The sequence below is a fragment of the Cupressus sempervirens genome, chromosome 1, assembly GCF_028749045.1.
Source record: "Cupressus sempervirens isolate cs-2001-9-10 chromosome 1, ASM2874904v1, whole genome shotgun sequence".
Taxonomy (NCBI): Eukaryota; Viridiplantae; Streptophyta; class Pinopsida; order Cupressales; family Cupressaceae; genus Cupressus; species Cupressus sempervirens.
In genome coordinates this window covers 303,790,242-304,078,599 of record NC_143118.1, presented here as the reverse complement: position 1 = coordinate 304,078,599, position 288,358 = coordinate 303,790,242, and the positions used below count along the sequence as shown (strand labels likewise).

General features: G+C 35.1%; 1 protein-coding gene and 1 long non-coding RNA gene across 3 annotated transcripts; one reads left to right on the top strand and one right to left on the bottom strand.

Annotated features, from left to right (window-relative positions):
• Nucleotides 1–56,783: 56,783 nt before the first annotated feature.
• Nucleotides 56,784–183,319, bottom strand: CPI1 (cyclopropyl isomerase). 2 transcript variants are annotated; one of them, XM_089823432.1, is made up of 9 exons: nt 183,114–183,319; nt 182,444–182,571; nt 181,848–181,981; nt 177,558–177,641; nt 175,385–175,426; nt 125,460–125,570; nt 124,977–125,168; nt 106,177–106,274; nt 56,784–57,232 (listed from the first exon to the last, which is right to left on the bottom strand). In XM_089823432.1, exons 1-9 carry the CDS (start codon nt 183,197–183,199, stop codon nt 57,058–57,060), a joined length of 1,050 nt encoding a protein of 349 aa, XP_089679558.1. In that variant the 5' UTR covers nt 183,200–183,319; the 3' UTR covers nt 56,784–57,057. The 2 variants fall into 2 exon arrangements, with proteins under 2 accessions (XP_089679558.1, XP_089679561.1); XM_089823435.1 differs by lacking the exon at nt 177,558–177,641 and having other exon boundaries at nt 183,114–183,318.
• A 34,712-nt stretch (nt 183,320–218,031) lies between these two features.
• Nucleotides 218,032–225,867, top strand: LOC149577318 (uncharacterized). The gene is made up of 2 exons (XR_016364716.1): nt 218,032–218,773; nt 225,484–225,867. It is a non-coding gene; the product is annotated as an uncharacterized LOC149577318 (long non-coding RNA).
• The last annotated feature ends 62,491 nt before the right edge of the window (nt 225,868–288,358 follow it).

Below are 288,358 nucleotides of genomic sequence, written 5' to 3'. Positions count from 1 at the left end.
AAGATGTTTTCCTTGTTTATAATATGATTGTAAGATTGAAGTATATGTGAAGTGCAAAAAGGAGTAGAGTTTTTACTAAATGCAAAGGGATTATTGGATATGAGATTTGTGATATGGTTATAAGATTAGAAGGAGAAGAAGTTCAGTTAATAAGATAGAAAGAGGAAGGAGCAGTACTATTCATTTCTATTATTCTACAAGGAATAATATAGAGATCATTTTGATAGTGGGTTCATTGATCTTTCCCTTGAAGTTGTTTGAGCAGTGGGTCTAACTATCTTCCACAACTCTTAATAGGGTTGGCACAACTCTTAATAGGATTAGAATCTCCTAATGGGGATTCAAAATCTCGTAATAGGGACTAATATGTACTAAATGTTGTTATTGACTCCTAACACATTCCATCCTCTAACAAGGAATATTTATATTAATACATCATCTTGTGGGTACCATCGCCACTAGGGTTTTCTCTCTTATCAAGGGTTTCCCTAGTTAACATATCCAATGTTATTGTGCATGAGTATCTTGTTGTGATTTTTTATTATATTGCTCATATGGTTAAAGTTTAATAAGGTTGATAATTATGATATTCATTAGATAATTGATTCAACCCCCCCCCCCCCCCCCCCTCACTCTTAGTTATATTGGTGGACTATATATTATAACAATTGGTATCAGAACATCAGGTCCTTGAAGGATAAGTTTAACAGCTTTGACAGATCAATAGTGAATCTTTTCAGAAAGGTGTTGATCTCAAATTGGTTTTGACAAGTGAATTTCAACATAGTTAAGCCATTTACTCAATTCATGTCGAACTAGTACAAAACATGAGGAGCACAACATGTAAATATTAGACCATGCCGAGTTACAATGAGTGTTGAGTCACTCAGATGCCAAGCAGATAGACCATGTTGAGTAATTCAGGAGCCAAGTAAATAGTGGATGCCAAGTAATGCAGATGCCAAGTCATAGTATACAAAATAGTGCATGCCAAGCATTAGAGACTTCATATTCCAATTGACACAATTTTGACATAGTTGTTTGTAATGGCAAAAACAACTATGTAAACTATTTTCAAGCTGACTCAAGAATAGATTACGATCTTTTGGAGATAAGGACAAATCTATATTTGGATTCCCTATACAATTTCATGTATCCAATTAGAAAATGGGAAGTTTTAAGTGGCAATATGGATGAATCTCAGTCATATATTCATACCTAACCCTAAGCCACCTAAGTCTTCTTAAGGATGATAAAGCCCTAAACTCTTTACAATGATAGAGATGGGTGAGTGATCACATTGGAGGAGTGAACAAAATAGTTTGCATGCAGAGCATTCAAGGTGACTTAGAAGTAAGAGTGAATTGCATAATAAATTAGAGAAGAACAAAGGATAGAGCAAAGGATACAACATTGAGACATCTGATCATGAAGGGTCAATTAGACATTGTGTAGAGGTGATCTGTCATCAGAAAAACAAGTGTTAATTGTCGGATCTATGCTGAGACATTTTAATAGGTGATTTCAGTTAAATCTCTTAACAAAGTAGTCCTAACAGGTTGTATGAAATATTTTAACAGGATGTTTACTTAGTTGTAAGTTGAAGTCCTCTAACAAGGCACACTTCTAACAGGGTGTTGAAATCCTATAACAAGGTGACACCTAACAGTCTTTGTAAGCCTTTAATAGGGTAGACCTTTCAAAGGGTAGACCATGATTCATGGTTAAATCATTGTAACCTTCATTGGATACACTTTATTACTACAATAGTGAAGATTTGTGTGTGTCATCCCCACCCCAATTTTATCTTCTTACTTGGAGGGTTTCTGGGTAATCATATATGGTGTTATGTGTGTGATTGCTTACATGTTTACATGATATTTTAGTTTACATATTGAATGCATATGATGAATGAATGGTGAAAGTTTTATGGGTCCAAGTTTAAACTCCTAATTCACCCCCCCCCCCCCCCCCCCCCCCCCCCCCACCAAATGTTTACTCTATTTTCCCTTTTAATTCCAAAAATTGGTATCAGAGCCTTGTTCTATGAAAGAGAAGCTTTGCAACTTTGAGGAAAGATCTTGAAGTGGAAGTCTACAAGTTGGGGAAGACTATTGAGAGCCAGGAGATTGAAATACATCTCATATTACATCAACTGAATAAGGCAAGAGAGGAACTAAAGAAATCCTTGAAGAGAAGGAAAGAGATTGCTATTACAAAGAATGACACACAATACAAAGAGATAGACACTACTAAGCTATTTGCAGATGGTGACTCTAACGAATTTGATGTAGTAGTTGCAGATCAAATGGAAAAGAATAGAGTCCAAGTTGAGGAAATTAGAAATCTCAAGCTAGAGCAAGAATCACAAACTATACTACTATGTGAGGTGACTGAACAAAAGAAGAAGGCTATAGAAGACAAAGAGATAGTTGAAGAAGATAAAAGAATTCTGGAAAATAGACTAGAAGAGAAGTCAACAGAGCTAACCAAGATTTCCAACATGCAATTGGATAACCTAAGTCAAACGATGAATGCCAACTATGAACTTAATGTCAAGGACATTGAGATAACTACATTGAAGTTGCAAAGTGACCTAAAAAGAGAAAAGGAATTTTTTGAAAGTTTCAATAAGCCAAATGAAGCCATCAAATACTTTGAGCAATTATTGATATCCCCTAGACCTAATAATGATACATTAAGACTGGGCTACACAAGCACTGAAGAAGGAGAATCATCCAAAGTTGCTAAAAAGGGAACATTAAAGGTAAGAACTCCAAACCTACTTGTTATAATTATGGTAAGAAAGGACATATTACTAATATATGTAGGAGAAAGAATACAAATCAAAATATCAAGCCTAAGAACATGACTCATTGTCATAAGTGCAACAAGCAAGGTCATCGGGCACATGAATGCAAAACCAGGAACATACATAAAAAAATTATTTGAAGGATATTGCTACAACTATCAGAAGTATGACAATAGAGCTTTTGAATGCATATCCAAATCCATGTGCTCATCAAACAAGCCAACAAAGGCAAGAAACAATGGGAACTACTATAATTGGGATTACAATATAAGATATAGCTATTAGTATTGTCAAGAATATGGAGATGTTCCTGAAAATTGTATTAGGACACACTTCTATGGTAGCTACAAAAGGTGGTTGAGTCAAACTACATGTTTTAGTTGTTTGGTCACATCAGTAAGCATTGTCCAACTATGTCAAAGGCACCAAGTTGTGAATTTGATGAACGCAAAGGCAAGGCAGATGTTGAACACATTAGAGATGAGATGAACAATACATGAAAAAAGAAGGATGAGTGTAGCACATCAAATGGAGAAGGGATCACTTCACCCAATTGGTCAGGTGATCACACCTCATCAAACTAGGCAATCAAGAGGTATGTAGGACTGATATTCAAGTGTTATATCATACATTAGTTCCAAAAGAGATAGTACTGAAAAGACTAAATTACCATGAATGAAAATACAAGATGTTGTTGAAAATTCAAGTTAAATATTTAAATTTTTCATTTTGTTGTCGAGTATGAATAGTATCCTATATGTGCTAAGTGGAATGTTAGTTGATGTCCAACTACCATCGTATCTAGTGAATGTTGAACTTGTAGTAGTTGTCGAGTGATGGAAATATCAATGGATGTCGAATGAAACTAAAAATGGTTATTGCCGAGCTTACAACTATGTAAGCACTCATCATTAAATGCAAGGTTTTCAAAGGGTATATGATCAAATTGAGCTCATTTCTTCATCATTTTGAAATTGAGAAAGAGCGAGAAGAGCTAGTAGTGACCTCAAATTTTTTAGAAGAAATTATAGAAGACTTGTGCAAAGATTCATCACTCGATCGACAAATTTCACAAGGTATTTATCACAAGCTAAGCTATGTAGTTTACTTTTGTATAAACCCTAGTTTGAAAAAATGGCATCTATTTTGAAAAATGTTTAAGGGAAGGAGCTTTTGAATGTTCAGCTTGTCAGTAATGAATTTAAGCAACCTATATTAAGGTCATTCCTAACATCGCCTATAAACAAGATCCTTCGGGCACATTGTCAATGATCCTACCAAACGTGATAATGGTGCAAGATGTGAGGAAGTGCTACAATTGCAAGATGGGAAGTATAGGACACATGGAGATAAGAGATCTATTTAACAGATTGTGTGAAAATGGTGTTTTGAAGGAAGAATACAAAATTGTTGAGAAAAAGGGTTTGACATGAGCCCTAGATTTTCCTAATGTGTTTAAAATTGAGTGGATACAAATTATTCTATGTAGAATTCATGATGGGTCTTTATGGCTAAAGGGAGGACCTATCAAGATTACCAAGAGAATAATTGATAAGGTTACTATTTACCCAACCCTAGACCAGACAAACACACTCAAAAGTGATTCCAAGGAAGTAATTGAGAAGATTACTAGGGAAAAATGGAATAAGAGAGGCATGAAAATAAATACTATTGATGATCCATTGTAAAAAAATTTGTAAGTGTAATCTCACACAAATTCTATCAATCTAGTAGATTGAATAGTGTACCCTACATAGCTATGGATGTTGCCTACAAAATTGTCAAGAAAGATCATACCTATGATATGGAAAAGCTACAATTACAACAACTAATGGAGAATCTTGGAGCTATCAGGAAAACCAAGATTGCACAATGTAAATTTGGTTCAATGCTAGTTTGTATATTCTTTTATGTACAGAATACATTTCCCTCTTTTGGTACTATAGGGTGGAAAACAAATAGATCAATTATAGTGCAAATCAATGAATTTTTTGAGTAGATGGGAGAAAACTTTGAAACCTTTATGCCAAGTTACTTTGAAGATTTCAAGAAATCAATGAAGGAAAGAATGAGGAAACCAATTTCTTTGGTTGAATAACACTATAACGACATATTTTTCTTTGTTGATGTTGATTACACTTTTGTGCAAGCTGCCATACCAAGGGTAAGATGGCTAAGACCACTTGGGTATGAAATTAATGACGATGAAGCCTCAACATCCATCATTGCACTACTAGAAGAGGAAATAGGTAAAAGCACAAGGATATTTGGCAACTATGAGATGGTAAAATCAAAGATTACCATGGAGTTGAAAATTGCATTAACCATTAAGAAGAAAGATAAGATAGTAAAGAAACTAAAAGCCAAATTTGGAGAAGGTGTCGAGGAGGATTAAGAAGAAGAAGAAGAAGAGGAAGAAGAACAAGAAGAAATAAAAACTCAAGCACCTCTTGCATTAACCCAAGGCATGGGAGAAGACAACGAAGAGGAGGAAACTAAAGGTGCTGAGGGAGAAGAAGTTGAGGAAGCACCTACTCCTTCTGAGCCAAAGAAGAGGAAGGCCAAGGCACAACCAACGGCAAGGGAAAAGAAGATTGTAAAACCTAGCCAACCCAAGCCTACTGCACGTACCATTAGAGCCAACACATGTGCAACTACCCAAAAGGCCAAAGAAAAGACCAAGCAAATAGAGCAAGGTGGCCAAGAGTAGAAGAGAGAGAGAAGAAAATGTGTGGCACAACTAGATTCTAACAAAGAAAGGATAGAATTAGATGAGAGCAAAAAATTTATAGTGGTAAGTCACAAACCTCTATTTGATCTTTAAAATTTGTGTGAAAATGTGAAGAACAATGTAGATTTGTCTGGTTTGAAACATATTGATTTTGATAAACTTAGAAAAGAAGAGAAAAATCAAGTGGAAGAGGCATTATATGCCATGATGTCAAAGTTTACGAACACCCCACTAGAATTTTCCAACTTAATACCAAAAGGTTTATATGATATTATTGAGTAAAAATGGCATCATTGTCTAAATGTGGAAAGATAAATCAGGGAAACAACACTAGCCCAAGTAATGCCAAAGTTGACAAAGAGATAGATTTCTAAGGCTATCAAGAGATATGTAGTTAGGTTTACACCTAAATATAGAGCCTTCAGCATTCTTCAAAATAACATTGAAGATGTGGTCAAGAAATCAACTCAAATATGACAACTTATCTATGGGTTGACCACTATGAAACAAGGAGAAGCTAACCCTTGAGAGGGTAAACTTCACGATAAAGATGATGATAAGGATGATGAAAAAAATGATTACAAGGAAGATGATAAGGAAGATAATATAGTTTGGGAAGAAACATAAAAGTGAAATGATGACAAGGCAACAACTGAGCAATAGCAAGATGAACAATGTGTGCAAGACACACAAGTGTCGAGTATCAGTCCTCCTCATGACACAAGTGTAACAACTAAGACCATAATTGTTAAGGATTTTTTTGATGCTTTAGATTAGAACACCAATCCACTTACTATAGAATACTTGAAGAAGATTCTAGATAAATCTACACTCCAAGCTAAATTTTGTGAAAATCTAGTTTTGGCTACTGAAGAAGAATTGCAAAAGGCGGTAACTGAGGTCACAAGGGAAAAGGAAAATCCATAAGAATCACCTTCTATCATCTGTCTAGTTACTAATGTACAACCTATAGTTCAAGCAATAGTAGATACATCTACTAACATTGATACAAGTGTTAAAGTTGATACTATTGTGAAGAGGCAAGCAGAAGAGAAAGATCTGACAGGACAATAGAAAATAGGATAGATGGATTCATCTGTACCTAAAACATAGGAACAAGGTACTATTTAAGTCATAGTGATGGACTAGGAAAATCCTAAAGAGAATAATCTCACACCAAAGGTGAAGGAATAAGTGACCATCCAAGCACTGGTAGCCTTACCAGCATCTGCCACTCCTTTTACACAAACTCTTCAGAAGCCGAGCACTGAAGCCATTCCATTGAAAATCTCAGTACCAAGCCCTAGCTCATCAAAGGTTAATAAGGTAATTAAATATGGAAACATAAGCCTTGATGAAGAAATTGTGATTACAAAGTATGACTATGAAACTATGACATTCGAGCAAATAGGAATTTTACAACAAGCCTTAGAGAGGAAAAAGCATCAAGAAATTCTTAGGAGAAAACACAAGTAGAAGCAAGCACTCCAAGATATAAAGGACATCTTTTTGGATGCATTTATCTTGCCAACTCCTAAATAGACCAAGCCACTTATACCACAACTGACTGATATAGTGGAAAAAGTCACAAATGAAGATCTTGATACAAATGAAAAACTCTTAGAATGGTCTGAGAAGAAGTTTCAAGGAAAGGTAAATAAGAAAATATCCAGTGAGATAGCACTACAACAAGTTGCATTGGCAACAAAGGTTGAGGATGTGAAGAAAGTACTTGAGAATATATTATCATTGTACACAAAACTATGCAATTCTACATTCTTCACCCAAGAGACCAAAAGTCACATTCTAATTTTGGAAAGTCAAATATTTGCATCAGATGCAAGACTACCATCAAATCGAGCTCAAAGTGAGAAGCATTTCAAAAAATTGCTTCAGACATAGAGTCAGTTAGTTGTCTTAATAGTAGATGAGGCTAATATTAGAGCCAAATTGATAAGTATTTAGACTACCCTTAACCCTAATATGGAGATAATGCACAAGAAGCTATACTGTGTCAAGATTTTACTGAAGAAAGACCCCGATCTTTCTACTCTAGATGGTCTAGTGCACTTTGCTACCGAGCTCGTAATCCAAATTAAGTCATTGGATTTTGAATGTGATAACTAGGATGCAACTCTAAGAATAATAATGGATGTCCACAAATCATTTTTGGACAAATACACCATAGGTGTACAACCCATTTGACATAAGTGTCAAAAAGGGGGAGATATAATAAAGGGGGAGATTCTAGAGATATAAGGGGGAGATATAATATGAGAAACATATTCAAGAGATATATTTTATGAATAAAAGGAGCGAAATAAAAAATGAGGGCCATAGTGGCAGAATTATATCATTAAGGTGATATGCATTTTTGGAGAGAAAGTAGTAAATAGGTACAGATATCAGCTAAGACAGAGCATATTAGATGAAAGAGTATCAGATAAAACACATTGAAGTCAAAGAGGATTAAAAAAATTTGATACAAAATAAACATATTAACTCAAGTGGAGTTATCAATTTTGAGGCATATACATTATTGCAAAATTTTGGAATTTTGAAGTTTTATATATATGCCAAGTCATGGATATGTTATGCTCGAGAAGATTGAAGTTGATTCAAGTGTTTTTGACACTCATCTCAAAGAGGGAGATTGTTGATCTCAGATTGGTTTTGACAAGTGAGTGTCAACACACTTAAGCCATTTACTTAGTTTATGTCAAACTAGTAATACATGTCAAGTACAACATGTAAATATTAGACTATGTTGAGTTACAATGTGTGTTGAATCACTCAAGTGCCGAGTAGATAGACCGTGTTGATTCAGGAGTCGAGTAAATAGTAGATGTCAAGTAATGTAGGTGTTGAGTTACAGTATACAAAACAGTGCATGATGAGCATCAGAGACTTCATATGCCAAGTGACATAGTTTTGAAATATTTTTTTGTAATGGCACAAACAACTATGTAAACTATTTTTTATCCAACTTAAGGATAGATTATGATCTTTTGGAGATAAGGACGAATCTATATTTGGATTCCCTATGCAATTGCATGCCACCAATCTGAAAATGGGAAGGTTTAAGTGACAATATGGATGAATCTCATCCATAGATTCATACCTAACCCTAAGCCACCTCAGTCTTCTTAAGGAGGATGAAGCCCTAAACTCTTTACAATGATAGAGATGGGTGAGTGATCAAATTGGAGGATTGAACAAGACAGTTTGCATGCAGAGCATTCAAGGTGACTTAAAAGTAAGAGTGAATTGTAGAATCAGTTAGAGAAGAACAAAGGATACAACATTGAGACATCTGATCATGAAGGATTAATTAGACATTGTGTAGAGGTGATATGTCATTAGAAAAACAAGTGAAAATCATAGGTTCTATGTTGAGACATTTTAAAAGGTGATTTTAGATAAATCTCTTAACAGAGTAGTCCTAATAGGCTATATGAAATCCTTTAATAGGGTGCTTACTTAGTTGTAAGTTGAAGTCCTCTAACAAGGTGTTGAAATCCTCTAACATAGGGAGACCTAACAGTCTTTGTATGCCTTTAATAGGGTAGACCTTTCATAGGGTAGACCATGATTCATGGTCAAATAATTGTAACCTTCATTCGATACACTTTATTACTGCGGTAGAGATGATTTGTGGGTGTCATCCCCACCCCAGTTTTACCTTATCACTTGGAGGGTTTCTCAATAATCATATTTGGTGTTACGTGTGTGATTGCTTACATGTTTACATGATTTAGATGCATATTCTTTACATGATATTTCAGTTTACATATTGAATGCATATATGATGAATGAATGGTGAAAGTTTTATGGGTCCAATTTTAAACTCCTAATTCAACCCCCACCCCGCCCTCCCCCCCAAAGAAGTTTAATCTCTTTCCCCTTGTAATTCCAAAAAAAGGATAGTCCTAGATTTGATGGGGCCAACTATGATAGTTGAAATGAGAATATGAAGACTCATCTGCTATGTATGGGTCTGGGTTATTGGCTTTTGACTGAAAGCAAAAAGATAATTGTCAAATATGGGAAACTTGAAGAATGCAATGAAGCAGACAAAGATATGTACATATACAACATGAGAGCTAGAGAAGCTTTATTATTAGCTCTTCTAGAGAATGAATATAGTCTGGTAAAGTCAATTCAAACATCTCATAAGATTTGGATAACTTTAGAATCTATTTTTTAAGGTGATACACATACAAAAAGAGTAAGATTGCCAAATTGGATATGTGCATTTCAAGATGCTAAAATGTTGAAAGATGAATCTATAAGAAGCTATATTAGAAGGATATCAAAAATTGTTGCAGGAATCAAGTGATATGGTGGAACCAAGGAAGAAGATGAAGTGGTGTGAAAGATTCTAAAAACTTTAACACTGTCATTCAAGCAAGTAGCTCAGATGATTGAAGTACTAATCCCCTATACTAAATAATTTTTCAAGGAGACATTTCTTGGAAGTTTTGAAGTAGTAGAAATAGGTCTAAGACAATCTGGAGATCTAACTAGAGTTGAGACAGCCTTCAGTGCCCTAAATGTTTGGCCAAGCTTGTCTAGAAGTGCAAGTACACATGAAGATTTTGCTAGTAGTAGTAGAACCAGATCTGATGAAGACAAGAAGATTCAAGAAGGTATAGCACTTCTTGTAAGAAGAGAAAAGGATGGTAAAAATATCTTTAAATGTTGGGCATGTAATGAGTTTGGTCATTATGCATCTAAATGTCCTAAAAGAGAGAAAAAGTATAAAGGAAAGTTCAATCCTATGAGACCTAGGAATTGCTTGTATACTAATGAAGAAGAAGAGTCTTATGAAAATGTTTAGAGTGAAAGTGATGATGAGATAGGATTTTTAGATATTAAGGAAGATGATCTTGATAGAGAAATTAGAGAAGAACAGGCTCTAGTTTCCCAAGTGGAAAAGAAATCTAATTGGATAATAGACAATGGTTGTTCACATCACATACTAGTGATATGAATAAGTTTGTTAAATTCATGAACTATGATTTAGGTATTGTTAGAGTTGGTAACAATGTAGCCTATCATATTATAGGGATTGGATCCATTACTTTAGATGGAAGAACTAACACTGATGATGTTTATTTTGTTGATAGATTATAGCATAATTTTTTGAGTGTTGGACAGTTGGTGGGCAAAGGGTATCAATTGCAATTCACATAAAAGAATTTCACTATCAAGGATAAAGATGGTAAGATGATTGGAACTAGAATTAGATCCAAAAGAAATGTATTTTCATTAAGTCCCACTGAAATGACATGTTTGGTTGCTAAATTGGAAAATAGTTGGTTATGGCATAGAAGATTTTTTCATATAAACTTTTATAATATTATTAAAGTTAGTAGCACATTTGTAGTTAGAGATTTGCCTAAGATAATAAAACCCACTAATATTATTTACAAAGAATGTATTTTGGCTAAGAAAAAGAAAGTATCATTTCCCAGCAAGAAGTTCACAACCACAAAGAAGCTAGAGATTGTTCACACATATCTAAGTAGTCCCTCTAGAATAAGAGAATTCTATGGTGAAGGGTATTTCATGATGTTTATTGATGATTTCACTAGAATGATGTGGGCAGAATTTCTTAAAGAGAAGTCTAAAGCTTTTGAGAAGTTTAAGGTATTTAAGAATAGAGTTGAGATTGAATTTGGTGTTAAGATCAAATGTTTGAGATCAGATAAAGGAGGAGAATTCACCTCTAGAGAGTTTAATATGTTTTGTGAAGAGAATAGAATCAAGAGATAGTTATCTTCACAAGAAGAAATAGATCAGTAGCAGAGGCAAAAAGAGTGATGTTAATTGAGAATGATGTATCCAAGACATCTTTGAGAGAAGTAGTCAATACAACAGTGTACACTATGAATAGAGTACAAATCAGAAAAGCTATGAGCAAGACCCCTTATGAATTATGGTTTGGTCAGTCACCATCAGTTAAGTATTTTAGAATATTTGGAAGCAAGTTTTGTATTAAGAGAGATGATGATATTGGTAATTTTGATCCAAGAAGTGATGAAGGTATGTTTCTTGCCTATTTATTGAAAATTAAGTCATGTAGATGTTTTAATCATAGAACCAAGACAATAGTTAAGTGCGCAACTATAAAAATTGATTAAAAGTTTGGAACTAAGGAAAAGATGTTAGATTACAATTTAGATGAATAAGAAGATAATACTAGAATTGTTAGAAAAAATGTGGAAGTTCTCTTTGAGACTAACAACGATCTATAGAATGATTTGCAAATTGTAGAGCAAAGAGGAGAATAGAGGTCTGAACCTAGAGATGAGATAAGAGTTGAGATGTCAACTCCTGCCTCTAACAAGAACATGAAAAAGAATTAGAAGTAAAGACAAAGGTGTGATGACAAGAAATAGAGTTAATGAGGAATTATGTCTGATTTCTCAAGTTGAACATAAAAGTGCAGATAAATAATATAAAGATGTTCATTGGATTCAAGCAATGAAAGAAGAACTGGATCAAATCATAAAGAATGAAACATGGGAGTTATTTCCTAGACCTAAAGACAATAATGTGATAGGAAGAAAATCAATATTTAGAAATAAGATGAATGAACAAGGTGAAGATGTGAGAAATAAGGCCATAATTGTATACAAAGGTTACTCATAGCAAAAAGGCATAGACTATGAGGAGACATATGCCCATGTAGCCAGAATGGAAGAGTAAGAATGTTCTTGTCTTATACACCAAATTATAAGTTCAAAGTATATTGGAGGGATGTTAAATCAACTTTCCTGAATGGAGAACTTGAAGAAGAGGTATACATTGAGCAGCTTGAAGGTTTTCCTCTAATAGAAGAAAAAGATATGGTATGTAGACTAGAGAAATCTTTATATGGTCTAAAGCAAGCACCTAGAACCTGGTATACAAGGTTGGATAAGTATTTGACAAAGCTTGGATTTGTTAAAGGTACAATAGATAGTAACTTGTATTTGAGAGGAATTGAAAATGGTTTGTTGATAATAGTATATTTGTTGATGACATAATATTTGGAGGTAATGATGAAGAAAGTGATAAGTTTTCAGAAGAGATAAAGAATGATTTTGAAATGAGTATGATAGGAGAAATGAAGTTTTTCCTAGGATTGCATATTGTGGAGAATAGTGATGGTATTTTTATTTTACAAGCTAAGTACTTGAAAGAAATGTTGAAGATATTTGGATTGGAAATTTGTAAGCTTATTGGTACACCTATGATAACTAGTCACAAGTTATCTAGCAAGGATGAGGCACCTACATTTGAGCAGAAAAAATACAAAGCCATGATTGGAGGTTTACAATATCTAACTCACACCAGACCATGTATAGAAAATAAAGTTGGGATTGTAGCTATATTTCAAGCTGATATTAAAGAGTATCATTATGCAACAGTAAAGATGATATTCAAATATTTTAAAGGAGTGTATGACTATGGAATTTATTATGATAGATTGGGTGATTTCACTCTATTTGCATATACTGATGCAGATTGGGCAGGCACTATGGATGATAGAAAGAGCACCAATGATGGAGCATTTTTTCTTGCAGGTAGATTAGTTTCTTGGTTGAGCAAGAAAAAAGATTGTATCTCATAGAGTACAGTAGAAGCATAGTGTGTAGTAGCAGAAAATAACTATAATCAAGTTATGTGGATGAAGCAAATGTTGAAAGATATTGTAATTGAATTTATAGAACGTGTTATCATATATTGTGATAACACAAGTACTTTAAGTATGTCTAAGAATCATGTATTACATTCTAAGACTAAGCATATATTTATTAAGTATGACATCTTGAGAGATAAGGTAACACAAAAAGAGATTAGATTGGAGTATGTGAGTACTAAAGATCAGATTATAGATATCTTTACGAAGCCCTTACCTAAACTTTTGAGTACTTGAGAGGTATGCTTGGGGTTATGCCCTTGCCTACTTCTAAGTAGATGATGTAGAGAGTGCATCAGTCCAATGGCATAGAGCACCATTGTTAGACTAGACTAAATGTTGATGCTTTTTGTATGGGAGAGTATCTGTAATGGGTTGAGTCATTAAGGACTCTTGGTATTTGGTATTTGCTATTTGCTATTGAATAGTATCTTTTGACACTCAAGTTGGTTATACATTGGAGCAATAAATTGGCATAATGAGCCCTTTGTCATTGATGTCAATGGGGGATATATGTACATGAAAACTACCCTCTAGTTGAATGGGGGAGAGAATGTATAAGACAAGTATGAATGGGAGAGAAATATCTACTTTATTACGAATTTTTAAAAAGATCCATGTATGAAAGAAGGAGAAATATCTCTATGGGGGAGATATGTATGGTAAGTTTTTTATTGTGAATAACTTTTTCTGACCCTAAGAAGATGAAGAACAAAGCAGTATTCTAGAGGCTTTCAGATTTGATTGATGAAGAGGATTTCAGAAGATGAGAACAACAGTAAAATCAGCAAAGTACTATTTGGTATTCTTGAAACTTAGATTTTTTTCATCTACGTTGCCATCAATTCCAAATGGGGAGATTGTTGGCATGAATGTTGATGATACTACATTGGGAGAGTATCCTAAGAATTGGAGAGTATTGGCATGTTGCATTCATGTATGTGTTTGTCATTTATGTCAATATAGCAGTAAGTCTATAAAGAATGACAGAGTAGCAGACATATATCTTAGTTGTATAGACAATGTCTTGATTTTCTAATGTTGTACATACATGATCTTCATTATGTTCTAATGTTAAGGTTCAATGCACAACATGTAAGTTGAAGGCATACAGAAGTTGTACCTAGTTTACAACGAGCAATACAAAGATAGAGTACCTGAGAAATAGTTTATGATATTTGCATTATATCTTCTAATAGATATATAATATGGCAATGCACGGTCAACTAGTGATTAATGATAGTCTAATGATGATGTTAGTAGATGTACAAGCCCTAGTGTTACACATGTACAAAGTTGTATAGACTATGAACCGGTAGTGCTATTGTAATTATAAATTAATTAATTATCTTATTATAATTAATTGCAAAATCCTGAAGGCTGACTCAAGGAATTATTTTGAAGATGTGGAATAAAGGAAAGATGTTTTCCTTGTTTATAATATGATTGTAAGATTGAAGTATATGTGAAGTGTGAAAAGGAGTATAGTGTTTATTGAATGCAAGTAAGTGATCCAAGGGATTATTGGATGCGAGATTTGTGATATGGTTACAAGATCAAAACGAGCAGAAGTCTTGTTGACTAGACAAAAAGAGGAAGGAGTAGTACTATTTATTTTTATTATTCTACAAGGAATAATACAAAGATCATTTTGACAATGGGTTCATTGATTGTTCCCTTGAAGCTATTTGGGTAGTGGGTCTAGGTATCCTCCACAACTTCTAACAAGGTTGGCACAACTCCTAATAGGGTTGGAATCTCCTAACAAGGATTCAAAGTCTCCTAACAAGGATTGATATGTATTGAATGTTTTTATTGACTCCTAATAGGGTCTATCCTCTAATAAAGAATATTTATATTAGTATATTATCTTGTGAGTACCATCCCCACTAGGATTTTCCCTCTTATCAAGGGTTTCCCTAGTTAACATATATGGTGTTATTGTGCATGAGTATCTTGTTGTGGTTTCTTATTATATTGTTCATCTGGTTAAAGTTTAATAAGGTTGATAATTATGATATCAATTGGATAACTAATTCACCCTTCCCCCCTCTTAGTTATATTGGTGAAATATATATTCTAACAATTAGAGCTCTTGGTGCTTGTTGGAATTTTGAAGGACTTAAAGCTAAAGATCAAGATGTCTAAGAGAGAGATACCCAAGATAAGAAATGAAAATGTTTCCGCATGGAAAAGGCTGATGAAGTTACATATATTAGGTATTGGAGATTTTGCACTTTACTATCTTGAAAATGAGCACATTGAATTTTCCAAACCTATGACTATTGAGTAGATGAGAGAGAAGCAAGAGCATAACCAAATGATGATTGAGCTTTCATCCTCTCTAAGCTATTTTTAATTTGATGAAATTGAAGACTAAATGAATGCAAAGAAAATATGGGACAAGATGGCACTAATTCATGGAGGAGACTCAAATGTGATGAGAGCTAAGGCAAAAATTCTAAGAGGAAAGTTTGATGACATGACAATGAACGAAGGTGAGAATATAACAAAATTTGTTGCAAGAATTAAAGAAGTTGTGAATCCTATCAAGATTTTTGGAGGTGACATATTTGAGGAGATAGTGATTAGAAAGGTACTAAGAAATTTACTTCCTATTTATGATGTTAGAGTGTCTACAATACAAGAGTTGATATGCACACCTAGTAATGATCTCACATTGGATAATCTAGTTGGTAGATTTACAACTTTTGAGTTGGTTAATTTTGATAATTACTCCCTTAACTTAATAATGTTGAAAGTGCTTTCAAAGAAAAATTGACTCTTGATGGTTCTCGAAAGGAGAAGAAAAGAAAACACCTGAATATTGACAGTAACTTAGATGAGAAGCTTGATGAACTTGAGGTGTTACTAGCTAAGAGGCTACCTAGAGGAAAAGGTAAATACAAAGGTAAATTTCCTCTCTTTTTTTCACGTGTAATAAAGTTGGTCATATTGCTGCAAGTTGTCTTGACAGAGAAGATAAGGATGAGAGGAAAGACAACAAGTACTGAGATAGGAGAGATAAGAGAGATGGAAGAGGTAACAAAGACTACAAAGAAAAGGTAAGAAATCTTGTTGCATTGCTGAAGAAAGTCTTGGTAGTGGTACTGATGAAAATGATGAAGATGTTATGTATGTTGCAATGAAAGCTAATTATGATGAAGATGAGAAATGTGGAAAGATTTCTCTATTTTCACATATAAGAAATAATGAAAAATGGATAATTGATAGTGGATGTTAACATCATATAACTTGTGATACAAGTAAGTTGAAAGGTTGATTCAATACAATGGTAATATTGTTAAATTTGGAAATGATACACCATGTTATGTGAAAGGAAATGATCAATTAATCTAAATGACAAGATCAAATGTGATAATGCATATTGGGTTGATGGATCTAAAATATAACTTTTTGAGTGTGGCACAATTGATCAATTATGGTTACAGGGTTGAATTAATAAACAATAAGGCAAAGATATATGATGCTGCTAGTGAACTAATTGGAAGTGGAGAGAAAACAAGGGGTAATTTTTTCTATCTAGACCTATCTAAAGATGCATGCTTCTTTTCACAATATGAAGAATTTTGGTCATGGCATAACAGGTTGTGTCATGTGAATTTTGAATTTTGATTGAGATTAGAAAGAAAGGAAAAGTAAGAGAATTGCCAAGATTGAGTAAACCAAATAAGGTGATGTGCAAACAATGTCAATTGGAAAAGATGACTAAGTCTAGTTTCAAGAGAAAAAAAATTTCTTGTCATGATATTTTAGAATTAGTTCATATTGATTTATGTGATCCTATTGGAGTAAAAAGTCACTATGGAGATAATTAATTTATCCTATTTGTTGATGACTTCTCTAGAATGATGACTATAATGTTTCTTAAAGAAAAATATGGTGCTTTTCAAATGTTTAAGTGGCATTTGGCTAGAGTGGAGAAGGAAATAGGTAAGAGTCTAAAATTATTGAGATCAGCTAGAGGTGGAGAATTCATGTTTTGAGAATTTAATATATTTTACAATGATAGAGGAATCAAAAGACAGGTGTCTCTACCTAGGACTCCACCATATAATGATATAGATGAAAGAAGGAACAATTCCATAATGGATCGTGCATAGACATTGATGATGGAGAAGAATATTTCATCAAAGTATTGGAGAGAATTTTTCATCACTATAGTCTACACACTAAATTGAGTAAAAGTCAAGAAAGGTACAAGCAAAATACTTTTTGAGTTATGGTATGGACATGCACCTAATGTAAATTATTTCAAATTTTTTGGAAGCAATTTTTATATTCTAAAAGATGTATAGAATGGAAAGCTTGATGCTAAGAGTGATGAAGGTATATTCTCAGGTTATTCTACAAAGATTAAAGCATACAAATATTTGAATTCTAACACTAACAAGTGTGTGGAAAGTGAAAATGTTAGTGTTTATGAATTTATAGAAAAGAATGAGGTGAAATGCAAGAAAGAACCTGGAGAATATAGAAATTTTGTATATAGCTATGAAGTGGAACACAACACCATTCCTGAATCTGGGATGTAGGTTAAAGAAATATAGAATGTGAACATTGTTGAGTCACAATAGAAGGGCTCTACCAAGAAACAACAACCTACCAAGCGTCAAATTGTAGAAGTTGAGCAATGGGAAATGAATGTCGACCATTAGAGTAATGAACCTATGATGCAAATAGGAATACAACAAGATGAACCTAAAGTGATTGAACATGTTGAACTAGGTAAACCTAGTGAACATTAACAAGAAAAAAGAAGAAACGAACCTATCCTAGAAAATTATTTGAGAAGAAATCATGCACTAGACCAAATCACTAGAGACAAAGATTCAAGAGTTATGAAAAGGAAAAGATTGAGAAGTGATACGTGCTTATTGCGTGAATATGATTCTAGATCAATCAAAGATGCACTTGACAATGAAGATTGGATTGTATACATGAATGAACAAATTGAACAAATTGAAAAGAACAAGACATGGACACTAGTACCCAAACCAAAGGACAAGAATGTGATTGAAACAAAGTGGGTATTCAGGAACAAGCTAAATGAAAAATGTGAAGTTGTTTCTCCATTTGCAAGGTTGGAATGAGTAAGAACTTTGCTTGCATATGTTGTTTACAAGGATTCAAAGTTAATCAAATGGGTTTGAATTCTGCATTTCTAAATAGTATACTTGAAGAGGAAGTCTACATTGAGCAACTTGAAGGTTTTGTTGAACCTAGAAAGAAAAACATGGTATGTAAATTGCATAAAGCTTTGTATAGTTTGAAATAAGATCCTAGAACATGATATGAGACATTGCATGCATACTTTGTGAAAATTAGTTTTGCAAAAACAAATGATAACAACAATCTATATTTGAAGAATGAATCTGAGAGAAAGATATTGTTAGCTAAGATATTTGTGGATGATATCATATTTGGAGGAAAAGATGAATTATGGAAATCATCTACTAATGACATGAGATAATTTCGCATGTCTATGTTTGGAGAGATTAAATTATTTGTTGGCATGTAATTATATTAGATGAAGAAAGGTATCTAGATTACAAAATCAAAATATATCAAGGAGATATTGAAATTTTTTGGTATGGAAGACTCAAGACCAATTGGAAAACCTATGGCTACTAGATATAAACTTTCAAAGAATGATGATTCTAAAGAGGTGAACCAGACATTGTATAGGTCAATGATTGGAAAAGTATAGTATGTAGTTCATAGAAGACTCATTGCATTAGCAGTTGGAATGGTTGTAATATTTTCTACTAAGCCTAAGGAGAATCACATGATGGTTATGAAAATGATACTAAGACATCTGAAAGGAACAAAGGAATATGGCCTATGGCATAAGAAGAATGATAAATTTGAGTTAAAGGTCTATATTGATGTAGATTAGGCTGAAAATGTTGATGACAGAAAAAAAAAAAAAAAAAAAAACACTAGTGGAGGCACTGCCTTTATTGAAAAGAGACTGATTTCATGGACAAGCAAGAAGTAGAACTGCATTTCTTAATCCACAGTAGAAGATGAGTATATTGTTGCAGTATAAAATTATTTTAACATTGTTTGGATCAAACAATTATTGAAAGGTAAGAAGGAAGAGATTACTAATCATGTAGTAATCTATTATGAAAATACAATTGCTATAAATATTTCAAAGAATGATGTGATGCACACTAAGAAAAAAACATATTGAGATCAAGTATCATTACTTGAGAGAATTGGTTCAAGACAAAGAAGGATTGAATATGTGAACACAAAGGAACAAATAGTTGACATATTTACTTAGGCATTACCTAAGGAAGCACTTGAGTACTTGAGAGACAACTTAGGGGGCATTCCCCTCTCTGCTACTAACTAAGAAGAAGACATGGCATTGCATAAAATTCTATTATCAAAATATCATACACATTAATGCAGAAGATAACACTTTAGGATCTACCTAAAGGTGTGAAATGATGTGAAGAGATGAACCTAATGATCGAGGTAGAAAATTTACAAGTGAGCCTGATGGTACCTACATGAAGAATGTGTATAAAAGTGTACCTGATATTGTTATGGTGATTGTACATTAGTAACCTTGATAATAAGTATGAATGAAATTCAATGAGCTTCAATGAGACTAAAAAATAGTATTAGAACAAGGTTTATCATTTGAAACCCAATAACTTGAGGTGGTCGGGATGACAAATTTCAAGAAGGAAAGTCCAAGACATGATGACAAAAATATTCTTTGTGGAAAGATTAGATGGTGACTCATTTGAGATGTCTTCAAAATGAGAATCGAAAGATAATTATTGATTAATATACTCATAGATCTTACAAATGATACTACAAATAAGAAGAAAAATGTGATGTCAACATCAGAGCAAAAGAAGTCCTATTAAGTGCACTTATAAATTCAGTATATTCTTAAGTCACAAAATTAGATACAAAAAATAAAATGTGATTTGAGTTAGGAACTTTGTATGAAGGAGAAAATATATATCAAAATGGGAGATTTACAAATATTAAGAGGAAAATTTGAAGCCCCCAAAGTTTAGAAATGATGAAAATGTTACTTCCTAGATGTAGAGAGTAACTACAATTGTTTGCAATCTAAGATGTATCAGTGCAAACATTATTGAATATGTGATTGTTGGTAAGGTTTTAAGATCCTTCCACTGACTTTCTAACTCAAAGTTGCAACTATCAAGTAAATCAAAATAATATAAAAATTTATAAAGATGTGTTTCTTTGTAAATTAAGTACTTTTGAGATGAGTGAATTTGAATATGCATTACCGAAGGTTGAAGCTTCATTTAAGGATACTATTTACAAGAAAAAAATAGATGCAAGACCTTGGAGAAAGTTCAAAACCAATGGTAAATGGAACATCTATTAGGAAGAGATCATGGAAATATAAAAGATAACTTTAAAGACTTGAAGCCATGTCTACTAGAATAATATCAAATGGATTTGATAGGTAAGAAGGAAATTTTTAATTAGATAAAGTGGGATTATATGACCTAAACCCAACAAAAAAATAACATTGATTAAAAATAATAGAAGGAAAGGAATCCATGAGAGGTGGATTAAAGAAAAAATTGAAATAGTGAAACAATTGTATGGGACTAGGTCCCAAAAAACACAAAACTAAAATTTGAAAACAAAGGGGTGTAGGCGGGAACCCCAAACCAACAACATGAGAGGCCCACTATCTCTAGAGAAAGGATAAATAAGGAAGAAGAAAAAGATAAAAGGAAACCTCTAGAAGAAATGTGTACTCCAACTTCTCAAAGCAGGCAAAGACAACATAGTATCTCTATCAACCTCTATCTACAAGTCAACCACCTCAACAAAATAAACCACCAACAAATAGAAAACCAACAACCAAATACCACTTACAACCTAGGTAAAAACCAATAGAAGAGAACACACCTCAATAAGGTTTGGCTCCACCTCTATAGGAGTCATATAGGGAAGGAGATAGAAGAGAAGGAAATTATCCTTCAAAAGATGGTCACGAGAACACCCAACACCATTGCAAGATTGGATATCACCCATAGAGGACAACAAGGAAACCCCAAATTTGCAAGAAAAAGATGAGTCTTGACAATGGTTATAGAAAAAACCCTCTAAATTGTGTTAATTCCATGTTCGTAGCTAGGGAAAAAAATTGGAACACAAAGAGTGAAAATGAGAAAATTCTATTTGAAATTGGGACTTGTTTTCTTTATAGCTGTGATATTTTGGTCTTTATATGATGTATTACTTTTATATTAATATTTGTTTAAGTAAGATGTATATTACAAACCAATAGTAATATAAATTATAATTTTATTCTTCGTTCTCTGCATTTGAATGAAATGTCTTTTTTAATGTTTATTGCTTACTACTCTATAAACCTTGTGATAAATATTAAAAATTTCAATGCAAGAATGGAGAATAAATTTATCTAGAAATGAAAATGATGGATTTTGTAAGGCTTCTATTAGTCTAAGTAGTCAAAGACTCTAGTTGGGTCTATCATTAGTTGTAAAAGGCATTTACTTAGAATTTAATAGGCTTACTTACTTCTAGAGTCTAATTTTGGGAAACCTTTTTTTTCCAACCCCAAGTAGCACTCAAGCCCTTTCAAAGCATATTTTGGTAGGTTTCCATTTATTCTCCATATTTTTAGGAGATTCTTTCAATTCATTATCGATTGTGGAGAAATCTTTCAATAAGGAAAAATTTGTAATTCATTTTTCTGGTACTTCTTTCTTTCTACATTTTTTCTCTATGAAAATTTCACAAATTGCATTGTAGCTCCTGATATACATTTTCTAAACTTTGTAATAGTATATCTCCTTTTATTTGAATGAAAAAAAAATTCCTTCTCAATTTTATTGTTATCATAATTTTTAATCTATGCAGATCATGTGTTATGTTAAAGGATTTAAGTGAACTAGAATTGTCAAAATCTAAAAAAATTCTCTATGCATGTGCTAAAAACTGGACTTTTCTATGAATACTGATGTATGGCTATTTTGAGTGAGATTTATAACAAAATATTTATTTTAATGAATATTGTGAGTCCAATTAACTATTAAAATTCCTTAAAGTCTAATATTTGGTGAATCACACTTTAGCATTTAGATTTCAATTTTACATTTTATCTATCCCTTTCCCTACTCAAAATCAATAGTTTAGGTGATTAAAGGGAAGTTGACCCCTAATCTAGATTGATCCTCAATTTAGGCATTGCCTACAAGCCACAAATCGTTCGATGTTAAACAATATTGCTAAACATTTATGTTTGGTGTAAGGATGTAATCATTGTGCCAAAAATCACAACACATGCCACCAGATTGTTTTGTGTAGAAACTTTGTTAGGAGAAAAACCAAAATGGGGATCAAATCCACTAGATAAGGTACTAGCACATAAACCCTATTAAAGGTATAATGTGAACACATTCATATTGAGACTTATTACCTAGAGATCACTGCTCAAAGGAACAAAATAGAAATGACCCCAAGGGAAATAACCTTGAGAATACAAAAAGGGGAAACAACCCTAGAATGTACAACAATCCATCATGGACAATAATCTATTGAATTATGAATTAAATTGATAGATTCTCTAATTTGTAAATATAGATCCAATGGAGTAGATCAAGTTTATATATCAATATATTCCACTCAAATTTAATTTATTCTTCTAATCTCTGATATAACATGTTCACACATCTTTGCATCTCATTGCTAGAAATATGAGGTAGGCAAGGTTACTAAGAAGGGGGGGTGAATCAAGAACCAATAAAACTTAATCTTATTTCACCAATTAATCCTTCATATAATATTTTTATCTAACTGCATGCATGAAAGAATGAGAGAAAATAAACATTCATAGCAATTTAACACAAGATATTGTGACCCAGAAACCTTTCAAATAGAAAGTAAAATTGGGGTGGGGTTGATACCCACAAGCTTTATGTTGTGATGTGGAGCCTAATCAGACTCAGAGGTTTATTTGGCATGGATTTATCTCCATATTATTTCTATAGGGTCAAGGGGCAACGCCCCTGTGGGGGTTTTGGTGGGCAGCGCCCCTAGAACCAAAATTGCCATTATATTGTAAAAGGCATTAGCTATTATTTTTCCTATTGGATGACTTATTCTAGCCCTAATTTTGTAAGTAAAAAAATATTGTATAAAAAGCCTTAGGGTTAGGGATTTCATAATGTAATGGTGATATTGTACCTTCTTGCATTGGTATTGAGTTGTAAGGGATTGCCGATTGTAATCACTAGATAATAATAATATTGGCTTGTTGTTGGTGGATGTAGCCCAGGGATTGGGTGAACCACATTAAATCTTGGTGTCTTTTTTTCTCTTTTGTAGGATCTATTATTTTATGATATTGGCTATATTTACATGTAACTATTATTTCTGTATGAGGTTAATCCTAAAAAGTGGTATCAAAGCTAGACAGTTGTCATTTTTTTAGCTCTGATTGTCATCATTTTTTTTTCTATTTTTAGCCAGATCATCACCATTTTTTTAATGATCATCTACAAGAAAGTCTCACAGTTGAGTGAGAGTCTCATGGTTGATTAAGAGTGATGGAATATGAGGGTAAACTAAAGGTGGAAAAGTTTATTGGGCAGAACTTTTAGTTATGGAAGATGCAAATGGAGGACTATCTTTATCAGAAGGATTTTAGAAAATCGTTGGAAGGAAAATCCAAGAAACAAGCAACTATGTTAGATAAGGCTAGAAGATTTTAGACAAGAAGGCACCTGGAAGCATTCAACTATGCTTGGCACCATCAGTGACATTTAACATTACAAAAGTGAAGACAACGAAAGAGTTGATGCAAAACCTAGCAAAACTATATGAAAATCCCTCTGCTTCAAACAAGGTATTTCCCATGAAGCATTTATTTAATGAAAATGACAAAAGATGGATCTATTGTGGATCATTTAAATGAGTTTAATACTATTACTAGTCATTTATCTTCTATGGGTATTAATTTTGATGAAAAAATTAGGGCTCACTTGATTTTGTGTTCTTTGCCTAAAAGATGGAATGGCTTGGTAATGGTTGTGAGTAATTCTATTTCTAGATCTAATACCCTAAAATTTGATGATATGATTGGTGTTATTCTGAGTGAGGAAACTCGTAGGAAAACCTCAGGTGGATCTACATCAAAAAGTGCTTTGAACACACAAAGTAGAGACAAAACGACTGAGAGAGGAAATAATTCAAAAAATCATGGGAAATTAAGAGAAAAGTCAAAGGGAAAGAGGTGTTAACTGAGAGGACCAAATGATTGTTGGTACTGTGGGAAACTAGGGCATAAGAAGAAAGATTGCTAGACTCAAAAGAAAAATGAAGGAGATAAACCAGAAGGGAACAAGGAGGCAAATGTGGTAAGTAACAAATCTGAAGAGGATGCTTTGCTTATGTCTTTAGAAAGTGTTGATAATTCATGGGTTTTAGATGTTGGTGCTTCATTTCATGCTACACCTCATAGATGCTATTTTATTAATTATGTCCAAGGGGATTTTGGGCTTTTTTATTTGGGGGATAATGAACCATGTTATATTGTTGGAAAGCGAAAAGTTAAGATTAAGTTGTAGAATGGAAATCATTGGCTACTACATGAGGTAAGATATATTCCAAGGCTAAGTAGAAATTTAATTTCAGCAGGGAAACTCAGTGATGAGGGTTGTGTAGTATTTTTTAATGACAAAAATTGGAAGGTTTCAAAAAGTTCCCTTGTAGTAGCAAAAGTTGTGAAAGTGGGCACCTTATATCTTTTTATAGGTCATATTGTTCCTTCTACTTTGATTGTTTGAGAGAAAAGTGAATGTTCAAGAACATTTGTTGCAGTTGAGCAAGGAGAACAAATAGTTGTTGTAAATTCTGATACAGCACTCTGGCACAACAAACTTAGGTACATGAGTGAGAAAGGTATGAAAGTACTTCATTTAAAATTAGTTTTATTAGGTCTGAAATATGTTAATATGGATTTTTGTGAAAATTGTGTGTATGAAAAATAAAAGAGCATGAGTTTTGTGAAGACTGGGAAGGAAAAGAAAAGTGATAGATTAGAGCTTTACATAAAAATGTATGGGGACAAGCTTAGGTATCTTCCCCTGGTGCTCTCATTATTATGTTACATTTATTCATGATGCAACTAGAAAAGTATGGATTTATTTTCTTAGATATAAATCTAATGTATTTCAAATTTTTAAGAAATGGAAAGGCTTAGTTGAAAATGAGACTAGTAAGAAATTATAATGTCTTGGATCTAATAATGGTGGTGAGTATTGCAGTCATGAATTTGAATATTATTGCTTCACTAATGGTTTTCGTAGATAGAAAACTATTCCAAGGACTCCACAAGAAAATGGAGTGATTGAATGCATGAACATGACTGTAATGGAGTGTGTAAGGAGCATGAGGTTACATGTTGGGTTTCCCTTAAACATGTGGGTGGAGGTTGTCAATGGGTGAACCCAAAATAGTGGGTTACACTTTTTTGAAGGAAGCAAATCCTCCAAAATTGCACGACCAAAAAAATTTACTTCAAAGTTTTGATAGAAACTTTACAAATAAGTTTTGATAGGAATTTTACAAATAAGTTTCGATAGAAACTATCACCTCTTTTTAGTTTTGATCAAAACTATGTTATATGTTTCGATTGAAATGTATAACATAGTTTTGATCGAAACTAAAAACCCAACACGGGTTTAATAAAACTGCGATCATGCAGTATAATTTTGATCAAAACTATACTAAGTAGTTTCGATCAAAACTATTTAGTATAGTTTTGATCAAAACTATTAAAAGCGAAAAGCCCCCTCAGGACCCCACTCTATCATTTTTGTCCATTATAGCGAGTTTCAATTAGAAGCGAGTTTAGAGAAAGGGCATCTAAAATTTGACCTTTGAAAAAGGTATGGTTTTGGTACTCCTTTTTCAACCAAAAGGGGCATCCAAAATTTGACCTTCAAAAATTCATATACTCCTTTTTCAAATCATAACAAGTCCTAATTTAATCCTCTTAAGATACAAGTCCTAATTTGATCCCCTTAAGACAATTGTTCAAATTTCTTCCCCTCAAGGCACATGTCCTAATTAGTTGCATACGTGTACCTAATTGAAGTATAATTTGTTACAAATCACAATTTAAACTGAACACAAGTTAAATGAAAGAGAAAAAGTAATATATAATTAGTTACAAGTCCTAATTTCATCCCCATAAGACACAAGTCCTAATTTGATCCCCTTAAGAAAATTATTCAAATTTATTCCCCTCAAGGCACATGTCCTAATTAGTTGCATGAAAGTACCTAATTGAACTATAATTAGTTACAAATCACAATTTAAATTGAACACAAGTTAAATGAAAGAGTAAAAGTAATATATAATTAGTTACAAGTCCTAATTTGATCCCCTTAAGACAATTGTTCAAATTTCTTCCCCTCGGGGCATATGTCCTAGTTAGTTGCATACAAGTACCTAATTGAACTATAATTAGTTACAAATCACAATTTAAATTAAACACAAGTTAAATGAAAGAGTAAAAGTAATATATAATTAGTTACAAATCCTAATTTGATCCCCTTAAGACAATTGTTCAAATTTCTTCCCCTCAAGGAACATGTCCTAATTAATTGCATACAAGTACCTAATTGAACTATAATTAGTTACGAATCACAATTTAAATTGAACACAAGTTAAAAGAAAGAGTAAAAGTAATATATAATTAGTTACAAGTCCTAATTTCATCCCCTTAAGACACAAGTCCTAATTTCAACCAAATTTCAAATTTACTTCAGTCAAATTTCAGATTTCAAATTGTTCAACCAAATTTCAGATTTTAAATAGTTCAACAAGTTATTTCTAGCTCATATCAAATGGGTCAGCTCATTTTTGGATAACATTTAATATTTTCCCATGATCATCAAACTTACATATTCCAGGTCGTTTGACTAGATGAAGAGTTAGACTAGTGGCAATAGCATGGTTACTATACTTATATACCTTATTGTTAGGTTGATAATCAATTAAATGAATCCCATTCTTAAGTACTTTATTTTGCTTCAAATATGTTCCTTGTACAACAACAGAACCTGCATACAAATCAATCAAATAAGTCAATAAATTTGAATTCATTAAAAAAGATAGATATACATACACGTACATGATTCAACTATATACTAACCTATGAGAAACATAATTCCATCACTTATTTCAGTCTTTGTTAGCTTCTCATTTTATGTGGTGCAACGCAATAAATAATAGATTACACCTATATTTTCAGATTCTGCTATGACTGCAAAAACATTACCTACACAAAGTATATGTATATAAATTTCATGTGTCATGTACATGAGCATTTATATATATAAAATAAATTGACAAAAATTATGAAATATATACCAACTCTGATCAATCCTAAAATATTCATAATCAGTGGAAATCAATGGAATATAATCATAGTTTTCATCCTCAAACTCATTCGTATTGATAACATCTAGTGGCACCAAAGTCCATTCACCCACATATCCACGTTCTTGATTAATGCAACCATCATAGTTTTCATCAATGCAATCAAGACAAAAACATGAGTACTCTCTTGTGTACAATGAACACGCATTACTATATCTACTCATAATTGAATGCAACAATCGCATCTTCTCTACCCTCTTGCATGCATGCATTGATCTTCTATCGACACCTGAATGTAAGGTAAATGCATACATATAAAAAATGAGTTTTAAATAGGTGTGTATGTACCATAGTTTAGTTATGACATAACATATTAAATATAAAATTGATCCAATTATATAATATTTTAAAATTAATATATACCTAATGCCTCCCTTGCACCATCATGCTCACCCTTTCCATGTCCACCCTCAAAAAAACTCCAAATGTGTGGTATATTAAGGTATCGATGATATCTACATAATGCATAAAATGGTCTAGATGATTTAGATTTTCATGCACATCCATCTGACCATACAAAATGTTTTTCCATTTTTATGCCTTTGTTTTTCAAATAATCAAAAAATATCTTAAAACAATGTTCTAGAAAATGTGTGCCATGTTCTTTGTTATCACTAATGTAAAAGTGATACTCTTTTTTTAGGACTCGTTCTTGATCTATACTTTCCACACCATCCAAATCAATTTGTGAATGTCGATAAGATTCTTGAATCATAATAGTAACCTACTCTATATAGTAGTATTTCGCTTGAAGTTATTTTTGAGAAATGAATCAGTAATTCTCTGCAAAGTCAACAATAGATAAAATTGTCCCGAGTGAAAAAGTTTCTTTTAGTCTTTGAAACTATTTTTCTTGCCACTTAGCAAAAAAATCATGATGTATATATGGTTGAATCAATTTACGAGAATTTGACATAAATTTTGTAGCAAGCAAGTCATCCTCTACATATTCTAACCTTGTTGATTCTTTTCCAACTTTTGTTTCTGACTTTATGTACTTGTATCGCTTACATTTTACTATCCTCATCATATTGTTATCTTCATCTCTCAAAGGAAATTTGGTCAGGTTACCACATGTTTCACAAGTTCCTCTTATGCAATCTATTTCACATATTGCACGATCATTTGGTTTGTCACATAAGATTGATGTTATGAATTGGCTCTGTTGTTTATGAAAACCATTTTGAGAACTACCACTTTCTTCTATCATCTTTCTAAACCCTTGATAATACAAATCAAATTCAACATGATATCGACAACATGTTTCAAAAGATCTATTTATCTACACAAAATAGGGTTTCAATCTTTCAAACATTGTTTGTCCAATCTTCACATCGGGATTTAAATTACAAAATGAGAAATACAATTCATGTTGTGTGACATCCAACCAATATTTTGTGTGTTGAAGATACTTCTTAGGCTCAATCCTCTACTTTATGATATCTCTTTTATTTGGTGGACAAGTATTATCAATCCAAATTTGAATGACTAAGTTCTTAATTGTTTCCACAATCTTATAAGATCGAGGAACTCTACACATTAGCGCCCAATTTCCTTCTAATGTACTATCATCCAAATTGTTTCTCCTTTTTAGATAATGTAATATCATCTTTTGACTATACCTAATATGAGATGATACTAAAGAGATTTGTCTTTTTTGCCATAATTTCTTATTTAAAACAGATGTTAGTATCACTCTTCATGCAATGGATTTATCTGCAAATCTAGATTTTTTCCCAATGGAATGTAACCCTTCCTTAACACTTTCAACAATATCTTTTTGTAGTTTAGAAGTCTTCCTCTTTTTTACACTTGTATCTATACCCAATAGTTCCAATGGCTCTTTTAATTCATCTTTAAGAAGTGAAATTGATAATAGTTTAGTTTTCTCCACTGTATCAAGATTCTCAAATTGTGCAATTATTTCTTTAGAATTTTTATTCAATTTCCTATTTGTAATATGTGTAGGCTGACTAGCATATTCTCTCAATTTTTCCACATCCATTTCAATTAAATTATCTATGTTTCTATGAACTTTGAGCTAGATTAACATTCTTATTTTTTGTTTGATCTCAAGCTACAAGAAAAATTAAAATAAAGACTTAGGATACAACTTTTTTTTAGTGTCCACATATGCATATATATAAAATAAAAAATGAAATATTAAATACAATTTTATGTAAACTTTAGATGGTCCTTCTTCCATATCCATTGCTTCATCTTCAATTTCCTCATGTCAAACATTTTCATAATCTACTACTACACGTGCATGATATAACAAATAAAATCAAGCAAGTTTGTACTTGGGGATTTGTCTCTAAAATTAAAAATCAAAGATATAAAGTTTGCCTCTACACTTGGGTAGAAATCTAGAATTTCTAGAGATTATACTTGCAAGAGATGTGTGCAACATACATGTTTGAAGTTGGGATGAACCTTCTCCAATCTCAGTAGGTTGTCTTGGTTCACTATGTTCTAAATAAATTCATAATTTATAACACCATAATTAAAATGTACCCAAATTCTAAATATATATTCATAATTTAAAAACCATTATGTAATAAACCCTAATTGTAAATATTCATAACTTAAAAATCATAATCTAATAAACCCTAATTGAAAATATTCATAATTTAAAAACCATTATCTAATAAACCCTAATTGTAAATATCCATAATTTAAAAACCATAATGTAATAAACCCTATATATAAATATTCATAATTTAAAAACCATAATCTAATAAACCCCAAAATTGTAAATATTCATAATTTAAAAACCATAATCTAATAAACCTAATAGGACTAAATATTCATAATTTAATAAAACCTAATGCTAAATATTCATAATTTAATAAACCCTTAATATTAAGTTAATAGTAACCCTAAGTTTATATTTATCATATTCCTAATTGGATAAGCCCTAATTCTAATTGCATAAACCCTAATCCTAACTATATACATAAAAATATTCTATAATACGATTGCACACTACATGAACTAAATATGTATTGGAAAAATATATTGCACATGCACATACCTTGCCTCCTATAATATCCTGCTAAAATTTTTGGATGATTTTCTTCTTCTTGTTTGTCATTTCTTCTTTGTGATTATTTACTCGCCCTTTTACCTTTATTGCCCATGTCACAAATTATTTTTCCAAAAGTCCAAAATAAAAGTTACAAAATGTTTCCTTCCTCCTCATTGAAGTGTGAATTATTTGAGTGGATTTGAATGTTAGAATTGAAAAAATATATATTATTTATAAGACAATTTCCTTTTTTTTTAAAGCCCTTAAGGGCCGACTCTTGTTTCGATCGAAACTAGAGTTAGTAGTTTCGATTGAAACTATTTGCTCTAGTTTCGATCAAAACTAGAGCCGACCACCTTAAACCCACATGGGCAAGGTTACTAGTTTCTATTGAAACTAGAAACTTTAGTTTCTCTCGAAACCAATAATTTTTATTTCGATCAAAACTAAGAAGATTATGGTTTTTGTTGAAGTGGGAGAAGGTTTACTATTATTTCATGGCTTCCGGGCTCCATTACTAGGTTTAGATGGAGCACTAAAGTCATGTCCTTTTGCATGATAGAAGTACTTTGAATGAACTTTCTAATGTCTATGAATTTGCTACATTTTTAATTTTTTAGATATACATTTTTGCACGTGAATTGAACAGAGGTTTGTTATAAAAAATCAACCTATATATTGGACACTCATGGAAAAATAGTAACTAAGAGATTTAAAAAATTGAAAAATAACTACGGTATTTGTATTCAAGTCCTCTTTCAATAAAAAAAAATGAAATCTGGTAAATATATAATAAGTTACATGTGTCAAAAGCCATGTATGTCCAAATTCATGTTAGGTCAACTTTAAACTCTGATAAAATATGAAATACTAAGGATAAAGACATCAGATCACCTCCATGGTTTTGATATAGATTTTAACAAACTAAATTTGAAAGAATCCAATTGATATCTATTGTAGAAAAAAAAAATTGTGTGTCAAAAACAATGTCACTTTTTAAAAATCAAGTTTTTGATAACATACCAATTTTCGTGGGAGAAAAAATAATTTAATCAAATAAATTGAAAAAAAAAATTAAAAATTATTTGGATTCAAAATTATTTGGACTCTACACAGAAAATCCTAAAAGACTCTAATTTATTTCATCTTCAAATTCCTAACCGTTAAATGGCAATTTGCATCCGAAAGTGGAAGTTTTCTTGACAATTCACAGTTCAATCTCAGTTTAGGCAAAAAAATGTAACCCATTATTGTGGGTTCACCTTTTATACTATTGTATATTTGATTAATAAAGGTCCCTCTACTCCTTTGGGTTGTGGTATTCTAGACGAAGCATGGATTGGTAAGAAGGTGAGTTATTTTTTTCTCAAAACCTTTGGTTGTGAAGCATTTGCTCATATAGATTCTGAGAATAGAACCAAGTTGGAAGCTAAGTTAAAGAAATGTGTATTTGTTGAATATGGCATTGATGAATTTGGTTATAGGCTATGGAATTTTGAAAATTGTAAAATTGTAAGAAGCAAGGATGTCATATTCAATGAGAAAGTGTTGTACAAAGATTTGTTGCACCAACATGAGAAGAAACAAGATGGTTATGTAGTGTTGGATGATACTCCAAAAGATGATGTTTCAGCAATTCCTCCTAATCTACAACAACTGCAACAACAAATACCAAACATACCACTGATTGTTAGACAGTCAATAGGGCTAAGTAGACCTCCAAAAATATTCTCTCCCTCTTTGTATTCTATTTTATTTACTGATGTTGGTGAACCTAAATGTTAATATGATGAAGTTGTGCAGGTAGATACAAAGATTCAGTTGGAGTCTAAAATGAAAGAAGAAATAGACTCTTTGATAAAAAATAAGACATGGGATTTATGCAAGTTGTCTGTAGGTAAAAGACCTTTACAAAATAAATGGGTTTATAGGTTAAAAGAAGAGGATAGAGGTAAGAAACAATTTAAAGTTAGGTTAGTTGTTAAAGGATTTACACAGAAAGGGGCATTGATTTTGATGAGATATTCTCTCATGTTATTAAAATGAATTCTATCTGTACTATTTTAAGTATTGTGGCTACTGAAGATATGCATTTCATGTAGCTTGACGTTAAAACATTCTTCCTTCATGGTGATTTAGATGAAGAGATATATATGGCACAACCACATGGATTTGAGGTCAAAAGTAAGGAGAACTTAGTGTGTAGATTGAAGAAAGTTTATATGGCTTGGAGCAAGCACCTAGGCAATGGTATCTAAAATTTTGCAGTTTAATGCATGAGCATGGATATAGTAGGTGTCATTCAGATCATTGTTTTTATTTTAAGAGGTTGGATGATGACAGCTACATTATTTTATGTTTATATGTTGATGATATGCTTGTAGTTGGGTCTAACATGGATCACATTAAGAGGTTGAAATGCTAGTTAGCACATTCATTTTCTATGAAGGATTTGGGGCCAGGAAAACAAATCCTTAGTATGAAGATTTGTAGAGATAGGAAGAATAGGAAATTTACATTATCTCAGTTTGATTATATATTGCCAAGATGTTGCAACATTTCTCTATGGAGAATGCTAAAGTTGTCAGCACACCTTTACCTAGTCATTTGAAGTTGACTAAGGAGATGTGTCCAAAGACACAAGAAGAGGAGGATAAGATATCCAAGGTACTTTATGCTTCAACTATTGCAAGCTTCATGTATGTTATGGTATGTACAAGGATAGATATTGCACATGCAGTGGGAGTTGTTAGCAGGTATATGAGTCATCCAGAAATTGAGCATTGGAATGCAGTTAAATGGATTCTTAGATATTTAAGAGGAATATCTAGTAAGTGTCTACATTTTGGGGGTTCTACTACTAATTTACAAGGCTATGTTGAGTTGGATTTGGCAGAGGATATTGATACTAGGCAGAGTACTACAGGTTATGTATTTACTATTGGTGGGGCAGCAGTAAGCTTGGTTTCTCGATTGCAAAAGGTTAATGCTTTATCCACTACAAAGGCAGAGTATGTTGTTGCTATAGAGGCAACCAAGGAGATGATATGCCTTTAGTTCTTCTTGGAAGAATTGGGATACCCTTAAAAGGATAATTATTTGGTTACAGATAGTCAGAGTGCCATTCATCTTGTGAAGAATTCATCTCTGCATTCAAAGACAAAACAAGTATAGTTGCAATACCATTTCATTTGGTAAATTTTGGATGATGGATAGTTAAAGCTAGACAAGATACATACAGATGATAATCCAGTAGATATGTTTACCAAGGTAGTAACAAGGGAGAAGATGAACTCTTCTTTAGCTTCGGTTGATCTTCTAGACTGAATATAATAAAATAATAGCAAAGTCCAGGGTGGTTTGATATTACAGTTGGAGCTACAAGTTTAGTAGTGCTATGATCAATCTCCAAGTGGGAGGTTATTGTTGTGGAGTTTGACTAGTCCCCAAGTGCGATATTATTGTGATGTGGAGCCTAATCAGACTTGAAGGTTTATTCAGCATGGATTTCTCTGCATATTATTTCTATGGGGGTTTGGAGCAGCACCTCCAAGATGAGGTCAAGGAGTAGTGCCCCAAGTGCACTCCCTATCGCAGTATAGGGTGGGGTCAAGGGGTAATGCTCCCCACCCTTGAAGCCAAAAATGCCCTTATATTGTACAAGGCGTCAATTGCTATTTTTCCTATTAGATGACTTATTCTAGCCCTAATTTTGTACATAGAAAAAGCTTGTATAAAAAGGCCTAGGGTTAGGGATTTCATAATTTAATGGTGATATTGTAGCTTCTTGTGGCAGTACAAAGTTATAAGGGATTACAGATTATAATCACTGGATAATAATAATATTGGACTTCTTGTTGGTGGATGTAGCCCAGGGATTGGGTGAACCACATTAAATCTTGGTGTCTTGTGTTCTCTTCTATGCAATCTATTATTTTTCTATATTGGTTTTATTTGAATGTAACTATTATTTCTATCTATGGTTAATCCTAATAATTTAGTACTACAGTATAAAGTTGGCCTGTTAAGGTTTACAATTGGTCACTTCTGATGATCTGCCCTATCAGTAGCAATAAGGACTATGATGTCCATCTTGTGAAAGGATTTACAAAACATACAATGAAGTATGCACTCAGTAAAGAGATTTATAGAAGACTGTTAAGTCTACCCTGTCAAAGGATTTGATCGATGCGCCTATTAGGATGAACCAGTGGTTGATCTCTGATCTGAAACTTTAATTTGTTGGTTAAGATTCCTTCAATTGTAATGGTCACCTTGATGTGATAGATAATACTTTGATGCCCCTTATACTGCTTGTAGCCTTCTTTAATTTGTACTTCTTCTCATCATATATTTTCTCTTCTTATTTGGATATGATATAATGCATTACATATATACCAATCCAAATCACAACTTATTGGATTCAACTACAATACATGTCTTACCAAAATACACAAAGTCAGCCCAATTGTTGTAACTCAGGTTCTGAAGACAAACTCAATGATGCTCTGATACTTCGAAATCACTGTCAACACTTGGTATCATCTGACACTTGACTGACAAAGAGGCTTGATTCATACTGATCACTTCCAATTAGCCTAAACTTAGTTAGCAATGTGTGACTTGGTGAACACTATGAAACTCAACATATACTTAATCACTTTGTTGACACTCTATGGCTCAATCAACACTACATTCACATTGCTAACACCATTGGCTTAGTAGGCACTGGAGAATATGGTTAACACTGTGGAACTTGGTTAACACTATGGAACTCAGTTAACACTAGAGTTTTCATCACTTGTACTAAACAACTCGATAAACATTGCTTCACTCGATATAAATTGTACACAAGTTTTGAAGCTCAATAGCAACTAAGAAAGTCAATAAAAACTATATAGTTCAGTAGCAACATAACTAATTGACTAAGTGTGAGTCACTAATAGACAAATTGACCTTAATGTCAACAATCTCCCCCTTTGGCATTAGTGACAAAAACACTTATCAACCAAAAACTGAATATACAAAATTACAAGTCAAAATCATTCTTTTATCTCCATTATATGTCTACAACTAGGTAACATACTTTGTTTTTCAGATTTTTCAAAATTGATTTTGTAAAGATATTTTATGTTTATCTGTTCAATACAATAGCGTTCTCCCATACTTATATCTGGAGTACTGCTCTCCCATACACATATACTTTACATATCTTTACATATACTTCTCCCTCTTTATACATATATACATTCATCTATAGTTCTCCCCCTTTTTGAAATAAATGCCAAAGGTGTATCTACATGTTAATACCAAAATGTGACAAGAATTCAAAGTGTACCTTTAGGATTAATGCCATTATCTTGTCCCAATTCTCTTGTAGCACCTTGCTTGCATGTAATGCAATTTGAACTTCTTGTGATAATTCCATCATATGGTCAACTATGGAGAAGTTATTGTCATGGATGAGTGTCTTACCATGTGCAATGTGTGTTTGTAGTGCATCCATGTTTGGAAGAATCATGTCTTGGATTTATTCAAGTGTGGCCCTGATCCTAGCTTCTTCCTTTAGTAATTCTGCTTTCAAATTTGTCAGAAATATGATTTTTGAATCATGAGCAAAACTATAGCTCGAGTCAAGTGACAGTTGTTGTGCACTTGCCTTCATATCTTCATCTATCTTTGATAGTTTATTTTCAATTTTTTGCGTGAAGATAGATGTGTCGACACACAACTTAACATATAATAAAGTGACAGTATTTACAGATGTCTCCATTGAAACAAGAGTAGTAGACAATTCTACTTGGTGTATTACAATTTTCTACGCCACTTGTTCCAATACCTTACTCTCAAATTTTCTTTTTGCTCTTTATAGAAACTTATCCTGTCCATTCAAGTCTTCATTGAATTTCTGGAAAAATTTTGTCAACTAATCCAAAATAGGTTGTTTGCTATCAACCTCAATACTTAGTGCATTGACAAATATGTCCTTTACATCTTCAAGCACTTGGGTTTTCTTTTTCTTCTCTTCTCTAAGCTTTTGTTTCTTAGCTCTCTTTTGCAATAATTCACCCATGATGTTCATTTGATCAGGGTTGAGAGTGGAGATATCCCAATTTGGAATAACTATATCCTCATCTAGATCAATATCTTCTTCTTTACCCTTATCCTTATCCTTATTTGAAACTTCAGTACTCGGTTGAGACTAATTCTCAACTATCATTGTACTAGCCATATGTGGAATTGAAACAATAGTAGAAACATAGTGGCAAGCAACAAATGTAGAAATGGAAAAGGAACAAATGTAGATATGGCACTGATAGTAGAAATACCTTGTTGCTACATGATAAAACTTGATGATGGAGACATTTGGTGTTCGGTAAATGAATTGTTAACCACTTTAATTGATGGAATACCCAGTTGAACAAGTCCAGAGCTTGGTTGGGTGCATGGTGTTGCAGTGGTAGTCATAACCAACTCGGTAGAAGCTTTCTTGGAGCCAAATTGCACTGAGGCTTTTCTTAGAGAATGAGGAAATGAAGCCATTACTACTATTGCAATCTTTTTAGCATCAGTTTCCTCAATGCTTTGAATCTTTGGAAGACTTCCTCTAGTAGCTTCCTTTTCTTCCTCCTCATCGTCCAAATTTACATCATCTTTTATTTACATATTCTCTAACTCATCATCATCATCTTTGTCATTAACATGAACAACAAAATCACTGGGTTGATGTAGCTTGTAAATATTCTTCCATGTTGATGAAAAAACCTTCACAACATATTCAATGTTATTGAGAAGTATCATGTAAGTGTTCATGTTTAGAGTGAACTTTTATTCATTCTTCTTCAAAAATTCTTTCGCCTCTTTCTCACTGAAGCTCAACATGGGTTGCCTCAAAGTCTATTCAAAGCTGTGTTTTGCAGTCTTCTTTGCATGCTCCCATCTAGGTGTGATTGATTCCATAAGCTCGTTAGCAATTTTTTGAGTAAGCTCATCAGGAGAATACTTCTATTTTTCCAATTTGTTCATGATGGTGTCTTTAATTTGTCTTTTCTCATCTGCATTCCTTGATTCATATTTGAGATATTTGAAACACGCCATGCTAGTTCCATCATCCAATTCCTTTGATTTTTGTTAAAGAGTAGCTTTAAGCCTTTTGAGAATGATTTTCTTAGCATCCTCTTCACCTAACTTCAATTTCTTGCTGGATTTTGGTGCCCTTCTTGTGAATACAATAGTAGATGATTTAGTAGGTTTGGTTATGATAATCTTACCTTTCTTTCTTATAGGCTCTTCTTCCTCATATTTGGATTCCTCATCTTCATCCTCTGCATCATTTTCTTCCACATCATCAACTCTTCTTCTGTTAGTAGGAGAGTAGAACTTGCTTGCTTCAATTATTCTGTCCTCTTTCTTTCTTTGGCAACTGCTTGAGGAAGCTTAATTTCGAGTTCTATTCTTGCCTTGTCTTCTTCATAAGTCCCAAAATATGGTGTCTTAGGATGCCTAGGCTCATTCAAAAGAGCCTCAATGATATCTCTGGTCTCATCTATGTTAACCTCATACTCTAGAGGTTTAACCCATGTTATTCTAGGTCTAACTACCTGAATATATACCCTGTCACAATCTACAATAAAATAGATATCATCCTTATAGTCTTCTACAAGCTTCACAGGTATCCTATATCTATCCTGCATCTTCTTTTTGAATGTTTCAAAGTAGTTGTCCATGATGTTGTCAAATTTTTCACCCATCTCTATTATATACTCATTAATTTAATATAATACAGGAAAATCTTTCTCCATACTACTGATTCTTTAGAAGGGAAGGATTTTTGCACAAAGAAAAAAAAACAAGTCCAAAGTGAACCAAACTTACACAGATTATTCTTGGAACCTCTAGTGCTCTCCATATTTTTATTGAAGTGATTCAATAACAACTCGGCAAGGTCACATGACATGTTATTCTTCGCTACCTTGAGAGCTAGATCAACTGCTTTACAAGATACATTGTTGAGATGACTGGAGCTGTAGATTTTATGAGCAATGATATGGAAAAAAAAATTCAATTCCATGTCAGTTACATTGTTGATCTTCATTCCTTTGCCATCCCACTCAGAAAGGGTTTTCTTCTCCAGTTGCACCTAACCTAAGGTTTTGGTCACTTTCTTTGTCCAACATTGGAAGACCAATAATTTTGTGAATTATTTTCCTAGTGATCAAAATGGGTTGGTCTAACCATAACTTTCCATTGTGAACTTGGCTCAGGATAAATCTTATCCACTTTGACTGAAAGTTCCTTGGCATATGTGAAATATGTGTTAAGCCCTTAGCTTCCAGATGTCGATGCTCAGGTTTTAGAACACCATCCACACATAACTTTTTCAAAGCTTCATTCATCTCATGAGTGCCTAGTTCTTGGATAGAATATTTGTAATATGAACGGATATCATGTACAAGCAATACCTTGGGCAAAATTTTCAATTGTGCACCAACAGGGTCTAGTGTTTCTACAATTGCTGGACTCAATTTGAAGTTTGGTGCTTTGTAATTGACTCCTCAAACCAACATTTCAGATGCCCTTTTGGTTTTTTTTCTAGAAGATTCCATGCTTGGTAGGGTTTTGGAAAACTTGAAATTTATTCAATAACAAACACTCAAATCTCTCTGAAGCTCTAAAATTGCTCTACTCAACTAGCTTAGGAAATTTGCAGTGAAACAATGTATTCACTTTCTTCCTTTTAACAAATTTCCTATTTACAATCACCATTAATGCTTGGTATGTTTTTTTTTCGATGACGGGTTATCTTTCACTCAGTTTGGTTTTAATGCTCAGTAGACACTCATAGCTCGATAGAGTAATTATCGCTCGATAGAGTCCTTACAAACTCGATGTCCACATATAGTACTTTAGTTTCTCCTGACCTTGCAACTCGACCTAGCTTGGTAAGGTTTATGAATTTCGTGACCGCTCAGTGATCCTTGTGCATCTTTAAATGTTGGTATGGATATCTTCTTTTGGTAGACTAGAACTAATGTGAGATGTCTGCTTCAGAGTCTTAGTTCCAGTTATTCCCATAGGGAATCAAGTCATTTTACTTGACTCACCCAACTCTTGAGTGACATCTGTTTCATGACTCAGACTTAATTCTCAAGAAATTTTGGTATCCATTGTTGCTTCATCTTCTTTCTGATATTGTCTACTTTGGCTTTCTTTTCATCTTCAATTCTTCTTGTGTTCATACAGTTCTTGGCAAGATGCCCAAGTTTTGTACAAATAAAGAATCTTTTAGTGGCATCTCTTTTCCTCATATGATGTTTTACATATTTTTCTCCAATGTGCCCAAATTCACCACAATAGTGACATCTACACCATGCATTGTAATCCCATCCAGATATTTCTTTTACAATCTTTTCTACTGGATTCAATATCTTGGTTTTGCATTCAGAAGATTTGTGTCCTTGTTTCTTGCAATTGTGACATTTAACTTCAAACTTAGGTTTCTCCTTGCATTCACTTGCTCTATGACCATGCTTATTGTAGCTGTAACACTTTTCATTGAATTTTGTTTTACCATTACTCAACATTTGTTTGATGTATGACCTATCTTAGCACAATGATTGCAAGTAGGCCTTTGATTCTTTAGAGCTCCTTGTTTGGATGATTCACCTTCTTCTATGTAACCTAATCCTTCTTTGTCTTTGTGTCTATACTAATTTTTCTTATTCAACTGATTCATGCTTTCTTGAGATTTCAACATCCTTTCATTGGTTTTCCTTTCAGTGTTTAGCTCATTCTACAATCTTTCATTTTCTGACCTAAGATTCATAAGTTCTTCATTTGCATTGGTGAGTTGATCAATGAAGTTTGTTTGCTAAAGGGGTAGATGTCGAATTTCATTATTCTTTTACTTTTTAATTTATTTCCAAGAAAAGAAACTATGATAGTGAGTAAAGAGATAAACTCAAGTAATAACATGCATGGGATGTTCAAGGGACAAGTATTTGTGATTGAAAACCTTACATTTTATTTGAGTCTTTAGGATGAGATGAAGAATGAAAGACAACTAACATAAATTGCCTATAGGAGGTAACAATTAGCTAAGGTGCATAAGTACAACAAAGAGAATCAATCAATAAAGAAGATAAATCATAAGAGGTGATCATTTTTTTGTAAGAGGAAGTTAAGTATGTAGTCAAGGATTTAGAAACACCAGTTATAAAAATGAGAACAAGGGATAGAAGTGCAAAGTGTCAATCAAAGGAAATACTGAAAATGATTTGTCTAGCATCCTTTGAAAATCAAAACTCTGTCTACATCATGAGGAATGAGGTACAGTCTCAAGAAGGTAAAACAATTTCTAGTAAGTACCTTAAATCTGTTAATGCTAATACTATTCCAAACAATACTTGTGAAATGTGGTTTAGGGAAGAAACAATGCATAATAATCATACCATAATGACATACAAGGCCACAAGACAAGAGATATAGACTAGGATGAAAATGCCTTGGAAGGAATGATAGATGGCTTAGTTCATATGCAATGATATAAATTATTGAGGGATTGCATGGAACAGAGGAAGAAAGCTCAACACAATGGTATTAAAATGATAACCACAAATAGTGAACCAAATAGAGAAATCAAGGTGATAATTCATGGATATATGTTTGGAATAATGCTTGTTTAGATTTCATGTGAAAAGATATAAAAAATATGAAAAACATCAATAAAAGTTACAAAAAATCAGCAAGAAATAATTGAAAAAGAAATACACTTAATAGTTAATTATGCAAGCTATCTTAAAGATATAGTAGCCCAAGTGGAAAAATAAGTTTCCAATGTTCTATAGATGGTTTGAGCTCTAAAAGAAGACAAATCCAAGCACGTGATTTAGATTAAAACACTAAATGACCACCTAACTAACATAGAGAAGAATTTGAAGTGGAATATAGATTTATCAAGGGTAGAAATTGCCAATAAAGAAAAAAGTCCTTAGTGATTTTCAAGATCAAGCAATTCACATCTAGAATCAGAATAATAGATTAAAAAGTAAGCTAAATATGCTGAAAGAGAGGATTTATGATCTAGAAAGTGAAGTTAAAACAACTAAGCTAGAAAAGCCAAAAAAGAAAAAAGAGGTGAGAGTTTCCTATGAATATAAACTTAAAAGAATGGATGTAAGAGTGATCAGTGTAGAAACTTATCTAATTGAAATCCTTGAAAAGATAAAATATTTTGAAAGTCACTTTTCCAAGGGTACAATGACTACAGATCAGTTTAAAATATAAATCATCTAATTACATAAAGAACTAAGATCATCTGAAGATTTATACACCACACAACTTGTAGGCTTGGAAAGAGCCCTAAGTGGATTCCATATTCAAGTAATGAGCTTTAAAGTGAGAATGAAATTTTGGAAAACAATGTACACATATTTAAGGAGAAAATTAGTGAATTGGAAAATGTAGCATGGAAAGTTCAATGGGAAAGTATAATAAGGTAAAAGATATATTTGCTACACATGAACTTAAACTTCAAGCTAACGAATCAAGAGAAAGAAAATAAAAAAGAAGAGCTTTCTAAAGTTCTCAAATCAAGTGTTGAATCTAATAATGCAAGGCATAAAATGGGTGAGATCATGTCTAAACAAGAAAACCAAGTAAAGGCCATTAAAGGTCAATTTGCAAAAATACTAGATGAAATTACAATTTATCCTAACACTATAAGACATCTTGAAGCAGACAAGGTCATAATCTCCTTTGAAATCTCAAAAGAATGCTTCATAGAAACCCTTTTTGGTTTAGATTTTCTTAATTGCTAAATTATTAAAGGTAATGGAAACATGTTACATCCCAAAATTTTCCCTAATTTTTAATTTGGTCATAACTAATGGTTTAACGAATTATTTATTTTCTTGATCATGTGAAATGAGTTAGTTATTTATATATGTTGTATCAACTATTAACGGATTACTTCTTTTCCTAATCATGTGAAACGAGTTAGTTATTTATATATGTTGTACCAACTGTTAACGAATTATTTCTTTTCATAATCATGTGAAATGAGATAGTTATTTATAGACTTTGATGAAATGGTCAGTAACCTATAACTGATATTAGATGACTAGCAGTTGTTTGATTTGCATTAACGATCAATATATTTTTGAATTAATGTTTTGGCGAGAATGTTTTGCTTGAGTGATTTTAGGAGAAGACTGAAGAGAGGGGAAGCATTGCTAAACAAGATCATCGAAATGGGATGGTTGTTTGGTTCAACCATCAAGATTGACAGGTATGACTTAAGACTCCCTTGGAAAGGATACGGAGACTTCTCCACAGGTTACATTATGAGACTGCATGAGCTATTAGGGAAATAATATAATTAAAACATAAAATAATCTAAATTAAAATATAATTCAAGTTCAGCAAAGACCCACATCTAATATAATAGAAAGAAGAAAAGAAAAATACAATTATTCATGGGTTAGAACACATGCAATTATTAAAGAATTTCTACAAATACAGAATTCCCCATGTGAGTTTTGGTGGAGAGATCTAAGAAACCCAATGTTAGAATCTTTCTGTGTATTTCAAAAGTAGCAAGGGTTCAAGTGGTGGATAGAGAGAAGGAAGGAAAAATCCAATTATGTATGGTTTAGAAGACATGCAATTATTAAAGAATCTCTACAAATATGGAATTCCCCATGTGAGTTTTGGTGGAGATATCTAAAAAACCCAACATTTAGAATCTTTCTATGTTTTTCAAAAGTAGCAAGGGTTCAAGTAGTGGTCACCCTAAAAATAGAAGAACACACACTTTTATAAGATTAAATACCATTGAACCTTGGGAAGGGTCTCTACATGTGCATGGTAATATCTTCAGAAATACTCTAGAGGTCTCTTTAGGTAATAACAAATGTGTCAAATAAGAAGCCTCAATCTTCAACATGGGTGTAGGTTGTTCTAGGTTTCATTCTTTAACAAAGCCATCCAAAATATTTTGAAACCCTTACAATAAGTTTTAAAGATCGATAATGTCATCATTCAAAAAAATGATTTAGCCATAAAAGATATATAGAAGGAAAACTCATCGAGGTTTTTGTTTTTGTTAAGAAGAAAGCTCGTAATATGCAAATGAACAATAATGTCAATGAATTTCAAGCCTTTACGCAACAATTAGAAATGGGATTTTTTATCAACTTTATGAGTTCAAACATCAAAACTATCCAAAATTTCAAAGCACTAAAAGTTTTCTTCTAGAGTTTCTTGTTGGGGAAGACAAGTTTTATTTGTAAAATGACAAAAATAAATCCATGTTTGAGCTCTATAATTTTCCAAAAATCTTCATTATAAATTAGAGAAACACCATTGTTAGCTATAGGAGCCACAAACTTGATGCAGGAGCATCCAGAGGTATAAGGGCAATCCTGTGTCACCCAAAAAAATGTACTTAGACTTAGTTTCTATTTTATGTCTTTGCATTTTTGGATACCCATTTGGCTCAAATAAAGGTTCCAACTCTCATAGTTCAACTATCAGTGCATTTAAAAATCCCGAAAAAATAGGAGCATGCAATTTGACCATCATTTTGGTGACCTAGAAGGTGTGACTTGGCCAGATGAATGTAATTGAGATTTAGAGCATTCCAGAAAAAGAATCAGGTCAAAAGGCCCCACGGTTTGAAAGTTATTGCAGTTTTTCGGGTTTTGGAGACCCCCTGAGAATGCTTCAAAGTCAGGTTTGGGGCATTAAATGACCTCGAAAAGGGTCAAAAAATTGGGGACGAGCAAAGCTTGTCCATAGGGCTATAGAGCGCTTTGAGAGCTTTCCGAAAATGTAAACGGTTCGTCAATCGGAGTTACGGTTCAAAAGTTATGCCTCCCGGAAGTTCGGCTATCGTTTCTGGATTCTTCTAGAATTGCACCGACTTCTAACGCAGCTTCCGGAACCTTCTATTTTGTCGGTGGATGCCTACTAGCACTTTCTAGAATGTACTCCTAGTCCTTAACCCTCCGGGGTCTATTTAAGGAGATTTCTGGCATTGTAAAAGGCAGTTTGGATTGGAGCTTGAGAGGAGGTGCTAAAAGGAGAAATATTCTCCAGATTTATGCTATTGTAAGCCCGCAGGGCATGTTTTGAGATTATTTTCTCTACACTGTTTGTACCAGCTTATTTTCTCAGTGAATATAATTTCCCCTTTCTATTGTGTCTATTCTGGTTGTTGGTTTGTGTCCCCATCAAGTGGTATCAGAGCAGGTTTTCCTGAGTGTGTAGACAGAGCGCCGACTGTGAGGCAGTTTGCACCAGGACTGTGTGGTTGTGGGTTCGAGTTAGAAGATGCCTCCACGAAGAGAGCGTGGTGGAAGGGCCAGAGCTGTTGATCCTGAGGAGGTTAGAGCCCTCCAGAGACAGGTACAAGCATTGCAAGAGGAGCTTCGTAGAGGAGCAAATATTGCCGCAGATGATAATAGTGAGGATGACGATGAAGAGGAAGTAATGGAAGTTGACGGGGAAGTTCCGAATCCTGTAGAGGAAAGGCTTTTTAGGGCCATCTCTAGGTTTGGGAAAAGACCTACAATTGAAGTGGGTATATTTTCAGGAAATTTGAAACCAGATGAGTTGATTGATTGGATCAATGAACTGGACGAATACTTTGAGTATGAGGATATAAGGGACCCAGATAGGGTTAAGTTTGCAAAGGCCAAACTAAAAGGCCATGCCAAAATCTGGTGGCAAGAGGTTCAACTGGAAAGACTTAGAAGAGGAAAGGAGAAGATCACAAGATGGGATCGCATGGTGGACAAATTGAAGAAGCAGTTCATTCCTGTGGACTACGAGCTTGATCTATTTAAGAAGATGCATGGGTTAAAGCAAGCAGGAAGATCAGTCCAAGAATATACAGAGGAGTTTTACCGACTCCTGATTAGAGCGGGGCATGCAGAAGCAAATAAGGAGAAGGTTGCTCGTTATATCAGTGGGTTACAACCTAGCATCCAGGAGGAACTAAGTCTGGTAAGAATGACCAGCGTTGAAGAAGCATACCAGTTTGCCCTACGAGTTGAAGAGAAGCTGAGTAAAAGGTTTGAAGGAAGACAAAGAGGGCACGGTCAAGGAGGAAGGGGAAGCGGTAGATCATCTGGAGGCCGCAATGAAACTCAAAAGAAAAATGAAGATGAGGGTACTAGCAGGAACCAGAGGAATGAGGGTTTCAACCGCTCCCGTGATCAAGACTTTGGAAATCAAAGAGGAAGAGGTAGAGGACGTGGGCAAGGAAGAGGAGGCTTCCGTGGTACCTGTTTCCATTGCAATGAAGAAGGTCATCGTGCCTTTGAATGCCCTCAACGACAAGGAAGGACAGATAGGAGAGTTGAGGGCCAAGCTAGGGTTGCTCATGTGGATGAGGATGCACAATCATCACATTCAGAGGATGCAGAAAGAGGAGAGACCTTGGTAAATGAAAGAGTCCTACTAAGTGGTGAAAATGAACCAGGACAACGAAGGAGCTTGTTCCGTACTAGATGCAAATGTGAGGATAAATGTTGTGATGTGATCATTGATGGTGGTAACACTGATAACTTGGTATCCGAAGAGATGGTCTCTAAGCTGAAGCTCAAGAGAGAGAAACATCCCCAGCCCTATCGGATTTCTTGGGTAAAAGATGATCATAAGGTCTTGGTAAGTGAACAATGTTTAGTAAAATTCAAAATTGGGAGTTACCATGATGAAGTTCTTTGTGATGTTATTTCGATGGATGTTTGCCATCTATTGTTGGGTAGACCATGGCAGTTTGATAGACATGCAATACACGATGGACATGCAAACACATACTCCCTGACAAAGGATGGAGTTCGCCACAAATTGAAGCCCATGAAAAAGGAAGGTGAAAAGGTATGTAGCAGTGCTAGGATTTGTCTTGTTGATGGAAGGAAGTTTTTAGATGGCATGAAACATCAGCGCATGTGCTATGCTTTGATTCCTAGAAAAGATAAAGAAGGTAGTAGTGAAATACCATTTGAGGTTTCAAATTTACTAGGAGAATTTGGAGATATTATCTCTGATAATGTTCCAGATGGATTGCCACCAGTAAGGCAAATCAGTCATCAGATAGATCTGATTCCAGGAGCTAGTTTGCCTAACAAGGCTGCTCACAGGATGACTCCTACTGAAACAGAGGAGCTAAATAGACAGGTTCAGGAGCTGTTGAGGAAGAGCTTGATTCGAGAGAGCCTGAGTCCATGTGCAGTACCTGCAGTACTTGCACCAAAGAAGGATGGAGAGTGGAGGATGTGTACAGATTCTCGAGCTATAAATAGGATAACCATCAAGTACCGATTTCCTTTACCAAGGATGGATGATCTTATGGACTGCTTGAGTGGAGCTCAGTACTTCACAAAGATAGATCTGAAAAGTGGCTATCATCAGATACGGATTCGAGAAGGAGATGAGTGGAAAACAGCCTTCAAGACCAAGGAGGGTCTTTATGAGTGGTTAGTCATGCCCTTTGGATTAACGAATGCCCCAAGCACCTTCATGCGGCTCATGAATGAGGTACTTAAGAAGTTCTTGGGAAAATTTGTTATTGTCTATTTGGATGATATTTTAATTTTCAGCAAGACTTTGGAAGAACATTTACTGCATATTCGTAGTGTCTTTGAAAGGCTAAGGGAAGAGAAATTGTTAATTAATCTAAAGAAGTGTGTCTTTGCAAAAAGGGAGTTAGTCTATTTGGGATTTGTTATATCACCTGAAGGTCTCAAAATGGATCCAGAGAAGGTAAAAGCCATCTTGGAATGGCCTACTCCAAGGTCTGCTACTGAGGTAAGATCATTTCATGGTCTGGTTAGTTTTTACAGGAAGTTTATTAAGAATTTCAGTGGCATATGTGCACCTCTAACTGATACAATAAGAGGGGATAGAAAAGAGTTCAAATCGACTGCAGCAGCTGCGAGAAGTTTTGAATTGCTGAAGAAGAAGGTGACTGAACAGCCTGTGTTGGCACTTCCAGATTTCAGAAAAGTATTCCAGGTGGACTGTGATGCTAGTGGTAGCGCTATTGGGGCTGTATTAAGCCAAGAAGGTAAGCCTATTGCATATTTTAGTGAAAAATTGAATGATGCAAAGAAGAAGTATTCTGTTTATGATCAAGAGTTCTATGCGATAGTTCAGGCCTTAAAGAAATGGAGGCATTATTTATTGCCAAAGGAATTTGTTTTGTATACTGATCATCAGGCATTACAGTACCTAAATAGCCAAGGTAAATTGAATCAGAGGCATATGAAGTGGGTAGAATTCTTGCAGAGTTATACATTTGTGTTGAAGCATAGAAGTGGAAAATCTAACAGGGTTGCAGATGCATTAAGTAGGAGACAGTTGTTGCTTACAACAATGCAGGTTGAAGTAGTTGGGTTTGATGAACTCAAGAATTTGTACCCTGAGGATCCTGATTTTGCTGAAGCATGGAAAGCTTGTAAAGAACCTGTTGCTGTAGATAGAACCAAGTGGTTAGACTATTTGATTCAGGATGGCATGTTGTTCAAAGGTAGTCAATTGTGCATTCCAAGGAGTTCCATGAGAGAAAATCTGATTAAGGAGAAACACAGTGGAGGGATGGCAGGACATTTTGGTCGGGATAAGACCATTGCCATTCTTAGAGAACATTATTTTTGGCCTCAAATTACACAGGATGTGAAGAAGTTTGTACAGAGTTGCCAGGTTTGTCAAGTGGCCAAGGGGTTTAGTCAAAATACTGGCCTATATCAGCCATTGCCTGTTCCATCAAGGCCATGGGAGGACATAAGTATGGATTTTGTTCTTGGATTGCCAAGGACCCAAAGGGGTAATGACTCAGTATTCGTGGTGGTTGATAGGTTCTCCAAAATGGCACATTTCATTCCATGCCACAAAACTCATGATGCTGTCCATATTGCAGACTTGTTTTTCAAAGAGGTGGTAAGACTACATGGTCTTCCAAGAAGTATAGTTTCTGACCGAGATACTAAATTTGTGGGGTATTTCTGGAGGACATTATGGAAGAAGTTGAGAACAGACTTGAAATTCAGTTCCACGCATCACCCACAGACTGATGGCCAAACAGAAGTGGTAAATAGAAGTTTGGGCAATTTGCTGAGATGTTTAGTTGGGGATAAGCCCAAGGGATGGGATTTGATTCTACCACAGGCAGAGTTTGCTTATAATAACTCTATAAATAGGAGTACTGGAAAATCACCATTTCAAATTGTATATGGGAATAGCCCAAGGATTGCACCAGAATTGAGGAAGATAGAACAAGGGGAGAGAACAAGTGCTGAAGCTGAGGAATTTGCTGAACACATCAAGCGTCTACATGAGGAGGTCCAAGCACACATTATCAAGATGAATCAAGAGTATAAAGCTAGGGCTGATCAAAGGAGAAGACATAAGGAATTCCAAGTAGGGGATCTTGTCATGGTGCACTTATGAAAAGAAAGATTTCCAGTTGGTACTTACAACAAGCTGAAAATGAAGAAATTTGGCCCCTGCAAGGTTTTGAAGAAACATAACTCAGGAAATGCATATGAGGTGGAGCTGCCAGATGGTATTCACATTTCTCCCATTTTCAACATTGCAGATTTAAAAGAGTATCATGATGATGGTGCAGATGAGGAGCTGGCTTTAGAGCCATGCCCAATTCCTACTTCTAAGAAGGAGGAGATAGAAGACATTCTAGATCATCGTGTGGGTAGGAGTACCAGAAACAGGCAGTATGAAGAGTATTTGGTCAAATAGAAAGGACGACCGATCGAAGACTCAACTTGGATTTCAGCAGCTGAGGTTTCCCATTTGGAATTTCCTCTACCATCCATAAAGTGACAGGGTCACTTTTCAATCTACCCTGGGTGTCTGATGCAGGAGCATCCAGAGGTATAAGGGCAATCCTGTGTCACCCAAAAAAATGTACTTAGACTTAGTTTCTATTTTATGTCTTTGCATTTTTGGATACCCATTTGGCTCAAATAAAGGTTCCAACTCTCATAGTTCAACTATCAGTGCATTTAAAAATCCTGAAAAAATAGGAGCATGCAATTTGACCATCATTTTGGTGACCTAGAAGGTGTGACTTGGCCAGATGAATGTAATCGAGATTTAGAGCATTCCAGAAAAAGAATCAGGTCAAAAGGCCCCACGGTTTGAAAGTTATTGCAGTTTTTCGGGTTTTGGAGACCCCCTGAGAATGCTTCAAAGTCAGGTTTGGGGCATTAAATGACCTCAAAAAGGGTCGAAAAATTGGGGACGAGCGAAGCTTGTCCATAGGGCTATAGAGCGCTTCGAGAGCTTTCCGAAAATGTAAACGGTTCGTCAATCGGAGTTACGGTTCAAAAGTTATGCCTCCCGGAAGTTCGGCTACCGTTTCTGGATTCTTCTAGAATTGCACCGACTTCTAACGCAGCTTCCGGAACCTTCTATTTTGTCGGTGGATGCCTACTAGCACTTTCTAGAATGTACTCCTAGTCCTTAACCCTCCGGGGTCTATTTAAGGAGATTTCTGGCATTGTAAAAGGCAGTTTGGATTGGAGCTTGAGAGGAGGTGCTAAAAGGAGAAATATTCTCCAGATTTATGCTATTGTAAGCCCGCAGGGCATGTTTTGAGATTATTTTCTCTACACTGTTTGTACCAGCTTATTTTCTCAGTGAATATAATTTCCCCTTTCTATTGTGTCTATTCTGGTTGTTGGTTTGTGTCCCCATCAAAACTTCAATTCAATTTCCATCAAAATGACAAAGACCAATTTCAAGGATGTTTTCTAGGATGCTTTCTAGCATTCATAGTTTGTGAAAAACATAATGAATGGCAGGAAAATGCAAGCTCAAACCACAATTTCCTCATAAAACATCTCATTTTCTCAGTCGTGGTTGTCAAATAGGGTTTCAAAAATCCTTGGCATCTTCTTTGCTCTCAAATTTTCAAGTGAAAATGGTAATGTTCTAGGGTTGTTAGGCTATCTCAAAATCCCTTGATAGTTTTTTAAACAAATTTCAAGTCTGATACCCATACCATTTTAGTGGATTTTTTATACTTTCACATGTCTTTGTTTAATAGTATAGTGATATATGTTAGTAATTTATTACTATATTATTAAATAAAGATAATAAATTATTATTTTTGTTTCCTTTTGAAAGAATATATTGTAATTGAGCATTTATGGATTTATAAATATTATAAATCAATTAATACTTTTTAAACTCTATTATAGGAAACATAACAATTATGTATCTTTGAAGCGGATAAGGATGTATTCATGAGTTCAAATACTTCTTTCTAGAAGTCTAATCAATTTGCAAACACTAGGAGAGAATATAGGGAGGTCAAGTTTGACTTTTCCCTAGATTTTGGATTTCATTTATAAGTAGTTGGATGCATTTTTTGGGTGGTTTTAGTGAGTCATAGGTGTGTTAATGACTCAGAAAGATTTTTTCATGTTTCTAACATTATTTCAGAGAGGAGTGACCTATTTTGGGGGTTATTTTCTAGCATCTTACCCCAAGAGGTTGAGTGCAATTTTTACATAATGAGTTTTCCACTTCATTTTGTGGGGAATTCTTCTTCATGTATGTAGAGTTGTTGAAAGTTGTGATGCAATTTTTATTGAGTTTTTTATTTTCATGCAATTATTAGTCACTATTGGATATGTTGACAATGATACCTTGTGATTAGGAATAAAAGTGTAAAGTTTACATAGACCTAGCTAATACATGCTCACTATATTGTATGATTTCATTATGATTTTATGTGTTACTTGTTGTGGATCATATTTGTCTGAATCCTGCAAGTTTATACCTCTGTTTATCTCTATAAGTGAATAGCACTATATCTTACATAGTTCATAGTTTATGAGATTAAGTCCATTAAATCTAGTTGATTGCAAAAGCTTCTTTTTCCTATCAGCATGTATAAGGAGTCTCCCTTCCATTGAATTATTTATATATAAGTTGTGCATGCACTAAATTTGAGTTAGTTAATCACTGTATTTTTTATCAGAAATACATTGTGCACAAGGTTCTAGTATATCCATATCTATTTGGTGTATCCCCTATTAAGTTAGTTTGATTTCAAGTATCCAGTTTTATTTATGCATTTCTACCCATTTTTGTAAAAGTTAAGTTTATTTTAAGATTAGAAGGTGGTCATTTAATAGGAACCAACCTAGAAACCAAAGGTTCACTTCAATTTTGAATATCACACATTTGATGAAGTGATTCCCATGTTATGCTAGAAATCCAAAAAATTTATATAGTTCAGCCAAGGGTGCAATTTTGGTTCATCACAAGTACATCATAAACTAGCCCAACCTTAACCATGATCTTAATTACAACAATACAATACAATAATAAATGTTATCCAAGATATGTCAATTAAGACATAGCTAGGACCCAAGAAAATAATGTCTAGCACATGATGATCCATAAAATCACACTTGCAATCTAATGCAACACACTAATTTACCAAGCTGCCTAGGAATACATCAACATGCGTCATAAAATATTTTGAATCTAATCACATAAATCAAAATGATCCTAAATCAAGAAGAGGTCACCATTAAGAAACAATAACAAGCACCATGAAATATTACGATAGCAACAATAGCATCTATATCTCATAAACCATGAACAACTCTGCATTGTTCATCATGAACATCACATAGCAATCATTGTCATCAATGAAAAATAGTTGGTGCATCTCTAAATCATTAACTATTCCATCTAAGTATACATAAGCATACATCCAAGTGCTAAACACTCCACAATGTTACCAACAAAAAACATTGTATACTAATCTGCACCAATCCAAATATTTCAACATGGCCAGGTCACCATAATAACTAGAAAAGGCTAACAACCACCTTTTTATCAACTCACATTAGCTCACTCAAATTATGAAATCAACCTTTATGATCCAAAAAAGAACATATATAGGGATCTATGCAATGATATGTAATTGTGCACCATCTGATTATCAATAGAGAAAATATATCGATCCAATCTCTCCACAAAATAAATTATGAACATTATAAAAGAAATATGTTGACATCAATGACAAAACATTAATGCCATAACATACAATTCAATTTTTTGCATTAATCCCAACAATCTCACATTTTAGCGTTGATGGGAACATTAGATGTGAAAATCAAAATCAATGTACAATCAATGTCAACAAAAAATTATCTACCTACAATGAACCATAGTTATCTCCCCCTTAACTTCATGTTTTTCACATATATTTCTCTCCCCTTTGACATCAATGAAAAAGGTGCACATATGCACTAAGACAATGAAATTGAAGTAATTGAAAAACCATCTTTTTCGTGACCAACTACCCCTTAAAGGAGAACCCCCCCCCCCCCCCCCCCAGTGCATGCTAGTTCTATTAGGATCAATGGAATGATGAAATCCATGCATCAACTAGCTCTGATTAGGATGGTTGTCATTCCAAGCATAAATATGAGATATTCAAAGACACATTTAGGTAAAGGCTTCATGAAAATATATGTAATCTTCTCTTTAGTAGCCACATATTCTAGTCTTGCTTCCTTCTCATTCACCTCATCTCTCAAGAAACAATGCTTGATAGATATATTCTAAGTCATTGAATGCAACGCATGATTCTTTAAAACATTAATAGCATTTAAATCATCACAATGAATAGTAGTAGGCTTGTCAATATATATTTTGATATCTTTCATAATTTAACTCATCCAAACAACTTGTTTACAATTAACAACATCAACATATTCAACTTCTGTTGTAGATTGAGATATACAAGATTGCTTCTTACTAAACCATGAAACTAACCCTTTTCCCAAAAAATGCACCACCACTAGTACTTTTTCTATCATCTACATTTCATACCAATCAACATTAGTACAAGCTTTTGGAGTAAAATCCTTATCTTTACCATACCAAAAGTTAGATGTACCCTTCAAATATTTGAATATCCTCTAGACAACAACATGTGATTCCTCATGTTTGGCTTGAAATATGTCAAGAATTCCAACAACATTAGATATGTTATGTTTAGTGTGTATTGGATATTGTAATCCACTAGTCATTAATTTGTATATTATCTTATTCTAGAATTATCTAAATCGTCATCTTTTGTCATTTCACAAATAGTTACCATAGGAGTTCCGACTAGCTTTGAATAATCCAGACCAAATTTCTTCAGCATCTCTTTCACATACTTACACTATGATATGAAAATTTTAGTTTTCTACTGTAAGATTTGTAAACTAGGGAAAACTTTCACCTCACCTATAATAGACATCTCATATTCTTTCTTCATGTCATCCGAAAATTATTTTCTCATCTTGTCATTTCCACAAATAATTATATCATTTTCAAATATTTCAACAATCAAGATGTTGTCAATGTCCACCTTGAAGTATAAGTTATTATATGTAGTTCCTTTGTTGAAACCAAGATTCAATAAATACTTATCTAACCTTTCCTACTATGCTCTTGAGGCTTGTATTAATTGATACAAAGATTTCTTCAACTGGGAAACCATTTTAATCTTATCAATCAAACGACAACCATCAAGATATTTAATGTAAACTTCTCTTCTAAATCACCACTCATGAATGTTGATATCTATTTGATATACCTTGAAATATTTAAAAGTAACATATGCAAGAAACATTCTAATTTCTTTAATTCTATCAAATGGGGTAACCGCCTCTATAAAAACTATACCTTACATCTGTGAACATCCTTTGCAAAGTAGTCTACTTTTATTCCTTCTAACCATAACATCTTCATTAAATTTGTTTCAAAAAAACTTTCTAATTCCAATCAAATTTGTATCATGGGGTTTGATAACTAAAGTTCATATCTTGTTCTTCCTTCATAACTTTAATCTTTACATTCTTGACTAACTTTACCATATTCAACTTGAGAAATTAAATAGATTTCATTCCTAACAATCCTTCCTCTAGTCATCACTCCATGATTCTTATATGATTTAACTTTCCATACCTTGGAGTCTTATGAATTGTATTATATTCTTGTGTAGTAATCTCACTCTCACCACTTTCCTCAACCCTTTCAACAAATCCATATTGATTATAATTCTGCATAACCACAACTTGACTATCTTCTTTCTCATATGATTCATAACTAGAGGATCTTCCTCATACTACTTTAACATTAGCACACTCAAAAAAATCCCTCAACCGACTGTTATAATAGTTAGTCTTTTCTCTTAATTGATTATCTTAAAAAAATTCCTTTACTTATAGGATCAAACTTCCCCAAATCATCTCTCTTAATATAGCATATATGTCCAAAGATTTTGAAAGACATCACAATAGGGATATAACCATATCATATCTCATAAGGAGTCTTATTGTTTCCATGCATAATCTGAACTTCAATCAATGTGTTGATTGGAGTGTTGATTGTCTTTCTCTAGCACATTTGAGGTACTTTTCCTTCCAACATCAATGTCCTTTTTGTGTCAAGGATACTTGTATTCCTTTGCTCTACAATTCTATTTTGTTAAGGAGTTCAGGGGGCTAATATTTATCTTCTTATTCCACGCTCTTCAAAGTAAGCAATAAACTCACTGGAAGTGTATTCAATCTTAGACATTTTAGCTTCAATGTTGTCTTAGTCTCTACCATAGCCAGATCTTTTGATTTCTCTTTGAAAAGTGCAACCTACATCATTCTAGAATAATCATCAACGGAAATAATAAAACACTTATCTCCATGGGTAGTGGTTATCCAGCCACAAAAACTATTTTTCTCATTGAATGTTTTACAACTTTTCAAAAATAAACTAAACTTAGGCCCTTAACATAGGTAGTGATTATCCCACCAAGAAAATTGTTTTTCTCATTGAATGTTTTACAACTTTTCAAAAATAAACTAAGCCATTAACATGGGTAGTGGTTATCCAGCCACAAAAACTATCTTTCTCATTGAATGTTTTACAACTTTTCAAAAATAAACTAAACTTAGGCCATTAACATGGGTAGTGATTATCCAGCCAAGAAAATTGTTTTTCTCATTGAATGGTTTACAACTTTTTAAAAATAAACTAAGTATTTCCCCTAGATACAATAAACAAATTTTGTGGTTGCATTGTCATTACCTTTAACATGCCCGCAAACACTAATCATCAATACCAAAAAGAAAAATCATTTTACTATTTTTACAACATTCACCTAAACAACCCTGAAATTTCAATAGATTGATCAATTGGTTCTTTTAACATTCGTACCATCATATTCATTCCACCAAAACATAACTAAACGTTTTGTTTTATTTACTTAATATATACATTTAATTTTCCTATCAATCCTAACTCTTACATTTAAACTAATTATGCATTTAAATATTTTAATTCATTAATTGACGTACATTTTTTATATAAAAAAATTTATAGATCTCTATAAAATATTTCAACCTCTCTTATTAAATAAGAAAGCAAGTGTCAAAATTCACACGATTAAGACAAGTGTAAAGCTATGAACATAAGTGTAAAGCAATGAAGACTGACAATAAACATGGAAATGACATGTACCCCACAACGCTTGGAATACAACGACTAGACGAGAACTGTAAAGAGGAGAATCAGGTGACTAGAAATGAATCAGATATTTGTAAGGAAATATTGTGTGTCAGTATCTTTGGAAACCTCTACTCTCATGGAACATAAGTGAAGATTGCAAGGATTAAAATCGACAGCTTTATAACCGGAAGGGCAAGAGTTCAGATCCATTATAACCGTCTGCAAACTTCCAAACATAATTACTGAAATCATCTCTGAATATGAGTTCCAGCAAAAGAAAACCCAATGGCTAAATGAGATCTCTAAGTTTGAAATAACTAACACTGCAAAACTGAGAGTAATACATGGAATGCTTTGAAACGAAAATGGGACGAGTTTGAAAATCTGAGTTTCTCGTGATTTAAATTATGCCATTATGAATGAATCAATTAACAGAAAAAGCATAACCACGATTGCCAAATTTGATTTTCCGAAATAGGGTTTCTTTAAACATGAAGCCCAAAACCTTTATTCAATAATTTCAGAGAAAAACAATATTTTTTCCCATATAAAGAGGAAAAACAAAAGGGCCACTTGCCACTAAGGAAACAATAACACATTCATCATGTAAGTTTGAACTACAGAGAATGTGATCAGTACTTGTATATCATATCTGAATTGGCTTGGGTTAAAAATGGAAGGGGTGAAATAGGAGAAGCACTTTTACACGCTGTAATGCTTGGCATTGCCTTGGGTTAAGATAACCAGGGTAGGCCATGAGAGAAGCATCCTTTATGTGCCGGTATGTTTACAATGGGTCCCAGAAACAGACGCCACAAATCTAACAGGATTGTCACGAGCATTGCTGCTCCAAGTGCATCAATAGTTGTTCTCGACAAGCTCCATGGTTCACTTGTCTTCTCCTCCAATCTGACAAAACAAACAATTTTTTGTTTTTCAAAAGTCAGTTCAACAAAATTGCACGCAACAAAACATACCATTAACATTATCAGATTTTCCATTAACATTATCAGATTTCCACAATCCATTAGTAAATATTAATTTATTTCTGAATTTGATTGTGTTTTTATCATTAATGTTTTGGATCACACTCCGTGATCCATCATCAGGAAGAGAGAGCGCAAGAATAGTGATCATCATCAGGAAGAGAGAGCGCAAGAATAGTGATCACATTCTGTGATCCATCATCAGGAAGAGAGAGTGCAAGAATAGTGACACTCCGTGATCCATCATCAGGAAGAGAGAGTGCAAGAATAGTGATCACTATTCTTGCACTCTCTTCCTGATGATGTGATCCAAAACATTAATGCTAAAAACACACACAATTGAACCCAGAAACAAATTGGTATTTACCAACATTCCAAACAACCTCTGCAGATAATACTCGAGATAAATACTTTTCTGTAAGCACCTTCAAGGACATGAATTATGACGCTTCAACTAAATATTCCTACAGGAGGTGCAGTTTAGCTAAAGAATTTGTAATTGTCAGGCAACTTGTATATACCAGTTGAATAAATATTTAAGGATTGCATGGATAATAGACATACATTTCTCATATTTCTATTGATGTATTTTAGAAAAAGTACTTAGAACTAGTCCAAAATAGGCAATGCATTTGACCAATAGCTATCCAGCCACGAAAATGGATTATTGTATTTAACTTTTTAAAAAATTTATGAAAAAAAATCTAAGTGCTCCCCAGGTATGAGCAACCATTTCCGTGGCTGCACAGCCACTGCCATGCATTTGTTGATTACCTCTACATTGACTACCAAGCTTTACAAAGAATATTGACAGTCATGTCGTCAAACATGGCTAAATTAGTAGTTTAGGTAAAGCATCTCAGGCAAGTCATTATTTTTGATGAAACAAAACATTACAGTGAGATTTTTTTAATTGCATTTGGCAAAAGCCCTGTTTGGATACACCTTCATATTGATAATTGTCATACAGAAAAAAAAGCATATATATTTATTTGGACTGCATACGGCTGTAAAATGAAAGTGTACAGCTCTATGAGAACAACCTGCTGTCAGGTTTTATTTTTTTATTTGAAGTACAAGTGCATAACTGAAAGTGTACAGCTCTATGAGAACAACCTGCTGTCAGGTTTTATTTTTTTATTTTAAGTACAAGTGCATAACTGTATAAATATGAAGAATCAGAACAATATAAAAATATAAATCCTAAAACCATTTTTTTGTCGATAGCTCTAGAATGTATGCATTCAATTTATTTAGAGGGAATCATTTTTATTGTTACCAAGGTTATGGGGGCTCATAGAAGCCTGCTTTTGGTATTGAAGCCTATAGGAAAGATCAAAAAATAATAGAAGCCTGTTTTTGGTATTGAAGACTATTGGAAGCCCAATAAATTTTGAAAATAACAGTAAGTGTGTGCTATATGATAATGGGCTTCAAATCAAACCACTACTTATGATGACCGATAAACTTGAATAGACTTAGAGGGGGTCACTTGAGTTTTGGAAAAGTAATTATCATTTTTTTAAGACATGCAATTATTTTTACAGCCCTGGTTTAAATTGCTTGACAATAGAAAATTGATTGGCCTTGATAAGTATTTGCATCTGCTGTTTTAGCTGAAAAAACAACATAATATACTATGAAGCCCCCATTTTCGTGAGCATCAGAGGTTTTTTGGATTAGCTATTATTGATCCTCATAGGCTAAGTTAGAAGGTTAGAGGGTTCCCAATTGGCAGAACAGGAGGCTCTTTCCCCTTCCAGAGTCTAGAAGCATTCAAGATTTTCTCTTTGTTTGGTTAAGTTTGGTACACTTAGTAATTATAGTGAGTCATGTATACAACATTTCTATATTTGGCAGGGTACTTGGACCGGCTTCAGTTGCAGTGATGACCGTTGGCACCCTTGTTGATCAGGCATTCCAGAATTTACTAATTTTAGTAAATGAAGGCTTGATAGAGATGGTCTCTTACTATTTTTAGTAGGGAACCATGATTAGTAGTAGGTTACCTCCTGGTTTTGACAGAATCGAGAAATGATGAGTATCTTTGGAGTTATGGCATTTTAATCATTAAAAAATGAATACCTTATTAATAATTAATTAAAAGTGCAACGCATTAAATCTTATTTGACTTAAATATAAAAAAGGGTTATTTAATGATCATAAAGTCAAATAATAAAGTGCATTTGAGGAATAATGTAAACTGTTATTTTAAGAGATATAAGTGATCAATAAAATGTACTTCAAGTTATTTTGTTGTACACCAAATGGAAAGAAATATAACAAATTAATATATTTCAAATCATGACAACAAAAACAAATATGTTAAAAAGCCGAACTTTTGGTTTTAAGTCGTGAAAAGAGTATTCAAAGGTTTCAAGTCATGAAATAAGTATTCAAGAAGCTACTGGTTGATTGGGATTGATGTTATAGATGCATTCATTGAAGGATAAACTCATTTCTTAATGCATTTTTTTATTGTGTTTTGGTGAAGAGAAATTTGCAACAAGAGTTTCAAGTTTTTTCATCTGATGGAATTGTGAATTCTATCCAGATAATGCACTTTGAATTGGTAAATCAATGCCAGTAAATTGTGTCAATGCTACAGCTTCAACCAAAGGCCATGATTGAGCTTTATGGAGAGGAAATTCAGTGTTTTGAATCCACAGATATTTTGAAGATTGTTAGCAGGTTTAATTGAATGGTTATCCAAAATAGGTAACAGATTTTGAAATCAGCGTATGGACTTGTTATTGGCAGCCACAGTATATATATATATACGAGTTAAATCTTGAGCATTGAGAGTTCTAATCACTGGTTTTCTTGTGCACCTTAATTCATACTATTGCACAAGGTGACACTTATCTTGGAATTACCATCAAGCTGCAATTTCTTTTCCGGGTTCACTTCATTTTGTAATAAATAATTCCTCAAGAAATAGTGACATTGTAATAAGTTGATTCCCTGAATTGAAATAAGAAGTTGCAAGATTGCACAATAACTGTTTCATGAAATGATTTACTGTAGTTAATCATTTCAGTTTATATTGGATCACTAGCATACATGCCAAGTGTTTGTTTTCATGCTTATTGGATGTAGGAATCAGTTGCAATCATTTTCAATATTCATAAGACATTAAAAATTCAGAGAGTAGTTTTGCATTGCATCTTTGTTATTTGTTAAGCTTATTTACACTCATCTTTAAGCATTTGGTCATCATTGACAATCAGCAAAACAAAATAAAACTAACTAAAACTAAGAACAAGCACAGATTTTGCAAGACAAAGTATCTGACAATATTCCTTGGAGCTTAAATCATCACAACAGGGTCAGATTTACTAAGCGACATTATAGTGGTAAAGTTGGAACTGGTTTGGGTTCTTACAAATCAGAGTGGTTTTCTGCCATCCCGTTGGGGATGGAAGTCATTGAGCTCACACATTTCATTTTGAATGTACAACAGTTGTGCAGTTGTTTTAGTTATGGAAAAATCAAGATAATCAATTAAACAGGGAAACCAGTTGAATAGCACAATTGTTTCTAGGAAGCAGTCAAATGCCATAATGAAAAACTTGAAGAAAATTAAGCAAAATCAAAAAAGGATGGATGAATTGCTTTCAAACCCAACAACCATAAAAAGTTTAGCATGGTATATGACATCCATTTTAAAGGGATTTACATCAGAAAACAAAAAGGAAGAGAAACAAGAGGTCTCTATAGGTTGGACATCTAGAAATCTTTACAATGAACTTTCAGCAGCTAGTGACCAACATGCAGCTATTCCCATGGAGATTAAAAATCAGACTTACATCAAGGGAGATGTTGGACACAAAATACTCTATGATGACTTCCAGATTGGGAAGAAACTAGTGATGTATGAAGATGAACAACGTGCTCTTCACCGATACCCCACCTGGCATACCTTTGCACCATGGCTTTGAGCACACCATAGAGATGGAGGAAGGAGCCAAGCCTGTCCTCACCACACCCAACCACCATCCTAAGAAGTTCAATGATGAGAAAGAGAAGACAATCCAGGAACTCCTCGACAAAGGATAGATCAGACCCAGTTATAGTCCCTTTGCATCTTCGATGGTGCTAGTAAAGGAGGTTGGATCCATTCGGATGTGTGTGAGCTACCATGCATTGAACAAGAAAGTTATCAAAAACAAGTACCCCATTGATGTGGAGCTATATGGGGCTTAGGGTTTCAACCCAAAAACTTGATAAAGACTTCAGAACGATGTATGGTTTCACAAGGTTTACAAATGCAACTTATAGCTCTAATGGCCCAAACTATGAACTTGATCTTCCCAAAGTTCCACAAAAATCCTAAGGTTTTCTACTAACCCAATCCAATCAGGGCAGACAACTTTCAAAGTTACAAATGCCTATCTCCTGGGCAAAACCCAAATGCTGTCCTACTAGGCCTAGTGGGCAATTAGGCCTCCAATGGCAGTTTTCTCAACTTTTCTCAGAAACTTACCAGAACACTCCCAAAACAAACTTCCTATTCTAACACCCATTAGGCTTTTTAACAACATATCAAAAACTTAGCATCGGTTACTTTCAACCAATTTATCCAACTAGCCAACTATGACAGTTTCTAGGCCTAAATGAGCCCACTTTTACAAAGCAATCCTATCACAGAGTTAACACCCAACCTTGCAACCTTGTACAGAGTGTTATTTTGGTTCCAATTAGAGGAATATGAAGTCAACTTGACTCTACAGACTTCCTAATTACAAAAGCCACAATTTGCCCCACAAAATCCTCCAAACCTAGGACTTTCTCAATGTCGCCCTTCCAAACTCTATTTCAACCAAAAAATAGTTGATTCACCTTCCCCTTAACATACTCTAATAGATTCCATCATAACACAATGCCCTTATGAAGGCCAAACTCATACTGCCATACCTTTGCGTCAAATTTAGTGTTGCTTTGAACAACTATTCATGTGATGATCACCAAACATCAACATTTCTCCGCATAATTGGTTGGTAGCATATCATAATACAGGTCATAATATGACCATTCCATGAGAAACAAGAGCCTACATTCATGGAATGATCATTGGCCTTTGAAAGGGTTTTAAAACAGTTAATTAGAAATGCAAATTCCTTATATCTTTTCAACAACAATTGAGAAAATGCTACAATAAACTACCTTAGATCATGCACAATGCCTTAATACAGGTTTATTGGTGTTCTTCAATCATTAGACGTGCATAGGATATATGAAAAATCAAACTATCATAAAGGAAATTGCAAAATGACTTACTTTTATTGCCTTCAAATGTCTCAATCTATACAAATGATGTTACAATCATACCCCCTGACTCCCCATGCCTTGATCAGGCTATATGCGATGCAAATCAACTCTCTCAAATAATCCAAGTCAGTTGCAAATGATTACAAACCCAGTAAGACCATTAAACATGATTTCCCCTCTAATTTGAACTAGTCATTAGAATTCAAAAATTTGAATTTCTAACTCTTATTTAATTAATTTATTATGCATTCTGACCTATCAATTTTGCATCCTATTTCTCCTAGAATCTATTTAACTCATCGGACCTTACTACCCCATTTTGATCTACTTGGGCACTTTGGCCCCCCTTACAAGAGTTTCTGGTCCTAAGCTCCTTCTAAGGACCTTTAGGACTTTTACATACATCATGACAAATGGTCATGATTGACATTATAACATTTCAATTGACCTTAATTGCTCTGAAGTCTTCCTTCATAGCTTGGACCCTCATGTGTTCATGTATTCTCCTATGTGCCCTTGCACCACCTATCCTCAGGATCGAAAAGTTGTTGAATGAGTTACATGGGGCAATCTATTTTTCCAAAATAGATCTCTACTCTAGCGACCATCAGATTCATGTGAGAGAACCAAATTCAATGAAGACAACATTTTGTTACCATTACAAAGATTATTAGTTCATGGTCATGTCATTTAGGTTAACCAATGCTTCTGCCACTTTTCACTCATGTATGAACCACATCTTTGTCAAAAAACTGCCCAAGTTTTTGTTGGAGTAACATTTGAAGCATTGGAAAAACTTCTAGAAATTATGGAGACAATTGTTATTCACCAAAATGTCCAAATGTGAATTTGGAATGACAGAGATATTATACCTAGGACATATCATCAATCGTTAAGGTATTCAGATACATCGAGAGAAAATTCAAGCAATCTTTGTCTGTCAGCCTCCCAAGACTCTCTCAAATTGGTGTGAATTCTTTGGGTTGTGTAGTTATTATAGAAGATTTGTGAAGGAATTCTCACAACTCAATGCACCATAACAAACCTGACGAAGAAGGGATCTTTCCATTCAAATGAGTAGGTACAACGCACCTTTAACAAACTAAAGGAAGTCCCGAGTTCATGTCCAATCCTCGCTCTACGCGACTTCACTTGGACCTTCACCCTGGAGTGCGACACATCAAGAGAAGGTATTGGGATGGCATTGATGACAGACTGTCAGACTATTCCATTTGAGAATCGCAAGCTCTCGACTGCAAAGTGACTCTACTCCATCTACCACAAAGAGAGGCTCGCCATCATGCATGCACTGACAAAGTTTTCGTAGTACCTCATCAGAGCAAAGTTCAAGGTGCAAATCGATCAAACAGCCTAAGATATTTCTTGAAGCAAAGGGATTTAAATGAATGGCACTAGAAGTGGGTGAGTAAAATCCAAACATTTGATTTTGACATTTAGTATGTAAAGGGAAAAAATTGTAGTGCTTGTTGTGCTATCAAGAAGGCGTGTGATCTTCTCTATCTCATATTTCAGCGGACTAGAGGGCAGACCTATTGGTTGAGAACTCCAAGAACACATTTGTGTGCTGATGGATGATCAAGTTCAAGATGACAAGTACAGGGTGGTTGACGACATCATCTACTACAAGGCAAAATCTATTTAGTGCCTAAGTCCATGATGAAGGAAAGAATTTAAAAGAGATGCCCAACTCACCTTAGGCTAAGCACCCAGGATAATTGATGACCTACAGACGGATTCAAAAAAGGTTTTCATCAAAGGGCCTCAAGAATGGCATCCTACAATATGTGCGGGAATGTTCCGCTTACCAACAGAACAAGTCCAAGCACACCTTACCTGTCGTCAGTAGAAATTGTGTATCAGCCGACGGGTCCCTTCGGAAAGGTTCTTGTTATGTAGCCGACGAGTCCCTTCGAAAAGGTTTTTGTTATGTAGCGACATGTTGTATGTGGCCAACAGACTCCTTCGGGAAAGTTCTTCGAAAAGTATTTATAACCCCTTCGGGAAGCATTGTAATCATCAGATCATATCATTCAAGCATAATGTAATGTTCTGGCATATGCGAATAATAATAAGAAGAGTTCTGTTGTTCGTGTTCGTGTTCATTATCTGTGTGCAATTCTTAATTAACCTATGCGGTAAACATTTGGCGCCGTTGCCCGATGGACTTGGTACGTAGGCAGGCGGATATGAATTAAATGCCGAATCAATTGAACAAAGATAAGAGTAAGCTGAAGGAAAAAGATGACATACGCGTTGCACAGGAAAATTTAATTTTGGCTCAACAGATAGAGCGCCGAACGAGATTCCAAAAGATTGTCGACAGAAACAGGAGTGCGGAAGGATTGTTGAAGGAGACTCGACAACAGCTTGATTTGGCGGAAGAAGCACGGGAGGAATTTCTGAACCTGCATACGCCACGGGAAGAGAATCCTGACGGAAGGAGATCGACTCGAAGAACTCAAAGTGCCGAAGGAGCACGAGCGTGGAGTGACCTCTTTGTCTGAGATATACTTCCGGAACGAACAGCTTCGGTTGACGAACCCTCTTCTTCACCAAACAATGCGGAAGTCGAAAACAACGCGGGTGTTGAAAACAACGCGGGTGTTGCAAACAGCGCGGGTGTTGAAAATAGCGCAGAACCCAAAAATAGCGCAGGTGTTGAAAACAGCACAGAAGTCAAAAACAGCGCGGAAGCCGGAAACAGCGCATGTGTAGAAAACAGCGCGGGTGTTGGAAATAGCGCGAGTGTGCAGAACAGCGCGGATGTCTAGAACAGCGCGGGTGTTCAGAACAGTGTGGGAGCTCAGAACAGCATGGGTCCTCAAAACAGCGCGGGAGTGCAAAACAGCACAGGTACACAACAAAACCCTCAACATACAATGATAATGGCAGTTCCGAAGGAAAAGTTGCCTAAATTTGATGGTGATGAAGCAGTTGATCCCATTCGACATTGTAAAACATGTGAAACCATCTGGAGGGCAAATGGCATAACAGATACAAATGAATGGATACGACAATTTCCCGCTACCCTACGGGGTGTTGCGATTGATTGGTTTACTAATACTAATCCACAAAAGTTAAACAGTTGGGATAATATTAAGGAGGAGTTCATCGCAGAATTTCAACTTCTGCGCGACAATAATGAAATTGTAGCGAAGATATTCAATACCAAACAAAAGAAGAATGAAACAGTATGGGTCTTCGCCAGGAGGTTGAAGGACTTAATCAGTAAAATGGAGAATAAACCGGCAGATGGGCTCCAGAAAAGATGGTTCATTGAAGGCCTTCACCCAAAGCTGCGGAAAAAGATGAAGATCGTGCCACCATCGACATTTACTGAAGCATACAATCGGGCATTGAACCTCGAAAGTGAACAGAAGAGAAAGAAGAAGAAGACCAGCTCATCTGATTCAGATGACGATGAGCCTTCGGGAGAAGATAGCAGCGACGATGAAGGCAGCAACAAGAAAGTTTGTGCTCTTCAGGAGGACATGCTTCGGATGATGAGGGAGTTCAAAAACATGAACAAGGAGACTAAGGGCAACGACCTATGGTGCACGAAGTGCAAGAAAGAAGGCCATACGAAGGGATCATGCCCGAAAGATCAATTTTGTGGGATTTGCCAGATTATGGGACACCCAGTAAAGGAATGCCCTTTCAACTTGAAAACAACAACACCGCAGCAAGTGTCCCTGACACAGGAGGCATCCCCGTTAGGAGGGAACGGGAACAACAGTACGGAAGGTGCCACATCGGGCGGATACAGAAACAACTGGCACGGTCAAAATAACAACAATAGCAGCAACAACAATACAGGCGGAAGGAGTTGAATTCAGTATGATGCGAATGGTCGACCAATTGTTCAATGCCGCGCATGCAATCTGTGGGGTCATTTCGCCCGAGACTGTACCACGGCGAACACACCGAAGTTGTTATGCAGATGGTGTGGACCTGGTGATCATTAAGATGCTAGGTGCCCGAAGTCCGGAGTAAACTTGATTACTGTTGGGATGGATGAGGAAGAAGTTCTAGCAATCACACGACAGCAAGCGAAAGTGTACCCCGACCCGGCGGAAGAAAAGAAGAGACTGGAGGAAGCACCGGTAGAGATCTAGAAAGCAACACAGGCAGAAATGACACACCTGAAGGACACGCCGAGTACTTTCGTACGGAACTGCACAGAACAGAACATTGTACGGCAAATTTTGCAAGCCGAGATACTTGTCAGGATAAGTAATCTGTTGCTCACTATGCCTCAGCTCCGATCGGCACTCACAAACATCGCTCTCGCTGCTCAACTACCAGGAGAACATGGAAGGAAGCAGGAAAGTGGAGCAAGTACAGTGGACAAAAAGGAGGAAGGTGGCGCAAGTGCATAAGATCCGATGTTGTTAGCCCTCTCATCCGGACGCCATCCGGCAATCGTCGAAATGGGAATTCTCGGGACTGTATTGACGGAAACAATTGTGGACGGAAGGTCTGGTGTCAATGTGTTGCCTGAAGACACTTGGAAAAAGTTGGGACAGCTGACATTATGGCCGCCTACATTCCAGCTACTAACGGCCGATCAACATGGAATCAAGCCATTGGGAGTCCTGACAGCACAACCAATGATGATTGGAACACAGCCATTCCTATTGGACTTTGTCGTGATCCCACTGAAGCGGAGAGGATATGATGCCATTCTCAGCCGGGGGTGGCTGATACAAGCCAAGGCAAAGCACGATTGGAAGAAAAATACTTTATCAATCAAAAGCAAAGGCCAGAAGTCTGTCATCAATCTACACACTTAGATGGTTGGAGAAGAAGCTCTATGGTCGGATTCTGAAGGAGAAGATGATGAGAGGAGGCATAGTATGGAACCCGATCAGGAGGGAGTCCTACGATTGGAAGGAGATGACGATCTGGATTTAGTAAATGGTCTTTACCACTGGCAGATAGAGTATTACGAGCTCTTTCCAAGTTGTAATATGCTAAGGATCGACGAAGGTAAGAAGGAAGAAGGAAATGAATGTCCGAAGGAACACAGAGAAGCCAAAGGAGGAAATGAATGTCCGAAGGAATACAGAGAAGCCGAAGGAGGAAATGAATGTCCGAAGGAACACAGAGAAGCCGACGGAGGAAACGAATGTCTGAAGGAACATGGACAAGCCGAAGGAGGAAATGAATGTTCGAAGCAACACAGAGAAGCCGAAGAAGGAAACGCGGGTATGACTGAAGTTGAAGGACAGAACATACAGTATGAACCCAAAAGAAGGAAAGATTCTGCTGTACGATTGCGCAAGAAGAAAGTATTACGTCGAACCACAGATATAGTAGAAAGGTACCAGTGGCAAGGAAGACACATCATACGGTCCACACAGGAAACAAAATGGAAGGATTTAATAAAAGTTGCAGCAGTACGGAGTGATATGATGATATGATAGATTTTAATGACGTCCACGAGACTAAAGTAGTCTATGGGACCCATGCAATCACCCTCCCGAGTCAGGAGCGGAACTAGTCAGTTGTAAAGTTTCGGTTAACTTGTCTCTCCTTCTTTGAAGTTTGGTAATCAAATCCGCTGCTCTCTTCACTTGATCTTCCTCGAATAAATAGTTGAAGTCCTTGTTCTGCAGTATTTTTGTATAACCAGATCCAATGTCATTGTAAGCCAGGCAGTCTTTGACAAAGTGCTGCTCTGTCTCAACTATTCCCATATTACAAAATAAACATGTTCTGTCTGCCCACTCTTCCTTTGGAACTTGCCACCGACCAGTTTCACATCGCAATTGATGTGAACTAGTTCGAAGTTGTGCCATCAACATTTTTTCTTTCCAGTTAATAGGTGCTCTTATATAGGCCTTTTCATCATGACTAGAAGTGGGATTAAATTCTTTAATGTAATAAGATTTTTTCTGCCCTATGGGTCTTGTCCACAAAATATTGCGAAATTTTTAATTGACAAACTTTTTTATTTCTATAATGTTATCCGGGCAAGTTTGGACGTTGATATCCCATTTTCGCATCCATTTGTCATTTTGCTTCATCCATGTGCTTTTTCGCCTCACAAGTTTTTCCTCTATGATCAACTTGGGCCAACGATGTGTTTCCAGCCCTTGGGTTTTCTTTAAGTAGCTTATCATCTGGACCAAAGCAACGGCTTCTAATGGAAAGGATCCCACCTCCGCCAAAAGGATCTCATACGTGTTATTCACAGCCAGAAGGGGCAACTAACGAAGTCCATGGTACGGACCTTTGGGAACAAACTGGGTGATATGGAGATGACACAGAACAAGCGTAGCAGGTTTCAACCAGGATAGTTGGCGTTGAGAGATGATGGACAGAATAAGATCAACCCAGGCAAGTTCAAAGTTAAGTGGGTTGGACCATATCAAATTCGGGAAATGGGTGATAATGGAGCAGTAAAACAATGGATGCTAGACGGAAAGGAAGCTGCTGACACAGTGAATAGGTCGAAGTTGAATGTTTGCCATGAAAGAAGTAATGCACCTCCATGGACAAACAACTGAGAGAAGAAGACTGTAAGTACTGTACATATATAAATATTGTACATAGTTGTTAAAAAACAAAAAACAAAGAGGAAAAGTACCGTACGGTTTTCAGGGAAAAGTACCATACGGTTTCATATTTGAAGGGAAAAGTGTCGTACGGTTTCCATATCTGAAGAAAAAGGTAGCACTGTACGGTTTTTCATATTTGAAGGTGTACGGTTTTGCTGTAGTACGGTTTTTAATACAATGTACGGATTTTAATTGAAGATTGGTGTACAGTTTTAGGTGTAGTACAATTTTTTAAAGTGAGGTACGATTTTTTAAGAGATGCATGTTGTAATTGGGACTACCGTACGGATTGTAATAGCCTGAGAATGTACGGACTTTTGCACTGTACTGATTTCCATCATTCCTGCCGTACGGATTCAGAGAGGGAAACTGTTGTACGAATTTGTGGTCTTTTGGTGGTACAGCTTTGTTATTTGATTTTCCTTCTAACTTCTTCAGAGTGCGCATTTTCAATCTCCTCTTGCGTGTACGATTGTGAAAATCATTTCAAGGGTTGCAATTCACCATACGTGTTTGAAAGAATTCTCCACTATACGGATTTTCAGTATAATATGGTGTACGGGTTTTGCATAAATGATAAATATGTCGTACGACTTCTACCTGTTATTGCATTCAAACTTTGGAGGACGTTACAGGATACTGCATAAGGAAGAAGTCAATAGAGTGGCAGGATGTATGGTGTAGTTGTACATTGGTAGCACAGAAGGGTGACAAGAGGTTTTCTGCTTTAAAAAAAAAAACATCGACAAATCAAGAATGCTCAGAATGAGTATCGGATGATGCCATAGGGAAGGAGAAGCATTAGCGATTGCCAAAAAGAGTGTAGAATCAGCAGAAAATGACAGAAATGGTGTGTTCCGTGCAGTTTTGTGTGGGTTTCAGAGTGCTAATTTGGTCTTGGCGGCGAGGGTCACTGCCCTAGGACCCCACGAGGGTGCTACCCCTCGACCCCGCCCCCTAGACCCCCAGTCGTTGTGGATATTAGTCGTGAGAGTCTAACCAGTTGAGAAGACTTGGAGCTGCTGCAGGCATGGAGTGTCTGTGTACCAGAGGCACTGAGAGTAGGTGTTGGCCGTGAGGCTGTCTTGGTGGATGCGTAGAGAGCTCGGGAGGAGCTGATCATCCAGTTGGAGGCAGTGCAGCGACACTTGGTTCAGTGTACTCGGAATTGGAAGGCAGAAAGTGGCACAGGTGGCTATCAGGGTCAAATGTTAGATTGGCTAAGGTGACAGTGTTGAAGACCAGTTAGTCAGTCAATGTATTTTGGTTGTTGATTTGTCTTAGAGATTTTGTAATAGTCGTCAGGAGACGACTTTTCTTTTTGGAGGGGATGATGTCGTCGGTAGAAATTGTGTATCAGCCGAAAGGTCCCTTCAAAAAGGTTCATGTTATGTAGCTGACGAGTCCCTTCGAAAAGGTTTTTGTTATGTAGCGACATGTCGTATGTGGCCGACGGACTCCTTCGAGAAAGTTCTTCGAAAAGTATTTATAACCCCTTCGGGAAGCATTGTAATCATCAGATCATATCATTCAAGCATAATGTAATGTTCTGGCATATGCGAATAATAATAAGAAGAGTTCTGTTGTTCGTGTTCGTGTTCATTATCTGTGTGCAATTCTTAATTAACCTATGTGGTAAACATTACCTACAGGAATGCCCCAGCTGTTGCCAATCCCTAACCCGGAGTGGGATAGCATCTCAATGGATTTCTTCACTGAGCTTCCCAAAGTGCAAGGAAAGGATTGCATCTTTGTTGTAGTCGCTCGCTTGACCAAGTATGCTTATTTCTTCGCCATATCCACAGGTTACTAGGTGGCTCAAGTGGTCGAGTTGTTTTTTAGAGAAGTTTTCCACTTGCACAGACTTTCGCAGAACATGGTAAGTGACATAGATATTTGTTTCCTCAATATCTTTTGGAGGGAGTTATTTCGGCTGGCAAGGACAGAGTTGTCACCAAGCACGAGTTACCAACCGCAAACAGATGGGCAAACAGAGATTGTAATCAAATGGCTGGAGGGATGTCTCAAGAACTATGTTTCAGCACAACAAAACGCATGGGTTCATTGGCTACATTTGGGTAAGCATTGTTACACCACTACCTATCACATGTCAATATACAAGGCACCCCTTAAAGCATTGTACAGTTATGAACCTTAATCATTCATGGATCTAGCATTCAGTGACAGTTGTGCATCGAGGGCCAAAGATTGGCTACAAGAGAGTTTGGATATCTTGAGATCTCTTAAGGAAAACTTACAGAAGGCTCAAAACATACACAAGATGTATGTTGACCAACACCGGACGAAGAGATGTTTTAAGGTTGTTGGTCTGCTATACCTCAAGCTTCAACCATTCAGACAATATTCTCTAAAGATGTCTAGTAAGTCAAAGTTAAGGTCACATTTCCATGCACCCTATAGAATGGTTCAGAGGGCGAAGTTGCCTACAAATTAGAGCTTTTTGAGGGAAGTCAGATTCACAATGTCTTTCATGTGTCGTGTCTGAAGATCATAGGAAAACATTACAGGGTGTCCGAAGAGTTGCCTACTATTAACAAAGAGAGGAACTCATTTTGGAGTCGGCAGAGATCATTGACTGTCAAGGCGTTTCTTGAGGGATGAAGGATCTTCTAGTTGAGGATAACCTGATAAGGCGAGAAGATTCTAGAGCATCCAAGACTACAATTTCTTGAGGACAAGCAATTTTTGGGCAAGGAGGACTATGAAGTCCCTCAAATTATTAAATAAAATAATATAATAATGTTTTGTATATTTGGCCCCAACAATTAATTTAATTATCTCTCGGGCCCGTTTTTACTTTTATTGTTTGTAGGAGTGACTCCCCACCTTATTCTACTATGCTCTCTTGTTTTGAATGTGGCAAATTTGAAGCAATATCACTATTTAAATCAAAAATTAATTCTAGCATCATTGGGATTTGGCATTCATCTATCTGATGTCTATTCTTGTTTATATAGCATCTTGCAAATCCCTTTATTATCCGTATTATGGATTTAAACTATGCATCATACTTGGACTGTGCAATTACTCATCAAACATACTGAAGGCGGATTCCAGTGGAAAAATTCGTACATGATTTGTCAAAATCAAAGGCACAATATGGTACAACAATAGAAGCCGCAAGTCATACGGTCTAAAACATACGCGCTCGCTTGAGGGGGGAGAAGTGTCGTATAACGCATTGTCTAGTCGCATGCCATACCTACCATACATCCACACCACTTTGTAACATTGTACGTCCTAAGTCGAGCAACCTTCCCAACAACTATATGCCTCCCTTGTTCATCATACAAACTTCTCTTGTACATTCATTGTCATGCATTCGGATCAATTGTACATCCCCCGTCATTGACATATGTGCAGCCTTAGTGAATCCATTCATGTCTCTCTTTGCACCTCTCTAGGTTAGGACCTTTCAAGAAGCTCGATTTTTTCTTAAAACAATCACCAAATGTTATGAAATCCCATCTAACCACTCTGATACCAAGTTATGGTGAATCGGTGTTGTTATTAAACAAAGGAGACAAAAGCTCCTTAGATAGATTTTAGAAACACATGTGAATTAAAGACGATAATAGAAACTACATAATACATTAAAGACTAAGTAAGATGACCAATAAAGAAACATTATAATATTATAATAGCACTTATATTAATGTTCTCAAATTTGAATTTGTTAAGAAGAGAGGAATTCATAGTCATGCTGCTTATATAACAATGATGAAAATCAAGATAAGCTGCTGCCGAAAGTGTTGAGGGAATGCAGCAGTGACAAAGCAATGTTTGCATTAAAAAGAAGTAAGATTGTTATTAAAAGAAGTGAGACACGGTTTTCATAGAAAAGATAGAAAAGCGATTCCTGGTAACACAATGAGATAAGGGTTCAGCTGTCAGAAAGGATTTGGCTGCAAGTAAGGGTTTGGCAAAAAGAATCTATATTCTTTTCTTCATAGAGACATATTTGATGGTTGCAGATATTGATATGATGATCTTAAATTAAATGACACAGTTGTTTGTACAGATTTGACTCATTTTAGTTTGTTGTTGTTTTCATTGATTGTTTTTGATAATTGTGATTGAGAAGTCCTGACAAAGAACAGATTGATATGATAGAAGTGTGTGTGATCAATGGCTTGTATGTGCGAATCAGTTATGTTCAATTTATGATGCAGGTAAAGGCAGAATGATAAATGATTCACAATGAAATGGAGTAATACTCTGAATTTGCATTGTACAGTGTTTTTTAAGGGGTTGCTGCTCTTTGGAACGGGTGCTCCTAAGACTCATAAGGGGTTGGTGCTCTGAATTTTGGCTACTTTAGCCTAATATAAAATGTGTTTATAGTGCTTTTCTACCATTTAAGGGTTTTCTACTCAAACATTAGTGGCATGGTCTTATATTTGTATCTTGGATCGCTTAATTGTTTCATCTGCTGTTGATAATATCCTTTGATCTGCTGCAAATGATAATATTATTATGTTAAATTTAGAACCACAATTGCATGTAAACAAAGAACAACTAAATCAAAACACATAAACACCAGATATAAGCTAGAAAACCCTCCTACTCGAGGGATAAACCCAGTAATACAAAAATTCTCCTTTATAGAATAACAATAACAGAGTTCAAGTTCAAAGCTCACAAACTATTGAGCTTTTACACTACACAAAGCCGCGTACAACAATACTAATGCACACTATCAGCCAAACTTTACATATGCTTGTAATCCTCTCAATAATATTGATCAACTATTGCTACTGCCTCAGCTTCAGAATAGAACACAGAGAAATTTTCCTCAAAGAGAATGTCTAATAACGATGATCAAAACTGATGCAACAGAATCACGACCCCTGCAACTTAAAACGATACACAATTAGTGAATCCTATCATACGCCAGAATACAAAGAGACTATCCAAAATGAAGTCATTTGCACTTCGATCATGGTAAAGGATGAACAGATGACAGTTACGCATGAGACTATTCAGCTCCAATAGCGGTGATGCCTCATAGTCTCGGCCACAACACAACAAAACAATAATCTCTCCACTTACAAAAGAACGACCCCACTAAGTCTGTCTTTCATTGAAGCAAATGTAATACAAAATAATCAAGGTCATCCAATTGACACTATAGGATAAACATGCGTCCAACATACCAGTGACTCTTCAATTCTTTGTTTTGTGGCACAACAGCCACGAACACAAGAGGCATAATAGAGACAGGACACATGTTATCCCAAAGGCTATGCCATCAAGGAGAGTTCTTCAATACAAATGTTGTCGAGAATGAAAAGAAGACATTCGAATGATAACTCCCATAAACATGAACCTAGCGCAATGATATGTCGTTTCATATCCTAGACTGTCATGTCACGAGGGATGAGTGCAATAACCAATAATAAGTTGACAGCAGATGAAGAATACTCTTCATTGTCTTTAATGAATGATGCCTAACGCCGCAATACACCAAATGAAGGATCCACCCATCTTTGTAGACTTTCACGATAACGAAGATCTATAGATTCAATAATAAAGATGCTACAACATTGCATTTACAATGACGCTACAAATAACAACAGCATTGCATTCACACAACCTGTACATTGCATCAATCAAACACATATATCCTGCAGCTACAATCTTCAACAGTCCCTCTTAGCATGGAATATATCATTTCCAGATTCTCAAGTCATGGACTTTCTCAACATGATAGTCACAATGACTACACCCATTTTGAAGGAAATCAAAAAAAACTTTATCACAAAATATCTCAATGTGATAGCATCATGGAGTCACTCAATATGATATTCACCATGACTACTTCCATGTGTTAAATAAACATAAGTTCACATCGTGGAATCGCTCAACCTGACGTTTTCATGGAGTCTGTCAATATGACATCAACTATAGCTACTCTGATAAGTGGAGAGAGCAACAAGGTTTTCACCTCAAATTTCGCAGTCTCAGAGAAAAATTAGCACTTAAATGAACATCTGAATGTTGAGACTCCCCCTCTCAGCAAAGACCCCCTCTCAACAAGGATTGCATACTCACAGCTTTGAATATAACAACAAATTATAGTGACTCCAATATTTGATCAACCAAGGAGATTTTGAAGCCACGTTGCTTCTCGAGCTTATTGATCCTCTACCAAGGACTTGGCATTCTCCATCTACCACTCAAGCTCCCTTTGAATCTTCAAGCACTTGCATCAACCTCCTCATCTATTTGTTCAGGATTGCCTACAATACTTGCCTTGGAGGAAAGGTTTTTCAATATAGCACTCTGAAACTTTTGTCATGCTAGAGTCCAGGACTATCCTCCTCAACCTTATTCTAGACAATCCTATTTTGAATAAGTTTGCGGACCTAGCAATGTCAAATCAAAATTGATTGAGCAATTCTAGTCTCTGTAGCTAAAGAGTTTTACCAAGGACCTTAGTACTTGTCCTTGCTTCAACACAACCCACTTAGCTAACATTTTCACTTCATCACAAAACTCCCTCTTGATCCTTGCTTCAGAGATTAGAAGGAGTTCCTTGGAAGTGGACTCTCCTCTATAGATTTTAGAATCTTAATGCTCTCTACTTGACCCTTGTAATCTTGGAATTTAACTCACTTTGAATGTCATTTCCTCCTTTTTAGAAGAAACTAATCACTAGACATTTTGAATAGATTCTTTAAGAGAGAGATGTCTCGTATTATGTTTACACATGCAATGGACTCCTACAACAAGGTTCCCAACATTGAATTGGATAGGCACTACGAATGCAACACAATACTCTTCATTTTCTTAAGTAAATCTGTAGTACTTCCTAGAATACTCAGAGTGAGCAAAAGTGGAAGTATCTTCAAAATATTCAACTATAGATTCACTCAAACAAATATATTCTTTTGTCCCTACAAAATACAAGGATTGCTATCTTGTTTATCTTTTAAATGACCTATTTAGAAGTGCTGCAATGTGTTTACCCCAATGGGGTAACAAAAACTAATTGCATACAAAAAGTAAAGTACTCAACATGGAATGAAAAGACAGAACAGTAATATTATATTCATTAATTGATCATTGTACACCAATGTACTCCATACCAACATGTCCCAATATAAGGAAATGATACATACATATAGTGTCTGAGGGGTTGCGAGGCAAACCGTCACGACCGTGTAACTCCCTCGGATGTGTTGACTATCTAACTACCTAATAAGCCGACAACATCATCCCACCCAAAAGAAAAGTCATCTTCTAACGACTCACTACTCATAAAATACGAGACAACTAGCTAAATACATCAAAAAACAAAGACAAGAGGGAGGTTGCGTCCTTGGAGTGTCAAGCAACTAATGCTAATCCTTCTGTGTTCTTGTGTTTACCTCCATAGCATCCTTGAATAAAAGTGTTGCCTCCATGGCTTGTGCTTCCTTCTGTACACAGGTTGCTTTAGCCTCCTCTAGCCCCTTTTCAACGTTTTACTTGTCCTGCAAGAGCGCTGCTTGCTCTACTGCCCAAGTTGCCTATTGGCTAGCCAACTAATTGGCTAACTCCTCTCGAGCCTTCACCTCCACCTCTTTGGACCTCTTAGTTGCAACTTTGTTTGCCTCCACATGCCACTAAGCATAGTAGGTGTCTTTATATGCCGCTACTACTTCATGTGCAAGCTTCTCCATGGTGTTGTTGCTTGGTCCCAACTTAGGTTTTTGGAGCCCAATCTGCCATCATCTCTGGCATCTCCACTGTTGGCCACCCTCTTGCCTCAATGCAATAGCCAAAACGCTCGGGACACTTTCGTCATATGTAGGCTCGAATCAACGGCAATTCCCTTGTTCTGATTAAGGCATTATGTCCAAGTACCCAACCTTTTTGAATTGGAAGTGTAGTTTTAGAATTAAATAATAGCAGTGTGTTTCAATTTGGAAGGTGGGTTATTGGTCTTGTTGCTATTGAAAATGAATTTTAAATTATGTTCTTGGGTATATTTCAAAATTTTATGTTATTATTTTAATATTACATGAAATTGACAATAATTCCAAATTATGAATGCATAATACCATATTGAGCATTCAGTTTGATTATTGAAATCTTGTATGTTAAGGTTCTATGATGTTTAAATGGCATGGTTTATCCATATCTTCATATGAACGTAATGTATATATGCAAATTTCCCTACATATTTTATATTTGCCCTATATTTGTATAGTTGTCCACTTTGTCATCTCTTCCCATCCCAAACTTGATTAAAAAAATTGTTGTCCCGAAAACTCCTCCGCCTATCCTCTGTCGTCCCTGTCCTGGAAACTTGGGGGAACATTGTTATTAATAAAGTAAAACTTACTAATAATTATTAAATTTAACAAATGGCTTATGAAACTACTTAAAATGCTCACTAACTAAGCCCAACACCTAATCAATCTACCAAAGATAGCAACTACCTAGAAGTGACTTACTATAAATAGTAAGTTCATCAAATAAAGCCAAATAAAAAGTAGCAAAGACAAGATCTTGGACACTGCTAAGTTGAAGAGGAGTAATGTCACCTTCGCCAAGGATGATAGAAAAATAGTGACCCTCATACCAACTCATTAGCCCTCGAGGATCACAATGACGTGCTAACAATACCAGCAACAAACTCTAGCCAAAATTGGGACATTACACCATCGAAACTACAATTATAGACTCGGGAGAATCTTCTGCCTCTAAAACTACAAACAAGAAATCAACTTCCCAATTCAAACTAGAATTGCAAATATGAAGAGATGAAATAACCGATCGATGATCAACATAATATAAAGTCACCCCCTTATAAAGGACTCCAAGAAGTGTCTAGAGAATTACAATAAACCAATTCAACATAACTTTATAATTTCATTATTTAAATCCCTTTCATAACTAAATTAATTTATTAAATAAGACCATATTACATTGATTAACTTTTAGGACCACATAATTGATTTGTTCATTTTCAATTAATTGGGGTATTTACAATCCTTCTGGCCTAAAGATTGTTTGCCCTCAAGCAATCCAAAAACTATCTATTGTCTCACAAGCTCCAAGATCCTAAACGAAGTGCAAACTTTAGTAGCCCAATCTGTTAAAAGGGTGATGTTACTTCATGACCATGAGCACCACCTCCTTGTACCTTTTGGATCCAATGTTGTGTAAATATCCAATAAGCTTCTACTACTCCACTCTTCTATAAACGATACCATGCATAGAATTTGGATCAACTCATCAAAACTCCCACTATCCAATGCTAAGCACCATTCTACGATCCATTTTTGAAATTCCCCCTACAAGCTAGTGGGATCACTAGCTCTGATACCAGTATAATGTGTCATCACAATTTGGCACTAAAAATGTAATGGTGGCCAAACTCAAGCTTCCTCGTACTTGCTCTACACTTTACTATCACTATTGTGCATCATTTAGTTGGCACTCTACAAACATACCATAGACAAAGACATCACTCAACAATGTACTCATGCAACAAAATCCACTCAGCACTTGGCAACACTTGATGCTTAACAAATATGAGGAACTTCATACTTTATATAGTATGCATATTTCAGCATCAATATTTTTTGGTGTGCTCAAAAGCTCGGAGTATCTTAGTTCTACTAATAGATATTAATCGCACAACCCTTGGATCTTGGCTTCCAATAGATCCTTAATAATGATCTGCGGTATTATGCAACGGCTTCACAACTAGCAATAACCCACAAACTGGCAAGCAATAGCATTATAGTTTCATCAATAAATCTTCAATAAAACAAATATATTTATTTCTATAAAATCTTCAAATTTTGTCTCTGAAGGAGACTTTACAAGTTTGCACAAAAAGGTAAACTACGGTGAGAAGTCACTCCCACTAAAACTACAATTACAAACAAGGGAGAGCTTTCCACCTCTATAACTATAAACGAGGAATCCACTTCCCAATTCCAACTAAAATTGGAAATACAAAGAGATGAAATAATCAATTGTTGAACAACATAATGCCCAACCACCACCTTATAGAGGGCTCCAAGAAGTATCTAGAGAATTATAATAGGCCAAGCCCACATAATTTATAAATTTGTTATTAGTCCCTTTAGTTTATAACTAAATTAATTAATTAAAGAAGTCCATATGATATTAATTAAATTTTAGGACCAATTAATTAATTTGTTTTCAATCTATTGGGGACTTTACACCACGCCTGCATAGCACTTGGCTTTTCATCCCAAGGAAATTCAGACATTTTGAAGTTTGGCATCTAGGGTTTTTGGCCTTAGTTTTCTTATTATCCTAATGTTCAATGATATTTATTCTAGACAGCAAATGGGTGATTGTTTATATTTCATTGTAATGTTATTTTACAATCTAGGTATCTCAAGTTTTGATGATATGATGGACTTCGGTTTATTGCTAGTTGTTTGTCTACACTACCTAATCCCACTAATATGCCTTGGATCCTGATTCTGATATGATCCAAATCTGGATTCCGAACAGGAACCTGAATCATGCTGGAATCTAGAAGAATCCAAGTGAATTTGAACATATGGGTGCCCCAGAATGGACCCCCATACCAATATTTTATTTTTAAAAAATAGAAGACTCTAAACCCTAATTTGACCAATAAAGCATACATGTGGTCATTTGATCGTCATTGATTCATCTCTCAAGCTTTTTTCACCATGTTTTTTTTCTTCTACACTTGTACCATTTTTCTTCTTAAATACAAAATATGACTTGTGATTTAAATTTTCATCATGTAATGACATTTTGAGACTTTGCAAAGTATGAATATGATATAATCATATATTGGCAGTTATGGAGTTCTCATTTTACGAGAATCAAACTTCTAAATTCTTATTATTATTGTTTTGAAGTTTTGAACCAATGATAATTGAACATAGATATGTTACATGTATGAATACTTACATATACACGTGTGTGTGTGTGCATGCGTATGGTGTGAGTGTACGCGCATGTGGGTGTGCATGAGTGCGTAGGTGTGTGTCTATGTGTGTGTGTGTGTACCCATAGTAGTAGAATCCACCCCTAAAAAGATTGGGAAATCTCGGAATCTAAACCCGAACTACAACTAGGGTCAGCTACTTCGTTGTTGGTGTTACCAAATATTGTATTTGAAGAGTTATTTCAGGTGTTTGTTTGCTGCAAAATAAATCCACTATTATAACAATTTCTGCATTTCCATCTATATCGGGTAAAAAAAAGTTAAAATGGAAAACAATCAAAAAACAAGGGTGTACATTACAAAGTCATAACAAATACACACAGTTAAAAACTTTTGGCTGACTTCGATAGTTTAATGCCACCAGGCAATCACCAAGACGATACATGTTCTTCTTCAAGGAGGTTTCCTGCCAATATTTTCTCGAAGGCAAATGTAGCCCTAACCATACTATGATGGCATTTGGTGAATCCTCTATTTGATTGGAAGTTGAACACTGAAGTCTATTTAATAGGTTTTCTTTGCTCAGTAGCCAGGGCCGTCCTTGAAGAACTTTATATATCTCTCTTGTTTTTTTGGAAACACTACAACAATATGTTCCTTGGGCATCCAGAAAACTTTAGGATTCCAAGATACACATAATGTCTTTTGTCTGAGCAAGACATCAAGTAATTTGCATGTGACAGTTTTTTCTTTTGGCATCAAATACTTGTTTCCATTTCATCTATTGAAAAAGAGAAATTTTGTGTATAGTGATTGTTCTCTAAGCATAGTTTTGTGTGAATCCTTAAAAATCTTCCTTGCATCTTGGTTCTTCTGGAGAAATAACTGTTATGGTAAATCGATGTTGTTATAGTTGTATTAAATAGCGGAGATGAAAGCACCTTATATAGCTTTACAAAGAAGATGTTTCTAAAAGAAACAATTCTGAACTAAAGACGAAAATAGAAACTACCAAATAAACTAAAGACTAACTAATATGACCACTAAAGAAACATTATAATATTCTAATACCCTCCCTTAATGGTCATTATCTAACAGTTGTATTTTGGTCACAAATTCTATTAAACATTTTGCTACTGCTGAGACCCTCCCTGGATGTGCAAAATGTTAATGACCAAGAAACCAAAATTCATCCGTAAACATGATCGCACAAGGGTGCCCCCTTCTTGAATACTCTACTAAAACGAGACAAGAGCCTTCTACTAACTCTGCCATTGAGATAAGTCTACCACTAACCCTCCTAGAATTAGCAAAACATCTAATTGTAAATCATCAATAAAATATCCAAGCTGATGTTGGATAACGAAGTTGCTCTTCCCTGGAGACAGAGATAAACACTGAGAACAACTAGCACAATGTTAAGGAAAAAACAACAAACCTTCCAAACTTTACAACTAAGCATGATGCTCCAAAACAAACTACTAATTCAATGGGTTAGAATGTTAAATTTCCTTTCATGTCTAATGTCCCCTTTTTACTAGTACACAGATTTGACAGAGTTTGGCCTATCATTGGACCCTCAAAAGCCAAGGAGTTGATAAGAGGGTCGTTTGTGCAATATATTTGGCTTCCCATTTGGTTTTATTTTACAATGATATTTTAATACTATTAAAGTACAAATATAAAAATAGTATTATATTATGAAGGGGAATCTTTTAGACAGTGGAATTAAATAATATATTACTTCTTTTAGAAGGGGTCGAAGAAAAGAATAAATAGAGGTGAGGGCTACATTGTTGGGCATCCAGTTTTGACAATTTCTTGCTATGTTCTTTGATGGAGCCAAGGGTCTCTGCAATTTTTATTGAGCCCTCAGCAACCGAAAACCTCATAGGTTAAGCAATTTTGAGGCAGTGAAACTATTAGTTGAGATTATTGCAGCGATTGGAGGAGATAATTCATTCTCTTCATTGTGCCAATGTGGTGGCCAAAGGCTAGATTTGCCAAAGCTTTCATGGAGGTCATCTATATTTAGATTTTAGCTTGAAATTATTCATTTTAATGTTGTTTCTATTGCAATAATAAATAAGCTTCTATTATTCGCTAATGGTTATCTATTTGTAATCTAATATAATTATTAGAATGTTTCTAATATTAGATTGTCTATAGTTATTTGTTAACTTTCTTTAGCTAGAATAGAATGATTCTATTCTTTACGATCGTTTCCCAAGGAAACATCGTTTTATTTTTTTGTGTGTATTGACCTCTCAGTCTTTGTTGATATCAAGCAAATATTTACCAATTAGTTTGTAATATATTATCAAAGCCAATTCATTTAATATTTCTGAAAAATATTATAATTTCCTGTTTGAAATTATTTTGCGACATCTACTTTAGGGTCATTTTTCTGCAATTGCCATCTATTTTTCCTGTACGTTTTTGTCATTTTTTGTGTTTTTTTTAAGCAAGACCATTTTTGTTTAAACCCTAATTTTATGTACCAGATTAAAAGAAAAAAGATAGATTCTTGGATTTTTGAGACTTCAACTAGGTTGTTTATTTTTTCTGGGTGCCTCGATTTTTGAGCCAACGGATCCAAAAACTAACATTCTTTTTGGATTTTCAAGCTATTTTCTAGTTAACCCTTCAAATTTTTTAGGTGTTTCATTTTTTGCCTCTAAGTATGCACCTTCACAGATTTACACTTTTTTCATTAAAAAACGTGCTATGGCATCTTTGACCAATACTATGCTTGAGAGCAATTCAAAATTCAATGGTTGGAATTATGGCGCTTGGATGTAGCAAATAATAGCAATCTTTGAATATCCTAATATTGATCAGATTGTTCTGGGTGTTACATAGTGTCTGACTACCCCTGATACTTATAAGGATACATGGGATCTGAATAAACGGGAGGTGGTGATGCTTCTCAAATTATCTCTAGCAGATGATCAACTCTCTCAAATGGCATCTGACAAGACAACTCCCCACATACGGGCACATCCTAAGAATCTTCATGAGACTTCTAACAAAAGCAAAGCTTTATTTTTTTAGAACACTTTGTTTTCTATTATCATGGATGAGTGAAAACATCGCTCCTGGCTTACCTGAATAGGATTCAAGAAATCTGTGATCAGTTGCTTGCCATTAGTCGCAAGATGGAGGAAGAGAACATTGTACATCACTCTTAGGAGTTTACCCAAGTCCTATGAGTATTTTATCGAGACTCTCGACATCATTTCTTCTACTGTTGATCTGAATTTCGGAGATCTTTGTACACTCCTACTTCGGCACGATCGATGGAACAAATGTTTGATAGCAATTCCAGCTCCACCTTCTCAAAGCAAGTCATTGCAAGTCTTCTCAGTAGAAACTCTCTGCTCCAAATTCAGAAGGATCCAGGAAGAACATGTCGGTAAATATTGTGTAGCCAACGGGTTTATGTCATCGGTAAATATTATGTAGCTGACGGATTGATGTCGTCAATAAATATTATGTAGCCGACATGTAGCCGACAAGCCCTTCAGCGAGGTATATGTACATCGTCCGAAATAGACTTTAATCATCATTGTAATCATCATCGGAAGCATTATGTAATCTCTTAGGCATATATGTGAATAATAAAAGGAATACTGTTGTTACATGTTCTTGTTTATTGTCTGTATGCATTAATCTATTTCCCCATACAGTAAACATTTGGCATCGTTGCCCAATGGACCTGGAACGAAGGCAGAGGAATGAAAACTAATGCCGAATCAGCTTAACAAGCATAGGAATAAGATAAAGGGAAAAGATAAAATACGCACAATACAAGGGAATTTAATTTTGGCACAACAGGCATCAACAAGAGGGCATCAACAAGTGCTCCTAACACAGGAGGCTTCCGCATCAGGTGGGAGCGAACACACCAGCAATGATGGTACCACTTCGGGTGGGTACAGAGATAATAGAAGTGGGCAAAACAACAATACCAAAAATAATAATGGAGGCCGCAACCGAACTCACTACAATGCGAACGGTCGCCCAATGGTTCAATGTTGAACATGCAATTTGTGGGGCCACTTCGCACGAAACTATACATCAGCGAATACACCAAAGTTGTTATGCAGATGGTGCGGTCCTGGAGATCATGAAGATGCCAAATGCCTGAAATCAGGAGTGAATTTGATCACCATCGAGATGTACAAAGAGGAGGTTCTGGCAATCCCACGGAAACAAGCAAAATTGTACCCCGACCTGACGAAAGAGAAGAAGAAATTGGAAGAAGCGCGAGCGAAAATTGAGAAAGCAACATAGTCGGAGAAATCTTAATTGAAGGAAACTGCAGGTACCTCAACAAGGAATGGTGCGGAACAGAACATCATACGGCAAATATTACAAACTGAACTATCAGTCAAAATAAACAATCTGCTGCTCACAATGCCTCAACTCCAATCGACACTCACAAACATCGCTCCAACTGCTAAACAAGGAAGGGAGAAGGAAAGCAGAGCAAGTGCAAAGTACCCAATGCTGCTAGCCCTCACATCCGGACGGCATCCGGCGGTTGTCGAGATGGGAATTCTGGGAACTATTCTAACAGACACAATTGTGGACAGAGGGTCAAGCGTGAATGTGTTACTAGAAGATACCTGGAAGAAGTTGGGACAGCCAACATTGTGGCCACCTACGTTCCAATTACTAACGGTGGACCAACACGGCATTAAACCTCTAGGGACCTTGATGGCACAACCAATGACTATTGGAACACAGTCATTCCTACTCGATTTCGTCATCAATCCGCTGAAGAGAAGAGGATCTGACGCCATTCTGGGCCAAGTATGACTCATACAAGCAAAGGTCAAGCATGACTGGAAGAAGAATACATTATCAATGGAAAGCAAAGGACGAAAATTCATTATTGATTTACACACACAAATGGTGAGCGAAGAAGCTCTATCATCTGATTTCGAAGAAGAGGATGAAGGAAAGCAACGAATGGAACCGGATGAGTAAGGAGTCCTCTGGTTGGGAGGTGAATCGACCGATGATGATTTGGATTCAGTGAACGGATTATTTCACTAGCAAATGGAGGATTATGAGCTATTCTAGAGCTGCAACATACTAACGATAGAGGAAGGGCACAACTAAGACGGATTTCCAAAAGAATTCTGGGAAATAAAAGAGGGGGATGCACTGCTGGATGAAACACCTGCACATGTATTCGGTGAGGGAAAGCAGATAAAATATCAAGCCACAGTAAAAATCATGAATTTGGGAGATGAGGCCAAACCAAAAAACATATTGGTGGGGGATAATTGAAATCCAGCACTAAAAGCAGCGGCATTCAAAATATTTTTGGAATACAAACATGTATTCACTTTGACATATATGGATCTGAAAGGAGTTTCATCGGAGCTGTGTGTTCACCGCTTTCCGTTGGTCAAAGGTGCAGTGCCTGTACGGAAGCGACCTTACAAGATGAATAAAAATTACACAGCACGGGTTACTAAAGAAATTAACCGAATGCTGGAGGCCGATATTATTTTTAAGGTTCAAAAAAGTGAAAGGGTGTCACCCATAATAATATCCCCGAAGAAGGATACCACCCAAATCAGGATATGTGTTGACTTGAGATGTTTCAACGCAGTAACAATCAAGGACCCCTTCCCAATACCCGTCACACAGTATATTGGAGGAAGTAGCTGGACATGAGATTTATTCATTTATGGACGGGTTCTCGAGATATAATTAAATTTGCATAGCTGAAGAGCACAAACTGAAAATGACATTTGTGGTAGAAGGCGAGGTATACACATACAATCGAATACCATTCGACCTGTGCAATGCGTCGGCTACGTTCCAAAGAATCATACTGCACATATTCGACAAAATGTTTGCCGGAAATTTCAAAGCATTCATGGATGACTGGTTTGTATTCAGCACCGAAGACAAACATTTGGCAGTGTTGCGCAAATGAACGGAAAGATGTCGAAGGGCACGCCTCGCTTTAAATCCAAAAAAATGCAAATTTATGGTTCCACAGGAAAAATTACTGGGACATATAGTCTGTAAGAAGGGATTGAAAACAAATCCAGACACAGTCAGCGTGATAATGGAAATGCAGCCATTTACAAATGTAACGGAGGTAAAATCATTCCTAGGACACATAGGATATTATAGAAGATTCATCAAGAATTCTGTCAAATGTTTATTGTATGGGGTAAATAGATTAATGCATATAGACAATAAACAAGAACAGGTAACAGCAGTACTCCTTTTATTATTCGCATATATGCCAAAGGGATTACATAATACTTCCAATGATGATTACAATGATGATTGAAGTCCATTTCGGACGGTATACATATACCTCTCTGAAGGGCTCGTTAGCTACATGTCGGCTACATAATATTTACTGACAACATCAATCTATCGGCTACACAATATTTACCGACAACATCAACCCGTCGGCTACACAATATTTACCGACGACATCAACATTCAATGCAACTATTTCCACAAGTTTGGTCACATGAAGGCTGAATGTCAAAAAAGCTTAGTTGCCCAATCTACACAATTAGGTTCGTAGCCCAAATTGAACAATGCAAAGCACATTGGGCAGATGGAATTTTTCCTTTATGCATTCATGGCTAAAAGACCTGCAGATCATGTGAAGTCGTCTACCTGGTACATTGATTCAAGTGCCACTTGTCATTTCACCCACAGCAGAGACTAGTTCATTGACTACCAGCCTTATTCAGATTCTATAATTTTTGGTAGTGGAGAAGAGTACACCATTGTTGGTAAAGGCAACATTCAAATTCAATCTGCTGGGAGGAATCTCATTTTCCTCGATGTGTACTACGTTCGATGGGAGTTAGCTCCAGTTATACTAGTGATCCCTCTACAGACACCTCCAGCTTCTACTGTAGCATCACCGAGATTTGTGGATGCTTAACCTGAGTTTGATCCCGATTCTTCAAATGAGGAACCTGATCATAGAGCATCTCCTGATACCAATATTGATCATTCTCCTCTCCGGCCTAAGTGGTGGGCAAAGACACTTGTTGATCTTTATGATGATGAGCTCATTAATGGGAGAACTACTTGGAAAAAGAAAAAACCTATAGAGTTCGTTTACTTATCTCTCATGGCCAACATTCACAGTGTAGTTGGACCTCAAACATATTCTAACCCTAAAGGAATTCCAGAGTGGGAACAGGCCATGACATTTGAACACCAAAGCTTGCTGAAGAATAACCCGTGGTCCTTTTTGATCTTCCACTCAAAAAGAAACCCATTGGCTACAAATGGGTTTACAACATCAAATACAAATTTGATGGTACTTTGGATAAGTACAACACTCGTTTAGTTGCAAAGGGCTTTTCTCAGCGTCAAGGCATTGCTTATGAGACCTTTGCCCCTACTGCAAAGATGAGCACAATTAGATTAGTCCTAGTCGTGGAAACACAGTTTGGCAGGAAGATCCATCAGATGGACGTCAAGGCAGCTTTCCTGAATGGTGATCTCCACAAGGAGGTCTACACGATGCAACCCACTGGTTTCGACATTGTTGGTAAAGAATATCAAGTTCTCATATTAGTGAAAGCTCTCTATGGCTTGAAGCAGGCCCCTCAAGCATCGTACATGAAATTGATAAGTACCTCAGTCATCAAGGCTTCTAGAGGAGTTCTTCAGACACAAATTTGTACATCAAGACTACTCACAGTGACATCATCCTTCTAGTTATTTGTATAAATGATCTGATCATAACTACTAGTTCGACATCTTTGATTCAAGGAATCAAACAGAATTTGTGCCACTATTGCCTAGGTGTTGAGGTTTTGTAACAATCTTCTGGTATATTCATCTCTTAGTCCAAATATGTCAGGGCTCTGTTAGACAAATTTTGTATGCAAGATTGCAAGCTTGCATCTACACCCATGGAGAAAGGTCTCGAGTTATCCACCAAGCCTGATTCTCCTCTCGTTTATGATACTACATACACGTAACTAGTAGCCAGCCTCATCTACCTCTCTGCTACTAGGGTTGATATCAACTTCGCAGTCAGCTACATCTCAAGTTTTATGACAACTCCTAAGGCTGATCATTGGATGGCAGCAAAGTGTGTGCTTTGTTATGTGAAGGGCACTATAGATTCTGGACTTCTTTACTCTCAAATTTCTAATCCTAGACTCAGTGGGTTCACAGATTTAGATTGGGCAGGCTCTGTTAGTGATAAAAAAGTCAACTTATGGATATGTGTTCAGTTTTGGATTCGGTGTCATCACATGGACTAGTAAGAAGCAACAAGTAGTTTCTCTCTCGTCTACAAAGGCCGAATACAGAGGGATAGTCAAGGCATGTTGCGAAGTTCTTTGGCTTTGTCAAATGCTTGGGGGTATGCAAATGTCACCAGCAGGACCGAACACTTTGTTTGTTGATAACGAAGGCGTTATTAAATTAGCACGGAATCTAGTCTTACATGAATGAACCAAGAATGTGGATGTTCATTGTCACTACGTACGACAGCTGGTTGAAGACGAGTAAACAGACTAGCAGTATGTTCCTACCACGGATCAGATTATTGGTGTTCTCACCAAGCCTCTTGGTCCTGATAAGTTTATTAAATTTAGAGGACAGCTTGGTGTTGTGGATAGATTAACCATTAAGGAAGGGTATTACGATAATAGATAAACTTCTATTATTAGTTAATGGTTATCTATTTGTAATCTATTGTAAATATTAGAATGTTTCTAATATTAGTTAGTGTGTAGTTATTTTTTTATTTTCTTTTAGCTAGAATTGAATGTTTCTATTCTTTACGATTGTTTCCTAACGAAACATCTTTTTATTCTTTTGTATATATTGACCTCTTGGTCTCTGTTAATATCAAGCAAATGTTTACCAATTACTTCGTAAAAGTTTCTTAATGATGTTGTGGATAGATTAACCATTAAGGAAGGGTATTACGATAATAGATAAGCTTCTATTATTAGTTAATGGTTATCTATTTGCAATCTATTGTAAATATTAGAATGTTTCTAATATTAGTTAGTCTGTAGTTATTTTTTTGTTTTCTTTTAGCTAGAATTGAATGTTTCTATTCTTTATGATCATTTCCTAACGAAACATCTTTTTATTCTTCTGTATATATTGACCTCTCGGTCTCTGTTAATATCAAGCAAATGTTTACCAACTACTTCGTAAAAGTTTCTTAATAGGTGTTGAAGCATTAATCCCAGAAGGACACGACAATCATTTTGGAGTGCCATGGAGAAATTATCAAGTTGTTGATAATTGCTTTATGACAAATTATCATATTTTTGCGCATATCTTGGGATGGTCACACTTCATAACCGCATCGCTTCTTATCAAGGTTCATGGATAGGCTCATTGAGTGCTTTGATAGGAAGGATCCTGAAGCATACTTAAGGGATTCAGCTCACCTCAAACAGATTAGGAACTTGAAGAATTTTTTTGGTAATATTCAAAAATTATCAAACATGGTTCCCAACATATCAAAGAGGCGATTCGTGATGTTGTTCATTGACGACCTAACAAAAGCTTTAAAAGGTTGGTTAAAAGCTTTTGATCCCCCAACAACATAGGAAGCCATGAAAAAGGCTAGAAGTATGGAACTTCTGATCACAGAACAAGTTTTCAATAAAGGGATCACCTTGCTACAAGCACAATAAAATACTTCCCAGGAAAGAGGACAATGTAGACCCAATCGAAAAATCAACATTCCCACCAAATCAAGAGAAACTTAATGATTTGAGGAAGAAGAAATTATGCTTCTACTACAAAGGGTCATATGATGCCAATCATGATTGTCCATTGAGGCCTAAGGGGAAGGCAAACCAAGTTATGTGCCCTTTTATGAGGACTGGGAATCTGAGCAACATACAAACAATGAGGAATCTGAATGAGAGAGCATGAGAGAAAAGTGGAAATAGAAGTCAAACATAAGGAATCACATCTCACAAGCATATAAAGCGAGGGCTCTTTCAGGATACGTGGAGTCCTTGTTGGACAAAGGGCCATTACCTTGCTGCTGCCACACATAATTTCATTAATGCTAGGTTGGTCGAGACATGGTCTACGCATTGAGGACTTCAAAGGAATCAGAGTGAAGGTTGTAGATGGTTACACTCTCAACCGCAACAAGATAATCTCAAATCTCCCATTGCACTTGAACAGCTTTGAGTTCAAGGCAGATCTCTATGTGGTGAACATGGAAGACACAAATATGATTTTGCGAATGACGTCGCTTCATGACATTGGCAAATTCACCTCAATCTTCGAGTTACAGAGATGCAATTTCAGATGGATGGGAAAACACGTGTTGAAAGCCCTCTGAGATACTAGTTGTAGGGCTATATCTTTTAAGAGGATGGAGCAGCTTATTCACCCTAACATTGTTGAGTGGGTAGCTAAATGTCTGTTGACTACAATACAAGAACAACAGAAACCAGCTTACCATCCAAATATACAGGAGTTGCGGATTAAGCACACCAAGGCGTTCAATGATATAACACCAAGTAGTCCTACAAAAAGAGGGATTGAACATATTATTGAATTGAAGGAGGAAGCCAAGCCTGTGATAGTCACTCCCTATAGGCATCCCAAGCAGCTCAAGGATGAGATAGAAAAAATCATCAAGGAGTTGCTTTCTATGGGACACATCAAACCCCAAGTAAGTCTCCTTTGCTTCAATTGTTGTCTTCGTCAAGAAGAAGGATGGTACATGGCAAATGTGCATTGACTACAAGTTGTTGAACAAGCGAACTATCAAAAATATGTATCCTATCACTAGGATTGATGAGCGAATAGATGAATTATATGGTGCCCATTTTTTCTCCGACATTGATTTCAAGTCAAGGTATCATCAAATTCATGTTAGGAAGTAGGATATTGACAAAACAGCGATCCGATGTCATTGTGGGCACTTGAGTTTTTGGTAATGCCATTTGGGCCAACCAATGCATCTGCGACTTTCGTATCTATGATGAATAGGGTATTCCATTCACAATACTTTGTGTTGGTCTTCTTTGATGACATAATGGTGTACAACAAACCATGGGAGGAGAATATTGCACATCTTGATACAGTTTTGGGTATTCTTAGCAAGGAGTCTTTGTATGCCAATATGACTTGGGCTTAGGCCACATCACAACATCGAGGGAGTGTGTACGATCTTGGTAAGGTTAGGGAAATCATTGAGTAGGCTAAAAATGAGTCTTATAGAACTTAGAGGGTTTTTGGGACATTAGGGCAGATTTGTTAATGGATATTCATAGCATGCAACTCAACTCACAAATTTGACTTATGACTACTTGCCCAATACTTGCATTCTCATTGTAATGTGATGCTTCGGAAGAGCAGAATTGAGCAATCATTAAGCATCCTATTGCATCTAAGAGTTGGGAGCTTAGAGGACTAGAGAGGACCTATAGCATTTATGATACGGAAATGTTGGTCATTATGCAGACATTGGCCAACTTTAGGCAATATTTAGCAGGTAGCAAGTTCGTTGTTAAAATAGAACATAACAACTTGATATATTTCCTAGGGCGGCGAAATCTTAATGATCATCAGCAGAAATGGATAAGCAACTTGCAATCCTATGACTTTGACATTTGTTTTGTCAAAGGAACATAAAATGTTGTTGTTGATGTTTTATCTTCAGATGGTTGGATGCATTTGATTATGGCAAAATATGCCAAGGACTCTTGGGCTTCAGGAATTATCATTTACAATTGAAGAATCTTTTTAACCCTAGGATCAAAGGTGAAGAATATGGTGTTGAGGTCTCTTAATGATTCACCTAAGGAAGGTTATAGGCAGTTTCGAGAGAGGTTTACCTGGAGGGAGCTGAAATCATATGTTCAACAATATGTCAAGGAGTGTTTTGTTTGCTAGCAGAATAAACAGGATCACACATATCCTACAAGCTGGCTTCAACTATTTCTGATTTCTAATAGAAAGTGGGAATGCATATATGGACTTCACAACGGGCTTGTCGAATGTGCAGGGTAGAGATTGCATTTATGTGGTGATGGATTGTTTCACTAAGTAATGTCATCTCTTTCCAATCACCACTATATATTCAACTACACAAGTCACATAATTGGTTTTCCGTGAGATATTTCAATTGCATGGATTGTGTTGGAGCGTTGTTAATAACAAAGAAAGTCCATTCATGAGCCATTTTTGGTAGGAGCTCTTCAGAATATGTAGAACCAAGCTCACTCAAAGTACTAGTTATTACCCACAAACAGGTGTTTAGACAGAAATAGTTAACAAATGGATGGAAGGATATCTCAGGAACTACATTGCAGGATAGCAAAACGGTTGGGTAGAGTGACTATAGCTTTGTGAGCATTGCTACATTACCACTCCCATCTTTCTATTTAAATGACAGCATTTATGGCCTTGTAAGGTTATGAGGTGCCTAGCTTTCTTGACTTGTTGATGAGTGAAAATAAAGTGCCTAGTACTGGAGATTTATTTTAGGAAAGTGATGATATCATGAGGACTCTTCGAGAGAACTTTCCAAAGCATGGAATCAGCAGAAGCAATATGCAAATCAAAAGAGAGTTGAGTGCTCTTTTGAGGTTGGGAATATGGTGTATTTCATGTTGCATCCTTACATATAGTCTACTCTCCTGATCAGAGGAGCCTAAAAGCTCAAGCCATGATATTATGGGCCTTTTAGGGTAATTAGGCGTGTGGGTGAGGTGGCTTATGAGCTAGAGTTGTTAGCAGATAGTAGAGCACAAAATGTTTTCCATGTCTCAAGCTTCAAGAAGGTTTTAGGACATAACCTGATCACGTCCTCTATTCCACCACCCTTGGATGATGAGGGTAAGTTGACACTAGTGCCTAAGGCTATTTTAGATGTTAAAGAGAAACAACTAAGGAGAAAATTTATCACGGAACATTTAATCAAATGGAGAGACTTTCCAATCGAGTATGTTACTTGGGAGAGTGAGGAGATTTTGCAACATCCAGAGTTGAGATTGCTCGGGGACAAACAATTTCAAGGAAGGCGGACTGCAATGTCCCCTTTGTCCTAGTACTCAAATTTGACAAAGTTAGCCTCTCATTGAACCCTCATAGGCCAAGGTGTTGACGAGAAGGTCATTTCTGCAATATATTTGGCTTCTCACTTGGTTCTACATGGTTCGGATGTGAAATGTTTTAATAATATAATGTTTATTTACACTTTATATTACAATGATATTTTAATACTATTAAAGTGCAAATATAAAAATATTATTATATTGGAAACAGGAGTCTTTTAGAAAGTGCAATTAAATAATAGATTAATTCTTCTAGAAGGGTGGAAGAAACAAATAAATAGAGGTGAGAGCCTCATTGTTGGGTGTTGAAATGATAGTTTTAGTCAGATAACTATGTGATGATAAAGAATGTAAATAACTATATACATGTATAAATATATATATCAATACACATTGTGTATATTGATATATATATACATATATATTAAATGTTTAACGTTATATAATTATATTGATCATATTCATAAAACTAATTATCATCCATAATGATCTGATTATCATTTATATTATTCCAAGTATAATCTAAATTTTTCAATCTGCATTTTGATCGAAACTGATTACGCATTGTCATTGATATTTATAAGTACCGTAACATAATCGATAAAGAGAGAATTTGCAGTGATTATGAATCACATTTGAATCTGATTAAGACTTGTTATTCTGCTGATAACTATCAGTCATGAAAGAATATATTATTTGTTTGAATAAGTGCATATACTAATCACCAATAATGAGGGATATAATTATTGGTGGAGAGCCATGTCTATCCACCAATATGTCTTGCCAAACATATAAATATTCCAATCATGAAATTTATAGAAAAATATAAGTACAAGTCATTTGAAGTTCAATCTGCTGCATGTAATTGAAGACGCAATACAATTAAAAGATGTCTATATTCTAATCTACAATAAATCTGATCTACATTAACATGGTACTAGAGCCTTGATAAGGAAGATCCAATTAGATTTGATGTAATAACTCAGTCTAGTCTCCAACTGTAATGTTGATGGGCTTCAAATAACTGTTTTTGCAATTTTTATGTTTTTCCCTTTTTTCTGTTTTTATGATCATATATATGACTCTGAGAATTTGAACACAAATAATATGCAACAGCGGAAATAAATAGAACATAGACTGAAAGCAGCTTCAGATGGAGTAGGTCCAATTATTTAAATATCTATTTGAGAAAGTACAATAATAACATTCAAATCTTAAGTATAAATCTGAACCTGTATGCAGGAGCAGATTTATTAACCCCAATGGCCACATCACAGCCAATAGTGTGAACAGCTATGCTCAAGCCTGTACAATGTTATATATTTGCAGCTATGCAAAAAACGTGGCCCTAGAACTGGTCTGCAATCCTTAACTTTTCAACCGTGGGTCCAAATGAATGCCTGGCAGCCCAACAGCCTTAACTGTACGGAGAGAATTTATTAGTAGGCCGAGCCCGTGGGCCCCGGGGGACCTTTAATCGAGTGACCCTTCACCCTATCTGTCGATGCATGCAGAGGGTAGAGTAGGCCCTAGGCCTGGGGGGCCTGCCCATAGAATTCTAGGCAAGTCAGTAGGGTCCCCATAGAATTCTAGGCAAATCAGTAGGTCTCTAGGTAGCCTAGCCTGGATGGAAGCTAGATAGCCGGCACCCTCATCTGTACTGTATAGAGGGGTGGACTGAAGAGGAACTATATAGCCAACCGCCCCAGATAGATATATAGGCTAGGCCGCCCCTACCCTATATATCTTAACCCAACAATGACAATCCAAAATCATCCAACATGGATCACTGATCCAACCCCAAGAACAAAAACGCAGCCTCTTGGATAAATCACAGGTTAGAGAAAATGCATGTGTTGCTTCAGATTTCGCAAGTGGTGCTTGGAGATGACCTCTACAATGCTTAAAAATACCAAACGCTACAATAGGAAGAAATAGCTACCTTTGAATAGCTCACATAGATCTTATGTGTAAACCACAGATCTTAAAGAATCTCCCAAAGCCTTCAAAAATTCAGTCAATGGAGATTTCTCCCTAGCCACAACAAGAAAGCAATTGTATACCTTAAGACAATTGCAAATGCAATCCTCTAAATGAAAACTCTAGATTGGATCTACAATACTTCAGCTGTAGATCCCAAACCCTTATACTTCAACAAGGATGCAAAATTTCATAAGTATCACATAGACAACGAGAAAAAAAAAATTCAATCAGATGCTTTAGTCATCAAATGGGCCCGTATTTATAATCTCCAAATGGAACAAGTTTCCAAACGACCTCCACTTAACAAACTTCATCCACACAACATTAAACTATAATAAAGTCTCATTTTAATATAATTTATTAATAGCTTTTGGTTCCCAAAAATGACCTTTTCCACCATAACATAATATTCAAACACATAGGTCATTGTTCCTTGTGGCCACAATTTAAAACTTTTCAACCTGGTTTCAACAAGCTGTCACACTGAGGTGACCAACATACAATCACAAAAAAAATAGCAACCTCAGCACATTTAGATGAATAATAATAATTCACCCGTCTTGCAAAAACAAATGAAGGAGCATCAAAATTGAAATATGACAACTCCAGAGTAATCCTGATGATGAGAGTTGATGAATGAGCTTTACGAGGTGACTTACTATAAATAGATGCTCGCTCCAAGATTCTCATAACCCAAACCAGAAGTTCAAAATAAAAACTAAGAGCATCATTCAACTCCTCTAACTCAACTTAGCTCATCAGAACCAACATTTTGACTTACTATATATAGTAAGTCCCTCAAATGGAGCCAAAACACACCATAGGCTGTTGGAAATCCTATAACCCCACAACTAAGGCCCTCAAATCCCACCATCAGCTCACAAGGGCCGTGGTGGTGAACTGACCAAGCCAACATCAAGAACCTGCTAAAAAATGGGGACATTACAATCCTTCCTCCCTAAGATTGCTTATCCCCAAGAAATCGCAAAGAAAAATGATCACAATCCACTTGGATACCTAGGGTAGAACTGCATACTATCCCTGTTGTGTACAAGCAAAACCTGTAGCACCAGCACCCAAATGACTGATAACAATGACAGTCTGGAAGCTAACTATAGGCGTTCTTGGCGGTAAAAACTCATCAGAAGTCAATCCAACTGAAATACCAACTCTGTCAACATCTGAGTCCCTATCAAACTGACACACCCAAGTGCATCATGGAGAGATAATGACCATACATACCTGAATCACCAACTCCAACCTCTGATAAAATGGCCTTGGCGTGTAGATACTACAAGTGGTCTAACTGGCAACTATCGATCCCATCAGCAAAAGATAGTGCTAACCTATCCCATAATCGATGGTATGAAACTGGAGCCAACCCACATGGCCATGAAACAAAATCATCTACCTGTGGATCAAAAGAGAAGTGATGAGCACTACCCATAGTGTAATGTCGATAAAAACTCACAATCTTTGTCAAGGGCTCATTAACATCAAACAGGAAATCAGGAGACGGCTCCAATCTTTGACTCTGAACTAGTAACTGGGCAAGAATCTGGGCATTGTAGCCAATGTCTCTACCAGCTTCCCCACCAATCGTTGTATAGCACAAGATCCCCGAATGAGTGTACCCTCAGATGCTCTATATGAATCCTCCCACAAATCTGAACTCTCAAGTAAATACTCCATGAACAACTCAATACAATAGAAATTACATGTGGAAGCATCAACCTACTCCCCTGTGACCCAGAGCTAATCCCTCTAAAAACGTGGCACTGTCAACTGTCCAATGCTATCAATCGTATGAAATGAAGAAATATACTCGCTTCCAACAGAAGGAAGCAAATGATCATGTTATCATGACCCTCATCCACAACCGTGCAAGCAAACTCACCACAAACCACCACAATATGCAACCAAATTGGATGTGTAGCTGGAGTGGACCAAACATGCTCCAACTCCATGATCACCTTATCCAAACGTGGTTGTGACTCCTAGAAAGCCAACTGAGTACATTGGAGAGAGTCTACAATCACCTCAAGCTCCTAGGTGAGCTCAACCACCTCCTCTTTCCCTAACAATGTCTTAGAACAGGTACTACCCCACTCCAGAAGGTAATCCCTGTCAGCAACTAATTGAAAATAATTATGCTTCAAACTCTGATAGCCTCTCGAAGCACATGAACCTCTGCTAGGGAAAGACTACTATCACCGTGCTCATCTGACAATGGAGCACCCCAACTAGAAGCAACTAGCATCTGACGGATAGTATCATAATGCTCCAAAGCTGAAGTAATGTCACTATCACTCACCTTCAGCTGACTAGTCACATGATGCCCCTGTAACCCCTAACTCCTCTACAAGTACAATACCTCACTATCTCTACTGTAATAGGAAACTAAATCAGTACTTCTCACCATGTGGGTTATCGTCCTTGCATATTTCTACAACCGAGATACAACTACTCGATATCTCAACCAACACTTCCTCTGGAGAAGTGGAAGCCCTAACTGTATCGAACTCCTCTAATGACTCTGCTTCCCTCTCAACAAAAGTTCATGTAAATCCTAATCCTAGAACCCATCTAACACCTCCTCAGAGTCATCACTTAATATCAGGCAAGGGATATCATATCCAGTCCATCTCATCACATCATCCAACAAATTATCAGAGGTACCCATACTATCTGTATTTACATTTCCTAGTAGATGTTCCGCTACTATCACCTAACTCTGCACACATGACTACATGAGGCAATGAATCAATAATGCTAGAGCATGATCCAACACCCACTGACTCCACTCTAATACCTAGATCACCAACATCACAGTTGGGTGAAACATGCACCAGTCCTACCTGAGGAAGCAATGGCCTTCTGCACTGGAGCAACACTATGACAACTGACATGTAAATCTCCAATAGCAATCCCCTCCTCAAGAGATTGTAATAACCCCAACAGGTTATAACTCCTTCAAACACCAAAATTCTTTATACTTTAGTTGTTTGACATTTCGTCAAACACTTTGTAGGCAAGCTCTGATACCACTGTAATAACCCTCCTCTAATCTGCCCTCAAAAAAATGTTGATGAAAGCTCAAGGAATTTCATCAAACAATTCACATGCAAGGGACGTATGACTGATATAGTATTTCAGCTAGCTTCAAATGACTTTTTCTTCAATTTGCATCAATGAAAATCTTGTGCTAGAAGACTACAATGGACTACACAATGACCTAACATGAGTGTGCTACTAATTTTGACAATATTCAGTGCATAAATATGATCAAAGCATAAGAAATGAACACCTACAGCCAACTGGCATTTTTGCAAACAGTTGGTATGCAAACTAACTAGCTCATAAATAATGATATTAAATTGCTTAAATGGCACCAGCAACTATTATCTTCTTAATTGCAATGAAAATTACAATGCTCATGAAATATGGCCAAGACTTTGGCATTTACATGGATTACAAAATGATAATGCTGGTATAATGCACACTTACAACTGAAACTTATAACACCCTTAAAAAAACAATACTAATTAAAAACCTGGTTGTAGATGGCTGTAATAATTTCCTTCAATGCTGCCCCTTCTGCTTTGCTTTTTTCGAACTGCTTTTTTGGCCTACTTTTTTTCGGTTCTGCTTTTTCGGACTGCTTTTTTGTACCCACTTTTTCAGCCTGCTTTTTCGGTTCCGCTTTTTTCGGCCAGCTTTTTCGTACCCGCTTTTTCAGCCTACTTTTTCGGTTCCGCTTTTTTCGGACAGCTTTTTCGTACCCGTTTTTTTAGCCTGCTTTTTGGTTCCGCTTTTTCGGACTGCTACTATGTTGAATCTCAAGACCATATCTTTCAATGGCGTCAAAATTTCCAGCTTGAAGGGATTTCGTCCTCCAAACTATTGAGACATAATCTCCAAAAAATTTCTCAATTTCTTTGATATTTCCAAGCATACTTAAAAGAAGCTCTTCTCTTTCTTTTATAGTGTTCTCACAAGAGCTCAATCTTTCGTTTTCTCAATGTGGGATAAAACATCACTCCTTTTATGTAACTTATGTCTTCAATGTTATAAAATAAAGGGGACTCTTTTAATTTAAATATTTCCCACAAACTATAGTCTATGCATTAATAAAGTTAAATATTTAAATTTAACTTTATAAAATAGCTTTATCAATGCAAAACAAATCTTATCAATGATAAACAAGTCTTCTTGCCGATTTTAAACAATTACCATCGACATACCGCTGCCACTGGATGTCCGCCCATGCCCAAGATGACTTACTATAAATAGTAAGTATGCCCAAAGTTGTCTCAAAACCCCTCAGAAAGACCTGCAACTGAAACTATCTAAGCCAAATGGCCTCTAAGTCCCTTTAATGTCCTGGTTAGCCTACGGGACCATGGGGAAATAGGCTAACGACAACATCATGCTATGAATGCTAAAAAAGGGGACATTACAGAGATTCTGAACAATTAGCAAGCAACTACTGCCCCAATAGCACCTGCACTATCCATGGCAACAACTCTGGAATCCTCAACCTGTTGACGCGCAATACTACTGTCCACCAATGGCACTGACACGTCCACATGTCTCTGAGTGGAAAGTCCATCATTAGAACTAAAACTAGGACTACTGGGTGCCATACTCAACACAGGTACATCTACTTCTTGAATGCCAACAAGAGAAAACTGAAGCCTTCTTCCCTGCATCCTCAGTGCTAGTATCCTTAAAGCGGAAACCATATACCTTGCTACCCTATCAACATTGCCAACTCTGATAGCCTCTCCGCGAACCTCTACTGATGAAGCTTAAGTTTCTCCATACTCTCTCTCAAGGCATTTATTTTCTTGCTATCTTCCTCACTACTCTGCCAACTCCAAAAACTACTAGGCCTGGTATAATTCACCTTTCTTGAGAAAACAACTAAAGAAGCATCATAATTCAAATCTGACAACACCAGAGTAATCCTAATGACAAAAGATGATAAATAAGCCTGACGGGGTGACTTACTATAAATAGATGCTTGCTCCAAGATTCTTGGAGCCCAAACCAGAAGCCCAAAATAAAAACTAAGAGCATCATTCAACTCTTCTAGTTCAATTGAGCTCATTGGAACCAACATTTTGACTTACTATTCATAGTAAGTCCCTCAAACGGAGCCAAAACACACCATAGGCTGTTGGAAACCCTATAACCCAACAACTGAGACCCTTCAATCCCACTGTCAACTCACAAGGATCGTGATGGTGAACTGACCAAGCCAACTATAGAAGCCTGCTAAAAAATGGGGACATTGCATTTGAGATTCCAAATTATCTAGAATATAAATCTGCTCTTAAAGTGAAATCACATTCTATTCTTGCATGAGATCAAGGCAAGAGTAAAGATTCTTGAATATTGCGTGGATCCTAGGAAATCCACATTGGGAGATTTTCCTTATTGAAACATGACATAAAATATCAAAAAGAACCAAAGATTCTTAGCATAATTTTTTCTCTTGCAGCCTAAATTTTCTTATTTTGGGAACTCATTTGGTCTGAGAGATCCTCAATCAGTATGGATGACCATGAATTGAAAATTTATGCCCAATGAATTGTATGAGGGGGAGGATTGGAGTAAGAATTTTTCTTTCTCGGTTTGCAGGCTCAAGGATAATCGAAGAGCAACAATGCCAGATTGGACTACTTCCTTCATAGGATTGTGCACAGCCTCCATTAGAAAGTGATTACTGTAAATTTTGGCGCTAATGATATTTTGCAATTGACTTGGGACCCGAAGTTTATTTGGTAAACATTTTGGCCTTTAAATTATTGTGAGTCTAAGATCGTAGGATGTTAAAATATCAACCAATATATTTCTGTGGAGCTATATATTTGGGCCAAAGGATTTTACTGGTTAATGTTTTACATGTGAAGCGTAACCAATAAAATTTTATTAACAAGATGTTTGGTAAAGCATATGCTCATATGGAGGCTCTATAATGTTGGGCTTTAGCGATTGGGCATCTACCATATGCATTACAATCAATCAGAAACATACAGAACCGTTAACCATGCTATGGTATTTTCATCATTCGTCATGGACCAAACATGAAATACACCTTGGCTATCGATCTCTATGGCATCCTTAGTGAAGCAGCACTTTGCTTCATAAGTTTTTGGAGAGGTCCGAGTGATCTCAGATGGGTAGATAAATGAAATATGAATGGATGCCCAAGCCTTTAAAGATCATGACCCAGAATCATAGATACAGCTTGGAGCAACTTCAGGAATTGAAGTTTGCACTCTACAACATCTCATTTTATATTGGCCAAGTCATAAAAAGTAATAACACAATGCTGCTAACAAATATTGTGAGAAATAATATTATTCCCTGAGGCATCTACTTCAGCTACTCCCACCACTGGACAACTCAGCAGTCTGATACATATAAGTGTTTGTATTAGCAACTCATTATCCAAGTATTGTGCATATTTACTCATGTCGGCATTTGGCCTTCTACCCATCAATCTAGACACTACAAATGTGAAGTAAATGGATGATCACAAAGTGCTCAGTGGTCTTGATGATTTTTCGCTAAATTACAGAATTATAACAGTAATTCTACATTGAGAAATGGTGTAGAAATTGCTAGGCAAAAAAGCCAGAAATGAGTTTGCAAAATGTTGATGGAAATTTTGCGACAGCACAATCATAAATCAAACACAGATTTGAACTTTCAATTAAGAATAGAAGTAAGGGATTGTGTATTTGGAACATGATTGGAGGTGACTCAAACAGAACCTCTGAGAAATAATGCTAATCGTTGCAGTACTTTCAGCTAAAGATGTTAATATATTAATGCTAGTGAATTGGTATTCTTGAAGGTTGCCACTCAATAATTACTACTACCAAAAGTGGTAATGACATACAAGTCAAAGTTGATGAAATTTCATACTAAGTACCCATGGATTGTAAGCACAAGATGAAGTTGTCCAAGGTGGAAATAATGAATCAGCTAGAAGAGAGCTGACTAGAACAAACTATATTTCATCTCTTAGCAAAGGTGAGGCCTTGGCTGTTATAGCTCCGATGGCTGCCACATTGCTTGATGAATCCCACCACTTGATTGAAGGTTCAGGCTGACCTGCGAAATCTATTGAAAGATGAGGCTGCATTGACAAAGGCTATAAAGAAAAATAAAAGGGGATTGACAAATTCCAGCCTTGAGGTGGTTGCGATATTGGTTGTCGCAGCATGTGAGGTCGACATTGTTAGCCTGCTTGTATTACACTTCAGGTTGTAACTGTGTTGTCATCGGTACCTGACCTTGCTGTCCCACTTGCATCTGTCACTAATGACATGGTTGTGGCTGAAAGATTTGTTTGTTCCTGCTGCATGGGTGAATGAGTCCCTGTTGATCAGTCTGTATTTGTAGTCTAAAGGTCGATATCAGAGGGAATCTGATAACAAACCTTCAAAGGCAACCTTGGACAGGAAGGTCGGAAGGTTGATAAAAGCTGAGAGAGGGTTCGTCTTAACACCAATAATATCTACAGATATACAATAATGCATTCTTGTCATTAACCCTTGTAGCATTTTTCTCTGAGATGGAGAAATTTGTAATATTAGCCCTTGTAAACTGAGAAGGGTATGCTTCCGTGAAAGAGGCGGCAACTAGAGGATATGACTTCTAAAGATATTGATTCAGATGGAGTAGACTATGACAAGATGTTTTCTCTAGTATTCAGTTGAGGTACATAATCACTGAAGAACGGACGACCAATATTCTCATAAAGCCTCTTCCTAGAGAGAATGTTGTGTATTTCTGAGATAAGCTTAATACATTGGAGAATGACACCTTAGCTGAAAAGGAATTTCAGCATCAGTGATCTATTATTTGCATCATTAAATATTCTTCCCTTTGAGAGAGAAGTTTGAAGTGAAAGTCATTATTTTCACCCTCTGGATTGAGCCATGGTGGATCCACCCTCTGATATGTTTCATGGTGGATGTCATGAGTATGACTAAAAGGCTTCATTGGTTCAATAATTAATGGACCCTTATATATATCATTAAGAGTTGACAATCTTTCAATGTGTTTTTGGGATAAGTTTGATACGTTGGAGAATGAAGCCTTAGCTGAAATAGAGTTTCAGCATCAGTTATCTATTATTTGTATCCTTGCATATTTTTCCCTTTGCGAGAGAAGTTTGAGGTGAAAGTCATTGTTTTAACCCTCTAGATTGAGCCATGGTGGATACACCCTCTAATATGTTTAATGGTAGATGTCACGAGTATGACTCCATGACTTCATTGGTTCAATGATTAATGGGCCCCTATATCATTAAGAGGTGACGATCTTTCAATGATCTATACTTGTTATTATGGTTACTATTGTAAGGTAACGACTTAACGATAGTTTAACCTGACTATCATTGATGGATATCATGTGACTTGATATCCGTGGACATGTCACGATAGTTCATCTTTTAAGTAATATTAACTGAGTAGTGAGCAACCATGATGAATTATATTACTAAGATATTTCATGGTGGATATTATGCAACGTAATATCCGTGGATATACCATGAGCAGATATTCTTTTGGTAGGCATCATGTCATTTGATGCTAAACTAAAATACCAAAAAGGATATTGTGAGTATGGTGAATATCATGTGACTTAATATTCGTGGACATGCCATTACTCCTAATGTCATCATGAGGTAACATCATTCATGATGGATATCATGTGACTTGATTTCCATGCACATGTCATGATAATTATCTCATTATGGTAGATATCATGAGACTTCATATCATTTGATAGGTTGTAATGATCTTTAAGAGATAATCATGGTGGATATTGTATTCATGGATATACCATGATTTATCATCCAGTTGGTAGACATCATGAGACTTGATGTCAGTGCACATAACATAATATGGATTTTCGAGTTCAAAAGGAATGTCATGTGACACATATCATAATATGGATTTTCGAGTTCAAAAGGAATGTCATGTGACTTGATATTCTTAAGTATCACAAGTAAGGTGATCTCTCTTCTCACAATAAATGGATTTATTGTGACATATACTTAAATAGACTTTTATCTTCCCTAGCTAACGGGAGTGTTGAAATGATAGCTTCGGTCAGATAACTATGAATGATAATCATCAATAGAATGATATATAATTATATGCTAGTATATATATCAATATACATTGTGTATATTAATATATATACATATATATTAAATTTTTACCCTTATATCATTACAGTGATCATATTTGTAAAACTAATTATCATGCATAATGATCTGATTATTATTAATATTATTCCAAGTATAATCTTAATTTCTTAATCTGCATTTTGATCAATATTGATTAAGCATTGTCATTGCTATTTATAAGTACCGATACATAATTGATAAAGAGAAAAATTGCATTGATTATAAATCAGATTCAAATCCAATTAAGACTTGTTATACTGCCGATAACTATCCAGCATGAAAGAATATATTGTTTGTTTCAATCGGTGCATATAGTAATCACCAATAATGAAGGGATATAATTATTGGTTCAGAGACATGTCTCTCCACATGGAGAGACATGTCTATCCACCAATATGTCTTGCCAAACATATAAATATCCCAATACATATCGATCATGAAATATACAGAAATTCATAAGTGCAAGCCATTTTAAGTTCGATCTGCTCCCTGTAATTGAAGAAGCGATAAAATTAAAACATGTCTATATTCTTATCTGCATTAACACTGGGGACTCAGTTTTGACAATTTCTTACAATGTTCTTTGGTGAAGCCAAAACTTTCTGCAGTTTTTATTCAGCCTTTGGGAACGGAAATTCTCATAGGTTAAGCTATTCTGAGGCTGTGAAACTATCAGCTGAGATTATTGTAGCGATTGGAGGAGATACTTCAGTTTCTTGATTGTGCCAATTTAGTGGCCAAAGGCCAGATCTGTTGAAGCTTTCATGGAGATCATCTATATTCAGATTTTTGCCGTGGCTTCAATTTGATATTGTTTCTTTGCCAGTGTCGGAGTATTAATCCCGGAAGAACATTATCATTTTAGAGTGTCTTGGAGGAATTATCAGGTTGCTGATAATTGTTTCATGAGGTCTGTTATATAACTGCTAGGGCATCATTGGCGTCATATTTTTACTCATATCTTCAGTTTCAAGCATCAATTTGTTTTGGGCATTTGTGTGTACGACTTCTATCAATGATCCAATCATTTCAAGGGTGGATTGGATGAGTTTAGTGGCTGCACTTATTTTATTTTCATCTGCAAGTCAAGGGCAAGGAAGCAAACATATGCTAGGGTCGTTTTTGCACTTGGAGGGCCCAAAAAGATCAGGAAAAATTCATGTGAAGTCATGATTACATCTGCAATTCATTCCAGCTTCTTATACCAGGTTTTGAGCATTAATTGTCATTGAAGAAATTATTTGCTGAGGTACCTGTGTTGAGAAATTAGGGGCAGTCACTAGAGTACTTTCATATGTCACTTGTATTGAATTAATAAATGTTGTGTTGCACCTCACAAGTCTGAAATTGAAATCAGAATTTTATGACAGCAACATTGAATTTGCAGACTTCGTTCTGAAGCATGTAAGGCAAGTGTTTCATGAAATGTATACTACAAAATTAGAGTATATTTTTCTGAATTTGTTCATGTTTAGTTGTCATGTGTGTCCTTACATCAAATGCAATCAGATTGTAATAGAAACTAGCATGCAAAGAAAGTGTTTTGACAATATTCCTTGAGTGCAAATTCTTCATCTCCTACCATATATGAGCAAGGGATATTACATCATGTTCCACAAAGGAATGCTTTGGCTTATGAAACTTCACTACTTACCTGCAAAAGGATAACACAAGGTGTAAATTAATTTGAAAGACAGTTGGGTAATTCTCATTAAAAAGGGAGAAAATGTAAAAACAGTTATCTTGGCCTGAAAAATAGCTCACTAGATGTGAAAAAGAAATCAAGACTAGAACATACTAGTAGAAACCTTTTGTGAAGAAACCCACCTTATAAACATGGGAAAGGTGACAAAGAAGTAGATTGCATAAAAGAGTGACCCCACTTTGTACATTGATGCACGGTCAACAAAGTCATAATAAGGAAACTGCACAAGTGAGATGAAACACCAATTAGAACAGAATAAAAATTAACAAAAATTATAATTTGTTACTTTCTGTCTAACAAAAACTTCTGATTATATATATATATAAAGAGTGAGGAAAAGAGGTGTAGACGAGTGCAAGAAATACTGACATACACAAGCAGAAAATATAGATTGATGGGGATAATAATACACAAGAAGCCATCACAGCAGGCATGTAAGAAAAAAGCCTCTTAAAATTAAGTGAAATGTCACCATCAAAGCTCAAACAGGTACAAAAGGAAACCCCCAAAAAAAAAAAAAGAATGCATATGGTACAATAAGAGAACCCTTAATTTATTACGTATAGCCTAGTTACCCTCGGTTTCCGGAATGGAGGGACAAGGAAACTGTGAGCATCAGCTAGATGCAATGAATGTTAAGTGTTCCATTCATCCTAATGAGAGATGGGTTCTTATGAACCACTACTTATGAAATATCGGTCAACGAGTTTGACTCAAAAAAGATACATAGTTGAATCCTAATAGCAATATCACAATGTGCATAATTGATCTATATAAAGTGATTAGAATTTGATATTGATGTAGTAATCATTATGGAGGACGATAATGAAGGGACATAAGTCACATCCCTTATAATAAGACTCTTCATTCAAGAATAGTGATATAAGAAGACTTTCGAATTGTCCATTCAAGGCATCTTCGAATATTACCTCTTTTTCTTATTCCAATATTGGATCTGCTCTACTTGAGCGAACTGTCACTTCGCATAATAAGTGGCATATAGTCTACATATTGTAATTAGACAGAGGCCGAGCATTGCCTATTTATAACTTCAGATCAGATGCGCCAATATCATAACTATAAGCAATAATTGGAGACATTGCAAGCATATAAGGTGTAAATCAGAAATAGCATCTATCATTGAAGTTGCAATCTTACAATTATAAATCAGATAGAACAACATATTGCTAGTAGGCAATATCTGCTCATTGCGTAATCAGATAGATATATCACACTCTTAGGCTGGGGTCCCATGGGAGGGGGCTTTCTTAAAAATAGAGCTATAGCTGCTTGAGGATTTTAGCAATATTTTAAAGCTGTCAGTTTCATGATATTTATAGTCAATTCTGCTTATAAGTTTAGCTCAAAAATTTAAGGAGGCTGGTGGTCTCCATCTCATGAATGCGTATTTTATTATTTTGTCTTCTTAAATTTGTGCTGTTATAAAAGATTATGTTAAAATAATACTTCCCTCCAAACTTTATTTTTTGATAAAAGTCTAAACTTTAATTTCGACAGGCAGCAGATAAAATTCCTACGCTGATGGCACATATTCTATTCCCGCCCCATTTTCACCTACTCAAATATGTAAACATAAAAGTAGGAGTTTCTATTTTCTTGGAAATTATCCTAAGTAATCCTATAGCATTTTTTTCCCTTTGCTGAGACCTCTTCCTAAAATGTAGAGCTTAAGGTCCCACGATCGAACCCCTGCCTTACACTATTTTATTATTCATAAACACGTAATTACAAATAGAGACGTAGTCTCCTTATATAGAGAATAACTGAGAAAGAAATAGAAAATTTCTAGAAACGTAACAGGAAAGTTTCTATGTCATCTAAAAACTAAATACTCACAACCTCTTAATGGGCTTCCAAGGGCTAATCCTTTGCCTTCAAATCAAATATCCAAGGAGCAGGAGTTGAGGATGGAGAAAGGGCAATATAGAGTACATTTTGATGGGGCATCAAAAGGCAATCCGAGATGTGCTATCTTAGATGAAGCCAATAATGTTCTAGTATTACGAGCAAAGGCATTAATGGAGGGGACGAATAATGTGGCTAAATGCTAGGCAGCAATTTTCACTCTCAAAGTTGCCATAAAATATGCGGGTAAGAAGATTCATCTCTATGGAGATTCACAGAATATCATCGATGGAATTATAAAAGGTAAGATGGACGCTTGGTTCCCAGATAAGTATATTAGAAGGATACGAAGGCTACTTGATGGATTTGATAGCTTTCAAGTATCCCACACTAGAAGGGAAAGGAATGAGTTGGTTGACAAAATGGCAAATGTAGGTGTTAAGATAGACGAGCACCAAGAGAAGATTGAGAACATTAGACACATTTCTTTATTAGAAAATTAAATCACCTTCCACTTTAGTTGAACAATTGAATGAAAGGACACCAGCAATGATCGAGAGGTGGGAAGGCTAGTTGGCGCTAGTGAGAAGTACATAGGCACGTGTTGAGGCTACCGGTAGAAGTATGCAAAGGCCACAATGAGTAGGCATCATTCTCTGTGGCGTAGGTGACTGGTGAACTATCTAGAAAAACGTAAAACTTAAAGAGTGCTAGAGTCCAAATGTCAGTCTTTTCACAGTGAGAAGTGGGCAAAGTAAAAGGGCGAAATGAAGGCAAAAAAAATTCTGATGACACCAAAGAAATAGCAAACATCTAGATTTCGCAGTGAGATCTCGCCTTGCCATCTTGGAAAGGTTTTGTATCAATCAAGATGAACTCAACATAATCAATGGTCGACTATTTGGTAATGAGTTCATGGAAAAAGACTTCCGTCCACAGACTAATTTCGACATTTCTTCACTATTCTAAGTTTGGGATTATCTTTTAGCCTAGAACAAGGAGGCTAACAGAATTATCAACTTGTGTTTGGAACCCGATTGACATTTGGGGTATCTGAGGTGGCTTGACATGGCAGAAGAGGGAATTGGATTCTGCACTGTTGAGGGCGTTTGAAGACATGTCGAAGGACCGAAGGACAACGTGCAACCATTCATCATTTTCAGTGCTTTGAAACCAATTTATCAGAGGATGGGAGCAGCTCATTTAGCTATGGATGGAATTGCTTCACTTCATCATCAAATGAGAGGAGGATCAGAGGCATATGGCAAAGGAAAAGAGGATGAAAAGGAAGCACACTCCAAGCAAAGACAAGGAACGAGATAATGGAAAAATTGCAAGGGAGGTGCTACCATCTGTGTTGGGTAGGAAGAAGTCAAAAATTGACACAGTTGGCGAAGTGATGCTCAACGAGACAAGGGAGGAAATGATGGCATGTTAGGGGTTCGGTGGGTGAGCTTTTGTTTGTCTCATTTGGCAGCCCATTTTTTGTATTAGGACCTATCTTGTTCTTGTTTGAATTGTGTTTGCATCCTTTGCAAGGTCTAAGTTAGTACTTGGTTGTCTTTACTGCTGTCGAACAGTTTATAGGGTTTTCAAGCCTATGTTTCAAGGGGTCTATGGTTATTTTAGCTGTATTCTAATGGGGGGATTTGATAATCTTGTCTATACAGCCTATTTTTGGCTACAATGTAATGAGGGATCTCTGAAAATCAAGGCTTAAAGGCATGCTCTATCTTAAAGTAAAACTTTTTTAAAACTATCAATTAAATATCACTTATCAAAAAGAAAAAGTTTAAATATTAACTACAATGTTCATTAAAAGAAACATAACAATAATATAGTACCCTCCCTTATTGATCATCGCCGAACTACCCTACCACAAATTGTACTTCTTGTGGTCAATCTACAAAACTTCTAATCAGAAATCATCACAACACGTCCAACCTGATGTTAGATAACAAAGTTATCCCTCCCTATAGCCAAAAGACACACCAAGAACAACTGCCACGATTTTGAGGAAAAAATGGCACACTCGCTACACTTTTGTGGATGCGCATAACACCTCAAAACAACTTGCCAAACATTTTTTTGAGGAAAAATCAAAAAGAAAAACATATATTTGGCACAAAATCCAAGACACTGATTAGCATACATTACATAGTTTTTAAGGAAACAATGGTAAAATCGTTCCAAAAAAATAGAGATTTCTTGAACTGTAAAAACCCTAACTAGGGCATATAGGAATAAACCCTTAATTTTTAAGGAAAAAATAATACACCCTCCAAGAATTTAAGGAAAAAATTAAGAGAACCCCAAAATTTTAAAGTATAAAAAATTATTAAAAACCCATAAAACAATTTTTTAGTGGGAAAAAATTATACACCCATGAGAATTTTTTTTTTTTTTTTTCGTTAATGCGTAATAGACCATGAGGCCCAAGATTGTGTAATGAGCATTGCCTGAGGTGACTCAAAAACTCCTCTTTGTTCCCTTGAAATTTTGTCAAACAAATTGAATGCAACTACCCAACTTGCTGGTCTGAGTTATCAGTCTGGTATAAATACTTGAAGATGATATCAAAGTACTCTAAACGATTAAAATTCAATATTACAAGGCATAAATTCACATCCAAAGGCATGAATGAATTCTCTTAATCATCTACAGTGCATATCAATGACTTCTAAGTAAAAGAACTTGCACCTACAGCCAACTAGTATTTTGTCAAACAGTTGTCATGCATCCTCGTACAAAGATCAAACTAATACAATGATTTAGAACAACTACTTATTCCTTCTTCATTGCAAATGCCCTTCCAATACAATGCTGATATCAAAAGTCAAGACTCTGGCATCATACATATGAATGAATGCTTAAGTCTGATATAGACTGCCACCTACAGCAGTAGCATCTAAATAACATATAATATGCATGAATAATCAAAGTAAACCTGGTTATATTGCAGCCTCCTTAAAATATTTGATTTGTCAAAATGAGGTTGCCAAACAGCTCCAAAATGATGTGCCCCTGGAGAACTGCTCAAGGGAATCTGGATTTTTTCCTGCAGCAAGTTCCTGTAGCAGCAAGAACACTGTAGCGAATTACTGTAGCAAAGTTCCTATAGCAGCCGTACTATAGCAGCCGTACTATAGCAATGTTCCTGTAGCAATTTACTGTAGATATGTCACTGTAGCAGCGTTCCTGTAGCAATTCACTGTAGCCGCGTCATTGTAGCAGCGTTCCTGTAGCAACACCCAACTTATTCTTTCTCCACAAATCTGGCCCTAGCCACAAAGTCGGCACAATGAAGTGACTGAAATATCACCTCCAATATGCAATAATTCAGGTGATATTTCACACCCTCAAAATTGCTATCATTGGGAGTTTTCGTTCCCAAAGACAAATTGATTATCTACAAATCACTTGGCTCCACAAATACTCAAGAAGAAATCATCAATCATCAATATCAAATCTGCCTACTTCAATAGTGAGACCTCAAGGTCTATTTAAGCTTTTTTCCTCTAGAGGTCGGCCTCAATTTAAAAACAAAAAAAAAAAAAATTTTGACTCCTAGAAGATTCCAGTATTTTCTAATTGTTGCACTTTATAAAATATTAAAATATTATGTTATTAATAAAGTGCATCTCAACATCAAATTATAAAATAAGGTTTCCATAAATAGAAACAATAATGATATATGATGGAAAACCTTACTCCAACCAAAAACTGAGCCAAGAAATCATCGAATGACTGCCAGACGAATCTCTCACCATGCCTCATTAGCCTACGAGAATCGTTAATAGGCTAATCCTGCTGATATGTCATTATCAACTAGAAGGGGACATTACAGATTGTGTCTACATTAAAAAACAATCTCAATTGAGCACGAAAGATCATAGATGGATAGGTATCCTTCGTGTAGCCCTTACCTAAATATCTCAAAGTAATTTGACCAATTTTAGCACTTGCTTTTTATATCTGAATTTATAACTTTGGTCTTGAAAATTCCTTGAGAATATAACTTGAAAACTGAACTTGGGTAAGGTCAAGTTGTTATACTGAAAAGAAGTATGCTTCATAATAAAAAATGAAACTTATGTCCTATTAACATTAAACTTCCATGCTATCAGCTAAATTTAACATGTTTATTCTGACAATAAAAGTTCTAAACCAATTTCCCTTCAAGAACAACTCTCTAACTTATACTTATCATATTAGCTTCTCTTATTAGAATCCTTTATTAGCAAGATTATCTGCTTCTCTACTACCTTCCCTATACAGATGTTTTATGATTGTTTCTTCAAATTCATCAACGATGGCTTGGACCCATTCAAGTTTACAATTAAGGGTCCAATTTGGGGTCTTTCTTTTTCTTAACGCATTTAGGATAATTTGTGAGTCTCCTTTGATAACTAATTTGTTAATACCTATTTCTCTACTTAGAGGTAAGCCTTCAATCACGGCTTCTAATTTGGCTAAGTTATTAGACATTACTCCTAAAGGTTTAGCGTGTTTAGTTAAGTATGATTTGTTATCTAAACAAGTAATACATCATAAGCTTGGTGGTTCTAGATCACCTCTAGAGTCCCCATCAAAAATTAACTTTCACCATCCTATTGGGTGGATATTTTGCAACCGACAGTTTTGGGTAAAATCCAGTCGCAAAATAGGTCGACCAGCCACAACATGTGAGACAGAGTCTCTCCTACCTTAAAGGGAAGGCTCTGCCTTCTCACCATTCCTTGGATCAACTCAAGGTAAGCAAGAAGTTGAGAGATTTGAAAGGGTATTACCAATATTCTTTCTTGTTAGCTTTCAGAAAAGAATCCACTTACCCGCAGAGCAAGTAATGAGCAAGATGAATGTAGTGTTCCGCTCTAGAGTTTCCGTATGAAGTCCCTGTATATTTAGTATTGCCAATCAAACCTCAACCCATTACACTCATTGTCGTACAGTGGAAAGACGACACAACATCCGTACGGTGAATATGTCTATATGGATTTAGGGTCCGTACGATAGGCTATTAGAATGTTTGTGCTTCAGGAATACGTTTGTGCTTCGTTTAGAAGATACCATATGGGAACTTTTCTCTAGCCTTTTGTGTGTTGGTTTCTTTGCAACTTTATTTTCCATCTTTCCAACAACATCCCGTAGTATGCTTTAAGTAGTCTTGTCATATGCTCCAAGTAGTATCCCTCAGTGCTTCAGGTAGCCAATGCTTCAAGTAGTTCTCCCTAAGTGCTTCAGTTAGTCTTTCCCAATGCTTCAGGTAGTCTTCCTAAATGCTTTAGGTAGTCCTTTTCAATGCTTTGGTAGTCTTCCTCAATGCTTCGAGTAGCCAGTGCTTCAAGTAATCTTTCTTTACAGTTCAACTAGTCTTCCACTATACTTCATGTAGTACCCTATCACACATGTAGGTCTAGACTGACGAATTCTCAATAATGGAGGGGGGGAATATTGTGTAACTTTTGTGATGCAAATTAAGTTAGTGATATGAAGATGATATTTTCCAATCACACAAAACCAATACAGATAATTGTCAAGATAGACCTTTGCTAAACAATATTTATGACTACAAACAAAGATAGTGCGCAAATTTGTTAGACTCAAGCAAGTAATACCAAGACGGAATAGGGTGAGAGCTGAATCCCACCAAAATCGGAATAGCCAAGTAGGGAAGATCTTTCACTTCGAAAATAGCCAACAACAGAGAATCCCAATGGGAATTTGTGAAACAAAGATGAATAATCAAAATCGCATACCAACTACTACCTACATGTCGTGCTTTAATACCCTTCAGAGGAACTTCCCAGAGTTCACAAAGATAGCCAACAGCCACACCTATGGAAACAATTAAATAAAAATGGGTCCGAGATATACTAAATCAATCGAAACCACAAATAGACATATTACTAACTTGGGCTCCATATTAATTAATTAAAGTACCTAATTAGTGATCATTTTATTATATTATTTAAATTTTGGGACCAATTAATTTTGGGACCGCATGTATGATTGCCTGAACTCCTTAAGAGGCAACCTCTTCAAACCAAGTTTTTGTTGCTTCCACGATCTGCTTCTCCCGAGGCATCTAAGATGTAGTGACTACATGTTGCAAAGACTGCAGCTGAATAACCTCATTTACACGAGCAACCTCCTACTTGAGCTAATTCTTCTTAGCCAAGTTTGGAGCTCATCCTTCCAAACTCGTAGCCATTTTTGACTTGATTTGGTTTCTTTATTGGCTTCATGGTTTTATGGAGCTAAGGGTCGATCGGCACAAATACTTTTAACTGGCATACTGTTCTTGTAAAGTTTACTTACAGATTTTCCTTCTGATGCTGAAGTATGTATGTTTTATTTCAAGTACAGTAACTACAAATGAAGGATCCAATTTGTTGCACAATATATATTAATTCAATGCAAATATGATATAACAATTCCTTCAATTCGATGTCTGTACTGCCTCCGATCTGCTTGCAATAATCAATTTCGATGCTTGCGATATTCGGGCAGCATACATTTATACAAAAAGGTGGTCGAGTGTTTGGGTGAATGGGCATGTCTCCAAATGGAGACATGACCACTCACCGAAGCACCCAATCGGTAGTATGGTCACACCAATTTGATTTACTCATAACAAAACTAATGATTACAAGAGTTAACAAAGTCTAAAGCAATTGATGATGATCAGAATAAATACGATCATTTGTTGAGTTCATTATCAGATACAAACATAATAATTATATGCATAGTCAGTTCTGAATGCGGCGATCACAATAACAATGCAGATTATATTCATGCATACATACATATTGATATTCAAATCATATCGACATGTATATATACATGGGTATATTCTCATATGATCAGTGCTATTGTCTGAACCGAAGCTACTTGATTCAACAGTTCTTCTATTGAGATTATGAGATCTGACACTCGTACTAGATCTCGTTGTTGGTACGCCCAAGCCACCTCGCTTTTGGGTTTCATCGGGATTGAGATTAATCATCTTCCTCCACTCCAATTTTCGTTGGATGCTCCTGCTCACCTCCTCCCCTCTCGTCAAGAGTTAAATAAGCATGTCAGATATGATATTTATAGATAGTACATTACCACTCCCTGGCGTAATCCCTTGGGGAGTTTGCACCCTAAGATAGCCTTCTATGCTGAGCATTTTCTTGAGATTTAGAATGTTATTATTGCTCGCCCTTCTCAGTTTTATCGACGTTGGAGGCACGTTTTGCGGTTCTCTTTAGGCTCTTTCAAAGTAGGCTCTCACAAGCTTCAGATTCGGACTGATCACCATATGGATAGGGTTGACCGTATTTGTCGGCTGTGTACTTTAGCAAAGGTTGAAATTGAGATCCACTTTATATTTCATTGTCCTATCTACTATGAGATCAGAGGGAGATTTTACAGCCTATTCAGAGATTGTTCTTCTCTTGCAGTGTTCTTCGGCTATATTGACCAGCGGTGTCTTGTACTTTATCTTCAGGAGGCCACCTAGCTTTGAGAGAATACCCTGCAGTCATTCATACCTCAGGGCCATATCTCAGAACTGCTCATCACCGCATTTTTCTCTCCCTTGTCTCCACCACAAGGTTTGAAAAGGCCATCCAGTACTCCTCATTCCAGATCGGTCAAACACTGCACCAGTCTTTCCAGGCAGTGACACTCCTACAGCAGTTCTCGATGGCGGTCTAAGACTATGGATCATCCACAATTATCTCTCTATTAATGATTTATTTGTAACAAGGATCCTTAGTCCTTACCTTGTGTTTTCTCGATTTTTGTGTCTCGTTTTGTTTCTTCTCAATCACCATTCGGTGCTCCTGCTTTGGCTGACTCTTTTGTTTCTATGTTTAGTCCCATAAACCCTTGTGGTTTTTCATTGGACATTAATATTAGTATCTTATTTAACTTATTTTATCTTATCTTCTCCCACAACTCGTGGTTGCTTTTTGATACATTGGCAAGTGCATCATGAGCATCTTGTAAACAACCCAACCATGATTGCTTACCAAGTTCTATTTTAGTGAACTTGTAACCCGAATGGTTAAGTTCTTTAGCAGGTTTCTCTATCAATGGTTCTGAAACCTCTACAAATTTAGTCTTATCGAAATCAACTACGATCCTTGAAACAATATTATCTTCAAAGATTTAGAATTAGTTTTCATAATAGGAAGATTATCTGGGGGCAGCACAACCTTCCTTCTCTTCATAGTGATCTTGCTCAACCAAGCAGGCAAACTAAAACCTTCACCTGATGAATCAAGGACAAAAGCAACAATCGACATTGATTCTAGTTGTATTTTTGTGGTGACTGAGCATGCTTCAGTTTGTACAACTACACCGAGAGATACCTGATGAGATGACTTTGTCATGAATTCTTCAAAACCAGTTATTGAAGTATCAAGTTGGGAAACTTGACCTTCGTAAATGTTGGGAAATCTTCGAACATATTCCCCAAATTCTCGCACTACTTAGCCGTGAGAATAGGAGCCACTAAAGAGATAGGAAGTGCCAATGTGTTTACTTCCAATGCAGGAATGTTAGATGTGAAAACAGTGGAGAATAAATCCACATCATCATCTATAACACCTAGAAAAGGCGTTTCCTGAATGGATGGACCTTGCTGATTTATTTGCTCGTGGAAGAATTATGATAATAACCTCTCCTTATTCCTCTTCATCCTCCTCATCAGGTTATTGAGCTTGCGCAAGTTCATGTAAGGGCTCCAAAGAAGATTTAGACCCCTTTCCACCTTTCAATTTGAACTTGAGGAATTTAGCTGAAACGGAAGAAGATGCACCATCTTTGCTTGAAATTTCTAGTTGGGATTTCCTTCTAGGTGGTTCAAAACTACCGCAGTCCACCCCAAGCTTAGGATTCACCCTTTTTAGGCATTTGAATTTTAACCATTTATTGGTATTTACCAAGATAGACTGAAATATATCAAAAATCGATACGCCTTCTTTTTGCTATCATTGTATAGGAGGACACTGCTTGTCAAAACCAGCACGAGGCTATGATGGATCAAGAATATTGCCTTCATCTTCAATCTAGAGATTCGATTGGATTTCGAGCATGTTAAGATCTAAGATCTTCTACAAAGTGAGTCTGTAGTAGTCCATCCTCATGATGTCCAACTCCGTGTGCAGGTCAATCTATATGTCCTCTATGCGATGGACATGCGTGAATGCTCTTTTGATCATTGAGTGCATTCCTTGATAATCAAAATCATATCTAGCCTTGAACCTCTTTAATGTTATAAGCTGAAATATTGCCTCCATATTCTTCGCTTTGTAGATTGAATTGATCATATACTAACCAATTACTTAGGGTTTGGCTGTAGTGATACCAAATCTTGGACTATGTTGAGCATTTTTATATGATTGCACTTCTATGAGATGTTTGGCTAATTCGATCAGTATGATCTTACTGACCATATCTTGGCAGGGCATATGGCTCTCCTTTGAAGTAGCCAACTCTCAAATAAGTGAAATTTAGAAACTGCAAAAAGAAAGCACCAAATTGATCAACCCTATTCCAAGCTTCATGTAACACTCGCTTCATTTCCATCTATTTATCCAAAAAACACCGTAAATATCGAAAAAAGGCATCTTGGACTCTCCAGTAGTGATATTTGTTATGCGACAAGGTGATTAGATCATATTAGTCCCAGATAGGGACTTGTCACCAATCCCCTTTCACAGATAGACCCGAGAAACATCCCATGGATGCAGCTATGTAGACCAAGTAGGAGGTCATAGAGACAGAGGTTCCCACATTAAGCAACTGTTCACAAATTGCAGTACTAATAAGTTCTCCACAGAAGATAGATTCTTCATTATCAAAGATCTGGAGAATGAATTTATACATCCATGGCTCGAAGTCACTAGAATCTTTGAGACCGCATATCTTGTTAAGAAGAGTAATTAAGTCTTTGTATTCTAGATTGAAGTTTAAGTCTTTGCATTCTACATTGAAATTTGACCTATGAATGGTTTTAGGCCATCTTCAAAAATTGTTTCTTTTGACCTTTAACCAATATGCATTTATATATTTTTAATAATCCGCCCTCTTTTCATTCCATAATTCCAAAGAAATCTACGAATTACAATTTGAGGAACTTTAAAGATCTATTCAATAACCTCTGGGTCAAGGCTAATGATAACCTTTCCATCTACATTTTTTATTGTCTTCATCTTTGGACTGAAATTTCATGCACATCCCAAGACAAATTCTCGTTCCAACGAAGCCATAGGGAAAGTAGATACCAAATGAATTTTACTCTTCTTGATGTGTTTCATTTAATGAGTCAAAGGAGATTTGACCCTTTGTATGAAATTAGCTGTGTTAATGTGCCCGATCTTTGTGTCAATAACAATTATCAAGAGGTGATGAAACTTGAGATGCAGTCGCATGAAGGTCGAATGTTGGAAATGCTTAGCTGCACAGTCTAAACAATTAGGTTCGCAACCCAAAGCGAATAGTGTAGAGCACACTAAGCAGGCATAATCTACCTTTTATACCTTCATGGCTAAAAGACCTGCAGATCATGTCAATTCATCTACCTGGTACATTGATTCAGCTTCCTCTCGTCATTTCACTCACCACAGAGACTGGTTTACTGACTACTAGCCTTATTGAGACTCTTATTTTTGGTGGTGGAGAAAAGTACACAATTGTCAGCAAAGGCAACATTCAAATTCAGTCTGCTAGGAGGAATCTCATATTCCTTGATGTGTACTTCGTTCCAGGGATGGAACTAAATCTACTCTCAATTAGTCAGTTGTTACGACATTCTCCACACTTGGCAATAAACGAAATTTTTCTTTCATGGTTCTTTTCAACGAGAGCCCTTTTTGAACCAGTTTTCATTATCAATATAAATACCAATTTTCACCAGGAAAAGAAGAAAAAAAAACATCTTACTTGGTTATTATTGCAATTATTTGAAAAAGTAAAAAGATAGAACTAGGTAATTGTCCTGACTTTTCGATTTAGCCAAAAGCGAACACTACAAAGGGAGTGAATGGATCCCTTGCTACCCTTTTTGGCAACACTAGATTAACCTCCTTCAAAGTTAATGGATTTTTGCAAGGCCAATGAGTGGACAAATTTAGTGGAGAAAGTACCAACTCATAACTTCATATATTCAACATTAATAGTAAAGAGGGATATAGAAATAGAGGACTTAAAAGGTTCCAATGTTACAATGGCAGATGATTTCAATATGGCTTGTACCCAACAAGCCCCCCTATAGAATATAATGCTAGGCAATTACAATATCACTCATGACTTCTACGTTGCTGACTTAGGCAATACTTCTGCTATATTGGGCATCTAGTGGCTTTACCCATTAAAGAAATATTCTCGATATTTTAAGTATGGAGTTTTGAGTTTTAAGTGGACAATAAGAAGGGTGTCTTGAGAGGAATATGGTGCTCCAAGGATTGTGTCAACAAAGACTGTAGAGTATTTTTTGAAATAGTGTTTGTCATGGTAAACGCAATGTTTGATTTCATCAAAGTCCCCTACAGATAACAATGATTGATATCTCACGGATGTTCAAATAGTCTTGGATAGGCATAGCTTGGTCTTTAATAAGGTTCCAAAAATGAGACTTTCGAATAGAGGGTTTGAGCATGTCATCGACCTAGAAGAGAACTATAAGCCCATCACTACCACTCCTTAATGACATCCTAAGAAACTCAAGGAGAACGGAAGGTCATTAAGGAGTTACTAGATAAGGCATATTAGACCTAACTTCGGCTGATTAAGTGGTAATTATAATTGCACCAGTGTTGGATAAGCATAGCTTGGTCTTTAATAAGGTTCCAACAATGAGACTTTTGAATAGTGGGTTTGAGCATGTCATCAAGCTAGAAGAGAACTATAAGCCCGTCACTACCACTCCTTAATGACATCCTAAGAAACTCAAGGAGAACGGAAGGTCATTAAGGAGTTACTAGATGAGGCATATTAGACCTAACTTCGGCTGATTAAGTGGTAATTATAATTGCACCAAGTATCATTTGTCATAAAATCATATATTGTTGGAGGATCATTAATTGAATGAATTCAAGGGATCTTCATGTAATTGAATTTAGATTTGTATTCTTTCCTTCTTGCTTCATCATGCAGCAATCTATTGTTCCACTTCCAACACTTTACAAGTATCATGATTAAAAATATAAAAAATGAACAAATTGCTAGGAGTTATGAGGTTGTATAACATAGTTAAAAGACTTAATGGTGGACCAACTAATGATGCAGATAAAAAGAATAAGTGGTTTTATAGCTATCTTGTTAATGCTTTTATAGTTTAAGTCGAATAAAACTTGAAGTATAAATATAAAGAAGAACTCTTTGATTAAAAATTATAGATGATGTTAATGTTTATATTATTCCCATAATTATTTTATATATTAATACATATCATTTTATATATTTCTGCCTCTTTTCATATGTTATCTAGCCCTATACTGACTAAGCTTTTCTAAAGTGGGCATATTGTGCATTGTCACACACATCACATCGACCATGTCTAAGCCTTTACCTTGTCTAAGTCTTATCTTCTTGTGAGCGGAGATCTTAATATTGTCAGACATGTCATCGCACATGTCCCTTTGACTCCACATTAAAACTTGTTCTGTATGCACTTGTTATTAGTGCTTATGCTTATTCATCTCCATGCGTTATGATTAACTTAGCTAATCGTATTGTTGCATCCGTCGGGTGTAGGGGTTTGTGTGGGGTCACGCCCCTTTAATTTATGACATATATAATATGTGTAAAGTCTTCTCTTTTGAAACGCATATAAAGACATCTAATGTTATTACAAAAGAGGCATATAATCTTGGGACATTTATAGAAATACATAATAAAGATTTTCCAAATTATAATAATCTGATCACTTAACATGGCATCAGAGAAGGTCTGAAGAAAAGATCAGACCAGATTATTGAAGATTTTCATAATTATTTCTGAAATCATCATGTTATTTCAAAAACGTTAACGGCATGAGACTCCGTAACAGGCTTGAAGACACTTCTGATTTTGAAGCATGGAAATTACGAATGATGCTAGTTTTGATAAAGCATGATCTCATAACTATAGTGAGTTCTCCTAAACCTGAGAAAGATAACGAAAAGAATCAATCGGAAAAGGACAACACAAGAGCATCGGAGTTATTGGTGGATGGAGTGAAAGGACTATGCATATCATATGCGGAAAGCACTACAAGACATGTTTGGAATTAACAACACTAGTAAGCGTCTTACTCTTAAGAATCAACTTGTTACTATAAAAATGAATAAGGGAGAAACCATCACTTCATACTTTATCAGGATAACGGAATTAAGAAACCAAGTTTTAACAATTGGTCACATTTATGATAGTAAGGAGTTAACTATGGTAACATTAAATGGTCTCCCTACTTCATGGGAAAATTATAGACAAGGAGTATGTGCTCGTTCCAAACTCCCTAAATTTGATCGACTAAAGGTTGACTACATTCAAGAAGAATGTAATCTAATATCCGGAGGAATTAGTAATGAATCCAAAGATGAAGCAATTCGGATTCTCGCCACTAAATTAAAAGGAAAAAGGAGCAAGTTCTCTAATAGTAAACATTAGCACAAGAGACAAAGAGACCACTCCAAAGTACAATGTAACAGATGTGACAACTATGGGCACATTGCAACAATATGTCCTGACAGACTTAAACATCAGGCTTCCTTTGCTGAAGTCAGTAATCCAAATTTGAATTCAGAGAATTCTCCTTCCTAAAGGAATTAATGTAATATTGGATTAACAGGGAGTTCAAAATCATTTACCATCCACACCAAGCCTCTAAAAATGGAACATTGTCGAGGTAAAACTTGGTGTGTTGTAATTATTGAGAAGAGTCTCATAATATTTTGTTTATTGTACTATTGAATTATTTTTTATTATTTCATATGGGCCCTGTGTACATCATGAGGAAGTGACAACTTCCAAGTGATTATCACTTGTATTTGTAGAAGTTAGTGGAAGGTGATGATCTTATAATAATTTAAATTTTTATTTTGGTACATTATATATTGTATGCTGGATTAAGTTCCTTAAACAAACCACAACCTTCTATTGTGATGCAGATCAAATAATGTCCAAGCAGATCACAATAGAAGATATTTTGCATGGTGGATTAAGTTCCTTAAACAGACCATGGCTTTTTATTATGATGGACATCTTATGATGTTTGAGTCGTATCATGATAGATTATGATGAATATGTGATCAAAGATATTTCCTTTTGTTGATATAATGTTGAGATTATATCTCATCTTGTATTTATCATCCCTAACTAAGAGGGATTGTTACTGTTTTTATAGCTTAAGTTGGATAAAACTTAAAGTATAAATATAAATACGAACTCTTTCATTAAAAATTATAGATAATGTTAATGTTTATATGATTCCCACAATTATTATATATTAATACATATCATGTTATATATTTCTGCCTCTTTTCATATCTTATCTAGCACGATATTGACTAAGCTTTTCTAAAGTGGGCATATTAAAAGTGACATGTGCATCGTTACACACGTCAAATCGACCATGTCTAGGTCTTATCTTCCCGTGAGCGGAGATCTTAATATTGTCAGACGTGTCATCGGGCATGTCCCTTTGACTCCACACTAAAACTTGTTTTGTATGCGCTTGTTATTAGCGCTTATGCTTATTCATCTCCATACATTATCATTAGATTAGCCAATCGTATTGTTTCATCCGTTGAGTGTAGGGGTTCGCGTGGGGTCACACCCCTTTAGTTTATGACATATATAATATGGGTAAAGTCTTCTGTTTTGTAACGCATATAAATACATCTAATGTTATTACAAAAGAGGGATATAATCTTGGTACATTTATAGAAATACATAATAAAGATTTTCCAAATTATAATAACCTGATCACTAAACATATCTATCGGCTACTTGTATGGCTCTTTTGAGTAGTAGCATTATACAAAGCACTCACTTATACCAATAGTTATGTGACCTACATTGTCCAACTTGTTTAGGAAAACGAATGAAATCCAAGGACATCTGTTTGAAATCAGCAAGGCCTTGCTCCTACAAGCTCATGGAAAGACTGTTCAATGCCCTGTTCAGAATTTGGAAGAATGCATGGATACATCGCTCTGCCAGTCAACTCTGTTCGTTGAGCAGATTCTGCAGTTGTTGATGATTCGGTTAACTCAGTCAACGCCTCTTCATTGCAGGTTAAACAACTAATAAGTCTAAAAACATGCAATTTTAAAAACATACAGTACTTCTTCACTACATTTTAGTCACTAAGAGCATAGTTGAAGGGTTGCAAAATTCAAAAATAAGATAAACGGTTAATCTTAAGGGTTCTCTCTAAGCTAGGACCTATTATTCAAATTTTGTCTGGCTTCTATGCTAGAAATGTGCTTTGGTCAGTGATTTCAAGAAGCCTTCCTCTGCAGATTTTTCTTTGCCACTCACCCAATAGCAATTTGTTCCCCATCTAGAGATTGTTTTCCCAATTGTGAGAATTTGCTGGGATAGGGTCTAAAAAATTAGTTGATGAGGTTCCTTGTTTCCACATTTTCTTTGTCTTCTTGAGCTTTTACCATTTTTTCAGACAATTTACACGCAACAGCTGTCCCCTTGGCAGTTTTGAGTAAATATTAGGTGAGATCCTCTACCGCCTCCATTAGATCAAAGGACAGAAAATGATTTTGTATGGTGGAACTGAGCAAGCTGCTTTGTCAACTATTTCCCCTTCTTTTTGTATGCTTTACTGAATTTTCTTTAAAATATTGTCATTGTGTATGTGATCATTTTAGTAGTATTGACTTGTGAACACCATCTTCAACTTTGGTACTGTTCTAACCAGGACTTCATCCCTACAGCTCTTCTATGTACTTTTTCTCATGTCGTAAGAAAACTTTTGTCAAATGCCTATGCTTGCGCAAACTCTATAGTGCATTCCTGAAATCTTGGGGTTCTTCACATTGTATCAGCCATGTTAGCTATAATAAAACCATCTCCATGAGGCTCACCAAGATCTATGTGAGGCAATTTTGGCCAAAATTGAAAATTTCTGAGTTCCTTGTTAATCTACAGGTTCTTATATAGTCTGTGATTGCTCATTTTGTTAACTGAGGCTACTTGCCAAATTGGCACTAGAGGGAGATCGATGCATGGTGGAACAATGTTCGGTAGGTCTTTTGACAAGCTAAAATGGGGATCCTGTTCATCATAAGCAAACCTGATTTGATGAGAAATTATAGCCCTCCTAGAAAATAAATCTCCTTTTATTTCATGGTGTTGCATTATGGTTAGAATATATCCATGAGCATCGTAAGTTTGTCCATTACTACCAAATTCTTGTTTCCTTGGATCCTTGCTCACAGAATTTTACAGCCAACGAAGCTCAGAAAACTCTAAACCAAAAGTGGTTTTGGGAGTAGAAATTCTTTGATAGCAGTCATTTTCTTTTCTGGTTGGAAATTTGGGTTCGCTCATAGCTCTTTTGCAATGATATTGCATGAATCCTTTGAGCTCCTCCGGGATGAAAGCAAACCGATATGAAGCAAAAGCATTTCCCCCAACGAGTGTTGATACAGCAAAAAGTTGTTGCTGCCTCCTAGTCTAGGTGCATTCAAAAATAACACAAAAACGATGAATAAAAGGCTGGCCAAATGTGGAATCTTTATTCAAGTTCTTTCTTTTTGAGGGTGAAATAGCTTGAAATTAATCCCACAAAAAGTTATTAATTCAAAAGAAAATCAGATTAAGCTTGAATATACACTCCATCTATGCCACTACCACATAAACTTGTTTCTGAAGTCCAAAGTCTCCAGCATGCAAAGTAAAGAAATTTTGTGAAGAAAATAATTTCATTACAACTAGAGATACTGTCTCAGTATTCTTTAAATTTTACAAAATACACAGGCAAAAAAAAGAGGATCTTTAAAATGCCATTTTGAAAATTAGACAAAATTCAAGTTAATCAACAAAAGAAAAAGAACCTTACATTTGCAATGGAATAGGTCTCTAGGAATGCTATAAAATATGAGAGTGTGAATATCCAAATAGCCTCAATAGCGAACTGAATATAGCCAGGTAGTGCTGAAATTCCATGTCTTAGCCGCCGAAGAGTAATATTCGAGACCGCATGGTAGAACAAAAAGCATATATGTGCCATGAAAAATGTTGTGTGAGGAATCTACAAAAATCATTATAGCATGTATATGTAAGAATCCTATAGCAACAATCAATTATAAATTGACACTCCAATAAACTAAATCCAAGGAAACATCCATTGACAAGACCCTTCTAAAACATGTTATGTAATGCTTAAGTTCGTTGTTGAAAAAGTAACACCATTCACATTTCTATCCACAAATTGAAAGGATTGTGATTCATTTCCTTAACAGAGAAAATTGAGGCAAATAAACATAAGTTAGAAGCCCTCCTAAACAATAAATTTTCACAACAAATTAGGATTGAATCTTACGTCATTCATTCTCCAAGATGGAAATGTATATGATGCTCCAAGAACTTTAAAAAAGTAATGTGTCCAAAAGTAGTTCCCCACATAGCTAACTATCATTATCCAAAGATGGGCCTGTAAAGACAATCATATCAGTCAAGGACGCCTTTTGTTACTTTTAGGAATACAATACAGTTTATCAAGATCTCAGATCCCTCTTTAAGTCATTTGAGAGGCCCGTTACAAATTATGGGGAATTCATATATCCTTCACTGCCTGAATAAATAATCATAAAATCAAAGCAACAACATTATAAATACAAAGACTGATCAGACTTTCTCATCAGTCTAATGCAAGTCCAACAATTTCTCTTTCTTTATGGAAATGGAAAATTCAAGCTGTACTAAATCATAGGTGAATCAACTCCTACATATATTGTTTTAACCAGTACTTGTATAATCTATATCCTCTGAGGTGTTCTAAAGAAAGCAGCATTTTTTAGGCTATACTGAGATACTAACCAGGAATATTTTAAAAGAGATTACTGAGGATCATATTGCAAAAAAACTGAACAAACGGATGAAGAAAACCATATCTTGAAGGAAAACCCTTTGGAATGGATGATACCACAGTAATAAATTGTGGTCTGTCTTAAAAGAAAGTTAATAATATTTAGTCTTTTAGATCATATGGTACATTTAAAATTCCATGCTTTGAAGATCAGATGATTGAATGTGCAGCACAAAAATGTGCTCCTCTATGGTTGAAACAAAAGAAAAAAAGGGAATCAAAAACACACAATGATATTCACCACTAAAAAAGAGCTGTCTATCATTAGGACAAAAAGAAAATGAGATAACAAAAACTGCAACATCCCCTTTTTTCCAGCCTTAGCTAACAACTATCTCATCATCGAAGTCGGTTACTATTTCATATTCATGGGCATGAGAAGGCAGTTATAAAAGCTATATTACATGTTGATATGAAATAGGTCAACGGTTATTATCAGTTTAACAGAAATATTTTAACTAACAATTGAAAGAGTAATCATTCAACAAATATGATGAACATAACTACCATTTTAACTAACCATTACTTAATGTAAGAGAGATCTTTTCTACTAATAAAGATGTGTTACTTATCATAATCACATGAAGACAGTGTCACAACTACTTAAAATATTCAGATGGAAGAGAATGCAATGGCTATAACCGAATAATTGGAAAGAAAATGACTGATTAAACGATATTAACCATTTAACATATCTTCAACTTGAAATTGCAAATTCATAAAAGTAAAAAATACCTGTTACAAGCAGATATTTGAAATGCATATCAAATCATTGTCTTGTGCAAGTCTTGGCATCTGGCGAAGAGGAGAAGCATTGCCGAGGGCTTAACCTCCCAACTACAAACCCTTAAACATCCCCACACAATCTCTACTAAGAAAGGCCATCCTTACCCTAGGAATCAAGTTCGTGGCACCACTATCCAGCCACTGAGCATCCTGGTGTTAGAGCATTGGCTAAAAAACCAGCTAGGTTTAGGATGCCTTCCATACACCCTTATGTCAACTGCTAGCACTCTAACCTCTAGTGATCACAGCAGCAAGCATGTCACTAACCTACCTTGGCCAAGGATGTGTGAAGGCACTATATTCCCGACCGTCCACTGCTCGACTTGACAACAAGACTATATTAAGGACTATCATGAGCTGACACGGATTTCTTTAACACACAAACTTACTTGCTCGAGTTACCAATGGTTATTTTTTATCATGCAAGGAGAAACCATAGTTCAATGATTGTCATTTCATGCCCTTCATCTCGACCATGATGGTCTTCCTAGATGAACCACTGGGTGAATGTATAGGCATTTGTAAACACAACCAATGTATTTGCCGATCTAGCGTTGGTATTATAAAAGATATTCTAAATGATTAAGCATTTTATAGTTACAGATAATTAATCTACCAATCTGGCCTTGGCATTATAAAAGAAATCAAAATGTTTAACATTTATGCATGCAAGACAATAAATATCTGCCCTTCTGGCATTGGCATAAAAGTTATCCGAATGTTAAGCATTTGCTTGTTCTGGCATCACGTCTGCCTTATTGGAACTGTCATAGTAAAATATGGATGAATACATTGCCAATGCATCAACCACTCAGGCTTTCGCATCATGTAAAGGTAGTTGTAGTTAAAATAATACCATTCTGATTTACAAGCTGCTATTGCTTATCACAGAAGATATATATACAAATATCCCTACATAAGTCATGCTTCAACATGTAAGATCTTGGAGTTTTCTTTACTAAGAGAATGTCGTGGTTCTTAATCATTCATTAAAAGTATGCAAAAACAAGGAAGTATTGTCCATATCATCATCAATTTTAATTTATGATTTTACGACCGGCTTCAACATGCCTCAAAATAATTTTGAAACTGAACATAGCTAATAATAATAATGATTTCATGACCTAAATTAGTGGTCAGCACTTGCACAGCTTGAACAGTTGATGGAAAACCGATTGATCAAACATTAGGTGCTAAGAAAACAAGGGAGCACGATTGGCTAATGCCGCTTGAACTAGTGCTCTGCAATATTTGAATTGAACTTAACTTTTCTGCCTAAATAAGGTGCGACTAATTGCAAGAGAAGATTTGCTCGGCAAGAACAAAAGGATAGAAACAATCTATGTGTGGTGATGGTTTCTACCCGCAGCAAGAATGACATATTGGAATGAGTTATGTATCGTACTTAGCCTTCTCAGCTACATGCTCAGTTACGAGCAAGATTTGTAAAGGTGGCAAGGAGTTACGAAGCATATCGCCGTCGATTCAATGTGGCAGATGAAATAATATTAATGTGGTCACCCACAAACAAAATAATATAAGGTCGATGAAAACATTATTAAAATATGGCCGCTCAAGATGAAATAATGAAATTATTGCCAAGAAATAATAATAATATTGAAATATTGCCAAAAGTTGAAAATAATACAACTGGTCAATGACATGAAATAATATTAAACCCATCGTCATAAAATGGTAATAATAAAACATTGACTTCGGATGGAAATAATAATTTTACTCCTTATGTTTTATTATAATGATAGCTTACTACATAAATTACATTGTTCTTAGTTCGCTAATGCTCAACTGCATACTTTTATTATCTTATTAAATGTGTTGACCCGGTTAACTCATGATAGTCCCTTGGTGTTCCCCCTGTTGCCTAGTCGTTTTCCCTTAGCCATGGTGGTTAAGACTCATAACTGTTGGTTTAGTGGTAGGTGGTGCCCCCATGCCCAATTCCTCCTTTAGCAATGCTTCCCCCCCTTCACCACATTACTGCAAGTGAAAATTTATCATGGTAACAACATTTTGCTCATCATTTTACAAATTCAAAATTATCATAGCATATGATCATATTAGCCATCCATTTCCAATTCATATATCGTCATAACAACTAACCAATATTCCAATTGCTCATGAGATCATAACGACAAACCAACACTTCATTTTCACATTAAACCATAACAAATAACTAATTTAACCAATTACTCAACTTCGCATGAAGTCTCAATGGCTATAAAGGAACATTTAAAGTTGAGCCAAAAATTGGGATGTAAAAAAGATACACAAAAACTGAACAAACGGGTGAAGAAAATCATATCTTGAAGACAAACTCTTTGGAATGGATGATGCCAAAGTGATAATTTGTGATCTGTCTTAAAAAAGAGGTAATAACATTTAGATCATACAGTACATTTAAAATTCCATGCTTCAAAGATCAGATGATTGAATATCCAATGCAAAAATGTGCCCGTCTAGTGGAAACAAAAGGAAAAAAGGGAATCAAAAACACACAATGATATTCACCAGTAATAAAGACCTGTCTATCATTAAGACAAAAAGAAAATGAGATAAAAAACAATCACACAAAGATATCTATCATATTTTTCGACTTGACATTGAAATCAAGTCAAACAAGAGTAGGCTATGTTAGTAATTCATTCAGGATCTCCTTGAACTGGGTTTTGTTCACTCCACATCTTTGTTCTGGTCTCTATCACCTATGGGTCCAAGGAGGGTCCTACGCAACAGATTTGGATTCGACTAGGCTCACTCTGCAAAATATCTGCACAAACCTAAATATATTTTATAGTCCCTATAGTGAATCTAGGATGAACCCAGTGTCTTTTTTTCTTTTTCATTTTATCATTGTTTTCCTTATTTTGACCTCCTAGGTTTATTATTCTACCAAAAGAGATGAAACCTGAACCCCGAAATTCAACTCTAAAGACCTTAAAACACAAGAACAAACAAATTGTTAGCTCATTTTGAATATAAGACATGAACCAAATGCATTTGCTGAACTTTCATGTTGCCACTACACAAATAGCATTCAAGATTGATCAATGAAGATCCAAAGCAACCGAAGTGTGACTATTGTTTGTGCGCCAGGGGAGCACTCTTTTCAATGGAGATCATGGAACAATATATTTGGATTGTAGGTAAAAAAAATTAATTGTTTCTTTTTATAAACAAAATATTTGCTCCTGTTTTGTATCTTCAAAATATATTAAGTTTGGGCATTTATAATTTTGTTTACAATTGTTAGAAATGTGTGGTTCCCCAAACTTCATTGTTTTCAAAAAAGGAGACATTACATGCAAAGGGTGTGCCTGGTACACTATTCAACATGCATAAAATGAGCACTTAAAAAGCTAAAACCCACAGTAATGAGAATCGCTCAAAAATCGTGTGAATCGGTGATTCAGTGATCAGAGTCATCACGAGCGATTTTTTTGAAATCAAAAATCGCCATAGCCGATTTTTTGTGGTGAATCGCATGAATCACCAATATCAGCGATTCATGCAAAAAATCGCATGAATCGGTGCCAAAAATCAGCAAGAAATCGCCCACGGCCAGAAAAGTATGGAGTTGGAAATTTTTTTTAAATAACTTGTTTTTTACTTTCTTTTTGACCTATTGTCTTTGTTATAACCCTAAAGGGCCTTCTATTTGTTAAGCATGAGTAGAAGAGAGGAAAAGTGAGAGAGAAGAAGAGAAAAGAAAAGCCATAGGTTTCTAACCGGCAAGAAGGAAGAGCACCAAAGAGATCAGCAAGCCATTTGGGGAGCCCATCAATTGCATTGGGAGCATTAAAGAGCCAATATCAACACTCCTCAACTCATTTGCAAGAGGTAAGTGCTCATTTTTTTCTTGCATGTTAGTGTATTATGCATTTTTTGTTAAATTTTTATAATTTTCAAGATTATTAGTTTAAATCTTGAATGTTCTTTATTTTTACTAAGTTGCAAACTAGGGTTTGTTGTTTTGTAGCTTTTATTAGCTTCAAACTTTGATATTTAGCATAAAAAAAATTATTGCAGCAGCCTTTGCTCTCATTTTTCGCAAATTCGCAATGGGTAAAAAAGATGAATGTTGGAAATATAACGAAGAGTTTCCTGGAAGAACCAAATATCAAACAAAATGTATGTTTTGTAAAGAAAAAATAACTTCCGCAGGTATTTATAGATTGAAATACCACATTGCTGCTATACTTGGACACGATGTTACAGTTTGCCCTCACCAAACTCCTGAGGCAAATTGCACTTGCTTAATCGCATTAGAAAAAATTGAAAAAAACAAAGCAAATAGGAAAATGCAACTTGAAGGGTTAAGGGGTATTGGCTCTCATGTTCCCACATCCGCAGCCGCATCCACATCTGCATCAGCTTCCGCATTCGTAGGTTGTGTTGGAGAGGGTTCTTCTAGGCCTCCTTTTTATCTTAGTTCTTCTGCTCATGCTAATGCTAGTGCTAGTCGGTCACATACTGAGACAGAGTCCCACACCAACCTATTGCAGCCCAGAGTGCGGAAAAACTAAATGAATAGTTACTTTGTGCCCCGCACTACTTCTAGTTCCCAACCCACACTTGAGGGCATGGGTTTGAACAAGGAGATTCATGATGCTGCCAGAAAGGAGATATGCAAATTTTGGTAATTTTGCAACATTCCATTTATTGCAGCCAGGTAATTGATTATTTTTTCTTTGTTTTCTTTGAAGTTAAAATAAAAAGTAAAAGTAAAACTTTAATTATATCTACTTGTTTTATAATTTGAGTCTTTGACATCTAAATTTTTATTTGTGACAAGGCTCCTTATTGGCAGAACATGATAGATGCAGTTGCTATTTGTGGTCCAGGGTTTAAAGCCCCAACTGAGGCTGAGTTGAGCAGATACCTCTTGGATGAGATGGTAGAGGACATGAGGGCTGAGCTCGAGGAGAACCGAAAGGAGTGGATTGCAAAGGGTTGCACCATCATGACTGATGGTTGGACAGATAGGAGGTATAGAACACTACTCAATTTTCTTGTATCCTGTGGAGGTGATTGATCATTTTGCTTTCCTACATACATAATTGTAAATTTTAATTTGTTGAATGCTAATTTGTTGATGATCCATTTAATATTATAATTCGTTGTTTTTTTACTTGTAGGATATACCATGTTCATCAAATCCATTGATGCTTCCGCACATGTAAAAAATGTCACATACTTATGTGAGGCTATTGAGGAAGTCATAGCAGAGGTGGGGGAACAAAATGTGATCCAGGTGCTGACGGATAATGCAGCAAGTTATGTTGCTGCAAGTAAACTTTTAACTTTTCAAGTTTTGAAAATAAATTTATTTGAATTTTGAAATTTGAATTTCTAATTGACTTAAAATTGTTGTAGGTAAACTTTTGATGGAGAGGCACCCCACCATATCTTGGTCCCCTTGTGCGGCACACTGCATTGACCTCATGTTGGAGGAAACTGGCAAACTTGAGTTTGTCAAATCATGTGTGGAAAGGGCAAAAAACATATGCAAATTCATTTATAATCATTCATTTGTCCTTAGCACAATGAGGAAGTACACAGAAGGCAAGGAGTTAGCTCGCCCAGGTATCACGAGGCTTGCCTCAAATTTCATCACCCTGCAATCCTTGTTGACATCAAGGGATGAATTGAGGAGCATGTTTGTTGGGCGGGAGTGGATTTCCTCTTCCTATGCTACGACCACGGCAGGGATAGATGTGGCAGATTACATATTTGATGAGGATGGTTTTTGGAAACCCGCTAGAGAAATCCTTAAGGTAAATTTATTACAATTTAACATTTAGTATTTTACTTTTACTTTAAGTTATATTATTTTATATTTATGTTTTGACTCAATTTTTTTGTTTTACTTTATATGTAGGTCACTGAGCCCCTTGTAGCTTTGCTACGAACTGCTGATGGGGAGAAGCCCTCTATGGGCTACATTTATGAGGGCATGGATAGGGCCAAGGAGGCCATCAGAGCCCAATATGCAGGAGTGCAGGAGAGGTATGGCCCTATTTGGGACATCATCGATAGGAGATGGCAGAATCAGCTCCATTCACCCATCCATGCAGCAGCTTACTATCTGAATCCGGCATTTCGTTTCCGTCCTAAGTTCAAGGCGGATGTGGAGGTTCTCACTGGCTTATACACAGTGATTCAAAGGTTGAGTAGCGATGAAGATAGCGCTACTACGATTGTTGAGCTAGACTAGTTCAACAATAAAGACGGGCCACTTTTCTCTGGCAGGATGGCCATATATACTCAAACAACACTACAGCCAGGTAAAAATTAAATAATATATTCAATGTTCATGAATCTAGATTCTAAACTTAAAGTTGATTATGTAATTTTAGAGTTAACTTGTAATTTGTAAATTTGACTAATTGTTTCTATTTTCCCTTATTTCAAATAGATGGTGGCAAATGTTTGGGGCCACAACCCCAAAACTTCAAAAAATTGCCATCCGTATTCTGAGTCAGCCAAGCAGCGCTTCTGGATGTGAGCGCAGTTGTTCCATGTTTGAGCACATCCATTCAAAAAGGAGAAACAGGTTGACAGTGCAGAAGTTGAATGATCTTGTCTTTGTTCATTACAATCTCCGTCTTAGGATCAGACAGATTTTGCGCACTGACTCCTCTCCGATCATTCTGGAGGAGATTGATCCAGAATCAGAGTGGCTCACAAAGGTTGTGGATCCAGTCTTCACTGAGGAAGACCGTGCGTGGGTTGACCAAGTGGATATAGAAGCTGAGGCAGCTAGACCACATTCTTCAGGCATTGGTAGACGCACACGTGCACGCACAGGTACAGGCCCTAGCGACGTTCGTGAGCCCATCTTACATGCGGGAGATATGGCTCGGCAGTCCTCTAGGACCTACATTAAACGCCTTGTTACTAGGCAGATTGGATACTCAAAGGCTGAGGCTGCAACCGAGCTTGAGGATGATGTTGAGGATGATGATGACTATGAGTCTGAGACTTGAGCTGGAGCCTTGTTTTTATATTTTGTTTATAGATATTGATACTGAATCATTGATAGACATATGTTTCAAACTTTCATGGATCTTCATCTTAGATTCTTACATACATTTATGATTTGATGTCTTATGGATCATCTTACATACATTCTATGATTTAAATCATTATGATAATATGATCATTTGATTTCTATTTACTTCAGCTAGCCTACAATTTACATTTTAGATAACATAGTTATGTATGTGATGGATTTTAATATTTTATGTTCCAAACTTCCATGTTTATGTATGTTAAGTTTTAACTTCTATTGATGATGTTATAGTGTGTTTAAGTTATATTCAATAAAGGGTGCATGAAATAAGTTTTAAATTGTTAAAATCTTTAAATTTAAAGTATGTTTTTTCAAATTTACCAATTCATCGCCGATTCATTGCGATTCATTCGGACTCACGTTACTTTGGTTGAAACACACAAAAAATAAACAAATAGCACCATGAACACAACAGACATCAAACAGAATAAAAAATAACTCACCTTGCAAGTCTGAAAAAGAAGTTAATGCTACTAGTACAGCATAGCCAAAATCCACATAAATCACTGAAAGCATCAAACCTGAACTCCTCAACAAGTATGAGCCTGTATATTGCTCAAAAACAATAATAAACTAACCTCATCGTATGGAAATAGGGTATCAGTATAATGTCCCCTTTTAGCATAACTGGGAATCATGGGACAATTACATAAATTCCTTAGAACTACAATTTCTAATTTAGCTACAAACTTGTCTAATGGATAATAGAAGAACAAAAAAGCATTAAATAACAGTTATCAGTGCCACTTGCTATCTGAGATTTGTACAGTTAAAGATACACTTACGTGAATTGATAGAGTTTGCACTAAATGCTCAGAATTTCTGTTATAATAATGATGTCAAAATAGATTTACAAGATGATCTTGTTATATTGTTGTTTCTGATATAATTTCTTGAATATCTGCAATGATATGTAAACCATTATTACTTATAGCAATATCATTTGTTATTTCTCGTATATAAATGCAATGGCTGAACGTACTGTCGCTTACAGCAATTAGTTGTTGTCTCTGATCTGTACATAGGCTCTTGCAAAAATGATTATGTTGTGTCTAATCTATCAATTCATTCATGCAATAGTTCGTCTTGATGGAATATTGTTGTTGATGTCAAAGATATCACCAGGAGATGCATATATGAAGTCTATGATTAAATTAATATGAAGTTAAAATGGCAAAGATAGATGTCTGATGACATGTCATGATTGCCATGGTAGAGACATATACCAGCAGAGAGAAATACTATTATTATTTATACAAGGAAGATGTGTCATGTGAAGCAATCAGCGTGTAGCAAGTAATATGTCTTTGAAATATTTATGAAACGGCAGCAATTATAATATTGAGATTCTCCCATAATGAAATGGATCGAACAAAAGGGATGATAAGAGTACGATAGCTACTGTTAATATATTGGAACATCAGCCGTCACTAGCAACTATAAAAGAAATAAAGGATTGTTTCTTCAATAACCATGGTTATAAAAGATGCGATTAATATACATAGAATCACCTCATCAGTCAACGGCAAAGAACAAGGTCGGAATGAGTATAGAAAAAACACTAAAGCCCGGTAAGTATGTCAAAATTGGACAGTCAAAAATCAACTGAGGAAGAAAAGCATTATAGATTGTTGACCTTGTTTGAGTAAGAAAACAAGTATACATAAGGCAATGACGTACTTAAAGACGTTTGTAAAAAGCAGTGATAAGTCTTGATAAGCCCAAGGAATTGTGATGGAAAGAGACTATGTGCTATCAGGTATCATTGCATAGTAAGATACACAAGGCATCATCAGTTGAGCACGCCACCTATTACATAACAATCAGTTGCAGTTGGGCAGCGATAAAGACAAAGTTAAAGTTCAGCCTGAAATAATCACTTAAGATCACAGAGAAAATATACAGGGAAGCCTGTGCTTGAAGACCATGATAAAAACGGTAAAAGCCACTTCTAACATCGACAGCAAATGCAGAAACAAATAAGGATAAGAAAGAAGCAGTGACAACATATAATAAAACAAAGGTTCGATTCACTGCAACCAGCATTATATATTCTACTATGCAGCGATTATGAGAAATTGTCATGAAGGTTGAATAACGACAAGGAGGTGAAACAATGACTATTATATTGGAGTGATTTTATCAAGACAAAAATTTAGGACTTTGAATATGTGTCATGATTGAACACTGGAAGGCTGCATCAAACGGGGAAGAAAATAATAGAGGATAAAATAAGATATTTTAGGATATAAGTGTACATTCAAAGCAGAGATAAATATCAGATTAAAAGAAACCAGTTTGAAGAAAAATTATCCATCATTATTTGACTAAGCAACATCACTAAGGTGGAAAAGAAATTTGTGTGCAGTGGGTCGGTGCTCACAAAGACAGTAGTGGTGAGTTGTTGCTTCCAGTAGGTTGGTCCCTGCAAAGTGTGGGAGTCGGAGCTTCCAGTGAGTCAGCGACTCGACGCTCATAAAGTTAAGGGGTTGGAGCCTCTAGTAGGTCGAAGCCTACAAATCATTGTAAAAGATCAAGCTTATGTATAAGAAGCAATTATTTGTTGTGGTTTTTACCACATTGGGTTTCCCCGTAAATCGTGTGTCATTGTGTTCATGTACATAATTCATTTATTTCAGTAATTGAAGTTATTATTTGGACAAAAGTTTTAAATTGGGAAAGTTGTTATTATACTGATTCACCCAACCCACTCCCCCTCTCAATATAATCGCATGCTCTTCACGTCTCCGATTAATACTCTACAGGCATGCACCAAGTAAGGCGGATTGGCAGCTTGCTCTAAACAGAGCAGATCTGATAAGGATAAACAAATGAAGGAAATGTATTCAATACCTTGAGAAGAAAAGTCAATTGTCTTTACGTACTGAAATTTGAGGAATGAAAAGGCCTTAAAATGGGGTGTGTCTCATCTCTTGATTATAAATATCAATTAATAGCACCTCTTCGGTTATGATTATGCTATGTCCTAACCGTTTTGATAAAAATAAAATAATATCTTTTTACTGTTGAAGATTGTAACTACGATGGTGATCTTTATCTCTAAAGATATGGACATTATTACCGTTATTATAACCTTCAACTGAAAAGGAAACTTATGTTTAAATTGTAATATTAACCATAATGACATGTGTCATTCAACATGTGCTAAGGCATGAAAATACGAAGAGTTGTAATTAAGAGTCACATTTATTGAAATTCGTGAGACTTTTGGTTGAATGTCAAGGGTCTCTCCCTAAGTTATATATATCGCATCAAAGGCATTGTGTGGTTGGGTTTTTCCCTTCATTCTAGAAGGGTTTTCCCAAGATATTTTTGTGTGTCTCTTGTATCTGTTTGGCTCCTCATTACTGTTAATCATTTATTTCTAGGCTCAAAACTTAACATGGTATAAGAGCCAGGTTGATAAGAATTTATAAAAAAAATATTTTATTTAGTATATCTGCATATTAAGTATATTTTACTGCTTGTCTGCACCATTCATTTTACAGAATGTTTTTTGTGTGATTCTTGGTGTCGACTTCTTCTCCTGAGATTCTAAATATTTCATGAAATTTTGTGGTTATTATTTTTTGACTCGATCCATTATGGTGGCTCTAGGATATGCACTTGTAATTCACGTTAATGTTCATATTGTTTAATTTTAATGCGGGCATTGAAACTTATTCAAAATCAAACATTCGTATGCGCATTTGAGTTTATGCCCACAACATTTGGGATCAAAGTATGCAATTGTTTTTTGTTGTTTATGTTCATAATGTTTGTGAAGCTTTTATGTCTCGACATCGTGCGTACGTTTATGGGAACGATGTCGGTCTTTGTCCTTTGTTTATGTTGATGCCTCATACATGAACAAAAATGGTGAGGTTATATGTGTTATTGGCATAGCAAGTCTTAGTGCTTTACCGTTTTTCATTAAGAGAATCAATCTGGAAGGTGTCTATCAATATAGTTAGGCTAACATTTTTAGAACTCTGCAGTTGTGAATGGCACCTTTGCAATGATTTATTAACAAGTGTCAACTCGATCTACATCATTGGTACTCAATTTCCAAGAGGACTTCCGACGGTTGGAGAGGGAGCTCACATATATGTCTGGGTATCTACATGTTGCGCAAGACCAAAGTGTGCACAGTGCTCAAAAGTGAGCAATATATATCAAGATGCAAAAGTCTTCACCATTGTTGCTCTTCTGGTGTTTCTCTCTCTAACGTTTCCATCCAGGAAAGACCTTGCGCAAGAAACTTAATGCCTCCATCTTGTAAACGTCAAGAAGACGCTATCAATATAATCGCATGTGGTATTCTCGTAGATTAGAGAGGCCATCGTAATTATCATTGGGTGTCAGGTTTGACTCCTTCAGTTATTGTTTAGTGCATGTCTGGGGTGTTATTCCCATTTAGTGCATGATCGGTTATAAACTCACAACTGTACATGCTTAGAATTCTTCATCACTACCTGTGCATGACTGGGAGTTGAATAACATCTTTCGAGAAAATTGGATTGTATTCTTGCAGGCGCACCATTTTTCAACAAGGTTTGATAAAAGTTTATCTTTCATTTTTGTTGCAGATGTCTTGTACAGTTACTGTTGTTCTTGTATGTCTTTCAACAGAAATCCCACTCAGAAATTCTCAACCTTTCGGTACCATTCTCATTGTCGTCTTGTGAAGAGGTTTTCCCGATGGCTACAGTCATGCTAACGATCGAGAGTAGGAAACAAAGATTTTTTTTCTATTTAGATGTGGGATATTATTTGGTATAATTTATCATTATCTTCTCGTTGGAGAAGGCTTATGGAATGTTGGGTTTCCTTTGCATATGCCTGTAGAAGAGTTTTTCTTGCCAAGTATAATCTAAAGATTTGGGTCAGATCTCGAGCTATTTGTCAAGCTCAACCACTTCATACTCATATACGTGTGATTCATGTTTCTATTTGCATCAGTATCAATTTTTTTTGGGCATCCCATCCTTGCTTGATCTTGATGATGTGTAGACTCTACATAAACTAAGGTTTGGGTACAGGTTGCAAAGATAAGTATTGTATGGAATTGCAGAGATAAGTATTGCATGAAATTGCTAAGATAAGCATACTATGATTTTTAAGCTCTGTTCTAGTTGGAAATAGTGGTAACCTTTCAGTATTTATGAATGTTGATTATAAATAGTGATTAATCTTTATCTCTCATCATTGCAGGATGCAACAAGAAAGGCAATAGGTTGTTGCTTTAATTAATAGGGAGATGTTGAGCTTTAGAGGGAGTTTTTAAGCTTCAGATGGAGGCTTCATAATTAAGAGGGAGTACTTATGGAATCCCCTTAATTCTCATATATGCTTGTGATGCTTGTGGTATTTGTAAACTTTGAGACTTAAATGGAACCAAGCCTTATTTTGTTATACCTATTTCTATTCTTGTGTGAATAAACGAGATTGTAAGACGAGCTATGATAACTCTTTCACTATGCGATATTGAACATCGTGTTGAGAGAGTCCATGATGTCATCACGTTGACAAATTTCGTGATGGGAGTTGGATGTCATGTTGTGATTAAACGTTTAGTTGTGAGTCTTACAAATCTGTCATGTTGACTGATTCCATGATTATTAACGAGTAAATTGTTCTCTTAGTGACATGTTGAGAGATTCCATAAAAATTGTTTGTGTTTTCTGTAGGGTTTTATGTTGAGTGATTCAATTAACTTTTATAGGATCCATGTGATTAGAGTTTATCATTGACATTTTGGTTGCAGCCATATGTGATTAATCAGCTAAAGATCTCTCTTTGGCGAAGAGGGAGTGTTGAAGATTGTAGCTACGATAGAGATCTTTATCTCTGGAAATATAGGTAGTATTACCATTAATGTCACCTTCAGCTAAAAAGGAGACTTAAGGTTAAATTGTAATATTAAGCATAATGACATGTGTCATTCAACATGCATTAAGGCATGGATATACTAAGAGTTGTAACTAAGAGTCGCATTTTGGGAAACTGGTGAGACCTTTGGTTGGAATGTGAAGAGTCTCTCCTTAAGTTATATATATATCGCATCAAGTGAAAGGCATTGTACACTCAAATATTTTTATCAATAAAGTGATCTTTTCTTTTGTGACTGGGTTTTTCCCTTCATTCTAGTAGTGTTTTCCCAGGATATTTCTGTGTCTCTCGCATCTGTTGGGCTCCTTATTACCGTTAATCATTGATTTCTGTGCTCTAAACTTAACATTTATAACTAGTTTGAGCTTCAAAAACATAACTTGTTTTAATTAATTAGCTGACTTTATGATGGCTAATATACTTATATCTATCTTATTTTATGATCATGTTAGGTAAATATGGATTATAATTAAAACTCATATGTCATGATAAATGCATGTTTTTCTAGATATATATCTCTAGGAAATGAATGAGTATGTGATACTATTAACTCTTGATATTTTGTATCATGGAAAGAAATAATGTTTCAGAATTTTGAACCCTTTGTGCATTGATGAATCCCTCTTTGATTGCACCATTATGATGGTTTGTTTGTCTAACTGGAAAGCCCTGATGGAGTTAACCATCCAAATCAGTTATGACTAGAGCTTTTGCAGTTCCAGCGATCAGCTGATGATTCTTGTCAAAAGTTTGTTGACACATGGCCGCTCCTAGAGGCCACTTGTTAATAATTGTCTTGTTATTCAAACAAAACCCTCAGTAGTCAACATTACCCGACTGGCAGGAAAGTGTTTTAGTTTGAATTCAAAACAAGGATATGTCTATATATCCACATAGTTAGTCCTTTGTAAGTTAGCTCATATGAAGCATTCTTATTTTCATTCTCAAAAATTGTCATTTGAAACCCTGTTTTGTGCTCTTACAAAGGTCAATTTTGATGCAAGCATCAATTTGATCTGAAATTGTGTTGAGATCCCAACCAAAGGAAGAGCAGGGCTCGCTCAACCAAAGGGAGGTGATGCCGTGAATTTATTTCAAGTATTTTCATTTCCATCTTATCCAAATACCTTATTTGATTCAATTTGGTAGTTCAATGTATGTTCAATTCATTTTATCACTGATGCATTGTTAAGTCAGCGGTAGTTTCATTTCAAAAAGCTAGATCAGTGAATAAGTTTCATTAAACCATTTCTACTCATGTTCTCGTCCTTAAATTGTGATTAAGTTAAAATGAGGAACAAATCTGATTGCAAACATATGGAACAGAAGTTGCTTACTGAAATGTGGAGATAAGGATAGATAGGCCATTTAATTCCTGCAAGCATAAATAGATTCATTTTAGAGCAAATAGAATTAGTTTGAATTTCTGCAGTAGAATAGTTCGATTTCTCAAGCATTTTAGCCCATTCCTGTTTAATGGATTAGTTGCTTAAATTAAGGAATCTCCACTGTGAATCTTTGTCAGTTATGTTTAATGTGCTTCATACGTTAGAATTTCAGAATCAAATTAGTTCCTTAGATGTTTTAAGAATAGGGACTCTTTTAAGATAAGAGTTAGGAAACAGTAGAATTGAATCTTAGTTGTTCAAAGTAGATAGAGAGAGTAACTCCCGAAGGCTCCTAGAGGAACATAATCTACCAAACTACGTCACTGCTTCAGTGCAAAATCTCCAAACTAGTACCATTCATTATCGCACATAACCTTTGGACATGCCCAGTTCAGCATTGATATATTGGTTAAATGATGCAAGTTGTGACAACGACCTTGCCCATCATTTTTGGCATCGTTGAAGAGTATTAAAAGATCTGTTTAAAGATTAAGCCATAACGTTGATAAGGAGTGTAGTTAAACCATTAATGAGATAAGCTCAAGACCAATTTGGAAGATTTCTCCCTTACCAATTGGAAAACCGTTTGGGAAAACAGGGCTCTCACACTTTAAAAGAATAAAAGAATATTGATCAAGAATATTTTTTATGAAGAAATTGAACAAGAAATCCAACAAGGACATAATCATTGAGAAAATATGGGTGATTGAAATGGAATATTGATCAAGAATTTTTTTGAAGAAGAAATTGAACAAGAAATCCAACAAGGACATAATCATCGAGAAAATATGGTGATTGAAATGCTGATTGGAATCTAAATGATATAAGCCCACCTAATAGGATGATCCACTATCCAACTGATCTCAATAGGAGAGATGATGAACCTCCTATGAAAAACATTCCACCCTCTGTTTTACGAACTTCAGAGGAAAGACTTTTGAGGACCCTGACCAATTTTTATTTGGATTCAAACTCTTGTGTCAGACTTGATAGAAATCAGACTGAAAGTGAACAAAAGATGCAACACATAACATACAGCCTTGGGAAAACCTCCCTTTTGGAGGTGAAACCCCAGCAATAATTCTACGATTATATTGATCAAATAGTAGAGATCATGTTATAATTCTGCCAATCATAAGGCAGTAGGATGAGTGTAATTTATCTGCAACTTATACATCAGATATAGATCTGTTATGCTAATAGTTGTCTTCAATTTAATCAGTTGCTCTTGATCTGAGATTGATCTGCTACTACTTGAATTAAGTCTGCTCTGCTACTCCTTGACAAGTCCCTTGACATAATGATAGAATGACGACTCTGATGTCTTATGAAGTAATTGGAAAATATTTGCTTGTTATTAACAGTGATCAAGAGATCAATTTATACAAGAGACTAACGATGTTTCCTTAAGAAACAATTGTAAAGAATACAGACATTCTATTCTAGAAACAGAAAACTAAATATTAGAAACATTCTAATATTTACAGAAGATTATAATAGATAACCATTAGATACTAAACAAAGATAATAGAAACTATCTATTAGCGCAATACCCTCCCTTCATGGTTAATCTATCCAAAGCACGAAGCTGTCAAAAAACGTAAAAGGCAGAATCTGTCTGCTCAAGGGGCTTCCCATTGTTCGTTGTGGGCTGCAAACCAGATTACTTAAATAAGGCAGCTAAGCACTTCCGACATTGAACCTTCATGTGCTCATACTTGTGGCAATAGTTGCATTGAATGTTCTTCTTCCAAGAGCCTTCTGAATCTGGAGCACAAGATGTTTGCTGAGAAGACTGCTGATGGTACTTTGGATAACGCTCCAAAACTTTGCAAATGAGCATAATGCTCCAAAACAAACTACAAAAAGCCATGGTTTTTAGGACAAAATAGAAAAAATCGAACACAAATTTTGGGGTGAAAAATCTATCAAAACCCAACATGATTTTTGAGGTTTAAAAAAATCAAAACCCAATAGGATTTTTGAGGTGAAAAAACAATCAGAACCTAACATGATTATTGTGGTGAAAAAACAATCAAAACCTGAAAATAACAGTAAAACCCAACAAATAATTTTTGAGGAAAAAATTATAAACCCACAAAGGAATCCTACACAATTTTGCGAATTACAGAATTTGAATTTTTTAAGGGAAAATTTATAAAAACCCATAAGAATTTTAATTTTTTTTAAGGAAAAAATATGATAACCCATCAAAAATATTTTTTGAGGAAAAAATTTATGAAAACCCACTAGAATATTTGGGGAGGCAAAACACAAGACTTTGCATGATAAAGCAGCACATACAAACAACATCTAACTACATGCAACCCTCAAAAAGTAGAGACCCAAAAAAATTGAAGTATAACCCAAAATAGAGCTCAAAAAACCCAGAACAAATATGTTGTCAATTTCTGGATAGGCTGGCTCGAAAATCGAGACACAAAAGTCAAGGCATGCTGGAAAAAGCAAACAACCCAGTTGAGATCTAAAAAAACCCACCAAGAATCTGTAAAAGACAATTTGATTCGGTACAAAAAATTAAGGTTTTGGAAGAAAAACAGCCCGCTGCAAAAAAATCACACAAAATGGCAGAAATGTGCAAAAAAAAATAGACAGATCTGGACTGAAATGTGTTACAGAACAGAACCAGAAATCGGTAGTTTCAAATCTCTCAAAACGGAAACCCTAGTCGGATTATATAGAGAGTTGGAAGCAAATATGCATGTAAATAATTTCGAAAATAGGAGGCAGATAATTCCAACCAAGAACTTATAATTATTTTCTCTAATACCATATTACGAAGTAATTGGAAAATATTTGCTTGCTATTAACAGTGATCAAGAGATCAATTTATACAAGAGACTGAACAGTCTTTTCTTAAAAAACAATCGCAAAGAATAGAAACATTCTATTCTAGAAACAGAAAACTAAATATTAGAAACATTCTAATATTTAGACAAGATTACAATAGATAACCATTAGATATTAAACAAATATAATAGAAACTATCTATTATCGTAATATGATCCTCAATATATATGTGCCTTAAACATCCAAGAGGCACATCTCTTAGTTGGTCGACTGGGCATAGTTGGTCAACTAGGTCAAATTTATTTTATTTTGATTCTTGAGGCCGCCAAATGGGAGCCGACCCAGCCATGACTGCAGCTAACAATAACAGCACTAGGTTGGCCCAAGAAGGGATCCGATCTATAGCTAAAACATCAACAATCCCTCTTAGCTAAGGAGGATCCCTTCTCAACAACTAGGTCACGTGATGACAACAATCATAGCTGCTCCCAAAGGATGGGTCCATCATGGCTACTACCATTGATGGAAATTAAATAAAACATAAGTGCTCATTGTCATCTTAACATGATGCTCCCCATAGCTACGCTTAGAGGGTGGACATGTTAGAAAAGCATAGCTTCAGTCAGATTACTCCAAAAAGATGAATCAAAGCAAATGCTTAAATTATATATTGACACTAAGCATTTAAGCTCTATCCATTCAGTATTCTGAGCTGAGAATATGATTATCATTATGTATGATCTATAAATAATTATCATGAATCTATACATCTAATAATACACACACACACTCACACACATATATATATATATATTATTAAATATAAAATGTATGGTCAGTCTTACGCAGTAATCATAGATCATACCTTAATTATTATCATGTTAATTATGATTATCAGTTGTACCAAACAATCAAAGTAAGATTGCTTATTTAAAGAGACAAGATTATCGCGTAAGTTTAATGAGACGTGTCTCATGTAGAGACATGTCTCTACATGAACTAGGTTCTTGTAGAGAAATGTCCCAAGACATGTCCCTACAGGTGACATGTCTCTACCACAACATTCAAATATGCAGACCAATCTCCAAGTCATGATGAAGTACAGAAATAATCAATGCCAAGTCAAGACATTGCAGCGATAATTGTCCCAACAGCGATACATTGTCACAGTTCATTATCAATTCATATACACATCACAGTGATATAGTGCCCTCATATCGATTGATGTTATCAGAGCATGCAATGAAGTGATATCGATACTCAGATCTATATTAAAGTGATCTCGATACTCAGATCTATATTGAACTGATATTGATAATCAGATCAAAGCAGATTGATAACAACATATATCTCATTGTTTTGATATTGTTATCAATAAAAGAATATTAAAAGAAGTATCCGATCTGCATATATACACCTGCAAAATCAAATTAAAAGCATTATCATATAACTCTGATTGACATTAATATGGTATAAGAGCCAGAAAATGGTAGATCTATACAGATTTATAAGAGATCTTCTGAACCACCTCTAGAATTCTTTATATATTCTTCAAAATGGTGAACAGCATCAGATTTGAGGATAAACTTTAAGGAGCGTCAAACTTTGAATCATGGAAGTTTAAAATAATGCTTGCCTCAAAAGAACGTGAGTTAGAGTCATTTGTGGAAAAGGAAACATCTATACCTAGCGAAGATAGTGAGAAACATCAATGGATGAACCAACAGAAAAGCCATGCAGATAAAAAAGGATGTTGTAAAAGGTCATATAGTTCCAAATTTCCAGTCATATCAAAATTAGATAGTGCATACAACACGTTCACAACCTTAGAGAACATCTATGAGATAAATAATACAAGTAGGGCCCTTGTACTAGAACAACAACTCCATCATGTGAATATGAACAAGGGTGAATCCATCAGATCATACTTCATAAGGATAACTGAATTAAGACACCAGTTATCTGCCATTGGCGACACAATTGATAACAAGGAGTTAACCACGTTGATTCTCAATGGACACACAACATCTTGGGAATATTTATTCAAGGGATAAGTGCCCGATTTAACCTTCCTAAATTTGATCATTTAAAGACAGATTGCATTCAAAAATAGTCAAGGCTTATTATCAGAGGGATTGTGTTAAACTCTCAAAATTAAGATATTCAAGTTCTAAACTACCATGTTCACAAAAAAGGGAAGAAAGGTAACTTCAACAGAAAGTGTCACACCCCTTTTTATTTGACATCGTAATGCTCATGTAATTTTAAATTGATGCCCTAATTGAGATTAGTATTCCTTTAATGGGTTTTGAATATTAAATAATATCATTGTATTACTTTTGTGCCCTAGACAATATTTGTGGACTAACAATGGTTTGGAACTGCCCTAAGTAGTTTTGAATATTATAAAAGAATGGTTTTGTTGCCCTAAATGGTTATTTTGAATATTATTAAACTGTGGTATAACTTTTGTGCACTAGATAGTATATATGGACTAACAGTGGTTTTGCAGACTTTGGTCTAGGCGGATTTTGGTTTTGGAATTTATGGTATTTCCGATCAAGACTCTTAATTCTGATTTGAAATAGTTACACCCAAATCATGCTTAAAATTATTGATTAGTACATTGATTTAACTTAATATTGATAAGATGGTTACTGATAAGGTAATATGATCATTGTTGAAGACCTTGCTACTTAAATTTAAAATCAAGGTTTAACCACTTATTCGGATTGGATGCAGGAAGAACGTGAAAACGGACTCGAAGGGGGAAGAGGTGTCACCGAGAAAGGGGATGTGGGATAATCAAGTTCCAAATCCTAGGAATGCTAAGACCTGACAAATTTCACTTAGATGACCAAGGTGACTTAATTGGGGGGATTCACCATTTCAATTTATCCTGATCATTGGTGATTATTATCTCTAAACTTATCTTGATCAATCTAGAGTCATGGGGACCCACTTGTATCCCACCCTATTTTTATTCATTTTGACTTCCCCAGTCATGAAAAAATTTCAACTTAATAATTATTAATTTGGACATCTTAATATAATGGAAACATTAGAATATTATATCCAACCAACACCATCTTGGCTTAGGCCATTCTTCTGCCATAATTCATATCATGGTAATTACTTTCCTATAGATATGTTATTTTTTCTTTTTTTCACCTAATTATTCAAATAATTGATTTCCAACTCTAACATTGGATGTAATTCTGATTACCGACTCTCACATCTCTATTTATCATGCCCGACCACATGATATCTTGGAACAGCGAGTTCAACTTTAGGGAAGACGGACTTATACCACGCCAAGAGATAGAGCCATGTGAATGTTCAAGTGGCTCGGCGTTTTAGGGGTTCCTTGGTGTGCGTAGGAGATAAGGGGGGAAATATTTAAACAAAAACTTAGTGTATGTGAGTATTACCACCGCCTCACGGTAGAAGATAAGGAAAACGGTTATTCGATTCTTGGACAGCATTGTTTATAGCAGACAACTTGTATAGAGGGAATCAACGACACAACAATTGAAGGACTAGAGACGACGGTAGTAGCCTCACCCCATAATAGAAGACATGGATTTAATCAGGCAAGAAACCTCAACTTGTAGCTGCTTGCTAATCACTTCATGAGCTTTCCTTCCATCTTTGGAACTGAAATGACCATCTTTCATGTATTATCACTTCTACTTAATCAAATCAATACTTCTTGTACTTGGAAAGAAATGTGTGCTTATTGCCATATAATAATATTAGAGAATGCATCTTTTCGTTTTTTTCATTCATGACAGAGTTTCTTATAAATAATATGATCAAGACTTCAAGAGTTTGATATGCTCTTAGTTCTGTGTGTGCTATACCCGTTCTTGCGTCATAGTTGATCCAATTTTGCAGAGCTTCTTCCTCTCTAACGAATCTAATTATGAGTAGGAAGAAAGAACTACACTTGACCAATCAAGAACAGCATGGAGGGCAGGGGAGAAATTGTGGACCATTTCTTTATTGGAGATTCCCAGACTTAGAATTACCTTATCGGAGACACATGAAACTTTGTAAGTTTTGGATAAATTCAAATTGTTTCAAACCCTTTCAAAACTTAACAAGGAATCAAGGACTACCATTTTCCAAACAGACCTGGGAGAGTAAACCCTTGCGATTTTGTGTCATGGATAGAAATAATGTTTCAGAATTTGAACCATTTGTGCATTGATGAATCTCTCTTTGATCACACCATTAGCATGATCTGTTTGTGTAAATGGAAGTCCATGATGGCGTTAATGATCCAAATCCGTTATGACTAGAGCTTATGTAGTTCCGGTGATCAGCTGATGATTGTTGTCAAAAGTTTGTTGACACATGAGCATTCCTAGAGGCCACTTGTTAAAAATTGTCTTGTTCAAACAGAACATTGAGTTCTATTTGCACTGAACACTACTTGACTAGCGAGAAAGGGTTTTAGTTTGAACTTTAAAAAAGGATAGGTCTCTATATCCTTGTTAGCCGATAGGCTTTCCCATTGAGATTGCTTGCAACCGGAATTTGACTCACGATGGAAAGTTGTTACCGGTAAATGGTTTCAGATCGCCCGTAAATAGTTCTCCAGACATAGTAAAGGAACCGAGAAAATAGACTCAGATTGCAATTTCCTAAACCATTCTGCTAGTGTGCACTAACTAAGTATTATTTTCCCCACTCAGCACTCAACCACACTCCGCACTCAGAGCATCAAATCCACTGACTCCTTATGGGCTGTCATAAACATCCATTTATGCCTTCGCAGCCCTTGCAGGAAGATGATAAACCAGGATAGGGGGATTATGTTCAAGTAATCGCAAGGGATTACCTGATGTCAATGGAGTCCTATATTGAAGAAGACACAACACAATGGGGGAGCAGGCTGACGGAAGTTTCCAAGATAATTTTGTATGTGGAGATTGAGGCTCACACTGTGGTGACTAGAGAGGAATAAGAGATCACCAGAAGGGGGCGAGAGAAACGCCCCCGGCCCCCCCCCCCCCCCCAAATTCAATCACTGTGGAGAGATTATAGGCCCGGCATGGAAACATTCTCTCGGCAGAGAAGCCTTTCACGTACTGAGGATGGGTTATTGCTCTAGATTTTGCTAATGCATTTGATTCTCCCTCGGCTCATACTCTTTCAACACCATGGATTCCCTTCTCTTGCAATACTTTGTTAATGGCTCAAGGAAACTTTGAGATCCACTCCTTGTTGTTAACAGCTCGTTGGAAGCCATCATCTCTGACAAAGGCAAAGGCAAAGTGCCAAGTGTTGAAGATGTCGCATGATCCTCCTGGGCATTGGGCAATGCTAGCCAGTAATGGTAGTTTGATATCCAATGAAACAATGTAATATGCGGTATATAGGCCTACTAGATTAATTTCTATAGCATATGATCTAGTTTTGTTCTCTGCTCTATTTATGGTCTATAATGGTTGCCCCTACATTCAGCCACTATTGATCGATAAATGGCTGCCAGAAAACAAATTTTTTTTGTGTACGCATAGTTTACCTGCATACCCGCTCACTTGTCAGCACACTCAACAGACTGAGCCTGCATTCCACCAAGTGCACTCTGCACTTAGGGCCCGTTTGGTTGCAAGCGTAGGAATTGAGAATTAGAATAGAAAATTTGAATGAGAATGGAGAATGAAGAATAGGAATGGAAAAATGCAATCCAATCTTGTTTATCCCTTGTTTGGTTATGCAAGCTTAAATTGGAATAGGGTTAACTTGCAATCGGCGCCATTTGAAAATATTTCTAAAGATGCAATTGGCGCCATTGGAAAATTGCTGAAATATTTGAAAATATTGAAAACAAAGTTTCGGCACTCACCCCAGGTCAAGGCGGATTTGAAAATTCAATCAAATTTGAGAAAGTTAAAATGAATGCAAGAATAGCAATTCCAATTACAGGTATTTTTTGGAATGGACAAAAGCTCATTTTGGGGCTAAAATGAGAATACGCATTCCTATTCCCTATTCCTATTCCACGCACCAAACAAAGAATACAAATCATATTCTAATTTCCTATTCCTATTCCGGTTGTATTCCAGCAACCAAACGGGCCCTTAGCGCACTCTGCCAACCCACCGTGCATGTTGTCAAAAAACGGTGGAAGCCAGGTTTGAATCCAACCAAAGTAACCAGGCTTGATGTTTTCCAAAATGATGACATCCCAAAGTACTATCAATAGTTGGGAATTTGAGCAATCCTCTGTCAACAGGCCGCATGTAAATCTAGATTGGATTCTGTATGACAGCTCTATTGGAAATTAGGTCATTTCTAATTACAAGCATTAATGATTTTCAGTCTTCAACTCTAAGACTTGGTCTTGCTATCTGTATTCCAAAGCCTGTAGAGCGTTCACAACACAAGAAGTGATGTTTGCAGGAGAGTAGTATGGACACCAAATAACATAGAGGCTTCACAGAGATTTCGAAGGTCAAGTCGTGAAATGGGTTGTGAAAAGTGAGATCTGCTTGGCCTGTTTTCCCAATCATTACATATCTGCGCATGTTGAGATTGCAAATTACCGATTTTTGCCAATTGGTTCAACTTCCATTGGTGCAAATAGCAAGAGCTAAAACATGTGTATGCTAGAGTTGCGTCTAAATTCAATCTGAAATGTTAACAGGCACCAAAGGAGGACAAATATGGTCATTTTCATGTTGGAAAAGAAGAGAAAACATAGCAAAGACCTTAGCCCTTGTTTGATTGACCAAAAAAACACTAATACGGGCCCTTTAACAAGAAAGGAAGTTTGTGGTGAACCTGAAGTAACAACTTTCAATGGGAAGCTTAATTTTGTCAAAGGCAGAGACAAAGACAGGCTTCTCCAACAAAAAATGTAGAGAAAAAGACCTTCCACAAACCCATCCTCAAGCCAAATGTTGTAGCTCAACAGAGACATGCAAAGGGTGTCTACAGAAATAATGCCAGGCAAGATGGTCTTAGTGCAAAGGCTAACCACATGAGCCAGGGTCTCAGTAAGATCATACATGTTAGACTAGAAAATGGAGCCAAGTTGCCTTTGATACAAGACACAATGGGAAATAGAGTAAAGGATTTCTTCACCTAAAATAGTGCAGATTTCATGCTTACAACCAAGGCAATGGCAATTAGAAAACTTACCAAGATCACCATCTGTAACATGTTGGATGATAATTGTCACTGGAAATGAGACGCAGATTAAATGGATGATATTAAATTTTCCTTCTCAAGCACACAACGCAATTTACATCATTCTGAACTCTACCTTGCACTACATCTATAATTAGAAGCAAAGTGCCAATTTGCATGCAAACAATAGCTTTAAATGATGTCACACTGTGAATCATGCGGGCAACGGCTATCCAAATGCCCATCCTAGCATGTTTTATGTCCATGGTTGAGCCTCGATAGCTCTTTTGTCAGAGTTTTTGTCTCTACATTAGTATTATTACATCTTTGGAAGGCAATGCTCCTTGAATGCAACCATCATTAAAAGCAATTCTTAGAAGAGTGTGGATTTGAAATTTATAATATTATTGTCGCTATATTTTAATACCCAAGGTCAACACCTTTCAATATAATATAAAAGACTTGATAAACTTTGTTTCTTTATCTTAGTATACGAAAAATTGTCAAGCATGGTTTGAGCTTTCATTGTCCATTTGGTAGAATAGTTTTTTTTTTTTTAAATGTTGCTTAAGAAATTATGGTCTCTCATATTAAATTTGTTAATGATAGTTTGATCATTTAATACTTTTATTATTTTTTCAAAAAATTATTATTTAAAATATTACAAAGTATTTAAAAATTTATTTTAAAATATAAATAGTTTATCAATATAATTAAAAATGCATACATTAAACATAATAATAAATATAGATACAAAGTTTCTGAATTCATTATTTTTTATTTAAAAAAATTGTAAATCAATAAAAATATAATATATTAAATTTTACTTCCTAAAACATAGATTAATTGAAAATTCTTTTGTTAAGAAATTAATGAAATATATAGTCTATTAGAAATTATCTAGGATTTATATTTATTAGGAATATTTCATCATTTAACTTGTGTGTGAATTTGAGTTTTTTTTTCATATGATTTTGTCATGATTTTTTTCATATAAAACGAAGATTGAAGTACTAAGTATTAAAGAAACAGACAAAACAAATGGAAAAAATCAACCACAAACGAATACATATTTTCCAAATCATCTAAACAAAGAGAGATTTGTTTTTTCATTAAGAATCAATTAGGATTTGTAGTGGCCTTCAAACTCTTAACAAATAGATTTTAGAGGGACAAGCAGCAAGCTTCGTACCCGGCTTCATTAACCCAACATGTATGATTGAAAAAGAATTCCATAATTTTATTAGGTTTTAAGATGAATCATAAAACTAACTAGAGATAACCTACAAGATTTTCTCAATAGAAGAACCTATCCTTGCCTATAATACTACTCCACCCCAATAGAGAAGGATTACAACTTAATAGGGACAAGTGAGGAAATGAAAATTAGGGAAGAACAACACACACACACAAAATAACCCCATCTTGAAGGAGTAAAAAATGAGAGCGGACCATATAGAACGACATTCAACCTTTACCAATTTGCACATCTCCTTCTCCATAGGGGATGCCACAACTTGTGTACAAACTATGAGATAATAATTGTGCGATGAAATGAATCAAATCAACATTATGAACACGAGAATAATCCCCAACACAAAATGGGAAAAGTTCACCTCCAAAGGAGCATTTTGAGGAAGAATTAAGAAAAAAGTAGAAAGAACCCACAAAAAAAGAGAGGAAAGAAGGCATCAAGTCCCAATAGAGGAAAGTATAACCCCAAAACCAAAAAGATCCTCTAACTAAAAGTACAATGAAGCAAAAAAGGGCCCTTGATTTTTCAGAAACCAACTAACAATTGTAGCAGACATGGACACGGAGAGGTGCCTCAAAAGAAAATGGGACTAGAATAACAAAGCCACCAAAAGAGGAATAAAAAATGGAAGCCCCCAACCACTAAAATTTGGATAAGATACACAACTAGGCCCACCCTTTTTGAAAGATCCCTTGCATATCCAAGAGAGTCACCTTTCTAGCCACCAACCAAAAATAAAGTCAACAATAGCACCAAAGGAACTCTGGCAGGTGACCCCCAACATCAACATGTATGGTAACAAAAACACCAAACAAAGACCTTGCAACAAAAATACCCCAAATAGAGTTAGGGAAACAAGAGCCCCATTCACTAAAATTAGAAACCTCATCCTTAAGAGGAATCATCTTTGTGGCACGAAGAAAATCTTTCAAACCCCATTCACCAAAATTAGAAACCCCATTCAAGATTTTCTTCATGCAAAATAACAACACAAATGAAGCCAAGGAAACCAATCCAAAAAAATTATAGAGCCAAGGCCAAAGACCAAATTTCCCACACATAAACCAAGAACAAAAAGAAAAATATTACAAAAAATAAAGCCCTCCAATAACAAAATCCAAGTTGGAATCCATTAATACTAGCATATGATCAGTAAAGGTGGAGGGTGCAGAGAGGAGTAAAGAATCCCACCCCTCAACACATGATCTTGGTATCTGGATTAAATAGAAACTTGGTTGACCAAATAAAAGATGTACAAACCCAAGAAAGAAGTACAAAACCTAATAATCCAGGGGAATCCTGCACCTAATTAGAAGGGACATACTGCATCCCTACTCAATTAGGAACGCAATGTGTCCCTTCTTGGGTCCCCCTTTTGGGCCCTGTATTGGGAATGGATTTGAGGCTTATTTCTTGCCCAGGCCCACTGGTGCGAGAAAGCTAATTCAGAACACTGACACAATTTTATTTTGCTCTCTTTTCTTATTGTCTAAGCAAATTTTGGGAATGTCTTGAATAGTGCAGAACCATTCATTGATTTGAAATTTGGTTATCTAAAAATTTGGAGCAAATTTATACATGGGTACCCTGGCTCAATCCAATTCTGCCAAAAATTCACATGGCAGGGATAGAACAAATTTCAAAAGTTCAAATGATTTAATGGCAATTCCAAATGTGGTATATCATGGTGAAGATGTTGTTTTCCCCAAGGCGGGGCAAGAGGTAGTGGAAGAAGGTTAAGAATCAACTTGTAGATTATCATGCCTTGCTTGAATACTTGCATAATAACGAGTACATAGTATTTACAAGTTTAAGAGTCTATATTTTAAAACCCCTCACATTAAAGCTCCTACTTTAACCCTACTTTGGAGTGTGGTAAAAATACACGTTTAAATTGTTTATATAATATGAATAAATCTACTTACACCCTCATTTATATTCCAATTTTCAACCTTTTTAAATAACTAAATTTCAATTAGTTTTTTTGAATAGTTGATTTTATTTGTAACAAATGTTTAAATTACCTAGCTTAGTATCAAAGCCATCTTTAATATTTAAAATGTTGATCTTAGCAAATTTACTTATATGTCCATTTTGTATTCTAATTCTCGCACTTTTTAGATAAATAAATTTCGAAAAAAAAAAATTTGAAATTTTGATTTTGTTTATAACACATGTTTATTTGATATATAGGCCAACACTTCTATACACTTTTGTCATGTCCCCATTTTGGAGGTAATTTGATTTAATTAATTTAATTAATTAAGTTGTCCAAAATAATGAATATTTTATGAGGATGACTAATTAATTATTTTAATTAAATGAATAAGTGGTATTAAGTTAATTATTTATAAAGTTATCAAATAAATAAATATTAAAAGATAACTTTATATTTAATTAATTTAATAAAGTGACTTGATTTATAAAATATTTTATAAAGTCACTTAATAGATAAAATAAAATAATGTTCTAGAAGTTTCTGGAGAAAGTGGAGAAAAAGAATATATAGGCATGGAGGGCTCATTCTCTATCATCGAAGTTTATTTTTTCTATTGTGTCTACTTGAGCATTTGTGGAGCTTTAAGGCCTGCAAGTATGTAGCTTGATCATTGGAAACGATACCTCCCAAGTGATTGCATAACTGAGGAGGTGAAAGATCCTCTGAAGGATTGCCCTTTGGAAGTGGCATTCAGTGATTTCAAGTTGAGCTTAATTTGTATACTCATATTTACTTGAGGGTTTGAGTTTTTGGTTGCAAGAGAAAAAAAAAAAGTAGATCCAAAAAAGCAGTCCAAAAAAGCAGATCCGAAAAAGCAAAGCGAAAAAGCAGATCTAGAAAAGCAAAGCAGAAAGGTAGCATTAATAAAAATTATTACAGCCATCTACAATCAGGTTCCTTTGAATATTTCATGCATTTTTCTTATCATTTAGATGCATATTAGAAGGTAAGGCTGTAAGTGAAAGTTTGTATCAGATTTAAGCATTATTCTTGAGGATGTAAGCCAAGAGTCTTGGCCATTTCATACTAGCATTGTAGTAGACATTATATGTGCAATAAAGGAGACATAAGTTGCTGGTCTGATATAGTTGTAACTGAATATGTATTTATCATTCATTATCAGTTTATTAGTTTGCATGCCAATTGTTTGACAAATGTCAATTGCCTGTAGATTCTTTTTTTGGCATAAATAATGTTATAAATTTGCATACCAAGAGTTTGTATTAATGCCACTTGGCTATAAGTGCATTAACGCCATCATAGGTTGCATCCAAAGTGTTTGTCATAATTACTATTTGTTGTAGCAGCATATTGCAAGTAGTTTTAGTCACATATATGCATTGAATATTGTCAAAATAAGTTGCACATTCATGTTAGGTCATTGATTAGTCAATTTTGAGTCTTCTTGCAAAAATTCTCATTAACGTTAATTAAAGAAAAGAGTCATTAAAACAAACTCAAATGCTATATCAGTCATATGACCCTTGCATGTGAGTTGTTTGATAAAATTCCTTGAGCCTCCAATCAACATTTTGAGGTCAGATTTGAGCAAGGTCATTACAGTGGTATCAGAGCGGTTTCCTGCCAGCCTGACAAGGTTTATGCAGCCACCATTCAATTTAGTTAATAAGAACGAAAACAAAAGAGCTCTATTTACACAGGAACCAGCACAGCTGAGAACATGGCCGAAAGACATTCTTAAAGCCCACCCAGAATTATGAGAGATGATGAGGCTTTACAGCATCAGGATAGGCTTCTACAGTCAATAGAGGCAAGTACACAGGCAATGATGGCTATGATGCAACATTTGATTAGGGAAAACAGGAGAAATAATCATAATAATGACCAAGATGACAAGAGCATAGTAGGATCACAACATGGGCAAAGGACACGGTCTGGGACAATTGACAAATCCACACATCCTACATTCAAGGAAGAAACTCCAGCACTCACACCTGATGCTATGGTAACAGAGATTGAAGATGAACTCCGACAAGCGAGGAATGAGTGGAATTCATTACCAGCATATGTCCAGGACGGATGGACATTTGACAAGTACCTGAACTACGGAGCTGCCATGCAGAAGCAGGCAAATAAACACAGTGAGTTGCAACAGGTCACCAACAAGTTGACTGGATTTCTATTTGGCAAATCTTCTCACAGGGCAGATCACACAATTACCAGGAACTTGCATGAGGAGTTCGAGAATTTAGCTTACAGCCAGGCTGAGGTCTCAGATTCTACTCCACCACAGAAGGAAGTGGTGAAGTATATTACGCAGATTGATAGTAACTGTCAACTTGATACTCAAGTTGAGACAGTTGTGTACAAGTCGCCAAAGGGTGATGTCACAGGTACTCTGGATGGTTTGGTTACGACAGGAAATGACTATAGTGTAGAGGGTTCAAATGATAATTTTGAGGATGTTGTTGTGCACGATGGTGAGATACCTGGTAGAGATGAGCAGACATTGAGTATTCATGACTTTGCTGAGAGGGAGTACCAGGCACATTTGGATGCTTCGTCACATGAGGTTGGGGCTTGTAGTACTTCGCATGATTTGTCCAGCCAGCTGAAGGTGAGCGAAGACAATATTGTGACTTCATTATCTCATCATGACAGGATGCGGGATATGATAGAGGATCACCTCCGAGTGATTTAGTTACAAGGCAGACATAATGGAGTTCAGGCAAAGTCTTCTTGTGTTGACTTACAAGCAATTAGGCAAGGAATGGGAACGATGAAGTTGAGTTATTTACATCTTCTATCAGATCGTGACCATCTTCTTAGCCTTGCTGGAGACTATTCAGATGCCTTGAGGAGGAAGGAAGAGGAAGTTGACAGGTTTTCTCGTGAGCTTGAGGACACTCGAGCTTCTTTGGTGAATACTCCATTGGCATTACAAGACTTGGAGAGACATGGGGATGAGCATGGCATGGAGTTGAGTTTACTTTCATCTTGCACACCTGATACTCAGCTTTCTACAGCGGGCGAATTGTACGTGGTCGTTGATAATGTTGTGAGTTCGTCTTGCATTCACATCCAGGATACAGGGACAGTGTCAGACAAGTATGTGGAGTTAGTTGGTATTAGTCATATTACTCAGGTGAGGAGTTTGCTTAAGTTACCAGCTGATTCTAGTTTACGGATATGGACTCGAGATTGTCATATTGGCGTTTGGGATTCAGTTGACTGGAGATCTTTATCACTTTTTGGTAGCAATGATTGTTTGGGTGCTATCATGGATTTGATTAGCAGATTGCACAATGTTGTTTTTTCTTGTGCCAGCAGCTTGTCCAATGTTGGTGTTAGTTTTTATACACCGGTGTTGGGCTTTGTTCATATATCCAGTCGACCATTCTTGCTGGAATGTGTTGATGATCTTTCATATTTGGCAGTATGTACAGATGAGTCCCAGGATTATACTGGCATTGATGATATCCAAGAGGATGCAGTGGGCAGTTTTGAGGACTTAGTTTCCTTGGCAATTTCTTTTGGTACAAAAGAGTTGGACAGCAGTGCTACAGTTTTTGATACTCCGTATTTTGATATGAGCTTTGGAGTTGATTTGCAGGATACGAATGGTAATACTCTAGAGACCAGTAACTTTGAGGATACTCCTTTGGAGAGTGCCTCAAAGGAGGATTGTAGGAGACAATCTAGCCAGCACCATCATGTGTCTAGTCAACTGAGAGTTAGTGAGCGAGACATTGCTATCGCTTGCCAGCATTTCAATGTTGCTCGTCAATTGTTAGCAGATTATGGATGGGGTTCTCCTACTAGTGATGAGCAGGGAGGCATTTATCTTTCCTTGACAGAGATCCACTCTTTATGGGAGGCTATCCGAATTCTGAGACAGAATTGTATGCAGTTGGTGGCCGACAAAGATTATCTTATGGAGTGGGGCAGTACAACATATGACACATTGTTGGTCAAGGAAGATGAGGTGAGTGAGCTTACTCAACAGCTCGTGGTGACTTCTGAGATTCTTGAGAGTACATAGTTGGCTCTCGAGGAGTCACAATTTCATTTGGCTGAGGTGACCATGGAGTTAGAGCAACTGTAGTCTTTACCAAATTCTGTACAATCACAGGTTGTGATGTCTGGCGATTCGAGGATGTCCATGGTCGAGATTGTCAGAGACAGTGGAGATGGGGATGCATCCATCCTTAATCGGGTTCTCCTCTACAGGGTTCAGGTTCAATTGAATTGGGTGTTGCAACAGATTGTTGTGGTATGCCTGACATGGTGGTGGTCTCTACTACTGATGGCATGGAGACTGGTGATGTTGTATCAGAGATCATGTGTGATGTTGGTGAGCTGGCAGTTGGCATGGTTCCTGCTAGTGATACTACTCCTTTGGTGGTGTCTTCGAAGGTCATAGTCAGTTCAGGCTTGGTTAGTGATGGGTTGCAACTAGTTTCATCTAGATTGCAGTCTGAGCCACTGACTGGGATTGGCGCATTCTATCGCCATTACACTGTGAGGTATGCTCATCAATTTACCTTTGATGACCATGTTGATGAGATGATGATACGGAGATGTACTTTGGTTCCTAGTGCTTGTCATCAGTTATGGGATGGTTTGACGCCACAGGATGAGAGTTGCGATGGGCATGACATGGCGATAGGTTCTGCGGTTGACAGCTTGATAGTACATGACTTAGAGCAGAAGTTTGGGAGTGATGCTTCAGCGGTTGTTATTGATTCTACTCCTTTGGCTATGTCATCTCTTGACTTAGCTAGTGATCAAATTCAGTGAGTTGCACACCTGTGCATGGCGAGTTGTCACCTGAGGTTGGTTCTTTTAATCAGCATTGTACTGTAGGGTATGTTCATCAGTTTGCATTTGATCCATGTGTTGAGGAGTTGATGGCAAGCCAACTTGGTTTGGGTTCTATTTCTTGTTGTTTATCTTGTGATGTATACTCACCATCAGCGGTGCATGGGAGTTATGGTTATGAGACAATGGCCGGTGATTTGCAGAGTTGTGCTGATTACAGTAGGTGTACAACATGTGGATTCTCTGTACTTGGTGCAGTTTCATTCGGAAGTGTTCACCATTGTGACAGAGTTGGATTGTACATCCCGCATAGGTCAGTGGGATGCGTTGATGTTATTCACTGTGTTGGCAATTTGGGATGTCCACTCTACTTGGGTTCTAATATTTTGGGAGTTTGTGTCTCGTGGGTTCCTGACTATGTCAGTAGTGGATTTGAAGTTCAGTTGAGCAATGATTCACCCTTCATGGATTCTTCTTGGTTATATTGCAGAGGATATTGCAGGAGCTTACGTTGATTGACAGCAGTATAGTGCATGATTACATTTGGTATCCATGTGGATTGATTGGTTTTTTGTTCAACCATTGCTTGGGGACAAGCAATTTCAGAAAGGGCGGGTTGTCATGTCCCCATTTTGGAGGTAATTTGATTTAATTTATTTAATTTATTAAATTGTCCAAAATAATGAATATTTTATAAGGATGACTAATTAATTATTTTAATTAAATAAATAAGTGGTATTAAGTTAATTATTTATAAAGTTATCAAATAAATAAATATTAAAAAATAACTTTATATTTAATTAATTTAATAAAATGACTTGAATTATAAAATATTTTATAAAGTCACTTAATAGATAAAATAAAATAATGTTCTAGAAGTTTCTGGAGAAAGTGGAGAAAAAGAATATATAGGCATGGAGGGCTCATTGTCTATCATCCAAGTTTATTTTCTCTATTGTGTCCACTTGAGCATTTGTGGAGCTTAAAGGCCTACAAATATTCAGTTTAATCATTGGGAACGATACCTCCCAAGTGATTGCATAACTTAGGAGGTGAAAGATCCTCTGAAGGGTTGTGCCCTTTGGAAATGGCACTCAGCCATTTCAAGTTGAGCTTAATTTGTATACTCATATTTACTTGAGGGTTTGAGTTTTTGGTTGCAAGAGAAAAAAAAAGCAAATCCGAAAAAGCAGTCTAAAATAGCAAATCCGAAAAAGCAATCCAAAAAAGAAGATCCAAAAAAGCAAAGCGAAAATGCAGATCCGAAAAAGCAAAGCGGAAAGGCAGCATTAGTAAAAATTATTACAGCCATCTACAATCAGGTTCCTTTGAATATTTCATACATTTTTCTTATCATTTAGATGCATATTAGAAGGTAAGGCTGTAGGTGAAAGTTTGTATCAGATTTAAGCATTATTCTTGCGGATGTAAGCCAAGAGTCTTGGCCATTTCATACTAGCATTGTAGTAGACATTATATGTGCAATAAAGGAGACATAAGTTGCTGGTCTGATATAGTTGTAATTGAACATGCATTTATCATTCATGATCAGCTTATTAGTTTGCATGCCAATTGTTTGACAAAATGTCAATTGGTTGTAGGTTCTCTATTTGGCATAAATAATGTTATAATTTTGCATACCAAGTGTTTGTATTAATGCCACTTGGCTATAAGTACATTAACGCCATCATAGTTTGCATCCAAAGTGTTTGTCATAATTACTATTTGCTGTAGCAGCATATTGCAAGTAGTTTTAATCACATAGATGCATTGAATATTGTCAAAATAAGTTGCACATTCATGTTAGGTCACTGATTAGTCAATTTTGAGTCTTCTTACAAAAATTTTCATTGATGTTAATTAAAGAAAAGAGTCATTAAAGCAAACTCAAACGCTATATCAGTCATATGACCCTTGCATGTGAGTTGTTTGGTAAAATTCCTTGAGCCTCCAATCAACATTTTGAGGTCAGAGTTGAGCAGGGTCATTACAACTTTTTTTGCTATATAGATCTTCATTTATTCTTTTCAATCAAATACCTATTAGTGTATCCCTTGCACCTTCTTTTGGTGCAAGTGCTTGTAGTCAGTCCATTGTAAGTTAGTTTGTATGCAGTATCATAGTAGTTATTTTCATTATTGGAAGTTTTAATTTAAACTGTGTTTTGTGTCCTAACGGGGGCCAATTTTAATCGCAAGCATCATGTTAATCTGAAATTGTGTTGAGATCCCAACCAGAGGAAGAGCAGGGCCCACACAACCAAAGGGAGGTGATATTGTGAATTTGTTTCAAGTAATTTCATTTCCATGTCATGCAAATTACTCATTTGATTCAATTTGGAAGTTGAATGTATGTTCCATTGATTTTATCGTTGATACATTATTAATTCAGAAGTACTTTCATTTCAGAAAGATAGATCAGTGAAGCAGTTTGATTAAACCATTTCTACTCGTGTTCTCATCGTTAAATTCTAATTAAGTTTAAATGAGGAAGAAATCTGATTGCAAACATATGGAACAGAAGTTGCTAAGTGAATTGTGGAGATAATGATAAACAGACCATTTAATTCCTGCGAGTATAAATAGATTTATTTTCAAGCAAATAGAATTAGTTTGAATTCCTGCGGTAAAATAATTTGATTTCTCGAGCATCTAAGTTCATTCCTATTAAATATTTTAATAGTTTAAATTAAGGAATCTCCACAGTGAATCTTTGTCAATTATCTAAAATGTGCTTTGTACTTTTGAATTTCAGAATCAGATTAGTTGCTTGGATGATTTAAGAATAGGGACTGTTAAGATCAGAGTTAGGAAACAGCAGATAAGATGGGATAAATTTATTACCAAGGGTCTAAGGGACTCGAAAACGTGCAACAAGGCAGTAGCCAGCAGCGGGAGCACCAAACGGTGTCTGCAGAAAGAACTAGCAAGAAAGCAAAAGAACAAAACCAAAACAGGCTAAATACTCCTCACAGGCGAGAAATACTCCAAAACCAAACGATTCGGTCTAGGGCAAGGCAATGTCACCAACCATCAGAAGGAACAGCTGGAAGAAGGGTGGTGCTGCCAAGTCTGCCCTTTACAAGGCCTCACCAACTTGGTGTGATCCGAAGAAGAGTTGAGCGACCACTTCTTCCCCCAAGCTAAGGACCATAGAGAGAAGGAGGTGATGAGCTGATCTGAAGACTGCGTCAACGAAAGCAAAAGTTGCAAATTGTGATCACGAAGCCATCATGGAGGTAGAGGGCAAGACATCGTTGATCAGTGTATCTGATAAAAGAAGAAAGGGACACGCATTCTCTAAACAAGCAATAGAATCTTCCCTTGATCTCGTGGTAGATGGGGCAATGGTACAAAAAATGGGTCTTCATCAACGCCTCACCCAGACAGCAGATGCGGCAAATCTTGTCCTCTATCAATTTGGTGATCAATCTGTATACGTAGCCAATGGGAGCCCACTCTAAAAGACCCCAGTGAGATGCAGAGAGCATAAGTCCAACAACGAGTAAGGTAACAAGGATGCCCAATAACCCCATCCAGGATGTCCATGTAGTACCAAACATAGTTAGTCATCCTCAGGGGAAGCCCCCACAGAGGATTGCTCTAGTTGTTATAATATGTTGTCTATAGATGTCGAATCTAACATGCTCTTTCAGTTCCTACTAAGATAGAAGGAGTTGAGCGGAGGTATTCAAAGAGAACTAAAAGGGAGGAAGGCAGTCCATCACAATCCCAACCGAACAAAGAAGAGCAACGGCCTAGGCGAACCAACAACCTTTGCTAGTTGGATCAGAACCCGCCATCCTCTCAGAAGAGCAATAGACCAAGTAAGAATATATGTGGCGGTCCTTAGCAGAGATGGCAAACTTCTGAAGTCGATGAAGAAACCAAACTAGATCAAAGATAGTCCCAAGCCTAAAAGGATGAGCACCAAACTTGACCAAGGTGATACTATGGGGAGAGGACGGTGACATCTAATTATGTGTCAAAAGAGAGTTTGGACTCTCTCAACCAAAGCCCAATCAAACTCCAGGAGAGAGGGTCCACACACAATTGATCCATAAAGGGCAACTACGACGACTAGGTTGACCAAGGAATCCACGAGGGACATCTTGGTCACGGTGTCTTGGAAGTGATCTCTGAAGTACTGTCTCTTTTGAAATAGCCATGGAACCCAAGCCCTTGTTGACTCGAGACCCTTGTTGACTCGGGGCTGCTTGGCAAGTTCTACGCTGAAACGAGGACCAAAGAACTTAACTTTGAGGTAAGTATAAGAGGATGTGATCTCAACCTCCTAACCCTAAAGATAGAAGTGGAGATAAGAGGGTCTTCAAGTAGTTGAAGACCATAACGAGTCTTTCACAGGGACACAACTAATTGTCACAAGTTACAAAAGGAGGCCAACCCATCAAAAAGTCAATGAAGCCCCTCACAGGAAGCCAAAAGGACCACATCATCGGTGAATAGTAAAATGCAGATCAAAACCTGGTTTAAGTAGTAGCCATTGTCAAGGAGCTAGAAATCCCAAAGGAAATCCTCAAGCTCATCAATGTAAATACCGAACAAAGTGGGGGAGGGAAGGCGATTAATAGGGAGAATCAAAGCAATCCACTGGCCCACTTCAATAATCAACAAAACCCCACCTTCTAGGGTCACCAAGACTCCAATTTCTCTGAGACACACAAATAAGAGTCAAATAGGGCCACAGACAAACTCAAAGGCTCCTATAAGGGTCAGTTATATCCCTTAAAAAGATTATGCAAACTCACCCAAAAGAATTACTACGTGATTCAACTTTCCTATATGACCTTGCTTTTCATCCCACCTAGGTTTATGACACCAATCTATGCAAATTATGCTTACAGAGGGTGGAGTGACCTTGTCTCAGTATCAATATGCACAATTTGTCCCATTGGGTTCACTTTTAGGACCCAAGACCCTTTAAGCCTTCACAAGTGGGTTTAGATCTACTATAGACACCTAAAACTTTTAGGTTTGATCAGCGATTTTATAGTGGATAACTTGAACAAACCCTGAAGAACCCCCAGAACAAAGAACTTTTCCAAATATCCTTTTGGATGCTTTATTGGAATGCCATGGTTCAGGTCTTGACTCAAGGTACGGACCACCAACCCCAACAAAATTAAAAGGGCTAAAAGGGCTAACTAGGTTTGCTTAATAAAGGAACCCACCTTGATCCAACAACCCCCACCTTGTCAAAATTTCAAACACCTTGGATCCACTTGGTCGATACCCACTCCACCATCCAATTATGTTGGAACACTCCACCCAATGGTCTACAACTTGAATTGCATACTTTATTAGTCCGAACACATTGAGCTTAGCTAGGGCATCAATTTGCTATCACCTCCCCTATTCTTCTTGCCCAAAATCACCACCATTATATAGAACATGGTCCTAACTTGAATTTCACCAAAGGCCATTGAAATTCCCTGGTAACAACACAAGTTAGAAGCATTTTATTGTCAAACCGTAGGTTCAATTAGGCTATTGAACCCGTCACAAAGAAAAATCTATAAAATGCACTAAACTCTACCAAAACAAATCAAACCAATTGCATTGGAAGCTTAACATGTCTTACCACATGAACACAAGGAAAGTTCAATAAGATCAATTCACCACCACATATGCCAAGCCTTACAACAAGGTTATTAGCAGGAAAAACTCATAATTTTTTATTATTTTGCCACCCAAACTTCAACAATTCGTACAATCATGAGAGAAATGACCTAAATAGCCATCTTCCAACCTTCACAATTGTGAAACCAAAAGACCATTGGGGTCATTATGACCAACTTTGCAACAAAGTTACAAAAGTTGCTCAACAACTTTTGAAAATTGCATGACAACTTTTCAAAATTGTCATAGCAACTTTGTTAATTTTGCTCCAACTCCACAATTAGGCTCTTATTTGACCTATACTCGTATTAGTGACCAAAAGTGGTCAAATTACAACCAATTAGATCCATAGGACTCTTACGTCATCAATTTGACCTCTTAGGGTCATTATTACATTAATGAGCCTATTAGGCCAAAATAACCTTAAGGTCATTTTGACCCAACCCTAGACCTCCTAATAGACTTATATGCTTGCCTTTATTACATTCAGGACCCATAGGGTCTGATAAATGCCAAAACACCTAAAAACCTACAAAATGAAAAGATCCCTTTATGGATCAAATTGTGGTGCTCTTGCACCATATTCCTCAAGTTGAAAGAACTCAAGTCCCTTGAGTTTTGTAAAGTTAATAATCAATTCCCTGCTTCTCTAGATCTTCCTCTAGCATCCAAGTTGCCTCAAACTCAAGTAACCCTGCTGCTTGACCAGATGTTATCCAAGTTGCCTCTAACTCAAGTTAACCCTGTTGTTTGACCAAATGTTCCCAATAAGTCTTCCTCCTAATAGGTTTGGCCATCTTCTTGTCTAGGATGACTTCTATGATAGGCTTTGGGTGAGAGGCTAACTTATTAACCCATTCCTTTTGTTCTTTATCCATAGGTTCACCATTCTCTTCTGTAGGTGGAGGACCTCTATACTGTACCAAATCTACCACATTAAAAATAGGTGAAATAGCTACATCTAATGGTAGATCCACCTTATAGGCATTTGTCCTATACTTGGCCAAAATTTCACATGGGTCAATTCTCTTCATCATCAACTTGGTATGGCCACCCTTGGAAAGTCTATCTTTGTTGCAATGAACCATAACAAGTCTCCCACTTGGAAATGCAAGTACCTCTTCTTCTAATCCACTTTTCCCTTCACCTTTCGAATGTTCTCTTGGAGAGTTGTTCTGACTTGGTCATGGACCTCCTTCATGGCCTCAGCAAATTCTTTTGTATGTCCACCTCTTTTCTCCATCCATGTCAAATCTCTCAACTCCATACCCATCTTGGGTGTGTGCCATACGCTACCTCAAAAGGACTATGTCCTGTGGTTCTCTTCAAAGTTTCATTATAAGCAAACTCTGCTTGGAGAATGACCACATCCCATAACTATCCATACTCATTTGTTAAGTACCTAAGCAAATTTCATAGAGACATGTTGACCACCTTTGTCTGGCCATCAATTTGGGGGTGCATAAACCCAGATGAGAGATTTGTGCCAAGCCTTCTCTATAGTGTATTCCAAAAATGTCCAACAAATTTAGAATCCCTGTCAGAGACTATGCTCAATGGTAGACCATGGATCCTAACAACCTCCTTGAAAAACAAATTAGCAATATGTGAAGCATCATTAGTGGTCTTGCAAGGTATGAAACGAGTCATTTTGCTAAATCTCTCAACTACCACAAAGACAATATCGCATCCATTTTTACTCTTAGGAAAACCTAATACAAAATCCATACTAAGGCATTCCATGGCCTATTGGGAATCGGCAAAGGTTGGTAAAGACCTGCATTTGCGGAAGTCCCCTTAGCCCCCTTTTACATGTGTTAAAACATTACACATACTTCTTGACATCCTTTTGCATTTTTGGCCAATAATAGAACCTCTGCACCAACTCTAAGGTATTATTCAATCCAAAATGTCGTCCAAGACTGCCATTATGTTTTCTTAAATCAAGTTCTCCCTCGTGGAACCTTTTGGGACACATAATTGTCCACCCCCAAAAAGCAATCCATTATGCATTGTGTAATCAAAAAATTCACTATGAAAGTGACTCTTAAACTTTGTCATACCTTGTAGGTCACTGAAAAACCTCATCTTCCTCATACAAGTTCTTGAAAGCTTTTATTCTAATGCTCTATAATTGGAATTCTTGCACTATCAGCACTCTCTTGCTCAATGCATCTATCATCTTGTTGGCTTCACCCTTCTTGTGCTTAACGGTAAATGTATATGCTACAAATGCTCTACCCACTTCATATGCTTATGGCTCAACTTGTCCCGTGAATTCGAGAAACTCAAGACATGATTGTCAGTATAGACCAAAAATTCTTTAGGTAGGAGGTAGTGCCTCCATTTTTTCAGAGCTTGCACCATGGCATATAATTCCAAGTCATAAGAGTAGAATTTCCTCCTGGCTTCATTTAGCTTTTCACTGAAGAAGGTTACAGGCCTACCTTCTTGGCTTATGACTGCACCAATGGCCACATTGCTAGCATCACACTCAATGGTGAAAAGTTTGTTGAAATCGGGCAACAACAAAACAAGTTGACAAGCTACCTTTTGTTTCAAGAGTTCAAACCCCTTATCTGCTTCACCTGTCCACGTAAACTTTGTCTTAAGACCTCCTTTGATGGTATCCAAAGTAGCAAAGTAGATTGAATTGAAGTTCTTTATGAACTTCATATATAATGTGGCCAGCCCATGAAAATTGCTCACATCTCCTGCATTCCTAGTAGTAGGCCAATTGAGTATTGCTTCAACCTTGGTTTGATCCATCTTCAAGTCTCCATGTGAGATCACAAACCCCTGGTAGAAAAGTTCTTACTTCAAAAACTCACACTTGTCAAGGTTTATAAGTAACTTTTCATCAAAAAGCTTTTTCAAAACAATAACTGAATCTTTTAGATGCTCTTATTTAGTCCTACTGTAAATTAATATATCATCTAGGTATACTACAAGAAACTTGTTGATATAGTCCTTCAAGACTTCATTGATAAGCCTCATGAAGGTTCTTGGTGCATTTGAGAGTCCAAATGGCATTACAAGCCACTCATAGAGCCCTTCTCTAGTCTTGAATGTTGTCTTCTACTTTTCCTCCTCTCTGATCCTTATCTGAGCCTAGCCCCTCCTAGGTAGTCCATTAAGTCTTCTATTCTAGGTATGGAGAACTTGTCTCTTATTGTGATCCTATTGATTGCTCTTGAATCAGTTCATAATCTCCATTTGCCCCCTTTCTTTGGAGCAAATACTATGGGTATAGCACAAGGGCTAATGCTCTTCCTTATTAAACCATTGTCTAACAACTCTTGCACCTACTTAGATATCTCCTCATTTTGTTGGGGTCTAATTTCATAGGCATCTTTTTTCTGGAGGGAAGCCCCTGGTACTAGGTCTATCTAATGGCTCACACTTCTCTTGTTAGGCAACGATCCTGGTGTTCTATTACGGATTATGTCCACATACTGTAATGTCCCCAATTTAGCAGGTCTTTGGAGTGTGGGTTTGTTAGCTCATTATCGCGACCCTTGTGAGCTGATGTCTAGTCTTGGGGGTCTTTGTCGTGAGATTTCTATTTTTGGACTTACTATTTTTAGAAAGTCACTCTTGGTCAATTGCTACTTTTGGATTGAGCAGTTTAGGTAGGATGGTCCTCTAATTTTGGGTATTTGATCTCTCTCTCTCTCGGATTTCTTTATTAAATTCTTTAATCGGTGAGCTTGTTCGCTTAACGATTATTTAATTCATATTTCATAAGCATAAGCACTTTATATTATAAAGTCTCATAACTTTATATTATAAAGTTGCCTTTTAAGCGGAAAGTGTGAGAGTGAAGCTGGATGGTTCAATTTGTGTTATAAATGTAGCTTTTTGTTGAGGAGAGATCATCTTGAATATATATTTTAATTTGCTCATATTGCCTAGCTAAGGGTTTGAAGTATTTCTGTGATCTTATTGGATATGTGCCAATGTAAACAATTATCGAATTTCTCCTACTGTGGTTGTTGTGGCTTGGAGATACTGAATAGTGGAAGTGAAAATTCTTACTAGGAAGTTATAGTGTCTTGTTGTCTGAAATTAATATAAGGGAGGTTTGCATTTTCCTCCAAAACAATACTGGTAGCCGTGCTTGGAAATAAGAGAGGATTGCATAGAGAATTTGGACAGTAGCATATTGGAGTCAAGCTAATCACGTCCAGGCCTGCGTTTGAGATTGGACAACGGCATTTTCTACTAAGGAGCCATTGTACGCTTTGTTGGGTTTGCATTTCACTCTGCCAGCCCGTGTCAAGGAAGGTTGGAGTAACATCTCTACACCAGCTCCATTCTATGTGATTTCTGCACTACATTTTGGCAATTCCGTGGACGAGTTAAGGAATAATAAACTTGTTGCGGCTGGGTATAGACTTTAACGAGATGTCGTAAGCAACAGGGGGCTGAATTGGTGGTATGGCTTGGTGAATAATCGTGATCTAGGTGCCAAGTTAATATTGTGTATTACTGATTTCCAAAATAATGCAAATAATATCTATTCAGTTTTAATCAGATTTTATTGCTTGATTTTGTTGACTTATTTACATTCTGGGAAAAAAAAAAAAAAAAAATTAGAAAACTTTAAAAATTGCAAAAACAATCAATTGTGCTCCGATATTCGAAGTGGAAGCCAGTTGGGTTATTTCACATACCTATCTGACAATTCTGAACTTCCACAAGAATCTCCTTGTTTTGACAAGTATCCTCCTCTACCTTAGGCTTCAATACCAAGGTTAGAACTATCCCTTCCTCCTTCACGGTGTCTAGGAACTCCTCCCCAACCATCAACACACTAGGGTCCACCTGCTTGGTCTTCCTTTCCTCTACAGGGGAATGAATTTTAAAGGTTACCCCATCTTTCTAAAATGTGCTAAGTCACAGGATAAGCCAAATCTCATCCATGACATCCGAATTTCAGCAAATTTTTACCCTTTCCGAACTTCATCTAAATGTTATGATAATTAATATGATATTGTTATTTATAATCATATTATTTTATTTTAAATAATATTGACTTATTTAGTTTAATTATATAGCAATGTCAAACTATTTTGACAATTTTGTGGATATATTACTTATATTTAAAAATTAATAAATTTATATAAGTTAAATTTAATGTCAATTTTTACCCTTGTTGGATTTCATCCGAATTTTATGATAGATGAACTCAAATTCAAATTCAAACCTTCTGACTTCATGGCCTTCCTAGGAGAAGATGACAGGCATCCGTGGGGATAATATCACATAGGATCTTGTCCTTATACCCCCCATACTAAACTCTACCCAAGCTTGCCCATTCACTACAAAATTGTGCCCCTTGTTTAGCAAACCAACCTTAAAGGACTAGAAGGGGGAATCCCTTCCAACTTCAATTGATTTACTGCTTCTAATGACACTATATGATCACTGGAGCCAGAATCAATAACAACCTTACATACCTTTCCCTGTACCTTGCAATTAGCTATAAAAAGTGCCCTCCTTTGAGATGGTTCCTCCTTGACAAGTTCTTCAACAAGGTCCTCCTAACCATCAAGTTCTCTCCATCCTCTAATGCCAACGGCACCTCTAGTGAATGGACACTCGCAGCATCCTCTTTTGCATAGTTGACCCTTCTATCCTTGGTTTGTGAACTGGAGGCCTTCTCGGGACACTTATATGTGAGGCATCCCATTTTTATAAATTGTAGCATCTCATGTTGAGAAGTGAGATTCTCTACCTGGCCCATGAGACCTTCCTCTCCCATTAGGTCTCCTACCTTTGTGGCCTCCTTTGCTACTTGAGTCCCCTCCTTGCTCTAATTGATTGAGATCTTTGGCTTGTACTTTTCCCTCCAAAACTACCTCAGTGACCTCTGGCATCTCTCCCTCTTCCTCTATTACTTTGCTAAACCCCCTAATAGGCTTATATGCTTGGCTTCATTACATCCAAGACCCATAGGGTTTGATACATGCCAAAACACCTAACAAACTACAAACTAAAAACACCCCTTAATGGATCAAACTGCAGTGCTCCTGCACTAGCAACCCTGCTTCAACCCGATGGCGCTCTAAATAGAAGGTGAAAATCCCTGCTAGTAGAGAGAATCCAATCTTTGATTGTAGAATCCAATCTTTGTTGTTCTAAGTATATACAAAGAGACTAGAGTAACTCTTGGAGGCTCCTGGAGGAGCATGATCTACTAAACAAAGTCATTGTTTCAGTGCAAAACCCCCAAATCAATACCATTCCTTATCATAGATAGCCTTTGGACATGCCTAGTTCGACATTGATATATTAGTTAGATGTGCAAGTTGGGACAACAACTTTGCCTATCACATTTATTATCACTTAAACATATTTCATGTCGAGTTATAACTGGCTTTGTACTTAGTTGATTACTTAATAGTCAATTCCTCATATTGATAGCAATATATTCATGATTGATTCATACTATATTGTATCAATACCAATCGGTGGTAATTGTTGATTATCTCTAATCACTGGAATATTATTCAAGGAACCTGTCTTATTGATAAGACTTCGCGGTTTTCTACAGACAATTATTGCTGAATGGCAAGGTTGTATTATGCAGACATTAAATATGAAATATGGTTGGGTAATGTGGTATGCAATATGACTGTATAATGTCGATATGAAATCTAAGATGTGGATGTTTGGAGTAGTTATGCACTGTAGCATATAAAACTTATGCTACATGATGTAAAGATGAATAATTGTTTCATGATGATGGGTGGACTCAACCGACCATCGTGTCGCAGTCCATCAGGAAGTTCGTATGGTATGGTACCATTTAAGAGTGACAGTAGTAAAGATCGCTGTTAAATTGGATCATAAAAGTACTAGCTATGTGGAACATCAATGTTATTGTGATTGTCTAAGCGTGTCAATCACCAGATAATGCGGAACCATGCTAAGATTCATTTATTTTTTGAATATGTATTACAAAACTTATTTACATGAGACAACATATGGCACCCCTTGTCTGACCACATATATCTCGTTATGCACAATGTAGACCATTTAAAATTTGTGATATTACAGTCTCCCCTCCTTCAAAATGCTTGCCCAAAAGCATTTGACCTTTTTTCTTCTGCTGATTGCATTGTAATTAAGGTGGTATCTAGTCCCACCATTTTATTATTGAAGATTTCAACCAATGGATGAGAGAGCCTAATTTCTCAGGTGATCAGCTGTTCCAGTATTTGAACATCCTTAGTATGCTTTCCTTAAGTTTTAAGAGAGTAATGGAGAATGCTGTGATTATGAAATTTATAGGGAATCGAAGTGGGTTAGCTTCTAAATTTTTTACTGCATGCTCTCTATGGTTGTTTGGAGTATCATCATTTAGCTATCCATGTAGGGTGTACTTCTGACCTTGCATTTTGAATTTGAAGGTCGGATTCTGGAAATTTTGTTTAAATCTGCCAATTTATCTCATCCATTGAACACAGAGGATCATATCAATATTCCCAAGCTCAAGGATTTTGAAGTAGTCTGTGTATGTGTAATCATCGATGGTGATTGCGAGTTTGGGTCTTAAGGGTGTTGCAGTTTATGGTTATTCCATTGACCATTTCAATCTCAATATCTTTTGTTCATAGCTTGGTATTTTATGTTTAGAAACCAAAATTTGATTAATGAAGTTATACAAGATAGATGATCTACAAAATAGATATACAAGATGACAAAATAGATATACAAGATGATCTAATTATATTGTCATTTCTTATAATTCCTTGAATATATGCAACAATATATATATTGATATTGCTTATAGCAATATCATCTGTTGTTTCTGCTATAAACACTTAATACATGCAATGGCTGAGAGTACTACTGCTACAGCAAATAGTTTCCATCTCTGATTGGTAAATAGGCTCTTGCAACAACAATAGTGTTGAGCCAGTCTATCAATTGATTCATGCAATAGTTATGAATGTTGTCTCTGATTAATACTCTATACATGTGCACCAAGAATGTCTGATTGGCAGTTTGCTCTAAACAGAGCACATCCGATGAGGATAAACAAATAAAGATAATCCAATCAATACCTTGAGAAGACAAGTCCACTGTCTTTATATACCTGTGTTCAAGGAATGAAATGGCATGAGAATAGAATATGTCTCTTGATGAAAGTTATCACCTAATGGCATCTCTTCAGCTATAATTATGTTATCTCATAACCACTTGTTAGCACTTATATATTCCTTGTAGAATGATAATCAGCTTTGTACCCAGCTGATTACTTAATAGTCAATTCCTCATCTTGGCGGCAATATATTCATGTTATTAATTCCTTTTATATTGGATTGGTAGCAATCTGCGGTAATTGCTGATTATTTCTGATCATTCGAGTATTTTTCAAGGAAACTGTCTTATTTCAAAGACTTCGCGGTTTCCTACCAATCATTATTGCTAATCACCAAGGACATATAATGCAGACATGCAATATGAAATATGGTTGTGAAATGAAGTCTGCAATATGACTGTATAATGTGGATATGAAATCTGAGATACAGATGTACGGAGTAGTTATGAACTGTGACATATGAATGTAGATATAAGTTATGCTACATGATGCAAACATGAATGATGGTTACATGATGATGGGTGGACTCAGCTGATCATCATGCCGACGATCCATCATGAAGTCAGTATGGTACTGTACCATCTAAGAGTGATCCTAGTAAAGGTCACTGTTAAATTGGATTGTGACAGTACTAGCTATATGGAGCATCAACGCCATGGTTATTATCTGCGTGAATCAACCACCGGATAATCAAGAGCCATGCTAAGGTTCATTTATTTTCTGAATATGTATTACAAAACTTATTTACATGAGAGAAGATCTGCCACCCCTTGTCCAACCACATATATCTAGTAATGTAGATGATTTTCAATTAGGAATATTACAATCAGACTGGAATAGTGCTTAGATTAATTGCAGATCTAAAACACAGTATTAATGCTGCTGTTTTTGTCCCTGAAACCTATTCTTTCCAATGCAGGAATAACAATGGGATGAAATCACTCTTTTCAAATAGGCAAGTTTTCATCCCCAGAATTTGCATTCCATGAGGACTTTCATGCACAAGAAATATGAAAAGAACTCATGTTCTCACTTTAAATAACAAATGCAACATTCAATCTAACCCCTCTTCTTTTACAATTCCTTTTAAACAGGCACTTTTCGGGCAACTTTAGGATAACTAGATAATTTTTTTATTCTACAAATTCATTTTTCCCTCACTAATGAAATAAAGTGATTGTTCAAGTCTTTTTAATTAAATATTACTTTTTAAGATCCTCCATATCAATGTCCTTTTTCAAATAATAACCTTTGAAGTCACTTGTACCCCATGCCTAGAGCTAACACTTTAAGATCTTCCATTCCAATGTCATAATTCAAATAATAACCACTTAAGTTACTTGTATCCTGTGCGTATTGCTAATACTATATGATGTAGGCCACACTTGTTTAGACTGTATAAACAGATATAAGTTTCCTTTATAATATAAATTCACCCTAAGACAACTTAAATATTTATTTAATTCCTTTCATCACCGCATTCCAAGGCCTTATGAAAGTTGGTGTTCTCCCAAGATGTTAAAAATTTCCAAGAATTATGGAATGCTCCCTAAAAGCTAGAGCTGTATTCAAACACCATTGTACTCATCTTGACGACTAGAACACAACGCCACTATCAAAAACCTATTTTAACCAAATCGGCACACTCCAAAAATCTTGGCACTTTCCAACGATATTGGAATGGATTGAAACAAGCACATCAACGGTCATCCACGTCATGGGCTCCAACATCTAGCTTTAGCAAAGTGACATTAGGAATCATGTAGGTAGTCCACATATTCTATCACAATTGACTTGTCCATCCACATGAAATTATGACACATTGGGCTTGACGAAACACAATGCTAATGTTGAGAGCAAGTAAACCAGTCACATGTAAACTATTGGATCGCTAACACTAAACCATGTAGCAAAACTACACATATGATCATATTAAACCCTAATATAGGTTATCTCAAATCAGCTATCATCACAAACATTGAAGAAATGACATTGGGCTTGATGGAACACGATACTAGTATTTAAAGCAAGTAAACCAATCCCATGGAAACTATTGGATCACTAACACTAGACCATGTATCAAAATTACACATATGATCATAGTAAACCCTATAAGTTATCTAGAATCAGCTATCATCACAACGTTATGAAAGCATGAGATCATGATTGCAAGAATTTTGCAGAAATAGGGATGGGTGCTAACACAAACATAGACATAACAAACCTAAATTATAAACATCTCCTCTACAATTACTCTGACAAATGTTTTTCAAAATGTTATATAATTTGGAGTGCTTCAAGTTAAATTCAATCACTCAAGATGAAATGACTTAAGTCATAGACAGTATCTAACTGTCACATAGACCCTACATATCAATGAACTGCATAGGTTAAAATTAGCAAGATGGTACACACAATACGCCAAATTATAATAGGCATTCAGAATTTGTATGGAATAGCACTTGTTTATTATCTAACCTTTGCCCAATAGCGATCATACCAATTTTTGCATCTGTCTTCCTGCATTTAAACAACAGCTTCATTATGTTCTTAGACATGAAACCTTTAAATATTTTGAAGCACCCAAAATATTGACAAAGAAATTTAACAAAATTTTAACCACGCCTTGCGATGGATGGATATGTCTATTTATTTCAATATCTATGCTTTCTTGACAATGTAATTGCTATTAGTTTGTGGCATATGCCCATGTTATCATGGAAAGATTGCTCACATATTTTATTGTTGTTTTTTGGTTTCCCTTATTTCTAAGGCCGATCACGATTGAGTGGCTCATTGCCACAAATAATAAAAAGATAAAGTGTAATCCCATCAAATTATTTGTTAAAGAATCTAAGCTGAAGAGTTTAAGTCTAGTATCTTCTCTAAAAAAAGTGTACAAAATTCTGTAGAATTAAACTCAGAAGGAAGAGCAACAATCTGTTAAGAAAATAAACAGAGTAGTCATGATGAGGTACATTAACAAAGATTTTATGCAGTGAACTTCTCAATTTTTACCAATATCATGGTCTCTCAAAGAAAATTAAACGGACTCTACAATCAAATGATATTTTATGAAATTTTGGTACATAATAGACAATCACTGCATAACCAACATATTACTGAATAAAATGAAAGGTTAGAGTCAGATCACTAGACAAAATTAGTTTCTACAAGCTACATGAAAGAACTATCTCACCACCCCCTTAAACTTTTATGTGTTTTTAATACATAATCCAAGAACTCTGGTGTAATATCTCCTAAGACTGACTCCCTTTGGCATTCTCCGCCCTTAGAACCAAATCTTGAGCCATTCTCTTCCAGGAACTAACTTGTGCATTTCACCTGTCCATTTTTTTGTAGGTGTGAAGGTTCTCTCTTCTCAAAACACAGAGGGAAAACTTATTTTGACGTGAATATACAGGAAACTATTGTTCTGTTTGAGTCCATTTTTCAAGAATGATGATATTTCTTTCTAGAGGAAACTACTGATCTGGGAAAATCCTGGAGCCTGATAATAATGTGATATCATGGATGCACACCAAACCAAATCCAGTATATGCCATGGGATTCATCACAGCCTTGAATGCAGGTGATTGAAAATTGAAATCATAGAGTCCAATTCATCATATGGTAGCACCAAGTATCAAAAGTGTCAATACAGTTGAGGGCACTTCTGCCATGGCAACACCTGGTAAGAGGCAAAGCATGTCATATCAACTGGCAGAAGGCAAAAGGTCAAACAATTTGCAACCATTAAGCCATCTCATTACTTTCCACATTTTTAATAGCTACAAGCAATGGCTCTTTACACAGGAGACTTCTAGTTCTTAGTTCCAAATTTCAGCCTTACATCCAAATACTAAAATATTTGTAATAAAACTTGTCAATTGTGAGATAATTTATTATATCGTTTCAGTTCAATTTTGATTATATTGTTCTGTTCATTCTTTTTGTTATAGCACTCTGCTGGCTTTGTGAATCACTGTACAAAAGCATTTCTATTCAAAACAGATTGGCACCCCTATTTTACAGTGTAATCCTTTCAATCCCACTTGGGCTCTAGATTATCCTAGGAAACAGTAGATATGAAGCTTCTAGAGTGAAGACTTGTGAAGGAGGCCATGGCCTCGCCATGAAGGGACCTGCAGCTTTGGTCAATTCAGCATGAGAAATCTAATTGTTGCAGTATTTTGCTGCTGACTTGCTGATTCTATTGGTGTTCAGTCTCTTTGTCATTGTACTCAGATGGCTTGGTGAAAAATTGTATAGATCATATCCTCTAGGCCTTTGTAATACGTTGAATCTCCTCTCTTGGTGACCTTTCCATCAAATCCCCTTGGTTCCAAATAATTGAGGAAGACTGCAGATCTAAAGTTTCTATAGTGCAAGCTTGTGAGGAAGGTCAGGGCCTTTCCTTTAAAAGGGCTCCAAGGCCCAGATTAATTCAGCCTGAGAAATCCTTTTTTCTGGTGTTTAGCAACTGATCTTGCTGACTCAACTACTACAAGAGATTCATCTTAATGATGGATCGAGGGGCGTGATCCATAATTTCATTTCAAAAATTACACAGTTTCCCATATGTTTCATTGAAACATACAATTGTTTAGCATCTAACCACTGAAATTGATATGAGCCTTAACAAGCATACCTTTGCAACAAACAGAAATGGCAGCAGCAAAGAAGGAAGCAATGAAACCAATCCAAGAAGGAAGTACTCCAGCTCTTTGAAATTCTGTCCAAGATCCAGATAAACCATTATTCTATATATACTCTATTTATTGGTCATTAACAAGACATACACAACTATCATAGAATGGCAAGTGCCTATATAATCCAAAAGCAAATTTGAACAGCATCACAATATAATCCATTCAGGTGTAAAGGTTGTTAAAAGTGCAATGTTTAGAAGCTTAGTTTCAGATTTGTATTGTTCTCAATAGTAGCAGACATTGTTGTTCATTTGATGTGATTAGACATATCAGACATTATTTAATTTTAAATTCTGTCTGGGAGTTTCTGGTGAAGATTTGCTTCAGACAATGTAGCCTGGCAGTGCCTGCAGATTCTAGTTGTTACAAGAAACGATTTTCTGTAGCAATAAGACTATAACAGTAAATATCAGATTTATAAATTGCTGAAATAGAATAGATTCAAGTGTTAATTCATTTTGAAAAGTTATGGACTTTCCAGATGTTTGTTTGCAGTTAAATATCTGGCAATTTTCATGTAATTTCAGAAACAGTGCTATGATTTATTTTTTGGTTTAAATATATCTTCAAATCTGAAGTAATTACTCTTGAAGGGCTACTACTGTCATGCAATCAATGAATTATTCAAATCTATTGTATGTCATCTTGTCAATGGATATTTCTCACTTTGAGATTCTGGAAAAATAATTTTTCAATTCAACATATAAGCATTGATTTTATGTATCAGCTGTTACAATTAAATTAAATCAAATCTGAGGTTTCTATGTTGGTGTTTCCATGTTTATTGTCGCTGTCATATTTTATTCTAATCTACTTTCATATTTACTTGATTTCACTTTATAAGGGTTTCATATAAATGCTGACACACTCGAGTATTGGTGTTCATTAACAACCAATTATCATATTTGACACATAGACTTCAGATTTTATGTTGCATTTGAGGACATAAACCAACATTATGACGATTAAATTTGTTGTTTACAGTTTAAGTTTAATTTGCAATGGTTTGCAATATTGCAATAATTAGATAGGGTTTGACATCTATATTGGTCATTTGATTATTGTTTCCGCTTGCATATTTTTGATAAATCCATTTATTTTCTAGAGTTGTCTGTTTGAGGACCACGCACCACAAACTTGAGGAATTACTTCTTTAAAAAAATGATATGAATGAGTGACTGATGTCTAATATTGACTCAACCCTCCATGATGATAGTGCAACCCATCGCTTCTCCTAATTTATCGCATTTCCTCCATCATCAAAGCACTCACCTCAGAATATTCTCTATCAAGGACAGTGGTCCATAGAGGGCAAACGAGTGACTAGCAAAAATTGCCTCTTTGAATATTTGATTGATATATACAATGACACATCTAACCTTTATATTTGTGTTCCCTTAGTTCTCATAGCCCCCTCCATGTGCAACCTAGTAACCTCAACAATCTCAATTAAAGTTATTTTTTCACAATATCTTACCCTTATTTCGCTTATGCACAAAAGATGAAAATAAACCCCTGTCAACCTCCCTCTGTATTGCACAAATAATGTGGCCATGCTCTACTTTCCCCTGGAATTTTGTTTTTGTCAATGAGCATTGTGAATCCTAGAAGTTTTATTGAATTAATTGGGCCTTTGTATAGATTTGAAAGAGTTCAAAAGAGCAGTCAAATGGGTTTATTTAAGCCTGTAATCCCTATAACAATCCCACTCTAAGAAGAACCCTCAAAAGTACTTCTACAAGTACATTGTTGAGTTCGAACCTCTTTACCCTCATTAACCCACCATTGTTCACTGTTTTATCGCTGAAATTTCAAAAACAAAAAGAGATACAAATGCAAAAATAAAAACAAAAAAATCCAAAATGTTTGGGGAAAAAATGTGAAGGTGTTTGAGAAAATAAAAAATGTAACTTAAATGACATGGGATTGATGTTCTTTTGCCTTCTTCCTGCTCTTGTTCTCTCTCATGGTTGTCCTCTCTTTATCTTCTTATTCACAAACTAGAAAATGGAAAAATGAGTTTGCTCTTTGTTTTTAGTTGTTATTGGGATTGTCTTAAGCATAGCCAGAAAACTCAGACTCAGCAAAAACGCAGCAAGCCCAAAAAATTCAGCTCAATAAAAAATCAGCAAAAATTGGCAAAAACTCAACAACTTAAAAAATTGCTTAGATTTCATTTGAAACACTTTCTTCTTTTACAAAATTCAGTGACAAGAAGATGCATCCGATGTGTCCATAGGCAAAAGTGTTTTCTACTAATTTTGATTGATTTGAATGCAAATTGAGTACAAAATCACATACATCCTAGTGGAATCCTATTATAATAGTTAGCTAACAACTATTAAAACGTTAGAGTGATTGCCTTTTAACATCATCATGACTTTGCATGATTCGTAAATTGCATATTACAAAATTTTACATCTTCCTCTTCCCTAGTCTAGTTAAAGCTTTGGGAGAGATTCTAAATTTCTAATAATCACAAATGAATCTTTGATACTGATAGTATGATATTTCATCATTGATCAATGATATAATAATAGTGATAAAATTAGTTGTCTGAATTCTCAATTTTGGTATCCACTCCCTGACCCCCTCATTGTAATCAAATTTCTTATATGACATGAGATTCCAATTACTAATAAAGGTTTGGGAATGGAGACCCCAATGCATTTGATGGGTAAGAATGGCAAGCTGCACAAGGTGTTAGATGTGAGAAAAACCCAACAATAGAGGCGGTGTGGGGAACTTCTTAATATGGCTTTTTGATGCATCTGGGCCTTTTCTTATGCAGCTGAGTTTTTGCCACAAAATTGTCGAGTATTCTGTGAAGAACTCCACGAATTTTTGCCACAAAATTGCCGAATTTTCTGTGAAGAACTCGGCAAGTTTTTTTCTGCAAAATTTTGGTGCAAATACTCGGGAGCAAAACAGACTTGCAAATTTTTCTTGACTCGGTGAGTTTTCATAGAGTCTTCCATCTATCGTTTTAAAATTAGGATTGGTGTAAAAGGGTGTGGGGCTTCTTGTAGGCCCCGCCATTCCTTTTTTTCCAAGTTTTTGTTTTTTGTAGCTGTCCCTTGGTATTTCCCATCTTGAAATAATTGTCCCTAACACATTTCCCTTTTAAATCAAGCACAGGTGGGGGCACTTTAAAGATGTTTCCTACTCATCCCTACATCCTCTATGAGGGATGAGGTCAAATAATATATAGGGGATGTGTCACTCGGGTACCCAGCTTCCAAGTTAATATCTGAATGGACTTGATGTCGACTATCACTTGCAATTTGCAAGTGACAAAAAACAAGTCAAGTTCCCTCTTACATTCATTTTGAAATTCTGTTAAAATTGCCTACAGAGCTTGTGTAGGTTGAAAACCAACCATGACCCGACAGTCGTTATATACCAAAGTATTATCCGTGTGCAAGCTCCACGCTTTATAAATTTAGGAGTTACTTTCCCCACTATGCAAAAAGGCTAATTAACTTAACCATCACCAATATAACTGCTGTGCAAAAAAGGTTGCTTCAAAATCTAATTTTGCAGGTACTCAAATGTATTGAGCATAAAGTAAAAGATTACTCCCAAAGCACAAAATGCACCACACAAATTTCTTCCGAATCTTCGCACTTACTCAAAAGTTGATCCCTTTAATGAAACATAAAAAGCAATCTTTATGCTCCTGCAAAGCAAAAATATAGCCTTTTATGAAGTACTATACATAAGACCCCTCAATTAGAAAGTGCAACAATGTCATTGCAAAGTAATATAAACCCCCTCAAATTAAAATACATAAAAATTGTTTCTTTCATGCCCTTGATGTTTCACTTATAGTTTCTCTTGTAAAATAAGACAGGCATTTTTGAAGAAAACAATATTAGCATGACAATAGTTTGGAAGGTTGTAATCATCCTTGCTCCCTGGATAGTTAAAACTAAGCGATTATCTATTTGAGTAACAATAGTTTAGACGCTTGATAAAGCTATTTCAGGATTATATTGTGTGCTAATTTTTGCATCTAGTACATCGGATGCTAAAACTAGCACACTATCTATAATCCAGGATCAGTTGTTTCAACTTCATGGATTGTGAAATTTGATGTCTTAAGTTAAGATGGTTGTCAAATTGTAGACAAGAACATTACAGAAAACAAAGAGTATACCCACACAGATCTAGCATGTGCGTTAATTTGAATAGATGGTTAACAAACATTAGCATAATACAGTACGCACCTCATACATGCGATACGGGACAACTATACCAAGCACCAATGTAAGCCAGAAAGGTGAGTACAGCAGGAAAAACAGTTCACCCCATCTCTTGCTTGGGTTTGGAGCAAGCCATAAATTATGTACCTTGGAAATACCTGCATATTTGAAAGCCTAGGCATTATGAATTATTTCAATATGCCCAGAAAGTTCTGCATATTTTATTCCAATTATTTTTTAGAGGAACTAATGGCCCCTTTCTTTCAAATATAAATGGGCCCGCTCTGTGTTTTCAAAGAATCTAGACATTCAATAATTTAATCCCAAGATGATGAACAAAATAAAAGAAACGAAACCCATTTGACAAAAAGGGGTTAACAAAATGGCTAAGGCAAAAAATTTAAAGAAATTTATGAAACAAACTATCATATATAACAAAATAAAGTAATAAAGCAAAAAGAGAACTAGAAACAGAACTGAAAGTTATCATATCTATTACAGGAAGAATAGTCTTGCGAAGTTGAATGTGGAACAATTCTGCCAATAATAATAGCGAAAAGAATAAGCGTATTCACGTTTCCAGGCCACTTCTTACACATTTAATGAATATGAATACTTACCCAAATCTTTGATTCCATTTTTTGCATCTTTGACTCCATTTTCACTGACGATGTCCTCCTTAGAAGATTTATACCTCTTCTTTAATTCCTGCGCCATTTCTGTTACTATGATCTTTCTAACACAACACCTGGCAAACAAAATTACCATTGAGTGTCCAAAAGATCCAGCTTAATGAACATCATTACTCCACCCAAAAGAAAAATGAAATAAATTTTGAACTTCCAGAAGCTCAAACTAAGCAGAGAATGATTGAACGATGCAGCGTATTACTCTTGGATAGAGAATGAAAACAGAACATAACCGTGTTTCAAAGTATTGTGTTGCCGCTTACAAAACAATTTTTGCTGAGTTGAATTCAATGTTTCAGTAGAAATGTCCAAAGAATTCGATGTAGATCAAACATCACATTAGACATAAATGTAAAAACAAAACCATGCCCTATCCATTACCTTATTTTGGAGCTTTCGAGTAAAAAATAAAATTTTAAATTTTAAAAATTAAGTAGCAAATCCCTCGAGCTTTCCAAAAACGACCGGCATAAAAAAACCTAGTGATTAGTACATATCAATTTTTAAAAAAGGACATGACTGTAACACAGAAATACCAAAACATCATCATAGAGATCTGCAGAATCGTGAAAGTTCAGAAGAGGAAGTAATCAGTACATACCAGTCAGCAAAGGACACAGAGCAATGCCATGTTTGAATTTTACAAAGAGCAGAAGGATAGATTATATAACATTTACGTACTGTCATGACACTGTCATTGTCGAGGATTTTAAATTTCTAGATCACCTCGATTTGAGAACTTTATTCCTCGATTTGAGAACTTTAATTACGTGCTACCGGGAGGGCACCATTTCGAAGGATCATATAGACTTGTTACAAGCGCGTATTTGTAAAGATTATTAATGATACTAAAAATATATTAATAATCGAAAAAAAAAAAATTAAACATTATTACTAAAAGAGTTAAATTTCAATAGAAAAATAAATTATTATAAATATTGAATATATTGTAACATTCCTGTTAGCAAAGTTGAATGATTGAATTCAAAGATATATATATATAGGTAGAAAAAGAATCCAGTAAGGAATTACTAATTTTTCGGATATTTAAACAATTATCAAAGATTCAGAAGAAATAGACAACCAAATAGGCAATCAGGAAGAAGATCATAAAGATAACAATCAAATATGGGAAGAATTTAGAATCTTGGAGAAGAAAATCGAAACAAATGATGAAGAAGGAAGAAATAGACAACCAAATAGGCAATTAGGAAGAAGATCATAAAGACAACAATCAAATATGGGAAGAATTTAGAATCTTGGAGAAGAAAATCGAAACAAATGATGAAGAAGAAATCTTAGGCAAAGATGAAGAAGGAAAAGATCCAGAAGAAGAAGAAACCTCAGCAAAAAACCAATTGTTCAAAGGGATAATAACAAAGGAAGAAGAAAAAATAGAGGAAACAGACAAACCAATTAAAACTAGAGAGTAGATAAATTTGAATAATCTGGGAATAGCCATCAACCAGGATGGTCTCAAAACTCCAAACTACGGAAAACAAAAATCAAAAAGAGGAAGGAAATCACTTAAAGAACTAAGGGAGGCAGCAAGACAAGCCAAGGAGCAAACTAAGATTAGTGAAATTCTTCAAGTAGGGAAGGGGGGGAAGATCCTTCCCAAGGATCAATGAGAATCACAACTTGTAATGCTAGGGGGCCTAAATGCTCCTAGCAAAAATCGCTTACTAAAGCGTAATCTTACAGTATTTGAATCAAAAATCATTTTAATACAGGAAACCAAACTTAATTCAGAAGAAGGAAACAAATTGGGATTGAAATTAGGACAATGGAAATCAACACTAAAAGAGTCAAATGGAGCTTCAGGAGGTCTAGGAATAATCTGGAACCCTCGAAGAGTAAATCTTAACATGTTATCCATTAACACTAATTGGATGGGATATAGAGCTTCAAGCTTGAGAAATAATCTCTAGTGTATACTTATTAACGTATATGGTCCCACCCAAATAGCAGACAGAGCATACTACATGGAATGAGATCAGCTCATTTATAGAAAATTACTAGGAAGAAAACTTTAACATTGGAGGAGACTTTAATGCAACATTAAAAAGAGAAGAAAATATGGGGGTCTCCTAGTAACCTCATGAGCAACAAAGGACTTCAAACAATGGGTAGAAAAAAACTTATTAATAGATATTCCAACCAAATTTGGGATATTCACTTGGAATAATAGAAGGAAAGACTTTAGTTATATAGTAGAGAAACTAGACAGGTTCTTCTTTAAAGGAGATCTAAGCAGTATCAACATGGAGATCAAAGCGGATATTTTGTCATTAGCAGGTACAAATCACTTTCCAGTAAAATTAGACATAATTGAACCCTCAAAACCCATTAGAAACCCTTTTAAATGCGAAAAAATGTGGTTCTAAGATAAAAACTTCATGAAAAATGTCAAAAAATGGTGGAATGAAGGACAAGCCAAAGGATCAAAAATATTTTGTTTTGTGTCCAAAGTAAAGATGGTCAAAGGAAAAATTCTAAAATGGAATAAACAACACTTTAATAATATATATAAACAAAAACTCGACATTGAAGAAAATTTGAGAAAATTGAACTTAGTTCAATAATTAAATACAAAATGAATAATGAAAAATACTTAGAAGAAAAAGAACTACTATCAAAATAGGAAGACATCATAGCAAAAGAGGAAGTATTATGGAAATAAACATCTTAGGAAAAGTGGCTGGCAAAAGGAGACCGGAATACAAAATTCTTTCATACTAGCACCATACGAAATAGAGCCTTAAATAATATTATGAACATTAAAAACAAAGAGGGCAATATGGAAGAAGAACCGGCCAAAATTGTGGGGGTATTTGTAGACTATTTTAAAGATATCCTCAATAATTTTGACTCCTCAAATCTAAATGCCAAAATGGAAATGTTGAAAGCTATTCCTAAAATTATCTCAGAAGAGGATAATAAATTTCTCAACAAACCCTTTACCCTAACCAAAATCAAAACAACTCTCTTTAATATTAGCCCTGAAAAATCACCTACACTAGACGAATTCCAAGCATTCTTCTTTCAAAAATGTTGGGATATCATGGGAGAAGATCTATGGAAAGCAATTGAAGCCACCAAAAATGGAGGTACCCTATTAACAAAAATTAACCATACATTCCTTCCACTAATTCCAAAAAAGAGTAAAGCAGAAGAACCCAAAGATTTCAGATGTATAGCTCTCTGCAACACGATTTACAAATTTTTATCAAAACCTCTAGAAAACCGTCTAAAAGGTTTCCTCCCTGAACTCATATTGGACGAGCAAACAAGGTTTGTATGTAGGAGATCCATACTTGATGGTATATCTATCATCCAAGAGACAATCCACTCTACATCAAAGAATAAGGAGGCATGTATGCTAATGAAACTAGATATTCAAAAAGCATACAATAAAGTGGACTGGAGATTCTTATGTAGAACCCTAGAAGCATTTAGATTCTCGCACCAATGGATCAACATCATCTATCAATGCATCTTTGTACCCCAAAATATCTCTTCTAATTGATGGAACACAAGAAGGCTTCTTTACCATCTCTAGGGGTATTTGACAAGGAGATCTTATTTCACACTTTCTCTTTATCATCATGGTGAAACCTTCAGGAGAACTATTAAAATAACCCAAATTGAAGAAAACATCCAAGGACTAATGGTCGCAAAAAACATTGCTAACATCACCCACCAACAATTTGCAGATGACACAATCCTTTCATGCATTAGCTCTAAAATAGAAGCAGATAAATTTTAAAAAATTATAAATAATTACACCAAAGCCTCAAGGAAAAAAATCAATGTAGAAAAATTAGAAATCTTCTTCCTCGATACTCCTTTAGAAGAGGTAAATTATATCTGCAACGATCTAGGATATAAGAAAGGTACTTTCCCATATAAGTACCTAGGAACATATTTTGAATAAGGTTCAAAGTAGAACCAAGGATGGGAGAAAATTCTAGAAAGAATAGATAAACATACAAAAGCTTGGAAAGGAAAATGGCTAACCAAAGTTGGGAGAACAATTAAAATCAAAAAAGTTCTTTCAGCTCTACCTACTTATAAATTACCATGTCTACAATTACCAAAGGATATTAATAAAAAAATAGAAACAAAAGTAATAGACTTCTTTTGGAAAGGTACAAAGGATAAAAAGAAAGCAACTCTAATCCGATGGGATAAAATTTGTAGGCCTAAAGAAGCAAGGGGATTAGGAGTCAAAAACCTAAACTAGTAAAATGGAGCACTAGGAGCCAAACAAGTCTAGCGGATCTATCAAGAAAGAGATAGCAAATGGGCCAGAATGATGTCTAGAAAATATCTAAATACAACAAATAGCACATCTCTCCTTAGAACCAAAAACCCCCCCAAAGGTTCAGTGACCTGGAATTTTTTACAAAAATTTTGCCCTTTGATCTCTGAGTATGTAACTTGGGATATAGGAAGAGGGGGTAAAGCCTTATTCTAGGAAGACTCTTGGAATGGACGCCCCTCCTAGAAAAAGCTAATTTCTCCATCAATTTCAAAAATCATCTATCCTTTGTATGGGGAACCCAAGTAATTGATTTTATGCAAAATGATCCCTCTAATGAAGAAGTCCCATGGAGATGGAAATCCTTAAACAACTTGGGTCTTCAATTATAAGTACAAGAGAAATTAGAGGCAATTCTTAGAGACCGCCCTATCAATTACCATGATAGGGAAGACAAAATCATATGGGTGGTCTCCAAGGACAAAATATATAAGGTTAAGGAATGATACAAATTAATAATCAATTCACAAAGATGGGAAGAAGTAAATATATCCCTGAATCTTTGTTGGGACCTAGTGGGATTACCTAAGGTAGCCATCTTCCAATGGGCAGCCATTCAAAATCAAATTCTAACTACAAAAAAATTAGGAAAATGGGTTTTGAAGGCCCCTCAAGATGCTTGTTATGCAAAGAAGATTCTAAAATGACGAAACAAGAGTGTTGGGAATGGCTTAAGCAGAAACTTTATTGGACCTCCCCACTCTCAAGGGAATGGCAAGAACATCTATTTGGTTGGTTCATAGACTCAAATTACAAAGTGTATGGAAAATTTTGGAATATCACCCCTGCTATTCTAATTTGGGAAATATGGAAAGAAAGGAATAGATGAATTTTCAACAATTCGAAACTGAATGTGTCATCTCTCCTCGATAAGATTGAAGCAAGAATTATATAAGTAATGAACAACAATCTTAGGAAAACAATAAAAGAAGAAGGCTCATTTTCGAAATGGGATGCAGAAATAAAAAATAATTGATAACATCTGATCTACCCCTCCTCACCTATAAAAATAAGAAATGGTATAGCCAGAAGAGAATGCAAGTGGAAACCTCCACCCAAAGGATGGAAGAAACTCAATTTTGATAGAGCATCAAGAGGAAACCTGGGGAAAGTAGGAATTAGATGTATAATCAAAGAAGACTTTGGAAATTGGATTATGAAGAGAGCCAAACTCTTCGGCATAACTACAAATAATATCACAGAATTAGAAGCCTTACATGAAGGGTTAAAACTCAGCAGCTAGTTAACAGTTAGTAAGATTATTATAGAAGGAGATTCCCAAATTATACTAAATGCACTTAAGAAAAGGAATACACTGAATTGGATCTTAAACTCAAAATTAGAGAATATTCTCAATCTAATAGATAATTTTGAAGAAGTTAGACTTAAACATATATTCAGAGAAGGCAATTCAAAAGTAGAACAATTGGCAAATAAAGGGGCAGATGGAAAAATATTCTTCTAATAACCCCTGATATTGACTATATGTCGACACCTTAATCAAAGTTTTAGCATGATCCCCCTCCCCCTTTTATATCCGATTATACCAAGATAGGAAAGCGGCCCAAAATTTCAAGAGGCAACCCTACATTATCACTTACTCATGCCTATAACAAAATGGATTGAGTTCCTAATTAGCTAGACAAATCATTTCGTACTAACTATTAACAAGAGCATGAAGTGTGGTAATTGTGGATTAGTAGGATAGGCAATCAACGTTAATTTAGAGTTGGTTTATGATATGATCACTTGGTTTGTCTTTTGGTGAGGTGCCTTTCATTTTTCACATTTTCTAAGCATACCCTTTGACACTTACTACTAATACCCAATTGGAAGATAGTATTTTTATATGCAGATGTTTATAATATCACAATCCAAAGGAAGAACACTCGATGCAAGGAGCTTGGAACCCAACTTCATAATGAGCACTTAGTTTACAAAACCATGCCTAAGATATTCTGTAGTAAAATGTTGCAATAATTAATGTGAAATGTTGAAAGGAAATGTTTAATAAACACATGTACTGGGGTATTGCCCCTTTTAAATTTGTATAATACAGGACCTCGATCCTGGGCAAGACTGGAGGTTTTCTTACTTCGTTCTTTCTTACCAGTGCCCATTTGAACGAAGAACTTTGTAAATCTATTTTTTTCATCTAATATAATATAAAAGGCTCTGACCATTTACCGATATATATATATATATATATATATATATATATATATATATATATATATATATATATATATATATATATATATATATATATATATATATATATATATATATATATATTGGAAAAATAAATGTGAATCTCATTTTATTTATTCAATGACTACCATTTATAAGAATTATTAGTGAAATCTATTTAAGAGATATATTAATGATTATTATAGAGTTAGTTTCAAAGGTATATATTTTTAAGCATTATTAATAAAATCAATTTAAGGATGGTACTTATAAATAATTTTAAATAGTCTATTTAAGGAATACATTTTTTTAATGAATAGTAATAGAGTCAATTAAAAAACATGTATTTATGAGAATTAACAGAATTAAAAAATGGAGTAAGAAAGGTTAATATTTCTTGCAACCCTAGGGCCAAGGTGGTTTGGTAGAATCTAAGTGAGGATTGGATCAAAGTTAACTTTGATGGGGCCTCTAGGGGAAACTCAATGCCTAATGGTATTAAATATTGTTACAAGATCGTAATGGGAAGATCCTAGCAGAAAAAGCTAGAATTCATTAGGGAGACAACAAACAATACTGCGGTATTCAATGTTGCCCTAGTTGAGGTAAAATATGGTTTTAAAATTGATGGAAACAATATGTACCTTAAAATGGAATTCATGGATAATGACCAGTGTCATTTGTTAAAACTTTGTCCCTAACTAAAATCCAAACATATGGCTAACTCTAAATCAAGAATTGATAAGGAGGTTCAAAGAATTTAAGATTTGATAATATAGGAGATATTTTTCATAGCAAGTCAAATTTGGGTATTACTAATAGGATTTAACAATGTAGTTTTTGAGTCAAACTCATTGACCCATGTTTCATGAGTAGTGATTCACACAAATCCATCTCTCGTGAGAATAAATGGAACACTTAGCACTCATTGGATCTAGGTGATGCTCACAGAGGTGAAGCATTGGGACTTCCCAGGAGTTCACCCATCTTAGTACTACTCCATCTTGAGTGCACTTAACTACGAAGTTTTCTCCATGGTTAAACCAACTCTTCATGCAACCCTATTTACAAAACCTTCACCAAGTGTTGTGCCTTATGAACCATTCATGGGTCAATGAGTTTGACTCAAGAACTACATAGTTAAATCCTAATAGCAATATCAAAATTTGACTTGTTGTGGGAAATATTTCCTATCTTATCAATTGATGAGCTTACGGGGCTTTCTAATGAATAGTTCATAAGGTACAACACTTGGTAAAGGTTTTACAAATGGGGTTATAAGTAGAGAGGGTTTAACCATGGACGAAACTCTGTAGTTAAGCACACTCAAGCTGGAGTAGTATTAGGATGGGTGACCTCTTAGGAAGTTCTAGTGCTTCACCTTTGTGAGCATCACCTAGATCCAATGAGTGCTAAGTGTTCCATTTATTCTCATGAGAGATGGATTTGTGTGAATCACTACCCATGAAACATGGGTCAATGAGTTTCACTCAAAAACTACATAGTTAAATCCTGATAGCAGTATCAAAATTTGACTTGCTATGGAAAATATGTCCTATCTTATCAATTGATGAGCTTAAGGGGATTTCTAATGAATCGTTCATAATGCATAACACTTGGTGAAGGTTTTGGAAATGGGGTTTCGAGAAAAATGGGTTTAACCATGGAGGAAACTCCATAGTTAAGTGCTCAAGCTAGAGTATTACTGGGATGGGTGACCTCTCGGGAAGTTCGGATGCTTCACCTCTATGAGCATCAACTAGATCGAATGAGAGCTAAGTGTTCCATTTATTCTCATGAGAGATGGATTTGTGTGTATCACTACTCAAGAAACATGGGTCAATGAGTTTGACTCAAGAACTATATAATTAAATCTTGATAACAATATCAAAATGTAAGATTTCACATGTCTATAAGGGTGTAAGGAAAAAAATATGAATTGGCAAAAAATAAATACGAGTCATTAAGGGTGTAAGGCTTCAAGACTTCTTTCTTTAAGCCAAATGAGGTCTTTAAAAATACCAACTTGGAGATATGCTCTATTTACTAACAATGGTAATGATATCCCCCTTAAGCTTGAATGCAAATAATTAAATTACATTTGGCATGTACCTCAAAAAGGACCAAGCAAAATTTGGTACTTGTGTTAATGATATGGATGATGTGGTGAGTTTTAGTGGCAATAGGTACTTTGTTGTGTTGGTTGATCCTCTATCCAACACACATTTTGAGGTATAATTACTACTCATTAGAAATACATTTTCCAAGAGCATTTATGTCTCCTTACCTCACTCTCAAATAATTAAGAAGATTATGGTACAATGGGATAAATTAAGAAAAAATTCATGATATATTACGAGAAAATTTCAATATTAACACATATGAAACACCAAAGAAAATTTGGTTTCAATTATTTATCTCTTGAGGTAGTGGGCGGTGACTTACTTTCCCTACAAGCCTTGTTAGTTTGTTTTATTTTAAATGGACACCCTAATTTGTTCTCTCCTTAAAAAGTGTTATATATCCTTCCTTGAGGAAATATGTGAGAAATGATAGAAGTGGTTCTTCACCTCTAGGCACATTATGGTGATGCATACAGTTGAATCAAATATGAGTGATGAGTTACTAGAGATAACACAAAGGTCTTGGATAAATAACGTCATCTAAATTATATTTGTGGTAGTTATGCTCGAAGTGGGGAATAATTGATCTCCAAAAAAATGCTATGTAAGAAGCTTTTTAAGCAACAATTCTCAGTGAAGATTTTGCAAATGGGGTTGCAAGTAGAGCGGGTTTAACCATGGAGGAAACTCTGTAGTTAAGCGAGCTCAAGCTGAAGTAGTACTAGGATGGGTGACCTAATAGGAAGTCTCAGTGCTTCACCTCTATGAGTGTCACCTAGATCCAATGAGTGCTAAGTGTTCAATTTATTCTCATGAGAGATGGATTCATGTTGAATCACTACTCATGATACATGGGTCAATGAGTTTGACTCAAAGATTACACAGTTAAATTATAATAGCAATATCATAACAATTCTCAGGTGAATTAGATAGTTTCCTTACCAATCTGGGTGAAAATAACCTTATCTTGTCACCAAAATATTATAATGTGGAATCAAAAGGAAGGATTGTGAGGAAGTGACCTATTTTTTATTCCCTTAAGTTTGCGATATTTATGATTTAGAAGGAGATTACTGGTCTCAATTTTGGTTTTCTTAAGAAACTCATTAGATTGGTTTCCACAAGTGACGATGGGTAGATGTGAGACTACATAAAATTTAAAGGCCTAGTGAAGGAGGAATATGGGGATGGGGTTTCAAGGATGGGACCAAAGGTGGAGGATGTCTTAGGCGGTGAAGGTTTATAGGAGTATATAGACAAAGAGGTTCATGATGACTATGTCGATGAGCATCCAATCAATCTTAGGCTGAGTTCTCTGAAATAGGGTGGCCTTATGGTTGATCATTATATTATGAATGTCTACATAATACTTATTTTGAGAAATATTTGTTTTTCCTATATTGGAGACTTTATAGATATGGTCTCCATTTTGTTTCTATTGAAGACATTATAAATATGGGCATTTTACTATATACTGTCTTGGGAAAGCCATTTTATTCATCACGGTTTCTCCTCAAGGGTCCTTATAGTTTTACCAACTATATTCAATTGGGTTTGTAGTAGATTGTCATGGTTTTGGGAAATTGTAATCAATTTAACGTGTCATATATGGTTAAATGTTATTGCTATCATTTTCTATATCAATATATGGTGTGCAACCCTTTAGCTTCATTTAGTATTAAAAATTAGATATAAAAAATGAATAAATATTATTTTTGATATATTTTAGTGTCAAATATAAAATGTTAAGAAAAATAGAGAGAGTTTCATCCTTGAATTTAAAAAATAAATTAAATGTCATTTTAAAAATTATTAGATAAGAAAAAGAATTATCATAACCACATAATTGGTATTATTGTTAAATTTATCCAATGCCATTACCATTTTACCAAGTGGCTTGAATATGAGCTCCTTATAAATTCTACATTTCTAATAATGTTTGATGTATATGGACTCGGGCCAAGAGATTTACACTTGAATTCCTTCACTTTGTAAATAGGGGCAAATTGTGGGGGAAGAAAATATAATGTGACTTATAATTACAACCAAAATGATTTGCAGCTGCAAAAGAAAACTTATTGCCTCTTTGGAATTAAACTTAACTAATATTTCTACGATAGAGGCCTTATGCATTCAAGCTTATTGCATTCTATATTCACAACTTTGAGTCTTTGAATCTTGGGTTCTAAACCATTGGAATAGCTCCATCTAATCCTTTGAAATTTACTACATTGATTATACCCATTAAACTAGTGAACCTAGGAATCCGATTGAACCTAGATGAACTCTTTAGACTTTTTGTACCAATGAACTTGAACCTATAAACCCCTAATTTTGATTTTTGAACTTGTAAACTCCGAACCTTGAACTTTACTCTTTAGGGTTCAAGTTCAATAGTTCGCCAATATGTTTATTCTTCACAAACATAAATTTCATAAAAGCATTGCTAACAAAATCAATAAGATATCAAGACAATTTAGGAAATCTCTCCATGGGATTTTATTTTTAAAAGTTTTCAATTCAGGTGCCATAGTCAATCCAACATTATCAAATTGAGGAATTATTTCCTTACACTTTTTATTCAATTGCCTCTTCCTAGTGTGTGTAGATTATTCAACATAATACCTCAATTTTTCCACATCCATTTCAATTAAATGATCTATTCTTTTACAAATTTTTTCCTCTTTAACTTTGGAGATAGATTAATATTCTTATTCATTGCTTGAACTTGGGTTGCACATGAAATAATAAAAAATAACTCTTAAGAGATCCTTAAGAGTACCTAGATGAAATAACTAGAAAGAGACGGAAGGGAGGGACATAGTGAGATCCGCGCGCGCGCGCGCGCGTGTGTGTGTGTGTGTGTGTGTGTGTGTGTGTGTGAGAGAGAGAGAGAGAGAGAGAGAGAGAGAGAGAGAGAGAGAGAGAGAGAGAGAGAGAGAGAGAGAGAGAGAGAGAGAGAGAGAGAGAGAGAGAGAGAGAGAGAGAGAGAGAGAGAGAGAGAGAGAGAGAGAGAGAGAGAGAGAGAGATTTGAGCTTGGGATGACCCTTCAAGTTGGGCTTCCCCTTGCCCAACATTCTTTGGAATTAAACTTAACTAATATTTCTATGATAAAGGCCTTATGCATTCAAGCTTATTGCATTCTATATTCACAACTTTGAGTCTTTGAATCTTGGGTTCTAAACCATTGGAATAGCTCCATCTAATCCTTTGAAATTTATTGCATTGATTATACCCATTAAACCAGTGAACTTAGGAACCCTTTAATGCCCCGCCAATGGATCCAAAGAATTAGCCTAAAGTTTCACTAAGTTTGGTAGCATATATATATATATATATTTTTAAATCATGAAAGTAAAAACCATCTACATCATACATATGATAACGAAAGCAATAGTAACAATACAAGTGAAAGTAAACATAGCATACATAATAGGTTACATTTCTTAAGGATCCCTTAACGTTGAGTCACATCTAAATTAACTATTTATGTTTCCATCTAATACTACATTCACATGAAATAATAATGAAAAGTCCAACATTCATAAATTACATTTCTGATTGCTCAATCATCCACTATACATGTCACAGGGTATGAAAGGCTTAAAAGAATATACATATGTAAAAATAAAGATACATAATCATCCTAAACTAATCCATGATGCAATAACATAAATGAAACCACAAATCATACATGAGACATCATCATAGGAGATAACCATAAATTACAAACATAACTAACTAAGTGCATGGTTTCTCCCAACCGTAAATAGCATCATTAGACCATCATGGATCCTAGCCATCCCTCCATGCGTAACATTCCAAATCACCGAAGAGATCATCAGTATTAATATAGTAGAAATGTCACTCCTAAATCATACTACATCATATGCAGAAAGTAATCTAACATGCAAAGTAAAGCATAAGATAACATCATCTAACATATGCAAATCATTAATGTAAGGATACATGCCCACCATCATAATCCATGAAGATAGATGCCAACAAAGAATGCATCAGCCACGGTGTCTCAAACGGATCTCAAATGATAAGAGTGAAAAAACACTACCACCCGACTGCGTGGAACCTAAATGGTCCACTCCCACCGCGTTGAGGAGATAATCTCAAGTCCCAAATAGGTTATTAAAATCACATAGCATAAATACTCTCTAAGTCCAGGAATCCTAAAAGTATACTAACTCAAAGGTTCCAATCACAAAACCAACATCTAATCCCAGAGGCACACAAAGACATGTAGGAAACCTACTATGCAAGCGAGAAAGTGTCATCACACGGATCACGCTAGAGTTACCCTGGCAGTCTCTCAATAGACCATGGCCCCCTAGTGATCCCTGTGCGGCCACTAGTATCCTCTCATACTAACGAGGCATACTACGAAATGCAAGGTCGCAAACAAGCATTCTCTCTACTCTCATCCTAGTCTGTACTAGCACTCGAGACATGGGCGAGAACATACAATTATCTTATTAGGTTCATTTAATCCCCATTTAGTGTAAATGTTTTCACTTATTAAAACAACTTACAATGAGTTACCCTGGCAGCCACTTAGGGCCCCGGTCCCCATTGTAAGCCACTTCCTGACACTACAAGTAGATAACCTACCCTAAGCTCATGGAATCGTAAATCTCAATATCACCATAGTCTTATTTACAAGCGACTAGAGAGAAATACCAAAAGATAATCCACAATAAGAACATTAAATCTCCATGAGAAACTGAAAAACATCCATAGATAATCATGACCACAACAGTTCTCTATTGGCAACTAAAGGTATCACTGATAATCAAAAGTATCCATTGGTTCTCAATAACCAAAATATATCTCAAAATCATACTAATCGAAGACTCCAAAATGGTTGAGTCAAAATATGTCACAACATGACATCATCAAGAAATAAATCAACATTTCAGTTCCATCATGGCGACTGGAAAGTAATCCAAGGATAACTGATCGATGACTCAAAAATGGTTAAGTCAAGTGTCTCAGATACATATAACTCAGCTTCACTTAAGAAGACTAATGAGCAATAACAATCAGTAAATATAAACATCTCATAGAGCATACCATCACATTAGCATGGTTGGGTTTATAAAAAATCTAGATCAAAACATCATCATGACATCACAATCATAACTCTCGAGCCTCTAGTAGACGTCCTATAACTGGTCAACACTAGTCAACGCAAAAACCCAAAACAAGAAGCATAGAGAAAACACAATGCAAGCAGATGTTTTGGTTTACTAAAATCACATAGTTGAATTAAGTGTGGAGGTTTCAGTTTTCAGTTTGCGAGTATACTTCAAGTATATAAGATTAATCATTTGACCTACAAGTCAACCTGTTTGTTCCCTCGATAACATTATCCTTCCATTATTTAAAATTACATTCTAAAAATAACTGAAGGATAAATATTTACTCATTACACTAATCTTCATTATCCCTTAATTAAATCATTCACTTTATTTTCCTAAGATCAATGTTACTAATTGAATAACTCTTCCTTATTGTTAATTCAACTTCTCCAAACAAAACCAAAGGATCATTATTCTTTTAAATTATAAGAAAGCTAGTTATCAATCTTTGAATTAATCTTAATTAAATCATATAATTAAATTAATTAATAACGTACACAATCCATGACTCTATATCATTCTAATAGTACTTAATTAAAACTCAATTAAATATCACTAAAACTTAAGTCTCTTGATTAAATCATCACTAACAACCATTAAAATACCTAAGGTCATTATTCAAGTCATCAGAGTAAGACTTACCAACTTCGATATAAATACTTCACAATTCCGCTAGAAGAATCGATATTAGCATATCAATTAAAACTTTATTTCATAACTTAATTATTAATTAAATTTAATTAACTCTAATTAATTAATTTAATTAATAATTACATAACCGTACCAACAACCCAATGAATATTAGTTGATTAATAACTAACTATAATTTGTACGTTAAAAGTCAACTATAATCCAATTCTCCAATATTAATAGTTCAATAATGACTTGTTATTATTTAATAACAAGTTATATTGGAAATCTTATTAATAAATCTATAATGACCACATTCGTCATTCTTTACAATGAATACTAATATTTTCTTAACAAATTTATATTATCGATAATCATTTCAATTAAGACTCTATTGCATAACTTAATTATTAATATCATAACTAATAATTCAATGATTATTATCAAACGAGAAGACTCTCTGCTACCCTATGGATATCTCATCTAAATAGTTGGATCAATTAAGTTTAACTCCCCATTTAATTTCAATCTTCAATAAATAACTTACCCATTGAATTCCAACTTTAAAATTATAACTTTTATCTTCAAATTTAATTATTTTATTTAATTAATTTCCCAATTAATTAAATAAAATAAATATTAAAATATCATATTAATTTTCCATTAAATTAAACCATTAATTAAATGTTTTAATTAGGCTTAATTAATAGAAAATACACTAAAGACTCATAAAAGTAAAATACGAAAAACCCACTATAGCAAAACACATACAAAATCAAACCAAAAGGGTTAATATCACGAATTACGTCATCTGACGCATTCAGAAGGTACTCAACTCAGATACTTGTCCTAATTTTCAATTAGGACAAATGGCTTAAAGGGTTGGGATTTGGACTTGAGAATTTATCTCCCCTCTCTTACCATTGAGATAATGTGATAGGGTACGCTCATCCTAGCAATTCAGGGAAGTTGATACCTGGTACTTGCAACCTGCATAAAAACCATGCATGTACATACGATATATATATATATGCTAAGCTAAATAGGCAATGGCAGGAAGTGGTGCATCGTGTAGATCCCGACTAGCAGGTGACTACGACTCCCTTCCTTAACCACATCAAAAATGCCATACAATAAGTGAACAAACACGCACACCGTACATAAGCAAGTGTGGGGTAAGTATCCATAAGAAAACACATGTGATAATACACCATCTAACTAATCAATAACTGAAAATAATGTAATAATCATCATGCATAAATGAAATGTAGAGTCTAAGTAATCTCATCACATATCAACTGAATCCATAGCACAATATCTGATAGTCTCAAAACAATGCTGCTAACCATCAACATAAAACTAGTCCTAAAAGAGTTTGACAATGATAACAAAAATGCGACCTAGGGGCAGGCACTACAAACCCAATTGAACCTAGATGAACTCTTTAGACTTTTTGTACCAATGAACTTGAACCTCTAAACCCCTGATTTTGATTTTTGAACTTGTAAACTCCGAACCTTGAACTTTACTCTTTGGGGTTCAAGTTCAATAGTTTGCCCCAATCTTTGTTCTTCACAAACATAAATTTCATAAAAGCATTGCTAACAAAATCAATAAGACATCAAGACAATTTAGGAAATCTGTCCATGGGGTTTTATTTTTAAAATTTTTGAATTTAGGTGCCACCGTCAATCCAACATTATCAAATTGAGGAATTATTTCCTTACACTTTTTATTCAATTGCCTCTTCCTAGTGTGTGTAGGTTATTCAACATAATACCTCAAATTTTCCACATCCATTTCAATTAAATGATCTATGCTTTTATAATTTTTTTACTCTTTAACTTTAGAAATAGATTAATATTCTTATTTGTTGCTTGAACTTGGGTTGCACACGAAATTATAAAAAATAACTCTTAAGAGATCCTTAAGAGTACCTAGATGAAATAACTAGAAAGAGACTAAAGGGAGGGACATAGCGAGATCCGTGTGTGTGTGTGTGTGTGTGTGTGTGTGTGTGTGTGTGTGAGTGAGAGAGAGAGAGAGAGAGAGAGAGAGAGAGAGAGAGAGAGAGAGAGAGAGAGAGAGAGAGAGATTTATTTGAGCTTGGGATGACCCTTCTCCAACATTCATTGCTTCAAGTTGGGCTTCCCCTTGCCCAACATTTTCTTCCTCAAAGGCTACATGCAACTAATAAATAGCTCTTTAGGGGAAAGACCAAAAATACATATTCACCACAAAGAGACTAACTAGAAAGAGAAGAAAAAGGTCCTAAAAAGAATTAGAGAGAGAATAAACACTAGTAGAATTTTGGCAAATAAATGACTAGGTGACGAAAACTTTTAGTCACAAGATTAAAATTTTTAGTCACGTGACTAAATAAATGATCAAATATATGACTAAACAATTGGTCACTAATAATTAGTGACCTAAACAAATGATTAATTGAATGGTTGATGAATTTTTTATTATATTGATAGATTTAAAAAAAAAAAAATTGTAACTTTTATTACTCACCAATGAAATTTTGTCATATCAATGCATCATTACCAATTAACTTCCTTGAATGTCCTCTCAATTGATATTGAACTAGAAAATATTTTAAAATCACCCTAATCTACACTCAAAACTCCTCAAAATCTATCTATAAATTCCTAAAAAAAATAAGAACTCTTCATGCACTCAAATCAAACTCTAAGTGTATCTTGACATGTAAAATGAATCAATTATCAATTAAATATTTTTTAATCTCTACATATAATTCCTATTAATCACATTAACATCATGTTATAACCAATTGTATAAAATATAACATTATTTTCTTCTCATTATATTTAAAAAATTTAGTATACAGCAAATAGTGAGAACAACTATTTAATGAGTATTAAACATTTTAATAAAATTCTTTAATACTAAAAATATTAAATATTTATAATATAAGAAAGAGCCTACAACAATATAATGAATTGTAACCCTCTCATCTAGGAGGTCTTGGTTGGAGTCTACTTAATATGTAGCAATAAACAATTTCTCTAAATTATAATAAATATAATACTTCTTTTTCTTTAAATTAAAAAAAAAAATCCTTGTTGACATTTTCATTAATTAATTACATATGATTAGATTTTAGTTAAAATCTAAACATTATTTTTTATTTTCATACTCTTATTTTTTAAACTATAAAGCATTGTTCAAAATTTAAAATACTCAAATTCATATGTGTTCTTAGTCCAAAGTGAATAATTTAAAGTACCACTACCCTTGGTCTTTCTATAAATCCAAGTCATTTTTTTGCTAAGGATGTCATATCTATAACCACTTTGATAATATCAAGAGGTTGATATATTCATATAGAATTATATGTTATTAATATTTTTCAATAGATTATATACTATTGCAATGAGTTGTGTTAAATGGTTATTAAAATAAATTATACGAGCTAATTATTACTAAGTTTTTTAGTAATATAAGAAAATTATTCAAAATTCAAATTAATTTTTTTAAGACTAGATAAAATAATCTTATTTAATATATTAACATAATACTAATTCTAAAATCAAAGTAATTATTATATTATAATTAAAATAATATAATCTTCTTCTTCTACAATTTTACATTATATTAATAATTATCTCTGAGAAAATATAATAAATTTACTAAATTTATTATATAAATAATGATTCTAGTTCAAATGATATTTAATTTAGATAAAATAATGGATAGTTTATAACTCTTAATAATTATTTAATTATTTTCTTTTTATTAATTAAATTTTAATTATCTTTAATTAAATTTTAATTATCTTTAATTAAATTATATTTTTATTATAATTTAGTTGATAGTTTATTTGTAAAATGAAATTTTTCATATTCTATTATATTATTTCCATCTTGATATATTTCTACTTTAATATTATTCATATTTTTAATTATCTCAATGAAAGTTGGATATTTTTAATATAATTTTAGAATCTTTCCCTTTTTTCTTTCGAATTTTAAAAAATTAAGAGATATTTTTGTCATGTGTGTGTGTGTGTGCGCGCGCGCGCGTGTGATGTGTGTGTGTGAAAATGTAGATATTTCTAAAATAATTTTGGGAATCTTTCCTTAATTTTGGAAATTTGTTGTTTCCCTTGTTTTAAGGTTTTTGATTTTGTTCACATAAATCTTTTATATTTTAGGATTTTATGGAGGATTTTCTTTGACACCATGTTTGTTTTTATTCATCTAATGGTTCATGATATGGTAGAAAACTTCATGCCCAAAAAATTGACTTAGCTGAATGAGAACACTTTGTTTAATGTGCAAGCATGAGAATGGTTACAACTTCATCACTTCTCAAAAATGTCGTGGAATTTAGCTTTACACATTGACATTTGTATTTGTTATGGTTTGAGATATAGCCTATAATTTTCGTTAATTTTTTTTTTCAACTTTGGTTGTTCTTATATTGATGCTTTATGTAGAATTCTTACTACATTCAATGTTTAAGCCACACTTTGTGTGCTCAATTTGAGTTCAATGATTATGTATTAGTTTAAAGATTGTAATAAGAAAAATAGTAAAAAAATAAATTGTAAATTCTTTTTTAAACTAGGAAAATGAGTGTTAACAAATATTTAGAAAGAGTTGTTTCTTCATCATAAGCAAACAAAATTTAGTTTCAAGATTATTAATGTAGGAAAGTTGTAATGGAATGAATACATAAGAAGTATCTCTAAGATCCCCATCTTTTCTATGTTAACTTTGTACCATTCTTTCTTTATATAAATGATATGTTGTATTTTCTTTGACATGATTTTGGTTGAGTCACACCAACCATTGTATTTTTATATTTGACATGTTTATCTTTATTTTTAATAAATATTTAATAACTTTTGAGTGATAATATATATCTTTCTTATTTTTTTTAATTTTAATTTATTTTAAATTTATTTCAATTATAGTCATGCACTCTATTTTTTTTATAACCATTTAAAATATTAAATTGATTTACATATTAATTTTTTTACTAAATAAGAAAAAAATGAATAAAAATTTGATTTTAAATTATATAAAATAGTATGATAATTAATATTTAATTATTAAATAGGGTGCATGTTTCTATCATTATTTGTTAAAAACAAATAAAATTGTGTAGTCACAAAATTCAAAAATAAAAGTGAAAGTTGTTTGACTTAGATTTTATTCATTAATATATTTTACAATTATATTAGAACTTAATTAGTTTTTAAGTAAATAATAAATATTTAAATATTTAAATTTATTTCTATTATATAATGAAATCTAACTTTACTTTGATTTATTTTTATTATACTTTTGTTAATTTTTTAATATTAGATTTTACATACTATTTTTTGTGATAAAGCATAGACATTTGTTATTGAATATTAATAGGCTCATTTTTTGTTGACCAAATTGAAAGATTGAAAATCATTTTATTTTGTTAGATATTAGAAGATGAAATCTGGCAAAATCTCTTTGACATTTAGGAGATAAAGAAAAATCCCCTTTGATTTTTAGTGGCAAAACTCCCACCCAAATAGGTTATGTTTCCTTTTGTCTAATTCACAATAGCTTTTTGGTAAGCTTTTCCCGTTTTTGTGTATAGGCAATATATTTGAAGCAACACCAAGATTGCCACAAAAATAAATCAAAACCTCATCAGAGGCAAAGTATTATGGGTGAGTGCATGAGGCATTATTAGTCTTTTCTTTTCCCTCTTTTTCGTTGCAAGAAAAAACCAGGGTTTAAACTGGTGGATGGAGATGGTTTGGCAAGATCATTGATTTGAAGGAGTCAAGAAATTTTGTTCTTTAAGGGGATAATGGCTAGTCCAAAAGTTAACCCTTGAGGTGAAATTCTCAGATGTTCCAATATTGGGTTGGTTTTGTCTCCCAAGGTGAAGAAGAATGGCCTAGAAACATAGATGGGAATTGTGATTGAGGGGATTTGAACACAGAACCCAAGCACATAATGAAGAATGATAACTATGGCTTTGCATAAGAGATCTAAGATCCATTGTTACCTAGAAGACACCTTTAAGATGGGTTTTTTTAGAGATTTCTCGGAAGCCTCAAGATCTCGCACCGCAACAAATGGTTGCACAATTTAAAACTTATGCTTTGCTTTCTACAACTTCTGAAAGGTAAATGATCTTTTTTGTTTATATGTATAATATTTTCATTTCCAATTTTAGAAGTGATCAGATTGTTTCACATTTCTCAAACTTTTTTTTTTGCATATGTGATCTTATTTTTCATTAAACATTCATTATATTTGAGAAAGAGTGACTAAAAAATTTAGTTAAATATGCTCTCACACTTTGAACCTATCATTTCTTGATAGTCTTAATGTTTCTTAAATATCTCAATGCATTTTAAATGAATTGTCATTTTTCATTCTCTAGTTTCTTCATTTTCATGATGGATCAACTTTGAGACTCTAATTTTGGATACGACTTTTTAATCATTTCTAAGTCTCTTTCCCCTTTTATATTAATACTTTCTTTCACTTCAGGAATTGTTCCTAATGTATTCACCAAGTTAGACCTGGATGCAACCAATGAGAGGCCATCTTGTTCAAACGACATATAATTTTTTGACTTGAAATTCCCCTGGTGATTGAATACATAATCTGAATTGGAGGCAATTGATGTGTTTGTAGCATCATCCTCCATTGCATTAGGTACTTGAATTTCTGGCTTTGTTGCTTGTCTCTTTGTCATTCCTATTTCTCTTCCCCCTCCTTTATCAACATCCATATCTTCTTCTCCTTCAATATCTTCTTCTCCTTCACTGCAATCACTAGCATTGGCAGATCTCAACATAGTAAGTAATGGATTGTTGTTTTTCATCAAATGCTGCTGACTTAGACTTATATGCACATCATTGCCAACATTATTACAATCTGAAAATTGATGCTATGAATCAGCCAAAGTGATTTTCTTTCTGCCTCGAAAGACACCCCAAAGATATATCCATCCATTGTAACTCTCAATAAAAAATGACTATTTACTAGATCACAAATCATGAAATAAGGACAGAATCTACAATGTATTGTCATTATTTTTTTTGTAATTTTTTTTTCAAAACCACAAGGAATATTTGAGGAATTTGGAGAGATCTATAATAAGATGCATGTTGGGAATAAAATGATATAAAATCTCTAGATTACTCCATGATTAATTCATGAGTATAGATTGAAACTCGTTATTGACTGTGTTGTACACAAGATTGTTGAAGTTGTAACTAGACATAGTTGACAATAGCTATACTTAAGGTGGAAGATCAAATCAAGCTGCATCAATATTGTTGTCCTCGAGTTGTTTGAACCTATACTACAATCTATAATAGACATGGACACAAAACCCCATTTATTACTCATCTGCAAACTTCCCACACTCTCCACAAACATATTTGGTGCTTCTCCCAGCCTAAATATTCTACAAACTCATATTTAGTTTGTCAATATTGTGCTCCTTCTATCACCATGGAAATGGAAAAAACCACCATTTTGTCCCACTAGACATGGATAAGGCAGCCCCAAAATAAAATCTAGCAAAATTGAATCAAACTTTACAATAAATCAGTGTGGATTGAAGGGAAAGAATGATAGATCCACAAACAAAAATGAAAGTCACAGTGCTCCAAAGTTCAGCTCTCACATAAAAAATACTTGCTCCGGTGTTATCCATGACTACATAAATCTATAAGCTTTATTATTATTTGATAAATATCATGCATTAGATATGAGTTGTAGGTTTGAATAATTTTAGTGGCCATGTTTTATGAATCATTTTTGTAAGCTATTTTAGTGTCTTATATAACTATTCAACAAGTTTTCTAAACATGTCTCAACCATCGGTGGCCCTATTTCAATAGGCGAGTTTTCAAATATCTATATAAGTATGCATTTAAACTAAATATATGGTAGCTTAAACTTTTTTTTGAAAATACTCACATTTACTTTGTTTAATATTAGAAAATTTTTGTGTTGAAGCTCTTCCTTGGCTAGTTTTTCATAGGAATATTTTAGCACCCCTCTAAAACTATAATTTCTTGCATTAGCCAAAAGTAAGCTATGTCAATCTATTCTATTATGTGTAGGAATGACACACTTTAATGTGTAGATCCAGACCTGTTAGTGAAGGATTTGATCAATACAAATCCACAAAGCCTTCGAATACCTGCATGCAAAAACCTATCACAGAAGAAAAAGACAAGAGAAGGCAAAGGGTTTTGCTCTAAAAAATGTGCTAATGTATTTTTAGAAATGAAAAAGATAATAAAATACAAAGGAGATCAATTCTTATAAAAGGAGATCAAAACCCTAAAAAGGGTAACCTAAAAGGAAAAGCTATTTAATAATTAATAATTAATTATTAAATAGAGATGCAAAAGGTGCATAAAGTAAAATCTTAAGAAGGGAGTAAAGCAAATTTAATAAATGAAATTAAATCAACGCTTTACTCTAACACCCCCCCTTAAGATGAGCAACAATGCAGCTACAAACAATGCAAAAAAAGCAAGGAAACTACAATGCAAAGCCTAAAGCAAACTTGGGTCCCGGCAACAAGGCCTGATGAGGTACCCAATAACAACTAAATCTCTATGAAACAGAGAAATAGAGAAAACCCAGTGGGAAAAACTCTACTCCAAAAAGAGATAACAGTAAAAAGAAGGAAGGAAGGACTCATCACTGAGACCCCCCAAGGACAACTTCCTTCACCCCAAGCATAGAACGCAGCTTAAGATACCACGGGGATGCAAAAGGTTTAGTGAAGATGTCTGCAACCTGCTCAGCAGTAGGAATGTACTCCAAGCTCAAAGCACCATCCTGAATGAGATGCCTGATGAAGTGCATGTGAAGCTCAATGTGCTTGGTCCGCTGATGCTCAACAGGGTTGCGTGAAATGTGTATAGCACTCTGACTATCACACCATAGAAAGGTGGGACTATCAAGAGGAGATCCAAACTCTGTCATCAACTGTTGAAGCCACAAAACCTCCTGACTAGCTAATACAGTTGCCCTGTATTCTGCCTCTGTAGATGATAATGCGTGAGCATGCTACTTTTTGCAAGACCATGTGATAGGACCAGAACCAAGACAAAAAAAAAACCAAAAGTAGACTTGCGATCATCAATGTCACTAGCCCAGTCTGAATCTGTGAAACCAACAATGTGAGGATCCCCTGATGTGTAGTGAATGCCATAACATGTTGTACCGCTAATATACCTTAAGATACGTTTGGATGCTTGCCAATGACTCTCATGAGGATTATGGGAGAATCGAGAGACAAGTCCAACCGCAAAGGAAATATCAGGACGTGTGTGTGTCAAGTACAACAAACTACCCACAAGCTGTCTATATAGAGTGGAATCCACTGTAGGAGTAGAGCAAGTGGTAGATAAAACAACACCTGACTGAAAAGGTGTGGGGGCAGGCTTGCAATCAAGCATGTCGAATCTCTGAAGCATATCATGAGCATACTTCTGCTGGAGTATGGCTATCCCATTTGAAGACTGAACAACCTGTCGGCCCAAAAAATAGTGCAAAAGGCCAAGATCTGTCATCTCAAACTGCTCTCTCAATGCTTGTTGAACACCCTGTATCATGGAGAGTGAGCTTCCTGTGATGATGAGGTCATCAACATAAAGCACAAGTATCAATAAGTCAGCCCCATGATGCTGAATGTAAACTGTAGGATCAGAATGACATCGTGTGAAGTGGGAAGCAAGCAAGAAGGAATCCATCTTCGCATACCAAGCCCTAGGGGCTTGTTTGAGACCATATAAAGACCTCTGAAGCCGGCATACCAATGAAGAGTCTTGCACAAAACCATGAGGCTGTTCCATATAGATCTCCTCATGTAGGTCTCCATGCAAAAAGGCACTCTTCACATCCATCTAAAAAACTGTCCATTTTTGTGAAGCTGCTAGAGAGAGTACAAGGCGAATAGAGTTCATCTTGGCAACAGGGGCAAAGGTTTCAGAGTAATCAATACCCTCAACCTGTGTGAAACCCTTTGCAACAAGATGTGCCTTGTACCTATCAATAGAACCATCTGCAACATACGTGGTACGGTACACCCAACGACATCGAACCAACTTTCTTCCTTTCGGAAGAGGACACAGATCCCATGTGTGGTTCTTCATCAAAGAAGAATACTCCTCAGCCATTGCCCTATCCTAGTCTGAGTGTCCTGTCGCCTGTGAAAAATTCTGAGGATCATCAGAAATGGCATTACTCAAAAGGCCACTACCTGTAGTCTGAGAACGAGTACGACGAACATCTGTAGGATCACCTGCCAGAGGTCCTGCTGCATCAACAGTATGACAAGCCCACTTGGGCACTCGCGGAACATCTAGTGGAGGAGGCAAAGGGGGATCAATCTCAAGATCTTCCTCAGAGGAGGCATAATCCTGTAGAGGAGTAGATGAAGTACTGTGTAGTGAAGAAGTAGCTGAAGATGGAGGATCCATAGAAGGATAACGCTCATCAAACTGAACATCTCGCCGAAACAAGACATCTCTGGAATCAGGATCAAACAACCTGTACACTTTCACATCCTCACAGTAGCCAACAAAAATGAGTGGTCGACTCTTCTTCTCCATGGCTTTCCGCTGAGCATCTGGAATAAATGCCCAAGCCTCACTACCAAAAATGCGGAAAGTAGAAACATCAGGCTTGACATGAGTCCAAGCCTCTTCAGGAGTCATGTGTCACAATGCCTTATGAGGCATCCGATTATGAATATGGTTGGCACAATTGATAGCCTCAGCCCAAAATGAAGAACTCATAGCATGAGACTGTATCATACAATTGGCCATCTCCCATAATGTCCTATTTTTCTCTCAGCAACCCCATTCTGCTGAGGTGTATGGGGAACAGAGAACTGATGCTGTAAACCATGCTCAGTGCAAAAATCTCTGAAAAACTGATTCACATATTCCCCCCCATTGTCAGTGCGGATACGCCTGATGAAAAGACCAGAATGCTTCTCCACAAAGGTCTTAAAGATTCGAAATGAATCAAAGACATCAGACTTGTACTTCAAAAAGTACACCCATGTGTGTCTGGAGAAGTCATCAATGAAGGTGAGCACATATCGAGCACCTGAAAAAGATGGAGTGGGAAATGACATAAGATCACTATGTATCAACTCCAATGGTGCCTTAGCACGTGTGGATCGACCTACTGGAAAAGGATCTCTGTGATGTTTGCCAAGTGCACAACCGTGACACACACCGTCAGTACAAGAGATCTGAGGTAATCCAATCACTAGCTCCTTTGTACTCATCTGCTGTAAGTATCTGTAGTTGACATGGCCAAAACGCTCATGCCAAAGTTTGCTCACTATGTCTGCATGAGCAATGAGAGAAACACCTGTAGAATCTGAGCTCTCAAAGCCATCGAACTGATATAAGTGAGACTGAAGATCAACACTCCCTGTAGCAATAACTAAATCAGGATCATGGAGGTCTCGAATAACCACATCATGTGGTGAGAACTCAACTGTCTTTCCAGAGCCTGAATGACAAATCTGAAAGACAGACAAGAGGTTCATAGAAATGGCTGGAACCAAGAGAACATCCTATAGTGAACCACCCTCTAAAGAGATAGTTCCTGAACCTGTGACTGAAAGCTAAGAAGAATCACCAACTGTAATCTGTGTAGTAACACTCTGAGCAAGTGAGGTAACCAAATCAGGTGAGTGTGTCATGTGATGGGAAGCTCCAGAATCAAGAATCCAAGGAGCTAGAGAAGACAATGCACGTGTAGAAAGAGCATGTCCTTTCCCTGTAGGTGGAGGTGGAGGCTTTGGAGAAGCAATACTAGACTGTTGCATAGCCTCTTCTAATGCCTCAAGACGTTTCCAACACCTGGAAACTGGATGTCCTTCCTTGCCACAAAAATTGCAAGGTTCACCTGTATACTTCTTAGTCTTGGAGGAAGACTCACCAGACTTAGAAGTATTACCCTTCTGAGAGGGTTTCCGAGCATCTGAGTTGGGAGGAGGCTTGAAGGAACTCTCGCTGCCTGCTGAATCTGTCTTATTCTTTGGTTTCGGCTTCGGCTTTCCTGTAGATGTCTGAGCTACCAATGCCTTTGTCTTAGAACTAGTCATAGTATCCAACTGTGTGAGTTTTGACTGCTCTCTAGTCAAGCGATCACAAAAGACCTGAAAAGAAGGCATAACAAATCGATTCCCCAAAGCATCTTTGGTGGAATAGAATGTGAAAGCAAATATCTGAAAATTCCCTCGAAGCTTTGAGAGAATCAAATAGATGCACTCAGTATCAGTCTTCGTCTTTCCACAACTCTGCAACAAGGATCTCTGTTGAGTAAACTTCATCAAGAAGTCATCAATAGTAGGAAAGGAATCCGGTGCAAGTGTTGTAAGCTCTATCTCTATCTGAAGTGCTCTGAACTCATTCACTGTACCAAACAAGCCTTCAAGCTTGGTCCACATAGCCAAAGGAGTATTACACCCATCCAAATGAAACTGTAAACTATCTAATACCTGTAATGCAATCAATCTGATTGCCTCATCCATTTTTTTTCGATGCTGCATGATCTCAAAAGGCCTCTGAAGAATAGGCTGAACAACATCTAAACATGACCACAACCCTTTTGACCGGAGAAGCCGAGTCATTGAGGTCTTCCAGGTGTGATAATTATGAGGGGTCAGAAGTTCTAGAGAAGAAGTGGTCGCGGCCATTGTTTTAGAAAGGGTTTTTTTTGTGTTTTCTGATATACTAAAATAATAACAGAAGATAATATAAAAATGCCCCCCACAATGCAATAAACCGAACCCCTTACTTACAAATAGATTGCGTAAATGAGATAAGAGCAAAAAAACTTCAAATAAAAATAAAAAATACCTGGTACCAAATACTGGTGAAAAGACTGAGAATCTGGAAAGGGCTCAAAAAAATCTTTCTGGCACTTTTTTCGGATCGAAAAACGGAGCTATAACGAAGAAGTTATGCCCCCCGGAAGATAGAAGTCATCAACGGACTTCAAACGCCAAAATAGATATCAATCTGGAAAAAAAATCCAAAAATTCCTTCTCCATCATCTCCGTCTCGGAATCATCTTTCCGACGCTTTTTTCGAAATTGAAAAAGACCCCCGTATGCGAGAGTTATCGCAAAAAAACTAACAGGGCCCCCATAAGCTTGAAAAATATTTATTTAAAAAAAAAATAATAATTAAAAAAAATCACCGAGTGGCGCGCTGGCTGAGCCGCCGACAGTGGTGGCTGTCTGGAGTGGAGGAGGGTGGCAGAGGAGAAGCGCCACCTGATCGGAGGCGGGGCGACGCTCTGGTTGAGTCGCCGGTGTTGGTGGCGACCGGAGCGCAAGCGGTGGCGGCCGTCAGAAATAAAAAACCGGCGCCCGAAAAAAATACCGCCGGTGGTCGTCGCCTGTGCCGAAAAATAGTTGCCCCGTCGGCAAAAGGGTCCGCAGGCCGAAAAATGGCCTGCGGCCGTTTTTTTTGATTTTTTTTTAAATGCCTCGATCTGCGTGCAGAAGGTCGTACGGCCTTGCGGGGCAAAAAAAATTTGCCTCCCGGAGCAACGTTGTCCAAATTGGACAAATTTTATATGGAAACAGGGGTTTTGACACCTTCTGGATCCATCCATGACGTCCGTTTGGCCTCAACCTGCTTCAAAAATCAGTGACTCCCCTATTTTCTCAAAAAATACCCAAAAAATTCCTGATCTGTTTTGTCAAACCCTCATTCTCCTTTTTCTCCAAATAACGAATAAGCTGTAGCAGATCTGGCTCTGATACCATGAAAGATTTGATCAATAAAAATCCACAAAGCCTTCGAATACCTGCATGCAAAAACCTATCACAGAAGAAAAAGACAAGAGAAGGCAAAGGGTTTTGCTCTGAAAAATGTGCTAATGTATTTTCAGAAATGAAAAAGATAATAAAATACAAAGGAGATCAATCCTTATAAAAGGAGATCAAAACCCTAAAAAGGGTAACCTAAAAGGAAAAGCTATTTAATAATTAATAATTAATTATTAAATAGAGATGCAAAAGGTGCATAAAGTAAAATCTTAAGAAGGGAGTAAAGCAAATTTAATAAATGAAATTAAATCAACGCTTTACTCTAACAGTTAGTTCCTCCCATGTCTATTTATGGCTATAACATTATGAAAAGTGCAAATTGTATGATCTACAATTTATTGAACTAGTGGTTGTCATTCAATCATAATTCCTTGTTCAAGTCTTGTGAAGTAATGCCATTCAAGTCTATTCTATGATGTTTTTACTTTTAAAATATTTTAGGAAATTCAAATTAGTGAAAATAAAAAATGAAATGTTCTAAATTTTCTGCTTGAAAGACATGGGAAATGCCAAAGTGGTGAATTTATGCGTACGGATTTCTACTTTGTTTGCTTCTAATATCAATATTTTCAACAAATTATGTAACATATTGGGGTGTGTGTTGCAATTTTTCAAATGTAGTTAAAGGCACATGGTTGGTGTTGGAGGTTCTATATAACACCTGGGAAGAGAATCAAATCAAATTTGCACTTGAGCTTCAATTGACTTAATCTTGCAAATTGTATTCAAATGAGAAGAGCTAGCATAGAAGTTAATTGAGTTATTAGAGTGTTACAATGGGTAATGAATCAAAAACCATAATAAATTATTAATTTTAATTATCTAAATAAAAGTAAAATGTGAATGAAAAAGCTACATTTCATCTTGACCATATCCACCTTGGTCCTAGGATGTCACTTGCACTCTTAGTGACCCATCCTCATGGAATAATACTCATGACTATTTGTTATATTGTTGGCACTGTGGTCTTCTTCTTCTTTTTTCTAAATCATTTTCAATTTCTACATTTAAAGATGAGAATTAAATTATAAGAAATTTAAAGATGAGAATTAAATTATTAGAATTTCATTTCTTACAGCATAAATGTGTCATGGATGTGTTTCTTGGCATCTCTATAAGTGTTGTGTGGGAATTTGATGTGCAAAGTTTCTATTAGAGCTGGAATATTGATATATAATTAATGTACAGGTGAATTAGGTCATAGGTATGAGGCAAATGTAGATGATGTTCTATATATAAACTTGTAGCTATTTACACTCCCATCAGGGATGATGGCATAGGAGTAGAGCCTATTCCAATATCAATTGAACCTATCCCAAAGTCTAGCATAGCTAGAGTTGCACGTTTTATTCTAATAGATTTGAAAGTAGAATAATTTAGTTTTATTTATATTTTTTGAAGTTCACAAAAGAGTTTCTATGAGTTCTCAATGGTTTCATGTTGTGTGTATGCTTCTATTATAGTATTCCAAGACAATAATGTTTCGATTAGGTATCATGTCAGGCAATTGTTGTGCATCCTCTATTCTTCTTCAACTTTCATATCCTACAGCCATTGTAGTCCATGAAAATGCATCTTGTATTGACATTTTGTCAAAAACATTGAAAGCATAATCTGTATTCCCACAATTAGAATACATGGTAGCAAGGGTAATGCTTACAAATGCAACTCAAAACCAGTTTTGATGGCATGGGTATGTACCTTCTTTCCCTATTTAGGACTACTGGGGCTATAACAAGAATTGAGAATGCTAACAATGGTAACTTCATTGAGCCTTATATATATATATATATATATATATATATATATATATATATATATATATATATATATATATATATAATGTGTGTGTGTGTGTGTCCATTTACCATTTGCAATGTTATACATTATTACATTTATTTATTTATTTTAGGATTTGGAATTACTTGTCATATCCATAATTCCTTAATTTGTCTTCTTAATTCACTATTGTAATTCACTTAACTTCACATTATATTGAAAGAATTAATAAAATACCTCTGCAACTCACTGCTTCAAATGTTATTCATCTATTAATAGTGGGTAACTTGTAACAATGGTGTTTTTAACAGTGCCAAGAAAGTGTTAGGAAGGTCATAATTTCTAGCTTCTCCAATGATAGCTTTTATTTTAATGGTGTTTTTAGTTCTATTGTTAATGCTATTCTTTTAATTTTATTGTCTTTTAAGATTTTGTACTACTATTGTTGTTTTAAAACTTTTGCACTTGTTTTTTTTGGTAAGTCTTGGAGTATTGTTTACTAAGTGTTTCTTTTAAAAATAAATAAATTATAGAGGATCGGAGATTGAATTATTGGTAATTTTATAATTTTTATCCTATGTGCTTATTGTGTTTCTTGCAGATTTCTTGTTCCAAATTTGTCTTCATAGTGTGTGAGAGGTTGAGGGAAGTTCTCGCTTCTAACTATATATCCAAACACTTATAGTTCATCGCATCGTAAAACTACTATGTAGTTATATGTCAATTTCATATTTGAATTTACTTTTTGAAACATAGAACATTGTCTCTAAATGGACATGTCTTACTAGCCACATTTTGAAAACTATGATCAGAATAATTGGTTTAAGTTCATCTTGATGGTTATGAAAGCTCCTGCCTATGCATAAATAACCCTTAGGGATGTGATAAAGTTTCAACAACACATTGTTGTCCATGCAATTTATTCTATCAAATCTGTTAAGGATTGTTATTTTAATAAATGTCTCCTTTTTGGTGATGGATATGCTTTAGGTCCCATTTTCACTGTCTTCTCTCTGAGTTTCCAAGTTTGTCTCTTGATTTATACTTAGTGTCTCTATTAGTTTGCAAAAATGTTTTGCATGTACCATTGCTCTCAAGAAAGCATACAAAATGCTATTACCTTTATAACTTGTAATTTTTAGATATGATAAGAATTATGTTATACTATAGCCAATCTACTAAATTAGGAATAGTTCAAATATACATAAAAATGATACTTGTAATAGCCCATCAGGTTTAGATCTCATAAAAATGATATTTCTTAATAGTCGAGTAATAAGGTTAACTTATCGCTAGAACTAATATATGACTACTATAGTTTCAAGCACATGTATTTGGCTTTTGGAGCTATTTAAATTTTCCCATAAGAGCCATATTCAAGAGATTGGTTCTAGGAACATGTATAATACTTATTAACAAAAGTATAATTATTACAACTTTGACAATCTTTTTCATTATTCTTTGAAGGATACTAGCTTAATGGAAGAGCACCTACTTTACAAGTAGAAGGATGGTGGTTCGATTCCATCGTGTCCTAATATGATTAAACTTGTGATTAAATAAACTACCATATATGCTACCAAATAAACTACCAACTAAACTACCAAATAAACCACCGAATCAACTACCAAATATTGTACCAATCAAACCGCAAAATATGCCACCAAATATACTACCCAATAATGTACCAAATAAACTACTAAATAAACTACCAAATCAAGTACCATATACACCACCAATTATACTACCAAAATTACAAAATAAATTACCAAGAAATAATAATAATCGACCAAATCAATGATCGAGTCAACAACCAAATTAATGATTAAAATAGTTTAGTCATAAATTTGGTTGCCAGATTAATGACTGAAAATAAACTACCAATGGTCACATGATCAAAATTGGTCATATATCTATAGTTTTTAGTAGTTTATTTAGTGATATATTATTGTTTTTGTACTAGTGAAATAGAGAGATATGCCTAATTATTTGAGCTTGGGATGACCCTTCTACAACATCCATTACTTGAGTTTGATGTTCTACTTTAGATAGATGTGCTTGTTGAGCATGACCTACATACAAAGAAAAAATTACAACAAATGTCACAATGAACAAAAAATAGAGATCTAGAGAGAGAGGTAGTCTTAGAAGGATCTATTAAATAAGTAGAAAGAGACTAAAAGTGGGGAGGGAGAGAAGGTCTTGAGGGGAACTATGAAATAAGTAGAAAGAGTTGTGGGGGGGGGGGGGAGGGAAGGAGAGAGATATTAAGACAGAGGAAGGGAGCCAAAGAGAGAGAGATGAGGAGAGAGGGTGAGAGAGTGGGGAGGAGAGAGATAGCGAGAGGTGGGAGAGATCCTCGAAATAACTAGAAAGAGATGCTAGAAAGAACTAGAGAGATCCCAAAAAGAATTAAAGAGGGGGGAGAGAGAGACATAATTTATTTCATACGATAATATCTTATTCTTCATGTAGTCTTTGTTTGGTTCAGGTGAATATTTTTGTGTAGTCTTATTTACCCTTGTCCTTTTATTTCCCATTACTTTCCTTTGCAAAAATACTCTTCTAAATTTTGACAAAATACAATATAATGCACTTTCAAATGTCTTCTTTCTCAAAAATGAGAATTATTCTTAAAATCTAAATTTACAAAGATAAAAAAAGTATGTTTGTTTACATGAAATCGTTACTAGCCTAAAAAACCATTCTGCAATCATTTGACTTGGGTTTGTATCAAAAGTAGAAAAGTACTTTCGATCAAAATTACCTCAGTAAAGCTTTTAACGATACTAAATTTGGAAAATACTTTTGATTCAATCAAAACCAATTTTGATCGAAACCCCCTAATTAGGTCCATTTTGCAAATGACAAAAACATTATATAGATTTCATGCCTTCAAGACTCAATCGAAGGGATTAAATGGAACAATATTGACAAACCCACTTGCATGCCACAAGTACTTGAAACGAGTTTTCTAATCCTTATACATGTAATAAAATTGAGTTTATTATGCACATATTTCTTGACGTCAATCAAACATATGCTTCTTACCAAAAAAAATCATTTTATTGGACGTTCATGAAAAAATAGTAAACAAGAGAAAAAATTGGAAAATAACCATGCACTAGGCATTGAAGTCTTTTTTCTATCAGTTTTTTTTTAAAAATTGGACAAATACACATGTTACATGCTATGGAATGAACATAAGTTAAAAATATGCTTAAGTTGACTTCAAACATCCATAAAATATGAATTAGTGAGGATAAAGTGATGAAACTAATTCCTAGCATTAGATATGAATGTTACAAAACTAAATTCAAAAGAATCACATTGCTATCTATTCTAGAAAATAAGTTATGCATTATGAAGTGAGTTTCAATCTTTTAAATTTTACTTTTCATCTATGTACTAGTTTTTGTGGGAGATGGTAAAAAAAATCAAAACCATTTTTTTAAAAAAAAAATACATTTAGAATCTAGGTACAAAATCCTAAAATGCTCTAATCTACTTCATCTTCCAATCTATAATGGTTTAGTAAAATTATTCATCCAAAAGTGAAAATTTATTTCAAATGTACATTTCACTAGTGTCATTTCAAAAGTGTATTCATCCCTTGAAAGTGTGGCTTTGCTAGGGTTGTTGATCCTAGAGATGTTGATTTTCACAATCAGTTCATTTTTTATTTTTTGGGATATAATCTTTTTATTGGGGTAAGGAACGATAGGCATTCATGCAAAATAGATACAATCATCCTTTATGGAAGATAAATTGAGAGGGTGCGTGGGTCCCTCAAGAAGTTAAAAAAATTAACAAGTTGATGGCTCTTCCATGGGGAATCATGGTCATGCTGGTATTGACAGGTGAGGTGTGATAGCGTTGGGGATGTTCAATTTAATTTTTCTATATATAAGGGTCTTCATACAAATAATTACATGGAGGCTCCTTCCATTTTGTATGTTGTGGATCAATGTTGTATTCTTGGCTAAAAAAGGATTATTTATGAATATGAATCTTAGGTGGTTGTAACTATGCTAAATTAGCAGTGGTTAGATAATGCCAGTTGGCATGTAGCTTTAGTTATTCAACAAACTCTCAAGATATATGGATATTTGGATTTTGTCACCCATATTCACATTCTACGTGAGTCGAGTGGTGCAACAATTTACTTGGCCATAAAAACTTTTAATTGTGTAGGGTTGAAATATTTATGAATACATACTTTTAAAAGAGACAAACAACTCACGCATGAGTCAAGAATGATGTCTGAATAATGATTTTTCAATGTAATCTCAAGTATAATTATAATCTCATATAACACATTGCACGTCATAAATCTTCATTGTAAATCACAACCCGCCACCTTGATTGTTAGAACATGAAAGCCAATATAGGACTAGACCAATCTTAAGATAAATTCATCTAGAAACATTAGAACAAGATGCAAAGCTAGACATAGGATCTACATGATGCCTAGACCACACCATAAAAAGATCTTTATTTATATGAAATCATTACCGGCCTAAAAAACCATTAAGTCAGTCAGCTTGGGTTTCTATGTAAGTAGAAAAGTACTTTCGGTCAAAAGTACTTGAGTAAAGCTTATAACCATGCCAAATCTGAAAACTAATTTCAATAGAAAGTGCTTTTTATCGAGACCTATCAGTTTCAATTGAAAGTACTTTCTATAGAAACCTCTTGATTATGACTAATCTGCAAATGGCAGGAAATCTATGAAAATTTCATGTTGTAGAGGCTCAATGAAAGGGCTCAAATATAATAGTATTAACAAAGCCATTTGCATGACACAAGTACTCATAATGAGCTTTCTAATGGTTATATATTTAATAAATCTTGAGTTTCTTATGCACATATTTTTTGACATTAATCAAATATAGGTTTCTTACCAAAAATAAACCTTTGTGTTTGATGTTCACGTAAAAATAATAAACAAGAGAATTTTTTTCTAAAATAACCATGCAATAAGTATTGAAGTCTTCCTTTCTATCAAAAAATAATATTGAAATTTGACAAATACACAACAAGTTACAAGCTATAAAATGAACCTATGTCAAAATTTTAAAATACGAAACACTAAGGATAAAGTCATGAAACCAATTATAAACATTAGATATGGATGTTAAAAAACTAAATTTGAAAGAGTCACATCTATATCTATTTTACGAAAAAAAATGTTATGCATTATGAAGTGAGTGCCATTTTTCAAAATGTTCTTTTCATCTAAGCACTAGTTTTCATGGGAGATAGAAGAAAGATTAAAATCAAATTCAATTTTAATTTATTGGAAAAAATTGAAGATTTATTTTGGAATATACATTTCAGGTAAAAAAAGTGTATCCCACCCCCTTGAAAGTTCAAAAACATCAAGAAAAATAATTCCCCCTCGATAAGATGGTGTGTTTTACTCAGCACTGTATCAACAAAAACTGAAGGTTCAATCTTTCCTAATTATAGGCAAGTGGCCCCTACAAATACAAGTAATGGGTGATTAGAAGATCATGCCTCGCACTGACGGACCTTTAAGGCTCCATGATCCTCTTAAACAGAGCTTGTGCAGGCAGGCATTCATGAACATGGGTGAAATTAATGGACCTCTGATCGAAGCTTGGGTAGGCAGACATTGATGAACAGGGCTGAAATTGATGGACCTGTAAAAACCCCATGACCGAAGCTTGGACAGGCAAGCAGTCATGAACATGGGTGAAATTGATAGACCAATTAAAGCCCAACGCTTCTCTGATTAGAGCTTGTCCAGACAGAAAATATGGGGAAAATTGATTGACCTACCAAAACCCCATGATTCTCGGATCATAGCTTGTGGAGGCAGACTTTCGTGAACATGGAAATGAATGGGCTTATTATAGCTCCATACTTGCTATAATAGAGCACTATTTTCAATTTCTCTGGCAAAAGTTGCAGCAAATGAATATGATTTTATGAGCATATGAGATTCAGCAAACAACAGATCTGGCATAATGTATCTACGCCTCTATGACTCATATGGTGGTTGCAGCAGCAATCAGAATCAAAGCAGTCTTTTGTTGAAGATTTATTATGACACTAATATTATATTTGGGTGAGGAAATTGTTTAACGCAAGAAACTAGAGAATAAGATCTGAAGGTTTCAATACAGAGCTAATTCTAATCTAAATTTGAAATTAGAGCGGAATGGGCAGGTAATTAAAACTTAAAAGCTTTACTTTCAATTTTTTAAATGTCAGAGCCTAATTAAGCAGAAATTTTGTGACCTACTATGGGCTTGTGCAAAATGAATCAGAGACTTGGATTTTGGACTGCGTGAATTTTCAAGTCCATAATTAATGTTGTCTTCTACTTTGCCGAGTTTGATATTCGTAAAGCTCTCATTTCAAGTTTCAACATAGTTATGTCTTTGTTGCTATGACAATTGATGCAGAAGCCACGAACCTAACACAACAGAATAAAAAAAATTCAGTCTCAATGTGGAACCCCAAGGGCCTGGATTGAAAAGGTTGCGATTCACTTCTTAACCGAATGACATTTACTCTCGTATTTAATGCTCAGAGTTTCAGATAAAAATGATGTCGCAATAGCATTTGTGTGAGCGAGGAACTTACTTTGTTGTTTTATCGCGTCAGTACCAATTTTGTTTTTAAGGTTTCTTGTATTTAATAGATATTTAATGGATTGTATATCTGTCATTATTTGCGTCCTTTTTTACCAGGAGGTTTTGAAGTGCAAAATGAGGAGTTTCAATTAAAAGCTTTGAGCAATTTTTTTACAGTTGTCACGATTCATCTAGGGTTTGGTGAATACCGTAAATGGTTTTCTTGTGGAACAGGATTCCTTAGAGTTGATCTGGTTGTTTAGGGTTTTGAGTGAATGAATGCAAATTGAGGAGTTCCATTCAAAAGCTTCGAGCAATCTTACAGTTTGTCACGATTTATGTAGGCTTTGCTGTACATATCCTTGTGGAAAATTTATAGGATTCCTCAAGTTTGATCTGCTTGTTTAGGGTTTTGGGCGATTAATGACATGAACGCCAGCATGACAATTATTGTTAACTTGTTAGTAAACTGTATTCAGCATGGTACAAGATTTATCCTTCCAAGGCTTCAAATATTGTTTCTTGCCTGTATGTATGTTCTTCTTTTGTTCTGGTATGCTATCACGTGGCAAATTTGGGGACAAAAATGATGAAACTACATTTCTCGCTAATGAGCATTCATTAAAATGCTTATGTGATTTAGGTTTGTCCGAGTCCCAAATTGAAAATTCCTGAACTGTTTGTGCAGAGTTACTTGAGAAGCCAAGTCAAATGCGAGGGTTTCAACGAGCTCTCTGTTGTTTTGTACACTTAGAATTCACGTAGGTTTGTTTTAAATCTGATACCCTCCCCTCAGACACTGTAATGCTTGTTTTTGGGGATCCCAACAGTTAATTACGCAATTATATCCTTCAATCGTGCGTACAGCACTAAAAAGTTGTAAACTACAAATTCTAGAGATAGTTCTTCAAATAGTATTCATAACAAGAGCTCTGTTTGAGCTTCAGTCCCTGCCTTGTGCAGGGGGTGAAGGAGGGGTTGTCTGATATATGAGCAGGGAATTAAATTTGAGTCAAAAAACTGTCAACTTAAAAATATAGCATGTGAGATAAGAATATATTAAGATCAGTGCAGAAAGAGATGTCGAATTGCAGAAGAAGAGCAAGCTAATATGCCTTCGGATGTTAAAAGATGGGTTGAAGCGTATAGAAATCATTTGTAATGCAATAATTTAATCTAAAATTAGTTTATTATTGCTGCAGCAAAAGAAAAGCATAAGGTCTGATAAGAGGAGACTCTTAAAGTCATACAGACCATCAGACAATTGCATAGATGAAAATTTGGAAAAGCATTCTGTCATTAACAATGCTTGCAGATATCTTATAGAAGTTCTAAATAGCAAACATCTAAAATATGAGTTTATTATTGCTGCAGCAAAACAAAACCATGAGGTCTGAAAACCATAAAGTTGTACAAAGCATCACACCATTGCATATATCAAAATTGGGAAAACGATTCTGTCGTTAACAATGCTTGCAAATATCTTATAGAAGTTCTATTTCAAATATCTGAAATTTAACCGAGTAAATGTTTGTGAACTAAATGATTCAAAAAGAAGTGAAATGTATATAAGTTACAGCAACTAAATGGCTGTGATTAACAACAAAATTATTTAGTGAGCGTGAAAGCATGATATTTTATAAAATACTGGTGGCTGTTTCAAAATCCATTCTTTGTACTAGGCAAGTGACCTGCAAAGAGAAGAGATGGTTAAGGAATAGTTTTTTGCTGTAATAAATGGAAGCTACATACTTTTTTCTTAATGTGAAAAGATGAGTTGGAGCTATGATGCATATCTTTGTTGTTATTGTATACTGGTGCAAAAATCTGTACTCGTGTCTGTTTTCTACTAGTTGCTCTGAGATTTGTAAAGAATAAGTAACTGCATGTTAGTATTTTGTGTTGAGTATGGTATTCAGTCAATGCGTAAATGGCAGATATAAATGGGTAGTTGCTTACTGTAGTGGGTTCGCTAATGACAGCAACAATTGAATTGTTCATTGCAATTATGAAAGTTCCTTGCAGCTCAAATTGTCGCATCAGGTAGACTGCTGATGAGATGTCTTTTGTGTAAGTATGAAATGGTATTGCAGTAAGCTGTGGAAAGTGTTTCTGTAGAAGTCGTCCATGCAAGTTGCATTCAAGTACCTTGTCTTCAGTCTCAAGTATGCATTGTAGAAAAGGTTGGTAAGTGAATGATGTGGTTCGTGCGCATTTGGTGCAATGTGTGTTGCTATCATTTGTGTTTTGTGATGGGCAAACAGTTTGGCTGCATACGTTGCACATGGGCTGGTATGGCGAGAGATGGACATTTTTTGTCCTTAGCGTGCCTATTACCTTTTATTGGGAAAGGCATATAGATTTCAATTAGTTGATGATCTGTATTGAATTAATTTAATAACTATTAAGAGGAGGCCATTGTTTTATTACTTGTACATTTGTTAAGTCCAATTGTGTGAGTGAGTTTTCTGTCACTGCATCATGTAGTGTGTCGATAAATGTAGATAGGCCTGATCGTATGATTCCAGAGCCTTGTGGTCCTTGGCGCATCACATTTTTCAGAAGTAGCAGCAGTGTACTTGGAATTGTGCAGGTTGTGAATATTTTTTGCAGGCTGCTGTAAGGTCCAGCATGATCTTTTAGGACTGTGAGCTGCAAAGGAAAAATGATGGTTGTGAGAAATTATGAATTCATCTTAATATTTTTTGTTCTAAGGCTTTATGAAAAAGAAATTATGAGTTTGAAGACATGCTTACAGTGGCAGCATCTGAAGGAAGTGGTCCATCTCTGATTTGCAGACGGAACTCATCGGTCTCATGCTTGTAGGATGGTACAAGTACACCAAGGCTTCCAATTGGATATGTCTTTGGCAAGTGAATGAGCTGTGATATTTTTGTATCTGGTATCAGTCGTTGCATGCAAACTGGATGAATAGCTGTGATTTTTGTTTTAGTTGTAAGCTGTAAGTAATATTCCGCATCGCCCCTTTCAAATTGGCTTTTTTTTCTGATTTTGAACTTCTCCAAACGAAGACTCCTTCCAGGCTGGAATGATGGTAATAGTTTTTCTATTAATGTATTCGTAATGTTTGCTGTAATTGTCATTTGGCCTTGGCTATTAGTGAGGTCAACATGTGCAATGGATGCTTTTTGGTCATTTTTTGAGCTTGTCTTGCATGCTGGTCCATATGTCACTAGAACGAGACCCTCGAATGCTTCTGCTGATTGTGTTTTGCATATGTCAAGTATGGTGGATGGGTGGACTGTCTCCAACTTGAGCCTGCAATTAGTGAGATTATGTTAGGTTGGTGAATAAGTGTTGAAAGTTGTTGGTTTTTATATGTCTAGGATTATACTTTTTGAGTTTGTAAATTTACTTGCCTTTTTTCTTGCTGTAGATCATCTGCTTGTTCATGTTCTTTTGAATCAGTAGCATGAGCTTCTGCTGTGTCTTGGAGCTTGTCAATTGTAGTACGCTTGATCTAACATGGTTGGAGAAACATAGTATGTTTAGTACAATCAAAGGCATAGTGCTATTGCAAAATGATCTGTCCAATAGGTGTCTAATACAGTGAATGCAACTAGTACATTGTCAGTGATGCGTATCGAGAAATGGTCAATCATTGTTAGTGCATGTGTCGTTGGCTTGTTCACTATAAAGTGCAGATTGTGTTCGTTCATAAAGTGTATGAGCATTGTTTTTTGTTTTGTTGAGCTAAGCATGCCTATGTTAAAGTCTCCTGCAATAATAAGTTGTGAATTTTGTGGTACTGTATCGGTAATATTTTGAAGAAAAGCGAGTAATTCAGTAATAGGGGCATTTGGCCTCAAGTAGATGTTTGTGATGCGTAAGGAATTTTGCAAATGCAAGATGTCGATTGTTGTTGTTTCAAAATGCTTTGTTGCAAAAGTTTGTAATTTGTTTAGTATAGTGTCCTTTGTCTAGCATGTCAATAGCCCATGTATATGGAAGAAGGGGTGGCAATTGAACTTTTTAGTTAGTAGTGTCATATGAAAAGTATGTGTAGTTCTTGTTTCTTGAAGACAAAGGACAGTTGTTGAAACTAATGCATGATCATGAGCTATGTCTTCTTTGTGTAGTGGCAAGCTACGTGTGTTGAGAGGGCATATAATGTGTCTAATTTCCAGTGTTGTAGGAATGTTGTGAGTTATTATCCATTGTGCTGTTGTATAGAGGCGTTGCATCTCATTTTCTACTTTTTGGGAGACTCTGAAATTGGTATGTTGTAACTTATGAATTAGGTATAGTGATTCAATTTGCCGAAAACGTGATAGAGTAGTGTATACAAGTCCATGTTGGCAGACTTTAGATGGGTCAAATGCAACTGCTTCCATTGTGAGTCCCTGTGCCCTATGTATTGTTCGTGCAGATGCAAGTTGGATGGGGAATTGTTTTCGTGTTACAATTTTATTAATGGTTTTGACTCTTTTAGTGATTCTCAGTATTGGTGTCCATGTAATGGGAATCAATTCAGTGTAGAAGCTTTGCATTTGTTGTTGGCGAGATTTGCCAATTGTTGGATCATTGAATTGTACCCAAACAATGTCTTGCTTGTTTGTTGTGTATAATTGAAATATGCCATCTGCGCCATTGACTAGGCCGTCTTCAATGTCTAGGTTACCTGCTATGAGTTCTACTAAGATGCCTGGTTTGAGGAGGATTGTTGTAGGTAGTGACGTCTTCTCATTTTGGTATTCGTTCATGTCAAGTGGTATGTCTTTCTGGTCAATTGCTTGAAGAACATATAGAGTTGTGTGCAAGAAAGTCAACATTTTTTGGTTGTGGTGTTGAACAGCTGAATTTGTTTGGAATAGATGTGGTAAAGTTGGGTCATCGCGAGGAATCTTGTGGCACATTTTATTGAGGTAGAAAATGTCATCATCAATTTGGTTTGAGGTTCTAGCTCGGTTGAGAATGGAGATAAATTGTTGATCTGTTTGTCTTACAACTGTAAAAAGTTCAAAGTATTTGACTGATTCTGTCCAAAATGTATAGGGGACTTGATTATTGTTAATTGTGGGTGATTCAAATATCCAATTGTCACAAATGGGCTGTGCTTGGTAGAGGTCACCACAGAATATGATGTCGACATTTCCAAATGGTTTTGTTGGTGTGTGCTTTATTTGGCATAGTCTTTGGTCAATGTTATATAGCATTGAAGATCCAACAAGGGAGATTTTGTCGATTAACAGGATCTGTAGCTGCTTAAGTTTTTTGCTTTAAGGTATCCAATGTGTCAGAATCAAGTGACAACATTCTGGAAGAATTGCAAGGGAGCTGGAAGATAGAGTGTGCAGTTGTACCTCCTATGTTAAATGTAGCTTTACCTGTTGAGGCAACTATAATGCCTTTAGGTTTAAGTGGGTCATTGTATAGGTCTTTTTCATATAGGTGAAGTAGAGCCTGATATAGTACTTTGGCTATGAATGTCTTGCCAGTTCCAGCACCACCTGTCAAGAATAAGTACAATGGTGTCTGTGGTGCTAGTCTCTTGGACATGACAATGTCTTTGACTATCACTTGTTGCTCTTTGTTCAATTGGCATCACAAATTGAAATATTCATTGTTGTTGAGTAAAAATGGATGTGTTATTTCTGAAAATGGCTGCTTTGGAATGTTGTCTTTGCATTTTGTAAACTTTGGTTGGACAATGTCACTAATTATGTCGTATGTTTCTTGTTCGGTTTGTTTGTCAGAGTTGCTGTCATCATGGTGAAACAGTGGCTGTGGGAAATTTTCTGCCTCTATTTCTATTGCAGCTTTGTCTATGTTTCCCCATGTAGGATTAATTTGTGCATTGAACAATTGCTCATTGCTAGCTAATTGGGTTTTATGTGCAATGAATGCTTCAATCCATGTGTTGTAATTGGCTAGCAATGTTCGTTCACTTATTCTAAAAGGTAGATGTAGCATTAGTTTCTCTCGGCAGTAGTTCTCATAATCAATATGCGCATTGCTAGCTAATTGGGTTTTATGTGCAATGAATGCTTCAATCCATGTGTTGTAATTGGCTAGCAATGTTTGTTCACTTATTCTAAAAGGTAGATGTAGCATTAGTTTCTCTCGGCAGTAGTTCTCATAATCAATATGCGCATTGTACCTAACATAGCGTATGATCTATGCCTTCCGTCTTTTTTTGACACTTGTTCCATTGTTGTAGTAAAATGCAGAATACTCAGCTAAAGATACATTTTCCAATTCATGCGATTGTTGTATGTATTTGTCTATTACAGAAGCACACATTATATTTTCTGAGTTGTCTTCTTCTTGTGCTAATAGCTTTGGACTTTTCAACATGAAGACTCTACTCTCAAATGGGGCAGTGTTAATGAAGACAATTCTTTGTGACGACTTGCGCAAGGGCAATGACAAAGCAATGTGAATAGCTTGTCTACTAGACATTTGTTGGTAGTTAAGCAATGCATTTCCAAGTTTTCGTATAAATTGGATCTTGTTGTCACATGCAAATGTGCTTTCTTTTTGCCAATAGTGGCATGTTGTGATGGTTAAGTTGTTGAGTTGTTATCCTTGCCATCAAGGTTCAAATCTAATGGGGATGAGGTCCCCCGTTTGTGGCCTCACTGGTTTATAGCTCCAGGTCAAAGCGTTTACCCCTCTTTTATAATAATAATAATAATAATAAAAAGTGCTTTCTTTTCGCAAGCGAGAGAATGCAGTGGACATTGTCTTGTCTTGTTTCGTCATGTATGAGCAACAATAAGATGCAGCAGCATATGCACCTAATATGAATTGTGTGTCTATATTAGCATACCATAGAGATGGCACTAGTTTTGCAAATGAGTTTGTCCAAATGTCTTTTGGTTCTCTTTTTAGTAGCACAAATTTTTTTGTCAATACAGATCGAAGCATTGTAATGTACTCATGTTCATTGAAGTTGAAGTCATGCAAGAACTTGTCAAATGTGGTTTCTTTTGTGAAGTGCATGTTCTCCAAATCTTTGAAGAAGCTTTTTGCTTTCTCCTTGAAAGCAATGTCAGTTGTCTCCAAAGGTTCAAGCACTATTGTTGTTCTCATTGGGGGAATTGGGAAATTGAACCGACAACTTGAGGTTCGATATTTTTTGCAACTCCTTGTGTGATGATGAGTCTGCATTTTTAGCAAATTCTCATCAAGCAATGACGAATCAGATGAAATGTATTTGTCTACAAACTGTTCAATGTCATTGTTTTTGCAAGTTCCATATACTGGAGCATCCTTTATCCACAACATGAAGTGAACATGTCCATTTCCACGATTCTGGAATTCTGTTACGAAATAGTAGTCTTGGACTTTTCCAAATAGCCTGTCATTTGCCAGCATCATTTTGCGAAAAGCATTGATTCTATGATTGAAGTATCGGCTAGAAAGAAGAGGGTTTTGCCTAATTTTGAAATCTATATCCTTGTCTTGAATTGTTTCATTGTGTTTGCTTTGCTCTGGAATATATATGTGGTCTAATGCATTGCATAGTGGTTGCCAATAATGTTCAGCACTAGTGAATGTAGCAAAAATTGTTGGAGGTCCAAGTTGTCGTATCATTGCGAATATATTTTTTCTAGTGTTGTCCAAGTAGTCGGGGAATGTCCGAATGGTTTTGAGTGATCTGAATCCCAAGGGTGATTGTAGTATCTTTTCCAAATTCATTTGGCCACGTACGTCCTTTGCCAAGAGTTTTTTGCCTTTCAATTCTGCCTTCTTTATGCAAACCCAAGCTAGCGATGATATTTGTTGTATTATGATCTTGATAGCCTTGAAGAAAATGTTAGTAATATGAGTTGCAAAGTCATTGTCTTCATGCATTAGCTCCCATTTTACAATCTTCTTGTATGATAGTCTATTAGATATGTCAGTTGGACGAGGCTGTCCAAAGAATAATGTTGGGAAGTTCATCTCCTCTGAATATACCTCTTGGAAGATGCCTAGTGGTTTGATGCCTTCAGAAGGTGCAATTTCAATAACAGTTGTCTCAAGATCTTTGATTGAGTGGGAGTCATTAAACCAATGTACAAGTGATTCATCTATTGGATCTTCATCAATGGTTGATGTTGCATCATCCATGTCTTCTTTGTTCTGAATGTCTGAGTTCGTTTCATGCGCCCTAATTGCAAGTGACATGTCCCATTCTTTATTTATGACAACTTTCTCTGTTCTATAGAGCGGCGTGGTTGCTAAAGTTGCAAGTGCATTCATTACAAAAGCAGGATGAACATTTCCCTGGGCATATGCATTTTCATATTCTAGTTTTCTCTTTAGTTTCACTGCCACAGTTTTTGTTTGATCAATTTCTCTGGGAAATGCTGCTTGTACTTTGTCAAAGTCCATAGGAACATTGATGATTGTTCCATTTAGTCCATATTGTGACCTCTTGAAGCCTAATTGTCTTATTTGTGCAAAAGCTATCCGCAAAGAGACAAGTCTTTCTTCTAATGAAGTTAACATTTTGACCATATTTATGGAAGGATTTCGTCTTATGTTCCAAGGCACAGCAAAGCAAGGTACTTTGCCAAATGATATTGCTGTGAGACATTGCTTGCAAATCAATTGTCGTAGTTCGATTTTCTTTATGTTAGTAGCAATGGGTAGCACAGAAAATTTGTTCATGATGTCTTCATCAATTTGATGCACACTTTTGCGAAAGTGTAGCATTTCGCAAATGGCACATGCATGTATTGGCGCGTCATTTATCATGTGCCAATATGTTGACATTGATTCTTTGCCCCTATTTCTTCTAGTGCGAGTTCGTTTGGGTTTTCGATGTTGGCATTGGTTTGTTGGGATGTTACTTTTGTGACGTATTGGTGCTTTGACAGAGCGCAAAGAGCAATGGGATTTTGGATTTGTAGTTGTTGTAGTAGATGTTCCAGTATCTAATGATTCTATGAGAAGTGGATTTGTTCTTTGCATTGGTAGAGAACTATAACTAGAACTGAGATTTTGTTGAGCATAGTCGTTGTCTTTAGACATTGACATTGTGTCCATGTAGTTTGTCCAGACAGTATCAGGTTTAATATATTTTCTGATTGACTATTTCAAGTCTAATCATTATTTTCAGACAGTGAAATTGACATTGTCTTGAATGCAATATGTATGCGTTAGCTTGTAAAACTATTGCAAAGTAATATGAACCTAAAACTATGCCAAAGTTACGCGTTTAGAACTTCCTTTTATCTTAACTTTGCATTGCTACAAAATGCGTATAACTTGAAGTGACGATGGTAAGATGTAATAGTTGAGTATTGGAATTGTAATCTGTATGCCTGGCAAGTTAAATGGATTTGTGAATAACTTACCATGTATGATGAGGAAAAGATAGCTTTGTTACCTCTTTTGTTTCAGGTTCACGCTTTGACATCCTGATTTGGCAGCAATATATTCTGATAGAGAAAACAAATTAGAAAATTGAAGTAGCAAAACTTGAATGTGAAATAATGAATGAAACAAAAATGAGAAAAGTGAAACAGTATAAGTAAAATGTAAAACAATTAACTAGAAATAGTTTATGTGCATGAGAACAGTAAATTATTGCAACAATTCATAGTTGATGCTTCTAAACAACAACACAATTAAAAAAGTAAAGGATTGTCATTGGTACCAAATGTAACTTTGTGAAATATGAAATTTAAAATGAATAATTTTTAAAACTAAAACCTGAAATCAAATTTATGAATCATCAAATTGAATATTTATGCAATTAAGTTTTTTAAACAAAATTTAAAATTGATCAGCCATCAAATTACAAATTCATTTACTTTATTATTTTATCAAGTTCAGATTATATCAAATTGAAGGCGAGGGCAGAGAATTTAGGACAGATTTTTGTCAATGGGCTAAAGGTTTTAGATGAAGAGTCTGTGTAGATGCATAGGGATGCAGAGGGGTTATACTGAAAAAAAAGCTTTCATGTTGTCTTCTAATTCTGAACTCTGGTATTATTGCAGAAGAAGAACTTCATAGTTGATGCTTCTAAACAACAACACAATTAAAAAAGTAAAGGATTTTCATTGGTACCAAAAGTAAAGGATTGTCATGTACAATTGTATTTGTCACATGCCAAATAATAGGAGAAAAAATGCTGCAACTGCTTAACCTATTTGAGATTGCATTGCATGGTATCTTGTATTTTCCTCTGAAATTCTATTCACCTAAATTTGTGCATTTTTTGATTTGACCGAAAGTTCCTGCTTGCAACAACCATTATTGACCCTGAACTCGGTAGGAAAGCTGTATTTCTTGTAATTAATATATTTAAAGTTTCTTGTCTCTTATCTCAATTGTTGGAATTGGCCAAAGCTACTTGACATATAAAGATGATGATGATGGCTAATAATTGATTCATGTTTTCTGTGCCATTATCAAAGACTGAACAATCGAACTTTGTTCTGTTCTCTTGATGGATTGAGAACCTTGCACAGGCACCTTCAAACATGTACATATGCATATTTGAAGTTAGAAAATTCCCAACATCATTCAAACTGTGGTTTCATGGCTGATTGATTGAAGTATGATTCTGACTTTTCTATATGTTCAGTTTTGTCCACAATATTTAGTTTTTGTATTTATGATATATCTTGCAGTGATTACATCAGAGTTGTTTAGACTCTTAGAAAATAATATATAAGCATTAGAAGTGCAGTCAAACAGAGTTAGGAACTATACATGAATAGAAACCTTATAACAAAGATCTAGCTTCTGAATATCAAATTAAGAGAACAATATAATATCAAATGATTTGTACTATTAAGGACTGTGTGTGGATGTAATCTGTGCCATACATTTTTTGAATCACTTAAATTTTAATTTAACATTTCCTTCACCGATCTTATCGTCAATTACAGCTTGCATGCCATTTGTGAATCGTATACGGATGAATAAATTTTCTAAAATATCTATAAAGGCTTGCAAAGTCTGGCACGAATTTACTAATTGAGTCTTACCCAATATAATTTTTTTTCTTAAGAATTGCCACTGAATCAACATCTGGAATAAATTTGGTTTTGTGGAAAAAGACAAGCCTAGAATTGTATTTCCTTCATAAATTTTACAATTTATTTAGATGGAGGCACATCTCTTGGTCTCAGTAGAAAAATATCTGGTTCCCCTGCCTCTCTTTTTCACTACCATGCCCCCTTCTCAAAAGCTTAGATCGTATTCTCTGCGACAAAAGGGAGGGTCAGGAAAGGGGGAAATGTGAATTTCAGTCAAGTGGAGAACCAAGGCGGAAGATTCAGACTCTTTACTTTTTCAATGGGTAAAGGAAAAGTTGTCTCTCGAGCCTCAATGGCTACCTCTTTTGGGCACCCTGTTGGAGCAGGGTTCGAATCCCCATCAGACTCTTCATGCTCTTTCCCAGCACCATCATGGCATCATGTCTGTCGTAGTGGGCACTGCTCCCACGACAAATGAAGTAGTTTGGCCATGGACGATGAAAAATACTTCCTCTGACATCTTCTTCTTAGAATCGTAGCCACCTATTTTTTTTTTCAAGATACCGCTTTCCATGATGAAAGCCCCAATTCATATGCAACTCTCGATCTGGGTTGGTCGGATTCCCTACCTCGATATGTAACCACAGCTATGGCTGAGGTGTTAGGTAGGAAACCATACATTGTTCACATGAGGTAGGTCCATGAAGCCTTTGCATGTTTCACTTCATAAGCATTGGTATGCCTCTCTCATCAACGAGGCAACTTCTAGTTTAGGCTCAAAAGGTGAAGATGAAAAACTGTTGTTATATAGTTATGATATAGTTCTATCTAGATTTGCAACGAAGCTGAGCAGCGCTGAGGCTGCAGCTCGAGAGAGCAAGGATGGCTCATGGTTGTAATTCCATCGGCTGTGAGGCAAATGCATACAACCCAATCCCTACAGTTTTTGGGTCTGGGAGGCTCCTCGCATTATAATTTGGGGCTTCAATCCAATCATGGTCAAGATGTGATTGTGGGCATGATTGACACCGGAATATGGCCTGAGAGTGAGAGCTTCAACTATAGAGGCCTCGGCCCTGTGCCCGCAAAGTGGAAGGGCATATGTTAAAATAAGGCTTAGACCTGTCAAAAATTGTCCCGCCTGATGTAAAGATTGGCTTCTCAGCTGCTACAGGGATGGGATTTGAGACTCATAGTCTGGTTTTCTAGAATGCTTCGAGTGTAAAAATCGAGGGTTGGAGCGGAACATTATTGAAGTTGGAAGTATTTTTTAAACAGAAGAAATCAGTAGAACATTATAGAAACATGGAACCGTGCGAGGAAAGACGACACAAAAGCAGGAGAGAACAAGGTCGCAAAGGAAATAACTTACGTCTGTTTCTGTCTCGCTTTACAACCGTCGCTTTCTGCAGTCGTCTCCCTGTGCGCAATCGTCTCTGTCACTCTCAAAACCCTGTATACTAATGTGTTAAAAGTTTCTTTCTCACGCAAAAATCCCGTGACAGCTCCACTACATAACAATTACTGCTCTGACAGCTCCACCATATAATAAATGCTATTAAATCAACAATACTTACTGCCTCTCTAGTTTCGTATGCTTTTTTCCAGATTTATGCCAAATATTACCCCTGCCAAAAATCGGTGCAACCAATAGGAAATTAGACATTTGCAAACAGAAAATATTTATTAAATATTTGATAGCCAAACATCAGATTATTAGTTTTGATTTCATTTGTACTAATAGGGTGCCACCACCGAAAGCATTAGTACCCTGCCTTATGCAAGGCAGGGACTAATAATATTTCTATCTATTAGGGCCCATTTGGCAACGAGGAGACAAGTGGAATAGGCATATACATATTCTTAAAATTTTGAATTCTTTGTTTGGATGCACCAAATCGAAATTGGAATAAGAATAAAATTGGATACGTATTCCAATTTTGGCCCAAAAATGAGGATTTGTTAATCCACCAAAATAGATGGAATAGGAATACGTATTCCTATTCCAATTTTTTTCATTTTAGAAAACATAAATTTTTCAATCCGTGTATTCCGCATCAAATTCTGGGTGAACCAAACAAGAACAGGAATACGTAACCCCATTTTCTATTCAAGAATAAGTATTCCTATTCCCGTTTTTATATTCTCGTAGCCAAACGGGCCCTTTTAGAGAAAGACAATATTAGAGAAAGACAATAAGTTAATCCTTGAACAAACTCATTTTTATCCATTTCATTATGGGTCGTTTGGTTGTAGGTATAGGAATTGAGAATTAGAATAGAAAATTAGAATGGGAATGAGAATGAAGAATAGGAATAGAAAATGACAATTATAGTTCTGTTTGGTTCACCTGGAATTCGATTGAGAATGTGTTAATTCTTCGTCTGGTTGTACAAAATTGGAATTGGAATAAGGTTAAATTTATATTTTTTTATTTTTTCCTTTAATTTTATTTATTTCTTATTTTTCAATAATTGTAAAGAAGAATTAAAAAAAATAAAAAATTCATTGAGGTTAATGAGAAATTTAAATTATTTCTAACTTTTTAAAAAATAAATACATAACATCGTGAAAATGTTATACAAAATAAATAATCGTGAAATGAGTACAAATATATTTATCATTTATATACAAAATAATACAACAAATAATCTCCACGATAAAATGGACATGTCATTACTAAAATTTGTCCACCATCAGTTATATAAAGTTATAATAAAATTTACATCTCCAATATCTATCTTTTACCCATATTTGAGCATTTGGCCCCAAACCACCATAACCAATATTGCATTTATAGCAATTAGCACACAAATAACACATCGTGCAAACATGATGTCAGCTTTTTCCATGGAAGCAATCTCCCTGGCAGCAGTATCTCAACCGTTGCATAACTTGCAACCATTCCTTTCATCTTCTATATTGTTTGATGCAGTTGACACAGATGGGCCATCAATGACCCATTGAAAGAAATTGCATCCATTGTCACCCTGCATTCCGAAACTACATAAGTGCTTGCCACAATAATTTATTACTTTTAAAATAAACATTTTGAAAAAATAGTAACAACCTTTTGACTATTTGGACAACTTAAAATTTTTTTCCCAAAATTACGCTCTATGTGAGATGTCTTCATTACTACAGTACCAGTGCCACAGTGATACAATGGCAAAATATCTAAAGTCATCACTCTTATATCAATAATGAAAAATAATAATGAGAGAAAATGAACCAAGAGCTAATAAGTTCTTATTAAAGAGCAACATATCATGGCTGAAAAAAGATTTTAAGTTATCATAGAGTAACATATGAAACATACTATACCACACTAGTTTTCATACAACAACAACCATTAAAATAACATAGCTCGAAATTCCTTCTTTATTAGATAACAAAATCAGTCCTCAAATAGCTGTAATAGAGCCACAAATTATATCCAATGAGATTACAAATATTTAAACAAAAAATACAAAGATAAAGTTGCTCCTCTGTCATATGTATCCTAAAAAATCTACAGCCAATAAGATAAAGAGAGATACAAAGATAAAACCTTACTCCTACAAAATATGCAAATTTGAAAGTAGTGGGATTAAGAAGAAATGAAAACTATCTTCCCAATCTGTTGTATGTATCTACTCCACTATGAAATATAACTTCAATATTTAGTAGAAACTTGAGACAATCAACTTCTACAGTTTCTACAGCAACACTCACACATCATTAGCAAAGAAAAGATATATTTCATAAAAGCAAAAATATAAGACAGTCAGCATCTACAGTAGCACTCACACATCATTAGCAAAGAAAACATTAATGTAATTAGAGATACAAAAATAAAACCTTACTCCTACAACATATGCAAATTTGAAAGTAGTGGGATTAAGAAGAAATAAAAACTATCTTCCCAATCTGTTGTCTAAATCTACTCCAATATGAAATATAACTTCAATATTTAGTAGAAACTTGAGATAGTTAGCTTTTACAGTTTCTACAGCAGCACTCCCACATCATTAGCAAAGAAAAGATATATTTCATAAAAGAAAAAATATAAGACGGCCAGTGTCTACAATAGCACTCACACATCATTAGAAAAGAAAACATTTATTTCATAAAAGAAGAAATATAAGACAGTTAGCTTCTACAACAACACTCACACTAAAAAATGAAGCAGTTCCCAATCTACAAGTATATTGTTGAAATACAACAATGCAAATTTTAGTTTTAGCACAAATATTGATGTATGCACTAATCAACATGGGATCCACAATAAAATAGCTGTTACAAACTTATGATGAATGACAGATTATTTTACGATCTCCACTCCTAAGATTTCTAATATTATTTTATGAGAGAGGCCAACAAATTGGAAAGGATTCAGATTCTTCAATGATTAGAGAATAAGAGAAGCTTAGACTGTAACGAAAAGATGCATTGGATGACAAGTGGCAATATTCCAGTAAAGTTGTATTTCCAATATTTATTGACAATTGGAAAGGTTCTGAAGGGACCCTCTAGAATAGGAGACTAAGCTTGAAAATTTTCCAGAATAATATAAGAAATATTTACACTATTGTCATAGAGAAACTAGGATGTTACAAAACATTATGCAAATGAATGATTAGTAGGTGCCAATCTCATTCAACATATTCTCGAGGTTTTAAATTTAAAAAAAAAATGTTTTACTTTCCATCCACCGACCTCATGAACAAATAGTCACAAAGAAAGTATAATGTAAACAAATTGTACTATTGTTTGGAAAAAAATCCCCAGCAGTTGATCTCAAATGACATTACAAGTCATAAGAGTTACGAATATGACTTTAAATAGATTGTAAGTTCATAAACAATCTAAAAAACATTGCAAGTTCATAAAGATTATAATATATCACATAACTCCTCCAAACTTATATCTCACGTATTCTTCCCTCTCCTCTTCAATCATCTCTACGAACCCCCAAGCTGATCCGGTGGATATTTTCAGTGAAAATTGAAGTGTCTTCAAATCTCCAATTTTTTGCACCATCAAAAAGATCTCAACATCCTGATTCCAACACAACTTGAACGGAGTGAAAAGGATTCTATTCGTGCAAGTTATGTTTGGTCAAAGTTTGGTCAAATCGGGACTAGAGGCCGTAAAAGGGTGAAAAAGTAATCATCTCAAAAGTATTTGACCATGGATTTCAAATGAAAGAGCTCATCAAAAGCTTTCCAATGGCGTTCATTTCATCAAGAACGGAGATTGGATGTAAAAGTTATGATGGTTCAAATTCAGGTAAAAGTATGGATTTTGATGATGTCATCATGACATCACAAAATCATAAAGAGAGGGAAAACATTAAAATTAAAATTAAAATGGTTATTTAATTCGAATTAAAAGAATGAGATAATGGGAGTTGAACTCCTAACCATTGGCCTCCTAAAATTAAGGCCAACCAATGGGCTATTTATGGTACATGCAACATTAGGGGAAGAGTTGTTATCTATCCATAACAGATCCGCCCAATCTTATCTAAATAAGGGTATTTGTGGAAAACAAACCCTTAATTTTGGTATGAGATCATAACAAAATAATGGTAAAAGGGGCAAATTCAAAAATATGTAATCAAAATAGGGGATTATGTTTGTTAATTGTTTTAGCCCATTTTTGGCTAAATTTGATGTATAAAATGGGGGTAGTAGGCTTTGGAAAGACATTCAAGGGTGAGAACATGAGAATGTTTAAGAGATTTTTGAAGACTATTCTGCACGTCGAGGGCATGTTATGCTGATGTGTTTAAGGGAATAAGTCTTGGTGCATTTGTAATTGATTTTGGAGAATAATCGGATCGGTCGTACTCTATTGGAGCCAACCCGGCGACATAGTCACATTTGTGGTGAACTCCGAAATCAAACTTTGTTTGCACTCTCTATCTTCTTCTCTCTCAATTCTGTTTATTTCACCTTAAATTCTTAAGTTTTGACGCATAATTTCATTTATGTATGCATGTAATAAGACTTCCACTAAAATTTAATTTTATTTAAACATTCAATACTGCAATTAGTCTAGATCCATTCATCAGATCAAGTGGTATCAGAGCCTAGTTGACTATTATTGCAGTTGCTTTTTTTTTGAATGCTAACAAGGTCTAGGATTCAGAAGGGTGAAGGCAAGCTTGAAGAATTTAATCCTGAGATCGAGAAGCGAAGAACTTTTCCAAAAATGTCTATTTCTAGAATGGAGGTTCCTGATGAGATTAGTGAGCAAGGATTTCGAAGAGCATTCCTCGAGATGAAGGGTAAGGTGGACATTCTTTTTCAAGAGAGACAAGAGTGAAAAGAACGTGAAGACAAGAAAGGGAAACATCATGGAGATGGTGACAAGAAACCAGATCCACCCTCTTCTTCTTCTCCTCCCTCTTCTCCTTCTTCTCCATCTTCTCCTCATTCTACTTCTTCTAATCTGTTTAAGGGTGGATATAAGCCTAAGATCAAACTCGATGTAAATTTTGACTTACCTAAGTATTGTGGTGAACTTAATGCTGAAAAATTGGATGATTGGATTCAGCAAGTAGAAGTCTACTATAGAGTCCAGAACCTATTAGATGATGTTGATAGGATTCAATTAGCTACTCTTAGGTTAGGGGGTACAACTTTAACCTGGTGGGAGAGTAAGACTAAGGCAGAAGTTTCACAACATGGTAAAGTTAGTTTAACTTGGGCAGGGTTTGTTAACGCTCTTAAGAAGCAGTTTTATCCCCTAAGACATATGCAACAGTTAATGATGGACTAGAAAATGTTTAGGCAAGGGAAAGATCAAATTGTCCAAGAGTACACCCATGAATTTAGGAAAAGGGCTATTGCTTTGAATGTTCCTTTGTACACCCAGGATACGTTGTTAAAGTACATAGGGGGTCTGCATTCCTACCTTAGACATTCTATTTTGGTATTGAACCCTTGTAATTTGGACGAAGTGTCTGTTCAAGCTACACACTTAGAGTCAAGGGGTAAAGGATATTTTATTGATAAGTTTGATGATGAAAACTTTGTAAAAAAATCTTCTAAGGTTGCAGAGACAGGGAAAGGAAAGAAGACAACTATAGTCAAGAAGGATGATAAACTTTCTTGCACTCATTGTGACAGGAAGGGTCATGATGAAGAGCATTGTTGGCAGTTGCATCCTGAACTGAAGCCTAAGTGGGCTCAAAGACGTAATTAGAAACAGAAAGGTAAGGAGAAAGCCACAAATGTTGTTATGGATCTTGGTTCAGATTCAGATGATGAGACTAAGATAACATCTATGGGTTTGAAAGGTAAAGCTCCTATTTCCAGTGTTTCTGTTGCTAGTTGTGCTTCTACTTCTATAGTAAATGATTTCTCTGAAGATAAGAAAAGGAATGAGCTATTTCATTTAAGGGTTGTTGCTAAGAACACTAAAATTGATGCACTCATAGATAGTGGTTCTCAAGTGAACTTGATTTCTGAAAGTATTGTAAGAAACTTGGGATTGAAAACCACATTACATAAGAAACCTTATCCACTAGGCTGGATTTGTGAAAATGATAAGTTTCAAGTAACAAGACAATGCACCTTAAGATTCACAATCACTAGTAAATTTGTGGATGAAGTACAATTTGATGTGGTTCCACTAGATATCTGGGGGATAGTGCTTGGTAGCCCTTATCTTTATGACAGAAAAGCAATTTTCTACAGGGAAAAGAATCATTATCACTTATTTAAAGATGGCATTCAGTATATTGTACATTCTCACAGGATTAAGACTAATCATTCTTTTGCAAACAAAGGGTAGTTAAAGAGGGTAATTAATGCAAGTAAAGAGTTAACTCTTATGTCTGTTAGTACAGGTGGTTCTACACTTGAACTTGGAGTAGCTAACCAGGGTCAGATGTTGCAGGATGCACCTGCAGAACAACATGAGGGAATGATGATTGAAAGCATTGACGGTTCCTTGGGTAAAAATGTTCCTGTTGTTAAGGATTGATATGTTGTTGACTTATTCTCTTTCATTTTTGCATTATTGTTCAGCTTGATGCTAGTCAATGTTTGTTGGTTAGTGGCTACGAAAATTGATGTAGATGCTTATGGAAATGATAGAATAATGTTTATGATCAACAATGTTGTTGTAGTCTTTATTGTGCTTGTGAGCCAGGTATTCAGATGTACAAATGATACAGGACAAGTGGGGATGCCAAGTCCTCACTTTATGTCAGAGTAAATGTCACTTTTGGAGGTCCAAAAGGTCTTCAGTGAGGAGGCCTGATCCGGTGGCTATTTTCAGTGAAAATTGAAGTGTCTTGAAATCTCCAATTTTTTGCACCATCAGAAAGATCTTAGCATCCTGATTCCAACACAACTTGAACGAAGTGAAAAGTATTCTATTCGTGCAAGTTATGTTTGGTCAAAGTTTGGTCAAATCGGGACTAGAGGCCGTAAAAGGGTGAAAAAGTAATCATCTCAAAAGTATTTGACCATGGATTTCAAATGAAAGAGCTCATCAAAAGCTTTTCAATGGCGTTCATTTCATCAAGAATGGAGATTGGATGTAAAAGTTATGATGGTTTCAAATTCAGGTAAAAGTATGGATTTTGATGATGTCATCATGACATCACAAAATCATAAAGAGAGGGAAAACATTAAAATTAAAATTAAAATGGTTATTTAATTCGAATTAAAAGAATGAGATAATGGGAGTTGAACTCCTAACCATTGGCCTCCTAAAATTAAGGCCAACCAATGGGCTATTTATGGTACATATGATATTAAGGGAAGAGTTATCTATCCATAACAGATCCGCCCAATCTTATCTAAATAAGGGTATTTGTTGAAAACAAACCCTTAATTTTGGTATGAGATCATAACAAAATAATGGTAAAAGAGGCAAATTTGAAAATATGTAATCAAAATAGGGGATTATGTTTGTTAATTGTTTTAGCCCATTTTTGGCTAAATTTGATGTATAAAATGGGGGTAGTAGGCTTTGGAAAGACATTTAGGGGTGAGAATAGGAGAATGTTTAAGAGATTTTTGAAGACTATTCTGCACGTCGAGGGCATGTTATGCTGATGTGTTTAAGGGAATAAGTCTTGGTGCATTTGTAATTGATTTTGGAGAATAATCGGATCGGTCGTACTCTATTGGAGCCAACCTGGAGACATAGTCACATTTGTGGCGAACTCCGAAATCAAACTTTGTTTGCTCTCTCTATCTTGTTCTCTCTCAATTCTATTTATTTCACCTTAAATTCTTAAGTTTTGATGCATAATTTCATTTATGTATGCATGTAATAAGACTTCCGCTAAAATTTGATTTTATTTAAGCATTCAATATTGCAATTAGTCTAGATCCGTTCATCAGATCACAAGATTTCATAGGTTGAAAAGTAAAAAGGTCATATGCAATAATCAAAGTCTCCATTCTAAGTCCAAGCATGGCCTTCAGGGCAGCATATGCACTTGCTATATCATGTTTGTCTTCTCTTTTATCAACATTGATGTTATGAGCCTTATTTATTCCTTGATCGATGTTCTGGATGCTCTCACTTATGACATCCAAACAAGTTGCCATGCTTGCCTTCCTCTTCTTTGGCCTCCAAGTTGTTGGCATAGAAGGATTTGGTCTTACAGATGCAGTAAAATTGTTTGAATTAAGGAAATCTTCATCCAAATCAGGAGCATTCAAGCCCCCATCCATATGTGTATTGAAGCCCCCATCGTCCTCTAGATCAATAGCCTCATCGAATAGATGCCCATCATTAGTCTCTGTAGTTGTTGCTACTGCATTTCCTTCAGCTATGTCATTCCCAACAATGACTGCTAACTCATTGAAATAGGTGAACGGTTCCCTCTTGTACACTCTAGCATTTTTGAAGTCCTTTCTCTACATGATGCAAAAATTAATGAATTAGATGTCTTTCGTTACTATTGATTCTGAAAAAAAATTCTTGCATACAAATATTATCTAGAGAACATTACCTTCAACAACTCTTCCCATACACTATCATCGGCATCCACACATTGAGTAGTTTCATTCCAGGCAAAACCACTCATGTTTCTCAGCTCTTTCATCATTCTGTAACCTTTTTTCCATGTCTACAACTTATTTTTAAAGTTATCCTTTACAAGATTCATATGCATATCCTCATTAAACTTCTTCTCTATTGCTGTCCAAGCTTCTTTTCTGAAGCCCTTGTCACCTTTTCTTCCTAATTGAATCTACTCAAAACGTAGATCCAGCAATTTCCATTCCATATCTCTTGTCCACACCACTTTTACAATTTTAGTTGAAGTAGCTATCCCACTCACATGTACCTTAACATCCATGCTCGTTAACAAATTGGTGAATGACATTTGTAGCTATCAACGGGTAGCTGAAAATTTCCAAAAAATAATCAGCATCCAATATAACTCTAAATCACATCCAATAGAGTTATTTTTTCATTACTTGGGTGCTAGAAAATATGTTACCCCCCATTCATTTAAACTTTGAACTAATCAACAAATTAAGATAACCCTCCAACAACTTCCAACAAAAAAAAGATAAACAACAAGAGGTAGAGCTGATTTGCATGAGAATGAATCTTAACAGACTAGCTATAACAAATTAATCTCAAGAAAGCTTAACAGACCAGCTATAACAAACCAACTTAACAGATCAGCTTAACAGACTAGCTATAACAAAACAAAAAGCATAATACCTCATGAAGGCATAACAACATAATACATCTTCTAAAATGAAGTCATATCAACATAATATGTCATGAAGGCATAACAAAACATAAAGCTTAGAATAAAAACATATGGTACTTGTTTCTGTGAATCTTTTCTACATATTGGTGCAGGTTCTTCTGAATACATTAGGGATGAGGATTCTCTCATCACGTGTAGAGCTATGTTGATATGGTATGAGGCATTGCTCAGATGCAACTATCTCCTGATGTGGATTCATTCCAATAGGTTGTAGCTGTTGGCAATGTTGCTGCCGACACTTCTAGATTGTGTCTCAAGCAATTCTCCTGAGTGTATGGTTTACTAATAATCATGGACAGAGTGTTGGTTATTGGTTTGGCCATGTTACTGCTTGGGTCTGATATTTGTAGAAGTTGTGAAGTCTTATGCCTATGATGATTTTTTGATTCTCGTTTGGTTGTTCCATGTTGGGGACCTGAAAGTCTATTGGAGGAGTTCTGACCATTGTGGTTTTGAGTAGAGGACTTTGATTCATGAATTCAATTGTGGCAATTGTTGGTTGAATTTCTGTCAATTGACATAATTCTCAAGCCTTTGGAGATTTCTTTTTTATATATTGGTAATATGTTTTTTATTGATTATAATAGAACTCAAAATCACATGGCTTGTCCATTGTAGCTTTTGGCAGGTTTTTCCTTCATCATTTGCATACACCTCATTCTATGTTCTAAACAACTAGATCATCTATAGTTTCAGCCTTGTAGGCTATCACTGCCATTTATCTATTTCATTATTTTAGGGAGCCATTACAAAGTTTACATCTAAACCCAGTATATAGTTAAAATTGGGCAATCTATATGTGCTATCTAGACACCATTACGGTTATAAGCTTCTAAGCCCATTCTACATTTAGAATTGGGCAGTCTGTAATGATACAACATCTATTTCACCATTCCAGGGAGCCATTACAAAGTTTACATCTAAACCCAATATATAGTTAAAATTGGGCAATCTATATGTGCTATCTAGACACCATTATACTTATAAGCTTCTAAGCCCATTCTACATTTAGAATTGGGCAGTCTGTCATGATACAACATCTATTTCACTATTTCAGGGAGCCATTACAAAGTTTACATCTAAACCCAGTATCTAGTTAAAATTGGGCAATCTATATGTGCTATCTAGACACCATTACAGTTGTAAGCTTCTAAGCCCATTCTACATTTAGAATTGGGCAGTCTGTCGTGATACGATATCTACTGAACATGGCATATATTAAACAAAACCTGAAAGCCAATTACTCCATCAATTTCTTCAACATTTCCTCTTTTCTTTCATTTGGAATGAACATTTCACCCCTGGTGTCAGCTCATCCTCTCTTGGGCTACTTTTATTTTAAGATTTAGATGATATCATTATACCTCATGAAGGCATAACAACATAATACATCTTCTAAAATGAAGCCATATCAGCATAATACGCCATGAAGGCATAACAAAACATAAAGCTTAAAGTAACAACATAATAAGTCTAACTCCAAGATGCATATATTAGTGGTCAGATAACCTTACAATTTAAAGCATCATTGAAGATCCTTAACTAAAGTTTTTGCCACAAAGTCATTTTCATAGAAATACCAAGTACAATTATTATAAATATGTCATATACAAAATGTGGACTGTTAAAACTAATATTACCATACAACAAAAACTTTCTCAAGAGTGCAATACACATAAACTACAAAGCTTAACAACCTAGCTATAACAAAATATAAAGCATAATACCTCATGAAGGCATAACAACATAATACCTCTTCTAAAATGAAGCCATATCAGCATAATACCTCATGAAGGCATAACAAAACATAAGCTTAAAATAATAACATAATAAGCCCAACTCCAAGCTGCATATAAGCTCAATATTGGTGGCCAACTAACCTTACAATTTAAAGCATCATTGAAGATTCCTAAAATTGAAGTTTTTGCCACAAAGTCATTTTCATAGAAATACAGAGTATAGATATTATAAATAACTCATATACAAAATGTGGACTGTTAAAACTAATATTACCATACAACAAAAAATCTCTCAAGACTACAATACACATAAACTACAAAGTGCAATCAAACATTACTATTTTGCAGTACAACTAAGTTCGAGAGTTGTAGTCTTCCCACATCCTTCGGGCTATTTCATCTCGAAATTTCCCCCAGTCATCTCTATCTCATTGATTCATTCCATAAGTCTCCAAAATTGGTAGAGCTATCCTAGCACAATCATCATCCTCTTTGATATCCACTTTGGATGGAAGACCATCCTCCATCATAACGAAGTTGTGTAGTATGCCACATGCCAATACAATCTTTGTTTGGATAAATAAATTGTAGGATGTTGCATACTTGAGGATAGGAAAACGTTGCTTGAAAATACCAAATGTCACCTCTATCACATTCCTAAAAGAGGAGTGTCGGTGGTTAAATAACTCTTCGGGGTTGCTGATCGGGTTTGCTCTACAAAACTCTTTTAGGTGGTAATGCGTACACCGATAAGGAGCAAGAAATCCTGGTACATTTGGATACCCGGCATCAATTAAATAAAATTTTCCTACGCAAATGGAAATAAAGATATAGTTAAAATAGAGCATTAAAGTTTTGATTTAATATGATAAAAACATATTCATATCAATTATGAATTAATATACCAGGAGGAACCACAAGTGGATTTGCTCTAGAAAAAGCTGAAGTAATCACCCAACTATCTGCAGTAGACCCTTCCCAACCAGCAAGAATGCATTGAAATTTATGGTCGAATGAACAGACACCCAAGACATTCTGTGACAAATTGCCTTTTCTATCACAATATTTTGCTTGGATGTCCACATCAACAATAATTGGCATATGGGTTCCATCAATTGCACCAACACAATCCTATAACAAACAATAGTATTATCAAATATAAATCAATATAAATAACTCTATAGCAATGAAATACATGTCACTAGGATATTTACCTTGAAATATGGGTCAAAACAGTCCTTCCCAACAATTTCTGGAGGAGTGCTTGCAATAGGGGGTAAAAGGTAATCGCTACTAAGTGCTAAGATTGCCTTTAGGACCTTGTGGAAGTGTTGACTCACTATCTCTCCTGAGTGACCAAAGTTATGGCCAATCTTTCGATTCCTTAGATTGTGGCCAAGGGTGTGGAGGAACATCACTAATTGTTCTTCCAATGTTATGTTTGTCGTATCTTGAATGCTCCCTTTTTGCCTCAAAATATTGGCCAAGCGAAAGAAGGCTACTCTACTCATGCATATTTGGTCATGGCAATTTGTGTTATTGGAATGGATAATATGCTTATAAAAAGGGCATGCAACTCTTCTTTGCTTGCGCCTGTTTCTTCTATCCTCTTGGGAAGATGCTACTATACTTACTACAAGAGTGGCAAGAAAAACAAAGAGTATGCACATGACCTTGATCTTCCTAACTATGGCTTCTTAGACTTCTATGTCATCAATAAGATCCATTGAAAGAACTACAACCACATAATATTGTTACTATGTTGCGTAATCACATCAAAATATATAGGGATTCTTACTGGAGTTATTGTACAACAAAAAAATATTATAAAAGATAAAGGCAAAGAATCATTTAAACGTAAACATAAACATGAATATATGAATAAGGAAAATATATATTGCATTCTATAGTTCATCATTTCACATTATAATTTTTGCACAATTCTTCCAAACAACTCATCATGTTGTTTTTATTCATGTCATTGGGCATTAGTACAGAGCAGTATGCATTAGTACAGAGCTGGAGCTTTTATAATTTTTATACCAATAATATGTAGGTTCAACTTCATATGGTGACAGTGATGGCTATGTTTTTCTTCACCATGTTCCCTATTTTTTGTTTATTAGCATAAATATGTTGTATTTCCTGTGATGTACTATTTTTCTTGACTTTTGGTGTTCTCAAATTTTATTGATTGGTTGTCTTTACTTTTTAGATCATAGAAATTGGAATTTATTTTGATAATTTGTCATATGACTTAATCTAAAAAATCTAAAAAAGTAATAATTTTAAGTGGTTGTTTGATGAATCAACAAATTGCAGCTGGAGACAAATCATTGGAAACCCTGAATCCCCAAAACCCCTTTTAACTCCTTCCAACAATGGCACACAAGTAAATTTAAACTTAAATAGAAGTTTTTTAGTTTGCTACAAATTTTCTTGAAAAGGGGTGAAAGTAGGCTAGTTAAGCAAGTTCAAAGCTTATCTAGAAACATCTAATTAAACATAAATTTCCCGCAGACTTTGAAAAATTAGACCTGTTTAGTTTTACAGCTGAAGTAACATGAATCTATCATGGGAAAGTCATAATGAATTGATGACTATGAGGAATAAGATTTATTGAACTAAAATACACACACACCCACACACACACACACACACACATGTATATATGTATACATAGATATATGTATACATAGATATGTGTATACATATATATATACATATACATATATATATATATGTATATACATATATATATATGTATATACATATATATATGTATATATATGTATATGTATATATGTGTATATGTATATATATGTATATGTATATATATGTATACACATATATATGTATACACATATATATGTATACAAATATATATGTATACACATATAGATGTATATACATATATAGATGTATATACATATATATACATACATATATAGATGTATATACATATATATACATATATATACATACATATATATATATATACATATCTATGTATATATATATACATATATATGTATGTATATATATGTATCTACATATATATATGTATATATATATGTATGTATATATATATATATATATATATATATATATATATATATATATATATATATATATATATATATATATATATATATATATATATATATATATATATATATATATATATATATATATATATATATATATATATATCTCATTGCAATTGTTAAAAAAGGGTGTAAACAAATACAAGTGAAATCACACATATGTTTGCACTTATAACCTACTAGGTAGCCCTTTAAATTCTAAGACTTGCTAGGTTACCAGACAAAACTTCACTTGACTAAAGATTTAGGTGTAGGGTGCACTCTATGAATTTGGTGCACCAACTACCTCTTGAAGGAATTCCTGCTAATCATAATTTAAAGCAATATTCTTGAAGGCATTGATAATTACATAAATGAGGTCTTAGTTTGAGGTCACCAGCTCATAACTCTGGGTCAAAAGCATTTCAAGTCAATTGACTACATTAAAGACCAAAAAACTAGAGTCAAACTTTGGTAGTACAACTGACAGAAACACTGCAAATGCAAATACTAAAACAAAAGATCTGCAGTATATGTAGGCCAATAATTAATGTTTTAGCCCAAACGCAACCCTTATTATATTTTAAGCGCAAAGAAGTATAAAACAACTCTTTGGCAATAATTTGTGAGATATTTAAAATACAATCTCTGAAACATAAAACTTCAGACCTAATTCAATCTAGACTAGTCCAACATATCAAATGTCGGACCTAGTTCAAGATAAACTAAATCAAATTTGAACCCTTGCCTGATAGAAATATTTTGTGTAATACTCTTCTTCTATGCTTTTATCAGGGGAGGCTGGAATTGAATCCAAACTTTTCTTTTTTTCCTGATTTTGCAACTGTCTGTTGACTCCAACCATCTAGAGACTTGGGCTGATTTTTGAAAGAGAAAGCCTAGTTAAAAGTTGTGTATAGATTTTTAAAAAAAAACTAGTGTAAAATAAAAGCATAGGTCTGAGAGAATAAAAAATGGATGCCCACATTCAACAATTGGATTACCTACGATAGTGCTAATGGTACACATCCATAGCATTATCTGAGATGGTTTTTCCCCCACTATTCCTCGGCTCCCAGACATGTTAGATGGTGGAAATCCACAATGACCTACAGATGATTAATGTGAAATAAACCCATAAACCCCAAGAATAAACTTGCCTACCTTCTTATATGGTATTGAGTTGTAACTTTCAAGCATTTTTTTCTTATTTATGATCTTATTAGTGGTAACTATTCTTATCATTAGTCTTCACCATTTAAACTAGCATGGTTGCTGCTGACTTGGTACTATCACTGGTTTATTTGGTTGCTATGTGGTTTATTCTTTCATTCATGTCTTTATGTCTTGACTGACGGTTCAAGGTATACATTGTTGGTGTTGTTATTGAAAACTCTCCTTTATGGGTGTAACAATAATATTTTTTTTGCCTTGAAGTCTTATTGGAGCGATGCTATGAAATATACATGATCAAGTTATTTTCTAGATCAAGAAAGTATATTTACAATGATATTTTGTGTATATGTTATGCTTTGAGGATATAAGAAACTTGTTGCATCTGTAGTTATATTATTATTACAGTGGCCTGAGTTCTATGGAGACTCTTTTGAGGTGTTGATGGGGACACGACCCAAGAACAGAATGGAACCAACAGAAAGGGAAAATTATATTAATTGAGAAAATAAGCTAGTACAAATGTTACAGAGAAAATAAACTTCAAAACATGCCCTAAGGGCTTACAATAGCATAAATCTGGAGAATATTTCTCCTTTTAGTACCTCCTCTCAAACTCCACTCCAAACTGCCTTTTACAATGCCAGAAATCTCCTTAAATAGACCCCAGAGGGTTAAGGACTAGGAGTACATTCTAGAAAGTGCTAGTAGGCATCCACCGACGAAATAGAAGGTTCTGGAAGCTGCGTTAGAAGTCGGTGCAAATCTAGAAGAATCCAGAAACGGTAATCGAACTTTCGGGAGGCATAACTTTTGAACCGTAGCTCCGATTGACGAACCGTTTACATTTTCGGAAAGCTCTTGAAGCGCTCTATAGCCCTATGGACTAGCTTTGCTCGTCCCCCATTTTTCGACCCTTTTTGAGGTCATTTAATTCCCCAAACCTGACTTTGAAGCATTCTTAGGAGGTCTCCAAAACCCGAAAAACTGCAATAACTTTCAAACTGTGGGGCCTATTGACCTGATTCTTTTTTTGGAATGCTCTAAATCATGATTACATTCATCTGGCCAATTCACACCTTCTAGTTTACCGAAATGATGGCCCAAATACATGCTCCTATTTTTTTGAGATTTTCAAACGCACTGATAGTTGAACTATGAGAGTTGGAACCTTTATTTGAGCCAAATGGGTATCCAAAAATGTAAAGACATGAAACAGAAACTAAGTCTAAGTACATTTTTTTTTGGGTGACACAGGATTGCCCTTATACCTCTGGATGCTCCTGCATCAGACACCTAGGGTAGATTGAAAAGTGACCCTGTCACTTTATGGATGGTAGAGGAAATCCCAAATGGGAAACCTCAGTTGCTGAAATCCAAGTTGAGTCCTCGATTGGCCATCCTTTCCATTTGACCAAATACTCTTCATACTACCTGTTTCTGGTACTCCTACCCACATGATGATCTAGAATGTCTTCTATCTCCTCCTTCTTAGAAGCAGGAATTGGACATGGCTCTAACACCAGCTCTTCATCTGCACCATCATCATGATACTCTGTTAAATCTGCAATGTTGAAAATGGGAGAAATCTAAATACCATCTGGCATCTCTACTTCATATGCATTTCCTGAGTAATGTTTCTTCAAAATTTTGCAGGGGCCAAATTTCTTCATTTTCAGCTTGTTGTAAGTATCGGCTGGAAATCTTTCTTTTTGTAAGTGTACCATGACTAAATCTCCTACTTGGAATTCCTTAAGTCTTCTCCTTTGATTAGCCCTAGCTTTATACTCTTGATTCATCTTGGTTATCTGTGCCTGAACCTCCTCATGTAGACGCTTGATATGTTCAGCAAATTCCTCAGCTTCAACACTTGTCCTCTCCCCTTGTTCTATCTTCCTCAGCTCTGGTGCAGTCCTTGGGCTATTCCCATATACAATTTGGAATGTTGATTTTCCAGTACTCCTATTTATAGAGTTATTATAAGCAAATTCTGCCTATGCTAGAATCAAATCTCATCCCTTGGGCTTATCCCCAACTAAACATCTCAGCAAATTTCCTAGACTTCTATTTACCACTTCTGTTTGGCCATCAATCTGCGGGTGATGCGTGGAACTAAATTTCAAGTTTGTTCTCAACTTTTTCCACAATGTCCTCCAAAAATACCCCACAAATTTAGTGTCTCTGTCAGAAACTATACTCCTTGGAAGACCATGTAGTCTTACCACCTCTTTGAAAAACAAGTCTACAATATGGACAACATCATGAGTTTTTTGGCATGGAATGAAATGTGCCATTTTGGAGAACCTATCAACCACCACGAATACTGAGTCATTACCCCTTTGTGTCCTTGGCAATCCAAGAACAAAATCCATACTTATGTCCTCCCATGGCCTTGATGGAACAGACAATGGCTGATATAGACCAGTATTGTGACTAAACCCCTTGGCAACTTGACAAACCTGGCAACTTTGTACGAACTTCTTCACATCCTATGAAATTTGAGGCCAAAAATAATGTTCTCTAAGAATGGAAATGGTCTTATCTCGACCAAAATGTCCTGCCATCCCTCCACTGTGTTTCTCCTTAATCAGATTTTCCCTCATGGAACTCCTTGGAATGCACAATTGACTACCTTTGAACAACATGCCATCCTGAATCAAATAATCTAACCACTTGGTTCTATCTATAGCAACAGGCTCTTTACAAGCTTTCCATGCTTCAGCAAAATCAGGATCCTTGGGGTACAAATTCTTGAGTTCATCAAACCCAACTACTTCAACCTGCATTGCTGTAAGCAGTGACTATCTCCTACTTAGTGCATCTGCAACCCTGTTAGATTTTCCACTTCTATGCTTCAACACAAATGTATAACTTTGCAAGAATTCTACCCACTTCATATGCCTCTGATTCAATTTACCTTGGCTATTTAGGTACTGCAATGCCTGATGATCAGTATACAAAACAAATTCCTTTGGTAATAAATAGTGCCTCCATTTCTTTAAGGCCTGAACTATTGCATAGAACTCTTGATCATAAACATAATACTTCTTCTTTGCATCATTCAAATTTTCACTAAAATATGCAATAGGCTTACCTTCTTGGCTTAATATAGCCCCAATAGCACTACCACTAGCATCACAATCCACCTGGAATACTTTTCTAAAATCTGGAAGTGCCAACACAGGCTGTTTAGTCACCTTCTCCTTCAGCAATTCAAAACTTCTCGCAGCTGCTGCAGTCCATTTGAACTCTTTTCTATCCCCTCTTATTGTATCAGTTAGGGGTGCACATATGCCACTGAAATTCTTAATAAACTTCCTATAAAAACTAACCAGACCATGAAATGATCTTACCTCAGTAGCAGACCTTAGAGTAGGCCATTCCAAGATGGCTTTTACCTTCTCTGGATCCATTTTGAGACCTTCAGGTGATATAAAAAATCCCAAATAGACTAACTCCCTTTTTGCAAAGACACACTTCTTTAGATTAATTAACAGTTTCTCTTCCCTTAGCCTTTCAAGGACACTACGAATATGCAGTAAATGTTCTTCCAAAGTCTTGCTGAAAATTAAAATATCATCCAAATAGACAATAACAAATTTTCCCAAGAACTTCTTAAGTACCTCATTCATGAGCCACATGAAGGTGCTTGGGGCATTCGTCAATCCAAAGGGCATGACTAACCACTCATAAAGACCCTCCTTGGTCTTGAAGGCTATTTTCCACTCATCTCCTTCTCGAATCCGTATCTGATGATAGCCACTCTTCAGATCTATCTTTGTGAAGTACTGAGCTCCACTCAAGCAGTCCATAAGATCATCCATCCTTGGTAAAGGAAATCGGTACTTGATGGTTATCCTATTTATAGCTCGAGAATCTGTACACATCCTCCACTCTCCATCCTTCTTTGGTGCGAGTACTGCAGGTACTGCACATGGACTCAGGCTCTCTCGAATCAAGCCCTTCCTCAACAGCTCCTAATCCTTTCTATTTAGCTCCTCTATTTCAGTAGGAGTCATCCTGTGAGCAGCCTTGTTAGGCAAACTAGCTCCTGGAATCAGATCTATCTGATGACTGATTTGCCTTAATGGTGGCAATCCATTTGGAACATTATCAGAGATAATATCTCCAAATTCCCCTAGTAAATCTGAAACTTCAAATGGTATTTCACTACTACCTTCTTTATCTTTCCTAGGAATCAAAGCATAACACATATGCTGATGTTTCATGCCATCTAAAAACTTCCTTCCATCAACAAGACAATCCTAGCACTACTACATACCTTTTCACCTTCCTTTTTCATGGGCTTCAATTTGTGGCAAACTCCATCCTTTGTCAGAGAGTATGTGTTTGCATGTCCATCATGTATTGCATTTCTATCAAACTACCATGGTCTACCCAACAATAGATGGCAAACGTCCATCGAAATAACGTCACAGAGAACTTCATCATGGTAACTCCCAATTTTGAATTTTACTAAACATTGTTCACTTACCAGGACCTTATGATCATCTTTTACCCAAGAAATTTGATAGGGTTGGGGATGTTTCTCGCTCTTGAGCTTCAGCTTAGAGACCATCTCTTCTGATACCAAGTTATCAGTGCTACCACCATCAATGATCACATCACAACATTTATCCTCACACTTGCATTTGGTACGGAAAAAACTCCTTCGTTGTCCTGGTTCATTCTCACCACTTAGTAGGACTCTTTCATTTACCAAGGTCTCTCCTCTTTCTGCATCCTCTGAATGTGATGATTGTGCATCCTCATCCACATGAGCAACCCTAGCTTGGCCCTCAGCTCTCCTATCTGTCCTTCCTTCTCATTGAGGGCATTCAAAGGCACGATGACCTTCTTCATTGCAATGGAAATAGGTTCCATGGAAGCCTCCTCTTCCTTGTCCACGTCCTCTACCTCTTCCTCGTCCACGTCCTCTACCTCTTCCTCTTTGATTTCCAAAGTCTTGATCATGGGAGTGGTTGAAACCCTCATTCCTCTGGTTTCTGCTAGTACCCACATCTTCATTTTTCTTTTGGGTTTCATTGCGGCCTCCAGATGATCTACCGCTTCCCCTTCCTCCTTGACTGTGCCCTCTTTTTCTTCCTTCAAACCTTTTACTCAGCTTCTCTTCAACTCGTAGGGCAAATTGGTATGCTTCTTCAACGCTGGTCATTCTTACCAGACTTAATTCCTCTTGGATGCTAGGTCGCAACCCACTGATATAACGAGCAACCTTCTCCTTATTTGCTTCTGCATGCCCCGCTCTAATCAAGAGTCGGTAAAAATCCTCTGTATATTCTTGGACTGATCTTCTTGCTTGCTTTAACCCATGCATCTTCTTAAACGGATCAAGCTCGTAGTCCACAGGAATGAACTGCTTCTTCAATTTGTCCACCATGTGATCCCATCTTGTGATCTTCTCCTTTCCTCTTCTAAGTCTTTCCAGTTGAACCTCTTGCCACCAGATTTTGGCATGGCCTTTCAGTTTGGCCTTTGCAAACTTAACCCTATCTGGGTCCCTTATATCCTCATACTCAAAGTATTCTTCCAGTTCATTGATCCAATCGATCAACTCATTTGGTTTCAGATTTCTTGAAAATATACCCACTTCAATTGTAGGTCTTTTCCCAAACTTAGTAATGGCCCTAAAAAGCCTTTCCTCTAAAGGATTCAAAACTTCCCCATCAACTTCCTCTTCTGGTCCCATTACTTCCTCTTCATTGTCATCCTCACTCTTGTCACCTGCGGAAACATTTGCTCCTCTACGAAGCTCCTCTTGCAATGCTTGTACCTACCTCTGGAGGGCTCTAACCTCCTCAGGATCAATAGCTCTGGCCCTTCCACCACGCTCTCTTCATGGAGGCATCTTCTAACTCGAACCCACAACCACACAGTCCTGGTGCAAACTGCCTCACAGTCGGCGCTTTGTCTACACACTCAGAAAAACCCGCTCTGATACCACTTGATGGGGACACGACCCAAGAACATAATGGAACCAACAGAAAGGGAAAATTATATTAACTGAGAAAATAAGATATTACAAATAGTACAGAGAAAATAAACTTCAGAACATGCCCTAAGGGCTTACAATAGCATAAATCTGGAGAATATTTCTCCTTTTAGTACCTCCTCTCAAACTCCACTCCGAACTGCCTTTTACAATGCCAGAAATCTCCTTAAATAGACCCCGGAGGGTTAAGGACTAGGAGTACATTCTAGAAAGTGCTAGTAGGCATCCACCGATGAAATAGAAGGTTCCAAAAGTTGCATTAGAAGTCGGTGCAAATCTAGAAGAATCCAGAAATGGTAACCGAACTTTCGGGAGGCATAACTTTTGAACCGTAGTCCGATTGACGAACCGTTTACATTTTTGGAAAGCTCTTGAAGCGCTCTATATCCCTATGGAAAATCTTATCTTGTCCCCCATTTTTTGCCCCTTTTCGAGGTCATTTAATGCCCCAAACCTGACTTTGAAGCATTCTTAGGAGGTCTTCAAAACCCAAAAAACTGCAATAACTTTCAAACCGTGGGGCCTATTGACCTAATTATTTTTCTAGAATGCTCTAAATCATGATTACATTCATCTAGCCAATTCACACCTTCTAGTTTACCGAAATGATGGCCCAAATACATGCTCCTATTTTTTTGGGATTTTCAAACGCATTGATAGTTGAACTATGAGAGTTGGAACCTTTATTTGAGCCAAATGGGTATCCAAAAATGTAAAGACATGAAACAGAAACTAAGTCTAAGTACATTTTTTTATGGGTGACACAGGATTGCCCTTATACCTTTGGATGCTCCTGCATCAGGTGTCGTTTCCTTTCTTTATTATTCCAATCAAAACTCTTCTATGGTGATTGTTGATTAGGGTTTGTGTTCCTTGCTTGGGTATGTATGGAGAGTTCTCTACTCGACTGTGTACTCAAAGTTTCTTATGTAGTTGGGTGAAAAGAAAAAATGTGATATTGTTGTGTATTATGCAAGTTGTATGTGATAAGCTACATTATTATGTAATGACTTCTTAGCATCCCTAAGATTGTAGCATCTATTGTATATGTTGTTATTCATAGACAAAGTGTTCTACCTGAAAAGAAATAGGGCATAATTATTAATTGACTAGTTGGAGACTTAGACTTCAGTCATAATAAATAATATTTGTACTTTTTATGAGATCTAAATAAAGATTATATCTTTTGGTAGGCTAGAAATTTTCACCCTTAAGCTGAGGGTTTCCCTATAATCTCTGGGGTATTTGTGTTCTATATTTTTTGTGTTTTGTTATGTTATACTGGTTCCTAAAATCTAACACTATTGATTTGTTACCATAGCAAGTGGTGATTGTGTGATAACTTGAAAACTCAATCTATTTATGTGATAGTGTTAGGTACCTATCATGATAGAAAGGAACTCTTAATCCAATAAACATACTTTATCTGCAATAGGTTTTGAATTCCTCGTGTCTGACACATTAGAAAACTACTCCTTTTCTACCTCCTCATCTTAAGGTCTAAGCAACACAAGAAAACATGTTTGAAACCGAAATAACTGAATAATGAATGAGGCATTTAAAATATCTACACTATAGAAAATAATGTATAGGGCCACCACAAAATTCCTAACGCAAACAACATACAATAAGCTAGTGCCCAAAAGAGACAAGTCAGAAGCTAAAATAACAGTCTGACACTACAAAGAGATTCCTTACATTTAACACTAACTATTTCATGGCAAAAACACTAATCCACATACCTACCCAAGCTTTACAGAAAAGATTATCTTAAAAGGAAGTACAGAGTAATGTTAATGGAAGTTTCGAAGCACCCAAGTTCAAGTCTCATTAAATCTGTCCATGCCTACGCAAACTCTATGTCTAATAGTGTTCACCCTACACAATATTCACAAATTAACAAGATTCATCATTCAAGTTCAAAGCCCCCAAAAATAAAGTAGCCCATGACCCCCAACAATAATGTGATACAATGGAGAATAACCCATCTGATCATACACCACACAACCTCACCTACAAACTGATTTCCTTTAAGCCAAAATCCTTTCAAACAAGTTACATTACCATTCATTCTGCTTCTTAGGCTTCAAAGGGATGAGAAAAAGAACAAAAAGCCCACACGAATAAAATACTGTCTCACTTATTGCTGCTTGCTGTGGTTTTGGACAGGGCAGTGAAGGAAAATGGTGACAGTGCAAGTAAAAATGTAGCAAAATGCATATAACCTGAAGATGACTACAGGTATGATGATTCTCCCAAAAATGGCTGCTACAGGCAATACCACATCATATTTGACACCGTGCACTCCTTAAATCACAACCCACATTCACCAACGGTTGGAACTGAAGTCACACACCCTGCAACATAATTTCAAAACCAATTTTTAGTTCTATTCATAGAATCCCATGCGTATTTGGTTTCAAAAATGGCAACAAACAATGAGTCACAATGGGTACATTGCAAAAGAAGCAAACATAAACAAAACCCAAGTTCCCAAAAAACAATGCAAATCTACATATCCATTCTAGGAAATGAAGCAAAATGAAACCATAGTTGATAAGTGCGCCTGTTCAATGCTCTGGTGTAAAATGTTGCCTGCAACCAAACTAGATGCAAAATGTTGCCCTAAAATGCTTCAACCTTGAACAAATGAGCCAGAGTATTTCTTCCCACCAAAAGTATCGAACATACTTGTGCGCGTAACGATGGACCCGACAAGATTATTAATTTTGGAATAATCAGATTGGGATTATCAGATTATTAAAATGAGCATACATATTCCTATACCCAATTCCATTTCTGCATACCAAACAAGGAATTAAAATCGTATTCTAATTTTCTACACCTATTCTGGTTGTATTCCAACAACCAAATGGGCCCTATATGTTCACTCTAATTCTTACTTATTGGTTCTCGCACAACAGGAAACTATTGCTTTCGTTTAGTCCCCAATTTTTCAATTGACTTAGTTAATTAATCAATAAAAACAAAGAATTAAACTCCTTTCATTGAGAATGTAATAGTTCATTATTAATACTTAATTTTAATAATTTTAAAATATAAAATTTCTTAATTTTAATTGGTTGAAACAATCAGAAAAATATTTTCTTACAAATAAAAATAGATAATATGTAAGCTTACAGAAGTGTACGAGCGGGTCGAAACTTGGAAGCAACAAAACTTCATCGATTTGGAGATGCAGAGGATAAAATTTATGAGGGAGATGGAGAAATGCCTCTTTGTTGGGACGCAGCTAGAGCTGGGCATTAAAGATAAAACATAGAAAACAAAAATTACAACCATAGGCCCTTTGGATTTTTCAGTATATTGAATTCCTCTCCATTTTTTTGGCCCTATTTTTCTCCATTTTGCCCCTGTTTCTGTTGAACTTTCTGTTATGATATTAAAGAGATTGAATCTAAATACAAGTTGCTCCAATTTTTCAATTTAAAGACATAATAGTTGTTACCCCTCTATTTCTTTTAGTAGTGCCTTTGGATGAATTTCGCATTTTGGCTATCCTCGCGCTTTAGGGTTTCTGTTTGAATATTATATTTTGAGTGTTGAAAATAAAAACATGCAATGATGACTCAATATCAATAGTAGATAGAGGTTTGAAGATTCAATAGAGATAACCGTTCCAAATGAATTTGTTATTGTTAGTATTATTATTATTATTATTTTATCTTCCATCTTCATCGCTTGTGGAATAATGAAAGAGAAAAATAATTTCTTGGAATCTACTTTTTCTCATAAATGCAAATAAACCTATCTTCACCAACTATTTACATTTTTCTTTATTAAACATTAAATTTTAAATTTTGGAGCTAAACTAGAAAAAAAAAAAAAAATTAATAGAAAATAATTACTTTTTACAATTTTCATATTTAATTTTTCAGAACTTATTTAATTTTTAAATTGTTAAATAGTTTTGAATTAATAAGATCATTGATATATACATGTAAAAATAAAACAAACAAATTTATTAATTATTTTACGCCTTTTACTTGGAGCTAAGTTTCATTACATAACTACTTTGTAGATTTAAACATCCTTGGGACTTCTATTTTTGTTTTCTAAATTTTGGGGGTAAAGGTTTTAAAGAAGTAGATTGTGGTAGGTGCAAATATTACACTTGAACCACCATTATTGCAATTGCTCCAGCCAAAGCCTCTATTGTAGCACTAGTAATAGTACTAACAAAAGCTCCTCCATCTCAATCACCTGCAGTTGTCCCAAGTCTAGTTGCTTGGGACCCCTGCGCCTCCATTGGCTCCATCGACTTCTTCCATAGGTGAAATTTGTTAATGTCATTTCATCATCATTTCCAGGGCCCATATGCTACTCAAAATTTGCAGGTCCTTTTCCTATGTAGTCTTCATGCCAACTAGAAGATATTGGTGCATTTTTACAAGAAGACATGTTACACAGAATTTCAATATAGGCAAACAAGTTTACTAAATAAGCCTTCTACATTATCAACCCCTGCTTTCAATATCACATTAATTTGGATTGTATGATAGGTAGCTTCAAAAAAATCACTCAATTGGTGAATAATTTTTTCTTCTTCTCCATAAATCTTTTCACCTATCAATTTTTTTGTCCTTTAAATAGTATTTAGCTATATACTTATTTTTATTTCTGTCAATTATGTTTTGTGTGTATCTCATAGAAAAGTGTTGATACAAATAGTTTGGCACATCTTTAAAATTTGAATGCTTCGTGTTTTTCAACTTTCCTTATTTGGGGATAATTTACAAATAGGCTTAATAGAAAGTGTGAGTCATTGAATTCGACGAGCCTGAAGAATGAGCAACACTATAGTTAGCACACAAAGCTAGAATTCATGCTTCTTGGAGTCCATTTTAGCTCTCAACTCCTATGCTTAATAGACAAATTTTAAAAGTATGTAGAGAATTATGATTCCCAAATATTTCAATTTAAATTCATCTGTTACAAATTTTACACCTGGAAATAGAAAAGGTACGATGAGAAATTATGTTGGATGTGTTGCACATAGCTGGAGAAGTTGAAACTACTTGATCTAGATGCATTTTTAGGAGACCAAAGCTTTTGATATTTTTCCCTAAAATTTTCAAACGTTGTGTCCTCCTCCTACCGATTGTCTAAGTTTAAACTCAAATAGTATCCTTCACTTTTTTAACTCAAAAGCTTATGTAGCTTTTACTTTTTAGATTTTTTTCACATTATCTCCCTTCACTTAAGCATTATTGGTTGTTTCTCCCTAAAGAATTGTCTAGTTTGAGCTTTCCCATAGTTTATAAGGTAGTCAAGAATCCTATTCAAGGAAATGCACTCAAGAGAACATTTGACTTCCAACCAATGATTTACATCTCCAACAACACCTTTCAATAAGTTAATAGATCCAAAATCAAGAAAATATCTAAGTTCATGAATAAATGTGATGCAATTGTGCTTAATTTTAAGTAATTAACTCAACCTTTACTCCAAAACCCACCACACTAAATGCAGGAACTTTGGCGCTTGCGCCTCTTGTTTCTTTGAGTGTTGTTATTACTTAGAGAATGTCAATTTTTATCTTGGCTTTTGATTGGGATATTTGAGTTGAATTTTATGATGATCATTTGAAAATAAGTATCTCTATGTTGGTGTCATATTAAGAGAATTTTTGTGGTTTCCATTGTGTAGATTGGTTTTGTTGTAGTGATTTGATTGTTTACTCTGGGTTGTCAATAGAGAAATTATGTTACACACCTTGTTTATGATTTCACATTTTGTAGACATCTAATTTGGTAGTTGCAAATTCACTTGGTAAAACTATCCTTTAATATGCTTTGATGAATGTGAATATCTTGCTCCAGAGCTCACTTCTTGCATAGGCAGGGAGTCCATGGGCAAAGGTTGTGGAGTTTGGATCTACACCTATCAATTGAATTTGCTTGAAAGTTTCTATACACTTTTCAACAAATCCAACTTGTGTATACCCTACAACCATTTTGTTCCATGAGACAACATTTATTTAAGGTATGTTGTCAAACAATTTTCTTAACCCTTCCCAATAAATCGAATTTGCATATATCCATTTCATTTCATCAAACATATATCTTTAATTGTTAAACAATTTTGTGCATTGTCCCCTTGTTGATAAGATAAACTTTTTAATTTGCTGCTTGGACGTTGCTTGTCTACCATGGTTGTTTCAATCACAATATGTATTGAAATCAATGGATGTCCTCCTCCTTTTTTCAATGCGCTAGGATGGCTATAGAGCGGCCCACTTATTCATATTTGTTAAATAAAATAAAATTCAAAAACACTTTCACTGTGATTTTTGATCTAAAGGAAAATAAATGTCTATTCAGATGCATTTTTTACTCTTGCATAAACATTTCCCTTGCTAATTTTATTATTTGAGCTCTCAACTTGCAATTTTTTTCTCTTGAAATGGAAAGTTGATGCAAATTTATGTTAGCATGTCTAAAAATATATTGTCATGTTCAAATTGACCTGCTATATTTATAAAAAGCAAGATATGCATTTTATTTGGTTGTGGTATTACATTTGTAACAATAAATATTAGGGGAAGAGATCTAATAGCCGTTAGGTCCAGTGATTGTGAGGGTCTCATAATAGATACCCCTTATTACTTTAAAAAAATTCAAAAAAATTATAACACGTGTACAAATAGCCAATAGCACACATATTAATACTTGATCACATATGTACTAATAGTTGACAATTTTTAGCTTTCTTGGTTGTTGATTGGTCCATTTGTGCCAAAACTACTGGTTTTTTTTTGTTTTTGTGAGGGGCTATTAGGAGGTGAACATAATGGGTTTGGGATGAGTGTTTTAAAATGACACTTTTCAACCACTTTGCACTACACAATCTATATAAAGAGATTTGTAGATGTTCAAAAGTTGAAACCTTAACTTTAAGCTCTCGAGTCACCTATGGAGGCACAACAAGACATAAATCAAATACAAACTATATGTATGTCTTCAAGATTGTTACTTTTGATCTTTAAACAATCAGTTGAGAATATTTCTAGCAAGATGTGTCATAACTAGAAGGCATTGAAGACAAAGATAAACTTTTTTATTTCTAAATGATTAGTTAAAATTTCAAGTGAGATTTGTGAAATTTTAACTATTGATTTTTGAACAACTGGTTGAGTTATTAGGTGAATGTTTTTGATATTTTTTTTCCCTTTAAGTCTAGCTGAATTTTAGAATATTGAAGAAGTTTAAGACTTCCAAGCTTATATTGACTGATTTTTATGAAACTTGATAATATAAATTATTTTTATGAATTGAATATTTATTCTATTTATGATTTATAATATTTTAAAATTTAATTTAATATAGAATTAGTTTTTCTATTATGTCGAAAGAGTCATATTATGGTATTACTATGATGTGTTGTATTCCAAAGATGAAATTTTCCTCTTTTGTTGGTGTTGTTCTATGCTAAGATGAAATAAATTTTGAAACATGTGTGTAAACTACATAATGCTAGCTAATATTCTTTATTGATGCATATTCAAATGGGTACTAATATCATTAAATAGCCAGTGATAGTAGGATTTAGTGTTCAATCATTAAAGACCCTATTATCTTTATAGTTATAGCATATAACTCATAGGTTAGATGGTTTGTCTCTAAGTTAAATGTCAAAAATATTTATTTTTAGTCTTAGTATACAAATGAAACTTATTCTTGTTTGGATCATGATGGTGATAGGAAGGACAAGTTCATGGAATATCTAGCTTGGCCCAAGATTCAACTAGATAATTTATCATAACCTCTAGCATGTATAGAAAGTTAGTTTAACCTCTTTCAAATTATGAGCGTCTTCAATACTTTTTTTTGTTAATTATGCTAGTATTACTTGAGTAAGTAAAGCTCTTGAACTGTCTTGTTTAATGATTTAGCATTATAAGATTTTTGTACTTATGTAGACGATTAACATGTATTATATATTTCAACTAAATAAGGATCCGGATTGAAACGTTGTTTAGGTCAGAAGATCGATTTTTCCTCCATAAAAGTGGTTATAGAATCTTTTGATGTTAGACATTGTCAATTTCCCCTATGACCCACCCCTCCATTTTGATGTTCATTGACTAACAAAATATGCTCAAGCTTGCTTTGCTCAAAAGAGATCTTATTTAAAATATAGATTTTTTGTATTTTATTTTCATTTTGTATTTGCAATCATTATAGAATTGTTGCTAACACAATTTATTTGAAAACCATAATAAATTGCGTTATAAGATATGTTTTTTGTAATGGCTTTATTTGTTGGAATGTTCAAATGGGAAGAGTACTTCTGAGAAGGCGGGTTGGGGGGGGGGGGTGTGTGTGATGAATAAGAAGTAACTAGTTTTAATCCTTTTAAACCTTCATTAATCACTTAATTGAAAGTAAAGTACATGCATATAAGCATATAAACAAACATGAAATGAAAGCATGCATCAACACATGACACAAGTGATTTGGTAACCCAAAAATGCTCTAGGAATAAGAAGGTAAAACTAGGGTGGGGATGACACCCACAAAAATTACTGCAGCAATATGTTCAACCACTTCTGATGGTCAACCCTGTGAAAGGCCTACCCTATTAGAGGCTTTACACTGTGTCAATAGTGACTTGGTTAGAGGATTTACAAACACTTTACATGAAGTGTCACCCTGTTAAAGGATTTACAATAGGTTGTTAAACACACTTAATACATAGGCTTTTCATCACCTTCTCCAAAGGTTTTCCTACCTAGCTGTTAAGCTAACCTATCATTATAGGATTTCAACATCTAATACAATGGTCAGAAAGTATTAGAATATTTGAACTGATAGAGTGCAATCCTCAATTGCTAGGTTTAGGTAGTAGATTTTCTCTTCTAGTTCTGATCCTTGTTTGATTTGATCTTTGTATGTGTCCCTTGTTCTGTTCTGATCAACTAGATATGAAACTGTTGCACTGTTCCTCAAGTCTTCCTTCTTCACACTAAAATTTTGCTATAATATCCCCATGAATTGTTCTCTACCTCTCTCCTAATGGAGTTTTCGACCTCCTTTTAAAGATTGTGAAGACTTAGGATTAGGTATGGATCTACGATCCACATTGAATCTCAAATTCTTGCTCATACCTTGCATTTTTCTCATTGGTTGCATGCCGATCACATAGGGAATGTAAATGATTCATCCTTATCCTTTTTCCTTTTCAAAATCTCTCTATGTTGGCTCCAAAAATGGTTTACATTTGAGTTTGTGAGGGCACAAACTCATATGCTGATTCTATGTTGCTTGGCACATATTGGACTGCTGGTGCTTGGCACATACTATCCTGGATTGCTTGACACTAGTTACACTCTGTTTTGCTCGCCATATACATGATTCTGGCTCACTCAACATATACTGCATTCTGGTTTTCTTAGCATCAATTATGACTCAACACCTATTTGTCACTCTACACTTATATACTGCTTGGCACCTAAAGTCACTCGACACTTGTTGAAATACTAACTCGGCACACACTGTGGCTTGGCATATATAGTGTATTCGACTTCAATAAAAAAAATGCTTAAGTGTGTTGACACTCAAATGTCAAAACTATCTAAGGGCTTAACAATCTCCCCCTTTTACATGAGTGTCAAAAACACTTGACTAGACATTGTTAATCTATCCCTGTGAGTACCTTATCCACAAAATTTCAAAATTGTTCAGAATTATATTAGAATACCTTAACTCCCCCTGAGCTAATTTGTGCCTTGTCATTTTTGCAATCAAAATTTTGTGCTGAATGTGCCTGACACTCTCTGTCCTTTGTCCTGTTCCTATTCCCTATTTCAGATATGGTTTCCACATGCTTGTCAAAATTTTGCATCTCCCCCTCACTTTGTCTTATTTCTTGTCCCTTTTTGGCTACCTATAGACTTTCCACTTTATTCCCAAAATGAATGAAAGAATTTAATCAAAATTATCAAAATTTGGTATTTCTACATATATCTTCATATATCTCCATATATACATATCTCCTCCTAATGTATATATATCTCCCTCCTTTTGACACTGATGTCAAATGGTTTTAAGGAGTAATACCATACTTAGCCACAAATGTACTATTTACTTCCAGGAGTATCTTTAGAGCTACATCCCAATTTTACAATGCAATGTCCAGAGACTTGTGCTGGATGGAAGTCTCTGCAGCAAGGTGTACAAGTCCATCTAGGGTAGAAAGATTTGGATCTTTCTTTAGGACTGTTTCTGCATATGCTTGCTCCTTGTGGAGGACCTCTAAGTGTGGGGTTATGGAGGACTAGATTTGCATAAATTTTGCCTTTATGTTTGCCTCATTTGCTGTTAACATAGCTAATTCCCTTTGTGTGTGAAGCATCTATGCAAAATGCTTCTCACTTTGAGCTAGATTTATTGGAAGTTGCATGCTAGAAATCTTGAGATTTATTTCCAAGCTCATTATTCTTTGGCTAGTCTATTGTGTGAAGTTGGAAAAATCACACAGTTTTGTGTACAATGAGAAAGTATTCCCAAGTACAATTTTCACTTTTTCCAATTTCTTAGCCAATTCAACTTGTGCTAATGCTATGTCATTTGATATTTTCTCATTTACTTTGCCTTGGAATTTTCTTTTTGACCATTCCATTAATTTTACATTTGTATCATGGTCTTCATTAGTCACCTGGTCAACTATATCTGATAGCTATTCTACTATAGGCCTTATTTCATTTGGTGACTGCAAGTTGAAGGCATCCATGAAGATGTCCTTTATCTCATTCAATGCTTGCCTATACTTGTATTCTCTTCTCAATACTTCTTGCCTCTTTCTCCTATCTAGCGCACCTTGTATTTCATTTATCTTTTCTATTGCGAGGGTGCTAGATTGATAGGAGGGAATGATGGTCTCTTCATCAATTTAGGATCTCCATAGTGAAGTATCCTGGCTACCTTTCTAGAGCTTGAGCCTAGTGTTTGAACTTGCATTGATATCATTTTTGTGCTCAGCTTCTGAAGAGTCTAAGTGGGAGTACTAGTTTTTGGTAATTCAACCAATGTCTGGATTGCAGCTTGCTCCTCATTTGTTGTCTCTGATTTCTTTTCTACTAATTTCCCTGTATCACTAATAATTACTGGGGGTGAACCTGTTGACTGTTCTTGTTTTCTTATATCTTCCCCTGTTGCTGCACTTAGCATTTGAAGTGCATCACTGTCTGCTTTTGGTGGAGATGGTGGTGGAAGTAGTATAAGTTTAGTAGTAGTGTATGTAAAAGGTTTTTCCTTTGGCTTCACCTATTCCCTTTGTGGTGCTGCTACTTCTTTTTGTAATTCATCTACTCTCACCAATACAAGGCTTGTACACAACTATGCCTATAGAGTAGATTGGTGAAGGATATTTGAGAGATCCTTTGCAGTTAAAGGATCGATGTTTTGACATGAGGTGTCAATAACATCCTTTATTTTTATGATATCTATAGGTGTAATAGTGGCACAAGGAGGGCTAGGAGGTGGAATTTGTGTGTCTTGCACACTTTGTTCTTCCTGTCCATCTAATGCCTTTTCCTCTCCTCTAGCTGTATTCTCCTCTTCTTCCTCTTTATTTGCTTCCTTTTCTACTCTTCCTTCCTCACCTTTCTTCTCCTCTTTCTTTCCTGTTTCTTTTTCTTCTTTTCTCTTTCAGCTAGCCTCAGCCTTATATTCCTCATCAAATACATAATCAATTGACTTCTACAATTTTGTGGATTTATTTACAACATCCTCTATCTTATTTTGGAGAATGCAAAATGCTCTATTTTTAGGAGAAAATTTGCTATTATACCTTTTATTTTCCTTAGCTATTTGACCTTTAGTTAGGTTTGGTAGTATTCTAGCTAGGGTTGATTCTCTTATTTCCTTTTCCATTTGCAAAAAAAAATGCCACTTATCTGCAACTATCTTGTATAGCTCCTTGGGCATTGTACTATCTAACTCTAGAGGTGTGTGTTTGTATTTGGCCATCATTGCATACACTAATTCCTCTATTTTTTTTTTCTCTTCTTTATTGAGATTATTAAATTTTATAGTCTTTAAACCATTCAGGTTTGCTTTTCTAATATTTACACATAATTTGTCAATGGTTGACTTTGTAGGATGACTTACCACTTTAAACTGGCTGATATCATCTGACTTTGTTCTTTATTCATCTGATTCTGGTTAGGCAACATATTTTTTTCTCTTCCTTGGTTCTTCACTAGTCTACTTTGTGGCTTTCTTCTTCTCTTTGGCTTCATCTTTTGCCTTCTGAGTTGAAGCTTTGGTGGTGGCCCTTGTAGTAGGCTTCTTTACTTTGACTTCAATGGGCTTTGTCCCCTTCTTTGCCTTGGGCTGAGGTGCAGGTTGAGTTTTGGCTTTCCTTTTGGTGGCTTTGGCTTTAGTGGGTGCTTCCTTGGCTTCTACTTCCTTAGCACCTTCTTCTTTTCCCTTTTCTAGGCCTTGTGTCAATTCTTCTGGCTCTTGCCCTTGCTCACCTTCTTCCTCACTATCACCTTCTACTTCTTCTTCACCTGTTTCACCTTCAATATCTGCCCCAAATGTCTTCTTTATTTTTCTTATAATTTTATCTTTCTTCTTTACTACAGAGGTTGTCTTCAAATCTGTTACCACGCTGGATTTGACAATATCATAAGTTCCAAAATGAGGAACATCCTTGTCAGTCTCTTCTGCAAGTAAAGTAGTGATTGCAGTTGAAGCTTGGTTTACATCAAGCTCATATCCAAGTGGCCTAAGCCATCTTAATCTAGGTATCACTGCTTGGATGTAGGTGTAATCTATGTCAACCAAGAAATAAATATTATTTACATGTTGCTCAACCAATGATACTGGTATCCTCATCCTTTGTTTCATGGACTTCTTGAAGTCCTCAAAGTAGCTTGTCATTTGAGCACCAAAATTTTCTCCCATTTGTTCAATAAACTCATTGACTTGTGTAACAATTGTCTTGTTAAGATCCCATCTTACCTTTCCAACTAAAGGAAATTCTTTCATGACATAGAAAAATATGCAAACCAATACTAATCCAAATTTTCATTGAGCTCTTTTAGATTTCCTTATGGCTCCCAAATTTTCATTGATTTGTTGTAGCATGAACTCTATTAAGTCATATGTGTGGTCCTTCTTCACAAGTTTCAACATCTATTACTATGCATGGCACACTATTCAATCTTCTTGATTGATAGAATTTATGAGATATAACTATGATAGTAAAATCAAGTAGGGGATCAGTGATGGTATCTATGGTCATTCCCCTATTGTTCCATTTGGCACCAGTGTTTTTCTCTATGGCTTCCTTTTTGTCACTTCTCAAGGTCTTAGGCCGATCTAGGGTTGGGAATCCACTAACCCTATGAACAATTTTCTTTGTGATCTTCATTGGCCTTGTTTCTAACCAAAATGATCCATCATGAATTTGGCTTAACACTATACAAATCCATTCAGTCTTAAATACAATGGGGAAAACTAGGGCTATAGTTAAACCCTTCTTCTCAACAATTTGAAACTCGTCCTTCAATATACCCTTGTCACACAACTTATGAAAGGCATTGAAAATTTATAGGTTACCTATGGCTCTAGTCTTACAATTATAACATTTTCTGAGGTCTTGGACCATTACAACTTTGTCTGGAATGACTGACAAAGTACCAACTAGGTCATTTTTATAGGAAACTTTGGGTATTGGTCTAAATTCGGTCTGTTTAACCTCATTGCTAACAAGTTGAATCTCATGATCATCCTTCCCCTTTGTGGTTTTAGACCTAGATGCCATCTTGACCAAACTAGGGTTTAATATTAAATAAACTTTCAGATATTGTGTAACTCAACACTAGATGAAATACCTTTGAATCAAAGAGCTCGAGTTGAATTGCTATTGGGATTGGTGCAAATTGATGCTGAAATTTTGTTTGGTCACCTCTTCACTCTTCTCATTTTGCTTTGTGTTTGAATGGCTTGAAAATGAGTGATTTTCAACTTTATTAGGTTCAAAACCTAGCATTTATTACATAGTGTTTACAACTTTACACTCATCACTTAAAGGTTTCAGTATAACTTGGCTTCCATTGTAATTTATTTACTTGACATCAACTAGACTTTCCAGATCAACATATACTAGAGTTTCACTTGGCATCCAAGGGTAGCTCGACATCTTCTATAAATTTTTTAATTTTTAACTTGACATCTTTTCTCATGCAAATTTCTTCTTAGCAACACTTCTTTGTTCTTTTGGGCTGATGTATGATATATCTTTATATATATCAGTCCCATGTACCTGTCTTGTGCTTAATTGGATGAAGTGTGATCACTTGACCTCTTGGCTGAAGTGATCCCTCCATTGGATGCACTTGATCCATCTCTTCTTTGCCATTTTTTTTCATTTCTGTTTTGATGTGTTCCACATCAACCTTTTCTTGACCCTTGTTGTCTTCTGACTTGGGTGCTTTAGCCTTTCTTGGACAATTCCTGCTGACATGTCCTATCTTCAAGCAACTAAAACATGTGGTTTGGCTTAACCATCTGCTTTAATTTCCCTTGAAGTGAGTTCTTATGCAGTTCTGAGGGACATGACCATATTCTTGATAGTAGTGACAACTTTTCCTGGTGTTGTAATCCAAATTGTAGTGGTGTGCATAGTTGTTTCTCCTTGCAGGCTGATTGGTTGTCCACATAGGCTTTGCTCTGCACTCAAAAGCTCTATGTCCATACTTTTTGTAGTTGTAGTAGTGACCTTCAAATCTTGGCGTCCTGATGGTATTGGTTCTATAGTCTTATGTTGAGTGTCCTTACATGTTACACTTGTGACAATAACCTTTGTTTTTGGATGTGTCCTACTGATTGGTCTTTCTACTCCTGCAAACATTAGCAGTATGCCCCTTTTTATTATAGAAATGACAAGTGATTTTAGTGTTCTTACCTTTTTTGTTCCTTTCTGCTATAGTCTTGGATGATTCTCCTTGTTCAGTGGTGGTGTAACCAAGTCCTGAAGTATCATTACTAGCCCTTGGTGATTTTAGTAATTGTTCAAAGTACATGATAGCCTCTTTTGGTTTGTTGTAGCTTTTTTCTATCTCCTTTTCTCTCTTCAATTCATTCTGCAATTGTTCATTCTACATCTTCAAGGTGGAGATCTCAATGTCCTTCATGTTTAGCTCATGATGAGCATTCATCATTTGGCTTAAGGTGCTTAGCTACATGTTTGAGATCTTTTCAAACTCAATTGTCTTCTCCTCCAGTCTATTGGTGAGATTTCTCTTGTCATCTTCAAGCATAGATCTATCCTCAATTGATCTCTTCTTTTGTTCAATTATTTCACATAACATTATGGCTTGTGATTCTTGTTCCATTTTAAGGGATCTTATCTCTTCTACTTGAGCTCTATTTTTCTCCATCAATTTTGCTATTGTTGCATCAAATTCCTTGGAATCTCCATTGACAAATACTTGTGTGGTATCGATCTCCTTGTAGTGTATGTCATTCTTAGCTATGGCTATCTCCTTTGTTCTTTTTAAGGATTTTCTCAATTCCTCTTTGGCTTCTTCTACTTTGTGTAGAGCTAAATGCACATCAATCACTTGATTATCAATAATCTTCCCAAGTTTGAAGACTTCCATTGTCTTATCTTTTTCTCCAACCTGTTAGGCTTCTCCTTGTGAGAACCAAAGCTTTGATACCAATTGTTGGAAAGTTCAAATGGGAAGAGTACTTATGAGAGAGAGGGGGGGGTGGGGGTGTGAATAAGAAGTAACTAGTTTTTATCCTTTTAAACCTTCATTAATCACATAGCTGAAAGTAAAGTACATGCATATAAACATATAAACAAACATGAAATGAAAGCCTGCATCAACACATGACACAAGTGATTTGGTAACCCAGAAACCCTCCAAGAATAAGAAGGTAAAACTAGGGTGGGGATGACACCCACAAAAATTATTGCAGTAATATGTTCAACCACTTCTGATGGTGTGCCCTGTGAAAGGCCTGCCTTGTTAGAGGCTTTACACTATGTCAATAGTGACTTGGTTAGAGGATTTACAAACACTTTACATGAAGTTTCACCCTATTAAAGGATTTACAATAGGTTGTTAAACCCACCTAATACATAGGCTTTTCATCACCTTCTCCAAAGGTTTTCCTACCTAGCTGTTAAGCTAACCTATCAATATTGGATTTCAGCATCTAATACAATGGTGAGAAAGTGTTAGAAAATTTGACCTGATAGAGTGCAATCCTCAATTTCTGGGTTTAGGTACTAGACCTACTCTTCCTATTCTAATCCTTGCTTGATCTAATCTTTGTATGTGTCCCCTATTCTGTTCTAATCAACTAGATATGAAACTGCTGCACTGTTCCTCTTAGTCTTTCCTTCTTCACACTAAAATTTTGCTATAATCTCCCCATACATCATTCTCTACCTCTCTCCTAATGGAGTTTTTGACCTCCTTTTAAAGATTGTGAAGACTTAGGATTAGGTATGGATCTACGATCCACATTGAATCTCAAATTCCCATTCATACCTTGCATTTTTCTCATTGGTTACATGTTGATTGCATAGGGAATGTAAATGATTCATTCTTATCCTTTTTCTTTTTCAAAATCTCTCTATGTCAGCTCCAAAAATAGTTTACATTTGAGTTTTTGAAGGCACAAACTCATATGCTGATTCTATGCTACTCGACACATATTGGACTGCCGATGCCCAACACATACTATCCTAGATTTCTCAGCACCAGTTACACTCTATGTTGCTCGATACATACATGATTCTGGCTTACTCAACATATACTACATTCTGGCTTGCTCGGCATTAACTGTGACTCTACACCTATTTTTCACTCTGCACTTATTTACTGCTCGACACTTAAAGTCACTCAACACCTGTTGAAATACTAACTTGGCACACACTGTGGCTTGACATATATAGTGAATTCGACTTCAATGCAAAAAATGCTTAAGTGTGTTGACACTCAAATGTCAAAACTATCTAAGGTCTTAACATTATGTTGTATTAATATTTCAAAATTACTTGTTTATATAATACTATAAAGGGATTGTGAACTTGCGGATCTAACTGTCCCAATCAATCTAGTTTCATATAATAATACAATTTTGGTTACATTCTTGACATTTTTTAAGTTTTGTTAGCTCCACCATGGTAGGAAATGATAACCCATCAAATTATGAACTTGTGGATCTAACTGTCCTAATCAATCTAGGTTCATATAATAATACAATTTTGGTTACATTCCTGACATTTTTTAAAGTTTTGTTAGCTCCACCATGATAGGAAATGATAACCCATCAAATTATCATTATTGTTCTTCTAGACTCTAGCATGAACTTTGCAACCCTACATGCCTTGTTCTATTTAGGAGAGATTGGCATTGTTGTACTTGCACAAATTTGTGGCATTAAGAAATTTATTAATTGAATTGAGAGGGAAGAAAATGTGTAAATAAGAGTTAATACAATAACAAGCGTTAAATTATCAATAAATAATTCTTGCATGATTTTTTTTCCTTTAAAGGGGTGTTTAATAAAAAAATTATTCTACTTGGTGTGTTTGGTGTTCATTTTTCAAATTGAACATCCTTAGATATATTGATAGTCATTTTTTTCCCCTAAATATGACCATGCATTTACATGTACATACGTTGCAAAATTATTGTGTAGAAAAAAGTTTGCATTTTCTAATATCACGGGTAGTTGGTCTTTTCTGCTTACGAATTTTTCGTTGGTTTCTAAATAGTGATCAAGGCTATAAAGACTAGATTTCTCTTTGGTAGTTTTAGTTGTTGATGGATGAATATCAACATGACTCTTTGGTTTGACCTAGAGTGTTTTTGTATGAAAGAAACATAAATTAAACTTATTAAATCAAACTTCAATGACTGAGATAGTGATCAATGATAGAGATAAAACTTACAGAATGACTCAGTGATTTGTTAACTAGGGAAACCTTTGATGAAAGAGAAAACCCTAGTGAGTATGGAACCTACAAGATGATGTACTAATATACAAATTCCTTGTGAAAGGATGTGACCATATTAGGGGTCAATTACAATAAAATCAATACATTTGTTAGAAGGTTCTAGCCTTGTTAGGAGCATGAAGGAAGACAACAATAACTAATGTTCAAATAACTTCAGCAACTATATACAATAGATCTTTAGGTTAACAAATCCAAATAGAGAATTGACTAATACTTCAACTCAATTTTCAATATAGTTCCTTTGAAGTTTCCAAACCAACATCAACTCAATCATCTGCTTTGTTATGATCAAATTCAAATCCTTTGACCACACATATATAAAGTCCCATATATGTATTAGACGTTGCCTGTCTACCATGGTTGATTCAATAACAATATGTATTGAAATCAATGTATGTCCTCCTCCTTTTTCAATGCTCCCATTTGTGCACCAGGATGGCTACAAAGAGGCCAACATGCACTTATTTATATTTATTAAATAAAATAAAATTCAAAAACACTTCCATTATGATTTTTAATCTAATTAATAAAGGAAAAGAAATGTCCATTCAGATGCATTTTTTACTCTTGCATAGATATTGCCCTTGCTAATTTTATTATTTGAGCTCTCAATATGTAATTTTTTTCTTTGTAATGGAAAGTTGATGCAAATTTATATTAGCATGTCCAAAAACATATTGCCATGTTCAAATTAACCCACCTGCTATATTTTTAAAAAGAATCATATGCATTTCATTTGGTTGTGGTATTACATTTGTAACAATAAATATTAGGGGAAGAGATCTAGTAGCTGTCCAGTCCATTGATCGTGAGGGTTTTTTAATAGATACCCCTCAATTACTACTTTAAAAAAATCCAAAAAATTATAACAAATGTACCAATAGCCAATAACGCATGTACTAATATTCTTTCACACATATACTAGTAGTTGATAAATTTTTAGCTTTCTTGGTTGCTAATTGGTCCATTTGTGCTAAAACTACTTTTTTTTGTGCGTGACTATTAGGGGGTGAACATAATGGGTATGGGACGAGTGTTTAAAAATGGCACTTTTTGACCACTTCGCACTTGACGACCACTACAGAGAGATGTAGATGTTCAAATGTTGAAACCTTAACTTTAAGCTCTTGAGTCACCTACTGAGGCACAACGAGACATAAATCAAGTACAAACATTTCTTTTTCAATTTCTAACAATCGGTTTCTATTTTACATTTATACTGATGTCTTGAAGATTGTTACTTTTGATCTTGAAATGATTGGTCAAGAATATTTTAGGTGAGATGCGTCATAACTAGAAGGCATTGTAGGCAATTTTTTTTTTTTTTTTTTTGATTTTTGAATGATTAGTTAAGATTCAGGCGAGATTTGTGAAATTTTAAATGTTGATTTTTGAACAACTAGTTAAGTTAATAGGTGAATGTTTTTAATATTTCTTTCCCTTTAAGTGTAGCTAAATTTTAGAATATTCAATAAGTTTAAGACTTCCAAGATTATATTGACATATTTTTATGAAACTTGATAATACTAAATATTTTTATGAATTGAAAATTTTTTCTATTTATAATTTTTAGTAGTTTAAAATTTAATTTAATATAGAATTAGTTTTTAAATTCTATCGAAAGAATCATACTATGTATTACTATGCTATGCAATATTCCAAAGATGAAAATTTCCTCTTGTGTTGTAGTTGTTCTATGATAAGATGACAATATAATTAGAAACATGTGTGCTATATTCCAAAGATGAAAATTTCCTCTTGTGTTGCAGTTTTTCTATGGTAATATGACAATATAATTAGAAACATGTGTGTAAACTACATAATGCTAGCTACTATTCTTTATTAATTCATATTCAAATGGGCACTAATATCATTGATTTGTTAGTGATACTAGGACTTAGAGTGAAATCATTAAAGACCCTATTATCTTTATAGTTATAGCATATAACTCATATGTTAGATGGTTTGTCAAGTTAAATGTCGAAAATATTTATTTTTAGTCTTAGTATACAAATGAAACTTATTCTTGTTTGGATCATGATGGTGATAGGAAGGACAAGTTCATGGAATATCTAGCTTGGCCCAAGATTCAACTAGATGATTTATCATAACATCTAGCATGTATAGAAAGTTAGTTTAAGCTCTTTCAAATTATGAGTGTCTTTAATGGTTATTTTTGTTGATTATGTTAGTCTTACTTGAGTAAACATTGAATAAGATTTGTAAAGCTAAACTACCTTGATTAATGATTTAGCATTTTAAATGGATTTTTGTACTTATGTAGACAATTAACATGTATTATACATTTCAACTAAATAATGATCTAGACTGAAATGTTGTTTAGGTCACAAGATCATTTTTTTCTCTATAAAAGTGGTTATATAATCTTGTGATGTTGGACATTGTCAATTTCCCCAATGACCCACCCCTCCATTTTGATGTTCATTGACTAACACAAAATGCTTAAGGTTGTTTTGCTCAAAATAAGTCTTACTTAAAAGATAGATGTTATAGAATTGTTGCTAACACAATTTATTTCTAAACTATAATAAATTACATTATAAGATTTTCTTTTTGTAATGGCTTTATCAGGTATTAATATTACAAAATTACTTGTTTATATAATAATACAAAGTGGTTGTGAACTTGTGGATCTAACTATCCTAATCAATCTAGTTTCATGTAATAATACAATTTTCATAACTTTCATGACATTTTTATTAGTTTTCTAGCTCCACCATGATAGGAAATGATTATCCATCAAATTATCATAATCATTCTTCTAGACTTTGGGAGGACTTTGCTACCCTACATGCCTTGTTCTATTTAAGAAAGATTGGCATTGTTGTACTTGCACAAATTTGTGATATTAAAATTTTTATTAATTGAATTGAGAGGGAAGAAAATGTGTAAATAAGGGCTAATAAAATAACAAGTGTTAGATTATCAATAAATAATTCTTGCATGATTTTTTTTCTTTAATGGGGAGTTAGATAACAATTATTCTACTTGCATGTTTGGTGTTCATTTTTCAAATTGAATATCCTTAGATATATCGATAGTCAATTTTTTTGCCTATAGATGAGCATACATTTTCATAAATACATTGCAAATTTATGGCGTAGAAAAAAAATTGCATTTTATAATATCATAGGTAGTTGTTCTTGTATGCTTAGGAGTTTTTCGTTGGTCTCTGAATAGTGATCAAGGCTATAAAGGCTAGATTTTCTCTTCCTTTAGTAGTTTAAGTTGTTGATGGATGAATATCAACTTGAATTTTTGGTTTGACCTAGAGTATTTTTATACTAAAGAAACATAAATTTAACTTATTAAATCCAACTTCAATAAATAGAATAGTGGTCAATGCCAAGAGATACAACTTACACAATGACATAATGATTTGTTAACTAGGGAAACCCTTGATCAAAGAGAACTTTAGTGGGGATGGAACCCACAAGATGATGTACTAATATAAAAGTTCCTTGTGAAAGGATGTGACCCTGTTAGTAGTCAATTACAATAAAATCAATACACTAGTCCCTATTAGAGACTTTGAACCCTTGTCAGAAGGTTCTAGTCCTATTAGGAGGATGAAGGAAGACAACTAAACCTACTGTTCAAATTGCTTCAACAACTATTTACAATAGATCTCCGGCATACGAAATCCAAAGAGTGAATTGACTAATACTTCGACTCAATTTCCAATATAGTTCCTTTGAAGTTCCCAAACCAACATCAACTCAATCATCTGCTCTACTTAGATCAACTTCACATTTTCTGATCACATATATATAAAGTCACATATGATACACATTACATCCAAGGAAAAAATATTTCCTTTATATCTCATCCTAATAGCTAATTAGGTCAGTCTATGAGGGATTTACCAATTTACAATTAATTATATAGGACCTCTTAAAATATTACATTAATGTTCCCACTCGCTACATTACAATTTATAACTACCAAAATAATTTCCAATACAAAAGTGTTAGAAAGTAAAGTCCACGAATACAACTGAGAGGAGGTGAGGGGGATCAATTATCTGAGGAATACAACTTTTATTAACCTTATTAATTCTCAAACATGTGATCAATATAAATAACAACCATAAGAAGATACACATACACAATAACACTAGATATGTTAACTAGGGAAACCCTTGATCAAAGGAAAACCCCTGACGGAGATGGTACACATAAAAAGATGTACTACTATATAAGTTCCTTATAAGAGAATGGACTTTGTTAGTCCTATGAAATAAATTCAATACATATCAGTCTCTGTTAGGGGACTTTGAATCCCTATGAGGAGATTCCAACCTTGTTAAGAGTTGTAGAAGGTAGAAAGACTCACTTTCCAAATAGCTTTAAGGGAAAGACCATCAAACTCACTATCTGATTGGTCTTTGTATTATTCCTTTCATAATAATGGAAATTGATCAACTATCCACTAGCAATCTCTGCCAAATATAGTCAATGTGCCTCTCTGCACCAAATACTTCTCAGAACTCAATACCAGATTCATAAACTCGCATCATAATAATCCTTTTGATCACTTACTCACATGTAACTCACACTTACAATTCACTTTCTATTTCAAAAGCATCTCATACTCAAATCCACACTTCATCATAAGGAAAATAACTTTCCTTTATACCAAGTCCTCAAAATAATTCATTGAGTTGGCCTTGAGAATTTTCAAATTACAATTATAGTAGGACCTCAGTAATATAAAATAATACATGTCACATTACATATTTTCATAATTACATAGGGTAAAAGAACAAACCTGTGACACCCTTTTGTAAAGGAAAAGGCTAACAAAAGTATAATAGTTCACCTTCAATGACATAAAATTGGTATTATTATTTTGGATTTGGAAATGAAATAAACTAATGAAATGTGTAGAAATGGATGAAGTTTAGGATTATAAATTTTAATAATTATTTTGAATAAGAATTGATATATTTTCCTAATTTTTATAGATAATCTTTTAGGTGCTAAAAAGCACTGAAAATTAGGGGTCTAGTTCCCACCACAAAATTATATGGAAATAAACTTATTTCCCCTTGATCTTAGACTATGTTATAGATAACATATATAACTAGAAGAGTCAAAAATAAAAATTGGCTTTACACCTATATTTTCTCTTTTATGAGGATTGAAATCTCAACTCACCTTAAATCAATAGTTTTCATCTCTCACCACGTTTTTTAAAACAAATCTATTCTAACCAAGAGAAAAATTATACATTCTAGAAGAGGACTCTCTCCTCTAGAACATCATATAATTTTTAGATTTTTTTGATATGATCTAATATTTTTTATTTCTCAAAACTAACATCTTTTCAAGTGTTAAAATATGTGGTTGTAAATTTTTTTAATTACAATATACTATATCTAATTAAAACACTACAAACTCTATATGAGAATATTCTTGACTCTGAGCACTATAAAATGATGTCTACATATTATTAAAAAATATTACAAAATATAGTTAGAGTTATTGAAATTTCACTTTTCTGAAATAATTTTATTTCTTTAGTAATTGGATACAAACTAGTATAAAACATGCATTTAATAGACATTTCCAATTGGAAAAGTGTGTGACCATATATAACTTAACTAGAATGAATTTATCTAGATCACATGTTTAAAAAAGAAGATTATTTTTAGATAGAAATACTCAAATTCAGTCGTTCTGATAAGTCAGCCTAAAAGGTGACACAACTTTTTACTTTTACCCCATAACATTGTCAGCTCACAATCTTTACAAGTATTTCAAACGTATGACATGGACTTTGCGCACTTACTTACATCATCATTAAGATGTCTTCTAGCCCTGTCTAACTATGCTCAATCAGATTCTATCCATGTTAGGAGATTTAACCCAATTACTAGAAACCACTTCTTAGGAATTCTATTTGTAAATTGTCTTCTATAAATCTTGAATAACTTCTACCCTTCACCTTTCTACATGGTCTCTTAGCCATGTTATTAGGACACTCTATAGAAAATATCCTTAAGCTTGCTTGATCTCATCTTCAATCCTTGAATGGTACAATCTCTATCTTTGTCTATTGCTTTGTTAATCTTCATTGTATGTTGACATCAATGACAAACGTAGTCATGAATGCAACACACATGCATCCTATCAATCTCCCCAATGCTCTAACAAGGCTAGGATACTCCCCTATATGAATATCATCAATGTTCATGCTAACAATCTCCACCTTTGGCATTGATGGTAGCATAGATGAAAAACATCTAAGTTCCTTGAATACCAAATACAACTTTGTTGTTGTTGTTGTTGTTGTTGCTCTCATCTTTTCAAATCCTCTTCAATCAAATATGAATATCTAAGGAATAACTCTTCATCAGTGTTGCTAGTCCCCCATTCATATACTACCCATCTATATTCTTTTGCATCTCATGAACAACTCTCCCCCAATCTCATGGTATACTTCTCTCCCCATTATAAAGAGATATTTTTCATGCATTTTCTCCCCCATTAACATCAATGACATAGGCATCATTATGTCAATCTATTACTTAATGTCTTCAATCAATTCAAGTGTCCAAAGACATTGTTCAATACCAGCTACTAAGAGTCCTTCATGACTCAACTCAAACACAAATACTCCCCCATAGAGGAAGCATCAACATTCAGTCTAGATAAATAATAGTGTTATGTACCAATGGACTGATGCAATATGTGCATCATCTACTCTGAAGTAGGAAGGGGCATAACCCCCAACATACCTCACAAATACTTGAATATATTTCTATGTAAAGGATTTGTAAATATATCTGCAATCTACTCGTCTATTCTAACATATTCTAGTCCAATCTCTTTCTCTGCAACTTTCTCTCTCAAAACATGATACTTGATAAATAGATGCTTCATATTTGAATGTAATACATGATTCTTATACATACTTACTGTACCTATGTTGTTACAATTTATGACAACAAGTTCAATAAACTCAACTCCAATATCCTTCAACATCTTTTTCATCCACATGATTTGATTGCAATTGTTCATTGCTGTTGTAGATTTTGCTTCTGTTGTACTCTATGAAATATAATCTTGTTTCTTGCCTGGTCAGGAAACCAATCTTCCTCCTAAGAATAATGCTCCACCACTTGTACTCATTTTTTCATCCATATTGTTTGCCCAATCACATAGAGTAAAGTCATTTGATCTGTCATTCCACAACCCAAAATCAGGTGTATTCTTCAAATATCTGAAAATCCACTTTACTATTGCATAGTATGCTTCCTTAGGATCAACTTGAAATCTTGCAACAATGTGAACTACATTAGCTATGTCTAGTCATGTATGAGTCAAATATTGTAAACCTCCAATCATGGATCTATACTTCTTTTTCTCAACAATAGGTGTCTCATCTTTGCTAGATAACTTATGACTAGTTACCATAGGTGTACCAACAAGATTACAACTTTGTAAACCAAATCTCTTCAATAATTCTTTCAAATACTTTGTTTGAGAATTAAAAACACCTTCATTGTTTTGCACAATCTCCAAAACCAAAGAGTACTTCATCTCATCAATCATGCTCATCTTAAATTCCTTCTTCATCTCATTAGAAAATGTTTCATTTGCTTCATCATTTCCTCCAAAGATTATATCATTCACAAATACCTCAATAATCAGTAAACCATTCTTAATTACTTTCAAATATAAGTTACTATCTGTGGTACCTTTAACATATCTCAATTTTGCCAAATATTTATCCAACCTTGCATACCAAGCTCTAGGTACTTGCTTCAAACCATACAATGATTTCTTCAACAGTTTTACCATATCTCCTTTTGTGAAAGGAAATCCTTCAGGTTGTTCAATGTATACTTCTTCAAGTTCTCCATTCAAAAATGTTGACTTTACATCTATCTGATACACTATGAACTTCTTGTTAGCCATATAAGCCAAAAATATTCTTACTAGTTCAATTCTAGCAACAGATACAAATGCCTCTTCATAATCTATATCTTCTTGCTGTAAATATCCTTTGCACACTATTGTGGTTTTGTTTCTCACAACCTCACCTTGTTCATTCATTTTATTTTTGAAAACCCATTTTTTCCCTATAATGTTCTTGTCCTTCGGTCTAGGAACTAATTTCCATGTATTCTTCTTCTTAATCTGATCTAACTCCTCTCTCATAGCTTGAATCCAAAAGTCATCTTTACTAGCTTCATCTATACTTTTAGGCTCTACTTGAGAAATCAAACATAACTCTTCATGTACTCTATTTCTTTTCATATCTCCTCTATCTTTGCTTCCAATAATATGATCAATAGGGTGATTCTTTGTCAAATTCTTATTTGGTGTCACTATCTCTATTCTTACTTCTACTCTAGGTTCAAATCTTGGTTCCTCTCTTTGTTCCACAACTTGGATCTTATTCTGTGAATCATTGTTAGTTTCATAAAATGCTTCAACATTTTCCTGGCTATCCTTAGGATTAGCTTCTTCATCAGAATCATAATCAAGTTTTCTTTCTTGAGCTCCAAACTTCTCATCCATTTTTATATTTGTGCTTTCAACAATATAGTTTTAGTTCTTAGATTAAAACATCTATACACTTTTATTTTCAATTAATAACCAAGGAACATAACTTCATCGCTTCTTGAATCAAACTTACCAATATTATCATCTCTCTTGATATAATAATTACTTCCAAAAATTCTAAAATACCACACTGATGGTGCATGTCCAAACCATGATTCACAAAGAGTTTTGTTTGTACCTTTTTTGATTTGTACCATGTTGATTGTGTACACTGTTGTATTAACTGCTTGTCTCTAGAATGTCTTTAATACATCATTTTCAAATATCATGGCTCATGTTGCTTCTGTTATAGACTTATTTCATCTCTCAACTATACCATTTTGCTCAAGCGTCATAGGAGCTAACTGCTTTTCTCCAGAATGTCTTTAATACATCATTTTCAAACATAATAGCTCTTGTTTCTTTTGTTATAGACCTATTTCTTCTCTCAGCTATACCATTTTTCTCAAGTGTCTTAGGAAAAAAAAGTTGTCTCTTAATACCATTCACTTCACAAAAATTGTTAAACTCATTTGAGGTAAACTCTTAGCCTCTATCAGATCTTAAACACTTAATCTTTAATCCAGATTCATTTTCAACTCCATTCTTAAACACCTTAAAATTCTCAAACACTTCAAACTTTTCTTTAAGAAATGCTACCCATATCATCCTAGTAAAATCATCAACAAGAACCATAAAGTACCTTTCACCGAAGAATCCTCTTGTCTTTAGGACCACTAAAATCTATGTGTACAATCTCCAACTTTTCTGTTGTAGTCAACTTCTTGCTAGGAAAAGAGTATGTCTTCCTTTTAGCCATAACACATTCCTTGTATACAACTTTAGTAGGCTTCACAATTTTAGGCAAATTCTTAACAACAAATGTATCACCTAACTTAACAATATTATCAAAATTTATATGACTAAACCTTTTATTCCATAGAGAACTGTTATCAAATTTAACAACCAAACATGTCATCTTTGTAGGATTCAGTTGAAAAATATTACCTTTGGGTCTTGTGCTAGTGTCAATCATCTTACCATTCTTATCCTTGATGATACATGTCTTCTTTGTGAACTGTAATTGATTTTTCCTTTGTCAACCAACTGTCTAAGACCTAGAAGATTATGTTTTAATCCCTCAACAAAATAAACATCATCTGTGTTAGTTTTACCATCAAGATTAATAGATACTATTACCTTAATATGATAAGCCACATTGTTCTCAACTCCAAAAATTCCTCCATCATAATTGTTAAACTCAAAAAATTTATCACCAGTCAGATGATGTGAAGAACCATTGTCTATGATCCAATCAACTTTCTCCTCAACTTATGATACTAGGAATTTTTCTTCTCTAACTTTTGTTATTAGGAATTTCTTCTTTTATAGCAACAATTCCCAACTCATCATCACTTTTGCTCATAAATCTTTCATTAAGTACATCATCATCATTTGCATACAAACATTCTCTAGAATTTCTAGACTTGAAACTCTTTTTGTACTTCTTCACACTCTTTTAGGACATTTAGAATCATAGTGACCAAATTCATCACAAGTCCAACATTTAAAGATTTTCTTACCATTTGCTTCTCTTCTCACAAGTAGGGAAATTCTTTCTTCAATCTTTCTATCTTCTTCAAATCTTGATCTACTACTGCTAGCATAATCTCCACTAGTGCTTGCACTCCTACATAGGGTAGGGCAAACACTTGGTGCACTAAAGGAAATCTTCACTCTAGGAAAATCTCTAGGCTATTTCAAACTTATTTATGTTGCTTCCAATCTTCCAAGAAGAGTCTCTTTAGAGAACTTCTCTGCTCAAGGTATTACTTTCTCAATCATTTGCATCATTTGCTTGAATGGTGGTGTCAAAGTTTTCAAGATTTTCCATATGATGTGATCTTCTTCTCTAGTTCCTTCACAAGACTTGATTCTTGCAACAATTTCTAATATTTTGCCAAATATATTTTCTTACAAACTCATCTTCCATCAACTTAGCTTCTTGAAATAGAAATATCCAAGTTTGCAATCTAATCCTTTTAGCATGTTCGTCACCTTCAAAATTAGATTCCAAAGCTTTCCAAATTTCACTAGATAACCTCAAAGATTTTACCTCGTTGTACTCATTTTTAGGAAGAGATGACAAAAGTTCTTTTCTGGCAAGCATGTTACACATGAAAAAATCTCTTTGAACTTTAGTACATTCTTCAAGTTTTCTGCCTTCAACCACAGTCTTTCCATTCTTAGTCATCAACCAATATCCTAGACCCATGCATAGCAGATGTGTCTTCATCTCCTCTTTCCACTTTTCATAGTTAAATCCATCAAAATTAGGACTTTCTTTTGTGAAATAACCCACCATTAATCTCCTTAAGTTGTTAAGATTTTTCTTCAAGGACTTGATGCTTTGATACCAACTTTTAGAAACTTAAGTTCACTAAGATAATTGAGAGGGGAGGTTGTGGTGAATCAATTATCTGAGCAATAAAACTTTTATTAACCTATTTAATTCTCTAACATTTGATCAATATAAACAACCATAAGAAGATACACATACATAATAACACCATATATATTAACTAGGGAAACCCTTAATTAGAGGGAAAACTATTGACAATTGGCTAATAGTGATATGTAATTATTGTCATTTATGGAAACACATGATGTACATGCTCACAAGAAACCTCACAATAAAGATACTTAGTGTTTGGTAATAAGAAAATTGTCTAAGTATGGAATTTGGTTTATAGCAGTTTATTGTTTTGTTTATAACTTGTCACTGACATCATATGATGACTAAGAAAGTTAGATGGAGATAGTATACATGTTGGTGATGATGTGTATAACCTCAAAAGTCAGTACAGACTATACAAAATAGAGCTAATCATGTTTGAAGCGAAAAAAGACAACGTAGTTGAAGGAAAGGATTATTTTGTTTACAAGATAATTACTTGTCCAATTAGGGCCAATATCCTAGATGTTTACTTTAAGTTGGAAAAGTGGATTATGGTCTTAGCTGACCCAACAAAAATTTGAGTAAAGGGATTGTATTTATGTAAAGGACATCTTGCGATGAGAAGTGTGATTACAAGTGCCATCTTGTAATTGTGATTGTATGCAAACTTTTGTGAAAGCGAGATATGCAAAGTTTTATATGAGCTATTTCGTGATTCGAGATTGAGATAAAGATCAAAGATCAGTCAAGAAAGAAGATATGGTACTTATATTCTATAAGTATGATTACTTTTTTGGGTAGTGATCTCTTCATGTAATTGGAAGTGCATGTTTGGGCAGTGGGCTCATCTTGCATTTAGTGTACTAAAACTCCTAACAGGGTTGGAATCTCCTTACAGGGATTCAAAGTCTCCTGATAAGGACTCCTTATACTGAATTTGATCATTGACTCCTAATAGGGTCCATCCTTGAACAAGGAACTTATATATCAATATATTATCTAGTGGGTATCATCCCCATTGGGGTTTTCCCTAGTTAACAAAATATGTTGTTATGAGTTATCTTTGTGCATTTTTACTATTACTATTCATCATTACTTTATTGCTTTGCTATGCATGGTTGAAAGTAAGAAATAATATCTAGTTGGTGACTAAAGTTTGTAGATTAATGATTCACCCCCCTTCTTAGTAATCCCTATTTCTAACAATTGGTATTAGAGTACAATTACTTTGAAGAGGCTTAACAACTTGAGTAAGATCCCTATGGATATGGAATAGTTGATGAAGAACCTTGAAGAAGCTCTTGAAAAAATTGATCTCCTTACTAAAGAAAGAGATAAAATGAAGGACATATATGAAGACTCCAAAGTATTCATTGGTCAATTGAAAGAAAAGATTGAACATCTCAAATCCAAGCTTGAATCTACTAAATCTAGAACTAGTGATGATGATTATTCAAAGCTAAAGAAAGAATACAAAATCTTGAAGCATGAATTGAAGATTAAAAATCTGAATTTGACTTTGAGAAATGATCTTATCAAAGTTGAATATGATTTGAAGACTGAAAATGCAAATTTGAGAGCAAGTCTAGCAAAGAAAGTATTTGAGTTTGAAAGATTGAAATAAGATCATGAAGAACTCCATAAGTACAATACTATTGTGAAAGTTGAACTAACTTAGTGAAAGTAGTAGCTTGAGAAGCTTTATTATAGTAGAGAAAATATTGATGATTCAATGGCAATACAGAGACCTACTTATGATAAGATTGGTCTTGGTTATCTACTTAACATGTTTGAGAAGAAACTTGAGATTAGATCAGATCTGAAAGAAAAAGAAAAATCTAATAATAAGATTGAATCCAATCAATCTTCTAATAAGTCCAAAGAAGTTAGACAAGACAAATAAGTTAAAATTTTGGATGAACCAAAGCAAGTGGAATCTCCTAAGCAAACCAGGTATGAATTTAGAGGTAAGTATTTTTTATGTAATGAAATAGGTCATATGAAAAGAGATTGTACTAATAAGTCATTTAATCATGTTAAGGACTTTTATTGTCATAATTGTCATGGTATGGGTCATAATGTAATTGATTTTCAAAAACCTAAGTATGATAATGATAGAAGGAATAGTAGAATGTCTATAAATACTAAACCTGTAGATAAAAGATCTAATGAAAGGACATTGAGAGAAGGAAGATCTTATGAAGACAGAAGAAAAATTATATTTTATATAGGTGTAAAAACTTAGGACACATTGCTCAGAATTGTCATGTACCTGATGATCAATAGAATCCTAGAAGCAGAGCACCAGTATGTCAGTTATGCAACAACTTCAAACATACAATGAAGTACTATGGAATGGACAAAAACTTCAGAGATAGAAGAAACAATGGAAGAAACTTTGGGAATAGAAGGAATGATGGAAAGAACACCATAAATGACAAAAGGAACTAGAAAAGAAACTTTGGGACTAATAGAGACAATGAGGAACAAAGAAACATTGTTAGTGAACTTCGAGAAGAACTTAATGAGGCATTTGTAAAAGGAGTAGATATCTCAAAGGAAAAGCTAGATGATGATGAGATATGAAGATCAAAGTAAGTTGTTGAGTTTGATTCAATTAAGTTGAATTAAGCTTGTTTACAACATCAGAATTTGAGAACTTCATTTAGAGATTAGTTAGAGGTAGCAAAGTTGGGAAAAGGTGTATCGAGATAAGTTTGGATGGTGCCTAAACTCTCTGGTAATTTGGAGCTTATCTAAACAAGTTATGAGGGAATTCAAAGTTATTGGTATAATAGAGAAAGGCTAATTCTATAACAAAAGATGGAAAGTATGTTTTTACAAAGAATTTCATGGTGCAAAGTTTAGTAGAGTTTTGTCATGGTGAAAAATAGCTACGTCAAGCCTTAGTGACATCTGAAGATTAGATAGATGATCTTGAGCAATTATTTGATTACAAAACATAATTGAAATTTTTTTTGTGTTTGTAAAGTTCATAATTAATGCAAGTTCAAATTGATGGAATAAATAAAGTAAAGAATTGAATTTCACTTCATTGCGAATACATTCAAAGTGAAGAGCACTCAGAAGCAACTTGTTGAGGCGATTTTGAAGCAAACCCTATTTTTAGAAAGAGGTATTTTATTATTTTTTTACAAATTTGTTTAGTAAAAGTTCATAATTAATAGAATCATGGATATGTTAGTAGTGCACAATTTTGAGAACAAGGATAGACCTAAGTTGAAGGTTGTTTCCATAAAATCTACTTAAGGAAACCCTAACTCAACGTCATCTTTCATCCAAACAATGTAGTATATCTTGAAGATGTAGGAAGTTACCTGAATAGTAAGTTCAAGTCTATTGGTAGTGAATTCATGAATAAAGATATGGAATTAGTTTTCAATCACGACATGACTATGAAGCCTAGATTTGAACATTCAAGAGAACTAGACCTATTTAAATATCATTTCTACCGTGAGTTAGACATAGATGAGTGGACACAGATCATATTGAGTAGGATACATGATAGAAAACTATGGATGCAAGATAATGTAGTTGATATTTCTGTCGACCTTATTCATGAGGTAACTAGTCTTAGTAAACAAGGTAGTGTACCTATAGGTGAGAAAATGGTTAAGAAGAAAGTTGAGAGTTATAATAAAGCAGTGTACAATGGAAAGGCTATGGTGATCAACATCATCAAGAAAGATGATGTGAGATTTTTGAGTACAATCATTGCCTATTCTATGTCTGCAAGCTCAAAGATTGATGAACTATTAGCTAGATTCATGTATACATCTTATAAGATATGTGTACAGAAGGAACAAGTGAATCCTAGTGAAATTTTGAGAATGCAACTCTTAGAGAACCTAGAAAAAGATCAAGAGGACAAAGAATGGCCTGTTTAGATTCCAATAATTGATTAACATATTCTTTCATGTACTTAAAAGATTTCCTTATTTATCTGTCATAGAGATAATGAGTAGTGACAAATGTAAAATGGAAAATATTACAGAAGTATGCATAAGACATCCTGCAGATAAGATATTGGATAGTGACAACCTGATAATGAGAACATTTCAGAATGAAATGAAATAGAGATTAAGAATTGCACTTGAAATTGTGCATAGATTTAAGGAAGACATTTTCATTTTGGTTGATACAGATTATACCTATATTTAAGTAGTGGAACCTCATGAAACATTTCTTGATCTCTTGGGTTATGAATTGGATGATGATATAACAGCTGCTTATATTGATTTATTGTTGAATTTAGATAAAGATAAAGCCTAATATAGATTTGGTACCTATGATGAGATTACCCAGTCAGCTCATCAGGAAACCTTGGAGAAGGCATCACATAAGAAAATAGAATCTATAATGAAGAAAGCATTATCAGAGGCCGGAATGATTAAGAGTAAGTTTGAGGCTGTAAGACAAACTATGAATTAAGGAATACTGAATATGCAACTTTTGTCAGTATTTGTTGTAGAGATATCTTTAGAATAAAGCATTTTTTATGCAACAATGTTAGATGTGCAACCTAGCGAGCCTAAGAGAAAATCTAAAAGACTAGTGGAAGAAGTGACCACTAAAAAAGAGAGCATAAAACAACAAGCCATTGGACCAGGAAAAAGACATAAAACATTGTTGAAATTTTTTTAGTCCAGTGATGAAGAGGAAGAAGAAAAAGAGATCAAGCAAGTAGATAAAGTGACTCTATTAAAGTAATCAGTGGGAAAAGGTTGACAACCTTGGAAGTTGAAGATAGAGAAGATCAATACAACTATTTCTAATGAGGGTAACTTTGTTTAGATGAACAAATTTTATGATTTGTATAAGAATTTTGAGAAGGATATGATTTATAGCTCTACTATGAGATATATTATAGAAAAAAAATTGAAATTGAAGGATATTGAGAGCTTAATTAACCAGAAAGTCTACGAAAGACTCATTTATAAGAAGGCTCCAACAAGGGAAGAAGATCTAGAACTTCAAAAGTCTATGCTTATAACTATTTGCAAGATTGATGATGAAGAAGGGATCAAAAGATTGTTAAATAATCTTGCACCATATTTGAGGAATAAAGTAAGACCATTTCTATTTATGGTTGGTGAATAAGATAAACTAAGAAGTGAGACTGTGATAAAAATCAGTTGGATGTTGATAGAATGAAAGGCAACATCTCCTCCAACACTGAGAACCTCGAAAGTGTCAGTGAGCGATGACACTATGCAAATTGATCAAACCAATGTTACCATTAACATTGATGATACCAATCCATTTGAAAGTTTCGAACATAATAAAGAAGATATCGAGGATATTGAAGATAAACTGAGATAGATTGAAGAGGAGAAGAGGTTACCTGAACAAGAGAAAAGGAAAATAGAAGAGGCCAAGAAGAAATTTCTTGAGAAAGAGAAGAAAAGAAAGGAAGAGAAGGAAAAGAAGAGAATAGTAGAAGAATAAATAAGAAAGAAAAGAGAAAAGAAAGAAGAAGAAGAGAGAAGAACAAAAGAAGCAACTAAGAAACAAAGGGAGGATGATACTAAACCATCTAGTTCATCCACTTCGCTCTCTCTTGCCAGTTTAGCAACTGATGATGATGATCAAATAGATCTGATCTCATCCCTATCAAAGCTTATATAGAAGAATAGAATAGTAAAAAGATTACAAAAAACTTTAATGGAAGTTACTAATAGAATACACAGTACTTTGGTAGTACAACACACTGAATCAAATCTTGAACAGAGGGCACAAGTAGTGTTGAAATCATTTGATGAAGAGTTTACCAACTTGTTAAATGTTGCAGAAGAAAAGGCATAGATTTCTCATGATGCTAACTTGTTTAGCACCATTTGTCAAAACATTAAAAATGATTTGGTTTTAATCTTGATACTTGTATCAAGGAAATTCAAAAATGTCAACAGGATGGGAAAACTTTGTATGTCAAGTGTACTTTATCATACAGACTAATGACATTGATAGTTAGATAGAAGGAAAGATGAGTGAGCTAGAGGCTCTATCCAACTAGATCTAACATCCATCTTGTAAAGAAAATAATTTTGAAGGACAAGTGGCCAATATTGACAACGATATTAGGAAATTGGAACTTTGAAAGGAATAAATTCTGAAGAGGATATCATATTTCAGAGAATCTATTGCTTTGAAATTATCTTTTTTTGAGAAACAATTGGACGAATGTGTCAAGGCCAAGGACAAATATTTTAACCTTTTATGCCACAAATAAATGTTATCAACCTTAGTAACCAAACGTGTCATCTTTGTAGGATTCGACTAAAAAATATTACCTTTAGGTCTTGTGCCAATACCAATCATCTTACCATTCTTATCCTTGATGATACATGTCTTCTTTGTGAACTGTAATTGATATCCTTTGTCAACCAACTATCCAAGACTTAGAAGAT

Bases quoted from the DNA above. Each gene is read 5' to 3' on its own strand.
- CPI1 (XM_089823432.1), bottom strand. From the start codon at position 183,199: ATGACAGTACGTAAATGTTATATAATCTATCCTTCTGCTCTTTGTAAA. The intron at 182,572-183,113 runs GTATGTACTGAT...TTTGTTTGCCAG, and splicing joins TCTGTGTCCTTTGCTGACTG to GTGTTGTGTTAGAAAGATCA. The intron at 175,427-177,557 runs GTATGCTTGTTA...GTTTAAATGCAG, and splicing joins CATTTCTGTTTGTTGCAAAG to GAAGACAGATGCAAAAATTG.